The sequence below is a fragment of the Carcharodon carcharias genome, chromosome 9, assembly GCF_017639515.1.
Source record: "Carcharodon carcharias isolate sCarCar2 chromosome 9, sCarCar2.pri, whole genome shotgun sequence".
In the NCBI taxonomy this organism is placed as follows: domain Eukaryota; kingdom Metazoa; phylum Chordata; class Chondrichthyes; order Lamniformes; family Lamnidae; genus Carcharodon; species Carcharodon carcharias.
The window spans coordinates 3,774,335-4,062,692 of record NC_054475.1 but is presented as its reverse complement, the minus strand read 5'-3'; the positions used below and the strand labels follow the sequence as shown (position 1 = coordinate 4,062,692).

The following is a 288,358-nucleotide window of genomic DNA, read 5'->3' as shown; positions in this document are numbered from 1 at the left end:
GACCACCGAGGAGGGCATTGGGATATTGGAGTGTGGAGGTAATGAAGGCATGATGAGCTGAAACAGGGGCAAAGTTGGGTGATGTTACAGAGGTGAAACTACGATAGAAGCTTTGGGGTTAATTTTAACTTCATTCTCCAGGCAGGAACCCCACAGGATCAGGTGGAAGGTCATTCACCTGAATCATTAACTCTGTTTCTCTCTCCACTGACAATGCCTGACTCCCTGAGTATTTCAGATATTGTTATTTCAGATTTACAGCATCTGTAGAATTTGGATCAGGTTTACTCCCCGCTCAGTATGTTGACTCCCATAAGTTTCCCAGTTAAAATTGCTCCGTCTCCCTTTGTGAATAATGGAAACTGCCTGTAAAAAAGCTTCTTTTTGTTGCTGAGGTAAAAGTAATTGCAATGCTGAATGGGCCAAATGTTTCTCAGATTCCCCAGAGTAAAATTGCTAAACAGTTTGGTGTTTCACAGCCTTTTTTAAAAAAAGATTTGCTATATTGCACTGAAATGTTCATGAAGCAAATTACCTATGGATATGCTTTCAGTTAACCATAGCAACTGTGTGGCCTGTAATTATGGCAATCCAGTTTGCATTCCGTTGAGAACCTTTTCACAGACTTGTTACCACAGTCAACACTGATAAAAAGAATAGAATGATTGAGTGAATAAAATGACTTGCCAATCTCATTTTTCATTTGACAGTCTTCATCTGCATCATCAAAGGGTAGAAAATTAAAATAAGCAGTATTGTACTAATCAATGCAACCCAACACTCTACACCCATGGCTAAAAAGAAGCTTCGGGGTAGAATTTTCCATAGAGTTTCTCCAGGCCTCCTGTTGTGACTTCAGTAGAAACCCCAGAAAATTACAAAACCAGATGTTTCTATCCATTTATATGGCTTTTGTATTGATCTTCCACTGGAGAACACATAAATTCCAGGAGATTGACTTTGTTTCTCTGGACCTTATGCTTTACTTCAAAAATGTCCACCCATTTTGTCCACCTGAGATATTTTCTCTCTATTCCAAGAAATGGAGGATCTGCATTTATATAGTGTCTTTCGCATCCTCAGTTTGACCCACATTGCTTTCCAACCATGGAGTTACTTCTCAAGTGTTGCCATTGACGTTGTGTAGGCAAATATGGCAGCCAGCAAATTCCCACAGACGACAAGGAGTTAAATGATCCCTTATTCTATTTTTGGTGTTGCCGATTGAGAGATGAGTCCAGGAGATCAGGACAAATCCTGGGTCTTCCTCGAATAATGCCATGTGATTATTTACATCTAGCTCAACAGGCAGATCATTTTAAAGTCTTATTTGAAAGATGGCACCTCCAAGAAGCACTCCGAAGAAGAGCCGTTTTGGACACGAAAAGTTAACTGTTTCTCTCGCAACAGATGCTGCCAGAATTGCTGAGTTTTTCTGGCACTTTCTGTTTTTATTCTAAGTCTGGCACATTTTTTGACAGCATGTGACTCTCAAAAGGTCTAATTAGCATTAGTATTAGTAATTAGTAGTTGTTTTCGTTTACAAAATCCTTGATGTCAATCATTCATTCTAGCTGCACAGCAGAATTTTCTGAACCAGAACAAAATGGAACTGGAGATTTTATGTTCAGACCGAGAGTCTCCAGATATCTGTGAACACTCCATTCAAAGCTCCGGACTGCATAGCCAACTACCAGAAATATTTTGTTCCAACTCATTTTTTAAAAAACTTTTACAGGACGTTTTTCAAAAAGTTTGAAGTAATTACTACAATAGGAGCCCCTCTCAAAATCACAACATTTTTAATCTCAGATTTATTTCGGTTGAAAGTTAACCAGCCACATTGCTTTTTAAAAGTGATGCGATTAAAAGGTAAACACCATCATGGGCTGTTTGGGATGAACATATGAACCAGGAGCAGGAGAAGCCATTCAGTCCCTTGAGCCAAATCTGCTCCACCATTCAATTAGATCATGGTTGATACGAATGTGGCCTCAACTCTACATTCTGTGTACTGCAGATAAACTTTGACTCCCTTGTTAATCAAGAATCTATCTGCCTCTGCCTTAAGAATGTTCAATGACGCTGCCTCCACCATTCTTTGGGGAAGAGAGCTCCAAAGACTAATGACCCTCTGTGAAAAAATTCCTCCTCATCTCCGTCTTAAATGGGAGACTTCCTATTTTTAAACTGTGTTCCCGAGTTCTAGTCTCTCCCACAAGGGGAGACATCTTTTCAGCATCCACCTTGTCAAGTCCCCGCAGGGTCTTATATGTTTCAATAATGTCATCTCTCATTCTTCAAACTCCAGTGGCCCAGCCTGCGCAATCTTTCTTCATAAGATAACACCCCCATCCGAGGTATCAATAAACAACGACATGCTGTTTGCCTTCCTAATCGCTTGCTGTAGCTGCATACCAACTTTTTGTGATTCGTGCACCAGGACACCCAGATCCCTCTGCAACTCAGTGTTCTTCAAACTCTCTCCATTTAAATAATATACTGCTTTTTTTAAATTCTTCCCGCCAAAGTGGACAAGTTCACATTGTCACACATTATACTCCTTATGCCAAATTTTTGCCCACTCACTTAACCTATCTATCTCACTTTGCAGACTCCTTATGTCCTCGCCACAGCTTATTTTCCTACCTGTCAACCATACATTCAGTCCCTTCATTCAAGTCATTGATATAAATAATAAATAGTTGGGAACCCAGCACTGATCCCTATAGCACCCCACTCGTCACATCTTGCCAACCTGAAAATGACCCATTTATGCCTATTCTCTGTTGGTTCCCCACTGTACCTTCTATGTACTACAGATTGATGTGGCTAAATGCCGTTATGGTAAATAAGTTGACTATAGCCATTGGCCCTCAGAGGGATATGGAATGGGGCCTGACTAGGGGTAGATTGTGAGGTAGGTCTAGGCTGAGATTTTGGGACTGGGTGCAGAAAGCCTTAACCATTTATTTCCTTTGTTTGTAGGATGTGGGTAATGCTGGCAAAGCTTCATTTATTGGCCAGCCCAAGTAGCCCTGAAAAGGGGATAGTGGGCCTTCCCATTGAGCAACTGGCCTTTATGCTGAGGGTCCTCCGTGGTGATGTCAGTGGGGAAATTTAATGGACAACTACAGGAATTGACAGAGCAGGAATCATATGGCGGAGACAGCCAGACTGGATTTGAAAGCTGACTGACTGACTAGTCACCACTTACTTCAGGCTTTTCTTTGATGGATTGAGTCATCAGCTCCTTGACCAGTCTGTTAACATCAATAACAGAATTATAGTGCTTGCCAATCTGCTATTAAAACAATTAGAGATTATTTAAAAAAGGGATATTAGCAAATTAAACCCCCATTAAAATAGCAGGCACAGGAATTTAATAGGAATATATGACCTCATTTCTTACAGATATCACACAGCACAGTTTTAACGCTTGCAGCATGAAACATTGTTGACTCCTTGATGGCTTAATACTAACCTGCATAGCATAGCAATGCTCCAGCTCAGCAGAGTACCACTCTTTCCCTCTCATTAAGTTGTTTTCATATAAAGCTGAGCTGTATTGTCAAGACAATACAGTATATTGTCACATTCTCAAGAATGTGAGATTCGTTGATATATAAACTTGAACACAAATATTTCATTCAAATACTTCCAACTACAATTGTTACAGCGTATGGACAATCTTAGCATAAGGTTACAATGAGAACAATGTTTCCAGGGAGGCGGAAGTCCAGAACTGTGATTTGACGGTTGCCAATCCCAATGGAGGATAAGATGGAAGATAGGAAATCTGTGAGGCACTCATATTTTAATCTTCCGGAGCCTTCCGGATCTTTTATCAGACCTGCTGAGTTTTTCCAGCATTTCCTGTTTTTATTTCAGATTTCCAGCATCCGCAACATTTTGCTTCTATTTTAATCTCTGTTTATCAGTACAGAAATTGCATATTGCTGAAAAAGGACATTTTGACGAAGCTTTTCATTTTGCACTCATCAGGACAAATGCAAGAATACCAATGTCAGGGGAACCAACAACTTTATACTGTAGGAGAAGAGAATGCTTGATTGGTTGGCAAGTGGACTCTGATTGGTAGAATGGTTGCCATGGAGATTGCACCAGTTAACAATGACTGACAGTTAAATGCCAAGCATTGTTTAAAATTTAAACGAGGCAGCTTGACTCTGATTGGACAAGGCATTGCCCTCAAGAATAAACCACATAGCCACCTCACTGCTTCATCACGCCAGGCACCACACTTAAAGTCCAGCTGCACACACGCCTCTCAGTGCTTCCAACCCAGGACTGACCCCAAAAGGCAAGAGGACTGCAGTCCCCAGGTTGAGTGACACGTCCCTCAAGTGTCTTTTGGATGCTGGGGATGCCCGCCATGATGTCCTCTACCCCCGCTCTGGCTGCAGGAGGGGCAGCTACATTACCACTCCGGCTTGGTAGGCAATGGCAGTGGTGGTCAGTGCCAATGCTGCACAGAAGAGGTTGGCCATCCAATGCAGATAGAGGATGAATGATCTCATCCGTGTAGCCAGGGTGAGGCAACCATCTCATCACTCGAAACTCATGCACGCAAGCCCATCGCACATTCACTGGCATCTCACTCACTGCCAGCTCAAGGGACATCACCACCCATGCTCACACACACACCCTCACATCACCATCTAGCCTCATCTCGTCTGGAGACGGCCTCCTCAGCCCTCGGCATCTTGGGACTACTTGCGCAGATCAACACGTGCCCCCACACAAACCCTGGGACACCCCCTTCCCCAGTGCATCCCTTGCCCTGCAGCCTCTTCCCTTGCCTACGGCCACTTCTCCCCCTTCCCCAAGCAAGCCCTAGTCCTGTAGCCGTATAAAGCCACCCCCGCCTTATGGCTGGTCTGGTAGGTAGAGACCTGCGCCTGAGCCCCCCTAAAAGTGATGTGCTGTTGCCTGAGAAGCCTGGCCTTGATGATTGTGAGTGCTGCCTGAAGCAAGGTAGACAAACAAACCTCGAAGTCACGAGTGAAGTGCAGCTCACCAGCTGCATGTCACTTATGTGCAGTTGTGGAATACGTTGGCGTGAGCAGGCGATCCAGCAGGGGGTGGAGTCCGGCCGGCTAGCCTTATAATGATATGCAGATGTATTACAATGATGGGCTGAGCGGACGATCGCAAACTGGTTTCACGGTGTCGTGAAACCGATTTTTTGCCTTCTCACCATATTGTCTGATCACAGCGCCAAGCACACCCGGCGCCAACAGGCACAGAAAATTCCACCCTAAATGCACCTCCTGATGTGTACAAGCCATTTCCCAATCCTTAATGAACAGAAAAGATACAGTGCATACCAAGAGCCTTGAGATACATCTTGGCTTAAAAAGAAATCCACACTGTTGTACCACATCTTGTAAGTGCAAAGATCACAGGGAGGTTCCAGGGTGGCATCTGCTGGCACATTGATGTGACTAAGCATCCTCCACAAAGGCTATCTGCAAAGAAAATCAGAGGCCATTTTCATGCATTTTCTATAAGCCTGACAGAGAGGTTTAAAAATATTTCCCTTGCATTTCTCCTCTGCATGTAAGTAAACAATCAACTGCTTGAGTTGACAAATGGCCAAAGGCTTCAGTAGTTTAAAGTGACTTTGGTGTTATTATGAATGTAAGAACATACAAAATAGAAGCAGGACTAGGCAATTCAGCCCTCGAGCCTGCTCTACCATTCAATAAGATCACATCTGATCTGTTTGTGTTGAGATAAACATTCCCATCTACCCCTGATAACCTTCGATTCCCTTGCCTGACAAGAATCTATCTAACTCTGTCTTAAAAATATTCAGTGACCCCCTCCACCACCTTCTGAGGTAGAGAATTCCAAAGTTGCACAAGCCTCTGAGAAAAGATTTCTCCTCATCTCTGTCCTATAAGAGCAACCCCTAATTTTAAAATGGTGCCCCTAGTTCAGGACTCACCCACACAAGGAAACATCCTTTCCATGTCCACCTTGTCGAAACCATGGAGGATCTTATATGCTTCAATTAAGTTACCCCACACTCTTCTGAACTCCAGCGGAAACAAGCCCAGCTTGCGCAAATATTCTCCTTATCTAACATAGTGTTAACATCAACAAGAGTGTTTCTGTGGTTTCAAACAGACTGAGCTTGTGGCTGTGAAAGGGTTTGTAAAAGTCGCCATAGAAAAATAATGGGATAAAATCTCGTTCTCGTTTATAAGGAATGTGCGAGGATAGAACTGTATGCAACAAACTTTCAAACATCACCAGCACCATAACTCAAAAATCAAACAAACCATTGTGAAACCCCAGTGTAATATCAGCTCATTTTTCTCCCATAAGGGGCTTTGCTTGAACATACACCATCCTGTCCACTACAGCAACTGTCAGAACCAGGGCAGCCATTCCAGTTATCTGCATTTTGTACACCCAACCACTTTTTAAAACTTCCATCACTATGCAATTGTGGAGACAATAATAATTACCAATTAAACCTCTTTCAACTAATTGCAAATTTTAACTGTAACTATGCTTCATCGTGCTAGTACTGGGTTTAGCCACAAAAAGACCACTTCCACAACCAAAAAATTGCTTTCATATAGCACCTTTCACTTAGGTCCCAAGTATCACATCTTAGGCTGAAAGAACAACACTCAAATTCACAGATTTAACTGCCGGTGTCACATCATTTAATTATCTATGCTGGCTAACTTCTCAACACATACTACCTGACCTTCAACTCCCCAGGTCAGGTGGCCCATATGCAATAAAGAGTGTACCTTACAGTACCTTATCTGAGTACCATATAGTATATAATACTCAAAGTCCACACACACAGTCAGCTATCATCATGACATCCTCCTTTATTAGACCAAAAAAAAGTCCATTATTTTTTTTGCTTGGTGAATGTAGCTCAGACTCCATCCCTTACTAAACATACTGCAATAAATTTTGCAAACAGACTTAACAAATCATTATTTTGCCAACTCACTGTGTAAATGAATTTCTTCAATTATGAACCTCAGGTAAACTCAGTGCCTCACAGTCCAATATAGTTTCACTCTTTTGTTCAGTATTTCACTTTCGGGAACAGCTATTTCCAATTTCATGTTCATAGCGCTTTGGTGATCTCTTCTCATGCTGTGGTCTGCCGGTTGTCTCAGGACCTCTGGTCATTGTGCAGGGTTAAGAAGTGTCATTGGCCCTTCAATGTTTTTCCCCCTGGACAGCAAGCTGTCTGCCAGACAACAGCATCACTGGCTTGCTGAATGTCATCTTCACCTCAGCCCCTACAGGTGGTTCATCTGCTGCTGTGGCTTTGTCACTATGAAACTTTTTGGACACGTGAAGAATTTCTGCCATACAATTCTCCTTCAGGTGACTGCACAACCACACGGTTTTCCTTCCTGGTGATGACAGTGTACAGCTTGGAGTAAAATGGTGTCTCCATCTTAGTCAGACTCTGTCATCTTAGCAGTACTTCATCACCTGGCATCACACCAGATTGTCTAGATCCCCTTCTGTGGTCTGGTATAATACTTTGCAGCTCCCTTTTGCTCTGCTTCATGATCTTGAACCTCCTGCTCAACACTGATTCCCTCAGCTCTGGTATCTTTGTGCGTATTATGCTTACAAATAGCAACTCAGCTGGACTCTTTCCCATCGTAGTGTGCGGAGTTACTCTACACATGGCCACATGTGACAGCAACACTTCCTTCCGATCTTTGCCCTCAGCCTGAGAAATCCTCATTTGTTTCTCTAAGGATTGGTTTTGACGTTCCATTTCCCCATTTGCCTGTGGCCATTTAGGAGTCAATCTGTGATGGTCAATGCCTGTGACTTGCATGTAATTTTTGCAAATAATTTGTGAATTAATTCTGGCCCATTATCTGTATACAGAGTGACCAGTAGACCGTGCCTTGCAAATATTTCAGTTGATGCAGACCTCATTTACTCTGCTGTTGTAGACTTCATCACAACACACTCATTATAATGACTGTCATAGTCAATCATCACTGGTATGGAGTCTCCTGATGGAAGCTGGTCTAAGAAGTCAACTGCTACATACCACCATGATCCAGTCAGTAACAGTGTGGTGTGTACTGGTTCTGGTGGATTGGGCCCACTGATAAGTTGACATCCATGGCATGTTTTGACAAACTGCTCCATAACTTTCTCCATCCCAGGCCACCATACTTTGTTCCATAAGGTTTTGCTTAGTGCAAACCACTCCCAAGTGACCCTCATGACACTACAAGTCCACTGCGTCTGAAAACACACTTCCCAATTGTGCACAGTTCGCCTTGTATAGCAATGTACACCTTGAATGGGCAATTCTTCCAATTTCCAGCTTGGATTCTCTATCTGATGTTATCCAATTCTGGATCTTTGATTGGTTGTCTTTCAACCTCTCTTGTTATGATTGCTCTGGGTGTGGCATGAACGGCCACAAACCACATGAACAATTCAGCTCCCTTCTTTAGTGAGGATCTGTGAATTTGATCCTCCCTCAGTAGTTGTAGCAGTGGGTCAGTGATGTTCATCTTTCCAGCAATATGAACCACCTTGTACTTGTACTGCTGGAGTCCCAAAACCCCATCTTTCAACTCTGGCAAATGGTTTGGATCTAGGAGAATAAATCACCTCCAATGGTTTGTGATCCATCACCAATTCAAACTGAATGCATGGAAACTTACACATGCCCACCTTAATCCTGAGGCCTCTTTCTCCATCTGAGAATATCTCCTCGCCACATCAGTCCGAGATCTGATCACATAGGCAATGTTTCTCAAGCCTTCAGCAATTATTTGCACCAGCACTGCTCCTAATCCTACTGGAGTAACATCTGCTATAACTTTCATTCATGCATTTGAATTATAGCATCTTAGGCTTAAGCACTTGTCAAGCTGCCTTTCCAAGTTTGAAAGCAGCTTTCTGTTCTTCATCGAATCTGAACCATTCATTCTTTCTGGTCAACTTCCTCAATGGATTAGCAATTGGAGCGAATTTTGGGATATACCTCGGACAGTGGTTCACAAGTCCCAGAAAACGTCTCACTTCACTGGCATTAGTTCATCTGCCTCTGCTATTGCTTCTGTCTTGTTTGTAGCTGGATTGAGTTCACTAATCATGAGTTTATACCCCATGAACATTAGCTCTGTCACACTCAGCAAGCACTTACCATAAATCCTGCTGACTGCAATCTAACCAATACTAATCTCAGTCCCTCCTATTGGCTCAATGAATAATGATGTCATCCGAGATATTGGCTGTTCCTGGGATCACCTTATGGATTTTGTGTTGGTAAATCTCTGGATCCTCATTGATGCCAAAATAGCAATCCCTTGTATCGGTAAAGTCCACAACGAGTGACAGAGGTTGCCACTTTCCTTGAATCGGGATGAAGTTCCAGCTGCTGTTATCCCCACTTTAAACCTAATTTGGAAAACACCTTACTTGTTGACAACCCTTGAAAGATTTCGTCCACAAGTACCTGGATTCTGTTCTGCCACTTGGTTAACATCAATTTTTGTCATGTCAATGGCAGAGGTGGGACCAAGTTTCATGCTGTGAAATTGTCCATCCACTGTTTCCAGTGCTACTGCTATTTTCAAAGCATCATCCACTGTTAAGTCACATCCTCTTTCCAGTAGGTTACACCTCAACTTATCTGGCTTGCAATGTTGGACCACCTGATTCATTACCTGGTTATTCAGATCTGTTGCAACATAATGGCATCCATCAGATGACAGCCTCAAACAGGTCGCATATGAGGCTACTGCTTCCCCTCTTTCTGTCTCATCTGACAGAAAGCATGCCTTTGGAATGTGGCATTTGGTGTCACCACACAATGGTCCTCCAAAGCTTTCAATGCACATCCACAGTTCATCTTTTCTCCCATGGCAGGCAACAGCGCCCACATTGAACAACAATAAGGCCCATCGCTGTGCTTTCTGCACCACCATTGCGCTGTCCAAAAATAGACCACGACTGTCAGCATATGCTCCAATCTCCTCCAGCCACATTTTTCACTTCAGGGGGAGATGATATTGTATTGGTAATGCCACTGGGCGAATAATCCAGAGGCCCAGGTAATCCTCTGGGGACATGGGTTCAAATCCCACCACAGCAGTTGGTGGAATTCAAATGCATTAATTAAATTCTGGAATTAAAAGTTAGTCTCAGTTATTGTGACCATGAAGCCATTGTGTCTGTTGTAAAAACATATCTGGTTCACTAATGCCCTTTAGCGAAGGAAATCTGCCATCCTTGCCTGGTCTAACCAACATGTGACTCCAGACTCACAGCAATATGGTTGACACTTACAAGCCCTTTGAAATGGCCTCTAAGCCATTCAGTTGTATCAAACCGCTACAAAGCCTAAAAAAAGGCACAAAACCGGATGGACCATCCCATGGCACACCTAGCTCTGCCAACCCTGCAAAGTCCTCTTTACTAACATCTGGGGGCTTGTGCCAAAATTGGGAGAGCTGTCTCACAAATTAGTCAAGCAACAGTCTGACATAGTCAGGCTCACATACAGTCATACCTTACAATGTCCCACTCATCAGCATTCCTGGGTATGTCCTGTCCCATCAACAGGACAGATCCACCGGAGGAGATGGCATAGTGGTATTCAGTCAAGGAGGAGTTGCCCTGGGAGTCCTCAACATTTACTCCAGACCTCATGGCATCAGGTCAAACATAGACAAGGAAACCTCCTCAACAAAAACAGAATTACCTGGAAAAACTCAGCAGGTCTCGCAGCATCGGCGGAGAAGAAAAGAGTTGACGTTTCAAGTCCTCATAACCTTTCGACAGAATTTGAGTGAGTCCGAGAAAGGGGTGAAATATAAGCTGGTTTAAGGTGTGTTGGGGGGAGGGGGGCATTTGGGTGGGGGGAGAGAGAGAAGTGGAGGAGGTTGGTGTGGTTGTAGGGACAAACAAGCAGTAATAGAAGCAGATCATCAAAAGATGTCACAAACAACAGAACAAAAGAACACATAGGTGTCGAAGTTGGTGATATTATCTAAACGAATGTGCTAATTAAGAATGGATGGTAGGGCACTCAAGGTATAGCTCTAGTGGGGGTGGGGGGAGCATAAAAGATTTAAAAATATTTTAAAATAATGGAAATACATGGGAAAAAGAAAAATCTATATAATTTATTGGAAAAAAACAAAAGGAAGGGGGAAGAAACAGAAAGGGGGTGGGGATGGAGGCGGGAGGTCAAGACCTAAAGTTGTTGAATTCAATATTCAGTCCGGAAGGCTGTAAAGTGCCTAGTCGGAAGATGAGGTGTTGTTCCTCCAGTTTGCGTTGGGCTTCACTGGAACAATGCAGCAAGCCAAGGACAGACATGTGGGCACGAGAGCAAGGTGGAGTGTTAAAATGGCAAGCGACAGGGAGGTTTGGGTCATTCTTGCGGACAGACCGCAGGTGTTCTGCAAAGCGGTCGCCCAGTTTACTTTTGGTCTCTCCAATGTAGAGGAGACCGCATTGGGAGCAACAAATGCAGTAGACTAAGTTGGGGGAAATGCAAGTGAAATGTTGCTTCACTTGAAAGGAGTGTTTGGGTCCTTGGATGGTGAGGACAGTGGAAGTGAAGGGGCAGGTGTTACATCTTTTGCGTGGGCATGGGGAGGTGCCATAGGTGGGGGTTGAGGAGTAGGGGGTGATGGAGGAGTGGACCAGGGTGTCCCGGAAGGAACGATCCCTACGGAATGCCGACAGTGGGGGTGAAGGGAAGATGTGTTTGGTGGTGGCATCATGCTGGAGTTGGCGGAAATGGCGGAAGATGATCCTTTGAATGGGAAGCTGGTGGGGTGATAAGTGAGGACAAGGGGGACCCTATCATGTTTCTGGGAGGGAGGAGAAGGCGTGAGGGCAGATGCACGGGAGATGGGCCGGACACGGTTGAGAGCCCTGTCAACGACCGTGGGTGGAAAACCTCGGTTAAGGAAGAAGGAGAACATGTCAGAGGAACTGTTTTTGAAGGTAGCATCATCAGAACAGATGCGACGGAGGCGAAGGAACTGAGAGAATGGGATGAAGTCTTTACAGGAAGCGGGGTGTGAGGAGCTGTAGTCAAGGTAGCTGTGGGCATCGGTAGGCTTGTAATGGATATTGGTGGACAGTCTATCACCAGAGATTGAGACAGAGAGGTCAAGTCCCGTCTTCACATTGAGGGTACTCTCCATCATGTTGTGTGGCATGACCACCATCCTAAATGGGATAGATTTCGAACAGACCTAGCACCTTGAGACAAATTGTGTTCTCACCCAAAGGTACAAACACAAGTATTTTCCAGCAGGCCTCTCTAAATTGCAGCCAGGAATCTGAACCCGATTCTAGTGCGTGACCCAGTGACACTCCTATGGTCACCCTGCCTGAGATCAGTCAACTCAACACAAATCTGCAGATCGACTTTGAGCCATCAGAATCTGAGGGCGTGGTTTAGCTGCACACTGCCTTTATTTGCTCAGGTTTCCAGGCAGATGCCTCCTAATTTTTAGTCATCCCCTTCAGGTCTTGTTAAGATGTGTTTAAATTACGTGTTGGAAGCCTGCAGCTTCAATTTGCAACTTTTTGACTCAGAGGTGACACAGCTACCAACTGAGCCAAGGTTGACACTATACTCAAACTGAAGAATGGCCTTGTCAGTGAAGTTCCAGGGCATTGGTAATGTCTGCAGATCCCAATCTCAGCATGAGTCACTGCCTTTCAGAAAGGTGCGGAAGAAAAGTGGGAAGAAAGGTTTCTATACAAATAAGCACAATGAAGATAAGTATCAATTATGATCAAAATAAACAATTTGTCAGTCTTGTTCTGTGTCTTCCAATAAATAAGGCAGATAAAGTAGATAGATAAAAGGCGTGCCACTTAATCCTACAACTAACATGTACAATCCCACTTCAAAGTGGCTGGTTTTGAATTTAACCTCTTGCTGTCCAAATATAACCAAATTGTTCTATTCAAGTGAACTGAAATGGAAGTACACCTGATTAACTTCAGCCAATGTTACAACTAAATGGTGTGTCCTGCTGACTAAGTGCAGGCAAGAGAACTTGAGGTAACTGATTATGTATATCTCAATCTGTAGTGAACAAATAAATTAACTCGAAGGAGGTTATTTCAGATATTTAGTACACCTGATGTTCATTAGGTTGGGATAAAGTTCTTATCACTGCAGAAACAGGCCAGTGTGTTGGGGGGTTTTTCTTAATGCTTACCCAACAAGATGTTAATCCTTCTTCTAGGTGTATCGTATGCAACCGCCACCAACATTCCACATCACCAAATGCAACATTACCCAATCTATCACTAAGTACAGACTGCCTCAGATCAAAACAGTACAGCTATTTTGAAGAAGTCACAAGTCTTTCCCAACACACGAATCAGCCAGTATTGCAGTCATCATGTCTACCTGAGCAGTAGTTCAGGAGCCCCACCTTGGCTGTGGTTCGACTGAAGGTATATTAAATTGCAAGCAAGAAACCACAAAGACAAACAAAGCTATAAAAATATCAGGTCGTTTGCTGAAGTACAAGCTGCCTGTTTTATTTTTTCCATTTCATCATAACAGCAAACCTTCATTGCAGCTGAATGCTCCTAATCACGGACAGGTTGCTTTCACCAGGTGGGCGAGTGAAGGAGAATTTTTTACGCATTTAAAATTTAAAGCTTGCATTATATGGTTAAAAATATTGAACTATAAAAGGTGAACAACTTTGATTGCTGGGAGGATTGCAGCTGGAAAATTGGGGACTGAAAAAAATCATTTATAACTAAGTGATTTAGGCTCCAACTATTTAGGTTTGCTTGCCAAATTTGATAAACAGATAAAACAACTGTCTCACTTTGGGTAAAAAAAAATATAAATTTCAAATTGGACTAACTTGTGACACTACCAGAATCAATCACTAGGAGGGTTTTGATAGAGTAAGGAGAAACTATTTCCACTGGCAGAAATCTTGGTAACCAGAGGACACAGATTTAAGGTATTTGGCAAAAGAATTGGAAGACATCTGTTTTTACACAATTAATTTTATGATCTGGAAAGGGCTGCCTGAAGGAGTGACGAAACCAGATCCAACCTTGAAAAGGGAATTGGATATAGACTTGCAAAGTGAAAATTTACAAAGTGATAGTGAAAGAGCAGGAGAATGGAACTAATTAGGTAGTTCTTTAAAAGAGCTGAAACTGGCACAATGGGCTGAATGGCCTCCTGCACCATATGATTTTATGATTAGGATATATGGATTTCTACTACTGTCACCAGGTTTGGAACAGAGCCATTACTTTAGCTCTTTAAAAGATCCAAGAACAGGAGATGCCTAAGGGCTAAGAGATTATAAGATTATACACTAAGGTGGGGTGCCAATACTTGTCTTTTATTGTCCATGAAAAGTGGAGCTTGACGTTAATATTAGAGAAGTTTCAATACACACTAAGTTAGTACCTCATCAGTTGGAGGTGCATTGGAATGTTCACAGTACATGAAGTGTATGTTAGGATATTACTTTTTAAAAGTAAGTATACATGCTAGGAGCATTGGATATGTAAGCTTAGAAATAAATCCAAAAACAAAATATGAAAAAGTGCCAATAAAGGTTGTTGCCATTTCTTTAGGCCAGCTAAAAGATATTTGTGCTTCTCTGATGCCCTAGAAGTTAATCCATTGAGTGGCTGAATCTTTTAGACCAGTAAGGGCCCATGGTTAAAGGCCAGGCCTATGCTCCGTTAGCTTGAGTAAAACAGAGGCAGCAGCAGGGACACTGCAATTGGCTGCAGTGCCCTTAGGAATAAAATCAAGCCAGGTTCTCACTCCTAATCATTAGCTAGCGATCCCTGCTGGAAATGTGTGCGTGGTTATGTGTGGACATAAATGAGGACAAAATTGAGTTCAGCTCTGACCATGAGCTAATGCCCTGCCAACACCCTGTGTGAAGAGTCTGACATACAGCCTTGGTTCAAGCATGGAGGAAAGAACTAAACTCCAGAGGTGAGGTGAGAGTGACTGCCCTTGACATCAAGGCAGCATTTGACCAAGTGTGGCCTCAAGGAGCCCTAGCAAAACTGGAGTCAATGGAAATTGGGGGGAAACTCTGTTGATTGGAGTCATACCCAGCACAAAGGAAGGTGGTTGTGGTTGTGGTTGTTGGAGGTCAATCATCTCAGCTCCAGGACATCACTGCAGGAGTTCGTCAGGGTGGTGTCCTGGCCCAACCATCTTCAGCTGCTTCATCAGTGACCTTCCTCCCATCATAAGGTCAGAAGTGGGGATGTTTGCTGATGATTGCACAATGTTCAGCACCCTTCGCGACTCCTCAGATACTGATGCAGTCCATGTCCAAATTCAGTAAGACCTGGACAATATCCAGGCTTGGGCTGACAAGTGGCAAGTAACATTCATGCCACACAAGTGCCAGGCAATGACCATCTCCAACAAGAGAAAATCTAACCATCACACCTTGACATTCAATGGCACTACCATCACTGAATCCCAGAATTTCAACATCCTGGGGGTTATTATTGACCAGAAACTGAACTGGACTAGCCATATAAATACTGTGGCTGCAAAAGCAGGTCAGAGGCTGGGAATCTTGTGACAAGTAACTCACCTCCTGACTCCTCCTGTCCGCCATCTACAAGGCACAAGTCAGGAGTGTGATGGAATACTCACCACTTGCCTGGATGAGTGTAGATCCAACACTCAAGAAGCTCGACACCGTCCAGGACAAGGCAGCCCGCTTGATTGGCACCCCACTGACAAACACCACCAACGAGAGCACTGTAGAAATCCAGCTTCACTGTGTTGAAGGTATGGATCAGCAGCACATGGGAGTGCTAAAGTCGATGCCCAGAATCATCCCAGATTTGCACAGAGTGCAGTAGTGGGCGGGAATAAAGTAATTTTACACGTCGGCCGCAATGGTGGGTTTTCACGCCATATCGTCCCATTTCCATCTCATTAATTATGTAGTTACAGGACACACTGTCTCGCTGGCAGGCGGCCTTCGATTTGCCCACAATGCAGTTCCCTCACCACTTCCTCACTCCGGGCACCATATTCAAACTGCAGCTGCGTGCACACTTCTCAATGTTTGCAGCCCAGGACTGCTCCTGTGAAGACATGGCCCCAAGTGCCAAGAAGAGTGCAGCCCCCCAATTCAATGATGCATCGCTGGGATTCCTTCTGGATGCCGTGGAGGCCCCTTGTGATGTCCTCTATCCCCGCTCTGGCCGCAGGAGGACCATCTGCCTCACCAGTCTGGCTTGGGAAACGGTGACAGAGGTGGTCAGTGCCAATGCTGCACACAAGAGGTTGGCCATCCAGTGCAGAAAACAGATGAAAGATCTCATCCATCCTGCCAGGGTAAGGCAGCCGTCCCATCACTCTAAACTCACACACACACACAAGCCCATCACACATTCACTGGAATCTCACTTACTACCAGCTCAAGGGACATCACCACTCATTCTCTCACACACACCCTCACATCACCATCTGGCCTCATCTCCTCTGGAGACTGCCTCCTCAGCCCTCACCATCTTGAGGCCACTTGCACAGATCAACATGTGTCCCCCACACACACACCCTGGGATACCCCCCTTCCCCGGTACAGCTCTCGCCCTGCAGCCTCTTCCCTTGCCTGAGGCCACTTCTCCCACTTCCCCTAGTGAGCCCTAGTCCTGCAGCCATTGAAAAGCTACCCCCTAGTCTGGTAGGTAGAGACCTGCCCATGAGCCCCCCCTAAAAGTGATGTAGTGCTGTCTGTGAATCCTGGCGCTGATGACTGTGAGTGCTGCCTGAAGCAAGCTAGGTAAACAAACCTTGAAGTCCTGAGTGAAGTGCAGCTCACCAGGTGCACGTCGTTTATATACAGTTGTGAAACATGTCGGCGTAATATGCCGAGATGATCCAGTGTGGGGGATGATTCTGGTGAGGAAGACTTATAATGAGATGCTAAAGTGTCGAAATTAGATTCCTGACATGTGGCAGTGGGAAACACGGCCCACCATTGACGGGTAGAGCGGACAATCGCAAACTAGTTTCACGGCAGCATGAAACTGATTTTTGGCCTTCTCGCCATATTGCTGTCCCCACCCCTCCCCATCCCACCCACCATGATGCCCGACGCCAATGGGTCCGGAATATTCTGGCTGATGTTTCAGAGAGAAAGGAAGTGGTCAAGATGATTGATTGCAAATGGCAGAAGAAGTTGAGCTGTGGGTTGAACAATACACAAGATGCCCTAAGTGCTGGCCTCAGCTTCAGGTCCCACTAAGCCTGGCCTAAATCAATCAAAGTAGGCATAGGATCTACCTTTGCAGCCATTTGTCATAGTTTCCTATGTGGCTCTTGCCTCTGAGTAAGACAGTTGTGGGTACAAGTCCCACTTTAAGACTTGAGCTCAAGAATCAAGGTTGACACTCCAATACTGGAGGGAGTGCTGCACTGTCAGAAATGCTATTTTTCAAATTAGACAGTAAGCTGAGGCCATGTCCAACCTCTCAGTTGGACATAAAAGAATCAATGGCACTATTTTAAAGAAGGTCAGGGGAGCTGTCCTTGGTTTTTTGGTCAATATTTATCCCTCAACCAACATGACACAAGCAGATTATGTATTATCACGTTGCTGTTTGTGGGAGCTTGCTGTGTGCAATTTAGCTGCCACATTTCCTACATTAGAACAGTGACTACACTTCAAAATGTACTTCATTAGCTATAAAGCACTTTGGAACATCCTGTAGTTGTGAAAGGCACTATCTAAATGCACACTTTTTTTTGTTTTTATTTTACTTCACTTAAAAAATAGAAAAATAAAGTCTGTGCACTGCAGAAATCTCCACCTCAATTAGGAATAACAGGTATCTGGGAATGAATGACAAGGCAATAAGGCTAATTAATGGCTACAGATGATATCTTAAACCACAAGAGTGAAGCATCTGAAATTGATGTTGTAATCTGAAACCTGAAATTAAATTACCATCTCAAAGTCAGTCCCTGCTGGGGTCTTGTTTTACAGTATAGCTTGTTTCACTTGCTTATCACATTTTGAAGATCCTCCTGCTAGGTGTGCTCTGTGCGTCTGTGGCTGTTGGATCATTCCACAACCTTGATGAGTGATGACGTTCATTAAAGAATATTAATGCCTTGCGATATTGACGGAAGAGTATTAAGAAGATTAATTGCATGAGAGCTCACCAGAGTGCAGCACACTCCACACAAATTACACACACTTAAAATAACACTCTGGATAAGACTCTTCAATATTCATGGGGGGGAAACTACCCCCTTCCCACTCACGTTAAAATAAATCTACAAATCTGGGATATGACGTATGGAGTAGCATATATTTCCCAATGATTAAGGTTGTTAACATTGGTCATGATAACATAATGATGTTAATTTCCATAGCTCCACATTGTCCTTGGCGCTTTCCAATTCTCGACACAGCTGTTTGGGCCCAGTGGCCAGTTTCTATGTTATAACTCTTATGTCTTCACTATGATAGTCCAACCCAACTACATCCCTGTTGAGGCGATTATTGGGGTGGAGGGATTCTATATCATTTCATCAAAATAAGAGAGAATATCATTCCACTTTTTTGAGGGTTAAATATGTTAGCTAAGTTAAATTGTAATCTAATACCTACATGGTATTAATACTTGATCGCCAGTATCTAATGGTTAATTCGCCCAATTGTACTCACAAGCATAGCTATCTGATTTTGTTTCACCCAATGTTGGGTTCGGATTGAAACATGTAGCCAGTGTGAGCGGCAATCCTGGTCTGGATGTAAAGCTCCCTCTACTCAGCTGCAAAAAAGAACTTCAACAGCCAAACTTGGATAGATGCATACTATTGTACAAATGTGGCTATCCTGTTTTCTGGAACAGTCATCCTTGGGGAGAAAGAGAGTATAGGGAAGCAGAGGGAAAGGGATAAAAGAGGGAATGGCTGCATAATTCTGAGGTGCCGAGGGATCTAGGTGTATTAGTACATGAGTCACAAAAAGTTAGTATGCAGGTACAGCAAGTAATTAAGGAGGCTGGTGGAACACTATCCTTTATTACCAGAGGAATTGAACATAAAAGTAAGGATGTTATGCTTCAGTTGTACAGGGCATTGGTGAGACTGCACCTCGAATACTGTGTGCAGTTTTGACCTTCTTATTTAAGGAAGGATGTAAATACGTTGGAGGTTGTTCAGAGGTGGTTTACTAGATTGATACCTGGAATGAGTGGGTTGTCTTATGAGGAAAGGTTGGACAGACTGGGCTTGTTTCCACTGGAGTTTAGAAGAATGAGGAGTGACTTGAATTAAGTATACAGGATCCTGAACGGCCTTGACAAGGTGGATGTGGAAAGGATGTTTCCTCTTCAGGATGAGTTCAGAACTAGGGGGCACAGTTTTAAAATAAGGGGTCACCCTTTTAGGACAGAGAGGAGGAGAATTTTTTTCTGTCAGAGGATTGTTAGACTTTGGAACTCTTTGCCTCAGAAGGTGGTGGAGGCGGGGTCATTGAATACTTTTAAGACAGAGGTAGATAGATTCTTGTTTGGGAAAGGTAACAAAGGTTATTGGGGTTAGATGGGAATGTGGAAATCGAAATACAAGATCAGCCATGATCTTATTGAATGGTGAAGCAGGCTTGAGGGGCCGAATGGTCTCCTCCTTATCCTATTTCTTGTGTTCTCTTGAGCAGAGAAGAAGGAGAGGGAAGAGAAGAGCAAGAGGGAGAAGAAGTAATAGCAAAAGCTAGAGGGAGGAGAACAAAGCAAGCGAATGAAGAATAAAAAACTTACAAAGGAGAAGAGGAAAGTGCTAAAGAATCAAGAGAGTGTGGAAAGAATTGGAGAGATGAGGGCAATAGTGAAATGAAGAGGGAAGAGGAAATGACATGAAAGGAGATGATTGTGAAAGTGAGGAAGTGAACAGAAATTGGTGAAAGCAAAAATGAAAAGGGAAGAGCAATAACAAATTGGAGAAGGAGGAAGCAAGAGACTAAAGGAAAAGGGACAGTAAGAGGGGAAAAGAGGGGAGAGTAAGAGGGAAAAGGAAACCCAGCTAGAGAGAAAAGGAGGCAGCAAGAGGGCAAAATAGAGGACAGTAAGAGGAGAGAACCAAAACATGAAAGATGAATAGATGGGTCAGAGGGAGGAAGAGAAGGTGTAGAGAGAGGAGAAGAGGGAGAAGACAGAGCAAGAGGAAGCAACTCATTCTTCTGCATTTGGGTTTGATTCAGTCCTGTGTGTTAGAACCTAATAGATAATAATAACAACTTAACATTTATATCACACCTTTAATGTAGGAAATCCCAATATGTGTCACAAATAAATAACAAGACAAAAATAGACTTCACCCCAAAGAAAAAGATATTAGGAAGGATGACTAAAAGCTTGGTCAAAGAGGTGGAATTTTAGGAGGATTTTCACGGAAGAGAGTCGGACGGGCTTGGGTGGGGACTTCCAGAGCCTAGGGTCTAGGCAGCTGAAGGCTGCCAAAGGTGGGCGAAAGGAAGGGGAAGGCACAAGAGACCACAAGTGGAAGACTATGAAGCTCTTTAGGAGCAGTTGTAGGTGTGAAGGGGTACAGTGAATGGGCCAAAACAGTAGCCCAGGGGGTAAATGTTAAATCGTTGGAAGTAGCCAGTCTTTGTGTTGACGATGAGTTGGGATTAGAAAGCCAGCTCATGTTCGAATAGGAGACAGAGGTTATAAACAGTCTAGTTCAACCTGAGACAAGGGTCAGGGAGGGGAATGGAATCATTGGTGAAGGAACAAAGTGTGTGGTGTGAACCAAAGCTGATGACTTCAGTCTTCCCAGTATTTAATTAAAGGGCTGTGTTCAAATGCATTCAAACACCTAATTCCCCAGCTCAATGTAAAATGTTATCACAATATTATATAAATAAACACATTACAAAATAGTAAAATTATGTCTGATTTACTATTGAAACCCCATCTATTAAAAAAGAGGCATAATCTTTAATCTAAAGCATTTGGCAACTCTCTTGCCAATCGGAGGAGTTAGTGAACACCCAGAATATCTGTGCGTCATTTATGTCACAAGGAAATGATGTTGCATTTGTTTTCACTCATTCATGGGATGTGAGCGTTGCTGACTATGAGCATCATTGGCAAGGCCAGCATTTATTGCCCATTCCTAATTGCCCTTGAGAAGGTGGTGGTGAGCCACCTTCTTGAACCACTGCAGTCCATGTTGTGTAGGTATAGCCACAGTGCTCTTATGGATCGACTGACCACTGGCGGAGGTCAGGAATACCAGACAAAGATTTCAACCACTGACCTGTCAACCCCGACGTATGCACGCATGCAAAAATGCTACGAGCTTAAGGTCTGCCAATATTAAAACAAGCACAGCACAGAGCACTGCTGCTAGTGTATTAGTCAATTTATTGATTAAATATAAATAATAATTACCAATAATAATTGTATTAATAACTAATATATGTGGTATAGTAACAGTCGTGATCTACCTAAGGGCAGGTCCTCTGCCAGTTTCTCCACACCTCACAGTCTTGCGCTTTCCTCTTTAGTTGCTTGTAAGAGCCTCCTTTTTACAATTTCAATGAGCAATATGACTGGGGAAAAGAATAATGAGGTGTTTACCATTGTCTTTCTCATGTGTGCTTAAGAGAAACACAAGTCCTTTTCCTGAAGGATCCTCCACTTGTAAGTTGCAGTATTATGGGTTATTGTTAAATATGTAAATATATAAGCCCGTAACTCCCATGCTCCCCAGCGTCAGATTCAGGAGGGACCCCAAAGATGCGCTGGGGAATCCGTCTGGCAAGTTCTCAGGCAAGAGTTTGCAAGGCAATTGCCCAGAAGTGTTATCTCCTTCTGGACAATTGTTCTGCACTGGGAACCATCTGAAAATAAAATTTAAATCACAAACTTCAGATGGTTCTGCCGGGATTATACCAATTGTTACCCAGAAAAAGTTCGAAGAATTCGAACATCTTCTAACTTTTAGGTAACTATTGTAAATTCCCAGACCGACCCCACGGGACTCCCCCACACCCACGGGACTACCCCCCCCCCCCACAGGACTCCGCCCATCCAATCCCCCCACCTCCGACAACCCTACCCCCTACCCCCCAACACTGACCTCAGCCACCCCTGACCTCGGATCCCCCGCACCCCTGACCCCAGACCCCCACCTCCCCACCCCGACCTCAGACCCCCAACCCGACCTCGGACACACCCCCACCCCCAACTTTGGACACCTCCCCAAAATCGACCCCCGCCACCCACCCCCCCCCCCCCCACCCCGCCAAGACCTCTGACCCTCCGACCTCCGGACACCCTCGCCAGACCTCGGACACCCCGACCTCCAGATCCCCAACCCCCCAGATCCTATCCGCTTACCTTAGACACTTACCTTCACCCTGTCAATTTCATGGCCCTTTAAACGTATCTGCTTAACGGCAACAAGTGCTGCAAAAAAGGGGCGTGGCCTCCTTGAATATGCTGGAGCTATACTTCGCCTGCGAGGATTCTTTCGATGCAGGCCCCAAACAGCTCCGGTGAACGGAAGTGACAAGACAATTTTCAAGACCAGGTAAGTGTGCATTTATTTATTTTAATTTCTGCAGGCCAGCACTTTCCGACGCTAGTCGGAAATTACGGCCCGTAATTTACATCATGGAAGTTGTAAGATCACATGACAACAGAGCATGAAGAGAGATAGTTCTATGTAGAGCCTCGCGCTGAATCTGTATTGTAAATAGTTAGACTAATGTTCAAGAAAAGGTAAAGTTTACCAACAGCCTAGTCTCCAACACTAACTGTAAATCCAGATTCACGACTACCACATCGAAGACCGACAATGACAATAACAGATAAGCAGCCATTGTCCCTTAAGGTTCCAGCTCTTTTGCTATCACCACCAAAACTTTGCTTGTTCAGCTGTTGAACATGACTCATAACCCTGAGCATAGGACCCTTACCTGGGCTTGGGGAAAAACACAAAAGGATAGGGACGACCATACCCTGAGATCTCAAATTACCCTGCTACCCTGATATATAGTATAATAACCAATAAACAAGGAAATGATTTTGAATGACTGACATCTGTATTAGCCAATGAGGCTGGGAGGACAACATCACCTAACATTGAGGGTGACATCATAAGGATACGGGACAGGTCAGAAAAGATCTTTTTTCACAGGCACACACGCCGATCTCAATGATCATGATCCGACATTTGACCAATGAGGCTGGTAGGGTGACCACTTGGAACTGCACAGCCTCTCTAATTGGTTGATTTTGATATCATTCATTTTTGAATTGCTTCCAGGTTGGTTGGTGGGTGCCCATGAGTGAATGAACCATCCCTCAGGCTGGACCACGGTGTTGCTAACAGACTGAGCATCAAAATACCAGACGCAAGGGAGGCCTGTACCGGAAAGGGGGTCAGATGCGCTGAAATCCAGAGTATCCAGTACAAAATCGGACATCTGGCCATACTAGTTAGGGATGGAGTTCCAGGATTTTGCACCAGCCACAGTGAAGGATGAACGATATAGGTACAAATCAGGAGATGTGAGACTTGGAGGGGAACTTGCCGGTGCTGACATCTGCATGTGTCCCCTGCCCTTGTTTTGTTACAATTTTACACCATGTGCATTCAAAAACAAACAGAAAAAACATTTCTCTGTGAAGAGGGTGCACTTTTAGAATCTAATCATAGTTACATATGTTCTGAAACAATGGCATTGTTCAGCAGAGCAACCCAGAAACATAGTCAAGAGTTCTTCCTATCTGAGTCCATCTAACAAGGATTCAGACCCTCCAACAGTTATGACCTAGAATCGTTAGGAGTAATAAAACCCCTCATAGCTGCAGATGGAAATCGTGCTACTAATATTTCTCCCCTCCCTCAAATGTAAATAAACTGCTGTACTAGAACTGGGGTACATGATCTGTAATCAGTAATATAGAATAGAGACTGAATGCAATGCTTGAATGCTCATTGATCTGAAAATGAGAGCCCAGGTTCATTTTAACTGGAATAAATCATGCAATCCTGCATTTGTTAAGTGGAAACATTAATGTTGAATGGAAATAACAGCAAAGAAAGTTTGATGTAACAAAGCACTTGCCAGAATAGAGTTTGTAATAATGAGATTCTACTCTACAAAGGAAGAGAACAAGAGCAACTACTGAAACTTTATTAAAGAAAGAAAGATACAAAGCAAACTGGACACCATTAATTGCGACAGAATCATTATCTTGTTGGGGTTGATTGATGGGCGATTGCCCCACTAATAAAGAAAAAGCCATGTCAAGTCACTCAGAGGCAAAACTAATTAGTAGAGAAATAAAGCAGAGAGGTGCCACTCACATTTTATCACCCTGAGGAAAGACAAGTGATAGAAGCAGCGTGTGTGACCAGCTCTCATCCAGCTGTTTCCCTGACTGTCACAGATGGTAACAATTGCCTTCATTAGGATTTGTCAATGTTTAAAGAGTTTGAATGAACCCCTTTCACCATAGTCTTTGTACGCCTGTTAACTCTGCATGTCTATTAAGTGCATCAGCGAAGAAAAGTGGGAATAATTTACGCCGATTCTGGAAAGTAAGATATAAGGAGAATTATCATTGAACCTATTATTAGCCTAGCACAAACTGTAGCTGTCTTACTCAAACCTTTGCTGATATATCACCACCTTAATATCACACCTGTTGGTGTTGTGGTTGCCCTCATTAGGAGAAAAGTGATATGTAACACATCTATAATAAGGGTACATTCAATGCTGATAGTCCTGTCACACGTTGTGTTTCTGTTTCGCCTTCTACCCAAGCTACACTCCTCAAATTAAAAATTGAGTTTGCCCTGCATCTGTCTCCCTTTCCATTTCATGAATCTCTCAGTAAGCTCTCATCTGTGCCACATCATGAACCTACAGCAACCGGTGTTAGCGAGGAAATTCAGACATCCTTTCTATTGGAGTCATCTGAAACACCAAGGAAGAGATTCATTCGGTCAGTGCTGTCTCTCTACATTTCCAAGTTAATTGGGGGACATCAGAAATTCAAATCCTGTATTGTGATGTGCTTCATTGCTGAATGAAATTCAGAAAATTGCATTTTCATCCTCTTCACTTTAGCCTTCCATTTCTGCACCCCATTTCTTTCCTTCTCTACTTGTCTCTGTATTTGTTTTCATTTATTGATGTTCTATACATCTCACCTGTTCTGTTTCTCTTCTTTTTGCACCATCTTTTTTGCCTCTAATGCTCATTTCTGTTCAATTCTTGTGTCCCCATCATCCATCTCTTCTCTTACCTCTATTCTCCAACTAACTTTCTTACCTCTGATAAAAACAAAAAACTGCGGACGCTGGAAATCAAAACAAAAACAGAATTACCTGGAAAAACTCAGCAGGTCTGGCAGCATCAGCGGAGAAGAAAAGAGTTGACGTTTCGAGTCCTCATGACCCTTCGACAGAACAGAACGAAGGGTCATGAGGACTCGAAACGTCAGCTCTTTTCTTCTCCGCCGATGCTGCCAGACCTGCTGAGTTTTTCCAGGTAATTCAACTTTCTTACCTCTGTGCCTTTTACCTGTTTGTCTGCCTTACTCGCTTTTCGTCTCTATTTCCATCTGATTTTTGCTTCTGCTGCCTCTCCTTTCTGATTCACACCAGGCACTGTAGAGAACTCTCCCTTTCAAAATAGCATCAAGGGATCTACCCACAGGGGTCTCGGTTTAACGTCTCATCTGAAATACTGCATCTCCGACAACGGAGCACTGGCTCAATACTGTACTGCAGCTTCAGCCTAGCTTAACTGCTCAAGCCTCAGTGCGGGTTAAATCAGAGGAAAGGTGGTGAGATTTACTGTCATCTGGTTCATTTTTAGAACCTAAAGTTTTTCCTCCCTCAAAAGTGAAGCATCTTATATATTATCCTGTGGACTCATTGCTAACCTTTCATCAGTACAACAGGGAACACCAGTTGGGTGGAACTGGTCTTCACAAATCAGCAACCAGTGTTGATTCAATAGTAACCTTCAAAAGGAATTGGTTAGGTACCTGAAGAAAAAAATACTGCAGGGGGTTATGGAGGAAGAGCGAGAACGTGGGACTAACTGGATTGCTGTTTGAGAGAGCTGGTACAGATCAGTGGGTTGAATGACCCCTGCCTGCTGCATGATCCTGCAATGTGCCAGATTTTCGTATACTGAATGGGCCACCAAATTCGCTGTGAGTCAGTTTCACACTGCTGATGAAGACTGATATTACACACGCCATGGACAGCCAAACGGAGTGGAAGCCCAGGAAAGCTGGTGTTAAGAGGGACTTGTCTGAGGCAGTGATGTCAAGGAAGCTCACATATTTTGGACACATGATGAGAACAGGTGGGGGGGGGGGGGGGAGTGTTTGGGAAAAGAATGAACGCAAGGCAAGCCACCTGGAAAATGTTCACAAGGAATACCCAAGATGGCATGGGTGGATAATACCGACACGTGGACTGGTCTCTCTATGGGACAAGCAGTGAGGGCAGAAGGGAACAGAAATCAGGGGAGAAAGATCGTTCATAGTGCAGCCAAGCCTCAGAATAAAGACGGATGAAAGCAGGACAGACAGATGAAGACCAGTTCTCTCTTCACCCCAGAGCTCAAGCCATAATCCCAACTCCTCATCCCACTTTCATTCTATCCCCATTCTGGAATTCAGCAAAATATGGAAACCTTAGCACTTATAAGGTGGTACAGCTCTGACATCTATGGAAAGAATACACCAAGTACAGTAAGTTGGACTTTGCTTAACAGTGAATTACAACATTGCCACAGAACGCACTAGAAAAATTTACATCCTCTGACGCTTGAGTAAATGATGAGAAACTCACACATTATAGTACTATATTAAACAGGCTATTGGCTACATCAGGTTATTGAATTGCATCGATTTTCTTTACCAGGTGCTGTACATTTACGCTATTTTGTTTGATACAATGCTAACAGTGCAAACTGACAAACAGGTTAGGGAAGTATATTAAGACCCGAATGCAGGATTTCGCTGGTAAAAAACATTAAGGTGCTGGACAAGAATCTTTTCAAACACTGTCAGAGGGTTGAGATGTTTTATACGGTCCGGTTGAAGCCTGCCACCCCGAGCTCCGAGAACACCAGGTGCAACTGTAAAGTGCTTGTCCAAAGCTCTCTTGGAATCTGAATTATTCAGTCAATTGCTCAGGCTGAAGGAGGATGTAAATTGTTCACTTTATGAGGAAACTGCTCCATTGGAAGAACAAAAGACGTGACTGTCTCCAAAGGAGTTGGTGTTGAACAGGTGAAGGTTCATCAATAAAAAGAAATAAGTGGTTAAAAAGGCATACATTTTGAAGGCTCTTTATTAAGCAGAACAAGATTTATTGGTTTTCCACCGCATGACTTCTCCCATGTTCTGCCCATAATCTAGTCAGTCAATCCTTCCTCTGTTAAGGTACACATTGTCCTAATGACACTGTTGTGGAACACTGGTGTACAATACCTCTGGGGTCGGGGCAATTATGTGGGGCAAGTGGGGAGTATAATTCCCTGTTGTTGTTCCAGGAACGAGAGACCTTTACAGAATGCTGATGCCAGTTTGAGTTCATTTATCAGCATCTCTGCAAATGACAACAGCAAATTGCATTCACATAGCATCTTTAACATGGTAAAACATCCCAAGGCACTTCACAGGAACATTATCAAACAAAATTTGACACCAAGCAATATAAGGAGATATTAGGACAGTTGACCAAAAGCTTGGTCAAAGAGGTAGGTTATAAGGGGGAGGCTTAAAGGAGAGAGAGTTAAAGGTGTGAAAAGATTTAGGAAGAGAATTCCAGAGCTTAATACCTCAGCAGCCGAAGGTAAGGCTGCCAGTTGTTAAGAAGATATAATCATTTTCATAATGTTATTTGGAATTTATTATAAAGTGGATTAATAGTGGGATTTTGGTCAATGTATGTGTTTGTGTCTGTGTGTGGGGTACTTAATTGAATTATAGGCAGCTGGTCTGAAGGCTTTGATATAAGAAGAGAAGACAGGTTTGAAATGCTAAATAGGTAAACATGGGTGAAGTTTTAGAATGTGAAGCGTAAAAGGAATATTTGCAACTTTAAATAAACCAGAGTAGCTTGAATTCAAAAGAGGGGGTGAAATGTTACACCTAGCCAGGGGAAGTTAAGAAACAGTGTGTTTATTTTTCTCAAAGATTACTGGTAAAATTGGCACTGTGATAGATTTTATTATTAGAGAGGTAAAGCCCAAAGACATAGTGAAACAATGGGAATTTGCATTCAAATGGGGAAAAATGCTTAAAGGAGAGAAGGCTGTGTGCAAGGGAAAACATTCTAAGATCTAACAAGTATGAAAAGCCTCCAGCTTCTGTGCCCAAACTGCTGTCTACAAGAACTGAAGTTAAGAAAACTGACTTTGAATTCAACTGTTAGGGGTATCGTGTTACTTTGCCTGGAACTTTTAAAACCTATGTGTTTTTACTGTTGCCTTAATGGAGGTGTAACTAGGAGTTGGATTAATTAGGGGAGCTAGGCGTTATCATAGTAGTAATTTGTAGGTCTGTGTATTAATAAATGCTTAATTTAGTTTTGTAAAAACCCTCTGAGACTTGGTGGCCTTAGACTTGGTGGCCTTCTTTATACTGATTTCAAGGCACATATCTCAAAATAAATATACAAATTGTAAAATAGTTGTGGCAGTTGTTTCAAGTTTCCCTTTGGAATTTGAGCAGTTCAGCATTTACCATCGGCTGTGCCATCACATAGCAATGGAGTGATTAAAATCAGGGATACGCAAAAGGGCAGAACCGAAGGAGCCCAGATATTGTGAAGGATTGGAGGGCTGGAGAGGTTGCAGAGACGGGGAGGGGTGGAAGGATTTGGACACAAGAATGAGAATTTTAAAACCAAGGTGTTGCTAGACCGGAAGTCAATCTAAGTCAGCAAGAATAGTGGTTATGGGAGAAATATTTTAGTTTTATTCCTGTCGGCAGCAAGCGCCATAGCAACAGTTTCAGAAGCACGGCTATTGCCCTTGAATGTAATCAGTTTATCTTACAGATGAAGAGTCTAAAAATGCCGACATTTAAAGTATTTTAATAAATACAAACAGGACAGAAAGCGTATGTACAGTAACAGACTCTCCAATCTCACTGTGATATCATAAATGGCCTGAGAGTAATCTTTGGTAAAGTTCTACAATGGCATCATTCAGCAAGTATTCCTAGGAGAGAAGCAAGCTGAGAAGAAGATTTAATTGGTTTTCTGTGCTGGATTTGCTTTCGTTATTTTGCCTGAGTATCGAAAATGGGCTTGATGGAAAAGGAATATCGGACAGGGAGCACCACACATTGTGAATGGAGCCATCTTCCACTTAAATGGGTGGAAGGTAAATTGTGAAGGTTCTGTAAGTAGCATGTGACACTCCCTGGTGGATTTTCCTGTCTGTGGTCTGCCGAGATGATGCCCATAGTCCAGGGGTAAAGCAGAATCCTACTGCATATGTCAGGGAAGGTCTGAATTGTTAGACAATAAAAAGACCAAGGCCCGCCTGGTTTGTTTTCTACCAGTCTAGTATTCGCACGATACAATGATAATGGAGTTGCTGACTAATCAATCTCTATCAATTAGACCCAGACATAACATGAGGAAAACCTTGGTGGTTGAGAGCTTTGGGAACTACAGGTCCTAAGTCCCCAGGTCCTTTCAAGCATGCTTCACTTACCATATGTCATGTCTCAAATAATCCATAACCCAAAATGTTACTTTGTGTATAATGGGAAATTAGGGGAGATTTTTCTCATGAACACATTTCATTAGGATTTATGTATACATAGCAAACATAGAAAATCTTCTCAGTATGTTTACCTTATCACCACAGAGCAACTGGATGGAATTCACTCTCCGATGAATGGTCTGTAAATCAAGGCACCACCTTAACAGCAGTGTTGAAACCGGGGCGTTGAAACAGGACACTTCTTCACTTAGTCTTGTTTCACTTCACCGCCCGCGTTGTAGCACGGCAATAAAACTCGGACCATGGATGGTGCTCATATATCTACAGGCAATCTGACAAATGGGCAGTTCCTGATTAATACACCTGGGTGACCCCTGTGTAAGAAATGGGGTCTCTTCAGGACGGTGAACATCTGGTTTGTAGGTTGTCCAGATTTCACGGCTGTCAGCTGGAATCATTCATCCTAGTTCATGCCCTGGAGCAAAAAGTCGTACAGAATAGTTTTGTGGAGTTGAAAACAAGAATTTCAAGCTATTTCTTGAGTTGGAGTCACGTGTGCAGCTAAAACTGAGGTGTTGCCTTCCTAGCTTGCATGGTCTTTGAGAATCCGGCCTTGGAAGCTAGATCCTTCCAAAATCTGGGCATGATCCCAGAGAAAAGCCTCAGGACACACACCTAATCGGGTTGACGGCAGGACCATGGCAAACTGAACCGCTGGCCTCGTTAGGATAATGTTCACCAATTCTGGGCATCAGAGGCAGCTTCGTGGTCACAGGTGGGCAGCAAGACTGACTGTGACCAAACTACCTGAATCTGAATCACAGAAATGTTACGGTGTAGAAGGAGGCCATTCAGCCCATGGTGTCTGCACCGGCTCTCAGAGCATTTTAACTTAATGCCACCCTCCTGCCTTTTCTCCATAACCCTGCACATTATCTAAATAGAAACAATCATCTAATGCCCTAATGTTAGCCAACAGACCCTTTATATCTGCCAAAGAGATTGGGGGGGGTGGGGGGGGGGGGTGCTTTAATTCAATAGCACATCCGTCAACACTGCAGCATTTCCTTAGCACTGCACTGGAACAACAGCCTAGATTTTGTGCCCAAATCCCTGGAGTGAGATTAGAACTGACAACCTTCTGACTCAGCAGTGAGCGTGCTACCCCAGAGCAATTCCTAACAGGTCAGGTTCAAGGAAGAGGGGGTTTCAGAAGGATGGGCCATGTGAGCTGAATGGATGATGACCACATCCCCCAAGACACGCTCTATTGTGAACTTGCTATGGGCCCGAGACCAACAGGTTGCCCACGTCTGCAATACAAGGATGTCTGCAAGCAAGACTTCAAGTTGGCTTGGATCGGAGTTGATACGTGGGAAGCCCTGGCTGCTGACCAGAGTGCCTGGAGACAACAGTGAGAAAGGGCATGGAAAAAGCAGAGGACTAAAGAAAGATCAGACAGTGGAAATGAGAACCCGCCAGAAAAAAACATCTCAGGTCAACGCTTTTCATCCAACCAACCGCAGAAGGGACTGTCACTCAAAAATCGGCCTCCACAGCCATGACAATGTTCAATACAAAAGTGACATACACCCTGAGTGCAGTCCATTGTCTCTTGGGACAGGTGTATGCCATAACAGTTAGTACATTGAATCTGCCCATAATCTCTCAGCCTTAAGGAAAACATCCCAGTTTCTCTATTTGTTCCACTAGAGAGTATTAGAATCTCAAGTATTCAGTCGGTGGCAATAGGTCATATGGACCAGAAAATTTCAGGTTCAATCACTGGGTAACACCAAGAGTCAACTTGGCAAGTTTAGTAGCGTCTTTACCTCTGAGTCATAATTTTGTCAGCTCAAATCCCAAGTCGAAGCTTAAGCAAACAATCCAGGATAACATTTCAATGCAGTCCTGAAGGAATGCTGCCTTGTCACCCTTCAGATGACCTATTAAACTAAGGCCTTGCCTGCATGTTCCTGGAGCGTAGCACTATTTAAAGGAGAACAGGGAGTTTTAACGCTGTTTCAAGTAACCAGCTAACTGAACATTCAGATATAAAAACAAAAAAACTGCGGATGCTGGAAATCCAAAACAAAAACAGAATTACCTGGAAAAACTCAGCAGGTCTGGCAGCATCAGCGGAGAAGAAAAGAGTTGACGTTTCGAGTCCTCATGACCCTTCGACGGAACGTTTAGGGAAGGAAATCTGCTGTCCTTACCTGGTCTGGCCTACATGAGAATCCAGACCCACAGCAAGGTGGTTAAAAATGCCCTCTGAACAAGGGCATTTAGGGATGGGCAATAAATGCCGGCCTAGCCAGCTACACCCACATCCCCTGAATGAACAAAATAAAATTGCGGCCCTTGACCAGAGCGGCTTGCTAGGGCATTTAAGAGTCAACCACACTGACGTGGGTCCAGAGTCACATGAAGGTCTGACCAAGTAAGAATGGCAGATTTCTTTCCCTAAAGAACATTAGTGAACTAGATGGATCTTTACAACAATAGCTGTCATACTCAGCATCCCTGAGACTTGCTTTATATTCCAGATTTATTATCCAGCTGCCGTGGTGGGATTTTAACCCATGTCCCCAGAGAACTCACTGGGTCTTTAGATTACTAGCCCAGTGACATCACCACTGCACCACTGTCCCCCTGTACAGAGTCACAGCATCGCAATAGTTCATTGGGCAGGCACGTAATGGTCTCTGATGCGCAGCTACCGTTAATTAATGGGCCACTTAAGACCCTTGAGGCACCAATTGAGGGTGATTTTTCAGGGCCCGTGCGATCTTCAGGTTGATGCACGGGTGCAACAGGCAGGCGGGTAGGACACATTTGTATAAATCTCATCCACGGGTGCAATAAGAGGGGTCAGTGGGGTCACGAATGTGCTCAGTCAAATATTTAATTTGGAAACTTGCCTGTGTGAGCAGAAATACTTCAAAAACATACCAGCTGCTTGGACAGGTCTCACAACCTTCAGGTCAGGACATTACAGTGAAGATCTTTTTCGGGGCCTACTGGAAGCCTTCCCTTAGCCTGGGAATGTGAGTTATGCTCTCCACTGGAGGCACCACCTCTGAGGAGGAAGGGAGGGCCAGAAGAGGGATGAGGCCAGGAGTCCACATTCAGCCTCTAGGGGAGCCACCTTTGGGAGGACAGGCGCAGGCACAAGGGGCGCAGGGCCAACAGGAAGTCCAAGACGGAAGAGGCTGCAGAACACACCACTATCCTGCTGCCAGGGTTTACAAGCGGTGAAGCAGCTACCTCAATATGACTGAGGAGCAGTGCCAAAGGAGGCTCCATCTCTCAAGGGAGACAGTCAACTATATCTGTCAGATGATTGGCCCTGAGATCTCTCCTAACTGGGTTACATGTGACACCCCATGCCAGTGGCCCTGAAGGTCACAGCTGCCCTCAACTTCTATGCCTCCAGCTCTTTCCAGGGGTCGGTGGGTGATCTTTGCCGTGTCTCCCAATCAGCTGTCCACACTTGTGTCAAGCAGGTCACAGACGCTCTGTTCGGACGGGCATTGACCTTCATCCACTTCCGCTGGGACCAGGCAAGTCAGACACAGCGAGCCAGAGGCTTCACGGCCATTGCTGGCTTCCCCCGTGTCCAGGGTGCTATAGACTGTACACATGTGGCCATCAAGGCGTCAGCAGGTGAGCCCGGTGCCTTCGTCAACAGGAAGGGCTTCCACTCCATGAACGTGCAGATAGTGTGTGACCACAGGATGCTGATTCTACAAGTCTGTGCAAGGTACCCAGGCAGCTCCCACCACGCCTACATCCTCAGACACTCCCAGGTGCCGGGGCTCTTCAGTGCTCCAGCCCGGCTGGATGGATGGCTGCTGGGTGACAAGGGCTGTCCCCTCAGAAGGTGGCTCATGACGCCTCTCCACCATCCAAGAACAGAGGCTGAGCAGCGGTACAATAGAAGCCGCGGCTCCACAAGGGCTGTGGTGGAGAGAGCCATTGGCCTTCTCAAGATGTGCTTCCGATGCCTGGACCGCTCAGGGAGCGCACTCCAGTACCCCCCAGATCGTGTCTCTGTGATAGTGGTTACATGCTGCGCTCTCCACAATCTGGCACTGGAAAGGGGGACACTGTGGACGAAGAAGATGTACATGATGAGTCCAGCAGTGAGTCTGAGAATGAGCACAGGGAAATGCTGAGAGGGTAGATGCTGACCCGGGCATTCTCCAGGGAGGCAGGGACATCCAGAAGGCTTTAATCCAATGAATCTTCTGCTAGAACACCACAGATGGACCTCCAACAAAAGCCTGTGCTGCAGACTCCATACTCGATAGCTGAGTGCTAAATCTGCCTGGATAGGAAAATTAACTAAGGGCCTTGTTAATAAAGCTCAATGTGACACAACTCACTCATAACATCATGGGTAACCATCCACCTGCAGAGGAAAAGAGACACCCTCAGCTATGGCCACATGTCTAAATTTAATGATATAACAAAATGAATTTAAGGAAACAAAATGACAAAGGTGTTAAACAGCACACCAACTAATCATGACCTCATTGCAGGTCAACACAAAAGCACCAGTGAGAAACCCGTGATGTGCCTTAAATTTACGCTTTCGGGTGCTACATCTTACTGCTGTCCCCTCGCTGGCACTGACATCTGAGCCAGCCTGCTGACCCTGCTGTCCTGTTGGCCTCAATGACCTTGGTGGTCGTCCTCTGGCCTGTGGAGCCTGTCCTGGCCTCACCAGGGAGGGAGCTGCCAGTTCCACAGCTGGTATCACCCCAGTCGTCACAGACTCATCAGATGCTATGGTCACTGAGAGGGGTGGAGGAGCTGCTGCCCTCATCCGGAGCGCCCTGAAAGGTGCCCACAGAGACGACAGGCAGCTGCTGCACCACCGTGAGGTCACTTCAGACCTCCCTGCTCACCGTGGATGGATGGGCACCGAGCTGGGAAACTTGGTGCCCAGACCATCTCCCACACTGGCACTGACCAGCGGAGGTCAATACCGATGTAAGGGCTTGCTGGTCAGAGCACATCCCCAGGAAGCCCTGATTGGTCTCCTGGAGGAGCTTCTACACGAGAGTCGCCACTCTCTCCATGGAGGAAGCATGGCGCTCGGCCCTGAGGTTCATTGCATTGGCGACGGTCCGTGTGGACTCACCCACCACAGAGACCAAGCCAAGCATAGCCTCATGTATCTCCCACAGGTCCTCCTGCTAACCCGGCTGGACTTCCATCATTTGCTGCCTCATGGATGACTCCAGAGGCACATCATCAGCTATTGACTGAGCATGTGCCTGGTCTCCTGCAGTCCTCCGACTGCTGGCGCCATGGGCACTTTCTGTCTCTGCCAGCTCCTCCAGCAAGTGTGAAGTGCCCTCACTGCTGTGCCCCAGGACATTAACTAATGATCTAACTCCCACCGAGGTGCTAGTATCTGCACTAGTGCCTGCCTGGCAGAGATGGTGTGATGCTGGTAAGTCAGAGACTTCAGGGCCCTCAGGTGTGAGAGGGGTCCCCAGCGCCTTCTCCTTCCAGCCCTGCTCCCCTGGTGCTGACAGGAAGAACAAGGACATTTGATTAGTTGACATGGAGACAATGTCAATGTGCATCCCTGTCCCCTCGATCATTATGCATTTATCCTACCATAAGTAATGGTCCAGCCATGTTGCAAACTTCAATCACTGAACATTCAGCACTGTCATGGTTGCTGGGACACTAATGGTGACCTCGCTGCTGGGCAAACATACCTACCCATGGCACCACCCTCACTGACACTGATGGACCTGGGCGCATGGCACCTCTCCAGATCGAGGGCCTCCTGCTTGAACCTGGTAATGATGGCCAACTGGGTCAGCCTTCCACCAGTCCTTACCCGCTCGGGGGCATCATGAGCATTCTTCTCCTGAAAAGGAGCAAAGAGCATTGGTTAGTGCAACTTGTACCTGGAATCTCTTTGCTGCTGTCCCACCCCCAACCAGAGTGGGACATTGCAGGGCTCCAGCGCCTCCTCACCCCACACACTCACACAAAGATGCTAGACCTGTCCCCCACTCCCCCTTGGCCAAATGCTGCCTACATCACAATAGGCACCACACTGTCCAACCTTTCAAAGCAAGAAGGCACAAGCACGTGGAGCGCAGAGGGCAGCAGATCGATCGGTGCCAACGCCACCTGGAAACTCCCCTCTCAGCAGGTCATCACCCTGACTCTGACATGTCCTGGAGTTCCAGCTCTGCACCCTAGGTGCAGCTCCTCCAGGTTGCCCCCAGAACAGTCATGTGGGTGTCACTGTACCACTTGCTGTGGGGGCAGAACCCATCTCATCACCACCCTCTCAGGTTGACCTCGGCATGGGCAATATCTGCTGGTCCACCAGGCGAAGGACACATGCTGTCAATGATTCAATGCAGTCACTACACTCAGAGTTTGGGGGAGCGGGGTTGGGGGGGTTGTGGGGGTGGGGGTGGGGGGGGGTAGTTGGTGGGGGGTGGAGGATTCTGCAGCCAGCAGGGAGAGCCAAACTGCTGGGTTAAGTGACCGATGCCAAAATGGTCCTCACCCTTCCAGAACGCAAAAGGTGGTTGAAGCACTTGCGACACTGGATCCAGGTGAGCCGCACCTCATCGCGAGAGCTCACCACCTCCCACAGGGCCCGGCCGACTCTGCCCCTGTACTTTGATTACCATCCACTGCCAAGAATAGACAGGAAGACAAGGTGAAATATAACAATGGAAGTATATGGAAATGGGCAAATATTTTACACTCAGGTCCAATGACATCAATTTTAAAATGAATTCCTCCGATTTTACTTTTTATTTAGGGGTTTGGCAAAATTTTGCAAGTTTGCCCCGGCACAACCCAAAGGCAATATTTGTTATTGAAAGGCAGTAACATAATGGGTTAATAAAATCTGTGCCTGTTTTCAGGACAACTCACCCTGATAGGGCAGGAAGGAAATGCCAAAAGAGAAGTTTACCCCCTTTTTTGTAACTAGCTGAGGATGTTAGGGGTGATCTGGGAGGTGAAGACAGTTGATCCAGTCTCTTGATATCAACTGGAAGGTGGGTGGACTTAATGACAGAGAATAACTTCAATCAAAAAAATATCCATTTTTAGGATTCCTCGGGCAGAGAAAGAATTTGGCTATGGTGCTCATTCATAATCATCCTCAATAAAAAAGCAATTACAGTCGGCAAGTGAATGAAGCTTCTTATTATTATTCCAAGAACATCAGCAAGTTTTTCTTTTTCATTACTGGAAATAATTCCTTAACAAACGGGGAACGAGAGTGTGTAGAAGCACTGTGTGGGATGTTGAACCTGGGGCTGGGTCATAGGCTTATGTTTTACTGGCCATTGCATTTCCTGTCAACACCACTGCAGAGTCCAAAGACCACCCATTAATATTCTACTAACTATTCAAAGTCAAATAGAGAGAATGGCTCAGTGAGTTTATCCAGCAAATAGCTGAGCTGGTCCAGGTCCCAGATAGGGTCCCTGACCTGTGTATCTGCAAGAGGATTCGTCTCAGCACCCTGTGTTATGAGGTAAAATTTCTCCGGCTTCAGATTAGTCTACAGCAACCCCTGCTGAAAGTGTTCAGTGTGGATTGAAAACGGTGGTTCAGAACTGAGCTGAGAGTTTATGTCCATGATGGATGTTAAATCCTGTGTTGGGGGTCCAGGCCTGATAGGTGTTCAGTCCTGTGAGGCAGTGGCGGTTGGGGTGGGGGTGGGGGGGGGGGAGGGGCGGGGGGGGTGGAGGGCAATGGGGGGACAGGTTCAGCCGTGTGATGGATGTTCAGTGAAGGAGGGTTCAGTCCTGTAAGGAGCGGGGGTGGGTGGTTCAGTCCTGTGATGGAACTATAGTCCTGTGTTGCACCACAAGATCAAATTGCATCTGGAAAGTCACTGTCAAAGCTTCCAGCAGAATAATGACCACTTGTTCAAGATGTTGCCAACTCTGCTTGGACATATTCCTGGAGGTTTCATCACATGATTTCCAACCACCCAACTCAGTAAAATTGTTTTTTTTCCATCTTCAATACATTTTTAACAAATTTTTAAAATGGTCAAAGGAAATGGAAGGAAAAATAATTTCTATGAATGCCTGAGTAAGTTTTCTCCCAGGTTGATAACAGTGCTCAGGAGATTAATGTTTAACTCTTGGAGACTCAAGAACAATCCTGGAGGGTTGGAAAACCTACTTTTGCCACCTACAAAACAGTACCTTGATGAGAAGTGAAGCCCTATAGGAAAGAATAACTTACATTTATATTGTGTTTTCCATGACCACCAGACATCCCAAAGCACTTTGCTGCCAATGAAATACTTTTTGACATGTAGTCACTGTTGTAATGTAGGGAACATGGCAGTCAATTTTCACACAGCAAACTCCCACAAGCAGCAATATATTCACCAGATAATCTGTTTTTTTGTGATGTCGATTGAGAAATACGTGTTGACTAGGACAACGGATTAGCTCTCCTGCTCTTTTTCGAAATTGTGCCATGGCATCTTTCACATCCACTCAAACAGGCAGATGGAGTCTTAATGTCTCATCTGAAAGACGGCACCTCTGACAGTGCAGCACTCCTGTCAGCCTAGATTTTTTTATGCTCAAGCCCTGGAGTGGGACTTGGCCTTGGAATTTTGAGACTCAATGGTGAGAATGCTATTAGGGAAGGAGAGAGTGGGGGTGGAAGAATCAAATGAAGCTTTAGAATTTTCTGAAGGGCTGATCTTGTATGAAGACTATGGAATGTAGCTAGGTAAATATTATACTGTAGCCCTAACACGCACCAGTGAAGTATGGATACAATGACGTAATGTTTATACTATTGGGAAAGTAATCCAGACAATATCGCCATGTTTTACTGGATTCTAGGAGGTAGGGAGGCCAGTAAAGTTGCGGGGAGCTGTGTCGTATCAGCTTCCCGATGCAATCCTACCACTGGGGCATTTTACCGACGGTCAGACCAGATCAGAGAGGCTGTCCGCCCCGAGGAGTGAAGTCCCAATTCGGGGCCAGTTTATGGACCCCTTGATATTTTGCGGGACAAACCCCCTCGCCATGCGCAAAACCTGCCAGCCAAATAGAGGCAGCCTCCCTGCCGCAGTCTGAGGGCACATGGCTCTAAGGGCCAGAAACAGGACTGTGGCCTGGGGAAAGGCAGTCCCTGGGGCACCAGCAACCTCCCCGGAGGGGTTTGCCCTCTGACCCTCGGCCCGGTGAATTCCTTTTTTGTTACCTCATGGAGGCTCCTGGTCTCCTGCATTCCTTAGCAGTGACCACCTCTCCCAGTGGCGATGTTGAGTCTTCAGAGCTGCTGCCCTATGATTGGGTCAGTAGCAGCAGGAGCCCACCCGCGCTCCTTAATTGGACGGCTGGCCCACAGGCTGCCTTTTGTAAAGTTTTCGAGCAGGTTCCACTGTCGACAAGTGCGGGCCCACTTCTTATCCTGGCATCAGAATCCTGATGCCCCTCCAAATTCAGTCCTACGAGTTCAAACCTCACCATGGCAGTCCGAGAATTTGAAATCAGTTCAAAAGGCAATTCAGTTCTGGAACAAGTGACAATGAAGCTGTTGAATGGTCGTTAAAAACCCAATGGGTTCGCTCATGCCCTTAAGTCCTTTAGGGAAGGAAACTCACTGTCCTTGTCTGTTGTGGCCTATATGTGACTCCCAATCCCGTGCCTGCCCGACTGTACATTTTCAGCAACTACTCATTTGTGTCAAAACCGCTACAAAAATAATCAAAAAGGTGTCAGGCTGGCACCTTGTCAAGGTTTCTAGAGATGGGCAATAAATGCTAGTCTTGATAATGATGACCACATCCTGAAAATGAATTAATTAGTAGCCACTATTCAGCTGAAACAAGTAAGGGTCTTACTTACAGACTCTTACTAATCCATTCTAGTCCTTCATCTTTCCTGCTAGTCTTTGTCTTTCTGAAAACACAGTTATTACCATATCAAAGTGGGTAGGCTACAAAGCTGAACAAATATAGATTGCAATTAAACAAAGCAGCTCAATGTCTTTTGCTATTATAATGCTGCGAACTGCATCTCATACATGCAGAACGTTGCAAAACAACTGCCAGGCACATAGAAGCCTACCCTCCACTGTGAGGTGGTAGGCTGTGAATTTTCACTGGGAACTCTAGCAGACATCACTCTTTATCTCAGCCAAATTTCAGCGCAGAGTTGTAAAGCAGAGCTTAACCGGCTTCGATGCAGGGAGATGGGGGAAAGATCAGAGGGAGGATCATCCTGACGGTACTTGCCAAACTCCCTGCAGCCGGTTGCAGATGTTACTGGCATGGGAATGGTAACAGATTGCCCATCTGGCTTCTTGGCTGGGGATATTGTTTAGCATGAGGTGAATGGGAACAGGAAGAGAAAAGAAATATCTTAAAGATGGAAAGTTACTCTCAAAAGGAAAAAGCAGTGCATTTTTGCAGCAATATTGTATGATATAAATTGTAAATCAATATGTTTCGGGATCATTACATAATGTTCAACAACTAATAGCATAGTAATTGAGTATCAGTGATTTCAGCTGCCATTCAATGTAATAGCAGGTGCTGAGCATCTGTCTACATTTGAAAACTTGGATCCAGAATAAAGTGACACTAAAGAAGTGTTATAAGTTGCACCATGGTTTTAGCCTGGTGATTCATGGTATACATTGGATGTTTCACTAAAAATATGCACAATCGAATCTAGAAAACCCTAACACACAAAAAAAGCAAAATGTTAATCATTCGCAAGAACAAACTCCTCATCATCAATTTCACTGCCAATTTACGTGCAAGTTTTGTCTAGCAGCTTGTCACTATCCCTGAACTGTGCAGCTTGGAAGGAGGGTGCAAGGGAAAATGTTAGTCAAAAAAAGCATGTAAAACTATCCCTCTATAAATTGGCCAGCGGGCATGTGTGTACAATTATAAATGAAAAGATGTTATAAGAAGAAAGGTTTGGAAGTAATCAGCCACCTCTTGTTTTTACCGAGACACAATGTTCGTAGAAGTGGAAATAATTTATGATCATGTTTTTTAAACTGTAAAACTAGGTCAGTTCTCCCTAGCCTGTAATACTGAACAACAACCCATGTAAACTCAGTACAGTGGAACAATGGGCACGCTCCTTAACAGAAGGGCATTCAGAATCTGTTTAGATTAAGCCTCTGCTCCTCATTAATATGTATGGTATTAAACCAATTCTGGTGTCAGGGACATCAACACAATTACTGAACGTGTATAAATTACGCTGGTACACATTTTAGTGGAAGGATTACAGAAAAGCCAGAGAAAAATAATTCTAAAGAGACACTTCAATTCAAAAATTAATTTAACTCAAACTCTCAAACCTGTCAGTCATTACTTTTATGAAAGATTGTTATGTTTAGCATCCTTTCTTCTGTGTTCATCGAACTCATACAATGATCACTTTCTTATATCGCAATGTAACCCCTAAGCCTATTTTTCTAGTTGACAGTCTCATAAATGAAACAGATTTTCTCTTCAGAATCTTTTATGGGTTTAGGAGTAAATTTCAATGCACGAGTCTTAAACCAAAAGCATCAAAAGCATTTTTGAGTCAATAATTCTGCAATTCTTCTTTGCAAATTGGAAGCATATATTAACACCAGTAGGTCAGGGGTCACCTTGCAAGATCTGGGCCAAGATACAGCACAACACGGACTAGTTAATGGTGTCAGAATGCCTGTAGGCTAGAGCTGTCAGGGTCTCAATGGAAGAGCTTTTTTTAAAAACACATGGGCACAACTTATATTTTTAAAAAAACAACCTTTTTCATTAGATTTACAGACCATTGCATGAAAACAATTGTGAGTTTTCTTAAGCAAAAACAGATTTGCATGTCAAACATGTTTCACCCTTCACAGAAAAACTGTAACATCTTCAAAAAAGCATTTATTTTTTTGATTCAGTAATTAAAGGGACAAAAGATAATCTTTGCACTATCATCGTCTTTGAATAATATAATCAAAGGTACTGGAAACTTGAGGCAAAGCTGAGGGATGCGCCAAGAACCAGCTACCGGTCTGTGGATCAAATGATTAAACGCTACCTTCAAGGCACTTTTAACTTCTTTTACCTGAGCATGGTTGAGTTTCAAAAGTAACCTAATTACAATCCAAACAAAAACAGTTGCATGTCTTTATGATCAGACACACTCCCAACTTTGAATGTAAATGCCTTTTGAGAAAGAAGGGAATTGATTTTATAGACCATATACACTCCTGTCAAAGTCAATCTTATGATTTTTGGCCTAAAAAAACTGTAATTTTTCATATACCTTGTGTGAATGTCAGCTCTAGATTTGCAGGGATCAAAACCCCAAAATTTCAGAACCAAAGTATCACAGTGTCTTTACAGTGCAGAAGGAGGCCATTCAACCCATTGAGTCTGCACTGGCTCTCTGAAAGAGCATTCCACCTGGTCCCACTCCCCTGCCTTATCCCCGTAACCTTGCACATTCTCTCTCTTCAGGTAGTAATCCAATTCTCTTTTGAATACCTCAATTGAACCTCCCTCCACCGCCCTTTCAGGAAGTTTGTTCCAGACTCCAACCACCCTCTGGCTGAACAAATTTTTCCTCACATCACATTTACTACTTTTGCCAATTATTTTGAATCTGTGCCCTCCAGTTCTCTTCTCTTGAGTGGGAACAGTTTCTCACTATTTACACTGCCCATACCCCTCAGGGTCTTGAATACCTCTGTCAAGTCTCCTCTCAGCCTTCTTTTCTCCAAGGAAAGCATTCGCAACCTCGCCAATCTTTCCTCACAGCTACAGTCCTTCATCCTAGGAATCATTCTTGCCAATCCTAGAGAGGTTAATGATTCAATTTAATTGTTAACATATTGGCCAGGATTTTCTGCATCTGCCAGCATTTGATATGTTCGGATTGCAACAAAGGGCTGGGAGTCCGGGAGTGGTACTTCCTGAGGCACCTGACCAGCTGCGTCAAGGGGGCTCCATCACTGCGCTGTAAACCCTGATCTTGGATCAGACCATCAATATTGACCTGCTCGATGGTATTGAGGTGTACATTTGGTGCAGAGGACGATCGGTCTCGCTGCCCAAACTGATTGCGTTGGTCTTCCTCCCCAGGTCTGAAAGGCTGTGGGATTGGTATTGACTTTGTTGGGGAGGCGGTTGGGTGAGATAGGGACCCTGTGGAATTGGAGGGTGGGACTGAAGGATACAATATGGTATGATCAGTTTCACGGCAGTGTGAAACCAGTTTGCGATTGTCCGCTCAGCCGCTGATGGCGGGTCAGGTTTCCCATCAACGGACGTTGGGAACCTCATTATAGTACATCTGTATATCATTATTAGGCCAGCCCACCAAAATCGTCCCCCCATCCACTGGATCCTCTGTCCATGTCGGCTGGAAAGCACGTCGATGTGTTTCACAACAGCACATGAAAGGCGTGCACTTAGCAGGCTGCACTTTGAGTGGAACTCGCAGCTGAGTACGCAACAACAATGTGCAGCATTCGCCAGGATCACCTGTTGGACTTCAAGCTTGAGATGCGTTGGGTGGGGAGGGGAAGGCGCAAGGGCTTTCTTGTGGTTGAGACGACTTGTGGGGGGGGGGGGGGGAGGTGTCAAGGGCAGCCCTGCCATTGAAGCGACTTGTAGGTTGGTGGGAGGGCAAGGGCTGCCTTGCGGTGGAATATAGCGCATAATCATTCGGGGTGGGGGGGTAGTGTGGGCGAGGGAAATGGCCATGCATTAGGGGCACCTTATATAAAGTGGCCATTCCTCTGCAACTGAGACAGTTCAAGTGCAGCCATTGATATGATTGGAGTCGGGCATCTAACTTATCTGCCCCACTCAAGCAATGCAGAGGCATCAAAGTGGCACCAAGCACCCCAGAGCTTTTCACCCCCCATCCCCCACACCCCTGGCACAGACTGCAAAGTCATGAGTATTTTTGTGAACTGCGGAAGAGTTGTACAATTGCACATGTTGTACAATCTCCTTGTTAAATCTGGCCATGGAGCAGTCACTGCTGGAGGTGCTCACAGCCCCTTGCAATATCATCATCCTGGTTTGGACCAGCGTCCCTGATGTTGAAGCTAACAGTGCAGCCTTGCAGTGTGGGTTAGGAGAATGCCTGTGTCTGAGCTGAGAGCACAGCCTGCAGTCCAATGGGCAAAGCTGCTGCCAATCGGTCGGGTGGAGTGGGGTGGAGGTGGGTGGGGTTTCGGGCAGCCGTGCAGCGCACTAATCTCTGGCCATCCACTTTCTAGGAAGCGTTAAGGGGCCTTCAAACTTAACCAGGACAGGTTCTTGGTGCACCCATGCTAACCATGTGTCTCTCTCTTTCACTCTGCAGGAGGAGTACATCAGGAGCATGGAGCCTGGTGAATTAGCTGTTTGCCTCATGGCCTACAAAGAGCAATAAATCTTGGCCAAGCCACCAGGAAAATTCCCTTACTCCTCTACAAATAGTGCCATGAGATCCTACATGTCAACCTGAATGGGAAAATGGGGCCTCAGTTTAATGTCTCTTCTGAAAGACAGCACCTCTGACAATGTTGCACTCACTCAACACTGCCTAGAGTAGCCTGGTCAGCCAACATTGTTCAAATCTTGAAATCTTGCTTGAATCCATGCCTGCTAAGTCAGAACTGAGAGTGCTACCACTGGGTTAAACTAACATATAATACAAAGAAGTTAGGCCTCTGCAGTGTCAGCCACAGCTAGTTGGTAGTGTGTTCACCTCTGACTAAGAAGGTTGTGCTCCAAGTCCCACTCCAGAGATTTGAACCTAAAAATCTCGGCTGACATGCCAGAGCAGTACTGAGGGACGGCTGTCTTTTAGATGAGATATTCATCTCAGACGCTGTCTGTCCTCTCAGGTAAACATAAAAAATCCCCTAGCACTATTCCGAAAAGAGCAGGGGAGTAATCCCTGGGGTCCTAACCAATATTCATCCCTGCATCAACATAATTAAATAAAAACACAAAGGATCTAGAGATCATCACATGCCTACGTGTGGGAGCTTGCTGTGTGCAAATTGGCTGCTGTGTTTCCTACATTACGAGAGTGACGACATTCCAAAAGTACTTCATTTGTTGTGAAGTGCTTTGGAACGTCCTGAGGTTGTAAAAGGCACTACATAACTGCAAGTCTTTCTGTCTTTCATTGCAGGAGTATAGTTAATGGTTTATAAGCTGTGCCACAAAGAGAGTTAAACTTTTTGCAAATCCTGTAATCACATAAACAATCTAACTCTAGTGGGGCTCGTGGTGCTGAAGTGCATTAATATATTGAATTTACATTAATATCTCTATGTATTTCTTTTCTATCTGAATCTGAACACAATTTCCATCAGTTTGTAACAGTGTCAAAGTAGAATCTCAATGGGCTGATATAAGCATTTTTTGATATTTTGATATTTTTCTTATCAATTTTTAACATCATAATTCAGCATGGTCACCTCACAAAGTTAAAACCCAAAAAGCCTGAACTTTGGCCACATTTACAAAATAATTGTAATATCTATTAAAAAATGACAGTAATGTTACAGTTAGCTTTGGATCCTTGTCATGATGCCTCAGGTGATGTGTGCCAGGTGGATCGAATCCGAGGGAAACGCAATCCTGCTATCACCACGGTTTGGAATGTGTATTTATTTCGAGGTACGTGCCCTGAATTCAGTAAAAGACTTTAGAATTTTTTAGAAAAATAATTTAAATGTTTATTAACGAAAGAAAAGACTTCAAGCACATGCAAAGGTCTAGAGTACCATAATAACTCCTAACCCCAAATTAATCTGGCTTCCAGTTACACCCCCATTAAGGCAAAATAGATTTAAACAGATCCAAGCAAGTCGCCACAATACCCTGGACAGTAGAATTCAAAGTGGCTTTTCCCAGCTTCAGTTTCTGTAGACAGCATCTTAATACACAAATACTGGAGACTTTTCACACTTCTGGTAGAACTTACAATGCCTTCCCTGACACATCACTCATTCTTCTTTATACATGTTTCTCCCTTTTAATGGAAATTCCATTTTTCCCATTTGTTTTTGGAACTTTACCTTTCTCATAGGGCAGCAGCCCCCCCCAACCCCGCCCACCCCCCCCCCATCCAGGGGGTGTTATGCAGGAGCGGGCGCGAGTGGGCAGGTTCCTGATTGGCACCCCTGGTTGGGGACTTGCCGCCAGTTTACATGGCCCAGTGTGACCCAAGCGCTATGCGCTCCCTATGCGGGTAGGGAGGGGATTCCCTGAGCAAAGTGCTGCCTCAGGGAGATCAGTGTTACTTCTAAAAAGATAATAAACAATGAGAAAAATTTTATTAGCATATCCCCTCGTGTGACACTGTCACATGAACTGGGACATGTCAATTACTTTTGTTAAAAATGTAACACAAATTTTAAATCCCCGATGAAACCTCATCCCGCCCGTGGATGAGGTTTCATGTTATTTCTGAAGGCCACCTGGGCTCTTTGCCTGCTCGCCAACCTTAAGGTTGGACGGGCAGCTCCTTTAACTGTTTTAATTACTTTTCAATAGGCCTTAATAGGCCCTTGACAGTTTGGCCAGCTCAGCTGCGTGCCGGCGAACTGAAGATTTAAATGATGCGAGGTGACATCAGGGTACCTGCCCAACGTCACCGAGCGTCATTTTATGCGTCGGTGAGTTGGCCCCACCCCCGCTTGCCGAAGGGAGAATTCTGCCCATAATATAAATCTATTCACGGTGCTAATGTTCTCAGTAACCTTTGGGAAAAATAAACACACTGCTTGGCCTAGCTTCTCTGGCTAGACATAGCATCCTTCCATCTCTTTGAAATTCAAACTACACTGATTTATCTAAAAATGTAAATTCTTCTCATTTCACATTCTAAAATTTCAGCCATATTTACCTATTTAGCATTTCAAACCTAGCTTCTTTCGATAAGTCAAAGCCTTCAGACCAGCTATCTCCAATTCAATTAAATCCCACACGAAAAACCACCCAAACCCCACTATTAACCTACTTTTACAATAAATCATAATAATATTATGAGAATGATTATACTTTCGAGACATCCCCCCACCCCTGCCAACCCCAACCTCCTCCCTACAGGAAAATGAACTGTCATAATTTAAAAAGACGGCTTCATTTTCTTAACCCACCTTACACTATTTCCTATACTTATCTATGTACTCACACTATAACATTACCAGATGCATGCATTAACATAACGATATACATATACAAATCCTTAATATAAACTGAAATCATTCCAGTCCAATGTCCAGTCTTTAAATGTCCAATTTTCCTTTGAGCTTTAAACCCTCAACAATGCATCTGCAATTAGATTTTCTCAAACAGCCACATGTATAACCTGTAGATGAAATGGTTGCAGTAATAAACACCATTTAAGTAGCCTTGCACTTTGATCTCGAAATTTGTCCAGAAATTTTAAAGGATTGTGGTCTGTATAAGCAAGTGTTTCTGACGAATTGTTTGCAACATAAACCTCGAAATGCTGCAACGCTAACTCCAGACCCAGGGTCTCCTTTTCGATCATTGAATATCTTCTCTGTTTTACATCCAACTTCTGTGAAAAATACCCTATCGGCTTCTCAATTCCAGTGTCATCTTATTGCAACAATATAGCCCCAATGCCTATGCCGCTTGTGTCAATGGCCAACTTAACTTGCTCGGCCTACCAAGGTACTACCAAAACAGGTGTAGTCAATACAATTTTCAAACTGTCAAATGCCTTCTGACACTCCTGTGTCCATTCAAATTTCTTGTTCTTTTTTAATAGTTCAGTCAATGGAGCAACCACACAGCTAAAGTTCGATAAAAATTTCTGGTAAAACCCATTCATGCCCAGAAATCTCAAAACTTCTCATTTTGTTGTAGGCTCTGGGAAATCCACGATAACTTCGACTTCCACATCCCTTGGAGCCACCTTACCATGTCCAATGGTATGCCTAGATATGTAACTTGCACATTTGCAAATTCACTTTTCGCCAAGATCATCACCTAATTAGCTCCTTGCAGTTGATTAAATAATTCTTCCAGATGTTGTAAATGCTCCCCCCACGTTTGTCTGAAAACTACCAAGTCGTCAATATAAACAGCACAATTCCTCAGTCCTGCAATTATTTTGTTTGTCAGTCTTTGAAATGTTGCAGGTGCATTTTTCGTACTAAATGGCATGACTGTAAAGTGATATACTCCATCTCGTGTCACAAAGGCTGAAATCTCCTTTGCCCTCTCCAATAATGGTACTTGCCAATATCCTCTCAGCAAGTCAATTTTTGTGATAAACTTTGATTGTCCCACTTTCTCAATGCAATATTCCAACTGTGGTATAGGATATGAATCTGCTTCTGTCACTGCATCCACCTTTCAATAGTCCACACACCATCTTTGGGCAGGATTTTCCACACCCACCCACCACCACGATCTTCCGGTCCTGCCACAAGTCAATGGACTCCTGGCTGGGGCGCCGCCTCACCCACAGTGGGTCCCACTCACAAGGGGGCCAGAAAATCCTTTGTGTTTATTCAGTTTCGGTACCATCACAATAGGCGATCTCCAGTTACTGCAACCAGACTCAATGTTGTCATTTTGAAACATAAATTCAATTTCTTTCCGTACTTGTGATAAATTTGCTGGATTTAACCTATAAGGATGTTGCCTAATTGAAGATGAAACTTCTGCACTCACATCATGTGTAGATCAATTTGTCCTCCCCAGCTTATTCCCACAAATAGCTTTTTGTGACTTCAATAGCTTCTCCAAATCACTTTGACACTTGTCTGAAAGGTAACTCAACATTACATGTAAATTTTCAAATACCCCCTCATTATCCAATTTTATTAGAGGAAAATCAATTTCAGAATTCTTCATCTTTACCTCTTTCTCCTTATCTACCACACTAATGCCTCCTTTTGGTCCTCTTCCTGTCAAAGTACTTTTTAAGCATATTTACATGACACACCCAATGTTTTTTCTTCTTTCTGGAGTATTTATTAAATAACTTACTCCACTCAGTTTCTTTTCAATCCACTAAACCTTGCCTTTAACGAGTCACCAGAACTGGTAATAGAACTAACACTTTTTCCTCAGCAACAAAACTATAAGCTGTAGCCTTCCTATCTGCCTCCACTTTCATCACTTGCTGTGATATCTTGTTCCCGAGCTAACTCACATGCTCTGTCCGATCTTTCTCTGCAGTTTGATACATAATCCAGGATAGTATTTTCCGAATTTCGACCCACCAATTTCTCATGAATCAATTTCAGTCGTCCCCTTACCTCAAGATCATAGACTAATTCAACAGGACTAAATCCACTCAGTTAGGAACATCCCTAATAGCAAATAACAAGAATGGAATTCCCCTGTACCAATCTTGTGGATAGTCCTGACCATACACCCTCATAATAGTTTTTAAAATTTGACGCCATCTTTCCAAAGCCCTGTGTGATTCAGGATGGTAAGCTGTTGACTTAAACTGTTTTATCCCCAAACTGACCATTACTTCCTTAAACAGCTGTGACATGAAATCTGAACCCTGATCTGATTGTATTTCTTTTGATAAACCATATTTTGTAAAAAAAAATTAGTCAGCTCTTCCACAATTTTGTTTGTTGTAATATTCCTCAAAGGTATTGCTTCAGGAAACCTTGTAGACACGTCCATTATCATCAGTAAGCACTGATTTCCACTTTTAGTCTGAGGAACGGGTCCTACACAATCAATCTTGACCCTAGTAAAATGTTCTTCAAATGCTTGAACTGGAATTAAAAGTGCCAGCTTACTCACTGCTTGTAGCTTCCTTATCACCTGACATGTGTGACATGTTCTACAGAATTTGACTACATCTCTATGTGATTCATGACAAAAAAATTTTTTGTATTTTCGCATGTATCTTTCTAATTCCTAAATGTCCCCCCATTGGAATTTCATGAGCTATTCTTAGGACCTGATTTCTATATCCAAATGGTATAACAATCTAATTTACTTACATCTAGTTTTCACCTGCTGAAACTTGATACAGCCATCAATTTTTCATTAACCTTAAGATAATAACATTCTGGAATACAAGCTGCCTCTGTTTCTGAGTAAGTTGTTTTATTTGTGGATCCTTCTTCTGCAATTCTACCAACTGTCATGAGCTAAATACCTCAGATGCATTCTCCTCCAATCTATCTTCCAGAACAACTTTATTAAAGAAAGTGTCAGATAATTGAATTTCAACACCTTCTCCCTGCCTGTTAACTTTCCGTGCTTCCTATTTCAACCTCTGAACATGTGATCTTATTACCACACAATTTGGAAACAATCCAGGATGCTTTTTCTGCAACACTTCTGTTGAAAACACCTCTACAGGCTGCTCAGGTACCATAGGCATCACCCACATCTGTGACCCAGCTATATCATTACCTAAGAAAATTGGACCCCAGCAAAGGACAATTTTTCCATTACTCCAACAATCACCTCACCTGTTTTACACTTACTCTTTAAATTTACCTTCCATGAAAGAATACGTTTAGCATTTCCATGAACCCCACTTGTTATCACCTGTTCCTCAATATTCCCTCTGAACAACAAATATCACTATCCCACAACATTAAGGATTGACTAGCCCCCATGTCTCTTAAAATTTTAATATATTTACCTATTCCACCCTGTACACATAGAAAGACTTCGCCTTCACATACAAAATCTTTAAACATTTCTGCAACATGCTCCTCAGAACTCCCTTGGGTAAATTGTGAACAGATTCCCACATTGGTGCCTATCACCAATTCTTCCTGATTTACCTGTACGCAAACTATTGGTTGTTCCTATGCCTGAACTTCTGAATCCACAGTACTTTTAGTCCTAGGACTTTTCTGCATAATTCCAACACTTTTTACCTTTAATTTCCAACACACTGACTTTGTGTGCCCAACTTTATTACAATGAAAACACTTCAATTTTTGAGTGTCACTTCTACCCTCAGCACCTTCGTTTTTAACCTGAGAAAGAACTTCCTGGGAATTTCCTACTCCTTCTCTTCCCCTGACTACTCAACTTCCCTTCACCTTCCCACTTGCTATCCTTCTCTGATTTAAAAGGGTGACGAGAAAGGTTTAGATCTATGAACTAAGTCATAATCATCAGCTATTTATGCTGCTTGTTTTACCACTTTAACCCTCTGTTCCTCTGCATTATTCTTATTCTCGCTACTGAAGGAATTGAATCTTTAAATTCTTCCAAAAGAATTACTTCTTTAAGAACTGCATATGTTGTCTCTATCTTTAATGCTCATATTCATCGGTCAAAATTATTTTGTTTTGCTCTCTCAAACTGAGTAAAAGTTTGCCCAGGCTGGTTTCTCATATTCCTAAATTTCTGTCTGTATACCTCAGAAACCAATTCATACACACTCACAAAAGCCTTTTCTTACCACACCATAGTCCACTGACATTTATTCTGACAGTGAAGCATAAATCCCATGTGTTCTACACACTAACCTAGATTGTAACCACAATGTCCTGTTTTCTTGTGGTCATTTCATTTGTTTAGCCACTTTCTCAAATGAAATGGAAAACGCCTCCACATCTCTTGCTTCAAACTTTGGAAGGGCTTGCACAAATTTAAACATCTGTCCCCTGGGTTTTAGGTTAACAGATTTTTCATCATCACGACTTTCCTCAGCATCTGCGATCTCTTTTTTAAAGTCCAGTTACTTAAGTTGGTACTCTCTGTCCCTTTCCTTCTTTTTCTCCTCCATTGTTCATTTTTCCCTCTGGAGATAAAATTTTCACATTTCTATTTCTTTGTGAAATAATCTCCCTTTTCCCCTTTCCCATTTCCCTTTTTTTTTTCTGCTGCCTCTGCTTCCAGTTTTTTTTTCAGGTCCTTTGCTCATTCAAAGTCAAGCCTCCTCATTTCTAACTGAAGTCTCACTACCTCCAGCTGTGACTCACTAGTGTCAGGTATCACTTCCAACTTTTAATGCTATGCTATCGCTTCAGCTACGCCTGCTTTCTTTGCCCCCACAGGTAACCTCAACTGCAACTTATCCACCAACTCTGTTAACTTACCCTTAGATACTTTTTGTAACCCAATCAGAGTTACATCTTCTACTTTCAAAAAGTGTGGTTTGGGTAGTTTTTCTGTGTGTGTGGGGGAGGGAGGTTTAATTGAATTGGAGACAACTGGTCTGGAGGGTTTGACTCATCAAAAGAAGCTAGGTTTGAAATGTTAAATAGGTAAATATGGCTGAAGTTTTAGAATGTGAGGTGAGGACAATGCCATGGATACAGCCATTATTGCAGTCTCACCACTTAAAAAATCGCTCACACCAACTCCTGAATTCAAAGTGCTTCTCGTATTCATAAGCTTAAGATTCACTAACTCCAAACCAATCAAGGAATTTCAGATATCCTGGACGAGCCCCTAATTTATTATGATGTGGCAGATGATGTGTGCCAGTTGGAACAAATCCACAAGGAAAACATGACCTTGCTATCACAATGGTTTTGCAATTTGTATTTATTTCGAGATGCATGCCCTGACTTCAGTAGTAACAAGTCCACCAGGACTTTAGAGATTTTTTAGAAAAATAAATTAAATATTTATTAACAAAAGAAAATATTTCAGGTAGATACAAAGGTCAAGAAATTACTACTATAATAACTCCTAACCCCTACTTAATCTGGCTTCCAGTTACGCCCCCATTAAGGCAGCTGTAAAAAAAGATAGATTTAAACAGATGTCTTTGGAACTTTACCTCTCTCATCATATAAATCTATTCACGGTGCTAATGTTCTCAGTAACCTTTGGGAAAAATAAACACACTGCTTGGCCTAGCTTCTCTGGCTAGGCCTAGCATCCTTCCATCTCTTTGAAATTCAAAGTACCCTGGTTTATCAAAAAATGCAAATTGTCCTCACCTCACATTCTAAAACTTCAGCCATATTTACCTGTTTGACATTTCAAACCTAGCTTCTTTTGATGAGTCAAACCCTCCAGACCAGTTGTCTCCAATTCAATTAAACCCCCTCCTCCCCCCCACACACACAGAAAAACTAGCCAAACCACACTATTAACCCACTTTTACAATAAATCACAATATTATTGAACTTTTGTGACAGTCCTTCAGAGTCCATTTCTCAACCAAAAACTCTGCTATCTGTATCCAAACTTCCTGTTCATCCATCACCTCTCTGTTCACTGATCCACATTCACTCCCGGTCTTGCAACACCTTATTATTAATATTAGCTTCCTTATTTTCAAATCCTTCCACAGCTTGACCCCTCCTTATCTTGTTTTAATTCATTCATGGGAGGTGAGCATCACTGGCTAGGCCAGCATTTATTACCTATCCCTAATTGCCCTTGAGACTGTGATGGTGCCATTTCATTGGGCATTTTTAAGAGTCAACCACATTTCTGTTGGTCTGGAGTCGCATGTAGGCCGGACCAGATAAGGATGGCAGATTTCCTTCTCTAAAGGGCGTTAGTGAACCAGATGGGTTTTTATGACAATCGACAATGGTTTCATGGTCATCATCAGCTTTTTAATTCCAATTTTGTTTTTTGAATTTGAACTTCACCAGCTGCCACTGCACAAACACTTCCTCCTATCTTTGTAACATCCTCCAGCCCTACTACCTTCTGAAATCTCAGCATTCCTCCAATGCTGACCTCTTGCACGGTCCCGTCAGTTGTTCTCCTATTGGTGGCTGTTCCTTCAGCTGCCTGTCTCCGAGGCCTGGAACTCTTTCCCTAAAACCGGAATTTTCCGGCGCCCTCCACCGCCCCCCCACCCCACCCCACCAACCCCTCCCCCAGTCTCGGTTCCCCAGCATCAGTGCAGCGAGACATTCAAACTTCTAGTCACTTTGGTGGGAATGGAAGATCCTGCCAGTGGGAGGGGCCAGAAAATCCCGCCCTATGTTTCTCCATCTCGCTATCTCTCTCTCTCCTCTTTTGATGGATTCTCCTGTCACTTCAACAGATGAGCGTTCAGCAAAAAGACTAATTGTTCGCTGAGAAGGTGGGTGTCATCTCATTGGTGATGTTAAACCAAATCTTGATTTATAGATCTGATTGGAAATATTGCATATTAAGTCACTGTTGGAGGGGTGCCTGGAGATATTGGCTCTGTGGCACGCTCACTTGGCCTGTAGGGACCTGATTCTGTTCTCCTCAAATAGCGAGATTGCTTGATGACACAGACTTCTCCATTTGGATCTGTCCACTGTCTTTTGTCCCATGTAATGAGGTCCAACTTACAGGCTCAGAGGTTGGCATTCAGAGTGTCTTTCTAATGGAGTCTGTGACATCCTACGATGTGGGTTCCTGTGCTCAGATCGCTGTAGAATACCACCTTTCTGGGAATCCTCCAAGCAAACCACATGGTCTACCCAGTGAAGCCGAGCTCTGTGCAGTCAATAGCAGGTATACAGCACCTTGCAAAAACTACAATGTTAGGGATTTTGTCCTGCCACTTGATCTTGCAAATGGATCTTAAGCAGCAAAAGTTGAACACATCTCATAGCCATAAAGAAGTGATATGAGACCATTGCCTGCTAGACTTTGATCTCTGAGACAAACTCCATTCTCTCTCCAAAGCCTCTCTCTTCCTTAAAGACAAAATCTACCATTTTGTCCAAGCTTTTGATCATCAGTCGTTAATATTTCCTTATGTGGCTCGGTGTCAAATTTTGTTTCGTAGCATTCCTGCGAGCGCCATGTGACATTTTACTATTTTAAAGTAGCTATGTAAATGTAAGTTGTCATTGTTGTTGAAAACCAGGCACTGCGCAATTGAATTTCTAACCCAATGTCACCTGATTCATTTCAGCTAGTCTTTTGAGTTCTTACAATGAAATATTTTTGCAGTTAAATGAATGAATGAGGAAGAATCCTATTTGCCCCACAAAGAGTTTCATTGTATGTAAAGGTTCAGCTGATTGACCAGTTGGATGAAATGGAGGAAGCACCACGTTCAAGTTCAGTGAAGGTAAACAGTCAGGTCAATTTGAAGTCAATTTACAGAATGAAAAATGATCCAAAGCTCCCTAATCTGTATTCTTTATCTTTTCAGCCCGAGCTGAGACTGATTTGGGATAGTCATGTTTATTCTGGTCATTTTCCATTGCCAAATTGGAATGAATTTTTTTTTAAAAACGGAATTAAAATATTCCATCAGCACACAAACTGAGTTAAGGCACTACACAATGGCTAGTGACATTGGTTTCTCTTGCTCTGTAAGAGGCATTCTGTTACTCCTTATAAAGTAACTAGCCGCAGATTAGTGTTGGGATGGTCAATGTAAGTGAATAGATGTGGAACTGTGAATGAAGCTCCTCATAAAAAGCCTACCTATAGTTTAACATAACACAGCGGGCAAAATTTTTAGCTGTGCGGGTGGGAGCACGCCCGACCTGCTCGAGCGTGAAATGATGTGCATTGACCTCAGCAGAGTGTGCGATAGTTCGGTCGGCGGGCACACATCAGAGTTGGCAGCGCAGCCGCCGTCAATTAAAAGGCCTGTTCAGGCCATTAAATAATCAATTAACTTAAATTTTTCACTGTCCATCCAACCTTATGGTTGTCGTGCAGGCGAAAAGGCCAAGGGACCTTCGCAATTTTTTGGAAACATCATCCATGGGCAGGATGAGGTTTCCAAAAGCAAATAAGAATGAAATAAAAGTTTTAAAATTTAATTAATCACACGAGGGGACACGTTTTATTCAACTTTTTATTCATGTTTTATTCAAGGCAGCTCTTTGCCTCAGGGAGATGTTCAGGCACTCACTCGTGTGCATGTGCCAAGTTTGTGCTCATCCCGCTCGCCCTCTTCCCCACCTCCCCCACCCTCCCCGCCCACACAGGCAGTGCTTGGCGCTGCCACTCGCATCTCACACTGGGCGGGCCTTAACTGACCCGTTAGCATGAAATCACCAGATCGCGGGTGGCGGTTGACCTCCCAACCACCCCCAGCCTTGCCCCCTGCCAAACCCACCTGACATGGGCCCAATTCTGCCCCACATTGCATGAGTGGAGCCTCGAATGCACCAAAGTTGAGGATTGTTGTGTCAAAGTTTTCAGAATAACAACAGGAAAAGAAGATCCAAAAATATTTTGTATTAAAACCAGCAGATTTTTAAATAAAATTTGTATACATTTGATAAAGATAAAGAAACAAAAACCCAAAGGAGGGGGATGGTACAGAGAGACTTTTCCTTTCAGACGCTGTTCAGAATGTTCTACTATTTCAGTTTCTCTCTGGCCTGGATTGATGCCATGTGATTTCTACCGTACTTCCTTCAGTTACAGTTTCTGCCCTTGCCTCCTTCCTCTCCTACAGGCAGGGATCCATACCGCAAATAGTCTTGTGGGTGCCAAAATCCCCTCTGTCAATCCTCCCCAGTGACACTTGCAATGGGATAAGTGAAGCTTGGAAATTCTGCCTCTTTTAAAAATTTGCTCCATTTTCCCAACGTACTTGAAGTCTAGCTTTGAACTAGAGGTTATCTAGCTTCTTGTATCTTTGTTTCTAATCACAGACTGGATATCCATTCATGAAACCAAAACTATGCTTTATGTACAGTTAGCTGAGTAAAGCCAAGTGGACATTGGCAAAGCTTCTGAAACAAATCAAAACTAACTCACTCCGATGACCCTTTATTCTACTTGACTTTCAAGACAAATTTCAAAAATGTTCCCATTCAAGGCTTTGATATAAAGGTCCATTAAAAGCACACATATTCGAGGAATTCTAATCTACCAGTGTTATGGACAGGGTCAGGAGAGAGCAGAAACCCTTGTACCCTTTCCCTTAGTGTCCATAGTCTGTGCATTTCTTGAAAAGGAAGATGCGTATGTTCTTAGCCCTGGACTGTGTGCAGTCAGTTTAAATAGCAGCGGCAAGCTTTTGTGGGTTTAAATAAAGATGATTATTGATTTATACATTCACCCAAAAGTCTAAATGCTACATCACTCCTGCATACACACACACATGAGAAAAATACAGTTCAAGAGAATAATGCACTTTACACATTGTAAATAAAAGAATAGTTTATAGTTCACGTGTTTGGCTCATCAAAGGAAAACAGCTGCTGTGGGCCAATTGAATACGGCATTTTACTCTGAAAGGGTAGTTTAGGTGGGTTCAGTAGTTTAAGTCATATATCAGGATTATTGCAGGATTCCCTAGAATAGGTGGATGTCTAACAGATCTTGAAGGTCGTCACTTGTAATTTTTCTTACCAGGAGGTCAAGTGTCTATTCTGGTGGACTTTAAAAAGAAACAGGCTGGGGAGACATTTAAGATATAACAGTCCCCTGGTTTTTAAAAAGGCATGAGTCTTACTGCTTTTGACTGCTGCTGATATCCTGCACAGATGGTGTTCTTATGTAGACTGACCAGGTTTTCTCTAGCTTTTGGAATAACAGGTTTGTTATCCGAAGACTGTTTCAGTCATGTGATCAATTACCATTGTCCATCCAGATTAGTTTGGAAGTCTAAAGCCATGAGAGATAGATGGGTGGCCATACACACCTACTTGTGGTGAACTGGTTTCAGCAGCTCTTTTGCTAAATTTCAAATTTTCAGAAAAGAAGTCTGAAAATCTATTGACTTAGAGTTTTGGAAAAACCACAAACAATAGCAGGCATAAATTACATAGATGGCTTTTGTTTGGGTATGTCCTTTCAAGAGGAAATCACTGCCCAAAGTTATTCAGTTAGGAACTTTCCAGAGGCTAGCAACACTTTTGTGTCCAGGCAGAAACTTCAGAAGCCAACAGACCCTTGGCAGCCATTTTAGCTGCCTGGTTAGCATTCATTTTTTAAAATGAAAGACAGCTCCAGAAAATTATACACTGAATGCAATCCACGTTTAGAGTTATGGATAGGACATGGGTGGGTTTCTGATTGGGCAGCGAGTTCAAAGACCACAAACTGCTCTGTAGAATGATATGCGGAGGAAGGGTGGGGAAGGCAGAATGAGGGGGTTTGTACACGGATGTGCCACATCACCAATCTTTTCTGCACTGACCAGTTCTCAATTGCAGCAAAGAGCAAAACACCACACTCCTACCGCTGACTTCTTCGGCCACTTCCAGCCACGCCTCTCTGAGGTTGCCTTCTTCTTCATGTCCCCGTCAAAAAAGAATCTCCCTGCGGACCCTTACAGCTCACAGCATGCTGTCCAGGGGTGTATCTGAGAATTGTGGTACTGCCTCTCCACATTGAGGCCTCATCTGTGCAGCCCCTGGCTTTGCCATGACACTTTAACAATCCTTGTCGGCTCCCTTAAATAGTTGAGTGGAAACAGATGGATGTGCATCATCATTGCGCCCATCTCCTCTAATTGGTCGGGAAACCCAGAAGTCAGATGCAAATGTTGTGGCTGGGTTAAAAAGCTACTGACAAACATGCAGCTGGAATTTGGGGGTTTTCTACATGCTTACAACATCCCCCACTGTGAACAGGTCTGAAGGTTAAAATTCAGCACATAAAGTTCATCTTCTGAGGTATCAAAAAGGAGTGTGTTAAAAAAAAACAAAGAATTATTTCTATCTGTGTTCATAGAGCTTTCAAGACACTTGTCTCTGTTCCTATATCTGGAAGTCCATTCTAAGTATTGATGACTCTTCGTATGAAGAAGAACTCACTAAATTTAAGATATCATTCAGGGATTCCACTAAAGTAGTACTCCTGATTTATCTTTACTATATCGTTGAATATTCCTCTTTGCCTGTGGGTTGACTCTCTTCAACAATGAAGACCAGCATGTTTCTCCAACCTTTCCTGTCTGACACTAGAGATTAGCTATTTGTGGCTCTTGCCTACATTGCTTCCAATATAATACAGAGTTGGGATAATGTCAGTCTTCCTAGATGAATGAGATAAGATAAGGAAAATGGTTTGTCTCAGTTACATTTATCTTACATTTGTGTCACGTGGGTAGTTACATTGCTGAGGAGCTTGGACAAGAAGTGTGGTTTTTAATCACATCTTTACCAGTGCTTTATGTAACTGCCGTGATCTACGAGTAACTTGATAATGGTTCAGATTTGTAGTTGATAATAACAGCGAGGATAAATTGGACAGCAACTTGCGGTGGCCGCACATGCACAGTTAAATGCAAAGATAGGAATGTTTCTATTCGGGTTGCCCTGCTCCTCCAGAAGCCATGCGATAAACAGCCATCTCACTGTCATTTTACATGGGGTTCAGTGGCAGATTTCTGATGATAATTGAAACATCTCGCCTATGATGTCACAAGCCTAAGATTGTCAATGGCTTCTTTGTTGTCAGTGCCATTTTTCAAAACCATAAAGGAACTTAGGCATTCTACAAAGCACCAAGTGGAAAGAGGTGAATTGCAGTCTTGGATAGTGCCTCCTGCTAGTTTAAAACCACCTCTGTACGTACTAACCTAATAGCAGTGGGGACTGCAAACATATTTTTTATTATTCACCCCTCTGGCCATCCATTTACTCTGTCATCTTCATGTTCTGATATTTGAATACAAAGAAGATAAAAGAATCCTGTGCATTTCGTTCTGCATTAATTATTTAGAGCCCATTATGTCTGACTTTCTCTGTAATCTGCTTATCATGACCATCAGTTCACACAGTGCACCTTAACAAAAGCAACAAATGACAGAGCAAGAAGCAGAGGGATCCCATCACCCCGGTCAAAATTGGAAGTGACAAGAAAAGTGAGTCGCCGGCCCCCAGAGTGAAACTGGAAAAGAGAGGAGAACCATAACCTTTCACCAAAATCGGAGTCTCTAGGGAAAAGGGTTACTGACCTGTCAAGGGGCCCTGTTTGGTGTGAGGCTCATTCACTTCGCTCTAAGACTGTCGCCTAATTTCAGTGCCTCACTAAACAATGAGGAACGGCTCCCTTCTGCTTAATTGGGTTCTCAGTCTGTCACACGTTTGTAATCATGACTCCGCTCTGGCATTTTCCCAGTGGGAGTTCACCTCGTGCTTTACTGAAACCTACAGGAGGAGGTTGCAGGGCCGGGGTTGGGGTGGGGGTTGGGTGCAGTGGGGACAACGCTGTTGGGGGAACGTATCCACTGAGCTCTCAGTTAAAGTGATCTTTAGGTTAGTGGGAGGTTGCGCCGAGCTGCTGCTTATCCTTCACTCCATCTCAGTCCCAACTTCTGTCAAATAAGCAATACATCCAAGACAAGTATCACTTCTGTGTTATATATATCCAGCTGGAGAATTATTGGAAAGAGAAGAAATTCCACTGGAATTACAGTATGAGATTAGGTGCCACCTTTGGCTCAGGGGCAAATCTATCACCTCTTAAACCAGAAGGTTGTGGGTTCAAGCCCCATGCCAGAGATTTAAGCATGTAATACTTCAATGCAGTTTTGACAGAGCATTCAACCGTCAGAGGTGCTGCCTTTCACTTGAGACATTAAACTGAAGCCCATCCATTCTCTGAGGTGGCAATCTCATGAAGCTATTCAAAGAGGAGTTGGGACGCTTTCCTGGAATCCTGGACAACATTCAGCCCTCAAACTACACCACTAAAATAGATTACCTGGTCATTAATTTCATTGGTATTTCTGGGATCTTGCTGTGCATAGCTTCTGCTGTGTTCCCCCAATATTACAACCGTGACTACACTTCAGAAATAACACGAGTGGCTGTGAAGCAGTTTCGGACATTGTGATGTCATGAAAGGCGCTACATAAATGCAAGTTTGGTCACTCTACCTGATAATGTGGCCCAGGCACCGTGGTGAAAATGGGCCCCTTTTGACCTAAAATTTCTCTGTCACCAACACTCAGATTTTGAGGCCAAGTCTGAGAGCAGCTGCAACCTCTGATGGGAACTGGAATTTGGGACAGAATGCAATATAACAATGATTTTTTTTCCCCATGCAATCTGCCACTTTGATTCCCATCAAGAGGACAGCGAGCTAGTCATCAGTCCTCTCTCCACAAACCCCATTCCTCCCCAGCCACTCATCCAAATGTTGAGGAAGCATCTAGAAGTTGTTTCCAGGCTACCCAAGAAATTGTGCCCAGTGCATCTTTATAGTTGCACTGACTGATAGCTGGCATTGTGTTTTATTGGGACCCAGGGAGAAGCCCAGATAACGGTTATCGATCCCCTTGAATATTTTTGCAAATTGAGAAAAGTATTCCTTTTGGAGCAGTTGGAAAAGTTAAGGGCTAATCACCTTCAGCCCAGAAAGAAGTGTCGTGCTCCAGCATGTGCAGGTAGATGGTGACAGGTGCATCTGAAACTCTCTTAAAGGTACAGGCAGCCCACCACAACCATGTCAAGGAGACTGTCCTCGGGACATCATGTACAGCATTCCTTCTTAACAAATTGGAATTCCGCTCCTTGGCCCATATGATTCCATGACATGATAAAAAGACAATGAGCAAAAGGTGAGAAAAATATATTTCCCTGCTCTTGAAAGTGGGGTTAGAAGTGACAAAATACCAAGTGTGTTAAACTGTTAAATTGAGCAAATGTAGGGCAGCAAAAATTGCAAGTTAACAGCTTTTTCCTATATAACTCCAATTACCAGCAGCAAGGGATCAGTCCACGCAGCTTCTGCAAAAGGTGTGTCTTGTTAATGTGCCAGAAATTTTTTGACAGGTTTACTAGGTTGTGGAGGAGGGTAACGCACTAGTCATTGTCCACTTGGATTTTTGAAAAAAATCTTTTGAAACGTATCTCACAATAGGTTACAAGATAGAATCATGTGGACTCAGTGGGAAATTGCTACATGGGTTCAGGATTGGCTGTTATCCCAAAGACAGAAAGTTGCTGTTAGTGACAGTGGATTTGTTTGGAGACTGTTTACTATTGAGAACCTACAGAGATTTGTGTTGGGGCCATTGCTTTTTACCATCTTCATAAATGGTTGAGATATAGGTGTTCAGGGAATAGACTGCAAGTTCACTTGATTATACAAAATTTTGTGCAAAAATTAGGATTGTGGGGGATAATAAGTTCCTGCAAGTAAACTTGGCTGCTTTGGGGGAATGGGCTAAATCCTGGCAAATGGTATTTAACTTTAGATAGGTACAGTGTTATGTATTTTGAAAGGCACAACTGCAAATATATATGCATTTTACATGGAGCACAACTGAAATCAGTGGCAGGAGAAATCTTACTGTTAATAGTTCATAATTTTCTTTAGGATCATGACCAATGCCAAAAACAATAGCCAAAACAAGTAGGGTACTTGGTTATTTTAACAGGGCTCTTCAATATAAATCAAAGTGTACCATTATGTCCTAGCATACGACCTCAGTAAGACCACATTTGGAATACTGCAATGCATCTAGGTTTTTACTCTTCAGATAGTGGGTGTATGTGCATTGTTGGTAATGAATAAGATATTATTTTCTGTTAAGTGCACATATACACACACCACCTGGGGACTCAAAACTGGTTGCAGGATCAGGCCATGGGGAAAATCAATACATTGAGTGAAAGTATAAATTGTGTCTGTGAGACTGCTTCACAATCAAGTGTTCTCAGCTGACACAGAAACACCTGCATCCTACGTCATTGAGGAGAAATTGGATTCTTAACAATCTCGGCTGGTATATAGCAGCGGCTTAATGACTCTGGAATGAGAGAGAGGAAATAGCCCCTACTGTTGATTGCTATCCAAACCCTCCTTCTGGAAATGGTATGTGGATGGACATTGAGTTATGATAGGACCTGAAGCTTCCAAAATTGAATGGCCTGCTGACACTAACTATGTAGATCTACACATGAAGAAATGATCCTTGGGCAAGACACCAGAGAATTGCACTTGTACGCTAAGTATCACTATCATGAGGGAGCGATACAAAGGAACATTTTCACTCCCTGAACATTTTACAGGTACAGTTCCATTTAATTCAAATGCATCCACATTGGGCCCACAGTATTACTACAACCATTCAGGGCAAAATAGTTGTAGTGTTTGAGCCTATCAGAGATTGCTTATGTCTTACATCTACCTCCATTTATTTGACTCCATCAATTGCATTTTTATTGACACAGACATGCAACCTGTTTTTTTTAAAGTAAAAGGCACACTCAGTCCACCTGAACTCTGAGCACTGAGGTTGCAGCCACATTGCATAACCAGAGGGCTGCTCGGGGATAAAATCAGTTTTGGGTGACAGGCAGCCCCTTATATACACTGCCTGAAGGCAAAAGAGAATCAGGCAGGATGTAAACCAAGCAGCCGATTCGCTAGCACCAATTTTGAAATCTCAGGCGCAAGATCGATTTTATCCCCGAGAGAAGCAAGTTCTATCTTACTACACTGGCAGGTAATAACATGTGAGGAACTTCCTTAGGATCGGACTATCGCCCAGCTCTCTATCTCCCTTTCTGTTAAAGCTGTATTTGGCATATTTTATTTATGACAATAAATTGGCTGGTGTCGCTTTACAGATGATAAATATCTATTGTACAGCACAGGCGAGAATCCAATTCATTTCAAGTTAATTCAGATTAGGTTCCATATAACCCTGCCATAAGGAATCAGATGTTACTTTAATGCATGAATGATTGCCGAATTTCCAGTCACTTTGTTCTGTAAGTCCCTAACCTGCTCAGCGGATGCTCCTACAGACACTTCAGCAAAGCCTTGGATTCAGCTTTTCCTTCTCTTTCAGGTCTGTAACACCTAACACAACAGCAACAAAAAAAAATCATAAACAGTCCTACTTGATTAGAGAGTTCCAGTAAAATGATTAACTGAACTTATTTCCTTACATTTCTTAAATAAGTAAAATTGCATGCAAAGAGAATAACATTTGATCTGAAAGGTGCTCTAGGGTATTGAAAAAAAGATTTGCATTTTTAAAGCATCTTTCACGACCTTATGAAGCCCTAAATTGCTTTACAGCTGATTGAGTAATAACATAAGAAATAGAAGCAGGTGTAGACCATTTGGCCCCTCGAGCCTGCTCCACCATTCAATAAGATCATGGCTGATCTGATCGTGACTTTAACTCCATTTTCCTACCTGTCCCCACCTGCTTCCACATGACCTTTAACTTCCCTGTAAATCAAAAACCTGTCGAGCTCAGCCTTGAATATATTCAATGAGACAGCCTCCACTGCTCTCTGAGTGGAAGAGAATTCCAGCGATTAACAACTCTCTGAGAGAAGAAATCCCTCCTCACCTCCATCTTAATTGGGACACCCCTTGTTTTGAAACTGTGCCCCCTAGTTCTAGATTCCCGCACAAGAGGGGGAGATCCTCTTAGTATCTATCATAGATTGTGGTGTTTAAGTCGACCCAGCATATAAGACTCCATTTTCTCAATCACAAAAGCCATGTTTTTTGCAAATACTTGACGCATAAGTTGACACGCCCCCTCCCCACTTTTTAACCACGACATGCTATACCCGCATCAGTAGCCAGCCTCCATTCTCACCCCTCAAATGGGTGTTTTACTTATCAGTACCTTACAGCTGGGTGTAAGGGATCAAACTGGCAATACGGGCTGTGTTGTGGAGATGTGCAGGGGTCTAAAACATGCCCACGCAGAGCAGATCTTGCGTGGTGACTGCCAAAGATGGCAACGACTCACTCCACACCAGCAGTTCATATTCCTACTCAGCATTTAAATAGACCCCATTTTATGGAGGGATTTTTTGAGGCTTCAAAGGTCGATTTATACACCGACATCTATGGTACCCTTTCAAACCCCTGTAGATTGTATTTTAATAATATCGCCTCTCATTCTTCCAAACCCCGATGAGTATTGGCCCAACCCACTGAACCATTTGTCATAAGGCAACCATTTCATCCCAGGAAAGGAAGTATTCCATTAACCCTGGAAATGCCATTCCGTGATATTGGGCCAAATCTACCAGGGATCGTCGGATTCATGAAACTTGCCCAGGAAATTTCAACTTCTGATGGGCAATTTCTCTGCTCCGCAGGACCCTCTGCAAAAGTCTCTGACTCTGAGTTAGAGTCAGAGAGTTGGACAGTTCAGCGGTACTGACCTGGATAGTTACCCAGGAAATGTTAGACAGACTAAAACTTAGTCTAACACCTGGGTAATTACTGACCACCAGTCACCCCCCTCTGAACACCCCTCCCCGACTACCCCCAGACTCCTGACTACCTTTCCTGATGCCTATTTAACCAGCCCTGACCACCTAACTACCCCCAAATACCCGACAACCCCCCAACCGCCCATCCACCCCTTGACTAAACCTGACTACCCCCCAACCCACCTACTACCTCACCTGCTTACCCACCTACCCCCACCCACCTTATCAAGTTACTTACCTACCCACTTACCCATCTTACTGACTTTAACCACTTATCCAACTACCCGCTTACCCACCTACTCCCTGCTCACCATATCCACTTACCCATCTACCCACAAACCAAGCTACTCCCTACTCACCTTATTCACCCACTCACTTACCCACAGTAACCACTTACCCACCTACCCATTCACTCACTCACCCACTCAACCATTCACTAACATTTAGAGGCAGAACCTGTAAACTTATTGTACTGCAGCTAGTGCCATAAAAAGGGAGCGTGTCCAGTCTTCCCCCAACTCTATTCTGTTCTGATGGAGTTCTCCAATGGGTGCCGCATTGCACATTTCTGGAATAGCTGGGCTTGGAAGGTCCTGGAAGAAATTCACAGCAGCAGTGAATTGGGAGACTCTTCGAACAGAGTGTCAATGTTTTTTTATTCATTCACTGAATGTGGCATCATTGGCTAGGTCAACATTTATTGCCCATCCCTAATTGCCCTTGAGAAGGTGGTGGTGAGCTGCCTTCTTGAACCGCTGCAGTCCATGTGGTGTAGGTGCACCCACAGTGCTGTTAGGGAGGGAGTCCCAGGATTTTGACCCAGCGACAGTGAAGGAACGGCGATATATTTCCAAGTCAGGATGGTGAGTGGCTTGGAGGGGAAATTCCAGGTGGTGGTGCTCCCATGTGCCTGCTGCCCTTCTCCTTCTATATGGTAGCGGTCGTGGGTTTGCAAGGTGCTGTCTATGGAAGCTTGGTGAGTTCCTGCAGTGCATCTTGTGCCAGTGATGGAGGGAATGAATGTGTGTGGACAGGGTGTCAATCAAGCTTTGTCCTGGACAGTGTCCAGCTTCTTGAGTGTTGTTGGAACTGCAGTCATACAGGCAAGTGGAGAGTATTCCATCACACTCCTGACTTGTGCCATGTAGTCCGGCTATCATTGCCACTGCTCCAAAGACCTAAGCCGTCGTTGCACAAATACCTAACGGCTCAGCTTTTGCTGGAGTAGAGCTTTTTGTGTCATACCCTATTAATTTGACTTTTACCTGCACATTTAGTTTTTAACATATTTTTCCACAAAGTTGCTGCAAATGTGAACCCATAATGACAGAGCGAAGACAACATTGGTGAACAATGTGACAGTGCATTTCCTTAACTATTCAGACGTAAGGATTGGGAAATAAACAGAGGAAACACTGTGAAAAAGGATGAATGAGAGTGGATGAGTTCATTGTCAGATCAGGTGCTAAAAGGGAAATAAAGAGTAAGAAAGATTGGATTAAGTGAGAGAGAGAGAAAAAGATAGGAGGGAAAAGTAAGAAAATATGACATATTAAAAATCTCCAACATCAATTCACAACCTGGACGAATGACAGTCCATACTTGTAGATGGGAGGTCTTGTGGCACAGTGGGTAGCGTCCCTGCATCTGAGTTGGAAGCTTCAGGTTCGAGTCCCACCCTGGAACTTGATGACCAAGGAAAATGCATTCATAACATGGACCAACAGGTTGAGAATCAACCTGCAAATCCTCCCAAACACACACCAATGGTTGGCAATGAGAGTGGGAGAGATTCCTGGTCAATTATGTGATGGAAAGAATTTTGGCGCCTCTACCATCGCTATCCATAGCTCCAGGGTACAATACGTATCTAAAAGTACACGACGCCACAGCAACTGACTCCCTGAGTGAACTGTAACACACCACCACTTATAATGATTTATATTCTTAGCAAGACAGGCTGATTGTCGGTCACTAACAATTATCATATCATTAAAAAAGTACTTACCTTCAGCCAAAAAGAGTGCGAAAATATGCTCACCAATCACCATAGTGGCTACACCATTATCCATCTCCGTTCTGATAGGCTTCTCATTCACACTCAGGGTTACATAGATAGGCTCCATTTTTCCTACCTTTAAATTACACAGCGAATAGATATCAGCATCTATTACTTCAAGCTTTTCAATGCTGTTTATCTCATTGAGTTTTTGCGTCTGTCTGAAAATCTGCCTGAATCTATCTTTACAATGTCTCATCCGGTATCCATTTCGATGGATATTCCAAAGTAGGAAACAGCCACCACTAGCAGTCAAATTAAAAGGGATAACTTAGCAGCAAAATCATGGCATCATAGTAACAGAGGTGGAAGCAGACAACTCTGTAATGAATCACAGTTTAAAAAGATCGAATGTTTCTTATGCCATCAAAAATTCATAGAGATCCAGAGGCAACACCAAGATTTATGAAGGCAAGACCAGTACCTTATGCAATGCAGGATAAGGTAGATGCCGAACTGGACAGATTAGAAAAGCTGGGAGTGGTACAACCAGTACAATTTTCAGAGTGGGCAGTTCCTATTGTACCTGTTCTCAAACCTGACCGAGGAATTCGAATATGAGGGGATTACAAATTAACAGTTAATAAAGTGGCAAAATTGGATAGACGCCCTATACCTAAAATTGAAGCTTAATATGCTAAACTGACAGGTCAAAGGGCCTACATGAAGTTAGATATGAGTCATGCCTACCAATAATTGGAATTAAAGAAAGCATCCTGGAAGTTTGTCACTGTAAATATATACAAGGGATTGTATCAATCCACCCGTTTACCATTTGGCATATCCTCTGCCTACGCCATATTCCAAAGAACCATGGAAGGTTTACTACAGAGATTGCCCCATGTTGTAGTTTATTTGGATGATGTTCTCGTGACTGGACCCACTGAAAGGGAACATTTGATGAACTTGGAAGAAGTTTTGAAACGTTTTTCGCAGGTTGGAGTGAGAGTGAAAAAGGAAAAGAAAAAGGCAAAAAAGGTAACTTACCTCGGTCACAAGGTAGATTCACAAGGCCTACATCCAGCTGAAGAAAAAGTGAAAGCCATTAAAAAAGCCCCAGTGCTAAGGAAAATACATCCGAACTGAAATCATTCTTGGGGATGATCAATTACTATGGACCCTTCTTGCCTAACTTGTTGACAGAGCTGGCACCCCTGTATTACTTGCTCAAGAGAAACTAGAGATGCTCATGGCAAACACCACAAGAAGAAGCTTTCACAAAAGTGAAAAAGTTATTACAATCATCCACATTTCTAGTACATTTTGACCCAAAAGAAGAGTTGATGTTAACACGAGACACATCTCCCTGTGGAGTTGGAGCAGTGCTTTCCCATCGAATGGATGATGTATCAGAATGAGCTATAGGATATGTGTCGACAATACTCAGCACTGCAGAGAAAAAGCACTCTTAAATTGAAAAAGGTGGCCTGGCAATTATTTTCAGTGTTAAGAGGTTTCATCAATATGTACACGGTGGTCATTTTACTATCATTACGGATCACAAGCCATTATTAGGAGTATTCGGTGAAGACAAGGCTATATCCCCTACAGCCTATGCAACAGTACAAAGATGGGTATTGATCTTAGCAGCGTATGAGTATACTTTCATTCACAGACCCAGAAGTCAAATTGCAAACGCAGATGCGCTCAGTCATTTACCCTTGCAAGTAAAAGATGAGGATGTTCCAATTCCTCAGAAATCCGTCTTGTTATTGAGCTTCCTGGACTCATCATCGATGTGTGCTAAACAACTCAAAGATTGGACAAACCAAGACACTGCCTTATCCAAAGTGAGAAATCAAGTTCTTCATCATTGGTCACAAACACGGGAATCTGAAGCCTTATTTCCAGAGCAGATACGAAATAACCAGCCAAGAAGGTATTTTATTGTGAGGAGCTCGAGTGATTGTTCCTCCAAAAGGACGAAAGCCATTGTTATCTGAACTTCACAGTTACACATCCCAGAATTTCCAAAATGAAAGCAATAGCACGCAGCTATATGTGGTGGCCAGGAATGGATGGAGAAATAGAAAACTTAGTGAGAAGCTGTATGCAGTGTCAACAAGCACAAAAATTACCTGCAACAGCCCCATTACACCCCTGGGAGTGGCCAGGAAAGCCATGGGTACAAGTCCACATCGACTATGTGGGACCTTTTATGAGAACAATGTTTCTACTTATCATAAAATGCTCATTCAAAATGAATGGACATATACAAAGTGAGATCATCCACATCTTCAGCAACAATAGACAAACTACGAAAAAGTTTTGCTATAAATGGACAACCTGAAGTGTTAGTATCAGATAATGGAACAGTATTCACAAGTGCTGAATTTAACCGATTTACAAGCCTCAATGGTATTGCTCATGTGAAAATATCTCCATACCATCCTTCTTCAAATGGACTGGCCTAGAGAGCAGTTCAGACGTTCAAATCTGGTATCAAGAAATTATCTGGAGATTTGATAACAAATAAATTAGCACAATTTCTTTTCCATTATGGAACCACCCCTCACACAACAACAGGTGTCACACCTGCAGAATTGTTGATGAAGCGCTGTCTCCAGTCAAGACTGAGCCTAATCATTCCAAACTTGGAGGGGAAGGTAGAAAGAAGGCAGGAAATGGGACATGATTTTCACAGTCAGGACATTAATATTTAATGTAGGAGAGAAGATATTTGTGAAAAGTTTTGGAGAAGGACCAGCATGGTTGGTCGGTGAAATAAGTGCTGTAACGGGACCTCTTTCCTACCCTGTGAAAGTCAAAGATCAAGATAAGGAGACATGGTGGATCACATAAGAAGAGGAGAAACCAAATACCCAGAAGTGACTCCACCAGTGTTCGAAACTGAAAGGCTGAATGGACCTGAAAGAGTCGAAGAAGCAGATATCCAGGTACCTACTGAAGAGCCAGATGCTCAGACAACTTCAGTAAGGGAGGTTCCAAATCAAATTTCAGAAGCTGTAGAGCTGAGACATTCTACACGCACAAGCGAACCCCCCAAGAGACTGATACTGTAAATAATTGATCTGTGTAAATAACTTGATATACTGAAAAATTGTAAAATGTATTTTTCGGTAAAGGGGGAGGGATATAGTAATCTGATATGTAATATACCTTTAAGACAAGAATTGTGATGTAAGGCTACATGATCTTAATACCCAAAAGCAGAGTAGCGTGGGCTACCTCCGTGTGAGAGTCTTGAGTTAGACACTGATGAGTGAAGACAGAGTTTTAAGTTGTGAGCACACAAGCGTAGCTGCTGAGTTTAGTTTGCAAATCAATAGCATGGGGAGGATTTTATTCCTATTGGGGAGGCTCAGCAGGGGACAGGCAGGGTAGTCAGGAGGCGGACCACCCCCCGTGATTGGGGCCAGACCACGATTTCACGCTGGCGGGCCAATGAAGGGCTGCCCAACATGAAATGTGAGCGGCAGCGCCCAGCGTTGCCTGTGCAGGGTGGGGAGGAGGGCGAGCACTCAGTTCATTTTTTGATGGCTGCTGACTCCGGAGCACACCCGCCAACCGAAATATCACACAGGTGCGCGATGACGTCGGGACACTCACCCAATGTCACCGTGCGCCATTTCACGCTGGGTCAGGTCGGGCACACACCCACCCGCCAAGGTAAAAATTCTCCCCCGTGTGTTTATTCTAACAACAATCCCCGGATGTTCGCTGCCTCTCCACCAACTCAGTCATCCCGAAACAAGCGTGCAAACCGGATCCTTTAGCCCCCAACAAACCAAGGGCACTGGATCCAACACTACAGCACATGGACCGCAGCGGTTCAAAAAGGCAGCTCACAACCACCTTCTCAAGGGCAATTAGGAAAGGGCAATAAATGCTGGCCCAGCCAGCCTGTAAATGTATTTTTTAAAAGTGAATACGCACCCGAATTAAACTCTCTGCTCCCCCTCACTAAAAAGCATTCATCTCAGTTTGAGAAGAGTGCTTTCAGTGCACCAATGTGACATTTTAATTTCCCAAACTAACCATCCATGAAACCTCTGAGATTAAAGCTGCCAGTTTTAATAGAAATGAACAATGTATTATGGTCAGTTTGTGCTGTGGACTATTTGCCCAGCAGAGTCTGGATCCAAATGTCTAGGCTCAATTCACTCAGGAACCCCACAACCATCCTAGTGAGGAAACTACCATTTCACTCAGGAACCCCACAACCATCCTAGTGAGGAAACTACCATTTCACTCAGGAACCCCACAACCATCCTAGTGAGGAAACTACCATTTCACTCAGGAACCCCACAACCATCCTCGTGAGGAGACTATCATTTCATTGATCAGTGCGGAATTTCAGCTCTAGTTCTGGAAGTGAATGGACTAAGGTGCAACCAACTACACATCACCTGACTTCTGCATAATCATCTATAAAATAGTGATGCATTTCTGCCCTCTTCCTCTCTTCCTCCCCTGAAGGTGCTGCCTCTTGCTGTGGTGCTGACGCTGACTACGTTTTAGAAGCGATTTATTAGTTGTGAAATGTTGTACAACAGCCCAAGGCTGTATTAATAAAGGATGTATGTTATAAACACTAATTCTTTATTTCTGATGGTATCTAAACCAGCTGGCTGTTCTGTATATGTGAGGCTAATGGAGAGCATTACAGACAAAAGCTTAACCCATTGTTTAATTTATCTGAGCTTTAGGGTGAATTACTTAGTTTGCCCCATCCTTGCATTTATATAGCGCCTTTCATGACCACAGGACATCCCAAGGCATTTTACAACAAATGAAGCATTTTTGAAGTATGGATACTGTTGCAATATAGGAAATCTGGCAGCCAATTTGTGCACAGCAAGATCCCACAAACAACAGTGTGATAATGACCAAGTAATCTGTTTTTGTGACATTGACTGAGGGAGTAATATTGGACGGCACACCAGGACTCCCCTGCTCTTCGTCAAAATACTGCCATGCGATCTTTTACACCCAGCTGAGAGAGCAGACAGGACCTCAGTTTAATAACTCATCCAAAGGATGGCACCTCCAACAACACAGCACTTCCTCAAAACTGCACTAGAGTATGAGCGTAGATTTTTATGTTCAAGGCTTGGAATGAGACATGAGACATGAGCCCACAGCATTGTGACTCAGGAGCAAGCAGGGTACTGGGCCTCAGCTGACACTTATATTTCAATAAATTGTTTTAATTATCTTTAATAGAGGAATAAATGTATTGTGTGTTCACCCCAGTGCAGTTCTGGTACAGAGTCCCACCCTTACTTTTCTCTTTCATGTTCCCAGTTTTACCTTTTTTTAATTTATTCATTAACAGGATGTGGGCTTCACTGGCCAGGCTAGCATTTATCCAGTTCTTTAGCATACGGTAAACGTAAAGATTGCTGTGGGTTTGTCACTACATCAGGCTTTGACTACAGAAACAAATAGAGGTAATAGCATGTGTTTACCACCATTTTACTAAATCAATTGGAGGCAGTGCAAGGAATAATAGTTTGGAAGCCTCGCTACAAATTCCTTATTTTAAATAGGTTAGTAACCTTGTTAAAATGGCAAAAACAAATTTGTGCTCAATATGCCCCTATTGTCGGATGCTGGCTGAAGTATAGGAAAGACCAGAATTGTAATTATTCCACTGTTACTTCTGGTGGAAGAGCTTAAAATGCTAGAAACCATCTATGAAGCAATTGATCTAGATAGAGAGTGGCTGAAGCAGCTGGGTTTTTTTTTAATAGATTGGGAAATGTTCTTCCCTCACATTCATTACAGACACAAATATATATAGACATGTCATCAGCATATTCTTAAAACAGAATCTATGCTGGCTTCAACATTTGTCTCCACTTCCCATTCTATTCCATCTTCTTTATCGCACTGTTGCTTCCCTCTTCATTTAATGGAGTTATTTCTGCTCCATTGTTTCTTTTAGTCTAATAATTCTCCTCCAGATATGACATCCCATATTAATCCCATTTACTTACATAAAGCCCTCTTTGCCCTTTGCCAATGAGACATGGTCACAGAGTAAATGCTTGCGGTAACTGAAAGTAAACAGGAAGTCCATTAAGAGGTTGCTGCCTTCATACAGTAAAAAAAATGTTTGTTGAGTCTTTTCTTGGTTTGAATAATGAATGAGATTTTTTTTTTAATTTATGGAGTTAAGCAAAGGGCCCATGGCTAAAAATGCAGGACATAAGGATGATTTACAAGAGCCAGGGAGAGAGTAAAGGAAATCAGGATGTCATGATTAAGTAGTGCCAAATCTGAGGGTTAAAAACCTGTAGATTAAGTGAAGACTAAGAATGGTAGGGATTTTCACGGTTTGGAGTCCCAGAAAATAAGGATAGAATTAGAGATTCGAACAGAGTGAGGATACAGGTAGAATGAAGAATGTGTTTGATGACATCTGGAGTTTTGAAGAAAGTTCAGGTTAGATTGAAACAAATCATTTATTATGTCACCAGTGTCTAATGTTATTTTGATTTTTAAAAAATCTTCAGTGTCCTCAAGTCAAGTACTTTTTCATATAAACTGTGCCCCTTTAAATGAAACTGGTTTGAATATAGAAGCCATTACAGAAGATTTTGAGGACTAGATTTGTAGCCCCAGAGTCCTTATTTTTCACCGTATTAAGGTTCAAATGAAACTGGTGGGAACAGACTGGTTCGAATGCCACTTGTCTCTAGCCAGTGGGTATGGTGCGTGCTATGAACTACAGTGTGTTTTCCAATAATTGTTTGTTGCATAAAGTGATTCAGGAACGCAATGCAAACCACCAAGCGAGTCAAACACATTCTGATTCAACCTGATCCAAATGGCACTCGATCACCAGGGTTAATTGGGTTATTACTGTATCAAAACTGGTTCGGCCTCCAATTTCTCTTCCAAGCTCTTTAACTTCCACATGACTTTTGTTACAGTATTTAATCCCCACTAGGCTACAGGGAAATATAAATTCTTGGCGAACACTGGCATTGCACAAAAATTGGCTTCATTTTTGATCATCTTGGCATATCATAAGAATGCAGATTGAAATATTTATTAGCATCCTCTGAGCTGACACTCCATTGGAAAGATCTATAAATAACACAAAATCATTAAATTCTTGATATTGCAGCTTTCTGTATTCTGGTGTAACATGAAGAATTGTTTTCCCCACAGTGCAGCAAAATGCACAACTAGGTAAAAGAACTTGCATTTATAATACACCTTTCGCAACCTGAGGCCATCCCAAAACGCTTTACAGTCAATGAAGTATTTTTGGATCGTAGCCACTGTTTTGATGTCATCGACGAGCATTAGTGAGGTTTTACTAAGACCATACTTTCTAGTCTTACTGAATGAGGCTTTGCTTCCCTTTGACAGATTTGAAATTGTCAGTATAGTTTAACTTCAAACAATTTATTAAGAAGAATTTACAAAGACCTCAGGGTAAGTACATGGCATTCAGGACACAGACTGTTCTGCTCCTAGCTCTCTTGGAGCCTCTTGGCCCTCTTCTTACTCGTGTCACAGTCACATCATTAATATCATCATGGTCTCATTAACATAAACATTAACCCATTCCTCCACAGTCACTGTTGTAATGTATGCAGCCAATTTGGCGCAGCAAACTCCCACAAACAGCGGAGTGATAACCGCTAGGTCATTTGCTTTAGTGTCAGCTGTAGCTGAATTTGTAGCACTCTTACAATCTGAGTCAGAATGTTGTGGATTCCATCAATCAACATCACAAAAACAATTTATCTAGTCATTAACACATTACTGGTTGTGGGAGCTTGCTGTGTGCAAATTGGCTACCATATTTCTTACATTAGTGTCGTGACTACACTTCAAAAAGTACTTTGCTGGCTGTAAAGCGCATTGGGACACTCTGAGATTGTGAAATTGTACACATTGGTATAAACGACATAGGTAAAAAAAGGGATGAGGTCCTAAAAGCAGAATATAGGGAGTTAGGAAGTAAGTTGAAAATTAGGATCTCAAAGGTAGTGATCTCGGGATTACTCCCAGTGCCACATGCCAGTCAGAAATAGCAGGATATATCGGAAGAATTCGTGGCTGAGGAGATGGTGTGAGGGGGAGGGTTTCAGATTCCTGGGGCATTGGCACCAGTTCTGGGGGAGGTGGGACCGGTACAAACTGGACAGGTTACACCTGGGCAGGACCGGGACTGATGTCCAAGAGGGAATATTTGCTAGAGTGGTTGGGGATGTTTTAAACTAAAATGGCAGGGGAATGGGAACCTATGCAAGGAGTCAGAGGAGGGGGAATCGAAGATAAGAACAAAAGACAGAATGGGGAATAAGAAAAGTGATAGAGAAATCAAGGGCAAGAATCAAATAGGGCCTCAGTGAAAAATAGTGGGAAGCGGACAAGTAATGTTAAAAAGACAAGCCTTAAGGCTTTGTGCCTTAACACGAGGAGCATTCACAATAAAGTGGATGAATTAACAGCGCAAATAGATGTAAACAGGTATGATATATTCGGGATTACAGAGACATGGCTGCAAGGTGACCAAGGATGGGAACTGAACATCCAGGGGTATTCAGTATTTAGGAAGGACAGACAAAAAGGAAAAGGCGGTGGAGTTGCATTGCTGGTTAAAGAGGAAATTAACTCAATAGTGAGGAAAGATATTAGCTCCGACGATGTGGAATCTGTATGGGTAGAACTGAGAAACTCTAAGGGGCAAAAAACGTTAGTGGGGGTTGAATATAGACCCCCAAACTGTGGTGGTGATGTTGGGAATGGCATTAAACAGGAAATTAGAGATGCATGCAATAAAGGAACATCTGTAATTATGGGTGACTTTAATCTGCATATAAATTGGGCAAATCAAATTAGTAACAATACCATAGAGGAGGAATTCCTGGAGTGTATACGAGATGTTTTTCTGGACCAATACATTGATGAACCAACAAGAGGACAGGCCATCCTCAACTGGGTATTGTGTAATGAGAAAAGAATAATTGGCAATCTAGTTGTGCAAGGCCCCTTGGGGATGAGTGACCATAATATGATAGAATTCTACAGCAAGATGGAGAGTGACATACTTGATTCTGAGACTTGGGTCCTGAATCTTAATAAAGGAAACTATGATGGTATGAGGCGCGAGTTGGCTATGATGGATTGGGAAACGTTACTTAAGGAAGATGGTGGATAGGCAGTGGCAAACATTCAAAGAGCACATGGGTGAACTGCAACAATTGTTTATTCCTGTCTGGCGCAAAAGTAAAACAGGAAGGTTGGCCAAACCATGGCTTACAAGGGAAATTAGAAATAGTATTAGATGCAAGGAAGAAGCATACAAATTGGCCAGAAAAAACAACAGACCTGAGGACTGGGAGCAGTTTAGAATTCAGCAAATGAGGACCAAGGGATTGATTAAAAAGGGGAAAAAAGAGTACGAGAGTAAGCTTGCAGGGAACATAAAAACTGACTTTAAAAGTTTATATAGGTATGTGAAGAGAAAAAGATTGGTGAAGGAAATGGGGAGGGTACAGGCTCCACACGTTCCCTCTAGGGTGATAGGAAGGAGTAACAAGCCCAGAGAACCATGGATGACCAGAGATATTCAGGTTAAGATGAGAAGGAAAAGAGAGGCTTTTAGCAGGTACAAGGGAAGCAAATCAGCGGAGGCATTAGTGGAGTACAGACAGTGCAGGGTGGAGCTTAAGAAAGCAATTAGGAGAGCAAAGAGGGGATATGAGAAAGCTCTGGCTGGTAAAAGTAGGGAAAATCCCAAGATATTCTATAAGTATATCAATGGGAAGAGGATAACCAGGGAAAGAGTAGGGCCCATAAGGGACCAAGGGGGCAATCTATGGGTGGAGCCAGAGGACATCCATCTTCACCCAAGAGAATGAGAATGAAGGTATTGAACTTGGGGAGAGAGACTGTGAGGTTCTTAAGCAAATTGATATAGGGAGTGACAAGGTATTGGAGGTGTTAGCAGGCTTAAAAGTGGACAAATCTCCAGGTCCACATGATTTGTGTCCCAGACTGCTGAGGGAGGCAAGGGAGGAGATCGCAGGGGCTCTGACCCAAATTTTTAATTCCTCTCTGGCCGCGGGGGAGATGCCAAAAGACTGGAGACCAGCTAATGTTGTTCCGCTATTTAAGAAGGGTTGTAGAGATAAGCCAGGGAACTACAGGCCAGTGAGTCTCACATCAGTGGTAGGGAAACTATTGGAGAAAGTCCTGAAGGAGAGTATCTCTCTCCACTTGGAGAGACAAGGTTTGATCAGGGATAGTCAACATGGCTTTGTCGGAAGGAGGTTATGCCTAACAAATGTGATTGAATTTTTTGAGGAGCTGACCAGGTGTGTAGATGACGGTAGTGCAGTTGATGTAGTTTATATGGATTTCAGCAAAGCCTTTGACAAGTTCCCACATGGGAGACTTATAAAGAAGGCAAATGCACATGGGATACAGGGTAATTTGATAAGATGGATTCAAAATTGGCTTAGTTGTAGGAGACAGAGGGTAATGACAGAAGGATGCTTTAGTGACTGGAAGACAATATCCAGTGGCATACCACAGGGATCTGTGCTCTGTCCCCTATTATTTGTCATTTATATAAACGATATAGATGACTATGTGGGGCGTAGGATTAGTAAGTTTGTGGATGACACAAAGACTGGCAGGGTGGTTAACAGTGAGGTTGAGTGTCTTGGGCTACAGGAAGATATAGACGGGATGGTCAAATGGGCAGATAAATGGCAGATGGAATTTAACCCTGAAAAGTATGAGGTGATACACTTTGGAAGGAGTAATTTGACAAGGAAGTATTCACTGAACGGCATGACACCAGGAAGTTCTGAGGAACAAAGGGACCTTGGCGAGCGTGTCCATAAATCTCTGAAGGCGGAGGTGCATGTTAGTGGGGTGGTGAAAAAGGCATATGGGACACTTGCCTTTATCAATCGAGGCATCGATTACAAAAGTAGGGAGGTCATGTTGGAGTTGTATGGAATCTTGGTGAGGCCACAGCTGGAGTACAGCTGGTTGCCACATTATAGGAAGGATGTGATTGCACTGGAGGGGGTGCAGAGGAGATTCACCAGGATGTTGCCTGGGATGAAACATTTAAGTTATGAAGAGAGGTTGGATAGACTTGGGTTGTTTTCGTTGGAGCAGAGAAGACTGAGGGGTGAGCTGATCGAGGTGTACAAGATTATGAGGGGCATGGACAGGATGGGTAGAGAGCAGCTGTTCCCCTTAGTTGTAGGGTCAGTCACGAGGGGACATAAGTTCAAGGTGAGGGTCAGGAGAAAAACAGAATTACCTGGAAAAACTCAGCAGGTCTGGCAGCATCGGCGGAGAAGAAAAGAGTTGACGTTTCGAGTGCTCATGACCCTTCAACAGAACTAAGTGAATATAAGGAGAGGGGTGAAATATAAGCTGGTTTAAGGTGGTGGGGGGGGGGTGGGGGGGCGGCGGTGGGGTGGGGTGGGGGGAGAGAAGTGGGGGAGGGTGGTGTGGTTGTAGGGACAAGCAAGCCGTGGTAGGAGAAGATAATCAAAAGATGTCACAGACAAAAGAACAAAAGAACACAGAGGTGTTGAAGGTGGTGATATTATCTAAACGAATGTGCTAATTAAGAATGGATGGTAGGGCACTCAAGGTACAGCTCTAGTTGGGGTGGGGTGGAAAGACTAGCAGGGCATAAAAGATTTAAAAATAATGGAAATAGGTGGGAAAAGAAAAATCTATATAAATTATTGGAAAAAACAAAAGGAAGGGGGAAGAAACAGAAAGGGGTTGGGGATGGAGGAGGGAGTTCAAGATCTAAAGTTGTTGAATTCAATGTTCAGTCCAGGAGGCTGTAAAGTGCCTAATCGGAAGATGAGGTGCTGTTCCTCCAGTTTGCGTTGGGCTTCACTGGATCAATGCAACAAGCCAAGGACAGACATGTGGGCAAGAGAGCAGGGTGGAGTGTTAAAATGGCAAGCGACAGGGAGGTTTGGGTCATTCTTGCGGACAGACCGCAGATGTTCTGCAAAGTGGTCGCCCAGTTTACGTTAGGTCTCTCCAATGTAGAGGAGACCACATTGGGGGCAACGAATGCAGTAGACTAAGTTGGGGGAAATGCAAGTGAAATGCTGTTTCACTTGAAAGGAGTGTTTGGGCCCTTGGACGGTGAGGGTCAGGAGGTTTAGGGGGGATGTGAGGAAAAACTTTTTTACCCAGAGGGTGGTGATGGTCTGGAATGCGCTGCCTGGGAGGGTGGTTGCCTCACATCCTTTAAAACGTACCTGGATGAGCACTTGGCACATCATAACATTCAAGGCTATTGGCCAAGTGCTGGTAAATAGGATTAGGTAGGTAGGTCAGGTGTTTCTCATGTGTCGGTGCAGACTCGATGGCCGAAGAGCCTCTTCTGCACTGTGTGATTCTGTGATTCTGTGAAGACAAATGTAGGTCCCTTACAGTCAGAAACAGGGGAATTTATAATGGGGAACAAAGAAATGGATGACCAACAAAATACATACTTTGGTTCTGTCTTCACAAAGGAGGACACTAATAACACACCAGAAATGTAGGGGAACACAGGGTTTAGTGAGAGGGAGGAACTGAAAGAAATCAGTATTAGTAGGGAAATGGTGTTGGGGAAATTGATGGGATTGAAGGCCGATAAATCCCCAAGACCTGATAATCTACATCCCAGAGTACTTAAGGAAGTGGCCCTTGAAATACTGGGTGCATTGGTGGTCATCTTCCGAGATTCTATAGACTCTGGAACAGTTCCTACAGATTGGAGGGAAGCTAATGTAACCCCACTATTTAAAAAGGGAGGTAGAGAGAAAACAGGGAATTATAGACCAGTCAGCTTGACGTCGGTAGTGGGGAAAATTCTCGAGTCCATTTTTAAAGATTTAATAGCTGAGCATGTGGAAAATAGTGGCAGAATCGGACAGAGTCAGCATGGATTTATGAAAGGGAAATCATGCTTGACAAATCTACTGGAATTTTTCAAGGATGTAACTAGTAGAGTTGATGAGGGGGAGCCAGTGGATGTGGTTTATTTGGACTTTCAGAAGGCTTTCGACAAAGTCCCACATAAGGGATTGGCATGTAAAATTAAAGCGCATGGGATTGGGGGTAGTGTATTGAGATAGGTAGAAAACTAGTTGGCAGACAGGAAACAAAGAGTAGGAATAAATGGGTCTTTTTCCGATTGGCAGGCAGTGACTAGTGGGGTACCGCAGGGATCGGTGCTGGGACCCCAGTTATTCACAATATATATTAATGATTTAGATGAGGGAATTAAATGTAATATCTCCAAATTTGCAGATGACACATAGCTGGTTGGGAGGATGAGCTGTGAGGAGGATGCAGAGATGCTTCAGTGTGATTTGGACAAGCTGAGTGAGTGGGCAAATGCATGGCAGATGCAGTATAATGTGGATAAATGTGAGGTTATCCATTTTGGTAGCAAAAACAGGAAGGCAGATTATTATCTGAATGGCTATAAATTGAAAGAGGGGAATGTGCAACGAGACCTGGATGTCCTTGTACACCAGTTGCTGAAGGTAAGCATGCAGGTGCAGCAGGCGGTAAAGAAGGCAAATGGTATGTTGGCGTTCATAGCCTGAGAATTCAAGTACAGGAACAGGGATGTCTTGCTGCAATTGCACAGGGCCATGGTGAGACCACATCTGGAATATTGTGTACAGTTTTGGTCTCCTTATCTGAGGAAGGATGTACTTGCTATAGAGGGAGTGCAGCGAAGGTTTACCTGACTGATTCCTGGGATGGCGGGACTGACATATGAGGAGTGATTGACTCGATTAGGATTATATTCACTGGAGTTCAGAAGAATGAAGGGCGATCTCACAGAAACCTATAAAATTCTAACAGGACTAGACAGGGTAGATACTGGAAGGATGTTCCCGATGGTGGGGGAGTCCAGAACCAGGGGTCACAGTCTGAGGGTATGAGGTAGACTATTTAGGACTGAGATGAGGAGAAATTTCTTCACCCAGAGAGTGGTGAGCCTGTGGAATTCCTTACCACAGAAAGTAGGAGCAAAACATTGTATGTTTTCAAGAAGGAGTTAGATATAGCTCTTGGGGTGAAAGGGATCAAAGGCTATGGGGAGAAAGCGGGAGCAGGCTAATGAGTTGGATGATCAACCATGATCATAATGAATGGCGGAGCAGGCTCAAAGGGCCGAATGGCCTCCTCCTGCTCCTAGTTTCTATGTTTCTATGAAATGCACAATATAAATGCAAGTTCTTTCTCTTTCTTTGATGTTAATTGAAGAATACATACTGGCCAGTACAGTAGAGAGAGGTCCCTGTTCTTTGAAAGGCGCTGTGTGATGGACTGCAGGGGTTCAAGAAGGACGGTCACCTCTACCTTCTCTAGGGCAATTGGGGATGAATAAGAAATGCCATCCTTGCCAGTGATGCCCACATACCTTGAAAGAGTACTAAAAAAAGTCCACCTGATCCTTAACATTCATCTGAAAGATAGCACCTGCAACAATGCAGGACTCCCACAGTGTTGCATTGGAGTGCCAGCCTCGATCTTACATTCAAGTCTCTGGAGTGGGACTTGTTAGCCATATCTAACACTTTTTTAAAAATGGTTAATGTTATAGAGTTGATCTTCAGACAGCTTTTCACAGTGGAAACATTTAACTTTATTTACAAGACAGCAGCAGCAACTACACATGTGCATCAAACTCCATAACTAACGAAGAACTACCCTGTCGAGGTTAACGCCTGTTGAAGGCTTTGGTTTAGAATGATAACCGTAACTGGGACAGGCAGAGTATGAAGTACTTTCAGGGAACCAATAAGGAGAAAGAAAGAACTTGCATTTATAATACACCTTTCACAACCTCAGGCCATCCCAAAATGCTTTACAGCCAATGAATCATTTTTGGATTGTCGTCACTGTTTTGATGTCATTGCCGAGCGTTGATGAAGTTTTACTAAGACCATACTTTCTAGTCTTACCGAAACTTGATGAGGCTTTGCTTCCCTTTGACAGATTTGAAATTGTCAGTATAGTTTAACTTCAAACAATTTATTAAGAAAAATTTACAAGGACTTCAGGGTGAGAGCTGTTAACACATTGGTGTATATAGATCATGTGATCTTACAACACAGGGTTATTCTTAAAACTAAAGTCCTACATTTCCCAAAACTATAATTACTACATTCCTCCCCCTTTAACTTTACTGTACATTTTGTATTTACAAGGATATTTATCTCATGACATTAAAATATTTACACAGGTCATGAAATTTACAAGTTCAGTCTGTCAGGTGGTTTCCTGATCCATGTGGAACGTCGCAGCTCCACAGCTTCAGATTCTTTTTCAGGAACCACATTCTCTGGAACCGTATTAACATCAGGTACCTCATTAGGCACATGCAGTTCAGTGTCTTCCACTCCGACAGAGACATTGGGCATGTCTGTCCTTGGTTGGGCAACCTCAACAGGAACCATTGGTTCAGTAACGGTTATGGGGGGAACATCATTTTGTTGCGGCATCTCTCTTTTTCTTAAATGCTTATGGGTGATCCGGCCCTCCACTTCCATGTGGTACAACGATGGACCGTTCACAGGACTCACTTTACCAGGTAACCACTTCGTTCCTCTACCCAAATTCTTTACATATACTGCTTCTCCAACAGTAAATTGTCATTCACAACTACGCAAATCATGAGTCGCTTTATGGTTCCCCTGGCTTTTCTCCACCTCCCCCTCCAAATTGAGAAGTATTAGGCTCAGTCTTGTCTGAAGACGGCGCCTCATCAGTAATTCTGCAGGTATTGCTCGCAGTGTTGGGTGGGGGGGAGGTTGTTCTGTAGTGAAATAGAAAACAAGCAAGTGTGGTCTCCAACAAATCACCTGTTAACTTTTTCATTCCCCCGTAAAAGTTTGTACTGCTCTTTCTGCCAGTCCGTTTGATGATGGATGGTACGGTGCAGTCTTCATGTGGTTGATACCATTGAGGCTGATTAATCTTTGGAACGCAATGCTCATTAATGCAGAACCTTTATCTGAGATGATAACCTCCAGCAATCTGTGGGTGGCAAAGCTTTGGTGTAGTTTTTCTATAGCAGTGCCAGACATTGGTGTAGTTTTTCTATAGCAGTGCCAGACATTGGCGACATTACCTCATAAACGTCTAAACACTTGGAATGAGCATCTGTAATCAGTAGAAACATGGGGGAGTATTTTCTCCCTCATCGGGGGGGGGGTTGGGCTGGAGCATGTGGGGGCGGGCACACAACCGATCGCCACCCACGATTGGCCGGGCGCCGCCATTTTATGTGGGGGGGGCCAATTAAGGTCCGTCCATCGTGATGCGCGCCCGGAAGCGCTGAGCGCTCCCTTTGCAGGCGGGTGGGGTGGAGTGGGGTGGGGGGGGGTGGGTGGTGGTAGTGGAGGGTAGGTTGCCTGAGTCAGAGAGTGCGCTCTTTCACACATACGCCCGAAAGGAGCGCAGGAACCTCCCTGAGGCACAGAGCTGCCTCAGGGAGATTAGTTTAAGTTCTGAGAATTTTAATAAAGAAAAAAAATTCAAGACCTGTCCCCTCACGTGAAAGTGTCACATGAGCTGGGACATGTCTATGAATGTTATTAAAAATTTTTACAAAACTTTAAATACCTTCATGAAACCTCATCCCGCCCGTGGATGAGATTCCATGATAAACGTGAAGGTCGCCTGGGCTCTTAGCCCAGCCACCAACCTTAAGGTTGGACGGGCAGCTCAGTTTATTGTTTTAATTGATATTTAAATGGCCTTCATAGGCCTTTGATAGTTCAGCAGGCGCAAAGCCGACTTGGGTGCGCACCCGCCAAGCTGAAAATCTGAATGATGCGCGGTGACATCAAGATGCAAGCCCAACGTCACCAGGCGTCATTTTACGCATCGGCGAGCAGGCCCCACCCCTGCTCACTGACCCGAAAATTCTAGCCATGGTTCCAAGGAAAGGACCTACGTAATCAATGTGCAATCACACCCAGGGTCCACCAGGACACTCCCATGCATGTAATGGGTCTGCCACTGGCAACTTTTCCAGCTGTTGTCATCGCACACAGTGTTTTACCACATTTTCAATATCGCCGTCCATCCCCAGCCACCAAAGATAATTTTGCACCATCATCTTCACTCGGGAGGTCCCTGGATGAGCACTGTGTAGCTCTACTAAAAGTGGTTCCCTTCCTTGCGCAGGAACTGCTATCCATGCACCCCATAATAGAATACCATCGGACTGCTCATCTTGTGTCCTCAGTTGAAAAACAGCTTCAATTTATGAGAGACTGGTCCCTGGAATCAATCATGTATCAGTTGGTCTCTCACTCGATACCATTACAGGATCACGATTCACCCAGTTTCTTATCTGCCTGGCACAGACTGGTGAAGAATCCAAACAATTCATCACTAATACAAGTTCCTGTGGGATTGGAACATGTTCATCATTCTCTTGCAAAGGAAGGCGACTTAGGGCATTGGCATTTGCCGTATCAATCCCTGGTCTCTGTACAAAGGTGTATTCAGCGCTGTTAGTCCACCTGCTCGCAACTGGAAGATTTTGGAACAGTTTAATTTAATCTCCTTCAACCAATCACACCCTAGGAGGCTTAGCCCTTCACCTTCTATCACCATCACTGGTAGCTGTGCCGATTAGTCTATAATGAACAGTTGCCCTGGCGATACCTTTTACTTGAATTTCTTCGCCTGTGTACATTTTCAACTTGGCAGATGTTTGCTCCAAATTTAATTGTTGATCATCTTTATTTGAATACCTGAAAGTGTGTCCTCCTATTACAGTGGTAGAAGCACTGTATCTATTTCCATTTTTAATGGTTTACCATTCACTTGCACTGTAACAAATACTGGCTCTGTCCTCCCAACTTTCATGTTGAACAATGAATAAATGTCAGAATTGATTGTTTCTGGCTCTTCTACACTATGGACTTCATTGGACTTCGTTTGGTGTTTGGAGGCCTGTTTAAGTCTCACTTTGCACTGTCTCATTATGTGTCTACTTCTGTGACAAAAATTACAACCTACTTTTTAAAATTGCCAATCGTTAGAAGACTGATTGTTTCTATGTCGATAAAAGTTATTTTTTGATTTAGTTGCTAAGCTGTTTCCTCTCATTTTTTCTTCACTTGGGGGCTGTATCCCACTTTTCAGCAGGGTCCCTGCTTTTTGCGCCACTTTCGGCTGACTGTTCCCGCTAGACTAGGAGAACGGTGCCATTTTGCGCCCCTTGAATTGCTTGTAGATCCTTTACAGCACTTTCTGTTGCCAGTACTATTTCTAACACTTTCTTAAAATCAAGATTCACTTCAGCCAGCAATCTTTGCGAAATAGTGTCTTCCAGCACGCCACACACTAAACAATCACTGAGCATGTCATTCAGGGTTTCACTGAAATCACAATATTCCATTAGTTATTTTAATTTCGCCATGTAGGTAGCAATTGTCTCCCCTGGGGCTCTATTCCATAAATTGAACCTGAGCCTCTGCATTGTGACTGAGGGCTTGGGTTGAAAATGTCCTATAATGAGGTCTACTAATTCACTGAAAGTCTTCCAATCTGGGGCACTGGTGGCCATCAAGCTTCGAAATAAACTGTAGGCCTTGCTCCCACAAATACTCAGGAGAATCGCTCTCCTCTTTTCCTCCCCCATGATTTTGTTTGCTTGAAAGAAGAATGCAAGATGTTCTATATATTGAGACCAATCATCTGTGGCTGACTCAAGGGGACCAATTCTGACAAACTGTGGCATTTTGGATGAGTATATTTTCTTTTATTTTTAATGAGCTTAGGTACTCGCAATTGCTGGGTGAGGTACAGCACCGAATCGGATTTATCCTCATCACCAGTTTGTTATAGTTGATCTTCAGACAACTTTTCTTAGTGGAAACATTTAACTTTATTTACAAGACAGCAGCAACAACTACATGTGTGCATCAAACTCCATAACTAAAGAAGATCTACCATGTAGAGATTTCCTGTGCTACTAACACATTGGTTTACACAGATCATTTGATCTTACAACACAAGATTATTCTTAAAGCTACAGTCCTGCATTTTCCAAAACTATAATTACTACAGTTAATTTTATAATAAGGATTGGAGTGGGAAATAAGTCAATTAGGATGTAATGGTATCGCCTGAACTCTTTGGTTCAGTAGAATCTAGTTGATCCAATAGAATCTCTGGAGGCTAATGGCACTTTTACTCAGCATGTTTCAAGAGCTCATTATTTATACATTGTGCTCTCACTTTCATACTCAGAGGAGTCACACCAGTGCTGTACTGAGAGGATGCTACATTGTCAGAAGTGCCATCCTTGGCATGAGAAGTTAAACCTAAATATGCTCAAATATGCTCTCACAGGCGGGCTTGAAAGCTCCCTTGGCACTACTCTGAAGAAGAGCAGAGGAGTTCTCCAAACTGTCCTCACCAATATCTATTCCCCACCAGCACCTAATTAAACACCAGATCATCTGATCATTATCACATTGCTGTTTGTGGGAGCTTACTGTGCATAATTTTGTTGGTGTGTTTCCTACATTACAATGGCAACTACTTTTCAGAAAGTACTTCATTGGCTTTACAGCACCTTGGGACATCCCGAGGTGGTGAAAGGTACTATATATATGTAAAATCTTTCTTTCTTAAACATTCACAGCACACATTTTCCAATAATTCCATCCTAATTGGCTCTTAGCCTCACTCAAACTGCTTCAGTATGACAAGGCATTGACTTCGAACACACTGGTCTCACGCAGCCAGATGCAATCCAAAAGTAAACTTGCTGGTTCTAAACTTCACTAAGGCTGGTCCTGGAAAGAGGCAAGCAGTGTTGTGTAACAGCATGAGACTATAGTGTATCTGAGGCAGGTGTCATCAACATGTCGCTCAATGCAAAATAAAAGCAGCTTCAAAGAGGCCCAAGAAATGACTGGTAAAGGAAATGGAAATTTCACACTAGCGTGGTACTCAATCAAAGTGTTATTATTGCAGCAATCTGGATAGAGTTTTGCTCTGTGTTGAAATCAGGAAGCTAAAATCGCCCTGGAAGTACCATAATTAACACCAAGTGCAAGAAGTAGAAATGTGTTTCCCTTTTCCACACAATTCAGCGCCTTTAAAAAAAATCAGGTACTTAGTGCAGTACCTCCAATTGTGGAATAGAGGATATTGAAATTACCCTTTTAATGAAGGCACTAACTTGTTTGGGCCAATGCTTTGTTGGAATAGTGGACAAGGGACATTATCTAGCCATCTGTCAATATTCGCGCAGTGTAATACCTAGGTTACAGCGGTGCTTTCAAAGCCAGCCAATTACATCAGCCAATGCATCCATCGTCAGTAGCAATGAATAAATATCAGCCACTGTTTTGACCTACGGAGGTTGTGGAAACCTGGACAACAAGCTACTGTTTCAAAGCAGAAGTGTAATATTGGAGTCCCATCTGTACCATGCCCAGGAACTAGGCATACTGAGCCAATTGAGAAACTGTATGTTTTGTGGTCTCGTTTCGCACTACCTATCCTCAGTGTTCCAGTACAGTACCGGCAGACATCCATTATGGCTTGAGATGCATGTGGTGCAAACATATGCCAAAAGCGGAAAAATCAAATCTGCGATAACTGGGTTAGTGACTGCCTCCTTTGTAAGCTCTTCAGTCTCTTGGCATTCTTTTATACTAATGCTGTTAAAGGCTACAATACAGCCTTTCACCCATAGGTCAGATCATTCGGTTAAACTAAAAATGTTATGAATTTTAAAGGAGGACCAGGTGGAAAAAATTTGCAACATGTCTTAAAAATGAATTTGCATTGGATTTTTAATTTAAATTACATTGAACGGTGGCATTTATTTAATATGGAACTATCCGTGGCAGGAAAATACAAACTGCAAAGTGGCAAAAGGGTTTCAGCTTCTTCTACAATGTAAACCAAGTTACAATGGTCTCCAGCTGGATATGAAGGATAAATAAGCCTTAGGACTGGGTTTGCTGTGTATTTCTAGCAGGGGAATTATCTCTGTTTGTGCAACCATTGACACCGTACATCAGGTGATTGGTATAGTCTCTTTCTAAAGGGCTGAGTATTCTCTGGGTAGCAGGGGGCTGTCAGTCAATGGCCCATCTGTTTGTTTAAAGTGACCTCTCTATGATTTCAGTATATGAAGCGATACCTAACGCTGTCACTCACTGTGTCGATGCCCGTCCCCAGCATTGCAAGGGAGCACCACAGGGAATCTTGCAAATCATTTCTCCTGAAATCCTTATTGAATGATACTTGAGATGAAGTATTCTGCCCTTACAGCAAAATGTTTGCTGTCAGGTAGCTGCAATGGCCAACATGAGAGCAGCTGGGCCCCCAAACTGATCTGTCAGTCCTTAGGCGCTAGGGCAAAAATTCACACTCCTGCCCCATCTGTACCACATTTAATACAGACCCAGGCAAATGCGTGTAGCTAGAGGGGTTTGTGAGCACTGGGGAATCTGTGTACAGTGGGGGTCTTGTCTTCCAAGCAGCTGGAAAATAATTTTTATTTTGTCTCTTCCCAGAAAGTGTGACATGTTTTAAATTTTTTAGAGGAATTAGGAAACAAAGGCAGCTGTCAGTTATCTGTTCCCTCTCAAATGTACCACAAATTGTTTTGTCTCACAGTTTATTCTCCTCCTCTCTTGAATGCACTGAGCTACAACTTCAAAAGTACTGTCAGCCCTATAACACTTCAAGCAAGTGGCCTTCATCATGAGCCCAACCAGACGGTGTTCCCGCCCTCCTTCAGCTGATGAATCAGTGCTCCTCCATGCTAAACATCGTTTGGAGGAAGCACTGAGGGTGGCAAGGGCGCAGAATGTACTCTGGGTGGGGGACTTCAATGTCCATCACCAAAAGTGGCTCGGTAGAATTACTACTGACCGAGTTGGCCGAGTCCTAAAGGATTGGGCTGCTAGACTGGGCCTACGGCAGGTGGCAAGGGAACCAACAAGAGGGAAAAACATACTTGACCTCATCCTTATCAACCTGCCTGCCACAGATGCATCTGTCCATGACAGTATCAGTAGGAGTGAGCACCGCACTGTCGTTGTGGAGACGAAGTCCTGTCTTTACATTGAGGATACCCTCCATGGTTTTGTGTGGCACTACCACTGTGCTAAATGGGATAGATTTCAAACAGATCGAGCAACTCAAGATAGGGCATCCGTGAGGCATTGGGCCATCAGCAGCAGCAGAATTGTACTCGAACACAATCAGTAATCTCATGGCCCGGCATATCCCCAACTCTACCATTTCCATCAAGCCAGGGGATCAACACTAGTTCAATGAAGAGTGCAGGAGGACATGTCAGGAGCAGCACCAGGCATACCTAAAAATGATGTTTCAACCTGGTGAAGCTATAACACAGGACTACTTGTGTACCAAACAGCATAAGCAGCAAGTGATAGACAGGGCTAAGTGATCCCACTACCAACGGATCAGATCTAAGCTCTGCAGTCCTGCCACATCCAGTCATGAACGGTGGTGGACAATTAAACAACTCACTGGAGGTGAAGACTCCACAAATACCCCCATCCTCAATGATGGAGAGTCCCAGCACTTCAGTGCAAAAGATAATGATGAAGCATTTGCTACAATCTTCAGCCAGATGTGCCGAGTGGTTGATCCATCTTGGCCTCTTCTGGAGGTCCCCAGCATCACAGATGCCAGTCTTCAACTAATTTGATTCACTCCACATGATATCAAGAAACAGCTGAAGGCACTGGACACTGGAAAGGCTATGGACAATATTCCAGCAATAGTACTGAAGACTTGTGCTCCAGAACTTGCCACACATAGCTAGGCTGTTCCAGTACAGCTACAACACTGGCATCTACCCGGTTATGTGGAAAACTGCCCAGGTATGACCTGTACACAAAAAGCAGGGCAAATCCAATCCAGCCAATTACCGCCCCATCAGTCTACAGTCCATCATCAGTAAAGTAATGGGCCATCAACAGTGCCATCAAGCAGCACTTGCTCACTGATGCCCAGTTCGGGTTCCGCCAGGGCCACTCAGCTCCTGACCTCATTACAGCCTTAGTTCAAACATGGAGAAAAGAGCTGAACTTCCCAAGAGTGACTGCCCTTGACATCAAGGCCACGTTTGACCGAGTGTGACATCAAGGAGCCCTCATAAGACTGGAGTCAATGGGAATCAGGGGGAAAACTTTCCGTTGGTTGAGTTCATACCTAGTACAAAGGAAGATGGTTGTGGTTGCTGGAGGTCAGTTATCTCAGCTCCAGGACATCACTACAGGAGTTCCTCAGGGTAGTGTCCTCGGCCCAACCATCTTCAGACGCTTCATCAATGACCTTCCTTCCGTCATAAGGTCAGAACTGGGCAAGTTCGCTGATGATTGCACAATGTTCAGCACCATTCGCGACTCCTCAGATACTGATGCAGTCCATGTCCAAATGCAGTAAAACTTGGACAATATCCAGGCTTGGGTTGACAAGTGGCAAGTAACATTCGCACCAAACAAGTGCCAGGCAATGACCATTCCAACAAGAGAGAGTTTAACCATTGTCGCTTGACACTCAATGACATTACCATCACTGAATCCCCTACGAACAACATCCAGAGGGTTACCATTGACCAGAAACTGAACTGGACTAGCCATATAAATACTGTGGCTACAAGAGCAGGTCAGAGGCTAGGAATCCTGTGGTGAATAATTCATCTCCTGACTCCTCAAAGCCTGTCCACCATCTACAAGGCACAAGTCAGGAATGTGATGGAATACTCCCCACTTGCCTGGATGAGTGCAGCTCCCACAACACTCAAGAAGCTAGAAACTATCCAGGACAAAGCAGCCCACTTGACTGGCACCACATCCACAAACATTCACTTCCTCCACCACCGACGCACAATGGCAGCAGTTTGTACCATCTACAAGATGCGCTGCAGGAATTCACCAACGCTCCTTCGACAGCACCTTCCAAACCCTCAACCACTAACACCTAAAAGGACAAGGGCAACAGACAGATGGGAGCACCACCACCTGGAAGTTCCCTTCCAAGTCACTCACCATCCTGACTTGGAAATATATCGCCGTTCCTTCACTGTCACTGGGTCAAAATCCTGGAACTCCCTTCCTAACAGCGCTGAGGGTGTACCTACACCACATGGTCTGCAGCAGTTCAAGAAGGCAGCTCACCACCGCCTTCTCAAGGGCAACTAGGGATAGGTAATTAATGCTGGCCCAGCCAGCAAAGTCCACATCCCATGAATGAATAAAAAAAGGTGTAGTGTAGCAGGAATAGAGGCATCATGACCTGGGCTCGTCCAACATCCCTGCACAACCGAGTTGCTAACAGCAATGGTGCGCAACAGAAAACTACCCCAAATTGCCAACTTACTCACAATGACTGCAGAAGATTGGTGTGGGAATTGGAAAAAAATACTGGGTTGCAGAGAAAGAGTGGGAAAATCTGGAACTTTCCCATGCCAAAAGATTGATTTTTTTTAATGCAAGGCTATTAACATTTCTGAACCAAAGCAGGCAGACGAAGTGAAGATACAGATCAGGCATGATCAAGTTGGGTGGTGGGATAGGCTGATGTCACTGAGTGGGCTGACTTCACACGCGCAATAGAGATCTGAGACAAAGGTTAAGGCAAATTAAGGTGGAAACTTACAATCTTAGGACAATCTTAGGGGACAATTCCTGCCCTACTGTTGGAGAAGAAATTAGAGAGAGCTTTGCACTGGGTCTAACCTATCCTATATGACCTTAGGGATTTGATGCTGATTCTGGCTGCTGCAAGGGAGAAAGAATTCCCTTCTCAATGCAAGCTTCTCAGTTTTTGATTTCCACCAACATCCATACAAAGCACGGGCGGATAGTCACAACAAGTAATACCCTGGTACTTTTGAAGTGTTTCATTCATAGTTGAACATATTTATTTTATGTTTGGCTGGGCACTAATAACTTGCAAGCAAAAAATTAGACTTAATGACATTATAAATTTAAAGGTATATTATTTCAATCACAACCACTTAAAATATCCAAAGTGTATTCCCCAGCTGCATAATCACCGTGATCAAATGTTACGCTTTCCATCAGATGTTTGAATATTTATCCTCCAAACACAAAATGCAGGTGAAGATATTTAATTAAAGCCAAGACTTCTAGTTTTATGACTGGAAGTAATATGCACACCCTGGGGCCCAGATTTTTGGCTGAGTGCTGGTGGGTGTGTGGGCAGAGGGGTGGGAGCGGTGGTGGTGATGTGCTTAACCACATGAAATGTGGAAAATTTATGAAGGAAACGAGGCAAGTGATGTTTTCTACCCTTAGGCTCAGGAGACTACAAACCCTCTTTCTCATTGCTAAAGCGCATCGCTGCACTGCATTTGCCTGCTCATCTTGTGTGGATGTAGATAGGAAGGAACACTCTGCTTGCCCTATTAATGATTTAACACCGTATTATATCTGTAGACTGTATGGCCTTTCAACAAATGTAATCTCTTTATCATCCCCTCAGCAAAACATCCTCTAAAGAATCCTGTTCAAATACTATTGGATTCAATAGCTCCGTTTTAGGCTAGGATGAATAGTAAATCTTTAGGGATTTTAGCCGCCTTAAAGGATTAAGCCTGTATTTATGTATCTGTGCTAAAGTAGCACAAAGCAGTGTCGCTGGGTACAGTGAGATATAAAATCAATCAATGCCGCCCTGCTTGCACTGGGAGGTGGGAGCAGCTGTGGTAGCAAAAATTCTCAGCTGCTACGTTTTACTGACATTTAGCACCTGTGTTATTGAAGTAAGCTCAATAGATGACGGGGTGACAATTCCAATGCAATGGAAGAAAATGAATGCCCCTTCATCTGGAGTCAAATCAGTGCGAGGGCCCTTCTTGTGCTGTGGAAGCACATTTACTCCGCTTTATCCCAAATTCATTAGCTCCCCCCCATGCCCCGCTACCTCACCACCAACACCACCCCCCCACCCCGTCCCCCCCACCCCCACACCCCTCCCCCCAGCCAACGGCTCCTGACAGAATGTGGCAGCTCCACTCCCGCAGTCCAAACTCATTCAAACAAAGTTTGGGCACAGCCTCGATGGGTTGAATAGCCTTCTCCTCTCCCTACATCCGGTTCTTGTCTGCTGTTCAATATAGAATCATCCAGGGAGGGCAGCCCCAATCTATGAGCCAATGTTATCTTTGATCATCGGCGTGGATTACGTCCAAGGGCAAGAGCGGATGGGGGAAAAGAACAGGGAAGATACTCTGATTAAAGCAAAGAACTGCGGATGCTGGAAATCCAAAGCAAAAACAAAAACAGAAATACCTGGAAAAACTCAGCAGGTCTGGCAGCATCAGCGGAGAAGAGCACGTGGCTTAATAGGACTCTAAAGGACTTTACTACAAGTAGATTGAGGTTCCCAGGTGAGATGCTTACTTGGTACAGAATGAACTGATCTCGAACTGGGCAGTACCAGGGGTGTTGCAATTAGCTTTGGTTAGTATAAGGAAGGGAAAAGCATCCAAGGTTCGTAGTTCTGCTCAACATTCAATAGAAGATTATGGACATCAGGTGAAGATGGTATCTGGCTTCCAGCTCAACTACAACCTCTTCCCTACCCCTGGCAAAGCTGGGAATGGGGGAAAGAGTAGGTGGCAGAGACCCTGACACACCATTAAATCCAGCCCCTAGTCTGTACACTTTACATTGGGGTTCAAAAGGTGTGGCCTGCAAGCCAAATGCAGACCATCAGCTCCACTGATCCAGCCCCAGAAGCTCCTGCCAGTTCTCCTCAACATGAGTGTGCAAAGCTAATTGAGAACTTTTTGTTTAAACTTCCTATTCGCAAAGGATTGAAAAAAGCTTCTCCCCTCCCCCACCTCCCCTCCAGGTTCAGGAATCATCCTTTACCACTCCTCCCAGGCTGCACCTTTGGGGCAAGAATGCTACCAGTAAATTTTATACAGTCACCAGCACTACAGCCCCTATTGTTCTCCCTGTTAAAAAAAGTTACTGTACAAAATAGGAGACTGAAGAATGCCCCTTGGCAGTATTTCATCCAAACTTAAAGGTAGATCTATGCCCGTGAAGGGGTCAATGTTTGTCCGGCTAGCACGGAGGAACCAAATGACACCATAAGACATTTACGATACAGATTCCAGGTGCTTCCCTCCTCAAGATTTATTAACGATCGATAAATAAAGAGGTGACATGCAGATGTCCACCTTCAGCCCACAAGCAAAACTTCTAAACGTGTGAAAAATAACTACCATCCCTCCCCTTCTCCAAAACATGACCACTTGGGAAGCTTCAATCCTTATGTGATGGGGCTACAGAGAATTATTTGAACTTTCTTAGCCTGCTCTTCCTGCCATGTATCAATCACCAGCTGCCAACCAATCCCACTGTGCAGTCGGCCACATTAATAATGGGGGAGCCAATTCTATTTGAAGAGATTCTGCAATTCCTTTTTGGCTCAGTTTCCTCTGAATTTGTCTCAGTTACCCCATTGGGCTGGTGTTTCAAGCCCAGCAACAACAGTGAAGTGGTTGTTGTGGAAAAGGCCCTTGGGTGGACAACCTCCTTCAGCAAGCAAAGAATGTGGTTTGTGTCGCCTGGTTGTGTTTGCCATTGTGCCACCAGTGGAAGTTTCCCTCCAGCAGTTTGAGGGATGATCCGCCCTGTGAGGTTCCAGTGGAGGCACTGGCAATGCCAACCCAGGCATTGTCACTCCATGGCCGCATCTTCACCTCCGAGTCAGAACCTCAAGATTTAAGTCCCACCTGGAGACTTGAGCACGAAACTCAAACTGACGCTCCAGTTGCAATACTGAGGGAATGCTGCACTGCTGAAGATGCCATGTTTCAGATGAAATGTTAAACTGAGTCCCTGTCTAAGTTCTGAGACGGATGTAGAGGATACCAGGGCACTGTTTTGAAGCAGGAAAGTTCTCCCGCATGTCCTGGCCAAAGTTTCACGCTCAAGCAACATCACCCAAAAGAAAAATGATCTAGTCATTATCATATTGTTGTTTGTGGGAACTTAACTGCGCAAATTGGCTGCTCTGTCCCCTAGTTACAAGAGCGACTGAAATATAAAAATGACTTCGTTGGCTGTAATGCGCTTTGGGATGTGCTGAGGCTGTGAAGGGCACCATAAAAATGCAAGAGTTTTCTGGTTTCTTTCTCCAAATTGCAACATAAGAGGTGTATGAGAACAGGCTGGGCGAATCTTGCTTTCAGGAGCCTCTAGCCTTACTGACCTGAATGGAAACATCCTACTTTAGGAATTATCGCTAACAACCTACATCCCACCAGGCTATGGTGTGTCTGATTCCTTTTGAACCTTTTTGCTAATTAAACGCCTGCAAATCTGGATCATCCTATATTTAAAATGCAGATTTTATTTTTATGCCATTCTAAAATTGGACCGGTACACTACTGCTCTTCCTAGCGTTAATGCTATAACATTACTGCATTTCTCCCCAGTCCAAATAACCTGTTTGATGCAAAATAATAGCATGGTCTTCGAGGAGTTAAAAGCCCCTCCAGCAACAGCCTCTCCTCTTTCAATATGTGCTTGTTCCACCCAGCTGACATGCTCCACTGGTATTGGCCGACTCTGCTGAGGAGGCAGTGGAGGCTGGACATATATCACTCCTTCCTGTGCAGACAGCCTGTAATCAGTTGGCTTTAGTCTCAAGCCCTGTCCCTGCTCACCCTTCAGAATGAGCCTCTGTACATAGAATGTAGCCCAGCTAAAATAAAAGAGCTGCTTTCTGCACCAGAAAGGAAGAAACTGAAACCCCAAAATCTAGACAAGGTACAGAAAAAAAAAAGCTTGGTGGGGGAAATTAAATTAAATAAAGAAAGAGGCAACAGAAAAGAACACTTCTGAATCTTTGAACCTGTCAAAGAACTTGAAGCAATTCTGCGCAGCATTTCAAGGTAAGTCTGTCACTCTTAATTTTTCTTAGAAATTATTGCTCAAAATGTTGTTCCACTTCCACTATAATGACTTTACAGCTCAGTTTTAAAATAACTGTAATGGGGTTTATAATTTCACTTACAGCTTGGCTTTTTTTTTAAATTTGGAAAAGCTTTTTAAAAAAGCTAACAGGATTCCTGGGTTTGTCTGATTGGATCCGATTCCCTGGTTTATAATCAGCACAATTTCACTCCTTTGATCTGGCCTTTTGAGTTAAATGGTTCCAGTTGTGGTTATTTCTATAACTGTTCCAAGGTAACAATTACCAGAAACAGATTCTGGGCTTGGATCTGCTGTCAGCTCTTGGTTAAGTGGAAATGTATTACGTTCAGTAAAGAACTGACAAAAGGAAAAGTTGCTTTTAAATGGATTGCGTACCATAGGATATTGCTGCCAATACCATACAATGGTTGGGTAAAGGTGCCAATGCTCGCTTCCTAAGACATAGTTAGGTCTTAATCTAAGTTTTCTCATCTATGGTAGCCAGGTAGTTGAGATCAGGCACTTTCCCACAGGGACAAAGGGACAGTTAGGTGTTGTTACCCCCTCCCTCCATTCTCGTATGGACCAAAAAGGGTTGGGAAACTTCTATGGACTACACTTGCACCTTACTTTCAGCCAATATGTGCCACAACTCTAGGAGGGCTAAGGATGAAAGGGGGCAGGAAATTGAAACTTACTGGGGAAAATGGCGGGGGGGGGGTGGGGTGATTAAGTGCTGTGTGCATGCGAGGAATGAAAAAAATTGAGTTAATAACATTTGATATATCAAGACGTGTCCAGGATATTGATCTCGTGCGGTTCACTGATAGTGGGGTAACGGCAGGATTTTTACCTCGTCAGGTGGGCTGGGCGGTGGCGAGTGGGGATGGTCGGGGAGCCACCCACTGCCCGCGATCAGGCCCCGACCTCGATTTCACGCTGGTTGGTCAATTAACGGACAGCCATTGTGAATCATGTGCTGAAACGCTGAGCGCTGCCAGGGTTGGGGGGTGGGGGTGGTGGTGTGGGAGGAGGGCGAGCGCAGAAGTTTGCGCACATGCGTGTGGGACATGAGCAGGGACGTGTTATAAATGACGTCCGGACATTTTTATTGCATTTTTAGTTTCTGTTGGGAAACCTCATCCCGCCTGTGGATGAGGTTTCATAAAAAAAAAAACCCAAAAAGGTCGCCTGTCCGACTCGTCAGCCCGCCAGCGGTGAGGTTGGACAGGTAGTGAAAATTTCCATATAGTTATCACTTTAATGGCCTTAATAGGCCTATTAATTTCAGGCCGGCGTGTTGCTGACTCCCGGACACACCCGACGATCGAAACATCGCACAAGTGCATGATGATGTTGGGATGCTTCACCCGATGTCATCGCGCGTCATTTTACACTCGAGTGGGGCGGGTGCGCACCCCACCCGCTCAGCTAAAAATTCTACCCCTAATTCTGTACTCAGGTGCTCGGGGGGGGGGGGGGTGCGGTTTTGATAGTCTGTAAGATGTTGAGTTTAATGTAAGAGGCTTGTCACTTTTGTGGTTACTGGTGGATGGTTAATTCATCGCTGTCATAGAAGGAAGAAAAATCAGAAATCCGTGTGAAAAAGATTTTGCCACAGTCCGTGGGTAAAAAAAGGCTCGGGGAACAAGTTTTACTGCACAAATTTCTGTCCGAATCATACCAAGGGTAGGATGAAAAATTGGGCTTTAATGAAAATGTTTTTGATAACGGAATCAGTAGCTTGCACAAAAGCGCAGGAGGTTAACAATTGCCAAAATACTGTACCAGGGAAGACGTATGTACATCTACTCTGGCTCTTCATTGTGTAACCAGCTGTGGCTCAGTGGGTACACTTGCCCCCGTGTCAGAAGACTCTGGGTTCAAGTCCTACTCCAGAGACTTGAGCACAAAAATCTAGGCTGACATTCCACTGCAGTACTGCGGGAGTGCTGCACTGTTGGAGCTGCCATCTTTTGAACGAGATGTTAAGCCACGGCTCCGACTGCCCTCTTGGATTGGACAGAAAAGTTTCAATGACAAGTGTGTTGAAGAAGATCACGAGAGCTTTCCTCAGTGTTCTGCTCAATGTTTATTCTTCAACCAACATCACTCAAAGCAAATGATCAACTCATTATCCTATCATTGTTTGTGGGAGCTTGCTGTGCACAGTTTGGCTGCTTTGTTTCCTTCATTACAATAGCGACTACAAAAGGAGGAAAAAGCAGGGCAATGGCACTCGGTCATAATGCTCATTTGGAGAGCTGAATGGCTGCCTTCTGTGCTGTTTAAAATTCTGTGACTCTAGAGTAGAGCCACAAAAGGCTAGAAATATACTCAGCTTTTACTAGAATAATTAAAATGTATTTCCACCTCTGAAAATTTCAGTACAATTTTGCAATATAACACATGCCAAAGCTGAAATTCTTTCCCTTTACTTCTGGGATGAGGCTGAGAACATTTCTTTGACATGGATTAAATCCATCCACACAATCATCGTCCATATTCTTAAAGATTTCAGGTCTGGAATGTTGTTCAGTGAGTCCCCAGTACTATGGTGAGCCTTTATTATTATTATTATTATTATTATTATTATTATTCTATGCCAAAATAAGTTATATTTCTCATACATTTTGCTATAGATTGCATTAAATATTTTTACCCATTAGGTGTGAGGCAGAGTGAATGGGACTTTTGAATCTGTATCTATTATGTCTTTGGGTGGAAGGGTTTTGATGGAGTACTGAAGAGGGAATTTTACCGTTCAATGTAACCAGTGCTTTGCTTGAATCAAAACAGAAAATGCTGGAAATGCTCAGCAGGTCTGGCAGCATCTGTGGAGGGAGAAACAGAGTTAATGCTTTGAGTTGAATATGACTCTTCCACAGAACTCCAGTTATGTGCTCAGCTTAACCTGCAAGCATTTAATTGGGCAGGATAGAAAGCCCCTCCGTCTGCATTTAACATGCATCAGTACTGACCTGGGAGTGTTTGATATTCTCACTGGGTTGCGAAGTGCATGCACAAAGGCTCCTCACTACTGACAATGCGCACACTCACCATAACAAACACAAAATGTGAGTGTTGAACAATCTTTGAGGAAAATCCACACTGGTACACTGAGATTTCATTTCATTCCCAATGCTTTCATTCCTTTGGTACCTACATTTCATTTAACACAGCGTGTGATTGCTGGCTGCTACTATCATGATATAAGGAGGTGAATGTTTCTCAGCTGGTAGAAGGTACTACATTTCTTTCTTGTAGTGGACTGTTTGTTGGCTTGGTATTGTGATTGCTTCTGATGTAGCCAACTTCATTACCGAGCTTTAACTAACACGGAAATTCTGCAAACATCCTTTGCTGTTTGCGCTTTGTGTGTGATTTCCTCAGTGTGACAGAAATTTCCATTCACGTTAGTGTTTATTTTTTCTCTCTTCTTTCTGTCAGTTTTCTCCCCTCTTCCCCTGGAGGTGTTGGCTCCTGCTGGGGAACAGCCTCGCAGGCACCAGTCTCTCTTCTATATTTCAGCTCAGTCTCAGCTCATCCCTATGTAAGTGTTGACAACAAGAGTTGGCAGGCTATCTGACTGTTCCTGACAAAAGCAATTGGCATCGTGCAGTGGGTGGGGTGGGGTGGGGTGGGTTGCTGGGAAGGTGATTTTGCTGGCTAATGATCGGAAACTGGAATCCCAGCACTTTTTTCCCCCTCCATGGCTCCATATATACCGAGGCCAATTCAAGCACCCCTGAGATTAGCCAATTCACAACACAAGTGAAGAGTTGAACCTGGAACCTTCTGCTGTCTATGACTCATTGCCTTAATCAGGGGAGACCCTTACACAATAAATTCATTTTCTTTCTAAGTCATGTGCATAAACACTCTGTTTAGTGCTGTTCATCATTCTGCTATTGGTGCAATGAACACTCCAGTTATGAGGAATAGAGCTAGTTTTAAGACAATTGACAATGGAGTGACTCTAATCAGCTCAAGAATCTTTATTCCCACCTACGTCATGGACCACTGCACAAAACCCCCTCTAAGTACTGCACAGTGCAATACACAGGCTGCATACAACCAAAGTTCTCTCTAAGATGCTTGTGCATGGGTGCACAGAAATCTTGAATATGCCATGCAATGCAATAAACAGGGTGCACACAGCAAAGAAAAATTAGAGGGAACATTGCCACTATGTATCAGTAGGGAGACAGTGGGGCAGAAATTGGTCTTGGGATGTAGCACAAACCAGACAATAGTGAGCACAGCCTGGTTTACACACTGCCTGATCTTTGCTTTCATTCACTAGCATCTGCTTCGCATGATCAATGGAGAGAGAAGCTTCTCAGACAGGCCATGGGGCAAATGAACACAACATTGAAGGATGAGGAAAGGCTTTTTTATGGCTCATCAATGTCTCCAGGGCTCTTTAATTCTGCCAGTCCAGCATCTGACTGTAACCCTAATTTCTTTCATACCACTACCTTGTCAGGCACCACATCAAGCAACCTGAAACAAACTGCTCAGGAAAGTCCTGGGTTCAGCCCCTGGTCTTTCTATTGGTTCTTGGATGTGAACATCACCGCTAAAACAAGGTGAAGGTGAGCCATCTTCGTGAACCTTTGCAGTCTTTGTGGTGTGGGTGCACCCACAGCGCTGTTAGGGAGGAAATTCAGAATGTTGATCTAGTGACAGCAAATGAACAGCAGTATAGTTCAAAATCAAGGTGGTGTATGACTTGAAATGAAACCGGCAGGTGGTGGTGTTCCTATGAATCTGCTGCCCTTGTTTTTCTAGGCGGTCAGATTTGTGAGTTTGGAAGGTGCTGTCAAAGAAGCCTTGGTGAGTTGCTGCAGTGCATCTTGTAGGTGGTACACACTGCTGCCACTCTGCACTGGTGATGGAGGAAGTGAAGGCTTAATGTGGTAGATGGAGTGCTAGTAAAGCAGGCTATTTTGTTCTGGATGGTGTTGAGCTTCTTGAGTGTTGTTGGTGCTGTATTCATCCAGGCAAGTGGAGAGTATTCCATCACACACGTGACTTGTGCCTTGTAGATGGTGGACAGGCTTTGGGGAGTCGGGAGGTGAGTTACTCGCCACAGGATTTCCAGCCTCTGACCTGAGCTTGGGGCTGTAGTATCTATGTGGTTGGTCCAGTTCAGTTTCTGGTTGATGGTAACTCCCAGGATGTCGATAGTGGGGGATTGAGAAGTGGTAATGCCATTGAACGGCGAGGGAAAATGATTAGATTCCAACTTGTTGGAGATGGTCATTGCCCACCACTTGTGTGGCACGAATGTTACTTGCCACTTGTCAGTCTCAAGCCTTTGATGAGAAAGCCAATCTCAGTAGGGGTAAATAGTACAATCGCCCTCAAGCTTCCTGGCTAGCAAGAGGGAAAATAAATCCCCCTCCTCCAACCTCAGCTAGAACATGAGCACATGTGGACATTGGGCAAGGACACATCCAGGCTCAGCTGCTGTTCCATCATTGGAAAGCTTGCAAGCACTCAGTTGTAAAGGTCCGGACATAAAGAACTGTACTTGCACATGGAAGGGAAGAGGGTGAAAAGAAAGAAAGAACTTGCATTTGGTACAACTCAAAGTGCTTTATATCCAAGGATGCATAGCTATAACCAAAACAGAATTACCTGGAAAAATGCAGCAGGTCTGGCAGCATCGGCGGAGAAGAAGAGTTGACGTTTCGAGTCCTCATGACCCTTCGACAGAGTTGACGTTTTGAGTCCTCATGACCCTTCAACAGAAGGGTCATGAGGACTCGAAACGTCAACTCTTTTCTTCTCCGCCGATGCTGCCAGACCTGCTGAGTTTTTCTAGGTAATTCTGCTTTTGTTTTGGATTTCCAGCATCCGCAGTTTTTTGTTTTTCTCGATGCATAGCCATTGTTGTGTTGAAGGGAACAGAGCAGTCAGTTTGCACTCAGCAAGCTTCTACAGACAGCAATGTGGTCATCTGTTTCAGGGATAAATGCTGGGTAGGACACCGGGGAATACTTCTCTTGCTCCTCTGTGAAATAGCACCATGGAATTTTCTACCTGAGAAGCCAAAGAGCACCTGAGTTTAACATATCCTGTGAAAGTTGGCACCTCCAACAATGCAGCACTCACTCCAATAAAGTACTGAGGATCAGCCTTGCAATTTTGTGCTTGAGTCTCTGGAGTGGGAGTTAAACCCACAACCCTCCAGCTCGGAGACATATCCTTCCCAATCTTTGAGATATTAATAATTCCCTTTGCAGAGTTATGGGTATCTATAAACATTTATATACAAAATCCTTTCACGTTGATTTATAAAATAAAACAAAAAGAGGAACAGATCACAATGAAGCTCATTCGATTTTTGATGCCCCATATTGTTACTGAAAGTATATTCCTGCAATAAAAAAAATCCAACTGAGTCATAGCTGACACAGTGAGAGAGTTACAGTGATGTGGCATTTAAGCTTATTCCTGGACCAGGGTTTGATCGGTGCTCCTGCATCAGTCCTCCTCACTACCTCGGTAATAGATCTATTTAATGTTATGTAACAGATGCCCCATAAACTTGCCTACATTTGGTTAAAAATATTTCACGTGAGGGGCTAAAGAACAGAAATGTCTCCCTGGGTAGCCGTATCCTGTTTTATATCGCATGCATGTGTCAGATAGACCAGCAAGGGATCAACATGCCTGAATGGAAATTTATTCCATTGCAGGTCTATCCATAGCCTGACACACATGAACTATCACTTTTGTGAATGTTTCACAGTTTGTAATTGTTGGCTAGGAGTTCCGAGGGAGATTTAGAAAGTAATGGGTAAAATTAGTCACACATTTCCAAAATGAAAGCCAAAGGTAATATTATGCTTCCTGTCACCTCTCTGGCTGCTTTCATGTGGTCTGTATTTTTATTACTTTGTGTCGGACTGAATCTGAGCCAAGACCCATGTGGATTTTTTTTATTGCAGGAATATACTTTAAGTAACAATATGGGGCATCAAAAATCGAATGAGCTTCATTGTGATCTGTTCCTCTTTTTGTTTTATTTTATAAATCAACGTGAAAGGATTTTGTATATAAATGTTTATAGATACCCATAACTCTGCAAAGGGAATTATTAATATCTCAAAGATTGGGAAGGATTTGCATTTTAACTGCTCTGATTCCACTAATCCAAACCCCAGACCTTATTGGAACACCTTAGGCCATCTTAAACCCTTACCATAATAACACTGTCTCCCCACTCACCCCCTGGGCAGTGTAGGCCCTTTAATGAGATGCCTTTTAGAGTCTATTTAAGGCTGTTTTCCCAAATAATTAGAAAATGAATCTAGCATATATTAAAGCGTGCTACAAATATCACTGTTTGTCGTACTTAGTGTCCATATGCAGGGAAGGTTCCAGCCCAAAGAATAAAGAAAGCGTTATTTTTCCAGCTGAATGACAGGGTTCCTGTCCCAGGAACTCACCACCTCCCTATTTTCACTGTGTTGTAGTCCAAATTTGACACACTGTCTATTGTATTCTATGCTAATTCTTTACCAAGGTCTCAATTCTGCAGAACTCTTTACGTCCCTCAGTACTACCAACCAGCTTTTAAAATCCAACCTTGATACTACTTAATTGCTAATCCCCTGTCTGGGAGTAAAACATTTCCTGGAAAGATCAATAAGATTGGCATTCATCATGTCAAAGTGAATCAAAATGTTGCACACACATTGGGGTAGCTATGTAAGGAGTAGTTAAATCAGTAATGCACATTTTACACTATTGTCAAAATCAAGAATTGCCCCCATGAATTACCTTTGGGGTTCAATGATTGCACTTACGTAGTAAAATAATGCAGCAGCCACTCTGTACCAAGCACAGTCCACGAGATGAATAAGCAGCTCATCTGTTTTTAGTGAGGGAGAAATGTTGGCATCGACACGTGAGAGAACGCATTACTCTTTGTCAAATGGTGATATGACATCTTTAAGGTCAGTTTAACATCTCTCCCAAAAGGCAGCCGCTCAGGCAACATCACAGAATCTTCTACAATGCAGAAGGAGGCCATTCAGCCCATTGTGTCTGCACCAGCCCTCCAAATGAATAATTTACTTAGTGCCATTTTCTGGCCTTCTCCCCATAACCCTTCCCATTGTTCCTTTTCAAATAACAGTGTTCTCTGCAATAGAGTGTCAGCCTAGAGTAACTGCTCAAAATCTGCTATGGGTTAAGAACGCTCGAGATTCGAGCAAGAAGGGGAGAGATCCCTTCCATGCCCAGCCGACACACCGTTGCTTGGACAAACTTTCTGTACTATTGCCCAGTACACAGTGGCACAGGAAGAGGCCTGGATATTCTTGGCACAAAAAATCCTTGAGAATGAGAAAATAATTTACAAATGGAGGAAAACTACAAAAACTCAGAGCAGCCTCTAGCACTATTCTCCCCACCATTGAGGTACTTGCTGCATATGCAAACTTAAACACTACTACAGGTATAAAATGCTTCGCATACAGGTTCGAGCCAGGGGTATGAGAGCAGTGGTTCTAAAACTTGGGCCCACAAAATAATGTGAACAGTAAGCCCTGCTTGATGTGAACCAGGAGGTGGGGGCAGAGTGCAGCTACCACATGTTCAGACTAAAGTGGGCTGGCAGTCTCACTGATGAAGGAGCACATGTGGAGGAATGCTGAAGACAGCACGAGACCACCTGGTAGACCTGCGGTGACAGGCAAATTCAGCCTCCTCAAGAAAGGGGAGTTTTTAAAAAATATTTTAAGTAGAACATAATTAAAGAAAGGAAGCCAACATGCAATCACACCCAGGATGCCATTTTCTCTAATTTAGATGGGGAATGCATGATTACTAATCCATTTGAAAAGGGATCCTACAATCAAAAAAGATTGAGAACATACAAGTAAGGAGCAGGAGTAGGCCATTCAGCCCCTCGAGCCTGTTCTGCCATTTGATAAGATCATTGCTAGTGTAACCTCAAATCTGCATCCCACCTACTCCCAATAACCTATCACCCCCTTGTTTACCAAGAATCTATCCACCTATATCTTAAAAACATTCAAAGACTCTGCTTCCACCATCTTTTCAGGAAGAGAGTTCCAAAGATTCACGACACTCCAAGTGAAAAAATTTCACCTCATCTCCATTTTAAATGGGCGATCCCTTATTTTTAAACAGTGACCCCCTAGTCTAGATTCTCCCACAAGAGGAAACATCCTCTCCACATCCACCCTGTCAAGTCTCCTCAGGATCTTATATGTTTCAATCAAGTCTCCTCTTACTCTTCTAAACTCCAGCAGATACAAGCCTAGTCTGTCCAACCTTTCCTCATAAGACAACCCATCCATTCCAGGTATTAGTCTGGTAAACCACCTCTGAATTACTTCCAACGCATTCACATCCTTCCTTAAATAAGGTGACCAATGCTGTAGACAGTACTCCAGATGTTGTCTCACTAGTGCCTTGTACAACTGAAGTATAACCTCCCTACTTTTGTAATTAGTTCCCTTCACAATAAATGATATTCTACTGGCTTTCCTAATTACTCGCTATACCTGCATAATAGCCTCTTGTAAGTCATGCACTAGGACACCCAGATCCCTCTGCAGCTCAGAGCTCTGCAATCTCTCACCATTTAGATAATATGCTTCTCTTATATTCTTCCTGCCAAAATGGACAATTTTACATTTTCCCACATTAAACTCCATCTGCCAGATCTTTGCCCACTCACTTAACCTATCCATTTTTTTTTTTGTAGCCTCCTTTTGTCCTCTTCACAAAATACTTTCCTACCTATCTTTGTGTCATCAACAAATCTGGCAACCATCCCATCCATCCTGTCATCCAAGTCATTTATATAAATTGTGAACAGTTGAGGTCCCAGCACTGATCCCTGTGGCACACCAGCCGTTACATCTTGCCAACCTGAAAAAAACCCATTTATGCCTACTCTCTGCTTCCTGTTAGCTAGCCGATCTTCTATCCATGCCAATATGTTACCCCTATACCATGAGCTTTTATTTTCCGCAATAACCTTGATGTGGTACTTCATCAAATGCCTTCTTGAAATCTAAGTACAGTACATCCACTGATTCCCCTTTATCCACAGTATATGTTACTTCCTCAAAAGAACTCCAATAAGTTGGTTAAACATGATTTCCCTTTCTATATTAGAACCCAGCAGTGAATATGGGGATATATTTGGGTGTCAGTCAGTGAAGGTTCGCTGCAGTTTTCTTTCAGTGATGTGTTGTGACTGTTTACATTGGCTATCTTACATCACACACATCTCATTGCTCAAAACCTAGTAGCATTTTCATCTCCAGTACCAATGCTGTGAACTACTTAGCAGTGCCAAGTGGTGAAATCCTGATCAGAGTCATTTCAATTAAAAGGTGGAATAATACAGGGGAGGCAAGCGGCATAGCGACCTCCTCCCCCTGCCCCCCAACCCCTGGAAGCAACATTGACTTGCTGCCAACAAGCTCCATGCTGACATGCTCCCCAGCCAATCAGTGCTGCGGGGCAGATTAACAAGTTGAGTGGGACTTCCACCCCTCACCCTCGCTGGGGAGGAGGTCCTGCCCTCTGGAGCTGCCAGCCAATCCAATTGGCCGGCAGTTCCATCAGTCTCGACAGCACCAGGAAGGCGTCAGTGGCCGTTGTCGGGACTGCAGAAGAAGAAGAAATACCAAAGCCCATGGATTCCTGGAGCAGGTAGGGGCTGGGCCGGGAGAGTTTGGGTAGGTCAAGGAACGAGGTGGAAGTGAGGCAGTGGGTTCAAGAGAAGAAGCGAGTGGGAAGGGAGGGAGGGTTCGATCTTAGTAGGGCTGCCCCACGATTGGCAGAGCAGCCCCCAAAGAGTGAAGACCTGCCCCTTCCTCCCTGCCCTTTTAAACATTTAAGTGAAAATATTGGGCTGCCTGTCTCCGCCTGCTGCCCAGGCTAAATGTTTTATGGTGTGGGCAGCATATTATCAGGTTCAACTGGCTTGATATCAAGCCTAATTAACCCTTGATTATTCATTTAAATATGGTGGGCAGGCTACCAATTTTGCCATCTGCCTACCGCCCCACCATATTATGGGGGTAAGCTCAGGTGGGCAGGAACGTGCCAACATACAAACATATGAATTAGGAGCAGGAGTCGCCACTTGGGCCCTCAAGCCTGCCCTGCCATTCGATAAGATCATGGGTGATCTGATTGTAACCTCCCACCTACCCCTGGTAACCTTTCACCCCCTTGTTTATCAAGAATCTATCTACCTCTGCCTTAAAAACAATGCTTTCACTGCCTTTTGAGGGAGAGAGTTCCAAAGACACTCTACCCTCTGAGAGAAAAAAATTCTCCTTGTCTGTTTTAAATGGGCAATCCCTTATTTTTAAACAGTGACCCCTGGTTCTAGATTCTCCCACAGGAGGAAACATCCCTTCCTCGTCCACCCTGTCAAGATCCCTCAAGATCCTAAACGTTTAAATTAACTTGCCTCTCACTCTTTTAAATTCCAGTGGATGCAAACCTAACCTGTCCAACCTTTCCTCATAAGACCATTCATAATATTAGTCCCGTAAACATTCTCTGAACTGCTTCAAATGCATTTAAATAAGGAGACGAACACTCCACACACTACTCCAGATGTGATCTCACCAGCCCCTGTACATAACCTCCCTACTTTTGTATTCAATTCCCCTGACAGTAAATGATAACAATTCTATTAGCTTTCCTAATTACTTGCTGTATCTGCATACTAACCATGCGCCAGGACACCCAGAGCCCTCTGAATCTCAGAGATCTGCAATCTCTCACCATTTAGATAAGATGCTTTTTTTTATTATTCTCCCTGCCAAAATGGGCGATTTCACATTTGCCCATAATATACCCCATTTGCCAGATCTTTGCCCACTCACTTAACCTATGTCCCTTTGTAGCCTCCTTAAGTCTTCTTCACTGCTTATTATCCTACCTATCTTTATGTCATCAGCAAATTTAGCAGCCATTCCTTTGGTCCCTTCATCCAAGTAACTTATATAAATTGTAAAAAGTTGAGGCCCCAGCACTGATCCCTGTGGCACACCACTCGACACATCCTGCCAACCAGGATGTAACCCTGTTTCCTGTTAGCTAGCCAATCTTCTATCCATGCCCTTAGTTAACCTGTAGACCATGAGCTTTTATTTTCCACAATAGCCTTTGATGTGGAAATGCCTTCTGGAAATCTAAAGGTGGAATCATCCCAGATTTGCACTAAGTGCGGGTAGCGGGTGGGAAAAAGGATCTTTACCCGCCGGCCGCAATGGCGGCTTCTCGTGCCATGTCATCCCATTCCCACCTCGTTATTTATGCAGCCACAGGAAACACACCATCTCAATGGCGCACCTCCGATTTGCCCGCCATGCCATGACCTCGCTGCTTCCTCATGCAGGGCGCCATATTTAAACTGTAGCTGCACATACACATCTCAATGCTTGCAGCCCAGGAGGGCACCAGTGAAGGCATGGCCCTAAAAACCAAGAAAGGTGAAGGCCCCCAGTTCAGTGACTCATCCCTGAGATGCCTTCTGGGCACTCTGGAGGTCTGCTACGATATCCTCTACCCCCACTCTGGCTGCAGGAGGTCCATCAGTCTCATCAAGCCAGCTTGGGAGATGGTGGCAGAGGTGGTCAGTGCCAATGCTAAACACGAGGTCAGCCATCCAGTGCAGAAAGCAGATGAACGATCTCATCCGTGCTGCCGGAGTAAGGCAACCATCTCATCACTCTAAACTCACACACTCACAAGCCCATCACACATTCACTGGTATCTCACTCACTGCCAGCTCAAGGGACATCACCACTCACTCTCTCACACAAACCCTCACATCTCCACCTGGCCTCACCTCCTCTGGAGACTGCCTTCTCAGCCCTCAACATCTTGGGGCCACTTGCACAGATCAACATGTGCCCCCACACACACCCCAGGATAGCCCCCTTCCCCAGTACAGCCCTAGCCCTGCAGCCTCATCACCTGCATGATGCCACTTCACCCCCTTCCCCAAGCAAGCCCCACCCCTGCAGTCGTTGAAAAGACACCCCCACTTAACGACTGGTCTGGTAGACTTGCCTGTGAGCTCCTCAAAAAGTGATGTGGTGCTGTCTGCGAAGTCTGGCGCTGATGACTGCGAGTGCTGACCGAAGCAAGGTAGGCAAACAAACCTCAAAGTCCTGAGTGAAGTGCAGCTTGCCTGGTGCATGTTGTTTATGTACAGCCGTGAAACACACCTGTATGGTGCCCAAATGATCCAGCATGAGGGAGATGATTCTGGTGAGCAGGCTTTATAATGATATGCAAACGTATTAAAGTAACATTCCCGTGCGCAGCAGCGGGAAACGCAGGCCGCCATTGGTGGTCGGAGCGGACAATCACAAGCAGCTTTTACGACACCGTGAAACTAATTTTTGGCCTTCCTGCCATATTGTCTGCTTGCACCCACCATGACGGTCAGTGCCAACGGAGATGGAAAATTCTGGCCTAAGTACAGTACATCCACCGGTTCCCCTTTATCCACAGTACATGTGACTCCAATAAATTGGTTAAACGTGATTTCCCTTTCACAAAACCTTGTTTACTCTGCCTTGAATTTTTCCGCATGTCCTGCATTCTCAACATCATTAGTAATAACATCTGTCATGGGGAGAATGTTAGAAGCTAAGCTAACTGACCTGTAGTTCCCTGCTTTCTGTCTCCTCCCCTTTTTGAATAAAGTAGTTAGATTTGTTATTTTCCAATTTACTGGAACCTTCCGCGAATCTAGAGAATTTTGGAGGTGGTGGTGGGGTGGGACCCTGTCCTATTTTACACTCCACACCCTCCCCGCAGGGAACACGCCCACTGAGGACACACAAAATTCAGCCCAATGTCTTGTTGCAGAAGAGGAGCTGAAGATATCCAATGAAATCATTGGAATTCCGTCTGTGCTATCCTGAGTCACAAAGTAAAACACTGGCCTGGGCTACAGATTTCTGTTTGTTTTTCAATATGAGATCACAGTTGCTCAATATGAGTGAACACATTCATTCTAAAACCCATGCAGTCGACCGCTGGCTGTAATATTAAACAGTTTGACACCCCCACTCAATACCTTTCTTTGCAACGAGCTGCAAAATAAACAACACTGGAATTTTCTCCATCTCCGTTTTACTTTGGATCATAAAACATTTTACATTTCCTGAAATGGCCTTGTTCCATTTCAGCATGTCAATTTCAGTTCAGTTTCATTACATAAAAATCAATCAACCTGCCAACCATCCAATCAGCCAGCATTTGCTGCCTTTCCCCAATGATATGTGTAATATTTTGGCTTCTCAATTAAAGAATAGCTGTAGTCTTGCTGCCAACGTGAAGGGTCAAAATGGCCAAAGTATAAACACCACCAAGATTGAAAAGAGCTGAAGTTATGGGTACAGTGACGATGATTAGGTGGCAAATGTTCAAGAGAGTAATTATAACCGAATGAGACAAAGCAGGAGAGGGATAAATAAGCCTGGAAACCGTCCAAGGACGCTGGATGTATTTGTGCCCCTCAGCAATGTCTCCTGGTGCCTTTGCATTGCAGGGAGTAAAGTCAAACTGACTTCTACACAGATGACCTTGGCTTCATTTTCTCAATCAGCTCCCAACAAACCTAGAGGATAATGGTGGCAAAAGGAAATGCCGAATTATTTTTACATTTGTGGAACTGCGCCCGAGATTTCAATTAATGTATCCATTGGATGGGTGGGTGGTGGGGTGGATTCGGATGCAGTGAGCTGGGAAATTGACATTGACGTTCATCAGCATGTTAGTCTCATGATGTTGTTTTGAGTCACAATGTAGGCACACTTCAAATGAGCTGGCTCAGTGCATTAATCAGTACGATGTGCAGGTCACTGGCCCTTGACAAGTAAGTCTCTGCTGCTGGAGCGTGGAGTGCCATTGACTGGGAGAGGCTGCACATCAGCAGTCACAAACATTAAATGCATCTCACTGGTATTTCATGAAGAACTATCATCTGTTTTTACTTATTAGTTTTGCAAATGGTGACACCTAAGATCTGTTCCTTTTAGAAGCTTAATAATTTTGGCCAGAAATTACAGTCAGGAAAAATCAACTGCCCTGTTTAGTGAAGTAGTATACTGTAGTATAATTTATTGTGTTGGATCAAAATCCTGGAACTGCCTCCCTAACAGCACTGTGGGTACACAGCGATCAAGGTAGAAACTCAGCACCACCTGCTCAAAGAAAATTGGGGATGGGCAATAAAAAGCTGGCTTTGCTAGAGATGTCCAGATCCCAACAATGTAGAAAAACAAAGTAAAAATATTCAACACAGACATTGCACTGAAGCAACACGCTAAAGCATGGTGGCAAATTGATCTAGTCAGCATGTACAAAATAAAGGTTCAGCTATATATTTATCTGGTTTTTAACTGTCCCACTCTTGGGAATTTTAGTTTACTCGGATCCTATCGGATGTCCTACTTTCCCTTCCACAAGTAATCACAGGTATGGTGACCACAGCTCCACTGGACATGCATTTATTCATTTTTTTTTAACACTCGAGTCTAACCCAGTTTCCAAAGGATCCGAAACAAGCCATTTTTTAAATACATTCATGGAATGTGGGCTTCGCTGGCTGGGCCAGAGAAGGTGGTGGTGAGCTGCCTTCTTGAACCGCTGCAGTCCATGTGGTGTAGGTACACCCACAGTGCTGTTAGGGAGGGAGTTCCAGGATTCTGACCCAGCGACAGTGAAGGAACAGCGATATATTTCCAAGTCAGGATGGTGAGTGGTTTGGAGGGGAACTTGCAGGTGGTGGCGTTCACATCTATCTGCTGCCCTTGTCCTTCTAGATGGTAGTGGTTGTGGGTTTGGAAGGTGCTGTCGAAAGAGCCTTGGTGAATTCCTTGGTGAATTTACAGTGGACATGGGGCCTCCAAAAGATATCCAAATTGTTTTGGCAACTTTACTGTCAGAATGAATTCAAATCATTGGTGATTGTGTGAAAGTGGTCTCAGATTGACTCTCCACTCATCTCTTTCTGCTCAGTGCTCAGAGGAACCCCAACCAATACTTACCCTCGTCAAGTTTAAATACTTTCCTGTCAGTGCAAGATTCCTGCTACATTCCTCAGAACATTAGCTAAGATTACTTAGTAGCTTCTCCAATGGTTTAGTTAATAACCGCACGGCTCAATGTAGGACTGAGTCAAGGGGATCAGGAAGATCCAAGACACAGTACTTCATAGAGTTATGGAGTTATATAGCACAGAAACAGGCCCTTCAGCCCATCGTATCTGGTTTAGCTCACTCGGCTGATGGGGCGGCTTGGGAGGTGGTTTGCCTCCTACCGTCCAGTAACCTCCTACTGGAAAATAGGCTGGTACCGAGACATCGGGTGGGAATTGAACCAATTTTGGCTGTGATGCCCTATAGTTAATCCGCCTGCCAACATTCACCACCTAAACCCTCAAATTAAAAATGACAAGGTACCTAAAGCTGGTCAGTGGTTGTGGAAATGTATGGAGTCAGCATCTGCAGGAAATAGAGTAAAAAGGAGACAAAAATATTACTGGAAGATGACCTCATCTGAGAAGCTTCCCCTAACTGAAAATGATCAAATTTTGGCCAGTGATTTAATTAGCTGTAAATGATTACAGTTGTAGATTATTAAACAATTAAAGTCCATTCATCACAATATTAACCTTCCCTGACTTAAACTCTATGATATTCTCTAGTGAACAAATTGGAAATCTTCCTAGTATAATCAAGAAGCAGGAAAGCTGCCAAGCCCCAACTAAACACTCAATAAAATCAGTGTAATGTAGAAGAACAGAAACCACTCAGAGCTATGCACACTCTGTCATTCAGCAAACACACAGAGTAACAACGGACCTGACTTTTAAGCTTATTAAAGTCGATACTTGAAGTTGCCACTCGTTATAGCTCTTGGGGCGAAAGGGATCAAAGGGTATGGGGAGAAAGCGGGAGCAGGCTATTGAGTTGGATGATCAGCCATGATCATAATGAATGGCGGAGCAGGCTCAAAGGGCCGAATGGCCTACTCCTGCTCCTAGTTTCTATGTTTGAGGGCAGCTTTCCAAAGAACTGGACCCTTTAAGGAATTTGGGTCTTTAACTCTTGCAGGAGGATAGGGGAAGCTCCTGAGAACATAGCAGAAGGAGAGCAGTAAAGGGATTGCTCCAACAGCTGTTAAAAGGGACGCTGCAGTTTGCATGCCCACATGATCAACAATCTATGTGAGAGGGAGGAAATGAAAGAGCAAAAAGAGGATGAAAATGGCAGGAGGAAGAGGAGTAGCATCATGGGTGGCTATAATGATTGAGGTTTTGTTGGAGGTAACATTGATGGAGGTAAGGGCAAGATCTTTGGTATCCAAGGCAGGAGATCCCAGATGAGGGTGGTATAGAGGGAGATAGCTCAGACAGTTTGTGCCACCTCAACTGCCCCATGAACAGCAGGAGCATGCTGGAGACATGCTGATTATCCCCTCAGGCTGACCAAGGTAAGTAAAGTACCCAGGCAGATCCTTATCTAATGCTGGAAACATGACTTGCCTCCACGCCATCCATATCTGCGTGGTACAAATGAAGAGATGAGTGCCACAGTTAAAATGAATCAGAGGCCTAAGCTAGCATCCCAACCCCACAACCCTCTCCCACCTTTCTACATTTCCATATCCCACTTCCCGGGTGTTTGAACAAAAAGTGATGAGATTACTGTGCAGTCTGCACCTGAAAGCAAGACCACAATGGAATATCTGCAGGCTCATGAGTTGAAGTAAATTTTAAACTGATCACTAGCCTTTCTATATGTTTATTTTCTTTGCAAAGGAAAAGGTTGCCCACAGCCATTGCCATGGATGGGAGGAGGAGCTATCAGACCCTTATGTAGGCATGAAGACAATGCTCTACAACTCCTGGAGGGACATGTGCATACTGGGGAGATGGAGATCCTAGAGGAAAGCTACCAGCTTCCAGTTGGCAATGCGATGGATTATCACAGTACAATAATTAGCTACAGCCTTCAGACATTCTGAATATTGGAAGTCTCCTATCATTGCTCAGTCACTTCTTTTTGAATCACAATTAAGTGGCCACTTTCCTAAAATGAATGCCCTTTGTATCCATCGCAGGTGCTGGACATGCAGACAAAGAAGGAACCATTGAGCAGCCTGACACCACACCACACATTCCCACACCAGATCCACCAACAACATCAGGCACCTTCCTTATTCAGGCTCCAGTCCAGATGCGCACAAAGAATGAAATACAGAGCACCTCTGAGCAAGGATAGTTGCTCACTGACCAACCATCTCATATAATGTAAAAGTAAAACATAAAGTCCTGAAGAAGAGTCATATTCAACTCGAAATGTTGACTCTGTTTCTCTCTCTAGATGCTGCCAGACCTGCTGAGTTTATCCAGCACTTTATTTTTTTTTTACCAACAAACTCCTCCCAGGTTTAGGAGAAATTCTTGCCCTAGACTGACAAGCCCAGGGGTCTAGAATGTGCAGGCCCAGTTTTCCAAAAGACTATGATTCAGGATCAAATATCACATGTGCAGGCAGTGGAGATAGTCTCTTCACATGTGTTATATAACGGTGTCATGGAGCTAGCATCTGCAACACAGTTGTAGGAGGCATGTCAGCGCCCACAGAACATTTTGGTCAAAACAGCTGCCCAGCAGGTTTCTGCGCCAACAAGACATCAAAAGGAGATTCTGAGGGTTATCATTGCTTCTAAGTTGCCTCAAGCACTCTAGCTCAGGGCTTTCATGATTTATTCCTTTTCCTTTCACACAGACCATTAGTCCAGCTGAGCCCATGCATGGTGGAGCTACAAGGAGTGGTATAGATGTCACTACATTAATGCAGCCCCTCCAATTCCTGCAGAGGGAGGGACCTTCTGGTCTGGACCTGAGAGCTATTGACCGGTCTCCAGTCTAGGAATCATCTACCACATCAAAGTACTCTACTTCGCTCCAAGAATCTGTTGCGCTTCTCCACTCCACTCCATTCTATTGGCTGCCTGTACCTGCTCTTATTCTGTTGTCCTGTTGCCTGTGCACTTACACACAAATGGTCTGTGCTCATCCTGACTGTACTTTGCTTGCTCCTCTGCTTCCTGATGCTGTGCACCTCCCAAATCTCCCCACCCTGAAGCCTGCTGGCCCTTGCTTGCTGCTTGCTCCCTGCCCTGTCTTCACTTACCCTTTCCAGGTTTCCCTTCCTCGGTCCAAAAGCAATGCCACAAGGGAAAGAAGAGAGGGAACTCACCTTTATATAGAGGCTTCCACAACCTCAGGACATCCCAGAGCACCTTACAACCTATGCAGTACTTTTTGGGTATAGTCCCTGTTGGAATGTAGCCTTATTTAAAAAATAAAGATAAACAGGTATCCTGTTCTACAATAGGTGAATAAACGCAAGTCTTTGTTGAATCTCATCAGGCACCTGAGAAAAAGAACAAGTGGCACAACTTAAATCTGACTCATTGTGAGAAAAGGAATACTTCAAATGATAGAAATCTGAAGTAAAAACCGAGAAACTGATTAGAGTTTGATAGAGAAAAATAGGTGAACATTAAACCCAGTTTGTAAGAGTTCCAAAGTTATCTTTACGATTCTGAATACATTTAAATTATAAACCTGATGCAGCTTTTCTGAATTCAGTTTCTTTCTCACCTCTAAAACTTCCAAACAAAACTGGTCGAGTATAACAAAAATGGATCAACATGGCTTTATAGAGGAGGATATCCTTTGGGGTGGGTTTGCAGGAGGGTGCATGTAGTCGGATTGTCAGCAACATCATAATTTTAAAATCCTCACCCTTGTTTTCAAATCCCTCCACGATTTCACCCCTCCCTATCTGCAACCTCCTCTAGCCCTGAAACCCTTTGAGATATTTGCACTCTTCCAATTCTGGCCTGTTGCATGTCCCCAATTTTAATTGTTACACCATTGGTGCCCATGCATATGTGTGCATGGGTTTTATGCTCAGGAATTCACTCCCTAGATCTTTCCGTCTGCCTACCTCTCACTCCTCCTCCTTTAAGACACTCCTTAATTATTTGACTAAGATCTTCGTTCATCTGCCCTAATATTTCCTTATGTGATTTGGTGTCAAATTGTGTTTGCAAATGCTCCTCTGAGGTACTTTGGGACATTTTTACTACATTAAAGGTGCTATATAAATGCAAGTTGTTGTTGTTGTCCTCTGGCAAGCATTCTGTTCGGAGAAACATTGTTTTCGTGGATCAGTTGTTCCAGCATAACTCCAATTCCCATTAACCAAAGCTCATCATGTCACTGAACTGAATTCCCATCAAAGAGAGGAAAAATTGAATAAATTTGATCATCTTCTTTCTGATGGCAGAAGTTTTTTTTAACAAAAATGAATATCAAAATCTAAGTCCGATCACCAAGCCAAAGCTTCCAATGAAATCAAGTGGATTAAATTAAAGGCAGCCTACAAATTTCCTTTAAGGGCGGTGTTCAGTGATGGTGCTCCAAGGTTTTGATGAGGAGCTCCACAGTCGCATGATGAGGATGGTTTAATCTAACATCCCTGGCTCTGAAGGCCTTTGATGTTCATCCACTGTTTGTGTGGAAGGTTTGATCTTTTAGATTGTACTGTGGGATCCTCTTCAAGGAGTCCATTTGATGTGGTAATAACCAGTGGTACCGGCAGTTCTATTCTCCTGCTTGTTCAGATCGGTGCACGTGTATTACTGTTAAAGATCAGCTTCAATTCCAGGTCTACAGGCTTTTCAAAGCCTTAATTCTTTCGTACAAGCAAAAATCATCATTGTGGTAGAATATTTGGCTTATTTGAACTCACCCATCTTAAATAAAAAAAAACATTTTTCCCAGCCACCCCTCTCCCCAATTACTGTTTCTGGAGTGAGTCTAGAGTCCCTATCTCCACTACCCCAGCGGGAAGACCATTCTAAGCTTTGATCTCTCTTTGTGCGAAGAAATTTAATTCTTGACATTTTTCTTAAATGTTCTTTTCACCAGTCCCTTTGATCCAGCAATAAGAAAGAAGTCTCTTTGACAGCCGAGAAGAAAGTTGATGTGCGTTTACGATAGTGGCAACTGGTCTTATTTGTTCTCCTCGTTGCAGAAACTGGCTCTCATTCGGGAATGAGGCAAAAGTGCTCAGAAAAGAGCCAGAGCATGGGAGGATGTCTCACAAATGTCAGCTTACGTCTAGGTTCTGCACAGAGTTAACAGGTTGAGCGCAAGCACTATGTATTTGCCATGACGCAGTTGGTCGCACTCTTGCCTCAACTTTCGAGGGTTGCATCGCACTCCAGGACTTCAGCCAGAAATGGAGGCTGTTATCCAGTGAAGTAGTGAGGAAGCGCTGCATTGTTGGAGCTGCTGTCTTTTGAATGAGACGTTAAATTGATGCCCCATCTTCCTGCTTGGCTGGATGCTAACGATTCCATGGCACCATTTTGGGGAAGAGCAGGAAATTCCCCCAGTATCCTGGTCGATACTTATCCCTCAAGAGCAGATTGTCTGGTCAGTGTCACATTGCTGTTTGCTTGATGTGAGTGAACGGACTGCCACGTTTCCAACATTACAACCGTGACTACTCCACTGTCTGTAAAGTGCTTTGAGACAGTGGTTGTGAAAGATGTCATATAAATGCACAAAGTCCTTTTTTCCTTTCTCTAAGGCTTAATTTGATTCTCAAACTGAAGTTGCATCAGCCCTTAGAATGAGAGGAAAGGTAAAGGATTTCAACATTCAAAACTTAGAAGATTCATTGGTCCAATTTGTCCTTCCAGTGTCTTTGTCCAAGTACCTCCCCTTCCTTATGAGATAAATACAGTGAGATACTTGCCAGACAGAATCACTTCTGTTCAATAGAATCTCAACCAAGATCTGTAAATTTAGACAGCAATTACAGCTATTTATCCTCCTGTGTGCTCATGTACCACATCACAGCTTCTTCACTGTGGAATTAGAACAATGTGGAAAGTCTGTTTATGGAAACCTGACACCAGTAATACAAATGTAGACAGAGGCAGTCGAGACTCCCTCAGACTGATGAGTTCTAAATGCAGTTGTGTTCACCTTACATTGTTTGTTTATTCCCAGTTTATAAAGTAGCAAATCCCATGGATCTCAGTTGCTGTTCAACTTGTTCTTTATTTTTCATCTCTTTTTTATCGATGGATTTAACTAGCTGAAGCTACTGAAATAGATTGTTCACTTTTTCCCAATCAGCCAGGTGTAAGTCTTATGGAATGCCATATAAATTTCCATCTGCTGCCTGTGTCTTAACTCACATCAAGTCCTGTTCACCCCTCACCCCTGTACTTGCTGACCCCCACTGGCTCCAGTCAAGCAACGCCTTGATTTTAAAGTGCTCTTCCTTGTTTTCAAATCCCTCCCAGGCCTCTCCCCTCCCTATCACTAACCTTCTCCAGCCCCACAACCCTTCAAGATACCTGCACTCCTCTAATTCTGTCCTTTTGAGCAGCCACTGTTGGTGGCCATGCCTTCAGTTACCTAGGCCCTGAGCTCTGGAATTCCATCCCTACCCCTCTCCCCTCCTTCTTAAGACACCCCTTAAAAAGCCACCTTTTTGACAAAGCTTTTTATCACCTTACCTAACATCTCCTTATGTGGTTAAGTGTTGTATTTTATTTTATAATGCTCCTATGAAGTGCCTTAGGACGTTTCATCACATTCAAGGTACCATATAAATATAAGTTGCTGCTGTTGTGCTTCATGTCAGCTTTGGCCTTTGTTGTTGAGAAGGTGTTAACTTTAAATAGTAAAGACGCAGGGTATTATGTTCCTTCTGCCGGGTCACGTTGCTCAATGAACATGGTTGCATGCCTATCTACTGGTGAGTGAGTTGGTAAAGAGCATACTGCAGATGCAGAGACCAGTGTAAGATGAAGCATATGCTGTTTATTAACGTAAGTAACAGAGCACTAACACATGTGCTTCTCAAACCAGACCCTATTCTAAACTACTGATTAACATTATAGCCTGCGCTACACAGCAATTGGGTAATACAGTCATGTGGTCAATGCACTCACATTCTCTTAAAGGTGTATTGTACCTCAGATTACCACAGTGTTATGAACCCAAATTTGAGTCCAGTGCCAAATTTGTCGTGCTTACATTAAATAAATACATAAAAGTTGAATCTGATTGCACTTTTTGTGATGGTGATTTAGAAATGTTTTGTAATGTTCATTCAGATATATTTTATGAATAAAGTATATATTTTTCAAAAATACACCAACAGTTGGCAGCATTCGCCTTTGTGCATAGACAATAGCTGGAATGTTGACATTACGATTCCGACTGCAGACAGTATTCTTAGCCCATCCCTTACAGGCCGTTGATTTGCCAATACTTTCCTGTACAGAGCTTCTGACATTGGGGAAAACATTATTCATTTTGGGCATACTTACAGGCAAGGCCAACATTTATCCCCCATCCCTCAGGAGGTGGTGCTGGGCCAGCTTCTTGAGTCACAGCTGATGATAGGGGAGAAGTTGGAGGGCAGTGAACAGTGAGGCTTTTTGGCTGCCATCGCCTCACAGCCAAGCCCAATGCTCACATGACCAGCAAGATGTGAGGTAGTTAATCAACGCCAGAAAATTTGGCTGATTGTTTCTCTCCATAACCCCAGAAAGGGCAGGGGAGGGAGTGGATGGTGACACCAACTGTACAACCCTGATTCTGCCCAACTTGTTGGCAGCTAACTCACCCCACACACAGGAGATTGAACCTGGCATCTATCCTTTCTGTATGTCTGATCTAATAACTGGATAAGAATGCTGAACCATCAGAGTCTTTTTGAGATCTTTTCAATATAAACTCACATGATGAGCATTTTTGCCAATGAGGATTATGATTCAGTTGATCAGCTCTTGCCTCAGACCCTGTGTTATTTGTGCAGTGTTTTTTTTACTCTGGGAAACCCATGCTGGGTGTGCAATCATATTTTTCTAATTTGCTGTATTCTGTCATTAAAAAATCTCAGATCTCGTAAAATAGAAACTCCCTGAGGCCAATCTTTGGGAAGGTCCAGTGTGGAGGCAATCAGAGAGTTCGCCAAGGTAGCTGTGACTGGCAGATGTTTTTCAATAAGAGTTGGAGAGGGACAGGAGGGGGCAGCACTTCAACATTTGGCCCTGTGAGCACCTCATAGGTAGCCCATACCAGAAATTTGTAGCTTTCTAACTATTTAAGGTAATGGTCAATGAAATCAGACACAGGACATGCCCAAATTCTCTGACGGAGGTTGGAATCTTCCTGCTTCCCGCAACCCTCACCCACCCCCACCCATCGTAGTGACAGGTTTCCCCGTGGTGGGGCCAGCGATTCATTGAAATCTCCATTCACATCAGCGGGATCTTCCGGTCGGCTTGAGGGGCTGGAAAATTCCGGCCATAGTTTCAGTGACCGAAGCTGCAGCATAAAGTTGGCAAATTAGCTTAATGTGGAACATGTAAGAAAATGCCCATTGTATAGAAATAAAAGAATTGTGTTTATATAGTGAGGTGAGAGTGACTGCCCTTGACAACAACACAGCATTTGACTGAGTGTGACATCAAGGAGCCCTAGCAAAACTGGAGTCAATGGGAACCAGATGGAAACCTCTCCATTGGTTGGAGTCATACCTAGCACAAAGAAAGATGGTTGTGGTTGTTGGAGGTCAGTCAGCTCAGCTCCAGGACATCACTGCAGAAGTTCCCCAGGGTAGTGTCCTTGGCCCAACCATCTTCAGCTGCTTCATCAATGACCTTCCTTTCATCTTAAGGTCAGAAGTGGGGATGTTCGCTGATGATTGCACAATGTTCAGCAACATTCGAGGCTGCTCAGCTACTGAAGCAGTCCATGTCCAAATACAGCAAGACCTGGACAATATCCAGGCTTGGACTGACAAGTGGCAAGTAACATTCACACCACACAAGTTCCGGGTAATGACCATCTCTTACAAGATGATCGCCCCTTGATGTTCAATGGCATTACCACCACTGAATCCCCCACTATCAACATCCTGGGTTTTACCATTGACTAGAAACTGAACTTGACTAGCCATAAAAATACTATGGCTACAAGAACAGGTCAGAGGCTAGGAATCCTGCGGCAAGTAACTCACCTCTTGGCTTCTCAAAGTCTGTCCACCATCTACAAGGCACAAGTCAGGAATGTGATGAAATACTCCCCACTTGCCTGGATGAGAGCAGCTCTCACAACACTCAAGAAGCTCAACACTTTCCAGGACAAAGCAGCTTGGTTGATTGGCACCTCATCCACAAACATTCACTCCCTCCACCACCGATACACAGTGGCAGCATTGTGTACCAACTACATGATGCACTGCAGGAGCTCACCAATTCTTCCTAGCAACTTCCAAACCCACGACCGCTACCATCCAGAAGAACAAGGGCAGCAGATGCTTGGGAACACCACCACCTGGAAGTTCCCCTCCTATCCACCCACCACCCTGACTTGGAAATATATCGGCCATTCCTTCAGTGTCGCTGGGTCAAAATCCTGGAACTCCCTCCCCAGCAGCACTGTGGGTGTTCTTACACCACAGAGACCGCGACAGTTCAAGAAGGCAACTCACCAACACCTACTCGAGAGCAATTAGGGATGGGCTGGCCTAGCCAGTGATGCCCACATCCCATGAATGAATAACGAACAGCAGAACATCTCCAAAGCCCTTTTATAGCCAATCAAGTACGTTTTAGTCGCTGTTGTAACGTAGGAAGTTCAACAGTTAGTTTGTGCACAGCAAGCTCCCAGGAACAGCAATGAGATGACTAGATAATCTGATTTTAATGATGTTCATTGAGGGATAAGTGTTGGCCATGACTCCCCCATTTTTCTTAAATAATGTTGTTGTATCTTTTACATCAACCTGAGAGAGCAAATCTTGCCATCCACCATTATTATAATCAGTCCTGATGGAGTGACTGATGCTGCTATGCTGTTGGGTTAAGAATGAGACATCAGCCTGCTTCTGATAACCATACTACAAGTACTCTTGGAAATGCATATGTGGGGGCACTAGATGGCACAGCTGTTCTGGTGTCTTCTATGGTTCTGAAGTCCCCAGACAATCACTGGCTCAGATATGAATAAAGGAGGTTCAAGTAAGGTACTGCAAGACAATAAATGCTAACTTCCACAGTGAGAAAGTCAACACAGGGAGGGAAAAAACTAGAGTAAAATAAACGCAATATAAGGCACGATTTTGACAGGCCATTCAGTTAACCCAACCCACCAACTGAAGTCAATCTTCGTACTCAATTTTTGCAGAGTGGTATGTGGAACTTAGCAGCCCACATCATAAACACAGTGGGACATCTTCTGATTGCTGTTTCTATTGAAATTGGTGACATGACCTTTTTAGAAACAGCAAACATGAAAGGGTACAGAGACTCCATTCCCAATATGGAACCTTGCTTGACTGGAATGGTTCCTGTCACAGAAGACTCCCATAACAAAAACAGATAGCGTGTGTTATTTTTAAAGCTGAGGCAGACTGGCTGGCCATATATTGTTAGCATTCCCTTAAATATCAACCATCATCTTCAATGAAGAAGCAATGTGCACACCTCTGCTTTCATTGTATGAACAACCTGTGTGGGAAAAGATAAACAGCATCATCAGTTACTTGGACAAATAGTAGTGAACAGAAATATGTGTCAGCACTGCAGAGGAGGCAGGTTTGGTTCAGTTCCTTCATTTTTCTCACTGATCTATCTCAATAACATAACTCATAGCAGATGATAAGTAAATATTGGAAATCAGATTTCTCTGGCCAGTTTTTTAATGTGATTTTCAAACGTTGAGTCTCGTTTAGAGTAAAATTTGGACAACCAAATGAGTTCCAGTAGTAATTAAGAACTGAAGTTAACTGGCTTTACTGGGGTTTGTTTATGATATTCAGATGCTTATGAATGGGAATAGCTGTGCAAGTGAGGTCAGAGCCTAGAAGAGGATAAAAACAGTTATCTGTAAAAAAGACTTAACTGCTAATACAGTATATGTTCTCTCCCTACAGGGAAACACTACGCTTAACCAAACCTGAATGTGGGTCAGTCTCACAAGTGCCAAGGTTTAGGGGCCACATCATGTGTTTTTGGAGTTTAACCAGTGAAATATTTACCGTGTCCAGCTAAGGCCACCTGACCCACGAGAGCATTTGGTATTGTGGTGAAATGCAGGAGGAAATGAACGCAGTACCTCCCATGACAAAAGTGGGTCAAACCAGCAATGGCATTCAGCCATTTATCAATGCAATTTTAAATAAGGTACTAGATATCAGGACAATTGGAGAGGGTAACTGCCTACTTGTTATGGTGCTCTGAGGGAGCAGACTGGGCAGAGGCACAGAGCAGAGACAGCAGCCATGTTTACATCTCACCCACACACTCCTCGTTGTGCTTTATACAAGGCATTGACGGAAGTAAGTTTTCCATCTCATTCCAAAACATGCAGGAAAAATTCTAATTTAACCTCAATCTCCCAAAATAATTATAAACCAAAGATACTCTATAGAAATTGAATAAGCAAACTACATTCAATTCAAGGTGTCACTTTAAATGAACATTTCTCTTCTGTAGCTCATTGTACCTCCAGCTAAAGTGTCTGCAACTGCAGACACTGAGGTTGAGTTATGAGGTCCTATGGTATGAATTCTGTCAGCAGTGATGGCCTAGTCAGGAAATGGCTTTCATACAGCTGTTGTAGCGTTTCAATAATGATATGGGCCAGTGTACCACCATAAATCATACAGTGCTTTAAGGCATGTCTAGGAATCAGCATTTACACTGACAAGCTTCCTGAATTTACCAGAAGTGTCCATATAAAGTTGATTGATGGTCGATAAGCTGTAATGTTGAATTGTCTCTTCAACTTGATAAGCAAACAAAAAGGAAAAGTAATTGAGGTACCATTCCTTTTTTAAGTTCCACTTTGCCTCACTTTCTCCCCGTTTCTTGATTTTAATTCAGATCTGCTCCTCCCAGGGAATGTGAATGTTACCAATTCCAAATTCATGAGAAACAAATCAATTGTTTTTAAATTAAGGAAGAATTAAAATAGGCTACTCCAGTCAATCTTCCAGTGAAAAATTCACTGTGTTCATTTACAGATTACTGCAAATTGTACACCCATATATTTAAGCTGTGTTTCTACAAGGCACAAGTCCCATATTGTCCAGTTTTAGATCCAAGGTATTAGATGTGTTGTTACTGGTTTTGTGCAGTTTGGCAATGACTGCTAGTGCATCTTGGTACTGGATATTGGTCTTGTACAGCATAATTATTGGACACTCAGCCTGTATCGTTGGTTTATCTGAGCAGATCTCTCCTGTGCTTGTATCAAGTTTTTGGCCTGTGCTGCTTCAGCGTCAAAGATGGAGTTGTATTAAGTCTTAGATAGTAATCACAAGCTGTGTTTTAAAGCATTTCTCTCACACCTCTCCCCTTTTGAGTGCATCATCTCCTTGCCCTGATACAACTCCACAGGCACCTTTTGTGACTTCACTCAAATGGCACATTCATCTGTGAACTTAGATAATAATTGCAGAGAGAATTTTGGTCAAACGAATTGTTGCTTTCTCCCAACACCCAGGAACAGTGCTTAATCGGCATGGCTTATCTTAGTCGGTATTTCCCACTTGACGACAATTGTAAAGTGCCTACCCCTGATATAGCAGGGTTCAGCTAATGCAGCACAGACTAAGGATCGAGCCTCTGCTCTTTCTAGTCTTTACATCAAGGCTGCTCGATGATTCCATCTGGGTGGGGAAAGAAACAAATGCCCTTCAGTCTCAACTAAAAGTTCCTCATGGACAATAACCTTGGAAACAGTGGCTCTGAAGTAGATGTGCATGTTATTCTCAAGTCAGATGAAAACTCAGCAATATTCTTTTGTCCTCCTTCACTGTACTGTTACCATACCAGTACTGAATGCCAGATCGATTGATAAGTGTGGCATAATAACAGAAATTGTTGGAAGTACATAACAGCAAAATCCTTCGTTTATTTTGATGAAGCCTTGCATGCCTGAAACTTTAGAAATTTTTTCTATTCACTATAGCATTGCTGAACGACTTGCTAGGTGTTTGCTGTCTTTGCTGTGTTAAGTTCAAATTCAAGCATTTGCAGTTTATTTCGCTCTCTCCCTCCCCCCAGTAACCTACTCTTTATGATAAGGCTGACAATCTGGCTTAAAAATCAGGCCGGTTGATCATTTATTTACACTATATTTTTTTGAATACAATCCAGAAGGAGTGGCCCACAGAAAAGGCACAAGGCACAAAGAGAGATCAATATAAATCATTCAGAACGGAACTGTGTTTATTATGGAATATGCCACAGACGCTGGGTTAAGTCTAAACCTTTTGTTAGTTTTGGATCCCTTGCAGAAGGCACTACAACCACATATTTTGGATGATTAAAGATACAATATCCCCTTTTGTCTGAAGGAGTTGTCAAAAAGTGCTGACAGTGAGACTTTCACATATTGCAGTGTTGCTGAGTTCAGAACTTCGCAACACCTCGCTTGAAAGCTGTTGTTCAGAGATCAGCCCAGCCTTGGAGGAAAGACCCAAGTTTGTTGCGCCGCAATGAGCATAATTTGTTTTTAAAGGGGCTTTTACATGTCATCTCGCAACAAATAAGAACCAGGATCAAAGTGAAGGAGTTTGCAACATTGAAATGTAGGAACACAGGAACAGGAGGAGGTCATTCAGCATCTCGAGCCTCTACAGCCATTCAGTAAGGTCACAGTTGATCTGTATCTTAACTCCACCCATGCACCTCGTTCTCTAACACGTAAACTCACAAAAGAAAATTCAGGCTATATTTTCAAACTGGTATAAAAGATCAAATTGCAATATAAACTGCACTTCACTGCTGTATGCACATATTTACAACCGTTGACAGCTGCAGTTGTATGGGAATACCATTACCACATCACATTATTGGTCACAGGAGCTCGGACATATGTTTTAAGAAAAGTCAAATGGATGAGTTTTTTTTTAAAAAGAGAAAGACGCACTTATTATACCCAAGGGTATCCCAAAATGCTTCTCAGCAGGAGAAAGCGGCACCTGGGGAGGTAGGTATCAGGGGACAGGAAGGTGTAAGGGAAGGAGTTGTGAGGGGACAAGACTTGGGGTGGAGGAAGGTGTTCGGAGGGGGCAGGACTTCAGCTGGAGGAAAGAATCTGGGGGAGTAAGGAGTCAGGGGGGTGGTGGAGGTGGAGGAAGTGATCCAGCAGGGGAGGAATGTCCAGGTGAAGGTGCAAGGGAGGGGTCTGTGGAGTCGATGACTGCCTCCTGGGTTGGGATGGTTGGGAGGAATGGTGAGAATGAGAGAGAGCAGGTTGAGCTGGTAGGGTGGAGGGTGTGGGTGCACATCACTGATTCGGGGGCTGCAGTCTTCTTGCCTTTGGGGGTCATGCCTTCTGTGCAGCAGTCTTGGGTTGAAAGCACTAGGGGTATACACGCAGCTACACTTTAAATATGGCGCCCAGCATGAAGAAGCGGGCAAGGTGACGGCATGGTGGGCAAATCTGAGACCACCCGCTAGTGAAACGGCGTGTTTCCCGGGTATGCATGGTTAATAAGGTGGGATTGTGAAAATAAAGCGCAAAAATGGCCATTATGGCCAGTGGGTAAAATGTCCTTTTTCCCCTCCCGCAACTGGGACCATTCCACCACTGTGGTCATGGAGGAAATACAATCGGTAATGTTATAATGAGCAGAATATCAGTTGTTAATGATGCTGGTTGAAGGGTATATTGGGATGGGAGTGTCAGTGGCAAGGCCAGCATTAATTGTTCATCTTTCACTGACCTTGAGAAGGTGGTGGTGAACCTTGAACCATTGAAGTCCCATGTGCTGTTCGGTTGAGATTCCCAGGATGTTGATCCAGCAACGATGAAGAACAGTGATATCATTCCAGTATGTGACTTTGAGAACTTGGAGCAAAAGTGTTCCCATGCAACTGCTACCCATTATGTTCACCTGAGAGGACAGATAAGGGCTCAGTTTAGTCTCTTAACTGAAAGATGGCGTGTCCAACAATGTCACACTCCTTCCTGCACTTGAATGTCAGCCTGGATTACGTGCTCAAATCTCTGGAGCGCATGGGACATGAGCTCACCCATCTTCTGGCTGAAAGCTCCCCGAGTTGTCCAGTGATCATAAAAAGCGCTATGTAAATGCAGATTATTATTTACAGGAGAGTGCTATCACTGAGCCACTGATAAGATCCACATTGACTTTTCAGTGCGTGGATGAAGTGACAGCAGCTATCCAGGGTGCCATTTCCATTCTGTTTCTCTGATACACCTGAGTCCCGCCAGTGGCAAACCAAAATGATTGCCACTTGATGCTATTTTGTTTATGGTTCTGAATGGATTGAGTGCCCAACCTGGTTTGCCACATTCCTACTTTGTACAGATCTTATAGGCCATGAGGAAAGAGCCACTTCTTTCTCAAACAGCGTTGTGCATAACCATACACACAACAAAGAAACAAAGCACAGCCCAAAGTGTACACCGCTGCTGATGTTGGAAGCTGCCACAGCATAAACTCCTCATGACAAATAACTTAGAATAAAAAACTTGCAATTATTTAGCGCTTTTCACAGCCACTGGATGTCACAAAGCACTTTACAGCCAGTGCTGTAATGTCAGTAATACTGCAGCTGATTTGCACACGTACAGCAAGCTCCCACAATCTGCAATGTGATGATGACCAGGTAATCTGTTTTTTTTTGGTAATGCTGAGTGAGGGATAAATATTGGCCAGGTCACCAGGGAGAACTCCCCTGCTCTTCTTCAGAATAGTGCCATGGTATCTTTGACATCCATCCAAGCAGTTAGATAGGGTTTCAGTTTAATGTCTCATCCTAAAGACAGCACTTCCACTGAAGCAACACACCCTCAAAGCTGCAGTAGGGCGTTGCTTTTTATACTTAAGCCCCGGAGTGGGACTTGAACTAGAACCTTGCAACTCAGAGGCAAGAAAGCTACCAACTGAGCCAAGACTGGTAAAAAAGTGGACTTCTCCAGGCTGCTCTCATACGTTTGGCCTGACTTAAAAGCTCCTCAATTATGGCTATAACACCTTCAAAATTCTGCAGGGTTATCACAGGAGTATAAAAATAATGATGGAACACAACGCTCAACAAATTGACTTTCAAGGTCAGAAATACATTAATGTTTTAAACAAACTGGCATTATGTAAAAGAAGGTTTGAGGCACATTTGATTTTGAATGTTTAAGATGAAAACGCTTGTCACAGGGTTGCTTGCTGCTGCTTCTTTGATATAAACGATTCACTTAGAAGCCCTTGAAAGTTTAGAGCGGAAGTTTTTGAAGGTTCCATTTTTAATCTCTCGAAACTAGCCACAATCAACAAAGTTAAAAACTTTGTGTTTCTCTTTCGCTTATCGTTGCTCGTTTTTTTTATTATTATTTATTTTTCTTTTTTTCTCATCAAAGGTCCGACAATTCTTCTTTCTAAGTATCAGCAGAGTGCTTAGAGGGTCTCATGTCAGAGGAATGGTGTGGGAGAGGACCCTAAAACAGCTGCAAGTAAATTTAACATCACGCCTTAAAGACAATCAGATGGTTCGCTGAAGCCTATTGGCTACATCCCAGGAAGTACAACTCCATTGGAAATCTTCCAGTTCACTCCTAGTTTAATTTTTTTATAGCCGAGTGGACCAAGTGCACACCCCGCCCACAACCCCTGGTAGAGTTGCCAACCCTCCAGGAGTGGCCTCAAATCTTCCAAGGCATGAAGGTTAATCTTTAGGACAGTGTTGTGAGCGACCCTGGAGAAAATTCGTAGGAGTATTTAAAAAATGTTTCTTAGATTTTCTTTGAACACCTTACTTGTTATAAAAATACTACAGATGGAAAAATAGGTTGCTTGATTAACTGTTGGGAATCACCCAATTAGGTGATGAAGTGTCTATTCGTTTTCTGACTGGCTGCGGGAAGGTGGAACACTGAGAGGAGGGATGTGACTGGCAACCAATGGTGGAAGCGGGGAAGTTAGAGGCAGGAGGCTAGGTGATGAAACCTCGAGGTAAATGTCCAACTAGAGTTAGCAACTCAACTGGTCAAGTGGTTCTTTACAATAAGGAGAGCTCAGTCACAGAGTTCAAACTATGCACATGCACAAATAACATGCAGACAGGGATCTGGCACACTATTGTGCTGTGCCAGGATATTGTTTCAGACTTGTGATAATCCACCGCGTGAGAGCCACCTAAGCAGGAGGGTTGCGCTCAAGACTACACAAGTGTGAGTCGGGGTGGCAAAGAGACTTGGAAAGCAAATCACTTTGACCGACTCAAATACCCAATCTAATGGCTGATCAAAGATGGGCAGAGGCATGACAACAGTTCATCTGCCTGTCCACTCAGCAGGGAAATAGTATACGTTAGAGGATGTGCAGTACCTCAGCAGGAGACACCAAGGCCCCAGATTTTTACTCCCGAGGCGGGTGGTGCAAGTCAGGGTATTTTCAGGTTTGCCACATTCCCATCAGGAGAAACTCTCCCCGGTTGGCACGATCTTCATTCCAGGGTGGCAGGGAGGGATCGCAGGATGGAGTCGGGCTTGTCGTCCCCAAACACAGATCAGAGCTGGCCGTAGAGGCTGCTGTGTGCCACGATGGGCTGTTTAAAAGGTCCACCTCGGTGCTCTGGGACTTTATCCTAGTTGTTTCGTTAAATCTTAGGCCCTCTATCCCTCACCCTTCACATCCCATCACAACCACCCCGCCCAGTCTCCATGACAACTTAATGCCAACTGATGCCAAATTAATGCCAACTCTTGCCAACTCATGCCCCCCACAATTTTTCCTTGCAATGCCATCTCCATGCCATCTCACCTAGTATCCACCATGGGTACCTCAGGAGTCATGGTTGAAATGAAATAAAGGTCTAAATATCAATTAAAACCTTTACTATAGTAAAAAAAATATCAAAACTTCTAAATCTCAAGTAATTAATCCTTCAGAAAAACAAGCAGACTTGTATTCATAACGCCACATCATAGACAGCTAATCCTTTAATAACCTCTTTCAGCTGTCAATCAAACTGTGACCATAGGAACCCCTGCTGGGATAATTATAGGTTGTGGAAAGCTGCCAAGCATTAACAATGGCATGATGATAGCCCTTGGAGAAATACCAACAAACAGGTATTCTAAATGATTGAACAAGTTTTTTTTTCAACTCTCACTGACATAAGTAGCGACTTTTAAATTTTTTTTAAAGGGCTTGGGTTTAAATAACTTCACAGCTTGATAGTTCTAAAGACCTTATCCAACCTTCATGAGCACTCATGCCTACTCAAATATTTGTGACTCTCTCACTTTTTGTTTTTATTCATTCACGGAATGTGGGCTTCGCTGGCTGGGCCAGCATTTATATTTCCAGGTCAGGGTGGCAAGTGGCTTGGAGGGGAACTTCCAGGTGGTGGTGTTCCCCTCTGTCTGCTGCCCTTGTCCTTCTAGACGGTAGTGGTCATGGGTTTGGAAGGTGCTGTCTAAGGAGCCTGTTAACTGCCGGTTAAGGCCCTCATTAAAGCGGTAATTGGGTTTGTTTGAGCATAGCACTGGGTTTGTTTTCCCTCATGTGAGTCATGCCCCACCCCCATTCCCCTACCAGCAAAATTAGGATTTGTTGGAAATGGGGGCAAGACTTGTGTATCCAGTCCCCGCCCACCATTTTTAAAGGTCCACAGAGTCTCCACAACTCTGAAAATCTGGGCCCCAGGGAAAGTTTGAAAAAAGGGACCAAAATTCAAACTTGTTTCTAATGAGCATTAACAAGACTATAGGCCTCTGCATCTTTGGCCGGAATTGTCCAGCACCCCTGCAGTGGGGCACACAAGCCATTGAAATCTTCGTTCACAGGAGCAGGACCAGAAGATCCCACTGGTGTGGGGGACTGGAAAATTTCAGCATTTATCCCTAATCTCCAAATTGTGTGCTTTTCTCTTCAACAACACAGGAGGATGACATTCGATCAATCGTGCCTGCATCAGGCTTTTGAAAGAGTTATCCAAGAAACCAATAAACAGCTCCATAAGGGATGACGGAGAGACACAAACTAGTTCACACAAATCAGAAAAATGCAATATTCCTCTTTAATTCATCAATCTTCCTTCATTCCCAGCTCAAAATGTGACCAGTAATTAACGAACAATGGTTATCTAGCTTTGAAAAAAGGAAGAACCAATATCTTACCTATAGCATCTAGTAATGTTCAGTAATGTCTAGTAATCTGTCAAGGCTCAACTATTCCAAAGTTCTCCTGGTTCACTTCATATCTATCATCCTCCATAAACTTGAACTCATCTAAATCTACGGGATGTGGGCGTCGCTGGCTGGGCCAGCATTTATTGCCCATCCCTAGTTGCCCTTGAGAAGGTGGTGGTGAGCTGCCTTCTTGAACCGCTGCAGTCCGTGTGGTGTAGGTACACCTACAGTGCTGTTAGGTTCCAGGATTTTGACCTGCCTGTATCCTAACTTGCATCAAGTCCTGAACGCTCCTCAGCCTACACATTGCCGGCTAGGTTGGCTCCCGATCCATCAATGCCTCATTTCTTAAATTCACACACTCGAGGTTAAATCCCACCACACTCGCTCATCCTTATTTCTCTAACCTAATCCAACCCTCCAAGACTTCACATTCCTCCATTTCTGGCCTCTTGTCCCTCCCTCACTCCCTTTGCCCTACCAATGGTAGACATGCCTTCAGCCCTTTCTCATCCTTTTAGACCCTCCTTAAAACTTACCTCTTTGACTGCCTATTTAGTCAGCTGTCCCAATCTCTCCTCCATTGGCTGTCGATCTGTTTCTGATTATGCTGCTGTGAAACAGCTTGGGACATTTTCCAACTCGAAGAATCTTCTGCTCTCACAGGTGGTGAGCTTTTAATCGGGATGGACGTGTCATTAGGCAGGATGATGTCGTATCTGAACCCCACCGTCTCCCCACCTCTATGAGAGCAAAGTTCTGGGTGGGAAAGCCCATGGTTGACCTTCCCACCCTGTTGCTAATTGAGGCCCTTAAGTGGGCTATTAGTGATTACTGAAGTGCTTCATCCCACTGTCGCTGGGATTAACCCAGCTGCAGCTGGGCCTGTCACCAGGTGATGTGTAGGACGGGTAAAACTGTGGTCGGCTTGTCACCTGGGGGTGGGGTGGGGGAATCCTTCGATCAGGTACGATCGAGGGACTGGACGTCAGGAAGTGGGGGCCCACTGAGAGCGACCCCACTGCTCATGCTGCTGATACCTCTGTACTCCTCTCCCCGCAAACCCCACCCCCCCCCCCCTAATTTACTTAGCTGTGGCCTGAGTCGCTTTGCGACCCCAGAGCTCTGCTACCTGTCCTTCCTGCAACAGCCATGGCCACCTCTGTAGCGCTGCTGAGCACAAGGGCTGCTGACCTTTGATTGGCAGTTCTGGGTAGGTGAGATTTCTGCCCTGGGTTCTTGATTCCAGGGGAGGGCCCTCCACTGGCCTTACCACTGCCTGATCGGCAGGCCTTCCAGTAAAGAGGCAGCGCAGGTCTCTCACCGGTTCTCCAGCTGGAGTTGAGACCCCCACCCCCACCCCGATGCCTGAACAAGATTCTCCTCTATGTAACTGTAGCTATGAGTTGTTATTGTTCCCGGCTGAGATTTTAACACTGATCACCAAACAAGAACTGAACACACATCTGCCAGAAAGTCACTTTACAATGATATGGCTCCATATTCCACATGCTGCAGCAATAACCATCTACTATAGTTATTGCTATATTGCACTGCACTACAGTTGCCACTGTGATAGTCAGTAATTGGGTAAGCAATATGAACTGAATTAATTCATGCGAACCGTGAAAGCATCAAATTCGGCCCGAGTGTCGATTGTGTTGCTCTACTGCTCAAAGGAGACCCAATATTTACACACATTCCAAGTTTGCAAAGGTCGATTGATTTTACAGATTAATGAATTTCACAATAACATAGTGTAAATACCTGCCATAATAAGCGGTGAACAAATCAAGAGCTGGACATGCTGTGTCAAATCTCTACAAGGTGTCAGAACTACAGTAACAATGAAAGCTGGACTAAGATGAAAGGGTGTCTGTTCTATGGGTGCTTTTAACCCATAATTTATGAAGAATGAAATGTTCAAACATCAGGCTTCATTTATGTTGACTAAATTAGAAAGTGGGAGGTTCTGAGTTTTTGCACCTGACCAGCTCTGTTGAGTGGGTGTGTGGAATACTTGAAACTGTCCAGAACCACATGGTGCCAACATTTACAGCATCTTTTCCTGTAAACTAATGATACTTAACACTGGCTAAACATGGTCTTATCTGACTTTTTTGGACAAGTTTTCTCTCATCTCTTTCTCTCGAAGATGCTATTTGCCGAGGGAGCTAATTTGCTCTGTGGTTGTCAGGCTGCTCATTTTTCCTATTTATTCACCTAGTGGGCATCACTCAGGTTATTTGACCACAGGTATTGACAGCTGAGATGTGCCCTGTTTTCCACCAACATGTACATTGACAACAGGGGTCACAGGATAATGTTCAGGAGTGAGGAAAGATCTGGTAACTTTTCCTTCTCCCTCATGAAGTAGGGTTGCCAACTATGATTAAATGCATTCCTGGAGATTTCATCACATGATTTGCCCCCACCCTAGAGCCACTAGTCAGCCATCACGTCCATCCTTGTGATGCGTTGCCTACCTACACCAATTGGAAAGCAAGAAGATTCATTACCCAATTGGATGATGCTTGACTGTCGGCCAAGCAGCCTTTTCTCTCACCCATTTTCAATATTTTTATATCTGGGAAAGAGAAACGTTCAAGGAAAATAACAAAAGAGATTTTTTTTCTGTCCTGTTGATTTTTCTCCAGGGTTGCACACAGCAGTGTCCTGGAGATTGATCTTCAATTCCTGGAGACTCCAGGGCCAATCCCGGAGGGTTGATAACCCAATCACAAAGGCACTGAGTTCAATTATAGCACTCCTTAGCAACTCCCAACCGAGATGAACAAACAGCACAGATTATGTCGATAAAAACAAAAAAACTGCGGATGCTGGAAATCCAAAACAAAAACAGAATTACCTGGAAAAACTCATCAGGTCTGGCAGCATCGGCGGAGAAGAAAAGAGTTGACGTTTCGAGTCCTCATGACCCTTCGAAGGGTCATGAGGACTCGAAACATCAACTCTTTTCTTCTCCGCCGATGCTGCCAGACCTGATGAGTTTTTCCAGGTAATTCTGTTTTTGTTTAGCACAGATTATGTGTTGAACCTGGTAGCTTCTCGAACTGTATGGCAGAGATATTCTTTGGCTAAACTAGTTTCTTTTGGTAGATCTATACAGCAGATCATGCAATTTATTGTGTCAATAAAACAACATATCACACAGTGGAGCTACCTACAGAGCCAGGGTAAATTTTGTCAACGCGACTGAACACGTGATAATTTTGGATAATTTTGCATTTAGCCAGAACGTCTCTAGAATCTGAATCAAAACATATTACTGAGAGAGGGGCCTGAGATCATCTTCATTCACATTATAGCAAACCACAAGTCCCAGTAAGCAGGTACTTTCAAGCAATGATCATTTCCATAACTTGAAAGGCCAGCTCTCCTAATTGGGCTGGCAGCAGATCTTCTAGGAAGTTAGGAATATTGGTACGTGAGTAGGTCATTCAACCCCACAAGCTTGTTGTGCCATTCACAAAGATCATGGCCAATCTGTACCCTCCATTTATCCTCCTTGGTTCCATTACCCTTAATACCCTTGCCAAACTAAAACCATCAATCTCAGTTTTGGTTTTTTCAATGGATCCCCGTTCTCAACAGCATTTTGCCGATGCTGGTGGGACGACACCCAGCTGAGGAGCCTGGGTAAGTCCAGGGCTGGCGACCTCTGGGAGGGGGGTGAGCGGGGGTCGGGGGAGTGGCTGTGTCCAAGAGGCCAGGGAGGAAGCTTAAAGGGGGCGGAGGTGACCTTTGGGTGGGGTCCTCCAATGGGCCAAAGGGACCGCCAAGGAGGTCCCCTGATCTTTTCCAACACCAGCCCGCGCAGCTAAAGATGCCAGGCTTTTCACCTGGCATAGGCCTCACCCACCGTGGATAAAATACCAGTAGTGGCAGGATGAGGCCCTTAAGTGGCCAGTGTTTGGACTTTGGGGACATTTGATTGGAATATTTAAACTGACAGAGTGTTTGATACCCTTTGTGTGAAGATGCACTTCCTGACTTCAGCCCTGAAAAGAGTACCTTTAATTTTAAGATAGTTCCCCCTCGTTCTGGACTCCCCACACCGGAGGAAATGGTTTTGCTCAATCTACCTGATTAAGTACTTTCATCATCTTCCTGTGCCAGACCTGTATCTGTGCACTCTGTAGCCCACTGTAATGTGCTAATGTTGTTATCCAAACATTCAGTTTGCAGTGAATCTGACAACCTATTCAGAGGTCAATGACATCAAGAGGAAAAGAGAAACCTCCTGACATCTAACCTTGTTCTATGCTAACGTAACTCAAATGCATTTACCCTTGTTGACCATAATGTATCTAATTCTAATAAGCAATCCACATGTACACATCCTAATCCCTTCACCATTTTAAATATTTCAACCAAATGTCCCCAAAGTCCAATGTGACAATGGCCAATGGTCGTTTGTTTTTTTAGTGATTTGGCGGAGGGATAAATATTTGGATTGAGAGGAGGATGAGCCTCCTCCCCACTGCTGCCAGGGGTGAAGCCCACACCACGTGGGAAGCCCGGCTGGTTTAGCTGCACGGGCTGGTGTCGGCAACTTTGGGGGGCTCCTTTGAGGTTCCATGGGCCCTTTGAACTACGCCCCCACCACCCACCCCGGCTCCACCAACTGCCCACCTCCAAAGGTCACTTCCGCCCCCGCTAACCCTCCCCACTGGTCTCTTAATGCGCCCCTCCCGCCCCCCCAAATCCCCCCCTTCCGAGACCCCCGCCCCAGGACCTACCTGGACTCCTCAGCTTGGTACAGTCCCAGCGGTTGCCAGGGCTCCCACTGGCACTGGTGAGATCACAGCGTTCTCTAAGGTGGGACTTCCTCCCGAGATGGGGGTGGTTTAGCCCCTTAAAGCACTTAATGCTTGTCACAGTGTTAAATTGCAGCAGGGCAACCATCGGGATTGTAGGTGGGCTTAGCAAGGAACACAGCGCCCAACCCCACATTCTTCTCACAGGACACAACTCCCTGAGTGCATTGTGATAGCCAAGGATCTTTAAATTAGGAGTAATCTTGTGGCTTTCCCCTGAAGCTTTAACCAGGGTTTTTATAACCCCTTCCATGTATAGTGGGACCAAAGCTGGACGTGGTATTTTGGATGGAGTCTAACCAAGGTCTTCTACAAGGACAATATGGGCTTGATTTTCCTGGGTCTGGGGTGGAGGGCTAGGAGGTGGGGGGTGGGGGGGTGGGGGGTGGGGTGGGGGTGGGGGGGGCGGTGCACACATAGCTGGGAGCTGCATCGGGAAGGCTCCCTACATGATCAAAGGAAGTTTCCCAGTGGTGGGCCCAGATGTGAAGCAGCTGCTTGTGGAATGGAGACAGACAGCCAACTTTAAAAAATTATTCAGTCAGGAGTGATTCCCCAGGCCCTTCGGCATTTTGCCGGGAGCGGAACAGCACCACCACCCCCCCCCCACCCCCCACCACCCCTCAACCCCCACCCCTGCCTGCTGTGCACAGAAGCTGCTGGCTTTGTGGAGACACCTGCCCTTTGGCAGCCCATGGTGGAGCCATTGGATCTGGAGGCTCCATGATCCAGAGAAGGCAACAAGCAAAAGGGAAAGAGAATAGGAGTCAGGCGATGGAACCAAAATTATGGTTTGGAAAAATTATATTTCGAAGAGAAGCATGGAGGGTTGGTGAGGGTGGGGGGGAGGGGGTGGGGGAAGTGCTCAGCTTTTGATTTAGGGAGGAAATTCTGGAGAGCTCTTACTAATAGACAGGTATCCCTCTCCTCAGCATTTGGTATGGAAGCTAAACAGCCAATATAAAAACAAGTGTTCTTGCGGACTGAAAGTTATTCCCAGGACTGGTTTAATCCTGAGGCACTACTTTTCATGAAAAATTGAATTAAATTGTGAACCATTTTATTTTTCTGTGAAAAGTTCTCTTACTGGAGCATAAATCTTTCAAAGACTCACAGTGCAGGAAGGGAAGTCCTGGGAGATTTCATCCACTGACCTGTCCATTATTCCCTTAATTAGATGATTGTTTCTTAAAGGTCGGATACATCATTCACCTCGATTTAATTAAATATTCTGCTATTAATATCACATGGATGTCATGCAGTTTGTGTACATGAAGGTCAGTAGTGTATGTTCCAATCAATTGTATAATTAGTTCAGTCCCTTATCAAAAGTGACCAGGCCACTGGTAGAAAATGAGTGGTTCAGTATCCCCCTATACTTGCAAACATCACCAACCATTAACTAGAAAAGTCTGCACTGTGTCAAAATATTTATTTATTTATTTGTATGTACGTTCAGTTATTCACAGAATAACTGTTAAATTCACAACTTAAAAATCATTTCTCTTATACAATGCAGTGCTGCAAGTGAGCACAGTCCTCCAATGCTCTGCTTAATTTGTTTACCAAGCTCCCTTTAATCTCTGAATATGTTTCTTTTTAAAGGTATAAGCTTTATTTCAGGGACAAGCTTTGCAGCACAACCAGGTGTCAATAAATGTGATGTGATGTAAAACCATTTCGCTACATGCGCTCTATGCTGTGTAGGGGAAGCGGGGTGTGTGTGTGTCTGATTGCTACATTTTAAATGGCAGGTCAACCCTGTTTCTTGGCACGTTTTCTGTAATCAAACATTTTCAAGGTAACAGTTTGGCAAGTTGGGTGTTTCCATGAAAAGAACAAAAAAAACTGCTCTGGAAAAGAGTCATACGGAGTCAAAACGTTAACTCTTTCTCTCTCTCAGATGCTGCCAGACCTGCTGAGTTTTTCCAGCATTTTCTGTTTCTGGTACAAAAAACCTTGTTCTCCAGAATGAATGGAACAGAATGCCTCAGGTTTATTATCCCAGCACACCAGGTGCTGTTCTATAAACCTTTACACCTACACCAAGCCAGCATGCTTTTGGCATCTCTCATGTTAGCCCTAGATCCAACTTTTTGCCAACTGTAACGTGTTAAAAGGGAAGATTAGCTTTGCCTTCAACAAATCTTTGCTTCCAGTTAACACAGCCCTCAGCCAGGAGAACCTATTTGATTATCTCTCCAAGTTTTATAATTGTCCCCTTATTATTTTTGTTTTAAATTAGTATTTGATTACATTACGTACAGAAGCAATAGATGACAGGGAGCATTTAGGCTGTCACCAGATTGCAGGGTTTGGCATGTCAGGTAGGGAACAAATTTGTGACAGATTGTGGAAAGTTTCTCTTCACACGTTGCATTTGATATTGACCATCGTGTAAAACGGACAACAGTGAATCTCAACCCATTTTTCATCTGGCCCCACTGTCATTCCCCTATTGATTTGAATAGAAATAAAAATCAGGACAGGTGTAACACAAGCTTCAATTCATTTTACCCCACACACAGGCCAGAAACTTCTGCTCTTGCACGAAGTGAGGAAGGGAGCGGTCGGTCCTGAGAATTACCCCACACACAGGCCAGAAACTTCTGCTCTTGCACGAAGTGAGGAAGGGAGCGGTCGGTCCTGAGAATTACCCCACACACAGGCCAGAAACTTCTGCTCTTGCACGAAGTGAGGAAGGGAGCGGTCGGTCCTGAGAATTACCCCACACACAGGCCAGAAACTTCTGCTCTTGCACGAAGTGAGGAAGGGAGCGGTCGGTCCTGAGAATTACCCCACACACAGGCCAGAAACTTCTGCTCTTGCACGAAGTGAGGAAGGGAGCGGTCGGTCCTGAGAATTACCCCACACACAGGCCAGAAACTTCTGCTCTTGCACGAAGTGAGGAAGGGAGCGGTCGGTCCTGAGAATTACCCCACACACAGGCCAGAAACTTCTGCTCTTGCACGAAGTGAGGAAGGGAGCGGTCGGTCCTGAGAATTACCCCACACACAGGCCAGAAACTTCTGCTCTTGCACGAAGTGAGGAAGGGAGCGGTCGGTCCTGAGAATTACCCCACACACAGGCCAGAAACTTCTGCTCTTGCACGAAGTGAGGAAGGGAGCGGTCGGTCCTGAGAATTACCCCACACACAGGCCAGAAACTTCTGCTCTTGCACGAAGTGAGGAAGGGAGCGGTCGGTCCTGAGAATTACCCCACACACAGGCCAGAAACTTCTGCTCTTGCACGAAGTGAGGAAGGGAGCGGTCGGTCCTGAGAATTACCCCACACACAGGCCAGAAACTTCTGCTCTTGCACGAAGTGAGGAAGGGAGCGGTCGGTCCTGAGAATTACCCCACACACAGGCCAGAAACTTCTGCTCTTGCACGAAGTGAGGAAGGGAGCGGTCGGTCCTGAGAATTACCCCACACACAGGCCAGAAACTTCTGCTCTTGCACGAAGTGAGGAAGGGAGCGGTCGGTCCTGAGAATTACCCCACACACAGGCCAGAAACTTCTGCTCTTGCACGAAGTGAGGAAGGGAGCGGTCGGTCCTGAGAATTACCCCACACACAGGCCAGAAACTTCTGCTCTTGCACGAAGTGAGGAAGGGAGCGGTCGGTCCTGAGAATTACCCCACACACAGGCCAGAAACTTCTGCTCTTGCACGAAGTGAGGAAGGGAGCGGTCGGTCCTGAGAATTACCCCACACACAGGCCAGAAACTTCTGCTCTTGCACGAAGTGAGGAAGGGAGCGGTCGGTCCTGAGAATTACCCCACACACAGGCCAGAAACTTCTGCTCTTGCACGAAGTGAGGAAGGGAGCGGTCGGTCCTGAGAATTACCCCACACACAGGCCAGAAACTTCTGCTCTTGCACGAAGTGAGGAAGGGAGCGGTCGGTCCTGAGAATTTGTCAGGCTGACATCAGGACCGATACCCGACGCATTCCCACTCGAATAGAAGTAGCTTCTAAGCGGGAAGGCCCATGGTCAACCTTCCTGTCCCATCTCCACTTGAGTCCCTTAAGTGGCCAATTATCGACCACTTAAGGGTCTCTTCCCACCTCCACTGCAATCTCCCTAGCTCCAGCTGGGCCTCTAACATGCAGCATGCACGGCTGGTAAAACTGTGCAGGCTGCATGTCAGCTGTGGTCGTGGGGGGTCCCTGACCTGTGCATTATTGAGGGCAGGGGTTGTAGACCCCCCCGACCCCCTCCCCGCAATCCCTACCCCACAAGACCACACCCCCCACCCCACACACCTAACAACACTTACTTTTATCCTGGGTCACTCCGGGATCCTGAGACTCCAGGGGATGTTGTTCCAGCAGAAGCCACGGCCTCCTCCACCTCTGATTGGCCGGCAGCTCTCGCCAGGAGAGAGGTTGTATTCTGGGGTCCTCAATCTGCAGGAAGGCCAGCCGCTGTCCACTTAACTGCCTGATGGGCAGAAATTTAGCGGCCCTTCCTCCTCCGAGTCAGCACAGGTGCCCTCACCCCCACTCTGTCTTTTCAGACAGCGTGTGAGACACCTGTCGAGGATAGAAGATTCCACCCACAATGTTAAGATTGATTCCATTGAGTGATCACATGCACACAAGCAAGATATTGGAGGTAAAACCAGGAACCACTTATGATGGAACCAATTATCCTGGAAGAAGAACCATTTAGCTTCTAACTAGATGGAAGAGCTGGGATAGGCCAAATAAACTCCTTCACCCTTATCATCCTGTGAATGATTGCAGAAATTAGGAATGAAAGCAAAGTTCAACCAATTTCTGAAAGTTCTGACAATCCGGAGATTTGATTAGCCTTGAAACCGCTCTTCAGATTATTGTAATTCAGAAATAAAGTGGGTATGTTAAAGTGAACTTCACCAGCCATAGCCAGAAGATTCCTGCAATGATTTCTATTCCCACAAACTGTTATCTTTGTCCCCTCTTGTTTCTCATCCACATAGAGCCTTTAAGGAACGTCATCTGAAAATACATCAGGTTACACGAGTACACTGACAATGATTAGTTCTGCTGTTACCCATCCACTGCCTGATTCTGTTGTCAGACTGCCTTCCTGGCATCTTGTACTGGTTGAACTGATATTTCCTCCAATTAAACATTAGGAAGACTGAAGCCATTGTCTTCAGTCCCCGCCAAAACTCCATTTCCTACACACCAATTGTAACCCACTCCTTGGCCACTGTCTGAGGCTGAACCAGACCCTTTCTAACCTTGGCATCCTTTATGACCCTGAGTCTCTGACCTCCCCATCAAAAAAGGCCATCTTTCTAAAATCACCCATGTCCGCTCCTGCCTCAACCCACCTGCTTCCGAAACCATCATCCATGCTTTTGTTGCCTCCATCATCAACCACTGTATTACAATGCTTTACTAGCCAGTATCCCACTTACCTCCCCCCATCCAACCCCACTCCGAAACAAAACCAAAACCTCTTCATCCTTCTCTCCTGCTTTTTAAACTTGGTGAAGGACTAAGCTTTCTGTTTCCTTCTTTGCCTTGGTCACAGTTATGAGTCCTGCGAAGCAACTTGGGGCAGTTTACAATGTTAAAGGTGCTATATAAATGCCACTTGTAGTCGTGTAATTGTTTAGCTGACGTGGTTGGGTTTGGTTGCCTTACCTCTTAGCCATCATTTTGCATGTGCTATGGGAATGATACACATTTCACTCCAGCAAGGTAAAGTGTTTTACTTACTTCAGTTCAGATGGCAGTGCAAATTAACTCTCTTTACTGGTAATGATCAAATTCTACCGAACCCAAGCTTTTGAAGGTATTAAACTAATAAGGATGAAAAAAACACATTCTCCCTCCTCCCTCTCCTCTCTTCCTCTCTTTTCCTCTCCTCCTCTCTCCCTCTCCACCTCTCTCTCACCCTCTCTCCCTCTCCACCTCTCTCTCCCCCTCTCTTTCACCGCCCTCTCTCTCTCTCCCCCCTCTCTCCCCCCCTCTCTCTCTCTCTCTCTCTCTCTTCCTCTCCCCCCTCTCTCCCCCCTCTCTCTCTCCCCCCCTCTCTCTCTCTCTCCCCCTCTCTCTCTCTCCCCCTCTCTCTTTCTCCTACCCCTCTCTCTCTCTCTCTCTCTCCCCTCTCTCTCTCTCTCTTCCTCTCCCCCCTCTCTCCCCCCTCTCTCTCTCCCCCCCTCTCTCTCTCTCCCCCTCTCTCTTTCTCCTACCCCTCTCTCTCTCTCTCTCTCCCCCTCTCCCTCCTATCTCTCTCTTCCTCTCCTTCTCCCCTCTCTCTCTCTCTCCCCCTCTCTCTCTCTTTCTCGCCCCCTCTCTCTCTCCCTCTCTCTCTCTCTCTCTACCCCCCTCTCTCTCCCCCTCTCTCTCCCTCTCCCTCTCTCTCTCTCTCACTTTGTCTTCCCTCCGTCTACCAGTTTTCTTTGGCCAATATCATTGAGCAGTAACAGAGTATTAATGTATTTGCACCATCTGTGAAGACATCTACAGAAAGGGGAAATGTGAAGCCTAAAGGAGTTCCTTTTGCTCACAATACTACCCATTGACTTTCACTCTCCTTCTAAATTGTACTTCCACCATCCAACTTTAAATTAAAAAGGTACAATGTTAAAACAGCCTTGTAGCTCGTGAAGTTCACCTTTCTCATGTAGAAGTGTCCAAGCCTTTATTTGGTCATTTTGGTGCATGGACCTCATGGGCCACAAGTAATAGAGTTGAAATCCATGTTCTTGTAGATTTGCGTATATTATACCTCGAGCTGCCAGTAGCAACAGATCTCATTGTCCTGATGTAGGATTTATTCACGGGCAGGGCAAAGTGTTAAGAAGAAAGAAAACTTTTATATAAAAAGCAAAAATTGTCCAGTAACGTAACCATGATGCTGCTTTATCTAATGGTTTTTAAACAAGTACAGGAAGAAGGTTAGAGGGAAGGAAAGAAAGGAGATGGTCTGTGATAGGGTAGAAAGCGGGAAAGATTAAATGACAAAAAAGCACGATAATGGGTTAAGAAAAGAAACAAACAATGGGCCTAGAGATGTAAATGACAGCAGCACAAACAATTTAGAAAAATGCCTTTGTGCACAGTTGCCTGTTGCATACCATGGCTTTCTGTAGTCATGGAACCTCAGTCATGTGACTTTTATTTTCATTCCTTTGAGTGAAAGATTGAGGTAGAAGCCATTTTCCCCACTACATGGAAAAATGTGTCAGGAGTGGGATCTCTTCAAAACTTTATTGAGGTCTTTTGGGTCTATGCACACTCTCAGCTTTCCAGCTTTTTCACTGGCACCCTGCTGCTTTTCCACTCTGTGGGAGTTGTCACTTTCTTGGTTACTCATGTTTTCAAGTTCCCCAAAATTGTCTTTCAGGCTGGACTTAAGGACAGCTGGAACTCTCTTCGGAAGATGTTGAGGTTGGTCTCTCACACTCATCTACTTCAAGATGACATTCACCACGAAGATATCAAAAACCTATGAAAATATCTTTGTAATTTGTCAGGATCTGTTCAGCTGTTAATGGCTCTGTGTCATGCGAAACACTGCAAATCTCTTCTGGTACATGGAGGGTTACCAGTCCAAGCTTTTGACTTGTTTCAGCTGTGATGAGAGAGTTTTGCTAAGTGTCTACTATCTAGAACTGTAGATCTTCTTTCTTCCCATTGCATTGGGCTCTCAGCTTAGTTTGTCCACTTAGGGTGAGCATCGTTCCATCATATAGTCTCAACTTTACCTTCAACTGCTTCAACTTTGGGTCACTATCTTCAGCATCTTAACACAGGTCTGTGAAGCTCATGATGTTGCCCATAGCACCAGTGTCTATCTGACACTTCACATTAAGTTGATGCTCTCCTTCTGCAGTCACCATTCCAATAGCCACAAATTATTTTTTTACCTTGACAATTGGCAGTGCCAACCTGTTCAAGGGTATAGAGTGATTCATCAGAATCAGCATCTGACATCTCTCCAGCAACAGTCCTTATGGGTTTGCTTTTCTTCTTTCCAGATGAACATTTGCATGCAAAGTGAATCAGCTTCTTGCAGTTAGAGCACTGTTTTCCCCACACTGGACATGTTTCCTTTTCTTTTGTGTGGTGTCCTCCACAATATTTACATCCAGTACTCCAGCTTTGACCTTTTCTGCTGGTCCTTCTGTAAATAGTTATTCCTTTTCTCCATTGTCTTGTGCTTGGAAGGCCTGAAATGCCTCTCTGCATAGTGCACACCCGCATCAGTTCTCCCATCAATAGTCTTCAGCTGATCACTTCAGAGCTTCTGCCCATGTCAATAGCTTTCTTGTAAGTAAGTTTCTCTTATCTTAGCAGACATGCTCCCATGGCAGGATCTCTTGTTCCTGAGACAATCCTATCTCTGATCGGATCATCCTTCAGTTGCTCAAACTTGAGATTCAGCTAGACATCTCAGTGTAGTCACGTACTGATCAATATTCTCCCCCTCTTACTGAGTTCTGATGTTGAACACAGTGTTTACGAATAACATTCGTAGAGGGTTCAAAGTGAGTTTTCAGTGCCTCCAAAATGTTACAAACATGGCTTTTCTGCTCCTGAGAGAGAGCTGGGGTACAGTATAGCTTGTTGCATTCTTTCTCAGTTCTCATATCATGGTTGCTACTCTTATTTGTTCAGGTGTCACTGGCAATTTCATAGTTCTGCCGTTGAGCCTGGAAAAAATTTCAATTCTTTCTCAAGTCTGTCTTCATCTCCATAGGAACTGGTACTGGAATATTCAAGGCCATACTAACTCACCCAGCAGTCAATATCCTGTGTAAAGACTGAAATTTTACTTATTCTATGCTGTGTCTTACGGTGACTTGGTCTCTTCCAACAATCAATCCGCTCAATTTCAGCTGCACACTCCTGACATCATGTTCCATGTGGTGGGTAAAATGGCTTCTGCCTCAATCTTTACTCTCAAAGGCATGACATCAGAGGTCACATGACTATGGTGAGCCACAGTACACAACAGGCAACTGTGCACAAAGACATTCCTGGAACAGGTACTATATTGAAAAAGGAAGCTGTGGTTATGATCTAAAATTGCTGAACTCCAGTGTTGAGTCCAGAAGGCCATAAAGTATTTATATAGCACTTGCCATGACCTCAGGACATCAAAGTACTTTAGAGCAAATTAAATGGCATCTTTCGATAAACTTCCTGGCCCCATGTAATTCAAGCAGGACAAACCAGCAAAACTGAGATATGAGTACAAATGGAACAGTGTTATCCAGGGTTCTTGACCCTATTTACAAAATCCATGAGGCCATTGTTTAGATTTGCTTCCTCTAGAACATTTCCTCTTGTTATTTCAGTATTTTGGATGCCTTAGTGTTGTTGTATTACTTTGTAGATCATTGGAAACATTTATCACTCTTTGGAAAAATAACATTTTTCCACATCTGCTATGCACCCTGTATACAAACTGATTACATACAGGGTCAGGAGCTTTCTCTGTTCTAGAACATTGCACTGCATTCTGTAAAGTACCTGGTGGTATGTAGTATAATGCTGGTCAGTAGCATTGCTTAGCATCACTAGCAAAGTCTGAAAAATAAACCATAGCAAAGCATTGACAGTGTGTGATCTGCTTCAATTGTCTTACAAAATTACCAGTTTGCATCTCCAATAGCTCAGCCAGTTTATCTAGTAAATAGCTAAAAGGACTAAATTATAGAGATCAGTTGCATAGACTAAATCTATATTCCTTTGAGTGTAGAAGATTAAGGGTTGATTTAATTGAGGTTCTTAAGATGATTGAATGATTTTGTAGGACAGATAGTTTCTCTATATCTATCCTATAACAAAAACTATGTTTTCTGGTGCATGAGTCCAGAACAAAAGGTCATAACCTTAAATTTAGAACTAGGCCGTTCATGGGTGGTGTCAGGATAAGTACCTCGTACAGAGTAGTGAAAATCTGGAACTCGCTCCCCCAGAAATGCGTTGAGGCTGGGGGTCAATTGAAATTTTCAAAACCAAGATGGATAGATTTTTGTTAGGTAAGGGCAATAAGGTCTACAGAACCAAGGCGAGTAAATGGAATGAAGGTACAAATCAGTCATGATCCAAATTCAATGGTGGAACAGGAATGAAGGGCTGAATGGCCTTCTCATGTTCCTACATACAATCTGTGTTTGAGTTGACTCATGTCAGCCTGGGAAATATGTATCAGCAACAATTGGTCTCAATGCTCCTGGCAGGGCAATGAGACAGAATTCCAATTGATGATCCCTTGTGGAATTGCACATGTAGCTAATGGATGAAGCCTGATACCAAGACAGATATAGTTGGCGTTTAATCTGACTGAGTTATTTGCTCTCAGCTGCCAACTCTGGTTTTACACATTCCTTGAGATCTTTTTACATGAATACCTACCTACTGCCATGCCCAATTAAAAATCCTTTTTCTCACACATGCAGTATTTTTAGAATTAATAAACAGAAGTTTTCAAAGAAAATGGAAAATAAAAATACTTTCTGAAGCTGCAATGCTTTTTATCCTCCTGCTGTGCTCGGAACTTGTCCAGATCTTCCATTCCTGGAGATGCCAGGATAATCCTGGAGTGAGTTGGCAAGACTGGGCAGGAGGGAAGGTTATAACTGCCCTCAATAACACTGGATAAGGGAATGCGGGAAGAAGACGAAAGGATCAGTTGCCTTTCTCGTTCTTGATACTTAGCTGTAAAGTATGCATTTGTGGCTATACTGGTGAAGACCGAAACAAGCTTGGCTGTAAGGCCCCTAGTGGAAACCACTTGCTAACATACATTGTCTTGGCGCACATGTTCAGAATGGCCAGTCTAGCCATGGCTCCTGCTGCCTGTTGCACTGTAGGCAGGAGACGAGAGGAGAATATTGGAGGTAAAGATGAATGCGCTGCTAGCAAGCACATTCTGCTGTTCCCAATTTCCTATTCCCTGCAGTGTAGCAACATCAAAACACATTTCCCAAAGCAACTCCAGAGTTGGTTCTCCTTAAAATCTAACACGGATTCTTGTCAGTTCCTGACTGCGGAACTCGAAGCACCTGATAGAAGAATGTTCCATTCGAAGGAAGAGGAAGCTGGAAGCGTCACCCCACAGCACTTCAATCATCTCTTTTACCCGCATCCCCACTTCTGGAGCACCGAGGCACATTCACAGTGATTAAAAGGAAGCCTGAACCTGCAGCTTCCTGCCCCATACAGAGGAGACAGCAAAGTGGCCAAAAATCCGGTAAGTGGAGAGTAACTGATTTTTTTTTTCTTTAATCCTATGAACTCATTTGCAAATCCTCTAGGGTCTTGAAACACGGCCAATATGATTCTTTATTTTTTTCCAAAGTTCATATCCTGCAAAATCCTTGGTCGGGGCGAAATAAGTAACTCTTTAAGATATATATCAGAGCAAAGAAATATGAACCAGTTCCTCTTGTGATCGTATCCTGAGGCAGAGGCACAATCCTGTGTCAAGAGCTGAGGGAGCACACCAGGGGAAAATCCAAGATTTGGAGTGGTCGTACAGAGGAACTAAGTTAGTGCAGAGAGAATTGGAAGTGTAGAGGGCAGTGAACGGGGGTGAGGGAATATATCCCTCTTATTCCTGTACCGATTTCCAAAAAAAAAATTGCATTTATATAGCCATATTTTTGACCTCAGGGAAGTATTTTGTAAAGTGTAGTCACTACTGTAACTTGGTAAAAGAAGCAGCCAATTCAAGCACAGCAAGCTCCCCAAACAGCAATGTGATAATGGCCAAATATCCTGCTTTTAGTGATGTTGATCAAAGAGTAAACTGTGGTCAGGACACAGGCAATAGCTCCCCTGCTCTTCTCCAAAACCTTGGGATCTTTTACATCAGTTTGAGAATGCCTTAGTTTAATGTCACAATTGAAAAACAGCACCTCTGACAGTGCAACATTCTCACAGTGCTGCACTGGAGTCTCAGTTTAGGCTTGGGGACTCAAGTCCCTGCAGTGGGATTTGAACCCACAACCTTCTGACTCAGGGTGAGAGTGTAACTGAGCGACAGTTGCATTTGCATATCAGCCATATAAGGTCCCTGGCTAACAAATATAATGATTAGAAGGACATAGCATAGTCATACTTCATAGTGGACTTCATACTTTTTCCCCCACTTTTACATAATTATGCTGCATAAAATTTCAGCGATGGTAATAAAAGGGATGAATTATAATATATACTGTGAAACAGCATTGTTATCTCAATGGAATTACTAACATTATTTATCAACAACATTAAAACATCTGCTTTAGAAAAAACAATCTAAATATTTGGGATGTAATTCTATTGTTTATTCTAAAAACTAAGTGTGTACAGCATTCTTGTTTGAACGCCAAGTATTGCACAGTAGATGGGGAACGTGAACACATCGGGTCATGTACACCCTCCAAAAACCTTGAGCTGATCCAAATCTTTGTTATCCTAACTTACTCAGAGCCTCATTTGCCCATCACTCCTGCATTCCTTCATTGCATCCCTGTCCACCAACACATCAATTTTTAAATTTTACTCCTCATGTTCAAATGCCTGCACAGCCTCATACCCTTCCTATCTCCATAAGCTCATCCAGCACTGCAACTCTCTGAAATCTCTGTTCTCCTTCAGTTCTAGCCTCTTGTGCATTCCCAATTCCTTCACCTCGCCAATGGTGGCCAGGCTTTCAGCCTAGCAAGGTTCAAAGTTCTGGAATTCCTTCCCTAAACCTCTCTGTCTCTCCTCTGTTAAATGGTTCCTTAATGCTTACTGCCACACCTCCTAATATTCACTTTGACGTGCTGTCAATTTTTGTCTGATCACACTCCCGTGAGCATTTTGGGGCATTTTGCAAGACTAATGGGGATTATATAAATGCAAATCGTTCCCAGGGACTTACCAATGTTGCTCATGTACCTGTTGTGGTATTAAGAAGAGGGAAGACATTCCCCAGAAGGGGGAAGAGAACTGTTAGGAGGGTTAACCCCAAGGCACTTTGGCAAACCCTCTAAGGGCTGACTTAGGGCAGATTGGCAGAGGACTCAGAGCAGGCAGCCTAACCCACTGAAACCAGAAGAGCACAATAGGAAATAAGCAGATGGTTTTTCAAATTGAGATTGAGAATTTGAGTATGCTGCCACATTTTGAGAACACCAGAGACTTTGTATCAGTACCTTCAATAATGCCATTAATTGCAGTCCTTTTACGGCACTTTTCTTCCAATTCAACTGTCTCCCTTACATTTTGGATGGGTACCTAAAAGGACAATTTGCCATTTTCCTGCTTTCAGACAAAAAATAATCGTTGATACAGACACACCAGAGAAATCAGAATCAGTAAGTATTTAATTTTTATGGGCCATTTTTTGCATCTTTTATTTCCCATAAATGCTCCATCACCCGAATGGCTATGATGTCTTCACTAGTTGCGTAGCCTGCCTATACGGACAAGCATTGAAATCTGTCACTTGGGGGTAAGTTTCTGGAAGACTATCAACAGGAACATAGCAACATAGGGACAGGAGGAGGTTATTTATCCACTCGAGCCTGTTAGTTCATCTCATTGAATGTTGTGTGAGTTAACTCCCATATCCCTCGATATCTTTGGCTGGCTAGCATAAATCTATCAATCTTAGTTTTAAAATTAACTTTTGATCAACTGTCCTTTGTGGAAGAGAATTCCAAAGTTCTAGTACCCTTTGTCTAAAGAAGTGTTCCCTAATTTCACACTTGAAAAGTCTGGCTATGTTTTTTTTTGGCTGTACCCAGAGTCATAGACTCCCCACCCAGTGGAAATAGTTTCTCTCCTTCTAGTCTACCTCCCCTTTAATATTTTGGAAACGTCAACCAAATCAGTCCTTAACCTTTTAAATTCTGGGGAAAACAACCCTAGTTTGTGTAATCTTTCCCCAATAATTTAACCTTTCGAGTCCAGATATCATTCTGGTAAGTCTATGATTCACTCCCTCCAGGGCCAATATATTCTTCCTAACGTATGGTGCCCCGAGTAGCTTGCAGAACTCCAGATGTGAACTAACCAGGGTTTTGGATCTTGCAGGATGATTTCCGTCCCTTTGTATTCCATTCCTCTAGATATAAAGGACAACATTCCATTAGCCTTTTTGATTCTGTATGTGTGACCATAACCCCAGACCCCATGCACAAGAAAGCAAAATCAGGAGATGAAGGAAGCAAAGACAAGGTTGGACGGGAGGGGCATGGGTGGGGTTTGGTGGTGCGGGGGGAGAGAGGTTATAGGAAACCAAAGTGCAGCTGTAGCCAGAGGGGGACTCAGTTTACATTCAGATTTCCACTTCAGAGCTGCATCTGTATTGCAATCGTGATGCGAATCAAGTTTTTCTTTGATTCAGAACAGCTGCAAATGTGAAACAAAATGCGGGCAAAATAAACCAGGCTCTCGAGGGAGACTCACTGCTGTCCGCCTGTGCGTTTTCAATATTGACTCTTGTAAATGTCTGGAAAGAAGGTTAAAATGCTGAGAGTACAACCTGATAAAGCCCTGGGCTCCCAGGAGGTTGGAAGAGAATTCATACTGATGGAAATCTCTGTGCTCTGTACGCTCAGGGCCGAGATGAGCTTCAGTCAACCCCCCCGAGATCACAGATTATAAACTGGTTGGAGTGAATATGTGCAGGATAACTCTCACATTTGCTTTATTAAAAATATTGACCTTCACCAGCCTCAGTCGATCCAGAGCTAAATAGAATGTGCACAACAATAGCAGAATTCAGTCCTTTAAAAGAAAAACTATAAAATACATTTATTAAAATTTGATCTGGATTTCTGTTGTCATGGAGATTCCAGTACTTCAAAGAAGTAGTCACACCGTCAGAAGCATTTTAAAGACACTGAAATGTCACCCTAGATTATCCTGTCATGATCAATTGCTCCTCCCTCTGGTGCAATCCTGTGGCTTTGCCCAGAGCCTCAACTGGGAGTTTGGCTGGGCCTAACCAAGGCAGAATTCGAGGGGTAGCCCAGGAAGACTCATTCTGTCCCCTCCATGAACGGAATTTCCAGGAATTCTTGCACGAGGTAAATCCAGCTGGAACAAGTGCTTGCACTCCTACCCTCTGCAACCCATGGAATTTGGGAGCCATATTAATTCTAAGAACATCTTTGAACTTTGGCACCTCCTGTGTTTCTGAAGAGTGCCATTTCAAGTGGTGATCTTCACAGCCTGGAGACACTTAACGGGGTCCGATGGTGGCTGCTGCATCATTATAAACAGCGCTTTGAAATCAAAAGCAGAGGTAGTTCAATTTTTAAAAAAGCATAATGAACTCTTCCTCCTGCTGTTGTTACCATCATCCCATTTATGGCAAAGATTCATTTCAGCAACAGTGAGAGTGAAAGACGTTCCACAATTTTTTTTAAAGGCTCCACCCATTTAATTAGCTGAGCTGTCAGTCATGCTCTACTCTCCTTAAGCCAGCTATTAAGCAAAGGCTATTGTTACACAGGATGAGCCCAGTGACTCGGGAAATTACCAGAGTGTAAACAAACAAGTTTTACAATCTTCTCCAAAGCAAATTTTAAGCTACTTGAGCATAAAATCTAGGCTGATGCTTCAGTGAAGCAGAGGCACTGACAGAATTGTCAGATCTGTCACCTTTGAGATAAAACTGAGGCCTAGTCTAACTGCTTGAGAGAGTGAAAAAGATTCCAAGGCACAAGTGAAGGGAGTTTTGCCAGAGCCCTGATCTGTAACCCTCTCTGATAGCAACACCTAAACAAGATACCTGGCCATTCATTATTATTTGCTTGTGGGACCTTGGTGGGTGCAAATTGGATGCCTACATAAGCAGTCACTACTCTTCCAGAATAACCCATTGGTGACAAATCAGTTTAGTTGAAGTTGCTACTAAAGATGTCATAAGGTGTTATGTAAGTTACAGGTTCTTCTTGTTACTTAGCTCATACCCACGCCCCATTCGTACTCGTTAACCTACATCGGCTCCCAATGAGGCAAAATCTTGATTTTAAAATTCTCGTCCAGTTTTCAAATCCCTCCATGCCCTCAGACCTTCCCATCTTGTAATCACCTGCAATCCCACAGCCCTCTGAGATATCTGCACTCATCGAATTCTGGCCTAATAGCATCACAATTTTAATTGCTCAACAATGGCCCTGCCTTCAGTCACCTGGGCTCTCAGCTCTGGAATTCCCTCTCTCCCTTACTTAAGACACTTCTTAATACCTAACTTTTTAACCAAGCTTTGATACTTAATAGTTTTATGTCATTATTTTGGGAAATGATAAAACAATCCTCCCCCATTTTTGTTGCTGCATTTTTCTCAATTCTGCGATTGCCTTGGAGACTAGATTGTTTTATTATGTTAAAGGCACTACATAAATACAAGTTGTTGTTGGAGGCATGGGCCCAGGAATACACTTTCACTTGGGTACAGTCAGGCATTTGCAAGCGCTGTGGAGTTCAAAGTCATGGTGAATCATTACTATACTGGTGCACAGAGCAGTGGACCCAAAGTATGGACAGCACCATCGGAGAGCCACTCTACCTTAAGGAGTTGGGATCCTTATATTTCTGCCTGATAAAAGACAAAGCCAGCCAACCATAGCAGTGCTTTTGGAATTCTCTACTCCAATGAGCTGTGAAAGCTCGGTTGTTGAGTAAATTCAAGACTGAGATCAAAAGCTTCTTGACTGCTAAATGAATCAAGGATTATGAGGATAAGGCAGGAAAGTTGAGTTGAGACAGAAGGTCAGCCACGACCTTATTGAATGGCAGAGCAGGTTCAAAATCTGTTTGGCCTACTCCTGCTCCTATTTCTTATGTTCTTAATGCTAACAAACTTCATATCCTTTCAAGTACAAGGCACAAACCCAAACTCCCTACATTCGTTTCACAGCAACGGCAGGTCCTGGTATGAATGCAGATTTATTGTTCCACATTTTTGAACGGGCCCTAAATCTCAGCTTGTTTACCCTTGAGAGTGGACCTGATAAGTGATGGTGTAAAGGTTATGGGTGAAGACTTGGAGAAAGTGAGTAGTTTCAAGTACCTGGGGTAAGTGGTTGCAGAAGGTGGAAGTATGGAAATGGAAATTAATCAACGGTTGGAGTAATTGGAAGAAGTACAGTGGAATGTCATGAAAGGAAGAATCTGCAAGATAGTTGTGAGACCACTTGTGTAATACAGTGCAGAAACTTGGACAACATCAAGAATAGAGGAACGACGATTGGATCCTAATGAGGATTGGATGCTGAGGTGGATGTGTGGAGAAATGAGAAAGGACAAAATCAGGAACCAGCACACCAGGGGTTCGTGAAGATTGTTGGAGCATCAAAGAAAGTAGCTGAGAAGGGGTTGTAATGACATGGTTATATGTTGCAGAGAGAGGGGGACATAGTAGTGAGGCGGGTGATAGAAATGGGACTGCCAGGAAGGAGGAGACGAGGAAGACGTAGGGGAGAATTTTACATTGGGCAGGCCAATTAAGGCCTGCCAAGCCTGACGAGCACCCGGAAGTGCTCAGCACTACCTGTGCGGACGAGGGGAGGGGGGAGAGTCAGGGCCTGTGCTCTTTCACGCATGCGCAATATTATTTAAAAAATTAATCAGGGAGATTAATTTCATCATGAAAAATTGAAAAAAATTTTTTTTAAATTCAGACATGTCCCCTCATGTGACGGTGTCACATGAACTGGGACATGTTTATAAACTCTGATCATTTTTATTTCATTAATAAATCCTTCATGAAACCTCATCCCGCCCATGGATGAGGTGGCGTGAAAAATACAAAGGCCGCCTGGGCTCTTCGCCTGCCCTCTGACCTTAACGTTGGACGGGCAACCCAGACAATTACCTCAATTAGTTTATTAATGGCCTTAACAGGCCCTTGACAGTTTGGTGGGTGTGCAGCCGACTCTGGTGCGCGCCTGCCAAACTGAAGATTGGGATGACGCACGGTGACGTCAGGGCACACGCCTGATGTCACCGCGCGTCATTTTACACATCAGTGTGCGGAGCCCGACTCCACACGCCAAACAGAAGATTCTGCCCCTAAGGACCAGGTGGAAAGATGCAGTGACAAGAGGCTTAAATGCAGCGGGATTGGGCAGCGGAATGGGTGCCTGACAGGGAGAGGTGGAGGAGGGTGATAAACCAGCTTTGTAGAGACATCAAGCAAAATGAGAGAAGCAAATGAAGATGAAGAGTGAACCTGACAAGACGGATGTTACTCTAATGGAATAATACATTAAAACACTGGCTTAAAACATTTTGATTTCAAAGTGTAGGTAACGATGTAAAGGAAAAAATTGAATGAATTAATACGCCACCCTCTTCCTGCAGTCATTTCTTAGAAAACAGGATGCGTGAAGTAGCAGCATGTTGTTGTATTTTGGCTTTTGACCGGGAGGTGGATTGTGGATGAGAGATAACGTGCAATTTCCTTATCGAGATTTAGAAAACATGAAGATAGTACATGCTTTAAATAGAACGGAAACCAAGAAAGCATGAATGGTATCGGAACTTGGAACAAATGCCTCTTTCAGTCAGAAGTTTCACAGACGATTCATTGTTGTTGACTGGTCCCACCTTATACTGATACAATGCAGCAGGAAGGGATGGGGAATGAGTTGGTGTTGAACAAAGTCCGATTCAAGTGAACGCTCTTATCGGCATGGCACCTAGTAAGTCTGCAGTCCCGTTGGTGGAAAGGAAGCTAGCCGGAGCTCTGCTGCTCCATGCCCGGTTTATTCTGGAATGCATCCAATAGGAATAAATCAAAAGATATTAATTCCCCCAGAATATGCATACATAATCACAAACATATCTGCAAACGTTTACATATGTGCATGCACCAAAGGAGAAGAGTTTTGTTCCTGTAGCACTTTCATGTCCACAGGCCATCCCATCGCCTTTGTACATTGGGGGCAGGGTTTCCCAGTGGCCTTCTGAACCCCACCATCAGGCTCAGCTCAGGAGGTCAGAAGCTCGCACAGTGTGACAAACAGTCACTCAGCTATGGTTTTCCCCAAACTGGACAATTCATGGCGAGAGGGTTGATTGGTTTCATGATCCTGAGGGCCATTAGGAGGCCTTTCAGCTTGAAAGTAGCAGCACGATGCCATGTTAGGTAAGTGAGAGAGAGAGAGAGAGAGAGGGTGCTCCAAAAATGGAGGTGCCCCCCTCTCCAACACTTTTTAGGTTTGAAGTTACAAAGGAAAGGCCTTTGCAGCCGGGCCACCAGTGTGGAGTGGAGTGGGGTGGGGGAGGGGTGTCCTTCCAAAGGGGGCCTGAGGCGGCTTCCAGGCATTGGGCATTGGGGACTTCCAGGCCTGCATGGATCACTGGCCAGGCCGACTGGAGAATCCCAAATGCCTTCCTTCAATAAGGCCGCGTTAACTACTTCAACTGGCTGCCTGTCGCTTATGCCCCCTGACACCCACCCTCCCACCCCTCTTCCAGGAAGGTGGCTTGGGAGTGGGATGGAGCCAGGAAACCTGCTGGCACCTGTCCACTTCCACCCCCAGCCCTGGCGGGTCCTAAATAGTCAAGGCCTGGGTGACTGAGTGATTGGTGTAACTGGGAACAGTAGAGATTTTTTTATTTTAAATCTACACACGCTAACAGGAATGTAAATTTATGAGGCAAAAATGCCAATGGGGAGAAAAAAAGAACTCCCTGCATGGATTATCTATGGCTGACTTGAGTCACAGAGAACTCCATTTGCGAAGTTATTTCTTGAGCTGGAGCCCCTCTCTAGCTGTGAGCTGTAGGCTGGGAAACACCAGGACAGGTTAGGCCCAGTCTGGCACTCAGCCCACTTCAAAGATGGTTGGAATACTCAAAATTAGACTTACAGCGGGAGAGAGGATTAAAAGATTATGTTCGTAAGGCAAGATGAAAAGAGGTGGGAGGAGCCCCATACAAAGCGTGAACCTTGGTGTGGGTCAATTGGATCAAATGACCCCTTTCTGTGGTGTATGTTCCAGGTAACCCAGAACCAGGTGACATGTCAAATCTCAGTGCAAGTAAACTCGAGAGTAACTCCAGGGCCTGAATTTCACACTTGGCATGCACACCAAGTCGCGGGCCCTGAAACAGATGCAAAATGCGCTTCCGCCCGCGATTGGCCCCCCCCTCCCGAACGCAATTTAACACTGGCTGGCCAATTAGTGGCGGGTGGGGGGGGTGGTGGGGCAGGAAGAGTGCGGGCACCAACAAACGTGAGGGTGCAGGTGGGCGCTCCGAGTAAACTCCCTGAAGGCAGACAGCTGCTGCGGAGCTGCCTCAAGGGAGCTGCAGACCTGTTAAATGGCAGGGAAAAAATGCACCAAACTGTTTAGGCAACAAATTCAAGCACCTGACAGCAGAACTCAAAGATCATCAGTCCCCAGGCGTCCTTTTTTAAATTATATTTCACCCCAGACACTGCATCCCGCCCTTGGATGAGGTTTTGTTAAAATCGGGTTGCCCACCTGCCCGTTTTGGCCATGCCACGAGCAACATAATCAGACAGGCAACGTAAAATTGTGGACAGTAGAGCTTTTAATGGCTTTAATTGGCCCTTTTAGTTGTCGGCAGGCCTGGCTACGATTCCTGTGTGCGCGCCCGCTGACCTCAATATTGCTCGCACGCGCAACGACATCAGGACACACGCCCGACATCATTTCGTGCAATTTCACGTGCATTCAGGTTGGGGGCGTGCCTGCCCAGTCAATGTAAAATTCTGGCCCAGGTCCTTATTTACACAGCGTGGAGTCCAGCTTCACTGAAAAAATCAGCAGGGCACCATTACACTCAGTGTAAAAAAAAAACACCACATCAGATGAGAATGATAATAGAAGCGGTACATGGTCTAGATGGACATATAGATCTTTTGTGTAGGGAATATGTCTGGTTACATGGGTTTGCACATATCTAAGATATTAAACAAATGAGGATTGGCTCTTCTCTCACCAACACTGCATCTAATGTCAACATGAAGTAGAAAAAAGGACTGTCTCCAGTTACACAGATCAAACAGAATCACATCAAGTTCACACACAGCCTGAGTGAAATATTCAGTCAGTGCAACATTTCAATATATTTCAAACAGTGCTACAGGTGTATTAGTGTACGTGACAAGTGGTCTAGATGTAGACAGCAGTGGTAAGATTAATACAGAATGTGTGAGTAATGTGTATGTCTTTCATAGTTCTACCCTCAGCTCGCTTTCCTGCAGCCTGTCAGCTGTGAATCTACTACCGAAGGGGCGTTACTTTCTCAGCCTGTCAAGCTGATCAAAGCTTCCTAAATGTGTTCAATCAATAGTGATGATGTACTGCGGGAATCAGCTGCTCGTTCTACAATTCTGCTAAAGCGCCTTTTGGCCCAGTGTTATTAGCCAGAACGATCATATCCTTTCCAATAGTGGAGCAGGCTGCAACAGCAAGTTAGCTTCCAGATAAAACAACAACATCTGTGAAATAAAAATACCTGGAAAAACTAAGCAGGTCTGACAGCATCTGCGGAGAGGAGCACAGTTAACGTTTCGACTCTTCAACAGAACAAAAGAAAAATAGAAAAGAGGCGAAATATAAGCTGGTTTAAGGGGGTGGAGGGACAGGTAGAGCTGGATAGAGGGCCAGTGATAGGTGGAGATAACCAAAAGATGTCATAGACAAGAGGACAAAGAGGTGTTGAAGGTGGTGATATTATCTTAATTTAATGAGTCTAATAATCGAACTTAATTAGCGCATTCCTTAGATAATATCACCACCTTCAACACCTCTTTGTCCTTTTGTCTGTGACATCTTTTGGCTATCTCCACCTATCACTGGCCCTCTATCCAGCTCTACCTGTCCCACCTCCCCTTAAACCAGCTTATATTTCACCTCTTTTCTATTTTTCCTTAGTTCTGTTGAAGAGTCATATGGACTCGAAACGTTAACTGTCTTCCTCTCCGCAGTTGCTGTCTGACCTGCAGAGTTTTTCCAGATATTTTTATTTTTGTTTTGGATTTCCAGCAAACGCTTTTAACATCTCTGAAATGATCGCATGGAACCATCCTACACTGGCGAATCAGCCTCTTCGGGAGAGGAGGACAGAACATTGACAGGGAACAGCCTGACTGAGACTATTACCTGTAAACCCTCAGTAACCCCCTACAAGACTACAGATCAGTTTGTCTGAGGCCACCTCCAGCAGCCACACAGTAATTTAATGTGATTCTGCACATTAGGACTGGATGCTTGAGACTGACCAGTATAAGTCCTTACTAATCCAATTATTGCTGTATTTTTTTATTGGCACCCATACATCTTGGGAGACGGTGGACTGTACCCAGTCTGTCTGTCACTCCTGCATTGAACCTCGTGGCTGTGGAGGCTGATTTGCGAGTGGCCGTCCCTTCCACAGCAGGTACAGATGAATAGCAGGCTTTCTTTTCCACCTTCTGGTCATTTCTTTTGTCCTCGGCTTTTTCCATGTCCTTCCTGACAGCTTGTCTCCAGGGTCTCCGCTCAACAGCGAGGACTTCCCATTCATTGACTCTGATCCCGGTCAACTTGAAGTCTCGCTTACAGACACGCTTGTATAGCAGGCATGGTTGACCTGTTGGTCTCATGCTGATGGCAAACTCACGATAGATCATGTCTTAGGGATGTGGTTGTCATCTATGTGGCTTATGTGACCCAGTTAACAGAGTCACTGCTAACTCAAGCGAGCAAACACGCTGGAGATCCCCACACGCTGGTGTACTTCCATATTCGGTACTCTGTCATGTCAGCGGATGCCCAATATTTGTCTGAGGCAGTTGAGGTGGAAGCTGCTTTTCTTAGCTTGCATGAGTTGTCCATGCCTCGCTGCTGTAAAGGAGGGCGCTGAGAACATGCGGAGCTTTGTATTTTGCTATTGGTCCACATTCGACTTATCAACTTTGACATGACAGCTGCGACCTCGAAAATCCTGGTGCTGATTTCGGCACCAAGGGACAGGTTGCTGATAATTATTGATCCAAGGTGTGTGAAACTGTTGACAAGTCCAGAGCGAGGCTGTCGTGTTGATGGAAGGTGGAGTCTCTACATCCTTGCCCAAAACTTTGGTCAACTTGGTGGTGATTGTCAGTCTGAGTTCCTTGCCGGTCCGGGAGAACCGATCCACCAGCTATTGAAGATGCCAGTGTGGCGGTGTCATCCAACAGCAACAGGCAGACCAGGACATTGTGCACATTGGTCTTGGCATGCAGTCGTGCCAAGTTAAACAGCTTGCAATCAGCTCTAGCATGCAGGTAGGTGTATAAAGAGTTAATTCGAACTGTGTGATGTGCTAGTAAGGCACAATATACATCTTCACAATGTGTGATGCAACGTCTCATGATCTTACTGTCTCATGTCGAACAATGTGGTGAGATGTAGCCACTTAAGATGTTTCTCAATAAAGTTAATGCTTTCCTTACCTCAGCAGACTCTAAATATTTGGTGTTAGCACCACAAGACCAAAAATATTACAGCAGACACCCTGATTTGAGTTTCCGAAATGTACAATAGCAGCATGGAGAAAAACATGCAAAAGAGAGTTGGCACTAGGAGCAGAACTTTCTGGTCGGCGTGCAGGGGCGGGGCCTGACACGCTGACGCATAAAATGACGCGCGGTGATGTCGGGCGTGCATCCCGATGTCATCGCGCTCAGTAGCGATGTTTCGATCGGTGGGCACTCGCTGGAGTTGGCTGCGCGCCCGTCAATATGTGAATCGCCTACTAAAGCCATTAAGGATCTAATTAAAGTTATTCTAAACATTGCCTGTCCAACATTAATGTTGGTGGGGAGGCAAAAAGGCCAAGCGGCCTTTGCATTTTTTAGGAAACCTCATCCACGATCGGGATGATGTTTCCGAAAGCGTTTATTAAATGCATTAAAAATTTTCATAAATTTAAAAACATGTCCCATGAGCGGACATGTTTAAATACATTTTTACACCTTTTATTTAATAATTTTATTATCGATTCAATCTCCCTGAGGCAGCACCATGCCTCAGGGAGACTGAAGTGCATGCGCGCAAAAGAGCACTGGCCCCGACTCTCCCTCCTCCCCCCCCCCCCGGCCTGCACAGGTAGCGCTGAGCGCTATCGGCCGCGTATTACACTGGGTGGGCCTTAATTGGCCCGCCCGCGTAAAATGGCGGCGCAGAGCCGATTGCGGGTGGTGATCGACTCCGCGCCCACCCTTGCCCGCTTCAGCCGAGCCCAGCTGCCATTTGAAGAATCCTGCCCTAGAGTACAGCCCTGCAATGCCCTGCTGCTTGCCTTGAGAGCCTCCAATGATGTCCCATTAACTGACAAAACTCTGCACGTTCTCGCGGAAAGAAGAAATGACATCCAGGGCTGGCAGCTTATTTTCCACCGCAGTTTAAAGAGTCCACCTCCGCTGACCAGGTCGAAGACCTTGGTGAGGTCTATGATGGCAATGTAGAGTGGTCTGCACTGTTCACTGCACTTCTCCTGTAACTGCCGACATGAGATGTTCATGTCAGCTATTGATCTGCCAGTTCTGAAGCTGCACTGAGACTCAGGGTAGATGTGTGATGCCAGGGTCTGCAACCTGGTCAACGCAACATGAGCAAAGACCTTCCCCACAACACTTAACAAGGAGATGCCTCGGTAATTGTTGCAGTCACTGCTGTATATTACTGTACTAGCACAAAAAAAAAATCTCAACTTGGTACTCTGCATTAAAAAGGGAAACTGTCTTGATTCCGGCATTAAAATAATGCAGAATTAGCTAATTGCAAATATGAGAGTAAAATCAGCATTAACGTTCAGGAGCCAACTCCTGCTCAGGTGCTCCTGTGCCTTTTGGCTTTTGTATTGATTTTGATGGCACTGAATATTATTTTATCTTCATAGACCAGCCCACTTTACCACAAAAAATAATCCAGCGTGTCATCCACAGCCCTGTTCAGAATGCATTGGAAAGATGCGCTGATTGAGTGAGTAGGCCACTCACGGCAAAAGAAGAGGTTAGGAGTAGATTTTTTTTCTTAGTGAGTTATCATCATTTGAAATACTGCCAGGTTCAGTAATAACAATCAAAAGGGAATTGGATAAATATTTGAAAAGGAAAACATGTGGAAGGCTATGGAGAAAGAGCAGAGAAGTGGGACTAATTTAATAGCCCTTTCAAAGAGCCAACACCAGTACAATGAGCCAACTGGCCTCATTAGCTGCTGTACGGCTCCATGATTTGCTCCTTCTGGGATCTTGCTATGCGCAGGTTGGCTGCTGGGTTTGCCGACATAACACTTCAGAATTAATCCATTGATTGGAAAGCGCTTTGCATGGCCTGAAGATGTGATAAATACATTGGTTAGTTTATTTTTCCTTCTTAGAAATTAATCATTTTGATGTCAAATATAGTTTTGTTTTTGCCAGTTATTTGTTGGCACCACACGGAAGAATTATTTTATGCAGTGTGTTGCTATGGTTTAGAATGTATTGTCTGAAAGGGCGGTGGAAGCAGATAGATACTTGAAGGCGAAAGAATGGCAGGACAATAGAGCAGAGGTGTGGACTAATTGGGTAGCTCTCTCAAAAAGCTGGATGAGGGATGGTGGTCCAAATGGCCTCTTTCTGTGCTGTATGATTCTATTGTTCCAAGAGGACGTCTAAGAGAACATGGGGGCAATCTTAATGAAGAGAGCCAATGAGGAAAGGCCAGTGCATTGACACAGGGAGCAGGCAAAACAGGGTGTGTTATCCCTGGCTCATGGACCCATTGTGGCCGACAGCTGGTTCCGAACAGCATGGGAGTAGGTCTAGGAACAGATCAGGCTGGCCGGTTTCCAGAATATATTCAATCCAGGAGACCGGAGGTTAGGGTCAGTATGGAAGATTGAAGACACAGCATTTGCTGTTGTTTAGATGATATTTCTGAAGAACTGTCGACTGTTTTCATCTGATTTGAGATCCAGATCTAAGATCAAACTGGGGCCATTTTATCAGGAACTAACCGCATCAGTGTGGAGACTGGGCCAAATCGGGAAATCTTAACTAAACTGCCTTGGATTAAGTACGTTAATAAAGCTAGTTGATTTCCTGTAGTGTTGCACACAGGGAGTCAAGCCCAAATCTAGTTTCCAGTTGAAGTTGAATTAGAGGGTGAGGGTAATTAGACTAGGTCACACGGACAAACTGAGTCCCCATTTTGAAAAATGACTGCCCTTATTTGTATGGGTGGGATTTTACAGGATTTGACGTTCCCACCAAAGTCAATGCAGTTTAGAGTCGTTCGCTGCATTTTACAGCCCCGTCCCCACCACAACAGGACTATTAAGTTCCAGCCTATGTTTCCATCAGAAATTTCTACATTCCCATTTATAATGGAAACTGTCCATGTAAACTTGTCAATCTGTAATTACGCCCTTCCAGCAGCAGTGGCAGTGCACTGCCTCCCCTGGGTGAGAGGATGTAATTACAGCGTGATATGTTTACAAAGGAAATTTCCATTACAAGACATCGGAATTTTTATGGTGGAAAAGGTTGACTAGACTCAAACAGAAGATTTTTAAATGAATTCTAGAGATCGATGGGCGGGGAGGTGGATTCTCCCAATCAGTTGATAGGTGAAGCCAAGCTGAGCCCCAGTGGGTGAAATGGTTCCGAGTCTCTGCTGAGTTAGCTGACCTCTAGTAGGCAGATCATTGCGACTGGCATTGTCTAGGTTTACACATGAAGACATTACCAATATGAATTGGATTCTGCTGCACGGCTAGCAGAATAATGCTGCTAGAATGTGAGCTGCTGTGAGATATTTCCTAACCATGTCATATTTTTGTATCTCAATAAGATGCTGATCTTCTGTGTAACAATACAAAAAAGCTCTTTGTTTCACTATTATATTTCATAATATTGTATTTTCAGCTTAGTCTTCACCTTTGCCTTCTGTTTCGTGCTGTCCTGACAGCATAGTTTGTTGGTTATATATTTTACTTGCACGTTGTTCCATTCAATACTCTTACAGTATTACAAGCTAAAAAAAATCTCCAGTGATGCTAACCGTACAGCATTCATTGTCATTTTGTGAAATAGCTAATCACCTGATTAGCAACTATCTCTGCAACTTCCTCCAACTCTACAACCTTCTGAGATTTCGGTGTTCCATCAATCCTAGTCTCCTGTATCCCCCTGTTTTTTTTCACTCCACTATTGGCCGCTGTACCTTCAGTTGTCTAGGCCCTAATCTCTGGAATTCTCTCTCTAAATTTTTCTGCCTTTCTACCTCTCTCCTTCTTCAAGGTACTCCTTAAAACCTACCTCTTAGACCCAACTTTTTATGTCATCTACCCTAATATCTCCTCACCTGGTTCGATGTCAAGTTTAGTTTGATAATGTTCTTGCACATTGCCTGGGGAAACATTTTTACCACAATACTGGCTCTGTATAAATGCAAGTTGTTGTTTTTGATGATATATAGGTTAAATAGATTGTCTAGCTTGGGACTTAAGCATAGAGACTAGGATGATCATAATTTAGATCCCTGGTCAGTAGGACAGCATCAGATAGTAAAAGATATAGCACCTTTCTTGACCTCAATGTCCTAAGGTACTTTATAATAAAATAGTTTTGTAGTGTGGTTTTTTTAATTCATTCATGGCATGTGGGCATCGCTGGCTAGGCCAGCATTTATTGCCCATCCCTAATTGCCCTTTTTCAGGGTCAACCACATTGCTGTGGGTCTGGAGTCACATGGAGGCTAGTAGATTTCTTTCCCTAAAGGGGCATTAATGAACCAGATGGGTTTTTATGGCAATGACATGAAACCATTGTTAGATCTTTAATTCCAGAGATTTATTGAATTCAAACTCCACTATCTGCCGCTGTGAGATTCGAACCTAGATTCCCAGAGCATTATTCTGGGTCTCTGAGATTACCAGTCCAGTGACAATACCACTGCACCACTGCCTCCAATTCTGGTCTCTGGTACATGCCCAATTTTAATCACTCCACCATCATGGCTGTGCCTTGAGCTGCCTTAAAGCCAAGCCCTGGAATTCCTTCCCTAAACCTCTCTGCCTTTCTACCTCTCTCCCTTTTAAGTTGCTCCTTAAAACACCAACACTTTGAGCAGGTTTTTGGTAACCTAGTCAATCGTCTCTTTATGTGGTTTGGTCAAATTTTGTTTTCACTGATTATGTTCTTGTGAAGAACTTTGGGATGTTTAAAAGGCACTTGTAACAATGAAAGGTGTTGATGCTGCTGAGGAAATGGGCCTCTCAAAGTTGGGGCCAAACTGCCACATGGTTGAAAATAGGGGCCAGAATTTTTGGCTCGGCAAGTGGGGGCAGGGTCCGCTCGCCGAGGCCTAAAATGATGCGCGGTGAGGTTGGGCGGGTGTCCCGATGTCACTGTGCGTTGTTTGGATTTTCAGTTCGGCGGGAGCACAGCCGACTCGTCTGTGCGCCCTCCGAACTGTCAAAGGCCTGATAAGGCCATTTAATTATCAATTAAAGTAATAAACTGAGCTGCCCGTCCAACCTTAAGCTTGGCGGGGGGTGGGGGGGGAGGCAAGCGAACAGCCCAGGCGACCTTCGCATTTTTCTTGGAACCTCATCCACGGCACCGCCACAGCTCAGGGAGGTTTCTGTGCTCTTGCGTACACGTGCGGGAAAGAGCACAGGCCCCAACTCAGGGAACCGAACCCCACCCCCACCACCCGGCCCACACAGGGAGCGGTCAGCGCTTCCGGGCGCACAGCACGCTGGGCAGGCCTTAGTTGGCCCGCCCACAAAATGGCAGAGCAGACTCGATCGGGTCCACAACCACCACCCCCCCCCCCCCAATTGGTGGGGGGGGCAGATCCTCCCCAGTGAATACCAGCTTCGTGCAGCCATGCATTACAATAGGGCAAGGGTGGGAACATGGCACAGATACATCATCCCACCTATCCTGTCTCTATCCACAATAACGTTGGTTTCAAAGGGAGCAGAGATAGGAATTCCCTAACCCTGTCCCTGGAAACCCCAACACAGGATAAGTGGAGCAGTGTAAGCAAGTCCAGCCCCAGAATCCTCCGTCACCCATTATCCTGCCCCGCTGTTCCCCAAGAAACCGTAGATTGTCGGAGCCACAAAGCACGGATCAACTTTGAAGATCAGTTTAATTCTGCACAAATGGTGGGGTTAAAATTCAACTGGCAGTGCATGATTAATAGCCTTGTGTAAAATTCCTTTGTGTATTATTTATCACAGTCATTAACCCGTTTACTTTAAACAAGCTAATGGCTTTATTAGATTTGTACATTAAAGGAATTTTACAGAAGGGTGTTAGCGAGTGAGCCATCAAAGGAAATGAACACCCACCCCCAACCCCAAAGTACATTCAATCTGGTACCAATTCCATTCAGTAATAGTGGCACATTCGACAACTCAAATCACTTTAATGGAAAGTAAGGGTTTACTGACTATTTTGATAAATTGCTGAATGATTGAAAGTCTGTTGCACAGAGATGCAGAAAGTGGCTGACTGTTTATACTTGAATCATGATTTCTGTAAGATTAATGCTGATTCACATCCAATAAATTCCAAATTCAACCTATCAGGATCTGGACCCAAAAATATTGATCCAATGAGCTCAAGTCGATTGCTTGATCTTAAATAAAATCACTCCTGATCAAGCAGTCCCACTAAATTCAGTTTATTGCACCCTGTAATATTCCTTTAACTGGAATAATTCCAGACTTCTCTAACAAGCATCCCTCAGCCTTTGGGATGGAAAACTGGTTTGAAACTGGTTTTTGTGCATTATGTATTAAACTCAAACCATGGTTAGAGCTAACCCAAATGAAAATAGTCACTTATCTCATGCTTTTCATGCATGCACAGGAACGCATAATCCATGAAGTTGTAAATCAGGGACAGATTAACTGTCTCCTGATTGTCACAATTTCAACCCTACAATATAATTAGCAACTGTATAATCCTCAGACAATCAGGTTATAAGCGGAATGAACATCACCTCGCTATTAACATTCAGATCTATTTGGTACATGTTTTTTTTTTCTCCTTTATATCTCTCTGAATCTCTTCAGAACATTTTTTTCATACCAAAGGTACCACATAAATACATGTTATTCTTATTATTGGTTAAACTTGTAAACTGATATGTATTTTTCTCCAGTTGTTTTGTTCATGCTTTAGGGGAGATTGTGGCATCATGGCCTCCCAATCTCGAGGTCCAGGCTGATGCTTTGGGGACATGGATTCAAATCCCACCATGGCAGCTGGTGGAATTTAAAGTCAATTAATTCATAAATTCAATTGCTCAATAAATTAAATCTGGATCTGAAAGTCAGTAATAGTGGTCATACTATCAACAATTGTTGTAAACGCCCACCTGGTTCACTAATGTCCATTAGAGAAGGAAATCTGCCATCTTTACCTGGTCTGGCCTATATGTGACTCCAGACCCACAGCATTGTGGCTGACTGCTCTCTGAAATGGCCTAGCAAGCCATTTGGTTGTAGCAATTAGGGATGGGCAACAAATTTTAGCCTTGCCAGTGATTTCCACATCCCAAGAAAACATTAAAAACAATGTTTCAGGAGAAACAAGCACTCTACTTCCAGGACCTTACCGCTTCTGCAACTTGTTTCTGGAGGGGTGTGTAAAGGAGCAATTGGCTAAATTTTTTTCCACCATTAAGAAGAGACTCAGCACTGCATATCCTCTGACTGGGTTGATGCAATTGAAATGGGGAATCCATTGCCCTGGTCTCCCAAATTCTACCCTCTGTAAACCTGAGGTAATCCAAAATTCTGTCTCAACTCACAGAAGTCCCATTCACCCTATCACCCCTGTGCTCATTGAGTTATTTTGGCTCCTGAGCAAGCAATGTCTTGATTTTAAAATTCTCATCCTTGTTTTCAAATCCCTCCGTGGCCCAACTCATCTCTATCTTTGTAATCTCCTCCATCCCCACAATCCTCAAAATATCTGCACTCATCCAATATTTTTATTATTCAATCATGGGGTATGGGTGTCACTGGCTAGGCCAGCATTTATTGCCCATCCCTAATTGCCCTTGAATGGTGCTGAGCTGCCGCCTTGAGCCACTGCAGCCTTTGTGGTGTACACCCACCGTGCTGTTAGGAAGGGAAACTCCAAGATTTTGACCCAGCAACAGTTAAGGAATGGCATTATAGTTCCAAGTGACTTGGAGGGGAACTTCCAGGTGGTGGTGTTCCCATGTGTCTGCTGTCCTTGTCCTTCTAGATGGTAGTGGTGATGGGTTTGGAAGGTGTTGTTTAAGGAGCGATGTTGAGTTCTTGCAGTACATCTTGTAGATGGTACACACTGCTGCCACTGTGCATTGGTGGTGGAGGGAGTGAATGGTTGTGGATGTGGTCTCAATCAAGTGGGCTGTTTTGTCCTGGATGATGTCAAGCTTCTTGACTGTTGCTGGAGCTGCACTTATCCAGGCGAGTGGAGAGTATTCATCACACTCCTGACTTGTGCCTAGTAGATGGTGGACAGGCTTTGGGGAGTCAGGAGGTGAGTTACTTGCAGCAGGATTCCTGATTCTTGAGTGTCTAGCGATCTTAATTGCTCCATTATTGATGGCTGCGCCTACAGTTGCCTAGACCCTATTCTCTGGAATTGCCTCCCTACACCTCTCTGACTCTCTACCTCACCTTCTTCCTTTAAGACACTCCTTCAAACCTACCTCTTTGACCAAGATTTTGGTCATTTGACCTAATACGTGTCTTGGTGTCATATTTTGTTTTAGAAAGCCTCTATTTTATTTAGTTAAAGGACTTATATGAATATAAGTTTTGTAAGTTGTATGGGAACCCAAGGAACTAAATCAATTGCCGATTATTCCATGCCACAACTCATTTTGAGGTGTCAGCGCCTCCATACTCCAATGACTTTTTTAAAAGATAAATTATCTCCTTCTTGAAGGATTTTTATAATTCCCCTTTACTTTGGTCTCTCATTACTGGTAGCATGAGATGTAGGTCCCCTGATAAACAAGTGAGCTATGTTACAGATGAGCCCTAGATGTCAGTGAGAGGGAGGGGTTCCGCGAAGTGGCTCAAATTGGAATCCTTGCAAATATTTCCTCCCGTTGAATCTTTCCCCTGTCTGGGTGAATTCTGAAATTGATTTTAGCCTGTGATTTTGGGGAATACCCCGAATTCCATTCTGAATCCTTCCGAAGATAGTGAAAGAAGCAACAAAAGCAATTTACATGCATATGGCACCTCTAAAATAGTAAAATGCTCCAAAGTGCTTCACAGGAACAATACAGAATAAAACAGAGCCAAACATGGAGCTATCAGATCTGCCATGATCTCATTGAAAGGTGGAACAGGCTCAAGGAGCTGAGGGGCCTCTTCCTGTGTATATGTTCCTAGATTAGGACAGGTGGTTTACAGGAACATCTTAAAGGAGGAGAAAGAGATAGAGAGGTGGAGATGTTTAGGGAGGGAATTCCAGAACAGGTCTCGGTGGCTGAAATGATTTTTGTTTTGTATGCGGAGTCATAACAAAATTATAATGGATATCAGAGATGTGGCAGAGAGTCTGTGCAAGGCTGTGAGACAAGGTTGTGTTAAATGTTATGAGCCTGACCACAACCTCAACGTGCTCAATAAATGGATCTCATCCATTACAAAATTTGCTGTTGTTACCAGCAGGTCTGTAGCTTTGAAAGGAATCCTCTTTGATCCCATACGTTGAGCTAATATGTGGGTTTTTTTAATCAACTGACAGAAAAATAAATCATTACAAGGTTATGACACGAGAGCAGGGTTCATATACTGATAGAAAAAATAGCTTTTTTGAGCCAACTACTCATCCTTGGGATTGAAATGTTTAGCTGTGCTCTTACTGGAATATCCAATGATCCCTGTTGGAAAAGTGCCAATGTGGACATGGTGGAGGTCAAATAAACTGCCGCAAAATGTTGTTGAGGTTAACGTAAAGTATGGTCATTTGGGTAAGGTGTTGGGGGGAACCAGCAAAGGTCACCATCTTTGAGGGAGAAAATTAATCAAAACAACTAACGGACATGTTAGTGGACAATAGTCTCTTGTTGTGTCATGAACAAAGATCGCTCAGGGATTGACAAAGAGTATTCCCATTCTTTTTTCCGGTAATGGGCCTGCATCAAAATTTATTTTTCAGCATATTGCAGGAAAGAAAAGGAGAGGGCGGAAGAAAGATCATTTAAAACGTAGTTTAAAAAAACAACACGGCCGACAGTGATTTAGAAGGCTGTAAATCAACGGAGCAGTTCTGATGACATCAGCGGAACCAAGCATTCTAATTATAGTCGTAAATCTGCAAGCTGTTTTCTTTTATAATTGATCCTCATGAATTGTTTTTTAAATAATGTTTATTTTCCATATTTCCTGTTGTGTTGTGTGATAAGACATTACACCAACACCAACACCAACACCGTCTGTCTTTTCAGATGGATGTCAGAGATCCCGTGGCATTGCTCGAAGGAGAACAGGGGATACATTCCCCCTGTGTCCTGGCCAATATCTATCTTTCAACTAGGGTCACTGAAAAAAATAGATGATCTAGTCATCATCACTTTACTGTTTGTGGGAGCTTACTGTTCACAAATTGACTGCTGTAGTTCCTACATTACAACAGTGACCACACTTCAAAGTACTTCATTGGCTGTAAAGAGCTTTGGAACATCCTAAGGTTGGGAAAACTACTATAAAATGCAAGCTGTGGCCCTTTTTCTTTTATAAGCTCACCATACTCTAGATAGCTGCCTTCCCTTGACAAAGATATCACTCAATAATCGAAGTCTGTTATTGAAGGAATCTACATTTCAAAAAATTGATGAAAGAGAAAACCTCATAGCATCCAGAACAGCATGAGACAAAATAAATTATTTCATTTTGTGGTGCAGAAGAGGGCCATTCACTCAATTATACCCATGGTGATTCTTTGAAAGAGTTATCTACTCGGTCCCATTCCTGCATCCTTATCCCATTCCTCATTAATTTCTCACAACTATTTATCCAGCTCCCTTTTAAAAAGTTCTGCTGTGACCATTACTTCTGGTAGGACATTCCAGGATCAAACCTCAGCTTTGGCAAGAGCGCAAAATGGGCAAAGGGAAGAAAATTCCTGGATGGGGAGAGGGTGTAGAACATGCAGCCGATCCACCATCATGGATTCTGCACCCCTGCTGAAGTTGAACTTCACCCCCTTTATGTCCTGACCACCCCTCTGTTAAAAATTACAGGGCAAAACCTATCATCAGTAGGGGCTTATATGTAGAGGACACAATACTTACCAACATCCCATTATAACTTTCACTTCTGCATAATGACAGACAGAAGACGGTAAGTGTATTCGGTTGCTCATTGATCCCCAGAAATGTATCACTTCACACTGCCAAAGTTCACTAAGAGTCAAGATAAACTTTTGACCAGAGCTGCCAACTGTGATTAAATGTCTTCCTGCAAGTTTCATCACATGACTTGCCCTCACGCTCTTGCCATTAGTTGGCCAACATCTCCATCGTTGTGACGCACGGCATTCCTACATCAACTGGAAAGCAAAATGACTCATTACCCAATGACCCAATTAGATGATGCCTGACTGCCAGCTAAACATTTCCCCTATTTTCAATGTTTTTATATCTGGCAAAGAGAAAGGTTCAAAGAAAATGACAAAAAGAAAACATCTTTTCCTTGTCCCAGTGATTCTTCTCCAGGATTGCATACAGCAGTGTCCTGGAGATTGACCGTCAGTTCCTGGAGAATCCAAGCCAATTCTGGAGAGTTGGCAAATCTACTTTTGGTTGCTTTAAGTTGAATTGCAAGCTCCATTGACAATGCTAGTTGGAATTAAACGCACACAGTTCAGTTATTTTATTTAGTGAGAAGTTGGACTGGAGAGATTGAGAAAGTTTGGGACTCTTACCCCACAGCCCTTTCCCACCCCACACCCACTCCCCCTAGTCCCCCACCCACCAATCTGTAGTGAATTACAAATTTCTGACATGGTGGTGATAGAGGCCCTTGGGCTGTGGAAAAGAAAGTCATTTGTTTTCTGCTCTGGATTGTGAGTTGTCGCCTACACTGGGACTGTGTATGTTGACATCGTAACACACATTGGCCAGTCTTAGACATGAAGGATGGCAAAGTATTGGAGGATGTCATTGATACCTTTAGAATTGTTCCCAATGGAGGGGAGGGGAAAAAATTAGAGGAGAAAATCAGCAGGGAAAAAAATAAAACATTTGGTTAATTTAGAAATCTGCTTATTGTGTTATTCGGTGGAACAAACTGCAGTGTGGATCTCTGGTAATGGGAAAAGTAACACCTAAGACATCAAGTCAGAACTTGAATCAGTCCAGCCTTACACTTTATTCTCATTCTAAGAGGACAAAAGGACTCAGCTCAGAAAAATCCCAGAAACACTTTGAAATACTTTGGAGTGTTGTCATTGTTGGTAGTGGGATAATATGGCAGCCATTTCATGTATAGCAATGCCTCATAACAAACAGCAATGAGATGAATGACCAATCAGTCCGTTCTCGGTGATGTTGGGTGAAGGATGAAGTCTGGAGGTGGGAACTGGGCAAACCCCTTTTCTTCAAGCAGCGTCTCGGGATCTTTCATTTACACCTGAACCACTGGAAAGAGCGGAGGGCTTCTCAGTTCAACATCTCGATCTGATTTAAGAAACAATTAACGGAATTAAGTGAAAGGAAAGTCTGGGTGAAGTGGTATTCCTCAATGAAAAGGCCATAATTAATTTTCATCTGCAGCTCTAAGCAACAAAGAAAAATGCAGCTGCAGCTACACCATAGAGACGCCGATGTGGAACATGATTTAATATTGGACCGGGGATGAGCACAAGGTGGGCGTGGCTGGCTGGCAAAACAAAATAAAAGAGCTGAATGGTTGTAGTATGGAATAAATGTAAAGGATTCAGTGGAAGGCAGGATAAATCATTAGCAGATATGATAAGATTTGTCAAAACAATGTGTAATTTTGCCTTTGGCCTTCATTTCTGTGGAACTAGTTAGCTAAAGAAACTTCTTTAGCCAGAGAGTGGTGAATCTATGGAATTCATTGCCACAGAAGGCTGTGGAGGCCAGGTCATTGAGTGTATTTAAGACTGAGATAGATAGGTTCTTGATTGGTAAGGGGATCAAAGGTTACGGGGAGAAGGCAGGAGAATGGGGTTGAGAAACTTATCAGCCATGATTGAATGGCGGAGCAGACTCGATGGGCCGAATGGCCTAATTTCTGCTCCTATGTCTTATGGTCTTTATGATTGCTGAAGCCATACTGCTGGGCTCAGGGCCTTTGGGGAGAGGGAATCCTGATGCTGCCCAAACTTTAAAGGCAGCAGCAATATTAACAGGGCAGGTACAAATTACAGTCAGCAGCACTTGGATTGCTGCAAGTGGCAATACAAAATTGTTATTAGGGTTGATGAAGAGTGGTAAGTCTTAAAAATAATTAATGTTTGCCAGGAGCTGCCGGTGGTCTTTGCTTTTATTTGATGGAGTGAATATTGACACTGCTCTATCGGCAAATGAGGAGATGGGGTGGGACTTGTGGTTTTAATTTACGCGAGTCTCTGGACTTATGACTGATTCTACAACCAACAGAATCTCCCGAGTACAGTAGGATTCTCTCTCCAGCGAAATGCAGTGAGTAGAAGATAGTTACATAATAGAAATTATGAGAGTAAAATCAATCCAAGTCTATTGCAGGCATGTTTGACTGGGTGCGGGGTCAGGGTGGGGGAGGGAGCGAGAATTATCCAAATATCTCCATTCTGATTGGGATGTGTGGTGTCGCTATATACAGTCTATTCCAGATGTGGCTCAGCTGGTAGCACTCTTGCCTCTAACTAGCAAGGTCCTGAGTACAAGTCTCACTCCAGGGCTTGACCACAAAATTCAAGGCTGATTCTCCAGTGTAGTACTGAAGAGGTGCTGCACTGTTGGAGGTGCTGTCTTTTGGATGACACTTTAGACCTAGTCCTATCTGCTCTTCGAGTGGATATAGAAGATCCCATGGCATTATTTCAAAGAAAAGCAAAGGAGTTACCCCCGGTGTCCTGACCAATATTTATCCCTTGATCAACATCACAAAAACAGATTATCCAGTTATTATCACATCACTGTTTGTGGGAGTTTGCTGAGTGCAAATTGGCTGTTGTGTTTCCTGAATTACTTTCATAGTTTCTATTATGTAACTATCCTCTACTCATTGCATTTTGCTGGAGAGAGAATCCTGCTGTACTCAGGAGACTCTGTTGGTTGTAGAATCAATCCTGAATTACAACAGTGCCTGTGCTTCAGGAAGTACCTCCATTGGCTGTAAAGCGCTTTGAGGTGCCAGGTGGCCAATCTTTCTTTCTTTAAAAGGTTCTGAAGGCTATGAATGAGGGCATATTGGTGTGCCAGGCACAAACTGGTGCTGCTGCAGAATGTTTTTCAGGGAGCTAGTATAAGAGCAACACCATGGTGCCAAGAAAAAGATGGAAGAACAAGTATGGTGTCATTTTTTTTTTATTCATTCATGGGACGTGGGTGTCACTGTCAAGGCCAGCATTTGTTGCCCATTCCTAATTGCCCTTGAACTGAATGGCTTGCTCAGCCATTTCAGAGAGTAGTTAAGAGTCAACCACATTGCTGTGGGTCTGGAGTCACATGGAGGCCAGACTAGGTAAGGATGTCAGATTTTCCTTTAAGGGGGCAATTGCTGATAGCTGTCATGGTCACCATTACTGAGACTAGCTTTCAATTTACAGATTTATTATTGGAACTTAAATTCCACCAGCTGCTGTGGGATTTGAACCCATATACCCAGAGCATTGGCCTGGGCTCCTTGCCTAGTGACACTACCACTATGCCACTGTCTCCTCATGAAACAATAGTGTGGGAATAGGAAGGGGTGCTGGTATAACTGTGTGGCTTTTCTTTCTAATCCAGGTGGCTTTGGGTACCATACTTTTGAGAGTGGGAAATTCTACACTTTGCAAAATTAACTTCCGTCTCCCTAAAAATGATTGTTAGACAAGGCCCAGGTGAATAACTTCATCAGTTGTCAACTAGGCTTCTGATCATTTCCCCTCATTATCACAAAATAAGGCATGTTGTACAAGGTGGAGGGAAGGATGGGGTAGTTTGGGGGGAATGGCGGGATGCAGGGGTATCTATATTGCTATATAGGCCTCCACTAGTAAGAAAAGCAAGTTATCGGTATTCTGCCACCAGTCTTAAAGCAGCGACTCCATTACATTATTCAGTAATCCAAAAAGTAATGAGCTTTCCAAATAGTAATTATCCATTCCTTAAGACTAATTAGAAGCTCAGAATTAATCAGGTGTGATGTTGCCTTCACAATGTACTGGGCACCACTACAGGAAATGTGTGGCCACCGGTCACTTCAACTCATTGTCATAAAATGCCCATTGCTATTCCATGTTTAGACACTGTCAGGTACAAGTACCTGAAGAAGCCATGTAAGATATTTGGGGAAGGTGCTACACTGGAGCAGAATGAGAGCAATAGATTAACTCCCCATTTTTCTCTGTGTCGTGCTTGTTTTTCAGTTATTAAACCAAGGAAAATCTGCCCTTTTTATCATTACAAGCACAACTGCATAGGTCAAAGTGGAACAGGTTCCAGAATGTCAAGAGGCATCAATACACAAACATCAATAAGGCAGGCGACTTAGACTGGAGCCAAAGGACACAGATTTAAAATTAATAAGCCTCAAACAACATTGGAAGAAATGGCCAGCTAAATTCATTAAGGCAGGCAGTGAACTGATTAACTTTCTCAAACTGAGCCAAATAAATATCTCGCTGGGAAGTGGGTTGGAGATTGTCGGGACATATACAGATAAAAACTGAGAGGAACAAATAGCTATGGAGCATAACAATCACCCCACTGGAGTAGTGGTAATGTTAGAGCATAGCAAGCATCAATTTCAAATGTGTTACTGCACTTGGCTAAGAAGATCAATCAATGCGAGTTGTGTTAGAGCGCAGGCATATCCATGTAGAAAAACAAAGTTGGAATTCCAGGGCTTTTTGTTCTACATGGTTCAGTACCACACAATTAAGCTACTACAAGAGCTGCTGGATTCCTTATTTTATATTAAGCACAAATGCCAGAATTACTATCTGAGAGTCTGGCTCCTGTAAAACTGGTTTACATTTGAGATTCTCTCAAAGGCTGTTCTACTGCTGATCTCCATTCGGTCTTCACAAATGACCATACACTTAACTAAAGCTGCTCCCGGCATCAGTACGTCCCTCCAGAGAGAATGGTGCAAGTGTTTATCGAACGGACGCCGTGACAGGAAGACAGAATGTTCACACATAACACTGAAGTTTCCAGATTGTCATGGAATCTTCAGGAATTAGAGATTAATCTCTTTGATGCTGCTGTGGGCAACTCAAGAGAAAACGATGGGTGCTTTAAGAAAAAGGGAGATGGATAAAAGGCTATTTAACCGACAGTCACGAATCATCCAATTGTGTGATGAAACGCCAGTTCATTTTCCAACTGGCGCAGGAACGTGGCACAACGTGTACAGCAACGGTTTGCCAATTAACGGTGGGAACATAATGGTGGCATAGGTGGAGGCGGGGGTTGGGTCTTGTGATGATGCCAACAAAAATTGACGACACTAATAGATGTTGTCCTGCCTCCAAGCTGATCTCAGCTCAAAGCAAACCCGCGAAATAAAGTTACTCTAACTTAAGGGTTAAATTGATGATCAGGATTTGCACCAATAGCTTATAATTGCTTTTCAAAAGGAAAATTGGCAGTGACACAAAATCCAATTGTTCATTCATACGTGAGTTTAAACAAAATGGAAACTGCAAACTGGGATGGTAAATCCTGACCAAATCATAACCAGTGTATTTCAGTCTGAGTTTATGACTCATTCATGGAATGTGACAAGATACTATTACACAGTTACAAAAGACAACAACGGCAGTACAAAGCAGATCAAATTCTATTCTCCAGCGGTGCCACTATTTTGCAAACCTAAATATGGATTAGTTGCAGCAAAAGCTTCACGTTCTGACAGCCTGTGTGTCGAATCCCTTGAGCCTACCCGTGATAACCTTCTGTACATGAACTGAAAAGTGCTTTGCAATATGCCGTGATTAGCGCAAACACACCGCATGTAAAAGCTATTGAATTCTAGACAGCTAATGAAGGCTTCTGCTATTGGGCTATGCTTCCCTATGCAATTAATTCATGGCTTACATTAGAGCGATAGGAAGGTGCCAGTTCAGGGCTCTCAAGCACAAACAGCCTTCGTTGCAGTCTGTTGACAAAGCACATTATGAAGGCTTGATAGCAGGTTGATAAAGTGAGCTCTCTGGTTAACGATTGCAGTGGGAGAAGGGTTATTAGCATATAAAATAACCTAGCTAAGGGCAAGCAAGTCAGTTCCTGTACTTCATGTACAGTGGGTGGTTCTAACTCCTCAGTACTAAACACACCACAAAGCAGTCAGTCTCCACACTCAAAGAACTGGAATGGAAGGCAAGAGATAAGTGGGTATTGCCTTACCACAGTTGCTGTACTTTGAATGCCAAAAGGCATTCCTGCCACACTCCTGTGAACAGAGAGGATAAACGTGTTTCACTGGTAAAGAATTCAGCAGCTCGAGAAAACGAGGTGGGAAGTAGGTAAATTTTCAAGTGTTGCTTGAAGTCTGTTTCATACTTTCTTGTGTTGAACATTGTATAACATTAGAAAGGCAAGGGATTCCTTTCAACAGTGTGCAGTAACTTTATAGTTAGGTAAACAGCTTAATGAATGTTAAAAGTCCCTGTGAGCGAATTTTAAATGTGTAATTCAAATCAAAAGGTTTTCATGGGGTCAGAAACTGTAAGAGTGAAGTTCAACTGGTTTATGGATTTTTAACAGAAGCACCCTCTCACCCCGCCTTCCCGATTGAAATGAAATCCTCAACGCCGCTTATAAAAAGATACTTTTCACAAGCTTTTAAAAGTGAAATGTGCTGAAGATCATTGTTAATCTGAAGCTACTCAGGGTGAGAGAGGTTGGCGATGAAAACTGTCTGACCCCAAGGTATACATCACATGGGAGGTCCTACAACTGTTAGAGCATGTTTTTTGGGTAGCAGTTCACTGATTTATATACTGTTCATACTGTATCTGTTTGCCTCGCTGGGTTGTATTTGCTGTCAAAATCTACATTCACAGTGTTAACCGTTTAAATTTCAGTTGAAAAGCTGTGCTTGTTTTAGTAAAGTTATTATTTTAGTGCAGTATGCTTCGAGTTTCTTTCCGGAGTTTAAAAGAGGCCATTGTTGTATCATATGTTTAGATTGACTAAATTCATGGAACAGCTACAAGCGAAGTTGCCAACTATTCATATTTTGTATGAGCTGTCTAGAAATTTCCAAGTCACCAAAATCTTGTCTTTTAAAAATAAACATCCAATGTTTCAACTTATTTTTGAAATTACTGAAAATGTAATTAATTTTCATCATTGACAAACCACATCTCAGAATTCCTACCCTGAGCCCAGCTTGTTCTATCTCCCAGTGTTTGCTCAGGTCCAATTTTGGACTTGGCAAACAATAGAAGAAGCCTCCTTTAAAGATCAGCTATGACAGAGACCACATTTGATCCATCTGATGCCTATATCCAGGCTTTATGTCTCTGAGGTTCTTTTTTACATCAATATTATCCCTCTGTTTTTATAGACATTTCTCCACCTTCAGCATCCTGAAAACTCACCTCATCTTCAATAGCCCCTTCAAACTCTTTGTCCAGTTCTTGCTCACTGTCTAAATTTCTCCCATCCTCCCTCTTCTTGTGAAGCACTATACGATATCGAGTGTTGCTGAAGTTTTTTTGAAAGAAAAAAACGAACTTGCATGGATGTAGTGGCTGGCTGTCCAAAAGCATTTTAAGGTCCTTCAAACAGCCACAAGATAGACCAGTTAATCTCTGCTTTTTGGTGTTGAATGTGGGATGAATGTTGGCCAGGACACTGAGTGAACTTCTTTTCTCCTCTGTGAATGTGACTCCCAAGGGGACCTTTTAGTTCCAACAGAGGGTGGTAGTGAGAAGTGACTGAGAAGCATTCTGGGAGAAGTCAGCACAGTCACCGCAACTCAGAAGGGGATTGAGGAGGACCCACTGTCAAAGAACGGAATAGCCCCAAACATTACATTGCTATAGTGTTCCCATTCCTCCCTCCTCCTCAAACCAAAGAAGAAGAGAGAGAGAGGGAGAGGCAGTACCTTCAGGAGTGCACCAGACCTGCAAGGGACACTCTTCTGAAAGTGGATTTTTAAAAAAGCAGCTGATTGGTGAGTAAATCCTGGTGAGTTTTTTTTTTCAGTCTATTAAAGTAATTAATTGCTTAATACTGAGGATGGAGTTAAAAAAAAGTATAGAGTAGTACTGTACAAGTATAATTAGTCAAGAAACAAGGTTCCTAGCTAACATAAATAAGGCCGCGAGCTAGCATTTTTTTTTAAGGGAGTAATTAGCTTAATCAGGAGGGACATCATGGCAGGAGAACTCAGACCCATGATATGCTCCTCCTGCAGGATGTGGGAAATGAGGGGCGCTTCCAGCGTCCCTGGTGACTGTGTGTGGAAGGTGTGTCCAAATGCAGCTTCTAGCTAACCGGATTTCGGAGCTGGAGCTGCAGGTGGACTCATTGTGGAGCATCCACGATGCTGAGCAAGTTGTGGATAGCACATTTAGTGAGGTGGTCATACTCCAGTGAAGGTTACACAGGCGGAAAGGGAATGGTTGACCATCAGGAACAGGAAAAAACTCAGGAAGATAGTGCAGGAGTCCCCTGTAGTCATCCCCCTCTCTAACTGATATACCGCTTTGGATACTGTTGAGGGGGGGATGGCCTCTCAGGGGGAAGCAACAACAGCCAAGTTCACGGCACCGTGGGTGGCTCTGCTGCTCAGAGGGGCGGGAGGAAAACAAGTGGCAGGGCTATAATGATCGGGGATTCAATAGTTAGGGGCACAGACAGATGCTTCTGTGGCCGCAAACATGAATCAAGGATGGTATGTTACCTCCCTGATGCCAGGGTCCAGGATGTCGTAGAGCAGCTGCAGGACATTCTGGGTAGGGAAGGTGAGCCTCCAGTGGTCATGGTACACATTGGTTCCAATGACATAGGTAAACTAAGGGATGAAGACCTGCAAGCTCAGTACAGGAAGTTAGGAGATAAATTAAAATGCAGGACCTTAAACGTAGTAATCTCAGGATTACTCCCAGTTCCACATGCTAGCGAGAGCAGGAATAAGAGGATAGACCAAATGAACACGTGACTGGAGAGATGGTGTAGCCGGGAGGGATTCAGATTCTTGAGGCACTGGGACCGGTTCTGGGGAAGGTGGGACCTGTACAAACCGGACGGGCTGCACCCAGGCAGAGCTGGGACCAGTGTCCTTGTGGGGACTTTTGCTAGTTCTGTTGGGGGGTATTTAAACCAGTGTGGCAGGGGGATGGGATCCCAGGATTAGGATCAGATAGGTCAGATTCAGATCAGAAAAATGGAGGTAGAACATTAGCTAGGGACATTGTGATAGACATGGAGTTACAGGAGAAGCAAAGTTTAAAAAGTGTCCAGCAAGGGAAATTGACAGGGTTAAACTGTTTATACTTCAATGCAAGGAGTATTACAAACAAGGTAGATGAGTTTAGGGCACAGGTAGACACATGGTAGCAGGAAGTCATAGCTATAACGGAGACCTGGCTAAAGGAGGGACAAAACTGGCAGCTTAATATCCCTGGTTATAGAGTCTTCAGGCACAATAGGGTAGGAGATAAAGGAAGTGGGGGGGAGGTGGTAGCACGAATGGTTAAAGAATTAATTCCAGTTGTGAGAAGGGATGATATACTAAATGAGTCAACAAACGAGGCTTTATGGAATGAACTTCGAAATAAAAAAGGGGCAGTCACACTACTGGGAGTATACTACAGACCCCTAAATAGTGAAAGGGAGATAGAAGAACAAATATGTAGGCAAATTTCTGCTTATAAGAAGAACAAGAGGGCACTAATAGTAGGAGACTTCAACTATCCTAATATTAACTGGGATTCAAACAATATAAGGGGCACTGAGGGAGAAAAATTCAAGCCGTGTCCAGGAAATTCTTTTCAACCAGTTAGTGACAAACCCAACAAGAGGAGATGCAATTCTAGACCTAGTCTTGGGGAACGAAGAAGGGCAAGTGGGTGAAGTGACAGTTGCCGACCATATTCGGGGACAGTGATCACAATTCAGTTAGATTTAGCATTACCATGGAAAAGGACAGAGATAAGGCAGGAGTAAAAGTCTTGAACTGGGGGAAGGCAAATTTTGCAGAAATGAGAAGGGACTTGGCTGAGGTGGACTGGACAGCACTGCTGGAGGATAAAACTTTGGAAAACCAGTGGGAAGCACTAAAAAGCGGGATCCTAATTGTACAAAGTAGACATGTCCCTACAAAAATAAGAGTGGTACTGCCAAATCTAGACCTCCTTGGTTGTCTAGAGGAATACAGGGGATGATCAAACAGAAAAAGAGAGCATACAATAGGCACAAAGAACTAAGCACTGCAGATAATCTAGAGGAATATAGGAAGTGCAGGGACAAAGTAAAAAAGGAAATAAGGAAATCAAAAAGAGGGCATGAAAAAAGATTAGCAAGTAAAGTTAAAGATAACCCAAAGATGTTTTACCAATACATTAATGCTAAAAGGTTAGTTAAGGAAAAAGTGGGACCTATCAGAGATGAAGATGGAAACTTGTGTGTAGATGCAGAGGCTGTGGGAAGGGTTTTGAATGAATATTTTGTCTCCGTGTTTACAAAGGAAAGGGAGGATGTAGATATAGTAGTCCAGGAGGAACACTGCGAGATATTAGACGGGATAGTCATAAAGAGAGAGGAAGTTCTCGAAGGGTTGAAATCCTTGAAAGTTGATAAGTCACCAGGGCCAGATGGATTGTTTCCGAGGCTGCTGAAGTAAGTCAGGGAGGAGATAGCAGATGCTCTGAGGATGATTTTCCAATCTTCACTAGATACAGGGGAGGTACCGGAGGACGGGAGAAATGCAAATGTAGTTCCATTGTTTAAAAAGGGATCAAAGGAAATGCCAAACAATTATAGGCAGTTAGTCTTACATCAGTGGTGAGCAAATTAGTAGAATCAATCCTGAGAGATAGGATTATCTGTCAAGTGGAAAGGCATGGACTAGTCAGGGATGGTCAGCACGGATTTGTTAAAGGAAGGTCTTGCCTCACAAATTTGATTGAATTCTTTGAGAAAGTGACAAGAAGGGTTGATGAAGGTAGTGCAGTGGATGTTGTGTACATGGATTTTAGCAAGGCCTTGGACAAGGTCCCACATGGCAGACTGGTCAGGAAAGTAAAAGCCCATGGGATTCAGGGTAATGTGGCAAACTGGATAAAAGGTTGGCTTTGTAACAGGAAACAAAGGGTAATGGTCGATGGATGCCCTTGCAAATGGAAAGTTGTCTCAAGTGGTTTTCCATAGGGCTTGGTGTGGGGACCCTTGCTGTCCGTGTGATATACTAACGATTTGGAAATGAATGCAAGGGGCACGATTGGGAAATTTGCAAAGGTCACAAAGATTGGCCGAGTATTGGATAGTGTAGAGGAGAGTCATAATCTCCAAAACAATATAGATGGGTTGGTGGAGTGGGGGGTAAAGTGGCAGATGGATTTTAACATAGAGAAGTGTGAGGTCATACATTTAGGGAGGTCAAACAGTTACAGAGATTACACAATAAATGGGAATATACTAAGAGGGGTAGATGAAGTGAGAGATCTTGGCGTACAAGTACACAGGTCCCTGAAGGCAGCAGTTCAAGTAGACAAGGTTGTAAAGAAGGCATATGGAATGCTCTCCTTCAGTGGCAGAGGCATAGAATATAAAAGTAAGGATGTAATGTTGGAATTGTATAAAACATTGTGAGGCCACAACTAGAGTATTGTGTGCAGTTCTGGTCACCACATTACAGGAAGGATGTAATAGCTCTGGAGAGAGTGCAGAGGAGGTTTACAAGAATGTTGCCAGGTTTAGAAAAATGTAGCTACGAGGAGAGATTGGATAGGTTGGGGTTATTTTCCTTAGAACAAAGAAGGCTGAGAGGTGACTTGATTGAAGTGTACAAAATTATGAGGGAAATATAGAGAGTGGACAGGAAAAAGTTGTTTCCCTTGGTGGAGAATTCTAGAACCAGGGGACATAGATTCAAGATAAGTGGCAGAAGGTGTAGAAGGGACATGAGGAAGAACTTTTTTACGCAGAGGGTAGTGGGTGTCCGGAATTCACTGCCTGGTAGAGGCAGAAACTCTAAGCCGTTTTAAAAAGTACCTGGATCTGTACCTAAAGTGCTGTAAGCTGCAGGGCTATGGGCCGGGTGCAGGAAGGTGGGATTAGAAAGGGCACCTGGGTGACCTTGGGCTGGCATGGACAAGATGGGCCGAATGGCCTCCTTCTGTGCTGTAACTTTTCTATGGTTCTGTGGTTACACCTGAACATTCAGGTGGGGATTTAATTTAATGTCACATCCAAAAAGACACATCTCAGTACTGCAGCCTAAATTGTGTGATCTGATCCTGCAATGAGCAGGAGGCACAATGGTTACCACTGAGCCAAGAGGACACTTAAAGCATTCTCATTGGACCATTAATGCTGTAATGCTTTACTTTTGAGAATAAGGATATTGTTTCAATCTTGTATTCTCAGTGAATATCCTTACCTGCCTCCTGTTGGAATGATATCGGATATTTGGGGGAATCCACACCTGAATTTCTGATGTGCCCTCCCAGTGGCTGAGGCTCCCCACAAGAAGCATGAAAAGTCACAAAATTACCCCTAATTAACCTGCTCCAGGTTTGCACCGTGGTAATGTCACTGGATTTGTCTGGAGATATGAGCTCAAATCCCAGCCGTGGCAGCTAAATTCAAGTAATAAACCTGGATTAATAGTGAATCTGAAACTAGTGGATTGTCATTAAAAACCCATCTGACTAATGCCTTTCAGGGGAGGAAATCTGCTGTCCTCACCCATACTGGCCTATATGTGACTCCAGGCCCACACCAGTGTGGTTGGTCCTCAACTGGATGACACTCAGTTGTAGGTGGCTCACCACCACCTTCCCAGGGCAGTAACTTCTAGCCTTGCCAGTGTTGCCCACACCACCAGAAAAAAATGGTTTCTCCTCACTACGTGTTCATTCTATTTTATTGCTACAAATATAAATAATACAGGTGACAGATTCGTCTGGTTCACTCTTTAATGAATACTTTAACAAAAAGGTTATAGTGAAACAGTACAAGGCATTGGTGCTCCAATCGGCCCTGTCACAGAGAGGCAGGTCTCGGCCTCACGCTTGGGATTTGCAAAGTGGTTAAGATGTTACTCTCAAATTTAACTTATTTTGGAAGTGACAACGAGACACTGAGAACCCATCCCCTTCGGGACAGCCATCCCTATTCTGAAAGAGATGAGTTAGTCTACATCAGTCATCGCAGGAAATGGTGGCAAAGTTGTCTAGACAAGAAAAAAAAAACAATTGAAAAATACCACAGGAAAATCTAAACTTTCTATCAATTTCCAAGGCTTGAATACATAAATCTGGAACAACACTCTAGTACTGAGGGAGTTCTGCATCGTTGGGGGTGCCATCTTTTGGATGAGATGAGATGAGAGGTCTTGTCTGCCCTCTCAGATGAACATAAAAGATCCCATGGCACTACTTCAAATTTTTCATCCATGGGATGTGGGCATGGCTGCACAAGGCCAGCATTTGTTGCCCACCCTTAATTGCCCTTGAAATGAGTGGCTTGCCCATTTCGGAGAGCAGTTAAGAGTTAGCTACATTGGAGTCATATGTCAGACCAGACCAGATGGCAGATTTCTTCCCTTGAAAGGCATTAGTGAACCAGATGTGTTTTTATAACAATCAATGATAGTTGTCATGGTCACCAATACTGACACTAGCTTTACATTCCAGATTTATTAATAAAATTTAAATTTCACCAGCTACCATTGTGGGATTTGAACCTATGTCCCCAGAGCATTAGCCTGGACCTCTGGATTACTAGCCCAGTAACATTACCCCTAAACCACCTTCTCCCCAGTACCCTGGGGAATATTTGTCCCTCACAATGATCACAGCAATGTGGTTGACTCTTAACTACCCTCTATAGCAAGCCATTCGGTTCAAGGGCAATTAGGGATGGGCAACAGATGCTGACCTTATGCCCACATCCAATGGACGAATAAAGGAAAAAAAAAACAAAAATAGATGACCTCTGGTCAATGTCACATTGCTTTTTGTGGGAGCTTGCTGTGCACAAATTGGTTGCTACATTCCCTACACAATAACAGTGACTATATTTCAAAAGTACTTTGTTGGTTGTAAAGTGCTTTGAGGCTGTGGGTGTGAAAGGCTCTTTATAAATATATCTTTCTTTTCTTTCTTTTTCCTCCTTTCCTGTCTTTTGAGTTCTCAACACCTGAAAGGAGGTATTGTGGAATTCTTTAGAAAATGTTAATGCCTATAAAGTTGAAAGATTAACGACCTTTTTTTTGAGAGGGTTGGGGCAAGGTTGGGCTCCTACTGACTCAGTCGGTGTTGTGTTTCTAGCTTCTTTATGCAAAGTCAGGCCACCAAAACTAACAGCAACACAGCTTGCTGGTCACATCCTGGTTCCATGGTGATACCTGTACACCATTTGTATATTCTCTTAAAGTGACATCGTAACAGTAGGCATATGCAGCACGTGGCATGATACTGGGCTATACAGATCAGCAAGGCCTCTGCTTTGATCGCTGGTCTGAGTTGGGTTAACAGATCTAAGCCAAGGAACTACAATGGGCTTCTGTGTCCATGGTCAGGGAGGGGAAAATAATCCAATTGCTTCTGATTGCTATCCAATCACTCCTGGAGGAAAGTGAATGTGTGTGCGCGTAAATCTGCAGATTCCTTCTGACTGAAGACACTAATGGCTTGAGGATTGTATTTGAAGACCAGCAATTTAACCAAGGTACCTGGGGAGGGTATTGTAGGTTCAAGTGGAATTGTACCCTAGCAAGAGCCACTACTGACAGGAGAGGAAGGGAAAAATAAAAGGACATTACATGTAAAGCAAGCCTGTGGCAGTATAATTCTGAAATCAATGTATCTTCTGTGGGCTAGTTTCAAATACAACTGAAGGACCATTCAAACTGGGCAACACGCAGGACTCTCTAAATGATTTACTGTGTGGTACAGCAAAATGTCATACAGACTAGGAAGTTATTCAGGTTCTTCAGTAGCTGCTGAGTTAGCTGATGTCAGATGCTAAGATTGGTCTTAATCCCAGGTGAGGACAGAACCAGGTTCAAGATGACCATTTGCATACTACCCCCACCACCCCAACCGGTTGAACAGCCTGCCGTCTCTCACTGCACTTAGGAAAGGAGGGGAGAATGCTGGGACTGAGAATTTAAAATCATTGTCCCTTTCTCTAATGCTATTAATTTGCTCTGATCCTGTCCTGAATGCTTGTTGTGCTGTGCACAAAGATATTCCACAACAAGAGAACAATCAAAATACAAGATTCTTTGTTATATTTTTGAGAAGTTACATACAATATAACAAAGTTCACAGAACATGGATGGCAAATGGACTGTGAGCTGATTAAAAAAACAAGTTTTACAATGACACAGTAGGTGAGTGGAACTGAGGCCCACACACATATGTCATAGGGCCAAGTCTGTGCTGAATCCATATGCAAATGAATTTCCAAAGAGGACAATGTCAGACATGGCTGAGTTGCCTCGTCTCACACCCATAGTTGAATGATCTGTCAGCATCACCATCTAGGCTGATGCATGAAGAACACAAGGTACCAGAGTGCTGATGTGGAACCACAGGGCGATTTTCTGCTTTGGTGCTTCCAGTGTGGAACGTCCCCTGTCAAGAGTGTGTCTCGTAAGGTTACACACTCTCAAACTGATAATCTATCCATTAGATGCATTTCCAAGTCTTAGTGCCTTCAGAAGAGGAAGGAGGGAATGAAGTTGAAGGGAAAAATGCCCTTTTCGATTGACAATAATTATGAACCACATTCACATTCTGTTTGTTTAGTTCTGGCTATATTGTCTGGATACTGGCATTCAAACAGAGAACTCTGAAATCACTAGGTGGGAGCAAGGCTGTTATGCATTTGAACAATTAAGTTACTATCAGGGGTTTAACACCAGTAGAGTTATTCACAAAGATACTTCAACATCGACTGTGTATAAAAACAAAAAACTGCGGCTGCTGGAAATCCAAAACAAAAACAGAATTACCTGGAAAAACTCAGCAGGTCTGGCAGCATCGGCGGAGAAGAAAAGAGTTGACGTGTCGAGTCCTCATGACCCTTCAACAGAACGGACTGTGTATGTTAGTTGAGCTTCCTGCTCTCTCAGACTCAGTAACTTCTCAGGTCATTGCCATGCACTTTTCAGATAAAAGCTAATAAGCAAATTGATCAATGATACCAGTGGATATTAGATTTACATATTGTCATGAAAATGCCTCTTCATTTTTGAAAAATGATTTTTTTAAAACTTTCAAATGACTGGAAGTTCCGTACTTTAAAAAATGAGGCAGTAAACTGCTTTAAAACGCAAGGGCACTTTCCAAGGTGAAGCTGAGAAAAGCAAACAAGAATGTCCTCCAAAAGGAAGTGTGAAGAGAGAGATATTTCAAAAGAAACCTACACACATCAAAACCCAACACCCGAACTAAGGAAGAGATTAAAAATGCAAAGTGCTGAATTTTAATCAACAGTAAAGACAATGGGAACTGCTAACCATCCAGAGACACTCAAACCACCCTATGGAAGAATAAATAACCTCATCTATAGTTGGTTTCTACTATCCTGAAATGTGTCAAATGTTTCTGAGATAAAAGGTCAAAATGTGATTCCTTGTTCTACAACAATGACTGCAAGACATGTTAATTGAATTCTTTTTTGGGAGTATATAGACAGGAAGTTTTTAAGAACTGGTTTTGTCAAGCCTGACACAGAAAGAAGTCATCAAAGTCATCTGGAAAAACTGCTGAAGGGGGGCAGTAAGGAAACTCTCTTCTTCTTTCTCTCTCTCTCTCTCTGTGCCTCTTTCTCTCCCTCCCTCGCTCCCTCCCCCTCTCTCTCAAGTTAAGAAAAGCCCTATCACTACAGTACAAAAACCGAACCCAAGAGATATTGACTGTCCATCAGAAAGAACCTCGGGAGGAACCCATCAATTTCTAGAAGACAGATCATGGAATTAACAGAAAGGAAATTGACTCCAGCAAAGTATAGTTACCTGGACTTCAATTCAAGTCCAGGATTTTAAAGGAAACCAGCTAACTTCAAATGGCTACAACATTCAACAATCTACACCCCAAGGACAAACAAAGGACTTAATGGTGTATTCTTATTTGGACCCTAGCTTTTCTTACTTCTGAAAGCTGTGTGTGTGTGTCATTGCATCTTTTATTATTTTTCCTCCAGCTTATTAGCTAATAAATTTGCTTTTTCTTTGACCCAGTAAAACCTGGTTTGATTGGCTTCTTATTAAGGATTGGAAAAGACATGTACAGGGAAAGGGAATTTTAAAAACCTTTGTTGCGGCCAACTAAGGGGGCTGAAAAAAGGAGAGCCAATTCATCCATCCTCACCCTGTTGTAACAATATTGCAGCAGTTTGCTTTTTTTAAAACTGGTCCCTGATGGAGAGTCGCTGTAAGTTAAAACTCATGGGGTTAATTATTTTCCATTTTCTTGTTGCTATTCTGCACTCTGTCAAAACCCTGATTATGCACATCAGTGTGTGTAGACTGAGTACCCCAGCAGCTGTCAGCTACTAGCTGAGCTCAATGGAATGATAGATTCGGCTGAAACTTTCATTTTTTTTGTTCGCTATCTGGAGTGTCATGTCAACACTTTGTAATCAGAAACTTTACGTTTACGTAACTCTCCAAAAGAAACAGACCTGTGTGCATAATCTCAAAACTGATCAGAGTATTATACCAGACTTTATAGCACCTTGTGTATTGGTGCTCTTCATATTTCTGTTTCAGTGTTTAAGTTCTCATGGACCACCTCCTGACATATTCGAGGTTAAAATCTAAAACCCAGTTACCAGATTTAACAGGCTAAACGCCAGGAGCTGGCTCCAAGTTACCAGGGTCTTAGCATATGAAGGAAGACCAATATCTGAATGGATCTGCTTTTGGAATTATGCTGGGAGATCGAAAGGTCAATGCCAGAGGTTCACTCCATGACCTGGTACAGACAGGGCCTCATTCTAATCAACACACAGCTGCCTTCTGTGGTCACAATATGTTAAAACAGAAGCAAATAGCTGGATGCAATTGGCATCAGGCCAAAGATCTAATTTGTTCCACTTCCACTGCACTTCATAGATCTATAATGATAACAGCTCTGTTCCTGGGCTGGGGATGCAGCTGCTGGTGATGGGGGAATGGGAAGTGCATAAAAGAAAAGGGTACTGAGAAATTTAAATGCACGTATTATTGCACCTCTTTACTTGGCAACCGATAGGAGCAGTGCAATATGAAAAGGCTGAGCTGTTCTTTCATAAATTAACATGACAGTAAAAGATTTCCTCCACCATTGTTATGAATAATACACACAGGCTGCAGGAAGATGTATTATAAAATGCGGATTTCATTCCTGTGTGGACATATCCATTTAATTAAAGCACCTAATAGTAATGTGTAAATGCAGTGTTCAAGGTAGTACTTAGCCATAGAGATCAAAAAGGTCAGAGACAGGATCCCCAGATGTCCCTGTAGGGTTGCTACAAATGGAGAAGATTTTTTTTAAATAGCTACAGATCCTATTTTTTGTTTCTATTCAGTTGTGGTTCTGTTGGTGTCATGCTTACTTTTGAGTCACAATATTCGGGGTTCAAGACCTAATCGAGGATTTGAGCACGTAAGTCCTGGTTGACACTCCAGTGCAATACTGAGGCAGTGCTGCACTGTTGGAAGTGCTGTCTTTTAGGTGTTAAACTGAGGCCCCTATCTGCCTACTTGGGTGGCTGTAAAAGTTCCCATTGCAGTATTTGGAAGATGAGCAGGAGAGATATCCCCCAGTGTTCTGGCCAATATTTATCCCTCAATCAACATCACAAAAACAGATTATCTGCTCATTATCACATTGCTGATTGTGAGTGCTGGGCTGTGTGCACATCGGCTGCCGTGTTCCCTAAGCTACAACGGTGACGACGCTTCAAAGTACTTCAGTGGCTGTAAAGCACTTTGAGAAGCCCGGTGGTTGTGAAAAGTGCTATAGAAATGCAAATTATTTTTTCCTTGAGCTTTGTCACTATTAAATCTGTGTTGAGTGCGAGTGCATGTGCGAGTGTTGGTGGAGGGCTGGATCAGGCCTCATCATAAATAGCCTGCTGACACACACTGTCAAAGAATGCACACAAATGAGGCACTGGAGTATTGCTGGAGAAAATTGGGGGGTGGGGGGATGGATCTTTTAAGCAACAATGTCCAACGACGCCAAAGGTATCATTTAGTCTGTGTATTAATTTTTGTTGCAGATTCCCCCCATCCCAGATGCAAATATTTCTATAATTAAATATCAGATGTTCCTCTCTTTGCTAATTTTAGCAATAAAGTAGCAATGAATATAAACTATCAACACGCGTTATGCCCACATCTATCAGAGCTTTCTAAATTGCTGCCATTATACTGTTCAAGTCTCATTGAACCAAAGTCAATAAAGGTGATGTCAGGCCATGACTTAGTCCTGTGTCCAGTTTCCCAGACGTATTCCTTGCCTAATTAGTACGTGCATTTCATGGGACCTGCATGATTTCACTGTGATTGACGGGCAGCCTATAACTTGTTGAATTATACAACCATCCAGTATCCATTTGCTTTTAAATATATAGATTGACATGTTTGATGAAGAGATCTTTAAAGAAAGAATCATTTGTGGTAAAGTACGGTTTGATATGCTTCACCATTGCAACCCACAGACTGCTTCCTTGACCTGGCCCTATTATTGTCCTGTATTTTAAGTGCAAGTTTCCTATCGGACAGCTGAAAGCTTTATTGCAATAGTCCTGAAATGTGTGTTAAGGTGCATGTTTAAGCATACTTCTGGACAATGATTTTAACTGCAGTGATCGTTCAAACGTTCAGTAATTTTGAACACATCTCCCCCTCTTAATCACTTCTACAGACTCCTCATGCAGTCATCGTTCCTGACATCTGTGCTTCTGTGAATAAGTATCAGGATTGTAGTGAATTTTTACAGCCTAATTTGACACTCATGGACAGCTTTTCTCTCTAACCCAAGAGAAAAACAAATCCAGTAATAGTAATAGTGTTTGGAGAAGACAACATTAATTATTTGCTTGTCTGACCACCTCGGACATATATTGGCAATGTCCTCTTCAAAGTGTCAGGGAGGAATATAAGCAGCAGCATCCACAAAATTACAGTAGAAATACAGACAAAGAACATTTGGCACACCTCAATTCTTCTACCTAGCAAAAGTCCACTCCAAGCACTAATTCTCTTGGATAAAGAACTTCTTGACAGAAGCTTTAAATTTGCCTTTCACCAGCTTGAACCTGTGACCTGCATGTGTTTTTTTTTTCCCTTCTTCTCCTCTGATGGTCTAGATTTCCTCAGTAAGGGTATCATTCTCTGGATACCTTGTCGAAAATGATGGAAGGGGTCGTCAACAGTGCTTTCAAGCAGCATTTGCTTAGCAATAACCTGCTCACTAATGCTTAGTTTGGGTTCTGCCAAAGTCACTCAGCTCCTGGCCTCATTACAGCCTTGGTTCAAACATGGACAAAAGAGCTAAACTCCAGAGGTGAGGTGAGAGTGACTGCCCTTGACATCAAGGCAACATTTGGCCGAATATGGCATCAAGGAGCCCTAGAAAAACAGGAGTCAATGGGAATCGGGGGGTAAACTCTAGGCTGGTTGGAGTCATACCTAGCACAAAGGAAGACAGTTGCGTTGTTGGAGGTCAGTCACCTCAGCTCCAGGACATCACTGCAGGAGTTCCTCAGGGTAGCGTCCTAGGCCCAATCACCTGCAGCTGCTTCATCAATGACCCTCCTTACTTCTGACCTTATGATGGAACGAAGTTGGCTGATGAATGCACAATGTTCAGCATCATTCGCAACTCCTCAGATACTGAAGCGGTCCATGTCCAAATACAGCAAAACCTGGACAATATCAAGGCTTGGGCTGACGAGTGGCAAGTAACATTTGTGCCACACAAATTCCAGGCATCTTCAACAAGAGAAAATCTAACCATTGCCCTCTGACATTCAATGGCATTACCATGGCTGAATCCCCCACTATGAACATCCTGGGGGTTACCATTGACCAGAAACTGAACTGGACTAGCCATATAAATACTGTGGCTACAAGAGCAGGTCAGAGGCTAGGAATCCTGCAGCAAGTAACTCACCTCCTAACTCCCCAAATCCTGTCCAGCACAAGTCAGGGGTGTGATTGACTACTCTCCACTTGTCTGGATGAGTGCAGCTCCAACAAACCTCAAGGAGCTTGACACCACCCAGGACAAAGCAGCCTGCTTGATTGGCACCCCTTCCACAAACATTCACTCCCTTCACCACTGACAAACTGTCATATTTTGAACAGTAGCTGGATGCTGTCTATTGAAGTGTATAATATGTACATCTAATTTATTCTTTCATCTCCATTCAGGTTGATAACCTATAGAATAAAAACCCTGAAGATGTCTGTGCTAGACACCAGGACTTCAGAGAATAAGAAGGCTGCCAGCAAGATGACATTTGACTTCCAACAAAATGCACCATCAGACAATGACTCTGGCTGTGCTCTGGAAGAGTACGCATGGGTTCCCCCAGGACTCAAACCTGAGCAGGTTGGTAGTGCTTATATACCAGTTACCCAGGGAAATAAGTACAACTTATTCCTGTTAATTCAAAGACTTTTGCTCAAGAAAATTCAAATTATCTAATAGTTTTCAATGAAATAATTTTGATGGAACAGCTCAAGTTGGTGATTTTTGTCTGATTTCAGCAGATAATTCATATTAAACAACATTTGAATTAAGGGGAGTAGGCGATAGATACAGGAAGCAACCACAAACTTAGTTTGGCCTGTAGTCACGGCTAATCACTAGAGATGTAATTTGTTTGCTTTTATTGTACTTTAAAAATGTTTCCTTATTAATTTTTATCTTTAAGGTTTGATTGCACAGGGAAACCTATGTAGTGATTACTTAATCACTTGTGATAAGTTGATCTGCTAGGCAAATGTTACCGATAAGTGGCAAGTAATAATCACACTATACAAATAAAAGCAAATGACGATCACCAACAAGAGAGAGTCCAAACGGCCTCCCCTTGTCATTCAATGGCATTACCATCACCAAATCCTTCACTATCAACATCCATGGGATTGTTATTGACCGAAAACTTAACTGGACCTCCCACATAAATGCTGTTGCTACAGAAACAGATCAGAGGCTGGGTATTCTGAGGCAAGTGACTCACCTCTTAACACTGCAAAGCCTGTCCTCCATCTACAAGGCACAAGGTAGGGGTGAGATGGAATATTCTCCACTTGCCTGGATGAGAACAGCCCCAACAAGTAGTTCAATGCCGTCCAGGGCAGTCTATTCATAACTTTAAACATCTACTCCCTTCACTGTCAGCACAGTGGGTGCAGTGTGTACTATCTATAAACTGGACCACAGTAACATGACAGTTTCTTTGATAATCACTGCCAAATCCATGACCTTCACCAGCTGGAAGGTGAAGGGCAGCAGATGCATCAGAGCAGCATCTCCTCCACGTTTATCTCCGAGTCACACAACACCTCGGCTGGACATATGTCACCATTCCTTGCAGCACTGTGAGAGGACCATAAGACATAAGAGCAGAAATAGGCCATTCGGCCCATCGAGTCTGCTCCGCCATTCAGTGCGATCATGGCTGATCTGATAACCCTTAACTCCACTTTCCTGACTTTTCCCCATAACCCTTGATTCCCTTACTGATTAAAAATCTGTCTATCTCAGCCTTGAATATATTTAACAACCCAGCTTCTACAGCCCTCTGCGATAAAGAATTCCACAGATTCACTACACTCTGAGGGAAAAAATTCGTCCTCATCTCTGTTTTAAATGGGCGCCCCCTTACTCTGAGATTATGCCCTCTGGTCTCCCACAAGGGGAAACAACCTTTTATCATCTACCCTGTTAAGCCCCCTAAGAATCTGATGTTTTTCAATGAGGTCACCTCTCATTTTTCTAAACTCCAATGAGTACAGGCCCAACCTACTCAACCTCTCCTCATGAGAAAATCCCTCCATCCCCAGGATCAACCTAGTGAACCTTCTCTGAATTGCCTCCAAATGCCAGGGTACCTTTCCTTAGATAAGGGGACCAAAACTGTTCACAGTATCAACCCCCAGAAGCCTCATTTAATTTTAAATATTGCTCTGCCTAAAGCGACAGCCTTGAAGGGCATATTCCATCAAGAATCTGATTCAGAACCTGGGCGCCAGAGGGAAGTCCAGAATATTGTTTGCTTGTTCGGGGTTTTCTCCTGTTCTTCTCACTTCCTCCCATCAGTGAACGCCTGTTCCCCTGCCGTCTTCTTAAATGTCTTTTTCTATCTTAAAGAATCGTGGTGATGGCTTTAAATCCACAGGTGCATCAATATTTCCGCTGTCTGCCTGAAGAAAACACCCCCTATGTCAACAGCATCGGAGAGAAGTTCCGTATTAAACAGCTCCTGTATCAGCTTCCACCCCATGATAATGACGTAAGTACCAATGTAATTCCAAGTGAGCATAAGTTAGTCATTAACTATTTAAGAAGTTATCCTCGAAGGATTAAACGCAAATGCAAAAAGAACTTCCAAGTGATTATTATTTGAAAGAAGCGGACAGGGTTACAAAGACTTTTAACAGGTTTAATTGTTCTCACTGCAAGGTCCATGTCTGATTCGGATCGCAGCATTTATGAATACAATTCCTTTTTGCCGTTCCTCATCCATAAATATCTTGTAAAAAATAAAAACAAAAAAACTGCGGATGCTGGAAATCCAAAACAAAAACAGAATTACCTGGAAAAACTCAGCAGGTCTGGCAGCATCAGCGGAGAAGAAAAGAGTTGACGTTTCGAGTCCTCATGACCCTTCGACAGTTCTGTCGAAGGGTCATGAGGACTCGAAACGTCAACTCTTTTCTTCTCCGCTGATGCTGCCAGACCTGCTGAATATCTTGTAAAGCCTGAGAATACATCCAAGTTCAGGAAATCACTGGGGTAGATCTTGATTTTGTACAACAGTGTACAATACACAATAGAAAGTCAGTAGCCTATTCTTATTACCATTGCTGTCACCCATTTTACACTATTGCACGATCAAGGTCTACCCCACTATGTCAAGAATCAGAAGAATGTGTCTGTCACTGTCAGGCATTTGTTGTGATATTGCATGCATGCCAATGCAGACAATGACATGTACCTTTAAGAAGCTGCTGTGACATCACTGTGCATAAGGCTGGAGAATAAAAGATACAGCCTCCGTGTTAGATGTTCACTATTGCCTGTGACCTCCACTGCAGATGTTCACTAATGCCTGTGACCTCCACTGCAGATGTTCACTATTGCCTGTGACTCTGTATCAGTAAGACTTCATGTATACCTCATGATTCCAGCATATAGTCACTTAACCGGCCCATGTAACTGTTACAACCCAGGCTAGCTGTACAGTGCTGTATTTGTTGTTGCTAGTAATAAAATTCATGTAATTGTGTTCAACCAGAACCCTTGTCAGTCTCAATACCTTGCTTAGCATAGAAGCAGATCCCTTGAGGTCTACATTGAGACCCTTGAGACCCTTGAACAGTGTAACACTAATATGTTACTTTTAGCTCAGTGACATCTGTCTTGCTTCTGAGCCAGATTTCATGGGTTCAAACCTCATACCAGTGACCTGAGACACAGTCTAGGCTGACACTACTGTGCAGTACCAAGGGAATGCTATACTGTTGGAGTTGCCACCTTTTGGATGAAGCATTAAACCAAAGGCCCTCTCAGATGAACATAGATTCCTTAGCACAATTGATGGAGATCAGGGATTTCTTCCCAGCATCCTGACGTATATTTATCTCTCAACCAACATCAAAACATACTATCTGGACATTTATTCATTGTTGTTTATGGGATCTTTTTGGGTGGAAATGGGTTACCTTGGTTCCTACACTAAAAAAGTGACTCCACTTGGTAGTAAAGCACTTTGGGACATCCTGAGGACATGAAAGGCATTCTATAAATGCAAGTTATTTCTTACCTTACAATCTTCCCATTAATCTATCCAGCTTTCTTAAATGATTCTACAGCTGTTGTCTCCAGCCAACCATTTCATGCCCTGATCAATCTTCGTATGAAGAAATTCCAAAACACCAGACCTAAATTTAACTTCTACTCATTTAAATCTGTGCCCCTTTTGTCCTACTGTCACTGTTTAATTTGAAGGAGTGCTCCAGCTCAATCTTCTCTATAACATTCGCACTTTTACATAACTCTGTAAGACCCCCTTCTCCCTCATCTTGGTTTAAAGCTGCTGCAAAGTTTAAATTAAACCAATAATATAATAAACATGTCAAAAATGTTTAATAAGCCATTCCTCCACACATGAGGCTAGATTAAATGAACTTGGTATGACTTTGAAATGGAACAGTAAATTCTGAAAATATGTAGCAAGACCTCCAACCTTAAAAAAAGGCACAGTTTTGGCTCGAGAGTGTTCATCAAACCCCAGACATTGTCAGAGCTGACCTTTGACAGATTTTTTTTTTTTTTGTTTTACTTACTGTTACTCAGAAATTTGTTCTTTCTAAGTTGTGCAGTTGGTCTCACTTGTGGAGTAAGAAGAATGAGAAGTGTTTTGGATTCAAAATTCCACATGACAAAATGCAGAGAACACCCATCTTTCTCCATAATTAACAAAACCCAAAAAGGCCTTTGAAACCAGCCATTCCTGAAATTACCAATTTCTTCATCTATCTGTTCTACTTTAAGAGAAATGTCAGCACTGTTCCCCACACTCGCTAATGTCTACAACATTTGAAGAGACTGGAACTAAAACTACCCAGGAATGGAATAACCTCTATTATTTCCCCAAAACAAATCAATTTTCTATTTTTAAATCAAAAACATAAGTGAGCACAATGACAAAGAACTTGTCCATTTGCAATCTCTGTTGACACAAGGCAGGGTGGGGGGCTACCAGTAGTCATAGAGTGATAGCCATTACAGCACAGAAGGTGGCCATTTGACCCATCCAGTCTATGCTGGCTCTCTGTAGAGCAATCCAGTCAGTCCCATTCTGCTGCAGCCCTGCAAGTCCATTCCGCTCATGTGCCCATCCAATTTCCTTTTGAAATCATTGATCATCAATCAATATTTACTAGCTGCAACTTCAATTAAGCAATCTGAATCAATCTTTAATAGTCACTGCCCACTCCTCGCCCAGTGTTAAAAGCATTGCAGAGGAACATTGGTGTGCATGTCCACAGATCCATGAAGGTAGCAGGATAGTCAAATAAGGTGGTCAGAGAGGCATATGGGATATTTCCTTTTTTAGTTGAGGCATAGAATATAAGAGTAGGGAGGTTATACTAGATCTGTATAAAACACTAGTTAAGCCACAGCTGGAGTATAATGTGTACAGTTCTGGCAATGGCACTACAGGAAGAATGTAATCTCACTAGAGAGGCTACAGAGTAGATTTATGAGGATGTTGTCAGGAGTGAAGAATTCTAGCTATGAGTAAAGATTGGATTGGCTGGGGTTGTTTTCTTTAGGACACAGGAGGCTGAGGGGACATTTAATTGAGGAGTATAAAATTCTGAGGGGCCTAGGTAGAGTGGATATGAAGGACGCGTTTCCCTTAGCAGCAAGGGCATTGACATAAAGCAATTGGCAGAGAAGGGGACAGTTGAGGAGAAACTTTTCACCAGAAGGTGGTGGGGACCTAGAACAAAAACAGAAATTGCTGGAAACACTCAGCAGATCCATGGAGAGCAAGACGGAGTTAATTTTTCAAGTCCAGATGACTCTTCCTCAGAACTGGGGACCCGGAGCTCACTGCCTGAAAGGATGGTAGAGGTAGAAACCCTCATCGCATTTTAAAAAAAATACTTGCATATCCGCTTCCGTAAGCTCCAAGGTTACAGACAAAGAGCTAGAAAGTGGGATTCGGCTAGCTCACTCATTTTCAGTAGCACAGCTACGATGAGCTAAATGTTCTCTTTCTGTGCTGTAAATTTCTATGGACCATAATACCCTAGCTTTGATTCTCACTTTGTACTGAATTAATTGATCCCAGGGCAGCAGTTGGGACATCGCCTCGAGGTGGGGAAGTAAAGATGTGTGCCTGATCCAGTCATCCCTCCTAAAACAGTGGGTGTGTGCAAATGTGTGATTCCACCCCCCCACCCCCACCCCCCCCTCCCCCCGGGTTGAAGTGCTTTCCATGGGGCATGGAAACTCAATATCTAAGCTAATAGAGAAAGAGTGACCATTTGTGAAAGATAAAGGAGGGTCCCAGGCACCCACAGGCACTCAACAAGGGGGAAGAAAATCGTGGACGGAAATAGTGAATTGTTCTTGTTAGGCTATGAACTGGGTATTGATATTTCGTTTCACTAAGGGTTAATTTCTGTTTCCATGAGAAACAATGGCAAACTTAAAACATCAATTGAAACATTCAAATCTATTACAACAGTTTATTTGTTAACTGCAAAGTGGGTAATAAAGAGTATTTGATTTCATGAACAAAGCTCCTGGTAAGATTACCATGAGGAAACTAAATGAAAGCTTATATGGCTGGGCACTAAAACATAACAGACCCTTATTATTAAAACAACTTCTCACATACTTAAATTGGGGTTTGTATAATGTAGTAGCAGTAAAAACCTGTTTAAATGCACAAAGGGCAATTATCAATACATCTAAGTAAGGTTTCCACTCGTGGACTTTCTGTCATGATCTATGCAGACCTTACAGGGAGAAAACTCCCAGAAGCCATTTACTGGAAAGAAGGATGACTCAACAAAATTAAAATAATATTTTCTTAATTGTTAAAAGGAACTGGGCAACTGAACAACTGTTCAGTACACTTCCCTTTTCAAGCTGGGGCCCATTTTTTAATCCAGTACATACTGAGACAATAAAAGTCTCTTTGATAGCATGAAGGACCCTCAGTGAAATTTGTCTGGGGTAATTTCAACCAAGTTCATAGTGGGTACAGGATGCCTATAAATTCAACATTACTTGGGAGAAGCCACAGGTAAGCTTGTATTTTATGCATGGGCTGTACTAACTCTGGAAGACCTCATGACTTACAATAGCTTTTTAAAATAATCAGAATATGAACATTGAGACTAAGACCTCAACAGTGAATTTATTCTATTCCCTCTCCTCTTTGTGTTCTATCGACTCCATCCCCCTCCCTGGAACCAGTCTGAGGTTAAGCTAGTTTGTATGTAACTTTGGTGTCACATTTAATCCCATGATGAACTTCCAACCTCATATTCATGAGGTCACTAAGGCTGCCTATTTCCACCTCCATAACATTGCCTGACCTTGCTCCTGTCTCAGCTCATCAGCTGCTGAAACCCTCATTCATGTCTTTACCTCTGGAGTTGACGATTCCAAAACACTGCTGGCCGTTTTTTTTATTCCTTCATGGGATGTGGGTTGATGTACCTTGTTAAAGGCTCTATATAAATGCGAGTTGGTGTTATTGATTTTCTCCTCCCTAACCATTGGATGCACAGGACAAAGACAGGACCCCGCTGACTGATATCAGCTAACTCAGTACAGGCTACCATTAATTCTCAGACTTCACTCTACCTCATAATTTTTATTTCAAAGGAATATACAATCTATTGCATCCTCAAGATGTCTTAAAGCATGGCATCGCCAATAGATTAATTTTAAAGTGCAGTCACTATTATTCTGTAGGCAGCAAGTTCCCACAGAGAATAAATGAGTTGAATTACCCACTGTTATGTTGTTCATGATGTTAGTTGAAAAGAGGTAGTTTTGGCTATGACACTGACCAAGCTATCTGCTCATGTTCAATTAGTACCATGGGATCTTTAATATCCACATTACCCTTTAGAATGAGCAGAAAACTCTTGTTTAAATGCCTTAGCCAAAAGATGCCCCCTCCTACAGTGCATCAATATCCAGCCAGTGGTCAGCAACCTCAATAACAAGAAGATCCAGTCTTTAAAAAAACACCGGAGTCACAATGCTATTACTCAAATGTCAGTAATAATGAGAAACAAGACAGAGACATACTTATGGATTTCTATGCAATACCTTTATACTGATGCTCAAAAACATACAAGTATTAATATCAATAAAATTTGATTATCAACAACATTAGAATGATTTTGACAAAAAAGTTGTAAATTGAATGATACTTTCTCACAGGCACAATGCTAATAACAGTATTAAAAAACTGAAATAAGCCATTTAATTACCATCAACATCTGTGAGCAACCCCCATGGTTGGCTATTCATGGGCAATACTTAAGATATTAACGTGATGACAAATAATGTCATTTTGTTTGGCAAAGTAGCGCAGCGGTAACTCATTATGGCTTTTGCTCCAAACAGATTTCCAGTAGAATTTCATATTTTTGCGAATAAACATTTCACAAGTTCCAGCCGTTATCTGTTAAAACATCCATCATCAAGGAGATTTTTAGATATCTGATTTTCTTTCTAAATTAGAAACACATTTAGACAACTACTCTCTAAAAATTGATCATGAGGAAAAATTGGGCTCGATTGATCAAGATCGTGAGCCACACAGGAGCCCTTAATGAGCCATGTGCAGCTTTGGAGCTGAGGGTTGCTGTCCCCTGCTCTAGATAATGAACTCAGTTCCTGCGACAGAATTTAAACCAACCACCTTCCAGCTCAGGGGCAAGTAGGCTCTCAACTGAGGCAAACTGGGTAAGCACAGTCACTTCAGGAGAGACTCCAAACACCAGATTTTCAAGCAATGTATTATAGTAAAAGGTAGTTAGCAAATAATCACATTCTCTCAAGGTGATGGGAATACAAAGGAGAGGAAGTGATGCTTCAGTTTTACAAAGCCTTGGTCAGATCCCAGTTGGAGCACTGTGTTCGGTCCTGAGCACTGTGCCTCAGGAAGATATATTGACCTTAAGTGGGCACAGCACAGATTCAACAGAATGATACGACGGGCTAAATGATTAAATGACAAAGACAGGTTGTATAAACAGGTTGCATTCCTTTGAGTTTAGATGTTTGAGGGGGGATCTATTCAAGGTGTTTAAAATGATAAAAGGATTTGATTGAGAAGATACAGAGAAATTACTTCATGGTTTTGCGGAATTCGACAAGGACACACTGGCCCAGATTTTCACTCCCGGGTCGGGTGCGCAGAGGCGGGAGACCTTTAAAATGGGCCTTAAGCAGTTGAGATTTTAATTCTGTTGGGGGGAGGGGCGGGGGGGGCGGGTGCGGTAGGAGAGTGGGCTGGATTTGAAGTCAGGCCTGCCTCCCCTGGATTAAAAGCAGAGGCTTATGGGTGTAGAGGCAGGCTCAGCAGAAGGCCTGTCTCTGTATTCCGGCACTTTAAGTTATGTAAAAGAAAAATTAAAACAAAGAACTTCCCTTCAGCCCTCATCCCCCCCCCCTTCACCATGCCAACCTATGCCACCTCATGCCCCTGCCCATCCCTCCATGGTCACTTATACCCTCTATGGCAACCCATGCCTCTTTACCCACCCTCATGGCTCCTCATACTCCCTAGGCCCCACATCCCCATGGTTCTTTATAGCCCCTATGCTAATTTAGTGCCAACTCATGCCAACCCATGCCCCCCACCCACCTCCCATGTCAACTCACCTAGCATCCTTTGAGAGTTCTTTGACAGCTTCTTCACAGCTTTGATAGTTCCTATGAGTTTATGCACTTTTTGCATACAGTCATATTTACTTCTAACAATCCCAAAGGATGCTTAACCTCTCCCAATGGGTGCCTTATCTCTCCCAGTGGGTGCCTTACCTCTCCCAATGGGTGCCTTATCTCTCCCAAAAGTGTCCCAGGACCATATCCAAAGGGATTCCTTACTTCTCCAAAGGAGTACCCTGGCTATGCAAACGAATCCACCAAGTTCAGACCTCCTCTTACCTGCCCTAATCTGCAGGCTTTGAGTTTCACATCCCTGACCCACCAAAATCCCACTTCAGTGGAGGCAGCTGATGATTTAAATGGCCAGCCACCTCTGTAAACCTCGTGTACGCGACCCCCCAGCCCGATTCCAGGCCCACCCCTGCGAAAATAGGAAATGCCATGATCGGAGTAAGGTCTCAGAATTTCCGGCCATTTCCAGGATTTTGGCCACAATGGAGAAGCTCCTCCATTGTAGCAAAAATCTGGACCACAGTCTTAAAATTAGAGCTAGCCCACTCAGGATTGAAATCAAGAAGGACTTTATCACACACTGATTAGTAGAAATGTGGAACTCTCCTAAAAGGAACCGGACGCTGGATCAATTTACATTTCAAGGTTGAAATTGATAGGTTTGTATTCGGCAAAGGTATCAAGTGATATACATGTGGGTAAATGAATTCAAAGCACAGATCAGAATACAGAGCCCTCCCTTTTAAGACAGAGATGAGGAGAATTTTTTTCTTCCAGAGGTTGTAGAATTCTCTTACCCTGAAAGTAATGAAGGCTTGGTCATTAAATTTATTCGAAGCAGAATTAGACAGATTTTTGATACGCAAGTGAGTCGAGGGTTATGGGAGGGCAGACAGGAGAGTGGAGTTGAGACCACAACCAGATCAGCCATGATCTTATTGAATGGCATTGCAGGCTTGAAGGGCCAAATGGCCTATTCCTGCTCCTAAGTCTTATGCTCCTAGTTCAGCCATGATCCTTCTAACTGAATGGCAGAAGGTGCTCATGGGGCTGAATGGCCTATTCCAGTTTACATGTTCATTTTAAGTCAACTATTGCAATCAACATTAACACCCTTTTATTTCTGTCTCAAACTAGCACTTAAAGTCTATAACTTTGTTGGCATATATTATGGACAGTTAATGCCCAGGATTTAAATACAAATAGCACAATTCCATGACTTCATGAACATCATCAGAATTCCTCCAATAGGTTCACGTTACTATAACTTGGCCATTGTTTTCTCTCTATAAATTGTGCAGTTCAAAAGTACTGCACTACCTATGGTTCATTTTGAACCCTTCCTGACCTTGCTGTAGTTTTGACTGCACCCTGTGATTCACAGAATAAAGCCATGACGTTGATTTCTGTTCTTCTTCTGAAGGAGAAGTACTGCCAATCACTGAGTGAAGAGGAGAAGAGGGAGCTACGTGTGTTCAGTGGGCAGAGGAAGAGGGAAGCATTGGGACGTGGAATTGTTCAAGTGTTTCCTTTAACTGCCACTGGAGCACTTTGTGAAAAGGTAAGCCAAAAGTGGAAAAAAAGGGATCGAGTAAGTGGGCTTGAATCCAGAAATATTAATCAGATTTTTTTTTAAATTCTTTCATGGGATGTGAGCATCTCTGGCAAGCCCAGCATTTATTGCCCTTGGCGAGCCACCTTGTTGAACCACTGCAGTCCATCTATATAGGTACACCCACAGTGCTGCTGGGGATGGAGTTCCAGGATCTTCACCCAGCGACAGTGAAGGAACGATGATATAGTTTGAAGTCAGGGTGGTGTTTGGCTTGGAGGGCAACTTGTAGGTGGTGGTATTCTCATGGGTCTGCTGCCCTTGCCCCCCTAGGTGGTGGAGGTCAGGGTGTGGAAGGTGCTGTCAAAGGAGCCTTGGCGAGTTGCTGCAGTGCATCTTGTAGATGGTACACGCTGCTGCCTCTGTGCATCTGTGGTGGAGGGAGTGAATGTTTATAAGGTGGTGGATGGGGTGCCGAACAAGTGGCCTGCTTTGTCCTGGATGAAGAGTCAGACAGACTTGAAACGTTAACTGTGTTCCTCTCCGCAGATGCTGTCAGACCTGCTGAGTTTTTCCAGCTATTTTTGTTTTTGTCCTGGATGCTGTTGGGCTTCTTGAGTGTTGTGGGAGCTGCACTCATCCAGGCAAATGGAAAGTATCCCATCACATTCCTAATTGGTGCCTCGTAGATGGTGGACAGGATTTGGTGGATCAGGAGGTGAATTAGTCATTGCAGAATTCCCAGCCTCTGACCTGCTGTTGTAGCATGGCTGGTCCAGTTCCATTTCAGATCAATGATAGCCCCTAGGATGTTGAATAAAGGACAGAAGGGGGTTTATTTACAAATGGCACAGAGTAGGTCTTAACCTACTTCCTTAATTTCCCTAACCCACACCATCAATGGACCAGCTGAACTTCAATTATAGGTAATCCTTACATTCAGACCTAATAGGCAACATTAGACCATCTGCTATGACCTCCCTTCATCCACTTATACATTAAGCAGCCCAGACATCCCTCCGCATAGTAATATATGCTCTAATTCCTGTCCCCAATTTAATTTGTCTGGTCCCTAAGCTTCAGAGTGTTGTCTTTGTTGATGACTTTAATCCCTAATTCCCACATGCACTAGTCCCACTGCTTTAGTTCAGATGTACAGAAATGTGTTCAAATGTGCAGAACTTAAGGGAAATCATATAAAAGGAGCAGTTATAACAAGCCAGAGGCTGCTGTTTTTACCAGGGGAAAATAAAACTATCTTAAAATCCAACAGATTTAGTTTCAAACCACCTCCCCCCACCCCTCCCCAATTTTATGACTTCTGTGAATTTCTCCAGTTGCAAGAAATATAATTGCATATTTCTGACCCTACTAAATTATCCACTAATCAGATGGTTCTGACCATCTTTGGCTTGGCAACCTTTCGGACCCTGTGATGTTTGGGTGGGCCATTCATATAGAAGGAAGGGGCCTGTTCGAGGGATGTCACTGAGCATACCCAGAAGCATGCCTCAAAGCGACTCAGAATGGATACAGATTGGTGCCCTTTTACTATTTATACATGATGATGTAATACGTTGTTTAATTTTTTTTATTCATTGGGTCTCTGGAAAGTGGGTGTCTCTGGAAAGTCTAGTATTTATTACCCATCCCTCATTTCCCTTAACCGAGGAGCTTCTAGACTGTTTCAGAGGCAATCTAAGAGTCAGTCACATCGCTGTGGGCCTGGACTCACAAGTAGGCCAGACCAGGTAAGGATGGCAGATTTCCTTCCCTCGAGGACATTAGTGAACCAGATGGGTTTATAAGATCAGATATAGAGTGTAGAATATATTTGATGTGCATATACATTTGACTTTGTGTAAGAATCATATTGCTTTAACTGCAAACGTAACACAAAAAACAAGGGGGTGATTTGTCAAGATAGAGTATAGAAAAGATCAAAAAAATATCAGAACTTTTAACAGCACTGATAAAAATGAGACCTACACAAGGTCTTAATGTCATAATTTACATCTGCATCATCATTTAGAATCATAGAATCTTACAGCATAGAAGGAAGCCATTCAGCCCATCATAACTGTGCTAACTCTTTGAAAGAGTTTTCCAATTATTCACACTTCCCTCCACTTTTCCCATAGTGCTGCTAATTTTTCCCCATTCAGAGTTTTATACTTACCTATATACATTATTTTTCTTTTATTCATTCAAGGAATATGGGCTTCGCTGGCTGGGCCAGCATTTATTGCCCATCCCTAATTGCCCTTGAGAAGGTGGTGGTGAGCTGCCTTCTTGAACCGCTGCAGTCCGTGTGGTGTAGGTACACCCACAGTGCTGTTAGGGAGGAACTTCCAGGATTTTGACCCAGCGGCAGTGAAGGAACAGCGATATATTTCCAAGTCAGGATGCTGAGTGGTTTGGAGGGGAACTTCCAGGTGGTGATGTTCCCCATGTGTCTGCTGCCCTTGTCCTTCTAGATGGTAGTGGTCGTGGGTTTGGAAGGTGCTGTCGAAGGAGCCTGACTGCTCGGGTTGACAGATGGTGCACTGAAGAGTGGGTGCAGCTATTGTTACAGAGTGTCTCCTCCATGGACTTGGACTGCTGCTGCAAGAGAAATACAACCACAAGATGGCCATATATGGCTTGACGCTGGAGTTCATTTCAAGGAAATGGAGTTTGAAACTAAGGGTCAGTTTGACTCTGAAATTGACAGCATATATATGGAATAAACAAAAACAACAGCCAGTGAAAGGTTATATTTTGTTTGTTAGGTTCACATTGTCCACCTGAGGCCTAGAAGAGGTTGGTGGAAAAATTGATCAAAGTGAATCATCTCCCCATCTCTTGTAACTTGCATTTACATAGCGCCGTTAATGTAGTGAAACATCCCAAGGCACTTCACAGGAGCATTATCAAACAAAGTGCATCACTGAGCCAGGAGACATTAGGGCAGGTAACCAAAAGCTTGGTTAAAGAAGTAGGTTTTTAAGGAGCCTCTTAAAGGAGGAGAGAGAGGTAGAGGGTAGAGGTTCAGGGAGAGAATTTCCGAGCTTATGGCCTAGGCAGCTGAAGGCTGGAGCCACTTAAATCAGGTTGCGCAAGAGGCCAGAATTGGATGGGGTGCAGGGTTGGGGAAGACCACAAAGATCGGGAGGGGCGAGACCATGGTCAGATAAGAAAGCACGGATGAGAATTTTAATGCTGTGAAAAGAAGCCTTGTGTAAGATGTATATCCGAGTACCTGTTCATGCATTTTCAGTGTGGGGCGAAGATAAACGGAGGGGATGTTGCAGTCTTTGCTCAGAGAGCTGGGAACCACACATGTTGGCACCCTTACTGCTTTGGATGCATCACCTGTCAAGAACTACTGGTGGACCTCATTTACTTTTACCAGGATGGGAAGATATACTGCGGTCGGCACCATGCTGACCTCTTTAAACCACGCTGTGCGTCATGTGACCAGGTGAGTGTCTTTCCTTATCCCCTTCTACTCCAATTGCTATTCCGACCAAGTCTAATTGCTAAAGGGGATTGGGCTAAGCCTGTCTCTGGGCAGTTGCTGTTTGTCTCCAACACTGGAGAGCAGCTTGTTTGCACACACTGCTGAATTAGCTATTGAGAATTAAGCATTGGTCATCGCCAACAAGTATTGCCTGCACCAACCAGCCTCTCAAACCTTCTGTCCCATTGAGAACAGCAGCACTCAACAGTCTTATTCCTCCTCACAGCAAAACCTTAGGATTAGCGTTCTGGCATAAACTGTGTTATTTTTCCACCACAACTTCCCTTTTCCCTTCTCTCAGTCGTTGACTTTTCCCACAAGAGTTATCCAAGAGTTCCACAGCTTTATTGGATCTAGGAGTTAGGGTTAAACATGGTGCACCAGATCTGGTTTCAACACTGTAAAGAAGGGAATGTGTGTGTTGGAAGTTCAGCAGGAACAAGCAAGGAATGCTGAGAGGAGCAATGGCCAATACATCAAGAAAGTCAGGGTTGTGACAGAGAGGATGGAGAATACAGAGGAGGGAAAAGATACTTCTCAGATGAGATGCAGTTTCTCGAGAGTGAAGGAAAAGGATAGTATTTCTCAGATATAGAAGCAGATGAGCCTTGCATGGAACTTGTCCTTAGAAGGAGTTAATGATTGTTGAGAAGAAATGTTTAGCAAATAAACTCGTTGCAGCTGGTTTTAGAGTAAGAGGACATAGTGAGGCCAAGCATGTGAGTAGGTGAACGACTATGAGTAATGACAAAGGGGTGAGAGCTATTGGCTTGGCTTGATTCGTAAGAGTCGTAAGGAAATTGTGTCCTTGAATAATTAAGTAAAAAAGAGAATTTCACTGGGCCATCAAAGGAGATTAGGATTTAGTGATTCAGCCAATGCATTGAGGGTTGACCCTGTGCTCTGAAAGTTAGCAATCTAAAGGAAGTTTAAGATCAGTTTTAACTCTGGTTGGGAATCAGGAGTACGGACAGCCGGAGTGCAAGGGGGTGTTGTGGGGTGGTGGTGAGGGAACCATCTGTTACTCCCAGGCCTCATTTATATGCAGGGATGCTAACTTGCAGCTCAAGTAGCTGGATGGGTGGGGATGCAAAATTAATGGGGTAAGTGGGGGAAGAGACCGCTGCCACAAACACGTGAAAATGGTCCTGGCAAAGTAAGTATGGATTGGGGAAGAGGGCTCGTAAGTGATCGCGCCTAAGATCAGGAGAGGCCCAAGGTACCCTTACACAATGAACCTTTCAAAAAGAAGTCACATACTAGGGCCTTCTACCACCAGGATTCTAACTGCCATGGGCTTTGACTGACTGCTTGGAATATTGTGTGGGCCGAAGTCTGGTACAAGGTAAAAATGATGTACAAATCTAATGATGTCATCAGAATGCGACACTTCTATTTCAATTAGGCCCCCGCTCCTCTGACACAGGTGGCCTTCTCAACCTTGAATTCAGGCAGGTAAAATTGGTAGCGGGGGGTGGTGGGGGGGTGGGTGGGTGGGGGGGTTGGGGGCCGGTGCCAGAATGATGATGCCATGGGGGAAACAAGGTGCGCACTTCCACTGCCATGTTATTCCATTCATGCTGTGTGGGTGAAGGGTTAATGTGTTGGAATGTAGAGTGTCATTACAGTGTGCTAATAACAATGATTTTTTTTTCTCTCTATGACGTTTCAGTTGATCTTTGCTGAAGAGTGCACAGAGGCAGAAGGCAGATATTGGCATATGGACCACTTCAGCTGTACTGAGTGTGAAGTAATTCTTGGAGGACAGAAATACATCATGAAGGAAGGGCAGCCATATTGTTGTGGCTGCTTTGAGACACTTTATGCAGAGTATTGTGAAACCTGCAGAGAGATAATTAGTAAGTATATAAGAATGAAAGGAAAATCCAAAATGGGCAAGAGAGATAATTAGAGAATTTATAAAAAGAAAATTCCCAACTGTCTTTACTCAAGAGCTAGACTGGAATTTTAATGCATTGTTGAGGTAAAGTCTTCCCTCCAATTAAAACTTCAATCTTTCTCTGCATCGCTGCCTTTTTATGTTAAAGGGGTTATTTTTATTTGAATAGTGAATGCTAATGCTATAATTATGGATCTGTTACTGAGACTAACAACAACTATGTCCATTTATATTGCCGCCTTAACATAAAAGAGTTCTAAAGCTTTTCACATCACGGTTTAGAAAACAGACACCAAGTCAGGCTGCAAGTTACAAAGGAGCTGAATTAGCTGCCACTCTTAATCCAAAGGCTTTCAGCAATCTTGTCTTTTCAACTTTGTTATTTTCATCTCCTCGAAAATAATCCCAATATTATAGGGTTCTCAATGAGGTCATTCTGAGGCAGTATTCAAACAAACCTATGTTTTTTAAAAAAACACAAGCCAGGGTATTTGGTAATAAGTTGTCACCATTTGTTGGTGGTTATGTCATTTTCCCACTTTTTTTCCATGTTGCATGTCCTCATCCTTGAGTTATGAAAAATCTTTTAATTTCTTGTAAGAGACATAGATTCAATATTGTGCCATTAAATCAACAGGTATCGACTATGGACAAATAACATTCAGTGGTCAGCACTGGCACGCAACCAACTCCTGCTTTTCATGTACTCAATGCAAGAAGCCTCTCTTAGGCTGTACCTTCACTTCCCGGCATGGCCAGGTCTTCTGCTCTATAACGTGCAGCCAAGTGGAAGAACCTGGTGGATCAGATTCCTCAGATTCTGCTTTTCAGTCAACGCAGTCCCAGGAATCAAGTTGTGCCTTCAGTCTTGGAGAAGACCCAATGGCCAGCAACACTTCACCACCCCAAAATCGTCACTACAGCCAAACCATTGAAACACTGCCTGTGGACAGCACAGACTGTATTCTTCAACATGTGGACATTCTCAGTATTAAAGATCGAGCAACTGACAGCGAAGATAATCATGTGTCAGAGCTCAAGAAGCAATGCAAGAGTTCTGTTAAACTTCAGCACTGGCAGACGGACTATGAGTTGTTGGAAAAAGATGCTGAGCCTCAAAATGAGGCAAGGAGGTTAGAGGCATGGGCATTGGAGAATGACAATCTCACAAAAGAGAAAGACTGTAAGGTTGAAATTTTGACCTATAGTCCAGAATCAGAAAAAAGAGATGATAATTCAGCAACATTATGTAATTTTAATTGGCTAAAAGGTGGACTTGAAAATGCCATGAAAGTTATTGACAATAAGTCCCTAAGTAATGAGCATGAGGTTTGGCCTGTTGAAGACCAAACGACGATGAAAACAATGGCTATGGAACCTTTGGCTCTTGATCAAGGCCTGGCTTTCAAACATCAGCTAGACAAGTACTGCGTTCAACAGGGACGCCAACTGGGAGATGTATCGGACAGTCCCACCAAGTCCTTTTGGAACAAACAGAATCAATGGTTGGATGTTCAGGTTTGTTCAGAATTTGCTGCACAGGATCAGCAAACATGGTTGGAAACTTCACCTCAGAACTTAAGAGACAAGATGACAGAACAGAAAGTTGGAAGAAGCCAACAAGATTCCTCAGCAACTATCCAGATTTCAGGTAATAAAATTATTGCAGGAGTGATAACCAATCTCATGCTAAGAATGACTTCCACTCTCTCCTTCGCTGCTCCTCCCAATCCCACCCAGTGATAGGAGCTAAAGGGATTGATGAGAAGGATAAGAACAATAGGAATCAGCAGATCAGAAGCTCAGTCCCCAGCCTGTTTTAAGTTAGTTGCTCATAGCTAGGAGACTGGTGAAGGTGCAGCATCTTGCCACAGGCCCTCTGGGCTTGGGAGGAGCATGAACCCCCCCTGACTTTTATCCAGAAGTCACCGTGTACAGATAGTTTTGAGCCTGACTGTGATGCTTCCTCAGTTAAGCCATTGCCTTACAGAGGTGTAGTGTATACCAGGTACAGCTGGGTATACAGAGTTCAGCCACCTATTGTGTTTTAAGGCTAATGAACGAGGATGGAGCGTAATAGCCCCACATTTCTCCAGGGCCTGTGGCATAAATTAGATTGAAGAGGTCTGGAGTAGGCAGGACCACCGGACTTCCACCCAGAAGAGAGGTTGCAACAATTGTCCTTTGGAAGCGGAAGCAGACAGAATGTCCATCCACCCCAAACATGAACCCCGCCCCGCACAGTCCCATGTCACAAAGTGGTGTAACTAGCAGGGTCGCTTCCCCTGCTTGGATTCCTGTGACTCCTGCCCCCCTTTATGCCCACAATCTGTCCATTTAGTGAAGATCAATTCAAAACTGTAAGTGGTGCCCACCTCCACATCCGAGCCTGAATACCTTCGAAATTGCAAGGACATGGCAACTTTAGGAAAAATCCTTTGACCTCGCCCTGACCTAAGTTTACTTCAGTGGGGTCAGGAGCAGAGGTCAACAGTAGATTCCCATTTGCACAGAGCCACTGAGGATTTGCAAAGCCAATGCATTATTGCTTAATCCTCATCAAGGTATCTTCTGCTTGCACACTGGCCTAAGCTGTCTAGGTAAGAGGCACGTCCATCAGGGCGGGACTTCTGTGAGAGCACGGCTGACTTTCAAGCCCCAGGATCATTTGCATGGAGGTGAACCAAACTGAGGCCAGAAGTGTATTGGAGTGAGCTTTTAACAACAGCAATCTACCCAACTGTTCAAGATTAGGGCCTGTGAATTGAATAGTCAATTGCCCATGTCCCTCTTTTCCACAATACTTTATCTTCATTTATTCTTCACTGTCATGACCATGTATGGTGATGGTGTGTCACAGTTCACTCAGGGAGTCTGAGTTGCTGTGACAACTTACACTTTTATAAGCATGTTGTAGTCTGGAGCTATGGATACTGATGCTGGAGGCTCCAATGCTCTTTTCTTCACATGGCTAACCAGGAATCTCTCCCGCTCTACCAGCTGCCATTGGCATGTGTTGGAAGGATTTGCAGGTTGATACTCAACCTTGTTTGGCTGCATTATAAATGCACCTTCCTTGGTCAGCAAGTCCTGGGGCGGGTCCGCAAATGCTACCCAGTGTCACAAGGTCACCTACACACGATACAAAAAACTGCATCATATCCAGTTCTTTTCTGCATGACAATTTTTCCTGTCAAACTAACCCCTATTAAATAGATAATAGCAAGAGTTTATGATCCATATCTTGATTAATCATCACCTATTGCTCGAACTTGGTAACTGATTAATGATTTAAGTACATCTTGCCCTTAGCCATTTCACCTCCCCTTGGAGCTTACACTTTAAGGAGAAACCATAGCTTACCCATCACTTTTAATTTGATCATAGCCTAAAATTTGGAAGCGTAAAGTATCAATGAAAGAGCAGAACAATTATGATATGATGAAGGATAAAGGCAAAAGGCATTTCTCATCTCAAACACGACAACTCTTAAGTTGCGAACCAGAATGCATGACCTCCACCTTTTGTGAAGCCAAAGTATATTACCTCCTAGCTCCTAAATAATAAATAATACAAGAGCAAAGTCTGTGACCAAAGACCAAATAATACAAGACCAAAGTCATCTTCTGATAAAATTCATAAGGATAAAAAGACTTACAATTACACAGCACCTTTCATGACTCAGAAAGCCCAAAGCATTTTACAGCCAATGAAGTGGAATTGTATGGCAGCTCCTGTCATAAGGAATTATTTTACACTATTATTATTGGAAGTTAATCTTTCAGATGAGACAGTAAACCTCCTCAGGTGAACATAATAGATTCAAGACATTACTCGAGGAGTAAGTTCTTATGGTGACCTTAAGATAAAAGCAAAAAACTGCGGATGCTGGAAATCCAAAACAAAAACAAAAATACCTGGAAAAACTCAGCAGGTCTGACAGCTTCTGCAGAGATGAACACAGTTAACGTTTCGAGTCTGAATGACCCTTCAACAGAATTAAGTAAAAATAGAAGGGAGGTGAAAAAAAGCTGGTTTAAGGGGGGGTGGGACAGTTAGAGCTGGATAGAGGGCCAGTGATAGGTGGAGATAACCAAAAGATGTCACAGACAAAAGGACAAAGACTACCTTCAACACCTCTTTGTCCTTTTGTCTGTGACATCTTTTGGTTATCTCCACCTATCACTGGCCCTCTATCCAGCTCTTCTTGTCCCACCCCCCCCCCTTAAACCAGCTTATATTTCACTTCTCTTCTATTTTTACTTAATTCTGTTGAAGGGTCATTTGGACTCAAAACGTTAACTGTGTTCCTCTCCCCAGATGCTGCCAGACCTGCTGAGTTTTTCCAGTTATTTTTGTTTTTGTTTTTTCTTATGGTGACCTTTATGTCTCCACCAAAATCACAAACAGATTTGCCAAGCCACCATAATTCAGTGGAAATCCTATTCACGTGTTTTATCTGGGGATTCTGCCAATCTCTCATGATCAGGCTCAAGAAAATTTCTGATTTTTGTTTTTCATGGCAAGGCCAGTATTTGTTGCCCATCCCTAATTGCCCCTGAACTGAGTGGCTTGCTGGGCCATTTCAGAGGGCAGTTAAGAGTCAACCACATTGCTGTAGATCTGGAGTCACATGTAGGCCAGACCAGGTAAGGGTGGCAGATTTCCTTCCCTAAAGGACATTAGTGAACCAGATGGGTTTTTACAACAATAGCTACTTGGTCACCATTACTGAGACTAGTTTTCAATTCCAGGTTTTATTAATTGAACTTGAATTCCAGTTGCTGCTATGGTGGGATTTGAACCCATGTCCCCAGAGCATTAGCTAGGCCTCTGGCTTACTAGTCTAGTGACATTACCACTAAGCCATCTCCTCTTGTATCTGGATTTATTTACACCATAGCAGTAATTAAAATTCAAAAAGTAATTAATGGGTTACAAAGAGGGTTATGTAAAAGCAAGATCTGTAGGTTGCCCAAATCTTTTCCATATTTTAGTTTTTGTTTAAAAAATCATCAAATCCAACAACACTGCACTTGTGAATTAGCTTGAAGTCTGGTTATACTGAACACCATTTGTACCAATAATTGCTTATAATGATCAGAATTTGCCTTCCAAAACCACATCTCATCCGATTTCATGCTTGCTTATAGTGATCAGTGATGTTCAATTATGTGGCAGTCCCCTACTGTTGAAAGATGTTTGCCTCAGTTTGTACTCTTGTTCATACTCTTGTGCATGATCCACATGTTAGCAATGACATAGGTAATGTTAGTTGTCCTTCACTGGTTAACTATAAATGCAGCCCAAGGATGACTCAAAATGCAAGAAACTGGAGTGAGCCAAACGGTTACTGTATTTGTTTTCTGTAGCCTGGCTTTACCTGGGTCTATGGGTCCAACATAGGACCCACAAAAACCTGACTGAACATTATGAATGCTGGGAACTGATTCCTCGAGACTGAGCTACAAAATCTGAATTAAAATATAACCTCAACTAGTGATGCACCCCTGGGCAATGTTGCTTGGTGCTCACCAGCACTATAACCGGTGCCCAGTGAATGGATCAAGAACAAAAGAAAGACTTGCATTTATACAGCTCTTTTCATGACCATCAGAAGTCTCAAAGCATTTTACAGCCAATGAAGTACTTTTGAAGTGCAGTCAATATTGTAATGTAGGAATTGCAGCAGTCAATTTGTGCACAGCAAACTCCCACAAACAGCAATATGATGACGACCTCATAATCTGTTATTTCGTGTTGCTGATTGAGGGATAAATATTGGCCAGGATACCAGGGAAAACTCCCCTGCTCTTCTTCAAAATAGCGCCATGGGATCTTTTACAACAACTAGAGCAGGAAGGGGCCTTGGTCCAGTAGTGCACCATTTCATCAGTACTGCACCAGCCTTGATTTTTATGTCCAAGCCATGGAGTGTGACTTAAACCCAAAGCCTTGAGATCTCGAGGCAAGTGTGCTACCAACTGAGCCATGACTGACGCTCTACAGCAACGTACGGAGTAAAATCAGGAAAAGGGCGAACATATGTTTGCACCAATGTTCTGAGTTGCACCTATTGAAGGAAAGGCTGAGCAACTATTCAATCAGCTGTTTAAAGTTCCCTTTAATAGTCCTCAACTGAACCAGCTGTACAGTTTAGGGATAACCAACTTCCGAGTTCCTGACCAGTCATTGTGATCATTTGGGCCACAAGCCAAATCCATCCATAACTGCAGTGGGATTCCTCCATGTCTGAAGTAAACTTCATTTCAGAGATTGTATATACAGTACTCTTAAATTTTCAGAAACTTTTTTTTGAAAAGAGAAAGCCAACTGCAAAAAATCTTTAACAGTTTAATTGAAAAGACAAAGCAGTCAAATACAGCTTCAATCTAAAGAATGACTTTTGAAACATTAATGATGAGTTTAGCTAAAATCCATGTAAGTAGTCGTACTAAAGATGCATCAAAACTGGTTACAGCTTGAAAAATAATTGTACATGTTGGGAATCCTATTTACAAAAACAAAATGGATTTAAGTGACAGTATATTGTTCCCCTATTAAATATAGGTCCCCATCCCTAAGATAACACTCTTATCCTGATCTTAGACTCTCAGCATCATCGATCTACAAACTGGATATAAACAGCCTAGATTTATGCAATTTCTGTATGCGCTTTCCCTTCAACTTCATAATGTTCAGATGATGTGCCAATGCATTGCTCTCCCTTGATATTGTATCGGCTGGAATAGGAGGGAGCTTAATTTCTTACCATCTAATAAGTTCCATTTCTTCCCCTAGGAGCTTCAAACAAAGATAACCACAAACTGCAAAAACCATTCAGTCCTCCTGACCAAGAATACAACCTCGAAGCAGGAAAGGAATTTGAGCAACAAAGCAACTTTGGAATTCTTAAATCCTTCTCCCATAAAAGAAGCACCGAGTCCCTCCATTCCTTGAACTCCAAGCAAACAGAGGGGATGGCGCAAACGTCAAGGTGGAAGCAAGAGTCCATGTCTCCGGTAAGAAGGACTGCAGCCCAAGTTAGACCCCAACAAATCACCTTCTGTGATACCACGTTTTCAAAGCCCAAGGAAAGAACCAGGTGCCAGCAGACACCGATGAGTGAGCAAACTCGAAGGAAAGTATACAGGCATAAAGGTAACTACCGAAGTCATCGTCACCAATCAAGAAGAGTTCAGAGATCATGTTCTGATGAGGCTCTTCACACAATCAGTGAGCGATCTTTGGAAAGCGCTAATAACAATACTTATTTGGAACATTATAACCAGTTAATACAGACAACCATATGTCAGAAGCCCCAAGCTAAGCTGTCTCATAAACAACAAACCTTTTACAGGGAAGGGGACAGTGGCCTTCAGAACATCACCTTGAATAACTTTCTCAGTTTGTGCTGTGAAGATGATGATGGCTGCTGCTCAACGTGTTCTTCCTCTTCCTCTGACTCAGAAGAAGAGGGCTATTTTCTAGGACAACCAATCCCACAACCGAAAACAAGCAACGGTTGCCACTTCAGTCTGGAGCCTCGTCAACCTAATGTGGTACCTGACCTCATGCTGGCACAGAGAGCCAAATCACAGAGGAAGAGAGAGCACAAGAACAAAAACTGCATCATTTCCTAGGCAGCCTCTTAATCCTGGGCAAGGCTGTGTATTTAAACCTGTAGTGAATATATGTTAAATACTATCAAATGGAAGATGGATTTGAAGTAAAGGTTTCTCCCGATGACTTTGAGGCTTTTTTTGATGACAATGTCTCCCCCTCTTTGCTCCGGTGTGGTTCCATTGCTGGGCTATGTTTTCATTGCTAATAGTTGCCCTCTCGTACCTTGTCCAAATGGTCAGTGTTCATGTGTAAACTTGGACAACAACTTTAGCAAGCTACTCGGTCACAATGAGGACATGACATGTACACACTCGTACTTTCCAGCATTAAGTCACAGCAGGCAGGAATGGACCGCTGGCTGATTTTCTCCATCCTCATCAAATTAAGCCAACAATTGAGTGATCCTACTATCAAACAGCTAAATCTGCACAGCAGGAATTGAATCTGGGACCTCCTGGTCTGTATGCTCAGTTTACCAAGTGCACCATTGGTTCTTATGCCCCATTAACACCAACTGTTTTCATTGATCGAATTATACAATTTTCAATCAATTGTACAAGCTAGTAAGTCTTTCTCCATCGACATGACCTTAACTGATTTTTAATGGGGATCATGTTCTTTGTCACTATATAATCACCCTTGCTGATATCCTTTGTGCAAAGACACCAGGCTCATGTATCGTACCCTCAACAGTCCAATAGCTTGCCAGATTTGCCTGCTATGGTGAATTACCAAAGAGCGACTAGTGCATTTGGAGCAAAATACAGTGGAAACTGGGAATCAGAAATAAAACCCAAAAACGCTGCAGCACCTGTGGAGAGAGAAGCAGAGTTAACACTTCCAATGATGAAAAGTCATTAAACTCTGTTTTTCTCTCTCTACAGATGCTGCCTGACCTGCTGAGCGTCTCCAGGAGTTTCTGCTTTTGAGTTTATCCAAATGAGATGCTTCTTCGGGTAAATATGAAGCTGCAGCATTCAAAACCCCATCATGCCCATATTAGTCTGTGAGCACAACTGCACACTGGATACAGAGACCTGGTCCTTTGATATCCCTGAAGGCATGGGGTGCAGTATCCAAGCTGTGTGCCCACATTAGCTGCGATAGTTTCAGCTCAACCCCTTTTGTGGCTAATAAACCAGCATTATTGAATTTGTAACTACCTAAAGGTAACTTTGCTGAAGCTCCTGTAAATACAAATATCATAATTTACAGAATGACTATAAAAATCATTTTTATATAACGTGTTCTATATAGCATTTTATGCATATTTAATTACTGTGGATGTTATTTATGCTTATTAGGTGCATGTACAAGCTGAATAGAATGTGCTTTAATATTTGGAATGTCAAATGCTTATTTACAGAAGAAATTGCCAGAATTTATTGTAAGCCTGTCAGTGACAATAAATTCGTCAAAAAGAGATTGCTGTATAAAACAGAGACCTGCTTGCTTTGGGCTTTAATTTCAAGTTTCTGGAGCAATCACGAGAGATGTCGGTGAAGCTGGGAAGCCAAGTCACCCACGCAAAGGACAAGCGGGGCAACCGTGAGACCGAATGTCAAATGAGGTTGAGACAAGTGTCTTCAGGAGGTGAGGGTAAAGGAGACAATATTGATTGAGGAGACAGAGTGCAGTGGGTGGGGGGGGGGGGGGGGGGGGGTTAGGAAGAAAAGTAAAAATGACAATGGTGATGCAGTTTGAGACCAGACTGCTTTGTCAACCACGGCACAAAACTAAAGCATAAAATCAGTTCATCGGACTCAATGTTGACTCTGTTTCTTCTCCGCAAGTGCTGCCAGACCAGTTAATCTTTCCCAGCACTTTTAGTTTTCTTTTTATATCAGATCTGCAGTATTTTGCTTTTATTATAAAGCAGTGTAGGTGGGGGCCTGGTGGTGAACTTTCAGTATCATTGTGGTGCCTACGCTGTGCATTTTTGGGCCAGTTGAGAACAATTGCAGTCTCCACAGTTTTGTGTCCAAGTTATTATTGTGGCAAATACTTTGAAGAAAATGCTCTCTGTGGTTTGAGTCGGGAAGCCAAGCCATCCATTCACAATTGCTGAATAATGAATTATAAACCAAGGGAGGGCCAAACAGATGGTCTGTGGTCCAGTAGAACAAAAGCAGGGAAAAGATTTGGCGGGGGGGGGGTGGTGCATGGGTAGAAGGAAGGACACAGACAGTAATAGTTTGATAATCATTTAACACATTTTTGAAAAAAAGCTTTATTTTTTGCAACAATAATGGCGGGGAATTAAAAACTTTTGCAATTCTATCCAAACTACACACTGGAAGACATGAACATACAGCGCAATTTTAACTCACAACAGGTAGGAATCATTTCTTGAACTTTTGTCGACACTTGCTCAACTACCAAAGGCCTGGACCCTAATTGTGTGTCTGTTTCTTCTGCATGACCCTGTTAACACCTCTGCACAATGCTTCACTTGCTGCACTGCAAATTCTCTCCAACTTTTTATACATAAGGATGAACAACTGAAAAGTGATCTTTTCTGAAAAGATAAGACAACTCAGGATGTCACCCATTGCAATGTCGATTTTTCTTTCATCATAATGCACTTTAATTGAAAGCTAAGGAGCTCTAACTCCTGCCTCTGTTACAATTTTCCATTTACAAATTTCCAACAGCCCCATGAAATGGCTGCATTTAAAATGTACATAAAGTGTACAAAGCGTATCGGAGCGCTACCTCCATGGCTCACGGCACTGCCCCCACCCCCAGGGAAATCAACGCAAGTCGACATAGATGCTGCACGATCAAATTTCTCCCCCCCAAAACCTTCAGAAGGGAAAGGAAGGAGAATAAATTTTGGCAGAGAAAGCCACCAGGTAAATGCCAAAATTTGATGTGAACACTTGGTTGCAAGTCTTTACAGTAACACTCATTTTGATTTCTTCACTGCATTTGCTTCATCGTACTTTGCGATACTTTTCTTCAGTTCTCCCAGACATCGCTCACCAATCAGCTGCAGACTTTTCCTGAGAGCTAACTGGACCTGCTTCTCTATTGTGGGATCTTGGCTGACCAGTTGCTTTGCTACAATGGCAAAGGTCTCACAGTCCAATCTGTAGGTCTACAGCAAGAAAAGAAAGTCAAATGTTACACACAGGTGCCTACACCAGGGCTCTATGTTAATGCTGGCTAAGTTGCTTAGCTAGCAAGCACTTGTCCTGGTCTGTGCCAGGTTTGATCTCAGCAGAGGCAGCAAATGGAGAGCTACAACTGACCATAGAAGCCCCTGTGTGAGTCAAAGGTAAATGCACCATAGCTTTGCTTCTGATTACAATGCCTCCAGCAGAAATGCATGGATGACAACAGTAAATCCTAATTTTGTTAGGACTTCTCAGCTGTTTGTTAAAGAAGCTCTATATGTGAAGAACCAAGTGTTGAAAATTTGAGTCCAAACTGGTTTCTTAGTGCCCGTCATCCAAATGGGGTTTTCACAAAGACATCACGGTGCAACCTAAAGTTTCCTGACTGGATTTTATTCTATCAGAGGGCGAGACATTCATTCAAACCTCATCATCATTATAAAGACATGAAGAGCATTCTAGCTGCCAGTAAAGGGGCCACTTCACTGACTCACTTCCAGCCACAACGAGTGTCATTTTACCCAGGAAACCTCAATAAGAGATGTGCAGTTACAAGGTTTGCTTGCATCATAGCATGATAACTGAAGTTTTCAATTTCAGGCATGACCTGACCCTCCTGTCCACAACGTTACACACCCTTTCAAACCAACCCTAAAGTCAGGGCAGTGAGCTACAGGGAAAGAAGGGAGTAAGTCAGGGCTCTTTGGTATTGAAAGGAGGCCACTGCAAAAGAACAGAGTGACAGGATGTGGTGTAGAAAAAATAAATCTGGAATAGCCACTTCAACTTAAAAAAAACAAGGGAGGGGACTTGGGTTCAAAGTGGATAAAGGCAGACCTAGAACCAATGCCAGGAAATTTCTCTCAGCACAGGGTTAGCAAAACTTGGATAGGGCTACTGGGGAGGGTAGGAAAGTAAGATCTTGGAGAGATTTAAGCCTGCCGCTGTGATAGTCAAACACAAGCTTTTCTGGATGGATCAATGTTTCTCTGGGTTGGGTGGGGGCCATGACAATATAGTTTAAAAATTACGCAAAGCAGTCATATGGCTTTTGCCCATTCCATGTTTTATCCTCTTTTCAATTAGTTGGGAAATCTCAGAGCAACGATACAGGTACACTTATAACTCCTAGCTGGGGAAAGGTTTTTACTTGAGCTGTTACCATTATCAAGCCGTCTCAGATCAGGTACTGCACAAATCGGATGCAAAATTAATTTGCCTGCATTCCATCCCAACAACATGCAAACAGGCTTAATCTCACAATAGAATCCCCTGCTGCATATAATTCCCGTTTCCTACAACACTTGTTTGGGCCTCTGGCCTGTGCCCAGGTGGCATTAAGTTTGAAACCACTCAAATCCATTCCACAAACGATTCTTACTGCCAGGAGGAAGAGTCATTGTTCACCTGGACTTATTCTGCGGTGATCTGTGAAAGGTTAATTAACTAACTTAAATCCACCTTGCTGTATGGCCACTCCTCATATAGCAAGCCCCACAGTGAGTGGAGAAGGGTATTCAACCACAGGGGCATGATGTTACTCAATGCGCCACACACACTAACCTTGCGCCACACATTACCCCACCATCTACAGAGCACAAGTCAGGAGTGCGATGAAATACTCTCCACTTGCCTGGATGAATTCAGCTCCAACGCTACTCAAGGGGCTTGACACCATCTAGAACAAAATAGTCCACTTGATCAGAATCCCATCCACCACCTTAAACATTCACTTCATTCACCACCAATGCACAGAGACAGCAGTGTGTGTACCATTTACAAGATGCACTGCAGCACCTCGCCAAGGTCCCCTGACAGCATCTTCCACAACTGCACCTCCAGAAGAACAAGGGTGGCAGAGCCATGGGACCACCACCTGCAAGTTCCATTCCAAGCCCCACATCATCCTGACTTGGAACTATATCGCCATTTCTTCACTGTCGCTGGGTCAAAAAACTAGAATTCCCTCCCTGACAGTACCATGGGAGTACCTACGCCACATGGGTTGCAGCAAGAAGGCAGCTCACCACCATTTCTACAAGGGCAATTAGGGATGGGCAATAAATACCAGCTTTACCAGTGATGCCCATATCCCATGAACAAATTTTTCAAAAAACATTTATTCACCCTGGCAGGTGCCTTCACTGATGATAACATCTTCATGGTTCCAATAGCAAGCACATGTCCAGGTGGCATTTTATTTTTCAAAGTCGGTGGGGGGGGGTGCAAACACCATAGAAAATATATACCTTCATCAGTTTGTCCCTTTTTGCCAGAATTAAAGCAGAGCGTGGATCTGTGTGTATTGGATTCTTTGGTCCATCCTTTTCAGAAATGGCATTTGAGCTGGAGTGCCCCTTTACAAGAATGTCCTTGCCAGCCTGTTAATTAAAAGATATTACATTTGATTACTCTATATTCTCATAATGTGCAATAATGGGACTCAATCTGCCAGACCAATCTTTTAATATGAAGCTTTGATGTAGCAGATGGAGAATCAGTGGAGGAAACTACACTGTGGTTTTTAATATTAAATCCACATGATCTCAACTGGTCATAAGTACGTCTACTTCTGCGCCCAGGGACAAAGCGGGGTGGGGGGACGGTGGTGAGAGAGAAAGAGGATAGGGAGAGAGAGAGAGAGAGAGAGAAAGGAGAGAGAGAGAGAGAGAAAGGAGAGAGAGAGAGAGAAAGGAGAGAGAGAGAGAGAGAGAGAAACTAGAAAGAGAGAGAGAGAAAGGAGAAAGAGAGAGAGAAAGGAGAAAGAGAAGGGAGGAGAGGGAGAGAGAGAAAGTTAAAGAGCACAAGTACACACGGGAGGAAGAAAAAAGGGAGACAGAACAAAGAGATCCAATATTAGCAGCATGAGGCAGTGCTGCTCTGTTTCGACAGCCAATCAAGAATGTCTGAACAGTGCCTAGGACAAATGTCAAGCACCACACACAGTCCCTGTGGACTGCTACTCTCCCTTGCCATCTGAAGGTATGATTCATTTAACTCACATCAGAACGATACAACAATGCTGGGTTTCAAGCCCAAGATGCAGCAAAAGGACAGACCCAGAGCTGGCCAACAATTTCAACACAAGCTGCTGATTGTGTCACACGTACCAAAAGAAAAGATCGGAGCCAACCGTCAGTATAAGGAAAATCTGCAAGCCTTCCAGAGTGCAGCCTTGATGAGCTAAAGCATGAATCAGAGATCAAGCTGTAGCATTTTAGTCCCAATTCCCCTTCCCATGCTGACCAGGTTGACTTTACCTTCAAGGATAGTCCTCCATGTCTGCAGTCAGGTCTCAAAGCTTGGTCTAAGCACCAATTGAAATTTGCACCATCGGTTGAAAATCCCACTTCCCACATTTGCCCCTTCTTTGTAATGGGGCTGCATAATTAAACAAAGGTAGTTATTACTGCTAATGTCAATGCAGCACAGGGCCCTCCCCTGCCTAATAATTAACTAAGAACACGCAGTCTAGAGAAATGCTTAAGGAGCTCTCCCAATACCCTGGAAAACCTCGTTTGCAACTGAGTCATAAGGACCCAAAGGTTTCAGATTAGATTGCCCGTCCGCTATGGGTTGATCCAAGCTAGAGTGGAAGTTGGGCAGTACACTTTACCTCAGCACAATATAGGCTAAAAAATCATTAAAACAAGGTTCCTGTTTCTACAAACCTATCCAGTAATCCCCACCCCCCTTGGAAAAAGCAGCCAAGATCAGGTAATAGGATGAGATGTAGCAGTGATGCCTCCTGCAGTCAACTAACCTAATAATCTTGGTTCACACCTGGAAGGGGTACCCAATGCCTGTGGAACTACTCCGAGGCAGAAGTCTACAGTTTACAGCAGGAAAGAAAACAAACTATTCTGAAAAGGCAACAACCAGTTTATTTTCTAGTTTACATAATTCCAATGAACAATTAACTTACAGAATGCAAGGCCCATTTTGAAAAACCTACCTTACTAACCTTGTAGCCAGCTGGTGGGGTACTGTGAGATTTAAGGTCTCTGCTGTGGTGGGGGCTGGCTTCCTTGGTATGTCCACTGTTCTTGTGAGAATGTTTCTTCTGGTGATGACAGGGAGGGATGGAGGAGAGGAGAGAAAAGCAGAAAGCAATCAGATCCATTTCCCAAACAGAGTGTGGATTTCCCACCCTGGTTTTGTTGAGAATAGTGATTCATGCCATGCTTGGCTCCCCAGGAGCTGGCTTGCTTCACTGCTACTCACTGCAACCCCTTCCAATTGACCATTCCTCGTGTGTGGACCTGGACAAGTGATGGCTTGCATCAAAGTCTGATCCTATCCTTACATGATCTAAACAGATGGGATTTTTTGGCAGGGATCACTGCATAGCAACCAAGCAATAAGGGCTTGCCTCACATTTCCCTTCCCTCAAAGGTTCATGAATCTTTAGAATTCTATACCCTAGAGGGCTGTGGATGCCCATTGGTGAGTTATTGGTGACAGAGGTTGACAGACTTTTGGTGATTAAGGGAATCAAAGGATAAGGGTTAGTGCTGGAAGGTGTAGCTGAGGTAGATCAGCCCTGATCTTATTGAATGGCAGAGCAGGCTCAAGTGGTCAAAAGGCCTCTTCCTGCTCCTAATTTGTACATTTTACATTTCCCTCCCCAGCTCAGGAACATTATGGCCAATTCAGGTATCAGCCCCATCCCCACCTCCACACACTTGGGTTGAGACCAGCTGAGCAGAGATGAGTCAGAGGGAAGAGCTTGCATTTGTATAGCATCTTTCACAACCTCAAAGCAATTTACAGCCTACTTTTTGAAGCGCAGTCACTGTTGCTTTGTAGGAAGCCTGGCAGCCAATTTGCACACAGCAAGCTCCCACAAACAGCAATGTGGTAACAGCCAGGTGTGCAATTAATGGATAAATATTGGCCAGGCCACCAGAGAAAATTCCAATGCTATTTTCTGAAATGATAGCCAGGGAGTCTTTATGACCATCTGGTGGGCCAGGCAGGGCCTCAGCTTAATGTCTCACACAAAGCACCTCAGACACTGCAGCACTTGGGGTGGGTCAGCCTAGATTTTGTGCTCAAGACTCTGGAGTGGGATTCAAAGCACAACTTTCTGACTTAAGGCAAGAGTGCATCCAGCTGAGCCATTGCTGGCACCAAATTGATCTAAACTGGGACACTCCTGGGATCTGTGGCTCAGTAGCAGAGCATTGAATTCACTTACCCAACAGGCTAAATTCTCGAGTCTTTACTTTAAATATTAAAATAACCTGAACTTTAGACAGAGACTTTGAAAATATATTAAATCATCAGCTTGAAAGATTTTAAAATCTACTAACAATAGACCAGAAAATGGAAACTGGCCTTGTACAATGAAAATTGAACTCCGGCAATTAAAGATTTCTCAGATTTTTTCCCTTGACGCCCTCATTCTTTATTAGTTCTCTGTGACTAAACCAATGCTTCCTTGAAACGGTAGAGTTGCGGATCTATACAAAGTCAATAAGTGTGAAATGACACATTCTATTAGTTGGTGCCATTAATGTCATTTTGCCAATGTGATAACTCACTTCACTGAATAAATATAGAATAATAGATGATGTGGAAGGAATGTCAGGGGTGCAGAACAATGGATGACAAGCTGCTTATAATCCAGGACAGTGCTGCTTCAGTACTTTATGAATATCAGCAGAAAGCACGTATTGAATTACAATCATTCAATTCTCTTCACCACACATTTTGTAACTCATGGAGAACTGACCAGGATTTTGATGTGAAAAGTCGATGCAGCAATACGCTGCTCTCACTACACTGATGAGACACTCAACTGTTGGGAGGCGACTGTCCAGGACAAATGGAAAGAGCTTGCGCCTTTCACAACCTTAAGACATCATAAATTACTTTTGAAGAATAGTCACTGTTGGAATATGGTAAACACAGCAGTCAACTTGCACGCAGCTGGATTCCACAAACATTATATGATTGCAGCAACTGTTTCTCTTTTTAAAGTTGAGGGATCAACGTTGACTGACATTGGGAGAAAACTGCCCTGATCGTCTCTCAACAGTGTCATGGCATTGTTGGGACTGACAGGGCCTCAGTTTAACATCTCATTCGAAAGATGGCACCCCCGGCAGTGTAGCACTCCCTCAGTACCGCACCGGAGTGTCAGCCTGGATTATCTGCTCAATTCTCTAGACTAAGGGCTTGAGCCCACGACCTTTTGAGTGAGAGAAGCGAAGTGCTGCTAACTGAGCCAATGAAGACAAACAGAATCATTGTCAGAATGCGATTCAAAATAGACAACAGCTGATGTCGATGAATCAAAAAACAAAAAGTGCTCTTCACCAAGGATATTATATATAATTACATATGATATACAGGACAAGACAGGCCATTCAATCCAACCAGTTAACACTGGCCTTGATGCTTCACTCAAGCCTCATATATCTGCATAACCCACCATTTGCTCTTCCATCAAGCCTATCTAGCCTCCTCTTAAATGCCTCTATAATATTTGCCACATATTTAATGAGTTCCACATTCTCACCACTCTCTGGTTTAAGAAGTTTATTCTGAATTCCCTACATTTGATTTCTTGTATTGACGGTTTCTAAGTTTTGCTCTTCCCCACAAGTGGAAATACTTTTTGTATCTACTTTATCAAAAACTCAATTTTAAACACCTCCATTAGGTCACTCCTCAGTCTTAGAATTTCGAGAGTAGAAGGACTCAGCCTGGTCATCCTTTCTTGATAGGTATAACCTCAGAGCTGTGGTGTCATCCTGGTAAATAAACATGATCAGGGCACCAGGGAAGACTCCCCTGCTCTTCTGTGAAATAGTGCCAAAGGATCTTTTATGTCCACCTGATGGGGCAGACAGGACATTGGTTTAACATCTCATCCGAAAGGCAGCACCTCCAACAATGCAGCATTCCTTCAGTACTGCACTTGGCCTTTTTTTGTGGGACTTGAACCCATAACCTTGTGGGTCAAAGACAAGAGTGCAACCTGAGCCAGTGCGGGTGCAATTTGACACACATTGCCTTAGGAGGGGGAGTCCAGTCATAGGGAAGCAACTTTAAAATTTGAGCTAGACCATTCAGAGACATTGTCAGGAATCACTTCTTCAAAGAGGAGTGGAAATCTGAAACACTCTCCGCCATAAAGCTGTTGAGGCCAAGTCAACTGAAAACTTCAAAACTAAGATTAAGGCTTTTGTTTAAAAGGGTTACAGAACCAAGACGGGTAGATGGAGTTAAGATACAGATCAGCCTGATGTAAATGAGTGGCAGAACATGGAGGGGCTGAATAGCCTACCCTTGTACCTTGGTCTTCTTTCTTTTGTGTTCTGGGAACATGTCAGTCTTGAGTAGGTGATAAGGCATCTTTTAACTTTTTTCTACAGTGAACTTTTTTCTACAGTGATTTTTTTTCTCTCTTGCAAACATGGCAGATTTATCTGATTAATGTAGAGATTCCTTTAATAGGGTTACATTGTGGCATCAGCATAGAGCTATGCTGATTTATGATCCAGAGTGTGTTTGAAGTGCAAAGCCTTCTGAACTCACATCACACACCAGCTCCCGACTCAGTTTGGCTCCAGGTGTCCTTGAACCAAAACTCAAGAGAATTATAATGTGCCTTTAAACCCAGCTACTTCTTTCAACTTCCCAGACTAATTTCTATAAAACATTTCAAACTAAACAGTTGGCACAAACTGTGATACAAACACAGCAGCGGCAGAGACGAAAATTAACACATTAGCAATTGGTATCCCAACCTTGAAAGTAATAAACAGATCACCCCCTACCCGAGAAGACCCTAAAAGAAATTCCAAACATTTGGTGGGGCCGTTAAGATTCCTGTCTGCCTGGATCAAGTAATGCTGCGGGTTGACATCTCAAGAATTCTGCATTCAATATTTTTGTTATTTCCGATGTGCTGGCTTATTATTTCTGTTGCTGCGCATGGACTGCAATGCCAAAGGTTTTCCCTTGATAACTGACACCAGTCCTTCAAAAGTTAGATCAGGAGGTCTCTGTGTTAAGCGTGACAATATTTGGGAGGTGTTGGGAATGGGACCTTGATAGTGTGTCTATACTTGGAGAGGGTTCACCTGCCCAAAAATGTTGAAAACCACTCTCCCCGTACGGCCTGAACTTGGTTTCCAACCCACCTGGCCCCAGCCACCTACACAGCTCCATGTAAACCATCCGTAAATTCCCTTCCCCCAGCTCCCTAAGTTTATATCTGATAGAGATTAAATCAAAAACACAGATAATTGGCAGATTACCTTTCTAGATTTTTTTTTTCTCTCTGTAAAGTGTAAACAGTTTGCAAGTTGAGAGCTAAATGGGGTTTTCCTGTGCGTGATGCTGACCATAAATCACTCACGGCTGGAAGCACATGACAAGGCAGGGAAGAAACCCTCAGGGCCCTCACTCATCCAAACGCCAGGAATGCCAATGCCTGGCTGGGTATCCGAACGGGAGGGGAAAACTGCAGCCAAACGAGCTGCATTTTTTCACGCCTTTTTTTTTTTAAATATGGGAAGTGTCAGTTCAGTCACCTCACACAGGGGTGCGAGTGGCTTGCGAATAGTCACCGTCCAGGTTCAGGGGAAGAATAACCATTTAGGGGACAGGAGAAAGCAGAGACCCTCCCCCAACACAGCAGGAATCATTGGCATTTAGAAAAGGGGAGAAAATAGATTGGTACATACTTAAGAGTGTGCGTTGACCGTCACATTTCTTACTGTTGCTCAGTTAGTAACTGTCTCAGTTAGTCACTTAACCAAACACATATTTGGCTTAAATAAGTTTAGGTATCTAATGGTCACTCTGTTATTCTACCCCAGCTGACAGGAGACACAGTGGTAATATTGCTGGGCTAGCAATCTAGAGGCCCAGGCGAGTGCTCCGGGGTCATGGGTTCAGATCCCACCATGGCAGCTGGAATTAAAAGCTAGTCTCAGGAGTGGTGAACTTGAAACTGTTGCCAATTGCAACAGTTAAAAACCCACCTCATTCACCAATAAGGAAATCGGCCATCCTAACCTGGTCTGGCCTACATGTGACTCCAGGGCCCCTCGTAACTGCCCTCTGAAATGGCCTAACAAGCCAAAGGTAATTAGAGATGGGCAACAAATGCTGGCCTTGCCAGTGACACCCACATCCCATGAAAAGATACATTAAAAAGAAACAACATTCTGGAAATAACAATTTTGGAAGAGGTTTGTTATGTTGCATTTCACGCATACTCACCTGTGTTTGGTATGGAAATGATCCCGACTAGTACAAAGTATGAATTCTTCACTACCTTGCCAATCTATCTCAATGCTCAACCTCAGCTCAAAGCACTCTTACCACTCCAGGGTAAGATCGTCTTTTACTCCACTCTATCCCACAGCACACACCCATCTACACCAGGGTAACATCCTTTGTTCTCGAGATGTGAGCAATGCTGCCAAGGTCAAAGTTATTATCCATCTCTCATTGCCTTGACACTTCAGAGGGCAGTATGGTCAACCACAAAGTGACGGCTAGTCCAGGCTCCCTTCCTTGAAGGACATTAGTGAACCAGCTGGGTTTTACCACACTCCAGCATCTTTAGTGGTTATTTATCTGGTGCCAAACAGCGATTCACAGAGGTACACAAATCAATTTCATAATTTGCCTTCAAACTCAAAACCTCAGATGCAAGGACAGCCGTTTTCCTGCCTTACAACAGTGACCACACTTCAAGAATAGTTCATTGGCTGTAAAGCATCTGGAACATTCTGAGGTCATGAAACACCTATTATCAGATGCAAGTCTTTCTTTTTCTAACACCATTGTACCCATCAAATCTATTTGCATTCAAAAGAGAGACTTGTATTTATATAGCGCTTTATCTGGTCCTCTGGACAACTCAAAACATTTTACAGCCAAGGAAGAGCTTTTTGGCATGTAGTCACTGATGCAATATAACTCACAGCACACCCCTATGCTGTCAGGGTAAATCTCAGAGCACCATGCTTTATTGTACATGCTAATTCTCAAATCAACTGAGCTAACTCTATGCAAAGGTTGGAAGAAATGGATTATAAAATGGATAATGTCCACCTAAATTCATTATCCCCTTAACATGCACTAAACAAACATGTTGCAATGAAATCCAGTCAGGAGTTTACAGATTAACAAGTTAACAGACCATCACCTCCCATCTGCAACATCAGAGTTCGAAGTAAGTGACAAACAATGAAGGGAGTCTCAGGGAACACAATAAATATCTTAAATAAACTGTTCAAAAAATATTTCACATATATGTTGTCAACAGAGAGAGGGGCACATGAATTAAATGGTGATTATGTCCAATCAGTTCGTAGTGCTTTCCGCTAATACCACTCCCATTTTCAACAGAGGAACTCCTACTCAGCTTTTGTTCACTTGGGTGCAACCAAATGGGCCTTCATTTCAGCCCTTGGCTTAGAAGGATTCTACTTAGCAATCGTCACTGAAAACTTTGAGTGGGAGAAAAAGGCTAACATTAGAGCATAAATATCAGAAACACTTCAGTAGAATCATCATCCTTCATAAAATCAAAAGAAGCTCAATTGAGACTGGCTCCTAATGCTTACTTCAGTCATTTGCTTTCTCTCGTCAGGCACTACTAGGCTGTTTTCACTGGCAGTACTTACATTATCTTTAGAAGGAACATCATTCAATGGCAATTGTTCTCCTTTAAACCTGACACTTGCTTTCTCCTTCATTTTGCTCATCTTGTCTGAATACCGTTCCGGTATTTCTCGGAATATATCATCCTGAGGGGTGAAAAAAAAATACACATTCATCTAAATACTAAGCAATAAATAACCAACAGTTCCTTTCTGACACACCCTTTGACAGGAGGGGAAAAAGGATGGGGGTCAGTAAATCAGGGAAGTTCAACCTCCCTCCCCCCACCCAAACCATCCATTCAAAGAAGCTTCTCAAGAACTAGGATGAATCTTGCAAGGAAGAACAACACAAGAAAAAAGGGTCACTAAGTCCCTGAGACACACCCCTTCCAATAGGGGACCATATGTAATCAGCAGTCGCAAGGACTCTACCCAGTTTTCAAGTAGCGAAAAAAAAGGTGCTAATTTTAGATGCAATCTTATAATAATAAGCCATTTAGAATACAGTTAAACTACTGCTATATACATAAATAATCCGAAACTACTGTACTGTATAATTTATGTGGAATGTTGTATCCCAAAATAAATCACTATAAGTGAAGATGATTTAATTACTGATGAGGCAGACGAATGCTGCAGCACAAATATCCATCTTCATTAAAAGGGGAATGAAAGGGAGGAGGTTGAATGCAGACATTAGTAAATCATCAACTAAAATTTGGAGTAAACGTTGGATTTTTCTGCTACATGAAAGCAGTCAGGCACATTTTTATTAATGTGTGTGCATCACACTTGCTTGAAATTGAACGGGTTTTAAGAGTTGTGCAAAGTTTGTTTCCTGAATAAAGAAAGTTAATCCAATCAACTGCACCGGTCCAGCGCCAAATTAAATTGAGCTCCAGAATTTCTACCACTCAGACAAACTTACTTCACTAATCTCATCATCTGAGCAGGTGGGTGGACAAGGTGCCTTCTTTCCTATATGGTCAAGGTTTTGCAGGTCTTTTCCTGCACTCTGCTGGATTGTCGTGCCAGGAATTGCGGAGATCGCTTTCTAAAAATCATTAAAAAAATGGAATGTAACACTTAAGAACACTCAAGGACTCAAGCATAGGAATCAAGTCTAGCGCTCCAGTGCAGTACTGTCACTGTCAGAGCTGCCATCTTTCAGGTGAGACTTTAAACTGAGGACCCGCCTGCACTCAAGTGGTCATAAGATACCATGGCAACATTTTGAAGGTGAGCAGGGGAGCTACCCTCCTGGTGCCCTGGTCAATATTTGTCCCTTGATCAACATCACAAAATTAGATTATTTGGTCATTACCATATTGCTCACTGTGGGAGCTTGCCGTGCGCAAATTGGGCTGCTTTGTTTCCTAAACTACAACAGTGGCTACACTTCAAAAGTAATTCACTGGCTGTAAGCACTTTGAGGTGTCTGGTGGTCATGAAAAGCGCTACATAATTGCACTTTTCTTATCTTGCAGCTGAGCGAGGTTGCTTCCCTCTCAGCAGTGAGGGTCTTACATCGGGCACTCCCAGCTCACTGGACACTGACAGTCCTGCAATTAAAAGGTAGCATCACTCAGAGAGCACTGGATGTCCATGGTGTGAAATGGAAACAGAGCCATGACCTGATGGAGGTGTATAAGATTATGAGGGGCATAGATAGGGTGGGTAGAAAGGCAAAAGCTAAAAGCAAAAAAAACTGCGGATGCTGGAAATCCAAAACAAAAACAAAAACAAAAATACCTGGAAAAACTCAGCAGGTCTGACAGCAACTACGGAGAGGAACACGGTTAATGTTTCGAGTCCCAATGACTCTTCAACAGAACTAGGGAAAAATAGAAGAGAGGTGAAATATAAGCTGATTTAAGGGGAGGTGGGACAGGTAGAGCTGGATAGAGGGCCAGTGATAGGTGGAGATAACCAAAAGATGTCATAGACAAAAGGACAAAGAGGTGTTGACAGTGGTGATATTAGCTAAGGAATGTGCTAATAGGTGACATTAAGGGTAGAAAGCAGGACAAGCAAGATACAGATAACCCTAGTGGGGGTGGGGTGGGGGAAGGGATCAAAATAGTCTAAAAGGTAGAGATAAAACAATGGATGGAAATACATTTAAAAATAATGGAAATAGGTGGGAAAAGAAAAATCTGTATAAATTATTGGAAAAAAGGGATCGGAAAGGGGGTGGGGATGGAGGAGAGAGTTCATGATCTAAAATTGTTGAACTCAATATTAAGTCCAGAAGGCAGTAAAGTGCCTAGTTGGAAGATGAGGTGCTGTTCCTCCAGTTTGAAAGATAGAAAGGCACTTTTTCCATTAGTACAGGTGGCATAGATTTAAGGTAAGAGGTAGAAGGCCAGGAGGGGAGTTGAGGAGAAATATTTTCACTCAAGAGGGTGATGGTAGTCTGGAACTCACTGCCTGAAAGGATGGTTGAGTCAGACACTCCTAACATTTAAGAAGTATTTAGATATTCACTGGCGTTGCCACAGCCTCCAGGGTTATGGGACAAGTGCTGGAAAATGGGATTAGTGTAGTCAGGTCTTTGTTGACTGGTAGGGAGACAAGGGCTGAAAGACCTTTACAGCACAGAAGGAGGCCAATGAGTCTGCGTGATTGTAGTACTAAAGGTGCTTTAAAGGCAGAACACTTCAATTCCTATCCAGTGTTCCCTCTGCCATACTCCTCTTTGCAAATCATTGATTGTTTGATAAGATACCTCACCAAAGTGGTCATTATTCATCTGCAGGGTATATCAAGGATGACCCCATAGCCCCCAAAACCCAGACCCCACAGATGCTCATCCTCCACCAAGAGGGTCAGTGTGAAGCAATCCAGGAACACAAGCCACTCCTAATTGCCCTGACTCGTACCCAATTAACTCCAGAGGCACTGCAGAAAGATTAGGAAGGGCTGGTTATCTCCTCTGCAGCCTAGGTGCACTGAAGTTAACAGCAAAACTCACTGCCACCACTGGACAGGTTCAGCAATTGAGGTACAAGCTGGAGCTCTTCCTCATTCTGTACAGGTAACACAGTTAAAGCACAACGGCACTGAGAAACTGGAAACAATTACTTCAAATGTGTCTGCGCTGCTTTTCCCCAATGAACACATCTAGATTACGGCAAAATTGGTTCAATCTATCAAAGATCCTCACTGAAGCACACTGTTATGTGGAGGCAGTAGAAAATCGCAGAGAGGGACGCTAATGATTAGCTGTGAAATTGCAGATAGGAGAAGGAACACAATCTGTTTTCTGTTCACTGGCATGTAGATAGTGGCAGGTGTGGAGATAGATGGAGAGCGCTAGGGTCTGCCTTAGAGAACAGACGCTTGATGAGGCTATTAATCTGTTTTAGAGAGCGAAGGTCTGGAAGCTGAGATATCATAATTTGAAAAAAAAAGGAAATTAAAAAGAAAAATAATCAAACAGGTCTTCACAGAGCCAGCCAAGAGGGGATTGCGCAGGACCCAATATTTAACTGATTTCTTGGGCATTTACCCCTTTTCCTGCAAAATAATAGAACACTTTAGCTCAGTTTTGCCAACCACCCATAGTAGAGGCTTAAATTGGAAGGGGAGGGGGGGTGGTGAAGGGGGTCATCCAGGGCTGAAAACACGCAGATGTTTTGTTCGATCGGAACTTCACCCCCTTCACATCATGAGAGAATTTGAAATCACAGTGCAGACGAGGCCCTTCGGCCCATCGAGTCCACACCGACACGTGAGAAACACCTGACCTACCTACGTAATCCCATTTACCAGCACTTGGCCCATAGCCTTGAATGTTATGATGTGCCAAGTGCTCATCCAGGTACTTTTTAAAGGATGTGAGGCAACCCGCCTCCACCACCCTCCCAGGCAGCGCATTCCAGACCCTCACCACCCTCTGGGTAAAAAAGCTTTTCCTCACATCCCCCCTAAACCTCCTGCCCCTCACCTTGAAATTACGTCCCCTCGTGACTGACCCTTCAACTAAGGGGAACAGCTGCTCCCTATCCACCCTGTCCATGCCCCTCATGATCTTGTACACCTCGATCAGGTCACCCCTCAGTCTTCTCTGCTCCAACAAAAACAACCCAAGTCTATCCAACCTCTCTTCATAACTTAAATGTTTCATCCCAGGCAACATCCTGGTGAATCTACTCTGCACCCCCTCCAGTGCAATCACATCCTTCCTATAATGTGGTGACCAGAACTGCACACAGTACTCCAGCTGTGGCCTCACCAAGGTTCTATACAACTCCAACATGACCTCCCTACTTTTGTAATCTATGCCTCGATTGATAAAGGCAAGTGTCCCATATGCCTTTTTCACCACCCCACGAACATGCCCCTCCGCCTTCAGAGATCTATGGACACACACGCCAAGGTCCCTTTGTTCCTCAGAACTTGCTAGTATATGTGAAATGCTCATCCCCAGGCCTAAAAATATCCACGTTATTTAAATATTCATGGTCGGATGGAATCAGAGGAGAGGTCCTGTGGAGCAGTGGGTTGTCCAATCAGAGGCGACCTGCCCGGTTTGAATTTGAACAAAGCTGGGCAGTTAACTGTCCCATGCTGCATTCTCCATGGCGATGACTTCGCCAATCAGAGTTCACTTGCCAGCCAATTAGCAGTCTTTTTTCATGAGTATAAATTGTTGCTCCCCCGTTACCATCAGCAATTTCTCGAGAGCAGGTCCTGACATGTATAAGATGAAAAGCTTTGATAACGTCTTGTTTTTTAGCAACACTCGAGTTCTGTCCTACCAAACGACAAGATTTCAATTACAATGATTTTCCGCTTCCCCAAGTACAGAACACCCGAATCTGAAGCAAAGGGGCTAACCTTGGAAAAGAGGACAGCCAAAATATTCCCAACCCTGTACCCTCACTTCAACCAAAAGCTGAACAATGGCCTAAGTAAAGGATTTCGGTTGGATTGCACGACTGGGAAAATGGAATTGTTCTCCTCATAGAGAGGGTTAAAGGGAGATCTAACAGAGCTAGTTAAACAATGAGTGGTTCTGAATGGGCAAGTTAAGGAGAAACTATTTCCTCCAGCAACTGTGTCAGTAGAGATCTAAAGTAACCTGCAAAAGAACGAGGAGAAAAATTTCTTTACAAAGAGGGTTAAGATTTGCAACCCAAACCTGAAAGTGTGGCAGAATCAGAATCTCTCATCACTTTCAAAAGGCAATTGCACATGTATAATTGCACAGGAATAATTTGCAGGGTTATGGGGAAAATGTTGGGACTAAATTGGACACCTTTTTCAAAGAGCTGGCACAGGCACAATGGGTCGAATGGCCTCTCTGTGCACGTAAGACTCTAGGATTCTTCTACGAGTGAGAGCTCCTTTCCTCGCTTCTATTTTTCCATGAGTCCATAGACCAGACAACCCACTGCCCCCCCCACCCCCCCACTGTACACCTCCTTGACACTGTGGCTGAGATCGAGCAGTCAACACACGAAGGCCTTTCAGGTGCTAACCATTCGAGGGGACAGAGCCAAGGCCGCAGCTTCAAGGTGCAACCTGTGATCGGTGCTTTCACCTTAATCTGACATAAAGTACAGTTCAGTTACTCACAAGGGCTGGTGTTTTTCAGACTGTACTTACACTACTTGAATGTCTTCCAGACAAGATCTCAAGCAACATGTCTCTGTTGGCCTTAAGAGCTGCCAGATTCACAATACTCTTTGTGGGGAGAAAGGACAAACAAAATACATGTCCAAACAGGGCCACGGGAATAATCTTCCATATAATTTAATATTGCAGCTTTTATTTCTTTCCACTATGCATCCCGCACCATCAACTTCAAATATTGGAGCAGTAGTTTAATTGTAGGCTGGTCTTAATGGTTTAAATAGAACCTCTATAATCAATTAGAGGCACAGATTTGTAGGAACCTAGGAACAGACAGCTATTCAGCTCCTCTACCCTGTTCTGCCAGCTACTGAGATCACGGCTGATCTATATCCGAACTCCATCTGTCTGCCTTGACTCCATAATCCCTTATTATCCACGGCTAGCCAAAAAAACAAAAGTCAGTCGGCCTTAGATTTACATTACTTGAGCTAGCTCCACAATTGTTGGCCCTGCCTTCAGTTGCCTAGGCCCCAAGTTCCAGAATTCCCACCCCCTACACCTCTCTCCCTCACTTTTCCTGGAAGGCACTTCCCTTGAAACCCCTCTCTCTTTGGCAAAGCTTTTGGTTACCTGACTTCATATCTCATGTGGCTCAGAGTCACGCTTTTAGTTTCATAATGCTCCTGTGAAGCAACCTCAAGGGATGTTCCATTATGTTAAAGATGCTATATAAATGAGTTGTTGGGGCATTTACTGCTTCTGTGGGAGAGCGTTTCACATTTTTACCACCCCTTTGCATGAAGGTGTTTCCCAAGTTCCCTTTTGAATGCTGTCAAAGGGTCATGAGGACTCGAAACGTCAACTCTTTTCTTCTCCGCCGATGCTGCCAGACCTGCTGAGTTTTTCCAGGTAATTCTGTTTTTGTTTTCCCTTTTGAATGACCTGGCTTGATTTTAAGGTCCAGTCCCCTCTCTCCAGGACGACACCACGCCCCCCTCCCAGCAGATAAAATTTCTCTCCATCCACCTTCCCTTCAAAATCATAAGATCCTCAAATCACCGCTTAACCTTCTACATATCCAGTTCATATAAGCCTACCTTATGTAACCTCTCCTTATATTGATGATATGTGAGAGGCTGTGACTGCCCCCTACAGCCCAACTCGAGAAATGATTCTAACCGAGTGCCCACCAGTGAGAGGAGAGTTTGTCAGTTTCGTTGAAAGTAAGTGGTCAACAACTGTGTTAACCAGCAGAATGGGCAATTAAAACCTTCGCTGGTTCTCCAAAGATATCGAAAAGAAGAAATGAAACCCAACTGTATGAACACAAACTATTTATCAGCATTACCCACCAAAAAGCCAATCATTTCTCAATACATTATGAGACCATTGAGCCCATCATCCCTGCACTGGATTTTAAAGAACAATCCAACTAGCCCCACCCCCAGGCTCCATCCCCATAGCCCTGCAATTTTCTCTCCTTTCAACTAAGTTTTGAAAATTATCACCGATTCTGTTTAAATCATGCTTTCAGACAGTGCATGCCAGATCATAACTCACTGTGCAAAACAAAAATTCACCCTATCTCACCTCTAGGCCTCTTGCCAATTACCTTGAATCTGTGCCTGGTGGTTACCAACCTTTTGAATCATTCAAATATTTATCCACTTGCCTGTTCAAAGCTTCAATCACGCTTTCCATTTGAGCATTTCAAAACATTTTCAAAACAATCTACTGCATTTTTTTAAAAATTCCCACCTTACCTCACTATCGAAGGAGGTCAATGACCTGCCCAATGTCTAGGACTGTAAAATGCTTTGAACTGTGAAGATGTAAGCTCTCTCTTTACAGGAACACTGATCAGAACATGAGCATTTTTACTGCCCTTCTGAGCGGCTTTATCAGGAGTTTATTTTTATATACCCGTCGGGGCTGAAACAGCTTTGATGGTGCCATGATCTAGTAGCTAGTGTCAGAGAAATCATTATGGCACAGGCCATTCAGCCCACTGAGTCAATGCTGGCTCTCTGTGAAGCAGTTCAGTCAGCCTCATTCCACTGCTTTAACCCCGCAGGCTTGCAAGTTTATTTGGCTCAATTGGCTATCCAATTTCCTTTTGGTGATGATGTTGAGCATCTTTTTGGAGAAACATTCTGCATTGAAGCCCATATTGAAGACAACTGCTCTGGGCCCTGTGGCCCTCTCTCCAAGGACAAACCAAGCTGGTTGTCCATTAAATCATAAGACTGCCCACTGCAGGACAGTACAGTATTCTATCCTGGGACAGTGGGAGGGGCAGTTTGGAGGGGTCATCAAAAGTGGCTGTCGGGAAACCACCCCCACCCACAACACATGGCCCGTAGCTAGTGTTAGAGAGTGCGAGCCGCGACTCAGTGTCTGCCGGCTGTCTGACCAGGTTAGGAACATTGCAGCCGAACCTGGACTCGGCAGACACACGTGTCCACCCACACCCACGTATGCGCACGCCGCTACCAGCTGTGGGCATTGGACAGGAATCAGGCCCTTGCTGATCTAAACTGTCCCTGATATTTGTAACACCTTCGGAACAAAGAAATTAGTGCTCCCTGGACATCGAACCTATAAGACCATAAGACATAGGAGCAGAAGTAGGCCATTCGGTCCATCGAGTCTGCTCCGCCATTCAATGAGATCATGGCTGATCTGATAATCCTCAACTCCACTTTCCTGCCTTTTCCCCATAACCCTTGATTCCCTGATTAAAAATCTGTCTATCTCAGCCTTGAATATACTTAACCACCCAGCCTCTACAGCCCTCTGCAGTAAAGAATTCCACAGATTGAGATCTGAGAAGAAATTCTTCCTCATCTGTCATAAATGGGCGCCCTCTTACTATGAGATTATTCCCTCTGGTTCTAGACTCTCCCACAAAGGGAAACAACCTCTCAGCATCTACCCTGTCAAGAATCTTATATGTTTCAATAAGGTCGCCTCTCATTCTTCTAAACTCCAATGAGTAATGGCCCAACCTACTCAACCTCTCTTCATAAGAAAATCCCTCCATCCCCAGGATCAATCCAGTGAACCTTCTCTGGACTGCCTCCAATGCCATTGTATCTCTCCTTAGATAAGGGGACCAAAACTGTTCACAGTATCCTAGGTGTGGTCTAACTAGTGCCTTGCATAGTTTTAGCAAGCTTCCTTCATTTTACACTCCATTCCCTTTGAAATAAAGGCCAACCTTCCATTTGCCTTCCCCATTATCTGCTGAGCTTGTACGTTAGCTTTTTGTGATTTTATGATCCCCAGTGTTGTTTCTCTTTCCCCACAAAGAATTTCATCGAGTCTACAACACAAGCTATTTGGCCTAAATGATCTATGCTGGCGTGCATGCTCCACACACGAGTCCCCTCGAACCCCTCTTCATCCAACCTTATCGGCAAATCCTTCTATTCCTTTCACCCTCATGCGCTTGTCTAGCTTCCCCTCAAAAACATTATCAGGAAGCAGAGGGCAACTTAAGGAACAGGATATCTTTGTTTGGAGTGAGAAACACCGCTAGACAAAACAAGACTCCAGGTAGCTTTGTTCTAAACTTGCTAGAAACTGGGTTTGTCTGTTGATTAGGGTGAACTGGCCACCACTTTACAGCAAGGAGGTCATTCCCATAGAAGCCTCTGCTGGGTTTCTCTGCTCTCTCAGATGTGACATCCATTGGCATCTCCTGGGCTGGTTGCGTTGGAATGTCAGGTTTTGCAGCCGAAACAAACCACGGACAGGTATAGGTTAAGGTTCACCCTCGCTGAGGGGATCAGCGTCTGTGGGTTTCAGGAGCATTTCGATTTGATCATAAAGGGGGTCGTGAACAATCTTCTGCTGCACCAAGTGGTAAGTCTCCAATTTCTCCCAGTTTAGTTTTTCAGCACAACTGGTGAAACGCTTTTGAAATACTTGAACTGTGGCTCCCCCTAGTGACTGGTTAAGGCAGCTGAATCAGGGGGAATAAAACATTCCTGCCCTAAAACCTCCCCTCCCCCCCAACCAGTTTGTGGAGTCTCTTCTTGAGGGAGGGGGAGCAATAGGAACCGTACAGTTGTGCTCAGCGTCAAGGTCTAGATTGGGGAGCAGGAAATTGGGCATGGGTTTCCAGGTCTCAGTCATTATCCAGCGATACCAACTGGGAAATGGCCAGGTGTAAGCTGTCATAGAAACAGAGCACAGGAGGCCATTCAGCCCATTGTAGCTGTGCCAGCTCTTTGAAAGGGCTATCCAATTACTGCTTCCCTGATCATTCCTCACAGACATACAAGTGCTTCCTTTTTTATTCAATTCCTCTTTTGAAAGTTATGATTGAATGGGCTCCCACCACCCTTTAAAGCAGTAAATTTCAGACCCTAACAACTCGCTGTGTAAAAAAATATTATCTGCCCTCCGGTTCCTTTGCCAATTACTTTAAATCCGTGCCCTTTGTCTGCCAACCCTTCCTGCCAGCAGGAACAGTTTCTCCGCATTTTACTCTATCAGAAGCCCTCAGAATCTTGTAAGCCTTTATTAAATCTCTCCTTGGCCTTACCTGCTCTAAGCACAGCAATCCTAGTTTCTCTTGCCCCTCCACTTAACTGAAGCCCCCTCATCCCTGGTACCACGTGAGGTGGAAACTGAAATCGTTAAGCCATACGCCCCCTCCTCCCCCAGTCAAACTACCAGCCAACTTCCATTTTCTCGGCTCCCAGGTGAATAAGGGCCTTTGCGACATGCTGAGTGATAGAAACATAGAAAATAGGAGCAGGAGTAGGCCATTCAGCCCTTCGAGATGCTGTGGCCTGTGCCAACCTACCCTAAATGGGAAGGCGAGGCCTTCAGCTACGGATGGGAGAAAAAAATTGGAGAAATTGTCTTTTTAAAGTCCATTAAAAACAGAACAAAAATATCCCCTAAATTTATTAAACACAACCTACAGTGTGTCAGATGTTGAAATGTTAAGATGAGGTGATGTGGGGAACTAGTGCTAAAAGCCTGGACACTAGTGGTTTGGTTAGTGAGATATGAGTCACTAACAGTTCCGTGGTGTTTGGGATGCAGCATGTACCGCGACTAAAAAGTGTGGATTGCAGCCTGATTCGAAATATTTTTAGATGCTGCAGTCATTCAAATAAAATCGCCAACTACAGCAGGGGAGCATTTTGAAAGGTTTGCGGTTTAACTCGTTTCGACCCTTGGTTACAAATTTTAAAATCTTAACCTTTATTTCTGGGTCACTCTCAAGAGTTGGGAACTTACCAACAATCGTTACACTCTGCGATGGAATGGCAGCTCACCAGAGGCAGCAGGAGAGAAAGGCAAGAGGAGAAACATTGGTGCCAAGGAGCGAAAACAAAACAGAGAATGCAATCTAACCAAACGGGGTCTGCCGATAATTATCAGCTCCAACCTTTAAATGACTGTTCACCTGTTGTGTTTTTTGCTTTTTCACGGCTGGCTCAGAAGACCTAGGGTCAATCGATTTACTCTTCACGATGGGTGCGTTCGTCAAAGGATCATTCCGCAGGGCAATGAAACTTCCTGATGTTCGACCAACTCCATCAATCTACAGAAGGAACAAACATGAGGGCTCAGGGTTCGTCACCACTGTGCATATTTCAAAGTGAGTCAAAAATTGGGTTTGATTCAATCCAAGGGTCTTTTTTTTAAAAAGTCAGAGACATAACAACACAGAAGACAGCCATTCAGCCCAACAAGTCAATGCTAGCTCTCCATGTCCCATTGCCCCGCTCGAACTCTGCAGCCCTGTAAATTTATTTCTGTTGCCTGTTCACCTAATTTCTTTTTGAAATCATTGGCCCTTACCACTGCCACCAGCCTTGTAGGCAGCAAGTTCCAGTCATCACCTTTCCAGCTGTGAGGATATGAACCAAAATGGATACGAGCAGTGTCAATCCAGGCCCTCGATCCAACCCTCCAGGACTGGCCTGGAGTCTACAGGAATTGAGGATCAATCTCCAGGACACAGCCATGTGCAACCCTGGAGAAAGGTCATCAGGACATTAAAAAAGCTCAAATGTTTTTGTCATTTTCTTTGAACTTCTCTTTACCAGATATAAAAAATATTGAAAATGGTCGGGGGGGGGGGGCGGGGGGCAACCCTAGCCCTAGAGTAGGTAGTGGTTACTTAAAGGGTGACAAATATTTGGAATAATCTTCCAGGCAAAGTAGTAGGGACACCAGGGCCACTCATAATATAGCAGTTTCCATGGGTGGGTGAATTAGGGTACTAGAGGACAAGTTTCAATGAGACAAGTGGCCTTTTCTCATCCTTGACTGCTCCAATGTAAACCTACTGCACAAAGTTGCATCTCATTTGGCACCCATTACCAACTGCATTTAATTTGTCCAGTTGATCGCAGCACTGAGCATGGTGTGCCCTGTTCCTCTCCTTAACTGACATCTACACAGTGACAGCACAGAGAGAGGCCAGTCACTCCATTGCAAATGAGCCATCCAATTAAACCCACTGACCGCCTCAAATCTTGCGTTGCTTAAACAACCGTCCAGTACCCGGTCTCCATAAGACGAGTGAGGTGCAGTAAGGACAGCAGCAAGCCCCTTTTCCAAAACTCTGGTCATTTTCACCACATATAAATGTTAAAAAGTGACCAGTGTCATAGAAAGGAAGGAAGGATTTGAATTTATATAGCACCTTCCACAGCCTCAGGGCATCCTAAAACTCTTGCCAGCAAACCAAGATTTAGAGAGCCGGGGAGGAGAAAGGTTCACAATCAGCTCTCAGGAACTGGAAAGCTGTGTCTGTACAAGTGGTGGAAATGGACTCCATAAATAATTTTAAAAGGGAGTTGGACAGTTGCTTGAGGGTGAGGAACTTACAAGGTTAGGTGTTAACGGCATGTTAATTATATTATTAAGGTTAGGGATATACAGGTGGAGAGCATCGATTGATTAAGTGCCTTGAGCACATATAAAGAGAGACTTGCTGCCTTAATTTTCTATTCAGATGAAGTTACATTGTTTCATAGTTTGCCATTGTGAGATTTGAACTCTTGATAATCTTTTAAATCTTTTAAATTTTGAACTCTTGATACTCTTTTGAGTAAACCTGTTTCCATCTGTTTCAGATGAAGTTACATTGTTTCATAGTTTGCCATTGTGAGATTTGAACTCTTGATACTCTTTTGAGTAAACCTGTTTCCATCTGTTTCAGATGAAGTTACATTGTTTCATAGTTTGCCATTGTGAGATTTGAACTCTTGATCTTAGGGTTATAAACCCAGTACCATAACCACTTGGCTATTTAGGCCAAGCATAAAGGAATTGCAATTTGTGACTGGATGCTGAGTAAACTTATGTTCATTGTTTTTCATAGTTTGCCATTGTGAGATTTGAACTCTTGATACTCTTTCGAGTACAAACCTGTTTCCATCTGTTTCAGATGAAGTCACATTGTTCCATAGTTTGCCATTGTGAGATTTGAATTCTTGATCTTGGGGTTACAAACCCAGTACCATAACCACTTGGCTATTTAGGCCAAGCCTGACTTGCTGCCTTAAGGGGCAGTCAATTTGCTAATTAGTTAATAAGCTTTTATTGGTTTAGAAAAAGAGTACAAAGAGACTTCTGGGACACTGAGTGTTGGTTAGGGAGGAGGATGATATTTGTAATGCTACATTCTGTAAATAGATCTAGTATTAAGTAAAAGATTGGCAGCTAGTTTCCTACCTCACCATCTGGCTTCAGAATGAATGAACATTATGGAGAAGTAGTGGGAATGTGGGACAAAGCATGATGGTCATTTGAGGAACCGCTATAGACATGATGGGCCAAATCACCTCAGTTTTCTTTGATTCTATGACAGCCCTCTGTCCACGAATATAACAGAGGAATTAATCCATTTAAAATAAACTCGTTAACACCAATGTTAGAAGTAGTATACAGGGGAAGGTCACTTGAACCTATTCACATTCATCTGCTATTATGGCCAACTGGAATTTACAGGCTTTTACTTTTCAAATAATATTTCCTGTATTCACTAATTCAAAAATTAAATCACATTTGCTACGATAGCAGTTAGGGGATTCAAAGTTGCCTCAGGCGCTCCTGTTTGCTTTTAATTAGATCCAATTATTGCCAGTAAAAGGGAACCATCAGCTGTGGGTGTGGATCTGATCAGCGAGCAGGCCAATTGTACACCTCGTGCAAACGTTGCTCTGGAGCTGGCTGGCTCTCATATACAAGAACGGCTCTACCTGTGGGATTCCACTTCAACTGGATCCTTTCTTCATCCTGAAAGAATATAGACCCCAACGAATGACAAGCAACGTCAACAACTCAAGTCACACAGACCGAGTGGCCTGAGGACTGTGATGGATTGAGGCGGAGATAATGAGGCAGGTTTTCTGCTCCTGGTCGCTTGCTGTATGTGCACAACTGGTAACACAGGTTTGGGTTTGGGCTGTGATGCCTCTAAGAGTCCAACAGTCTGCCAGCAATCGCTATCAAGGCCTGTGACAACAGTAGCCACATGGAAGGGTGGGTAGGATGATGATATACAGCTGCCTTCTGAACTGTACATTGACGAGTGCTTCCAAGGGCTCAGGAGAGGACAGATAATTAGCGGGGCCAGAGGTGCTGAGAGTAGATTTGATCAGTTCTCAGGGTTCCTGAGGTTACAAAATCATAGAATAACGCAGTACTGAAGGAGGCCATTCACCCAATCACACCTTCGCCAGCTCTTTGAGACAACTAGCCAGTTAGACCCATTCCCCTGTTTTCCCAACATCACCTTCAAGGCAGCAGAAAATTTTGTTGCTAAGTGTTCTTACACGACTTAGATCCAGGTGTTCAGATCTCTCAGCAGAACAGAGAAGAAATGGGTAAAAGAGTCAGTTTATATCAATATATGGGAAACAGTGAAGGAAGGCAAGGTTTTCCTTTTCAAGAATTTTTCCAATTCCCTTTTAAAAATTGCCATTGAATATGATTCCACTGCCCTCCCATTCCAAATTGTAATTACTGGCTCGTTTAATAAAATGCCACATCTCTTGCACCTTCCCACCCCCATGCCCACCTCATATTCCCCTACCTTGGTTAGAATACCTCAAGAATAAAGCATGGCTGTTCAAATCTACCAGGATTAATCTCTCCTCATCACACACAGCTGGAATGTTTTCACACAAATCTCTTAAGTGAACTAGTACAGTAAAATTTCAGTTACCCGGCAACATACCAGTCGGTGCACTCTAAGCAACCAGAATTTTTTTGGGCTGGAGGTGTCCCTCATCCCCGGCACTAACAATTGTTGCTGAGTGGTTATAGTCACTGCTCCCTCTCAGTCGCACTCGTACACCATCGCTAATAATTGTCAAAATCACGAGGACTTGTGAGGGGTGTTTTGCCTTTGCTCCGGTCTCAGTCTCTCACTGTTCTACAGCACCACATTCCCTCGGCACCACTCACTAGACTCGCGCGCTCCCTACACCTCTCGCGAGAGCCCAACACCCCCATCACCGCGAGATCACCCAGCAGCTCTCTGATTGGGTCAAAGTACGGAACTCGTCTGACATCTTAGTTTACATACGTTTATGTTTAACCAGCGCCTCCCATTCCCAGAGCACGCCAGATGGCAAAGAGATTTTCTGTATAATGCATCTGCTTTAAAGCAAACGGGTTAATGACCCCCATTAAAAAAAAAGTCAGCAACAAAACTAACCCACCACCAAAACTCAGCTTATCTAAATACTTCAACACTGGATTCAAACTGCTGGGTGGCACCTATGGGCTCCAAGTGCCTTTACTGCCACCCAATGGCAAAATTGCAGTATTGCAGAAACAAGAGTACAAAAACCAGCAGGTTCATCAGGCGTCCCCTTGCGGTGGTAGGTCAAAGTACAACACACTGTGAGCCTGTGGCACGTTTCAGTTATATAGGGAGGCCCAGAGAAGCTGAGAATCTCTCCCTGCAGGAGGTTATGGGGAGATTTCATAGAAGGTCTTATGAGGGGGTTTTGAGAAGAGTAATAAGGAGAAATACTCCACCAACAGGAGGCTTCACAACCAGAGGACAAATTTAAGAGATTTGGCAAAAGAACCAGAGGGGGGGGATAGAATTTTTTTTTCATGAATGAATACTTGAAAAGGAGAAATTTACAAGACTAGGAGAGTGGGACTAATTGGATTGCTCTTTCAAAGAGCCGGCACAGGTGTGATGGGCTGAATGGCCTCCTTCTGCACTGCAGAATTCTATGATTCATATGGCCCACAAAGATCAGCTTCAAGCCTTAGTTAACCACAGCCAGGGCAGCAGGTGAAAAGTCACGAAGAGTCTCTGGGTCTGGGAGATCAACCAGGATTATGGTGTCCTCAAGACAGCACAACACCTTCTTTCAACATCTACATGTGAAGATTTGCGACATAAGGCAACTCCTGGACGGCAGCCCACATCTTGAGGTAGAAACTTACATCAGCAAGAGTGTGGCTTAGTGCTGCATTATTCCAGGTTTTTACAAGCAGACATATTAATACTTTTAATAACTTTCATTTTTACCACGCCTTCCACAACCTCAAGTTGTCCCCAGGCACTTCAAAGCTAATTGAGCACTTTGGAAATGTAGCCGCAATTTTAATGAAGGAGAAACAGCAGCCAAATTGTGCACAGCAAGCTCCCAGACAGCAATAGGATAATGAGCTGATCATTTGCTTTGAGTGATGTTGGTTGAAGAATAAACATTGACCAGAGCACTCAGGAAAGCTCTCTGTCACGGGAACTTTTCTGTCCAATCCAAGAGGGCAGTCGGAGCCGTGGCTTAACATCTCGTTCAAAAGATGGCAGCTCCAACAGTGCAGCACTCCCACAGTACTGCAGTGGAACGTCAGCCTAGATTTTTGTGCTGAAGGCTCTGGGTTCAAGTCCTCTGGTTGTGAAGCCTCCTGTTGGTGAAGTGTTTCTCTTTAGTACTCTTCTCAAAACCCCCTCATAAGACCTTCTATGAAATCTCCCATAACCTCCTGCAAGGAGAGATTCTCAGCTTCTCTGGTCTCCCTATATAACTGAAATGTGCCACAGGCTCTCAGTGTGTTGTACCTTGACCTACCAACGCAAGGGGATGCCTGATGAACCTCAAGTCTCTGGAGTAGGACTTGAACCCAGAGCCTTCTGACACAGGGGCAAGTGTACCCACTGAGCCACAGCTGGTTACACAATGAAGAGCCAGAGTAGATGTACATACGTCTTCCCTGGTACAATATTTTGGCAATTGTTAACCTCCTTCACTTTTGTGCAAGCTACTGATTCCGTTATCAAAAACAATTTCATTAAAGCCCAACTGTTCAACCTACCCTTGGGGTAAGTCGGACAGGGACTTGTGCAGTAAAACTTGTTCCCTGAGCCTTTTTCTCCATGGACTGTGGCAGAATCTTTTTCACCCGAGTTTCTGATTTTTCTTCCTGAAGACAGGAAAGAAGAACTTGTGAGTTAAACAAAACAGAGCTGGAGAAGTACAATAGGTCAATCTAAAAGGCAGATTAAAGCTACTGGTGGGATGCTACATTCTGTCCCCCCGCCCCCCCCACGACCCCCACCCCGCTTCTCCTTTCTGCCATAACTCAGACCACAGTAAAGGTGCTTTGGTGTCAATTGCACTCTAGCCCTGCCCCATTGGGGTTGTTTTTGGGGGGGGGGGGGGGGGGGGGGGGTGGCATCTGGATCAGGCAGGGCAAAGTTCTGTTGGGGTTCCTGTTCTGATCACCAGCCAGCTGCGATCGCTGGGAGGGTGTGTCCGTGAACAGCAAACAAGAACGGAATTGGGCTGAAATGTGGGTGATCTTTTCTAGGTTAAGCTCCTGGCTGGCTGGTAGAGCTCTGCTCTCCTCCAATTCTGCCCTCTGCCACATCCCCATTTTTAAGTCCTGCACCATAGGTGGCCGTGCCTGCGGCTGTTTGAGCCTCAAGCTCTGGAATTCCCTCCCTGAGCCTCTCTCTGTCTCTCTTAGCTCCTTTAAGATGCTCCTAAAAATTTACCTCTTCACATACCCCAATATCACAAAGTGACTCAGTGTCAAATTTTGTTTGATAATGTTCCTGTGAAACGCCTTGGGATGTTTTACTACAGTATAAGACACTATATAAATGCAAGCTGTTGTTACAAATGAATTATGGAGAAGATATCAGAAGGTGCCAGTTGTCCGTACTCTAGAAAAGGGAGAACAGAGACAAAACAACGGTGGATGAGACAGTAAAAGACTTTATTTTGTTGTGGGGGGGGAAGGAAAGACCAAGATCGGCCATAAACAGTCGGAATGCTTGCAGCTCTTATTTCTAATCTCAGTTTCAGAGCTTCACAAAAGGGGGCAGGACTGTTGGAATTACTCATTAATTATGATGTTTAATTCAGACTGAGTTTTAGACGCCAAGTGTTTTCTTGTTTTGTCTTTATTAAGCTTGGTGTGAAGAGAAGTTACACAAGCAGAGTGCAATCAGTTGCAGTCACGCACTCTTTAGATTTGGATGCCCTTTAGGTGTTAGACTGGCACCTCTTCAGGTTTTGTAATATTAAAAACTAAACATCGCAGCCTCTTTACACACTCATGAGTTCCGGCCAAGTCCCTTATTTCCCCCCATGTCTCCCTTAAGTGCTCACCCAGGGCCCCTCCTTTAGTAGCTTCTCCTTCAGACCTTGCCTTTCATCACACCTACTGTGCCACAAGTAATCCAAATCAAATGTGGCTGGAATAACTCTCAAACCTTCTTCCGCCTTCCATGTTAATTCATGAGCAACAGTCAGAATTTGCAAACTACGAATGCTGGGCAACAAATACCCTTCCCAGAGAAAAACTGGGAGACCAGAGTAATGACCAATGGCCGTGACAAGGGCTCCCTTTCCTCTCTCTCATCAGTAGATAGTACCTACTACACAAGTAAAGCTCCACAACATCAGCCTGCTGGGTTTCACAGAAAAACCTTTCAATGAGATAACATCAACCTCCAGGGTGTTGGAACCAGCTTTCCTTACCTTCTTTGATAGCGATGAACTTGGCAGTGTAGAAGAATCTTTTGGCAACACATTTGGATCGAGCAGCTGAGAAGTGGCTGGAAGCAGATAATTTGGACAAATTATGCGTCCAGCTATTCGACAAGCATGTCACTCCACGGCACAGTAATTGATTTTTACACAGAACCATTCACGCAACTAAACACCCCATTGCACTTTACAGGGGAAGTGATGGACACCGAGTTGGGAGTGAGAGAGAGTTAAGGTATGGGACAGAGTGGTATGCTTTGATGGGGATTTGTGAGGAGGGGAAAAGCAGAAGTGGGGGCAGAGGGATTAGGAAACAAAAATCCTAGCGTGCAAAGGCTTCTCTACAAATGGTGGAACAAAAGGGAGAGGGGACTGGGATCCACGGTTAGACTAGAGTGGCAAGAAAAAAGCAAGTGTTAGTTATGAAAGGGTGTCTGAAGACAATGGAGAGTGGATGCAACAGTCTGTAAGAGATATGAAGATGAAGGTGTGACAAGGTACAGGAATCAGTGGAGATGGGCAAAGGAAGTGAGGGTTTTGAGCGGTATTGGGAGAGAGCCATTCTTAAATCAAAAACAGAGCAGCTCCAGATGTGCAAGATAGGCACAGTTGCTCAGCTACATCTGTAACTTTGCTGTTTGCCCAGAATCATGTTCTTATCAAGGTAAGGTAAGGTCAGGGGAGGACAGCAACAATGAATGGGCATTAGTATTCTCCATGAGTGACTGGAAGCTTAGCTTCCCTAATGGTGGAACCAAAATGACAGGTCTGGCACGAGCGGACCACTGGCATGCTGCCAGGGATAACTCGCAACATCCTGGGAGAAAGGTTTTAATGCCTCTGATTGCACTTGATGTCAGGAACAAACCAAGGAAACACAGCATCATTAACTATACAGCTGAGTAGCACATTACTGTAGTAGTCAGTGTTTTAAGCCTCCCACATGTTGCATTAATGCTAACATTGCAACAGTCTTTACTGCCACTGTTATATAATCTAACTGTCCCACATTATGGAGTAGATTTCACTACCAGCCTCGTCAACCATCAGCTTTTTAAGTTGACAGGCAATGTTTCAGTCTATCATCCGCTTATCATAAGTAAAATTAATTCCTTTCACTTGCAATCGAAACTGTCATAGTGTAAACCACTCAGATCATTCAGCAGGCGAGACTGGAGCCCGTCTTAACCAGACAAACTGAGGGGGGGGGTGCAGGGTTGGAACCAATCAGGCTGTTAATTTAACCTATTTTCTGATGTGTCCAAACGTCATGCAGAAGAACTTCAAAATCAGCCATTGGTTTCCGATAGCCCTGGTCCTGCAATGAAACAATGGAATGCTTTGTATCCGGCAGCTACTGTTATGACAAGCTGTTGTCCCACTGCACTCTCAATCTAGTTCCTTATCTTCACATGTCATAGGTTTATATTCAGAACCTCTTTTGAGATATCAGCTTTCTCTGAGCTACTTTTGACGTTGTTGCTCAACAACGGGTAGACTACCATTTTCTGGTTGGCATCAATAAACTGCATTGTCAAGAACAATTGACTGCAGGTTTACACATGCTCAGTTGTAAAGACCTCACATAGAATTCACTTAGAGATAGGTCCATTCTACTTATTTATTTGTTTGTTGCTTCAGAAGATTTCTCATCTTATTTGGTCCACTGCTTGTCATAACGTGCAATGAAAACCCACCAACATGCTGAGAAATTGACATAAGTGATTTCCATTTAGCGAACGTGACATGTTCTCTTCCCCCCACCAGCCAAACACCACCCCCCCACCCACCCCCCTTCCAGGAGCGCTCAATCAGAACTGTTACAGCGCAGAAGGAGGCCACGGCTGTGCTGGATCTCTGAATGAGAAATGCACCTAGTGCCTCTCCCCTGACTTCTCCCCGTAGCCCTGCACATTCTTCCTTTTCAGATAATAACCCAATTCCGTCTTGAATGCCTCAATTGAATCTGCCCCCATTTTTTAAATAAAAGTTTTAAATTAATTTCTAGAATCTCTAAAGGGTGTTAGTGGTCTCATAACTTCTGAATTCAGTGCACAAATCTTCTCGTAATAAATACAAATTGCAAAACCGTTGTGATAGCGTAGCCAAGTTTCCCTTATGGATTTGGTCTGCCTGACACACATCACCTGCCAAGTCATAACCAGTTTTGCAATTTGTATTTATTACTAGAAGGTTTGCACACTGAATTCAGAAGTAATGAGACAACTAACAGGTTTTAAAAATCAAATTAAAACATTTATTAACAAAAAAAACATACACAAGATTACAATTACACGGTTATTTATTATAGCAATCCACAAACTTCCTAGTTAACCAGACTCCCACCTACACACCCCTTTTAAGGCAACAGTCCAAAATAGGTTTTAAAGTTACAGAGGCCATCCAGCAAGGTTAGCACAAACACCCCCTCGACAGTGGAATCCCAAAGGTTTTTAAACACAATTTACTGGTTACTGGAACAGCAAACTTCTGCAAAGTGGCGAGAAGCTCTCCCACCACACTCCCTCCCAAGTTTGTTTCACATAGTGCATCTTCCAGCTCTTACATGGCCACAGACCCATAGCCTTCCAATCCTTCTTTAATTGTATTTTCCTCCTTTGATTTGTAACTCACATTGTTCCCACGTCTTTGGAATTTATTCTTCCCATAATATAAAAACCTTTTATGTTATCATTATGGCCAGCACTTTTGGGAAAAATCAACATAATAACCTGCCTTATTTATTTTGTTCGTTATAAACATCCTGCCTCTTTGAAAACCAAACACTTTTCCACTTATCTTAAAATGCAAAATTCATTTACACCCTATCTGCTGAGACTTTAACAAAAACAAAAACAGAAAGACCTGGAAAAACTCAGCAGGTCTGGCAGCATCAGCGGAGAAGAGCACAGTTGACATTTCGAGTCCTCATGACCCTTCAACAGAACTGAGGGGTGTGCTCTCCTCTTCTGATGCTGCCAGAGCTGCTGAGTTTTTCTAAGTCTTTCTGTTTCTGTTCTTGTTTTGGATTTCCAGCATCTGCAATTTTTTGTTTTTATCTCTGCTAAGACTTTACCTTAGTTCACTCATTAGCATTTCACATGCCCTTTCACACCTAACTCTTTTGATAATTTCAACCTTGTAGTCTATCAGTCTAATTTAGTTAAATCAGCCACACAAACAGGATCATCCACACACACACACACATAAGCCTACTTTACAATATCCCCCAATAATATGATGAAAAATATGATAGTCTTGTGACAATAATCAGATTCGATCAATAACTACACAAATCTTGTTTATGGGTAACTATAGTTAAAAGCTAAGCAGCAAAGCATGATGGTTAAGGTTATTCACAAAATGCTAAGATTTAATTATAACATTGCTCATGTTGTAGCACTCGTACTCAGCCCAGCAGTTGTAGAAGGGGATGTGGGATTAGACAGCTAAGCCAGAATTTTCTAGCCTGGATTGTACGCAAGTGATATCCTTTTTGAAAACTTTTGATTCTTTTCATATTTAGAATATACAAACATGACAAAATGTATCTCTACCTGTTAACGTATGGCTTAAGGGACCTTGACCTTTGTCTGAGTAAATGCTAGCAATCTCTTCTATGTTAAGAACAATGGTGTTAGTAGAAATTGCACAAGTGTGAAATTGCAGAAAATGTTTGATGTCAGATACGTTGTCTGCAAAAAGAGGAAAATAGGAAACATCTTTACAGGCTTATGTGTTGCCGCAGGCCATGATTATGGGCAACTAATGAGGTAATCTTGGCCCATTCATGCTGACCATAGACAACTGTAGCCTAATATGGCAGGACAGGAGTCTCCCGACAGGATAAAAGAAGGACACTTTGAGACATTGCTGGCCGACCTCAAGAGAAGACGTGAATACAGAACATAATCCAGAACACGATGCCCCAGTGACTTTGGAGAGCAAGGGCCAGAAATTCACTGTTACACGACAGCCATTGTCAAATATCAGTTTTGAGTATGCTAATTGAGCTTAACAAACTCGTGCTGCTAATCGAAGCATTCGGTGTCCATACCTGTAGGGTCAAGGAATGGTTAAGATGCCCATATTCCAAAATCTTTACAATCCCTCACTTGCATCTTTACTAGAGAAGTTGGCAGGGGCTATACAATTGGTCATAAAGCTGTCAAGGTCGAAGTTACCCAATTTCGACAGAGCATCAGCCCATGGACAAGCATCAGGACCATTTCCCTTTTCCACCTTTTTAATTTGATTTGTTTTCACTCGCAAATCATTGTGCCCGGGGTTCAAACGCCACTATTGTTCACAAAATGGCCTTACACTCCATCATTCTATAATGGGATACGCCCAACTGCTGAGAGCCCTGGAGGAAAGAAAACAGTCTCTGAGGAAAAGCTGATCCACGGAGAGAGGTGGATAGGTTCGGGCTGAGAATGCACAGATGGGGCTAATCATGGAACCAAATGGAAGCTCACCTCAAAATTCTCCGTTAGCTCACACGACACTCCAACCTGTGGTCCTCACTTCCAAACACGTGTTGTCGTTCTGCACGTTACACACAGGAATTCAAATGCAAATCTAAGCATTGCTTGCTGACTTAGAACAGGTTTGAAGTTTACATCAAAGGGTGGGGGGGGGGGGGGGTGGTGGGCGGACACTGTGGCCGGGATTTTCCTGCCCCCTTGTGGCGTGACAGGGAAATTCGGCTGCTCAGTCAGAAGTCCATCGGCTTTCAGCGGGACCGAGTGATCCCGACAGCAGACAGGGCTGGTAAATCCTGCCCCGCAGCTCAGAGGTTACACACAGCCCCAGGAACTGACGATCATTACCTCACAATCTAAGCAGCTCAGTCCTAATTGCACTTAAGATTTCGCTAGTTTGATCTGTTTTAATACGTGGAGACTCGAAACAGGACATGAGGGTTTTAGTATTAATAACTTGAGAAATATGTAAATATGTAACGGCCTTTAATCTTTACACGTGGATCGAAGCTCCATTATATGCACCAATGCACTCCCATGAAACTTCAGGGAACATTTAACCTCATTACAGTCTCCAATTGCAGTTATGCACAGCAAGATCCCACAAACTGCAAAGTGATAAGCAGATAGTCTGTTTTACTGATGTTAATGAGGGAGATTAAATATTGGCCAGGGCACCGCTGGAGTATTCCCCAGCTCTTCTTCAAAATAATGCCACGGGATCTTCACAACCACCTGAAAGGGAAGAAGGGGCTTTGGCTTAACTCCTCATCTGAAAGGTGGCACCTCTGACAGTGCAGCACCAGAACGTCAGCCTAGCTTCTGTGCTCAGGTCTCTGGAATGGGTCTTGAGCCAACAACCTTCTGCACACTGACAAGGGTGCCACACGGTGGATATCACTGGAAAATAATTACTGTTCAGTACGTTACAACAGAAAACAATCAAACTGAGCCAGATTTAAGAAATAGCAAGTAAAATAGAAATTGTCCGCTCACCCTGCTCAGAGTTCCAGGCAGCTAAAGGTTTAACTGTGGTGCTTTCTTGGTTCTTGTGTGAAGAATCACTGCAGGATTTGACAGCTTTCTTAAGAGGACTGAACTTTTTACCATCATGGACTGGGTGTTCTTTATTCTCCCTGTGGCCAAGGCATCAAAGGAGAAAACCAGTAAACAAACTGCAGCTAGTGAAAAATCCTCTACCTCACATTCAATTTAGACCCTACACATAATCTCTGCCAATGATACTTCCCATCAGCCAATCGGGGGAAACTTGTGCACAGTTTAAGTCAACTCTCTGGGGAAGCACACTTAGGAGCTCATCTCCACCTCAACACAATCAATCAGAATCATTCTTTGTTGCCTTCAGATTTCACTATTCCAAGGCACTGGTCTCCCACATTCCACCTTCCATAAACTCATGGATCATCCAAACCGCTGTTGCCTGTGTCTTAACTTGCACCCAAGTCCCATTCCTCTGTCACCCCTGTGTTCACTGGGTTCCCAGTCTTGGTTTGAAAATTCTCATTCCCGCCTCCCCTCCCCCAAATCCCTCCATGGCCTTGACCCTCCCTATCTCTAATCTTCTCCAGCACCACATTCCTCAAAGGTATCTGCACACCCTCTAATTTTGGCATCTTGAGCACCCCCGATTTTAAATTGCTCCACCATTGGTGGCCATGCCTTCAGCTGCTTTAGTCATAAGCTCTGGAATTCCCTCTCTACACCTCTCCATCTCTTGCTTTTCTCCTTTAAGACACTCCCTAAAACCTACCTCTTTGTCCAGGCTTTTGGTCACCTGACCTAATATTTCCTTTGTGTGCCTCAGTGTCATACTTTGTTTTATAGTTTTCCTGTGAAGCTCCTTGGGATGTTTTTGAACATTAAAGGTGCGATACAAGTAAGTTGTTGGTGCATGAACACATCTCAATCAACCCACCACACACCTTCACAAGCTAACAAAGTTTGCAGTCACACGAGCACAAGACAGCCAATCCCTACAGCTTAATTCCACTCATTGTACAGCACAGAAGGCCATTCAGCCCACCATGACTGTGCCAGTTCTTTAGTCCCACACCCCTGCTCTGTCCCCAGTGCCCTGCAACTCTTTTTAGCCCTTCAAAATTCATTTATTCTTTCTTGGGATGTTGGTATCACTGGCAAAGCCAGCGTTTGTCACTCATCCCGAATCTCCCTTGATTTGAGTGTCTTGCTCGGCCATTTCAGGGGGAAGGTAAGAGTCAACTATGTCGATGTGAATCTGGAGTCACATGTTGGCCAAACCAGGTAAGGACGGCAGGGTTCCTTCCCTAAAAGGACATTAGTGAACCGGGTGAGTTTTTATAACAATCGATGATGATGGTTTCACGTATACCATTACTGAGACTAGCTTTCAATTCCAGGTTTATTAATTAATTGAATTTAAATTCCACCACCTGCTGTGGTGGGATTTGAACCCATGTCCCCAGAGCATTAACCTGGGCCTCTAGGTTACTCGTCGAGTGCGCCGGGACCAGAACGAGTCAAGTACTCCCTCAGCAAATATTTATCCAATTCCCTTTTGGAAGTTTCAGTTGAATCTGCTTATCCAATCTTTCAGGCAGGTCACAATGACAAGATGAGGGGAAATATTTCCCCAAACCAATTCCCCCATTGGTTATTTTGCCGATTACCTAAATCTGGGTCCTCTGCTCACCGGCCTTCCTGACGGTGAAAACAGCATCTCTCTCACCCCTTTGAATAATGGACCCTGACTTTCCATGAAGTGGTAATCATTGTCGGATTGCTGCTCCACTCAAACTTTTGCATGCCTAGACGCAGCTCCTCGTTTCTTTCCAGGCCTTCCAAGCCCAGTTTCTCCAGAAAAGAGAAGCACAGTGTCCCTCGGAGAACTCCATTGCAGTGCTGTGGCGTCGGTGGGGGCAATACAATACATGTCCCCTTTTTACGGTACCCAGCTGCCGTAAGTTTAAATGTCCAATGTGAATGTAAATGGGCAAATGAAGGTCTAATACAGGCAGGAATTATACAGTAAATGGCAGAACCCTTAAGTGCATCAACGGGCAGAGGGATCTGGGTGTACAGGTCCACAGGTCACAAAGTGGCAACGCAGGTGGATAAGGTAGTCAGGAAGGAATACGGCATGCTTGCCTTCATTGGCAGGGGTATTGAGTGTAAAAGCTGGGAAGTCATGCTGCAGCTGTGTAGAATCTTGGTTAGGCCGCACTTGGAATATTGCGTGCAATTCTGGTCACCACATTACCAGAAGGATATGGAGGTGTTGGAGAGGGTGCAGAGGAGGTTTATCAGGATGCTGCCTGGTCTGGAGGTTATTAGCTATGAGGAGAGTTTGGAGAAACTCAGATTGTTCTCGCTAGAGCGACGGAGATTGAGGGGCGACTTGATAGAAGTTTACAAAATTATGAGTGGTATGGACAAGAGTCGATAGTCAGAAGCTTTTTCCCAGGGTGGAAGAGTCAATTACTAGGGGACATAGATTTAAGGTGAGAGGAGAAAACTATAGAGGAGATGTGCGAGGCAAGATTTTACGCAGAGGGTAGTGAGTGTGTGGAATTCGCTGCCAGAGGAGGTAGTGGAAGCAGGTACGATAGTGGTGTTTAAGAGGCAGCTTGACAAATACATGAATAGGATGGGAATAGAGCGATACGGACCCCGGAAGTGCAAAATGCTTTAGTTGACGGGCAATATGATCAGCGCAGGCTTGGAGGGCCGAAGGGCCTGTTCCTGTGCTGTACTTTTCTTTGTTCTTTGAATGAATGTTCTTGAATGGTTAGGGCAGGTGGGTGGGTGAGCAGTTGGGTGCTGGGGTAGTTGTCAGCTCTGGTCTGGGGTTGCCCAGGTTTTTTGGGGTGGGGGGAGTAAGAGTGGTAGTAGCGTTGGGTCAGGGAGGTTTAGCGTGAGTGATTGGGAAGCGTGGGTTTGGGGGGTGAGTCAGTTCTTTATTTACCCCAAGAGTTAGACTAGGATTTTTCTGTAACATTTCCTGGATAATGACTGTATCCAGGCAAGTCCTGCAGAACCATCCAAAGTCTCCGACTCTAGTTCAGAGTCATAAAGATTTGGGGAGGGGTCCACGGAGCAGGGGAATTGCCCAAAGTTCAAACTTCCTGGCAACAAAAATGACAAAAATTCAAATCCTAACATTGCAACAACAGTATTTGTTGAAGGCCAATGATTAAAGTACATAGCTCAGTAAAGAAAACTCAAGCGTTACCCCCAATTCTTTAGTTGCGATATTAAATAGGTTTATCTTTGAACTTCTACACAGCAGCTTTCCTTGGTTTGTTATTTGTATTTTTTTTGGACTCTGACATTCAATCTAATCCCAATACAAGTGTCACCATTTTGGGAGTGTAACGCCCAGGGTAGTGGGCCCCGAATTTACTTCAGTCTTTCCTCACTGAGGTTTGAAGCTCACTCAGAATGCACAGCACAGGAAAAGGCCATTGGGCTCAACAGATATAGGCCAGTGTCTAAGCTCCACATGAGCCTCCTCCCATTCTTCTTCATCTCAGCCTAACAGCCAATCCTTCATTCCTTTTTCCCCTCGTATGCGTAACCAGCTTTCCCTTCAATGCATCAATGCTATTTGCCTCAGCTCCTCTCTCTCCCTGGTAGTGAGTTCCACATTCTCAGCACTCTCTTGGCAAAAAGGTTTCTGCTGAATTCCTTACTGGATTGATTAGCGACTGCGTCATGGTTCTGGTCTCCCCACAATGGGAAACGTCTTTTTCTCTGAAACCCTTCCATCATCTTAAAGATTTCCAGCAGGTCACCCCTCTCTTGTCTTTTTTGGAAACAGGAGGGCCAGCCTGTTCTATCTTTCCTGTTAGCAGAACTGAGAGGTTGTGTCTCTCATCCTTGTAAATCCTTTTTGCACCACCAGAGTGGAGCATTGATCAGAGGCTCCACAATACCTCACAGGGACTGCGGAGGACAAGTTAATCGCTAATCTGCCGAATCTCGAGGCCACTTTACAAAGAAGAAACAGGATTTTCAAGAAGAAAATGCTTCATTAATTAACGTTACACACCTCGGGTGAACTTTGCTTTTTGCAGCTTTCACTCGATCATTACCGGAACAGTTATCTTTCTGTCAATGTGAAAAAGGAGAAGGGTTAATTGCATAATCGTACTTTTCGAATGACTGAAATATTGTAATCCTACAGCACAGAGACTGTCCGAGAGAAATGCATGGACATGTTATCGTCCTCAAACCATTACATAACCCATCATCACTGCTCCAACATCTAAACAAAGACTATTTACCTTCCCTCCTTACAGGAGATTTGCCTCCCGGTTAAACAGCAGAACCAAGAACAGTAACAACTTCTCAAAAGGGTTAGAGTGGTTATCGAGTGAGTATCCTAGTAAATTACAGCCATGGTGTTTGTTCAAAGTCAATAGGACCGAGTGTAATAGCTCGAATAAAATACAATCTCAAACTGATCATTCTTTAAGTTGCAGTATTAAAAATATCACCCTTTCATCTGTTGCACAAGAGCATTTTTTTGCTTTTGTTTTTTTTTGATTGACAGTTTATATAATCCGTCCGTGAGCGTCACAGTTTTGAAAATGCAATACTCAAGCTGGTCCCTCACAATCTGTCACTGAATGATGTTGCGATCTAACATACCTACCCAGGCAGATCTAAAGTGGGATGTACACATCAGCTCTACTGTTGAATGAGCTAATAGCTGTTTGTACATGCTTCAGAAGCTGAAATACCATTTCCCCCTCAAGCGGTCGCTCAACCATTTTCACATTTTGTTTTCACCCCGTATTGGGAACATTCAGCAAAATCACAGCCGCAGCAGCAGCCTAAAACCATCGAAAATGCTCCGGCCCTAATTACCATAGTTTACTCAAGATGTCTTACACAGTTGCGGTCTGCAGGCACCCAAGAACAGAAGCAATCAACTCTGCAGTGCGTTTGCAAGATTACTAGTCCAGCTCCAAGCTTCACTACCAGTTACCTGCAGACAGATCGCACAGTGACTACCAGCCACCAAACTCAAAACAACCAGCTGAAGCTCCTGACAGCCCAATCCCATCTGCACAAGGAGTAAACACTGATGTCGGATAAACTTTGAATCTTGATAATGTGAAGATCTCAACCTAACGATCAATATGTTATTTTACGCTGCTTGATCTTTCTCTCTCTCTTTGCATTTTACTTGGGAAAATTATTGATTGTAAAACTTACCTCAATACAGACCTTGGTCACGCCAGGAGTTGATTTAAAATAAATAAACCTTTGATGATGAAATAGTAGCTGGCCTTGAATTCACCTCCCATTTTCCTGACACTCAGTGAAGTGTTAAATTTAATTGGACCGCCAGGCAGCGCAGACTCACAGGAAACTCAGGGAGAAAAGGACAGATAATCTCCCGGTCTCTGCGAAACGACAAAGCCACTGGTCTCAGGTCCGAGTTAAGATTAGCCAGGGCTGCCCATCCTGATCATTCTGCAGCAAATTCTGCTGGAAGTTCACATATGGATGGTCTAGACTGAGCTGCAACACTTTCCACAGTCAAACAGCACAGTCAAGAATCACAACGGCCACTTGGGCAAGGTATGGGAGAGTATGCAGCAGCACTCCTGGGCTCTGAATCTCTCTCTTTGGAGCAGTGGGAAAAGCAATGCATTAGTGAGGAAGCAAAAGAACTGGCAAGACTTCATCTACAGACCTGTGTACACAACAGAGTCCTACCTCCGATATTGTGCAAAGTGGCTCCATCACACCCCTTTCCAGCATTCCCAGATTCCAATACTTCAGCATTACTCACCCGCTCGTGTTGGTGGTTGTTGGTCGCTGATCGGGCACTCTTCTCGTGGACTTCGCTCGCCTGTTCCTTGCCGCTTTCATTGCTGCTGGGTTTACCATGAGGAATATGCTTTTCCTGTTGCCTCTGGTCAGCAACCCAAGGAAGATTTTGACTGCGTGGAGGCTGACTGCATACTTCAGGATTGCCTTGAAGACATCTTCTATAGACTAACTCCATCTCTTGGCTCTGGGACTGCAGAAAAGTGAGGAAAAAACAACACATCACGTTTGTTGCAGGTCTTGATGTAAAGTTATACAGACGCAGCCTCAAGCATCAAGTATCAATCTAGTTTGCCAATCGCTCATCAGTATGAAGTGGACAGTGAGCCAAGGACCACAGACACTCTGCAACTTAGAGGGTGACAGTCAGCAGACAGGTTGCATAAACTTAGCTCGCATTTCCTTAAGTGTGAAAGATTGAGAGGATGATCCAATTGAGGTGTTCAAAATGTTAAAAAGATTCAACAGAACAGATAGACGAAACTATTTCCTCTGGGAGGGGGTGGGGTGGGGAGTGGGGCAGAAAATCAAGTTTCAGGAGGCATCATTTTAGAATCCGATCCGGGGAGATCAGTTTTATGTCTCGAGTCTATGACTTCACTCGTCGAGTAAACGCGAATTGCAAGCCTTCACATACACTTGTTAGTTGATGCTCGCCATCGATAACAGAGAGACCCCAACATAGGGACAAACTGTGATTGTTTACTACAACACAGGGCAGAGCACTAAATCCTTGCGTGCTCCCACAGCCACCTCCAGCTCTAGACTTACAGTTAACCAGTAGCCTGCACTGTGCAGTGATTGGTCAGTACTGTCAAATGGTTATAAAAACAAAAAATACTGCGGATGCTGGAAATCCAAAACAAAAACAGAATTACCTGGAAAAACTCAGCAGGTCTGGCAGCATCGGCGGAGAAGAAAAGAGTTGACGTTTCGAGTCCTCATGACCCTTCGACAGAACTTGTTCTGTCGAAGGGTCATGAGGACTCGAAACGTCAACTCTTTTCTTCTCCGCCGATGCTGCCAGACCTGCTGAGTTTTTCCAGGTAATTCTGTTTTTGTTCTGTCAAATGGTTAGTCCACTTGCATTCTCTTAAAGGTACACGGTACTCCACTTTACCACAATCAGGAAGCACTGTTTTCAAACAGAAGGTAGCAAAAATCTGGAATTCTCTCCCCACGTGGCTGTGGATAGCAGGGCAATTAGTGCTTTCAAGGTTGAGATCCAGAAATTGTCAGACAAGGACATCAAGCAATGTGAAGCAAAGGTAAGTAAATGGAGCCCAGGTAGATGGAGCGGAGGTAAACAGAGATGTCAGAATTTCAAGAGATTTGAACTCTATACCAATTGGCTACAGCAAACCTTTCCTTGGCACATCGTAGAGATCAACTTATTAGTGTGTCTGGGGAATACAGTAACTTAGTCCCGAACAGACCTTACAGCATCTGCTACAGATTCTAACCTGACTCAACTATTTCTCGCTCAGCTTCCTCGGCCAAAGGCTCCAGACCATCCACACAAGCCAAGATGTTTTCCCCTCCTCTCCCAATTCTGCGCTCAACAGTTAGAATCTTGTTTTCCTTTACGTCCAAAAGTGTTGGACATCTGTCTCAAGACGGCCAATCACTTTTGCCCACACCAGCTCAAACTCTGGTTTTCCTGCTTACTCAGCAAGTTTAAGCACCCTGAGCTCAATTTTCTCGAAGTACTTCCTAACATTTTGCATAAGGCATCCTGTTTTCTCCTGCCCTCTCTGGACTGAGCCAGTCACCATTGTTACATTTATTATCGAGCTCTCACAGATGAGAGCAATTGCTCATGTGGTTCACAAGCTTCAGTTATCAGTCACAGGAGCGTTTCTGAGCCCCCCACCCAACCCCATTTTGACAGAAAGGTTGACTCAGATAAGCAGCTTACGTCTTAGATGGCAGCTAATGTTCATTACGAGAAGAATTGAAAAGAAAAGTAAGGATGTTATGCTTCGGTTATACAGGGCATCGATGAGACCACATCTCGAATACTGTGTGCGGTTTTGGTCTCCTTATTTAAGGAAGGATGTAAATGTGTTGGAGGCGGTTCAGAGGAGGTTTACTAGATTGATACCTGGAATGAGCGGGTTGTCTTTTGAGGAAGGGTTAGACAGACTGGGCTTGTTTCCACTGGAGTTTAGAAGAGTGAGGGGGGACTTGATTGAAGTATACAAGATCCTGAATGGTCTTGACAAGGTCGATGTCGAAAGGATGTTTCCTCTTGTGGGTGAGTCCAGATTTAGGGGGCACTGTTTTAAAATTGGTGGTTGTCCTTTTGGGACAGAGATGAGTTATGATCCCCAGCTGAGGTTACCATTGGACAAGCCTGATCCCAGGGTCAAACCCAACTTGATAGATCCTAATTTTTATTTGTTTGTTTAGATACATGGAGAGGGGCTACTGAATTTTTAACAAAAGCATAAAATATTTATTAAACAAGAGAAAATGAACTATATTACAATACTCCTTCATCCACAACTATACCTTTACAGTTGTATACAAATTTATAAGGATAACACAAATTACAAAAGCTATCTTATACTCTAATGTTCACAGTAAGTACACAGAAAATGTAAACCAATTGGTGACCTGTGGTCAGACACCACACTCTGAAACCAAGTGACAGGTACCACCCCAGACAGATGCTGTGGATCTCTCCTCACCTGACCCCCAGACACTTGTTACACCATGAGCCAACCAGTCACACTGAACTCCACCTTTCACACAAGGGTTTCCAATCTCCACTTTCCAAGAACTCTCCTTGGAATCTTCTCCCAAACCGATGCTTTCTCTCAGATGCCTTCTGCAAAGGTTCACCTCCAGGGTTTCCAACTCTCCTTCTGATGTCCCTCTTCCCTGGGTCAAGCTTTCCTCCATGCCCCCTCTCTCACTGACTCTGCTGTCAACAGTACGCCATTGCTTCATATGCCCACAATAAAGAATTAGACCTTCAAGTTGTCTCTTTGGACCTTCTGGCTTCTCACAAGCCTTTATTTCTTTAAGCTTGAAACTTGAAGTTGTTCTTGGCTCCTCCCTCTTAACTCCACTTAACAGGGCCTTTACCAGGTTCCTGTCCTTCCTTTGACTAGAAGGTGTGCTCGGGACTTTCTCCTGTTCCACTCCCCTGGATCCTTGGGGACTTTCTTCTTTAGCTTGGAGCTGACTATCTGTCCCATTTGCTCCAGTCTCTCCCTGGCAGCTACTTCCAACCAACTTGTTGACCGGGGGTCACCGGTTACGGTTATTGGCTTAGGACAAAGAGGAGAAGAGTCAATTCTCTCTTAACTCTCAATTCGCTTTATTCACATATATATATACACACACACACACACACACAGCTCATACATCTGGTTAGATATAGACATGCAGTTTGCACCAGGTTATACAGTTTTATACCCAAATTAGGATCTAAACGCACACCCACTAGGTTTCTCCGACACTCCCTGAGTGGTCACGGAATATAAAAGCTAATACCTGAAAAGGAGAGCTGACGCTGGTCAGGTGTTCCATTCTCTCTCTCTTTCGACATTGTCTCTACGCTGCTGACGTAGGTTCTTCCACTTCCGCGATGGTTGGTCTCCAGAGTCTTCGCTGGCTCCACGCCCGAGATGCTCCATTTTTATTCCAAATCTTACCTCTTCAAGCTGTGCTGTCTCTCTCCCGTTGGTTTAGGTTTGCTCGCCTAGTCCGTGTCTTCTCCTTATTGGCTCTGTCCCAAGGACTTGGGTAGCATTACCTCATTACTCCTTTTCTAAATAAGGACTTGTGTCTTATCACACCTCCCTCGTCTTGCTCGAAACTCACCTAATTCAAACCGGTTCCAGCAGCTCAAGCCAGCGACTGAACTCAGGTTACTTCAGTTCAAAAGTTGCTTTTGCCTGTGTGTCAGCAGTTCGGAATAAACTCAGGAGCTTCTGCAGCCCCTGGCCAACACACTTTAGCTTGGAACTGGCTTTCTGAGCCTCCTAGGCTGCTTCGGCTACCAGCTGTCTTCAAAACTGAACTCAAAACCTGCTGTTTCTAGCTTCTTCTGCGTGTGTGCCTGTGGGAGGGACCTGCCTCTCTGGACCAGTTTTCTACTCATGTTTGCTTAACTTGTCTTACAGTCATAAACTCTCATTAGAAATGCAGGCCCCTTTCAAAGTGAAACCAAAACTTAACGTTTTCTTAACACACAGATACAGAAATACAAATCAAACTTAAACAGTAAAGCTAAAACTGATTCCTAATGCCCACAAATACCAATATAACTATCTATTTCCTAACGATGAGGAGAATTTTTTTCTCTCAGAAGGTTAAGAGACTTTGGAACTCTCTGCCTCTGGTGGTGGTGGAAGTGGAGTCATTGAATATTTTTAAGGCAGAAGTAGATAGATTTCCTTGCCTAACAAAAACCTAAGGTTATCGGGGGGGGGGGTGTTGCAGATGGCAATGCGGAATTCGAAACGCAAACAGGTCAGCCATGATCTTATTGAATGGTGCAGCAGGCTCAAGGGGCCAAATGGCCTTCTCCTGGTCCTACTTTGTATGTTCACATCTTTGTATTCAAGCTCACTGCATTTTTAAAACTATTAGATTTAGGCATCTTTAAAATTTGCTCAGATTACTGCAAAGATAAAATCCTATTTCTATAACATACTAGTAAACAAATCAGGAAAACAATTAATAGTAAATTCATCCATGAAAATTTCATTCAACATTTTAAGGAAAACGCAGTTCTTATCACATCATGTGACATTCGTTTTGCACTCATCGTAACAGCAAACATCATTAAACATTCACTCCCTCCAGCACTGGTGCACCACCTATAACGTGCACTGCAGCAACTTGCCAAGGCTCCTTCGACAGTACGTTTCCAATCTGAGAACTCTACCACCCATGCTGGGGAGCTGGTGGCTTAGTGGTACTGTCACTGGACCGGTATTCCAGATGCCCAGGGTAATGCTCTGGGGCCCTGGGTTCAAATCCCACCACAGCAGATGGTGAAATTTGAATTCAATAAAAATCTGGAATTGAAAAGTCTGATGATGACCACGAAACCATTGTCAATTGTCGTAAAAACCCATCTGGTTCACTATTGCCCTTTAGGGAAGGAAATCTGCTGCCCTTACATGTGACTCCAGACCCACAGCAATGTGTTTGACTCTTAAATGCCCTCTGAATTAGGGATGGGTGATAAATGCTGGGTGCAATGCCCACATCCCATAAACAAATAAAAAATGCACAAGGGCAGCAAACCCGTGTGGACACCACCACCTACGAGTTCACCAACAAGTTACATGCCAACCTGATTTGGAACTATTAGGGTTTTGCAGTTAGGTTGAATTAGTTAAATCCTCAAAGAACATCATGAGTCAAGAGTGTATCATGCCTCGACTAGTGGAATTTTAAGTATTAATCTCTAACAAAAATACCTGGAAAAACTCAGCAGGTCTAGCAGAATCTGCGGAGAGGAACACAGTTAAAATTTCGAGTCCGTATGACTCTTCAACAGAACTAAGGAAAAATAGAAGAGAGGAGAAATATAAGCTGGTTTAAGGGTGGGGGGGGGGGGGGGGGGGCGGGCGGGGACACAAGTAGAGCTGGATAGAGGTGGAGTAATAGGTGGAGATTGCCAAAAGATGTCATAGACAAAAGGACAAAGAGGTGACAAACTAACCTTGTTAGTTTGATTCCATATTAGTGACTGTCCTTTTGGCCAATAAGGTTATTCCCCGACAACTCTTCTTACTCTGGCGTTTGGTATAGAGTCCAAATCCCAACAACAGAGTCAAAGGGGGAGACACTCAGACTGGTGTCCAAATGCTTAGTCAAAGAGGAAGGTTTTAAGAAGCCTTTTAAGTAGTACATGTAGCACAAAGTTTCATCTCTTTATGGTGTCAACCATTTCTATCAATCATGTTTGTGACCTGGAATATCTCAATTTAATGAAGCATGGACACCTAGACAGGCCAGACCCCATTCCTCTCACCTTGACTTCCCAGTCTCTTTGTTGTTAAATACTCCACCGGGCCTAGATATGAAACAATGTATTTATGCCCCGCTAAAGCTCTATTCCCAGGTATTTATGAGGCTTCCAAGGCCGCTAGTAAGAAAATTGCGTGTTTAAATCTACAACCTTCCACGAATTCCCTCTCAGGTGGCCTCAAAAGATCCCACGGCATTATCTGATGAACGGCAGGGGATCTCTTTGCAATGACCTGAACAACATTTATTCCTCAATCAACATCAATTTCAAAAAGAAAGCAACTCTCTGGTCATTATCAGATGGTTGCCTGTGAGAGCTTGCTACGTGCTAATTGGCTGCCACGTCTCCGATACTACAATACAGACCACACTTCAAAAGCACGTGGGCTGGCGCCAAAGTGTTTTGGGATGCCCTGAGGTCTTGCTTTAGGTTCTCTTTCCCAGCATTCAGTTCAGCTGGTGACTCCATTTTGTACAGCAACCTCGTGAGCTGAAACTCCACTTTGCGGATAAATTTCAGAGAATTTGCAGAGCGTTTGCCTTCAGCCCTTGATAAAAAAAAATTGTCTGACACCTCTCGCTGCCTATGTTCACACATATACATGGCCTTTGGGAGAGGAACAGAAGGCAACAAGTAGAGTAAGCGTAAAACTGTAACAGGGTACAAATGCACAAAAGCAAATTTCAAAAGTTCAGTTCTACTATATTTAATGTGCATGTATTGTACCACACGTGTGCAATGTTCAGGGATGAATCACACAATGTGCTGGCTGTAGCATTACACACATCATTGCACATTGCAGTCTGGAGTGTGTAATTTGAAATCTGTAAGCTTGTATGGTCTCAGCCTCCCAGACAGGAACTACCCAGTTGATTCTCTTCCCCCCCCCCCCCCCCACTTCAGCTTAATTTCTGGCAATGTTGTCCACCCAGGAGATTTTCTGTCACAGTACATGTGTCAAAATCAACAATGAATGATAGCTGGCTTCTAATTTCAATAACAGAAGCCACATAGATCACAGAATTCTGTGCACCTTGGTAACAGGCTGTGAAAGACCTATTATAAGGCAGATCATGTCCTTCAAATGGAGTTTATTAGTTATCTGGCATGCTGCCTAGTTTTTCAGATTGCCAAATCTGGCAAGGAACAGTAAAAATTATGGGTACTTACTGATGGTGTCGCTGGGTATGGATATTGTCTGTAATTCTTCAGATACATATTACATTAATCAGGTCAAGTGTTGTGAAAGAAGGCTGAAACAAAACAGCAGAAAGTTAGGAAAAATATTAAGTAATCTACTATTAAACCTCAAATATTTCTGAATTTTTTTTTTATGAACAACCTGCCAATAATTATGTGCATTGTCATAATCTAAAACTCTCATTGTCATAGGTCAGCTGCGACTCAGTTGGTAGCACTCTCACCTGAGTTCAAGGTTCTGGGTTCAAGCACTAAGATAAAAGCAAAAAACTGCGGATGCTGGAAATCCAAAACAAAAACACCTGGAAAAACTCAACAAGTCTGGCAGCATCTGCGGCAAGGAACACAGTTAACGTTTCGAGTCCGTATGACCCTTCAACAGAACTAAGTAAAAATAGAAGAGAGGAGAAATATAAACTGGGGTGGGGGGTTGGGGGTGGGGGGGGGTGGCGTGGGACAGGTAGAGCTGGATAGAGGGTCAATGATAGGTGGAGATAACCAAAAGATGTCACAGACAAAAGGACAAAGAGGTGTTGAAGGTGGTGATATTATCTAAAGGAATGTGCTAATTAAGAGTAGACAGCAGGACAAACAAGGTACAGATAGTGGGGGTGGGGTGGGGTGAAGGAATCGAAAAAGGCTAAAAGGTAGAGATAAAACAATGGATGGAAATACATTTAAGACTAATGGAAATAGGTGGGAAAAGAAAAATCTATATAAATTATTGGAAAAAACAAAAAGGAGGGGGAATAAACGGAAAGCGGGTGGGGATGGAGGAGAGAGTTCATGATCTAAAATTGTTGAATCAATATTCAGTCCAAAAGGCTGTTAATGCCTAGTCGGAAGATGAGGTGCTGTCCATCACCCCCTACACCTCAACCCCCTCCCACGGCACCTTCCCATGCAACTGCAGAAGGTGCAACACCTGCCCCTTTACTTCCCCTCTCCTCACCATCCAAGGGCCCAAACATTCCTTTCAAGTGAAGCAGCACTTCGAGCTCAAAAATCAAGGTTGACACACCACTGCAGTACTGAGGGAGTGCTACATTGTTGGAGGTGCGACCTTTCAGAATGAGCCGTTAAACCGCGGCCCTGTCCACCCTTTCAGGTGGGCATTAAAGATCCCACAACACTGCTTCAAAAAAGATGAATTATTTATGCCTCCATCAACTTCACAAAACCAGATCAGGTTGTTATTATGTTGCTGCTTGTGGGATCTTGCTGTGTGCAAGTTGGCTGCCATGTTTTTTACAAACACTGGATAAACTTCAAAAGTACTTCATTGGTTGTAAACCACTTTGGGACATCCGATGATTGTGAAAAGCACTATATAAAACGCAAGTCTTCAATTAACTTTCTTTCATACCATAGCCAGCTGTTACAGCAAGCTTTACATTTTACCCATTTTAAGTCAAACTGCAGAAAGTCAGGCAGCTTTCACTTAAGAACATTTTACTAGGCTCCATCTTGCATGATCGCTCAGGCAACCTGAAAAAAAGTTGCAGGGCTTCAGGAAAATGGCAAGGAGTTAGGGCTAGCTAAATTGCTTTTACAGAGAGCCAACACAGACACAATGGGCCAAATGGCCTCCTTCTGTGCTGCAACCATTCTATGCTTCTAACATTTTACCAGATGAATTCTAGCACGAGCCTGGTCTCTGCTGACCCCTACTGACCACTGATATTTTAACAGGGAATATTTTCTTAAGTGGAAAATTCTCTGCAGTAAGCAATCATGTCTGGTAGATGGGAAGCTTTTCAATTACTGCATTCAATCCCCACCTACAATTTGACTAGACTGTTGTTTACCCATGAGCAACGGATTACTGCCTTCACGCTCCAACCACTATACACACACAGTCTGTCAATGTGGCAAGGAGACCGGCTTGACTTTCTTAGGCTATTACCTTACGTTTGTTGAGCTCAAGAGATTGATCCATCGCTCTGTTTACTAAAGATTCCGAGTGCCTTTTGGCTTTCCTTTAACGTTGCGATTCTGATCGTTTCAATGATTGAAAAGGAATAATTTCCCATTCTGATCTGTTGATTTCTTTTTTGTGCACCGCTTAGAAAATTATTTCTGAAAATCAAGACCACATCAGCAGGAATGAAAACTCTGCTGTTCGTCAAGTGCTTACAGCACGTTTAATTGCCACTCTAGGTGAAGCTGCACAGGATTTCTACCCAGAGCTGTATTATGTAGAAATTAGGCTCTCAGCCAACTTTTCACTCAAAACAACTCCATTGAGATGCAAAGGACCCAGGAAGGAGTCAGTAGGATTCTGTGCAGCGTTGATGAAATTGTCATTCAGACCAACTCATTTGGTACACATCAAGGACGTGATATCGCACACTTGCCATCACCGCTTCACCCTCCTGCGTAACGCAGTTGGTTAGGACAATGGGCGGCTTAATCACATAGGTCAGCAAGTTTCAGTATCTCCATCATTGGGAGTCTTAAGGTTCTCGACCTCAGATAATCAAGCTCTTTTCAGATAATTTGTCCTTGATAACTTTTTACTAACTACAATAAAAGCTGGGTAGCATTACGAAGTTCATCAAAAAGCCAAAACAAAAAAAAGTTATAGTTAACAGGCCACCAACATGAAATAAGAGCTTCACTGCAAAGTTACCTCGAGAATGTTGAAGAAAAGCTTGCATTTATATTGTACATTACACAACCCAGCAGACATCTCAAAGCACGTTTCATCCAATGACGTACCTTCTGAAGTGTAGTCATTGTTGTAATGTCGTTCTAACAAACCGCTGGTGATGTACACCTTAAATTGGTGACTCTATCATCAGTTCTTCCAGCCTCACAATGATTTTGCCATTGACCCCTTTCAATTTCTATCAAAAATATAATTACCAATTTCCCCTTTCACAATCTCATTGCTATACAGATAATTGCTATAAGACCTTTAAGAGCAGCCTGCACAACCCAATGTTGGCTCAAGAAATATGCTATCTAAAAGTATATTAAAACAGTGCAGAGTGATCTTTCTTAGTTAAAGGGCAAGTAAACAGACAGGCCACATTTGGCTTAGGTTGACCCCGAGGAGGGCTGGTTAACTCTGCAGGAACATCTGTTAAGGCTCCTTGACGAGCAAAAAGGCATGACGGCAAGAAACACCTCATTCACTCAGTGGAATCCAGTCTGCCTGAAATATACAGCTTGTGCTCCCCGATGCATCAGCTCGACTACATTGGTGGCAATCCGGTTCAGAGATTATAAATTCAAGCACCATACCAGAGACGAGCTCATAAACTATGCTCACTTGCCAGTGCAATACTGAGGGAGTGCTGCATTGTTGGAGGTATCTAACTTCAGATGAGGTGTTAAACTGAGAAGGGAGGAAACCAGTCTCAATTTCTCCAATCTATCTACATGACTGAAGGTTCTCATCCCTGGAACCATTCTCATGAATCTTTTCCGCAATCTCTCTACTGCCTTCACATCTTTCCTAAAATGTGGCATCCAGAACTGGACGTGATACTCCAGTTGAGGCCAAACTAGTGTTTCACACAAGTTTAACACCCTCCTTGCTCTTGTACTCTATGCTCCCATTAATAAAGGATCAATAACAACAGGCATCAAGAGCTGGTGGATTTTCCCTTTTGCTAGCCCATGGGCATGGAGCTCATTGACCATGTTCTAACTGCTGCGTTGGTTGACACCAATTAACTCAACAGCAACTGAATATAAACCTCCCCTTTTTGCAGCATCAATAGAAACCAGTGTGGCTGCCAGGTGCATAAAGGCAAACAACCTTTAACATGCATCCTTAATTAACCATAGTCCCTTTGGGAGTGGGTTGTCTACGAATGAGGGATTGTTGAACTCTGGTCATTGAGAGAAGCTACTGTTGACTCGTAGCATGGTGGAAATTAGGAACAGGAGTAGAGCATTTAGCCCCTTGAGCCTGTTCATCCATTCAATTACATCATGGCTCATCTGCAACCTAACTCCATATACCACCTGCCTTTGCCCCATATCCCATAATACCCTTGGTTAACAAAAACCTATCAATCTCAGCTCTAAAATTTACAATTAATCCAGTACCCATTACCATTTGCAAAAGAGAATTCCAAACTTCTATCACCCTTTGCGTATAGGAGCTTTTCCTAATTTAACTCCTGAATGGTCTGACTCTAATTCATAGACCTACATCTCCTAGTCCTAGACTCGCCAACCAACCACAATAACTTCTCTCCATCTACCCTATCCATTTTCCTTAATATCTTGAAAACTTCCAATTAAATCACCCCTTAACCTTCTAAATTCAGGGAATACAACCCTAGTTTGTGCAATCTCTCCTTGTAATTTAACCTTTGGAGTCCAGGTATCATTCTGGTAAACTTAATCTAAGGCTAACATATACTTGCTAAGGTACGGTGCCCAGAACTGCTCACTGTACTCCAGGTGTGGTCTAATCAGGACTTTGAACACTTGTAGAATGACTTCCACCCCATTGTATTCTGTTCCTCCAATTATGAGCAACAGCATTTCATTAGCCTTTTTGATTACTTTCTGTACCTGATCATAACATTTTAATAATCCATATACAGCGTTAGGTTTGAACCTCCACTGTTTCTAGATTTTCGCCATCTAAAAAGAACGCTACTCAAATCTCTCCCTGGCCTCGCTGCTCCATAACACGGTAACCTCCCCCCCACTAGATTGCAAGGATCATTTACATCACTTTCTTTACATAAATGCACATTTTGTCCACATTTTCCTTCATTACTTTGCCAGTCTCCGGTTCTGTGCAAAATTTTGGTCAAAAGATTTGCTGAGCTGTTGGAAACCATGATCAGGCAGAATCTAACCCACATCTAGGCAGCAATCATTGGCTATTGCAAATATATATTTGCCTTTTGATTAAAAAAAAGTAGCACCTTTCACAACCTCAGGATATCCTGAACACTTTTCAGGTGATAAAATTCTTTTGAAGTGTAATTACTGCTGCAACGTACAAAATAAAATGACCCTGTAAGTACCACAATGGTTCACACATCTACTTTATTCATTCTCGCCAAATGTGACCCCACCATAAAATTAATTTGACTCTGCTGACTTATATAACAACGTGCACTGATATTGAGTTGAGCCTTTAACAGAATAAAACATCCCCAAGGCTGAGGTCAGACAAAATTTAACAAGTCGCATGAGGAAACATTAAGGAAGGTGATCAAACAAAGTCTTGATCAAACAAGCGGGTTTCAAGGACCATTCTCAAGCCAGAGCAAGGCAGAGGGGGAATTCCAGAGTTTAGGCCGCAGAAGGCACGGTTGCTGACGTGAAGCGGTGAAAGCTGAGGGCCTGCGTTAAGCCAGAATTAGAGGGATGCAGAAATCTGAGGTCATGGGGCTGGAAGAGGCGACAGAGAAATGGAGGGATTTAAAAACAAGCATGAGAAATTGAAAATTGTCCCGTTGTCATACCAACGCCCACGAGCACCTTTACTTACTGCTTGGTAGCCAACACGCTTTAGCAATTGCTCTCCCAGTTTTGTTTTCACATTCAGCTATTACACAGAAGTTTTGGCCAAATATCCCTCCTTTCCTGAGTTTCAAATCACCCCACCCCATGTCCTCTTAGCCCCAACCTAACGCTGTGTTAATCCTGGTGCCAAGCTGTCTCATCCCGTTTCTCCAATACACTCATTCCACATTCCAATGTTAGCTTTATCTTGATTGATTAACTTGTGTGCCCCACTACGTTAGTTCAATCAAAGCAATTACCCTGCGGTTTCCAAACAGCATCCACTCTTAACCACAAGGACATATATTATTCTGTCTGTCTACTCATTTGAAGACCATTTGTTTAAACATTCCCTAACACACAACTGCAAAGCAGCAATTTATTTAGTGATTTGAAACCAATACAAAAATAAAAGTGTTGATGCTAGAAATCTGACTTTTGCCTTACACCATCATCCCTTTTCTCATTTAAACTTTTTGTTTTCCCATACAGACCCTTCCCTTTTCTGTTCTTTCCTAACCATCTGCACTGCCTCTGTTTAAAATCTCTTCCATCTCCAGCTTTTTACAGTTCTGATAAAACCTGAAACTGTCACTCTCCCCGATATCGTTGTGCATTTCCTGCTTAACACTCCACCTTTGGCAAATCAACATTAACAAACATATACATGAATGTTATACACACACAACAGAAGCAGAGTGAGTGGTGAACCACCCTCTAATCAGCAATAGTGTGAAGATCCCTTTCCATGCTGGTCTATTTCAGTCCCTGCATCTATTATCCAGACAGCCTCATTTAACTCACCTTCATTCAAACTAATCGTAGTTTAAAATAAATCAGGCTGATGATCAACATCCGTCAACCTAGTCGCGTTTAGTTTCGATAACACTCAGGAACCAAGAGAATAGGAAACAGTCATACTGTTTAGCAGTTTCAGAATAACTATTTAAAACACCTTCCACTCACTTGCCTCAAAAAACCTGAACTGCGTCTGAACCAGTTTACAACATCTCCTTATTGAGAACAAAAACAGAATTATCTGGAAAAACTCAGCAGGTCTGGCAGCATCGGCGGAGAAGAAAAGAGTTGACGTTTCGAGTCCTCATGACCCTTCTCAGCAGGTCTGGCAGCATCGGCGGAGAAGAAAAGAGTTGACGTTTCGAGTCCTCATGACCCTTAAGGGTCATGAGGACTCGAAACGTCAACTCTTTTCTTCTCCGCCGATGCTGCCAGACCTGCTGAGTTTTTCCAGGTAATTCTGTTTTTGTTTTGGATTTCCAGCATCCGCAGTTTTTTTGTTTTTATCTCCTTATTGAGTACTATTCTCTTGATTTCCCCCTCTACCTAATATCAAGCTGTTTACATCTCCAGAACAGTTTTACTCACTTGCACAATTTTTTTTTTAAATCAGACCTTTCAGGAATGCTAGCAATCAAGTCTGCCTCAGCGTCTCCAGCTTCATGGGGTTTTCAAAATTGAGACAATACCTTGTGATATGCAGCGTGCTCCGTACCTTTCCATCCCATACATTGATTTTTTTTTTAAACATGGCACATCGTATCGCATTCCATATACAAAGGCTCCTACGCGGAATCCAAGTCCGGGATTTTCAAAAGTAATAATAACCCAGAGAGTGGTGAGAACGTGGAACTTGCTACCGCTTGGAGTTATTGAGGCCAGTTTGTGCCAATGCATTTAAACACATAAGGGAGAAAAGGAGGAGAGAATTATGCTGATAGGGCGAGATGAAGGAGAGTGGGAGGAGGCTCCTGTGGAGCCTTAGCACTAGCATCAGGTCGCTTGGGCGAAATGGCCTGTTTTGGTGCTGTAAACTTCACTTGGAATGGAAGGAAATGGCAAACCACCACTGAAAAGAAAAAGCCAAGAAAACAGCTCAGGATGAAGCCAGCAGACAATGAGCCAAGAATCTGCCTTTTGCCAGAGCACTCATGGAAACAGCAACAAACGTGGAAAAACAACAGCTCAGAGTGCCACACGTGGTATGAAAAGGACCTTGAGCTCGAGTGCACTTTCTGTAATGTCCAAATTGAACTGTTATGGAATGCAATTCCACAAATATGGTGCAGATGCAATGGGCCGAATGGCCTCCTCCTGCATCGCAATGAGTCTGTGCTCCTGTGATTGAGAAAAAGGACAAATTTGGGACAGCACAGTCAATTGTCTGAAGGTAGAGTTTTGAAACTACTTTGGCCAATATTTATCACTCAATTAACGTCATGAAAAACACACCTCGCCATTATCACACTGCTGTCAGTGGGAGCTTGCTGTGCGCTAATTGGCTATGTTTCTGACATTACAACAATTACTACACTTCAAAAGTACTTCGTTGGCTGTAATGTGATTTGGGATGTTCTATAGAAAGCTGCTATAGAAATGCAAGTCTTTCAAATGTGCAACATGGAATAAACCAGGCAACATTCAGGTCTTGTGCAGCAATCCACAGCACAAGCGAATACCTCAGCGTACGGACTCAGCTCAGTTTCCTTTCTTTAGCTTCCATCATGGGATGTGGGTGTCGCTCTTAAGACCAGCATTTGTTGCCCATCCCAAACGGCCCTTCAACTGAGTGGTTTGCTGGGCCATTTCAGGGGGCAGTTAAGAGTCAACCACATTGCTGTGGGCCTGGAGTCACAGGTAGGCCAGACCAGGTAAGGAAGACAGATTTCCTCCCCCAAAGGGCATTAGAGAACCAGATGAGTTTTTAAGACAAATCGATGACAGCCGTCATGGTCACCATTACTGAGGTCAACTTTGTACTTCAAATTTATTAATGGAATTTAAATTCCACCAACTGCCAGTGTCCCCAGAGCATTAACCTGGATTTCTGGATTACTAGCCCAGTGACATTACCACTATGCCATCATCTCTCTCCTTTTACTCTAACCTGTACAAGCAAACAATCTATATAATAGATTGACAAAAAGGAGACACCTCACATCCAACACAGCAACTGGGAGGTAAAAACAAAAAACTGTGGATGCTGGAAATCCAAAACATAAAAAGAAATACCTGGAAAAACTCAGCAGGTCTAGCAGCATCGGCGGAGAAGAGCAAAATTGACGTTTCGAGTCCTCATGACCCTTCGACAGATCATGAGGGATTGAAACATCAACTGTGCACTTCTCCACCGATGCTGCCAGACCTGCTGAGTTTTTCCAGGTATTTCTGTTTTTGTTACAGCAACTGGAGGGATCTTCTCACATGTACTTAACAAAAACAATAATCAACTATTCCTCCTCTGTTAGCACGTTCCCAAGCCTCTGTCAGACTCGGTGTCGTTCTTTTGAACCGGAAAACAAGCATAGAAGAAAGGGTCTCGCGGTGATATGTTTGTGGGGCTCTGTTGGGAAATGGAGATACAACCCCAGATGTGGTTTGCTCTCTTTTGAGGCTTTCACGGAGTTGGTGGGTGCTAAGAAAAAAATTTAATTTGGAAACAGTAATATTTTTCTTCCTCTGGTCATTCAATTATGCAACAAAAACAGAAAATGCTGGAAAAACTCAGCGGGTCTAACAGCATCTGTGGAGAGAGAAACAGAGTTAATGTTTCGAGTCCATATGACCCTGCTTCAGAGCAAATTTAAATTCCACCAGCGGCCAGTGTCCCCAGAGCATTAACCTGGATCTCTGGATTACTAGCTAGCCCAGTGACATTACCACTATGCCATCATCTCTCTCCCTTCCATCTAACCAGCACAAGCAAACAATCTATATAATAGCTCTGTCTTTCTCTCCACAGATGCTGTTAGACCTGAGTTTTTCCAGCATTTTCTGATTTCGTTTCAGATTTCCAGCATCCGCAGTTATTTCGCTTTTTGTTTTGTCTTGTCTTAGCAGTTAATGGTGGGCTTAGGTGGAGGAGGTGGTTCATGTGGAGCAAAAAGACCAGCAGCTGGGCTAAATGGCCTGGTTCTGTGCGGTGATGTCAATGTGACTGCTGAATATTTCCAGCATTTTCGCTTTAATATTCCAGAGCCCCACCAATCCCCACTTTTGATCTTTACCTCATTCTCAGTCACTTTCTTCGACCTTAGCGGTGCCCAGTATTGAGGCAATTTCCTCTTCACCTGGGTTCTCAAATATAAAAGAGGTTCCTTTAACCAAACACGAGGTCACTGTAAACGAGATTAAAGTTGACAGCGCTACCTTCACAGGTTAACAGTTTTGTGACGCCGAATACCCATTATAAACTACTAGCTGAGTCAACCCTCCAAAAGCTTCAGAAATCTTGTAAATACAATAAATACAAATATTTCACTGATGCTAATCCTTGTCTCGGCTGACACAAAAGCTTAAGCAGAGCCACTTGTGAGGTTGATTGAAGCCATTGTCAATGAAGCATTTTCACAAACACTCCAGGTGAATTTAACATTAGTCTTATTTGCGTCTCTAAGGAACAACTTCACACCTGAAATGAAAGAGCTGTGGGGGGGTGGGGTGCTTTTTGAAGCAGACTGTTTTTACCTTAAATACAGCATAAGTGCTGGAAAGACTCAGGTTTGGTAGCATCTGTGGTGAGAGAAACGGTTAACCTTTCATGTCAAATATGACTCTTCCTCAGCACTTGCAGTTTTTACTTCAGATTTCCAGCGTCTGTATTTTGCTTTTATATTGTGCCACATTTAAGCATTTTTAACTGGTTTGACTGCATTCAACTCCAACTGTAGAGTCAATGGTTTCACTTTGCAAGAACCCTGTAGAGTTATGAGTAAATCTGCCCTGAAGGCATCTCACTTGAGCTTCATTTCTCCAATTAATAATTCATTTACATTACACAAGTTTCGCATTGGTGTGAAACTGAAACTGTTTTGGATCTTATTCAATCTGAACATGAATGCAATGTAAACTACCTTGCCATTAGAGGTTTGGAACTCCTCCTCAAACTGTGGTTTTATCCAGCGAAACTCTTCAGAAATTTCAGCCATTTACATAGTATTCACGGCACAGTAACAGGTCCGGCCATTATCACATTTTGCTCAACACAAAAACAGAATTACCTGGAAAAACTCAGCAGGTCTGGCAGCATCGGCGGAGAAGAAAAGAGTTGACATTTCGAGTCCTCATGACTCTTCGACAGAACTTGAGTTCGAGTCCAAGAAAGAGTTGAAATATAAGCTGGTTTAAGGTGTGTGTGTGGGGGGAGGGGGGGGTTCGGAGAGAGAAGTGGAGGGGGTTGGTGTGGTTGTAGGGACAAACAAGCAGTGATAGAAGCAGATCATCAAAAGATGTCAACGACAATAGAACAAAAGAACACATAGGTGTTAAAGTTGGTGAAATTATCTAAACGAACGTGCTAATTAAGAATGGATGGTAGGGCACTCAAGGTATAGCTCTAGTGGGGGTGGGGAGAGCATAAAAGATTTTAAAATATTTAAAAATAATGGAAATAGGTGGGAAAAGAAAAATCTATATAATTTATTGGGAAAAAAAAAGGAAGGGGGAAACAGAAAGGGGGTGGGGATGGGGGAGGGAGCTCAAGACCTAAAGTTGTTGAATTCAGTATTCAGTCCAGAAGGCTGTAAAGTGCCTAGTCGGAAGATGAGGTGTTGTTCCTCCAGTTTGCGTTGGACTTCACTGGAACAATGCAGCAAGCCAAGGACAGACATGTGGGCATGAGAGCAGGGTGCAGTGTTGAAATGGCAAGCGACAGGGAGGTCTGGGTCATTCTTGCGGACAGACCGAAGGTGTTCTGCAAAGCGGTCGCCCAGTTTACGTTTGGTCTCTCCAATATAGAGGAAACCGCATTGGGAGCAGCGAATGCAGTAGACTAAGTTGAGGGAAGTACAAGTGAAATGCTGCTTCACTTGAAAGGAGCGTTTGGGTCCTTGGACGGTGAGGAGAGGGGAAGTAAAGGGGCAGGTGTTGCACCTTATGCGGTTGCATGGGAAGGTGCCGTGGGAGGGGGTTGAGGTGTAGGGGGCGATGGAGGAATGGATCAGGGTGTCCCGGAGGGAACGATCCCTGCGGGATGCCACCTGGGGGGGGTGGGGGGGGGTGAAGGGCAGATGTGTTTGGTGGTGGCATCATGCTGGAGTACCAACGCCTCAACAAGACTTCGTCTCATCCGATGCCTCAACAAGAAACTTTGTCTCTCTCTTTCAGATGCAAAGGAACATAAGCTCCAACAACTTATCGACACCAACACCCATCCAGGACCCTCCACCCCTGCCCGTCCCGCTGTTCCCATCCCGTCTTCCAATCCCAGCCCCGGCCGTGTATCCACCATACCCCCTGACCTTCCCCTCTCCAACGCTGAACCTTCAGTGCTAAGAACTTAGTTTCATACCCTTACGCCCTCATCTCAATGAATTTCGGGCTTGGCACGATGCTGAACTCTTCTTCCACCACCTTAGTCTCCATGCTCACTTCTTTGGGCAGGAATTCTCTCCCCATTCAACGGATCCTTTTACCCACCTCCAATTTTCTCCCTCCACCTGGACCCCTCCCTCTGGATTCTTACCTTCTCTTGATCTTTTCATTGAGAACTGTCAGTGTGACATTAGTCGTCTCAATTTCTCTGCTCCTCTCACCCACTCTAACCTGTGTCTCTCTGAATTTGCTGCACTCCGTTCTCTCAGGTCCAACCCTAACATTGTCATCAAACCCGCTGACAAGGGTGGTGCTGTTGTTGTCTTGCGCACTGACCTCTACCTCGCAGAGGCTGAGCGTCAACTCGCAGACACTTCCTCCTATCTCTCCCTGGACCATCACCCCACCACTGAACATCAAGCCATTGTTTCCAGGACTGTTACTGACCTCATCTCCTCTGGAGATCTTCCTTCCACAGCTTCCAACCTGATAGTCTCCCGAACTCAGACGGCTCGCTTCTACCTCCTACCCAAAATCCACAAGCAGGACTGTCCCGGCAGACTGATCGTGTCAGCCTGTTCCTGCCCCACGGAACTCATTTCTTGTTATCTTGACTCCATTCTCTCTCCCCTTGTCCAGTCCCTTCCCACCTACATCCATGATTCCTCTGACACCCTACATCATATCAACAATTTCCAGTTCCCTGGCCCCAACAGCCTCCACTTCACCATGGACGTCCAATCCCTCTACACCTCCATCCCCCACCAGGATGGTCTGAGGGCTCTCCACTTCATCCTCGAACAGAGGTCCAAACAACCCCCATTCACCACTACTCTCCTCCGTCTGGCTGAACTTGTTCTCACACTGAACAATTTCTCCTTAAACTCCTCTCACTTCCTCTAAATAAAAGGTGTGGCTATGGGTACCCGCATGGACCCCAGCTATGCCTGTCTCTTTATGGGGTATGTGGAACATTCCTTGTTCCAGTCCTACTCCGGCTCCCTCCCACAACTCTTTCTCCGGTACATCGATGATTACTTCGGTGCTGCTTCATACTCTCGTCTGGACCTGTAAAAATTTATTAATTTTGTTTCCAATTTCCACCCCTCCATCATTCTCACATGGTCCATCTCTGACACTTCCCTTCCCTTCCTTGACCTCTCTCCCACAGCTACCTCGACTACAGCTCCTCACACCCCACTTCCTGTAAGGACTCCATCCCATTCTCTCAGTTCCTTCGCCTCCGTCGCATCTGTTCTGATGATGCTACCTTCAAAAACAGTTCCTCTGACATGTCCTCCTTCTTCCTTAACCGAGGTTTTCCACCCACGATCATTGACAGGGCCCTCAACCATGTCCGGCCCATCTCCCGCGCATCCGCCCTCACATTTTCCTCTCCCTCCCAGAAACATGATAGGGTCCCCCTTGTCCTCACTTATCACCTCACCAGCCTCCGCATTCAAAGGATCATCCTCCGCCATTTCCACCAACTCCAGCATGATGCCACCACCAAACACATCTTCCCTTCACCCTCCCTGTCAGCATTCCGTAGGGATCGTTCCCTCTGGGACACCCTGGTCCACTCCTCCATCACCCCCTACTCCTCAACCCAGTCCCACGGCACCTTCCCATGCAACCGCAGAAGATGCAACACCTGCTCCTTTATTTCCTCTCTCCTCACTGTCCAAGGGCCCAAACACTCCTTTCAAGTGAAGCAGCATTTCACTTGCACTTCCCTCTATTTAGTCTACTGCATGCATTGCTCCCAATGCGGTTTCCTCTACATTGGAGAGACCAAACGCAGACTGGGTGACCGCTTTGCAGAACACCTTCAGTCTGTCCGCAAGCATTACCCAGACCTCCCTGTCGCTTGCCATTTCAACACTCCACCCTGCTCTCATGCCCACGTCTGTCCTTGGCTTGCTGCATTGTTCTAATGAAGCTCAACGCAAACTGGAGGAACAGCACCTCATCTTCTGACTAGGCACTTACTGAATATTGAGTTCAATAATTTTAGATCATGAACTCTCTCCTCCATCCCCAACCCCTTTCCGATTTTCCCCCTCCTTTTTGTTTTTTCCAATAATTTATATAGATTTTTCTTTTCCCACCTATTTCCATTATTTTTAGGTGTATTTCCATCCATTGTTTTATCTCTACCTTTTAGCCTATTTCGAACCCTTCCCCCCACCCCACCACCACTAGGTCTATCTGTACCTTGCTCATTCTGCTTTCTACCCTTAATTAGCACATTTCTTTAGATAATCTCACCACCTTCAACACCTCTTTGTCCTTTTGTCTGTGACATCTTTTGGTTATCTCCACCTATCACTGACCCTCTATCCAGCTCGACTTGCCCCAACGCCACCAACACCCCCCCCCCCACCAACCCAACCACCACCCCTTACACCAGCTTATATTTCACCTCTTTTCTATTTCTACTTAGTTCTGTTGAAGAGTCATGAGGACACAAAACGTTAACTGTGCTCCTCTCTGCAGATGCTGCCAGACCTGTTGAGCTTTTCCAGGTATTTTTGTTTTTGCTTTGGATTTCCAACATCCGCAGTTTTTCGCTTTTATTTATTTGATTAATCTTCAATAGTTTATCAGTGACACAATTAGGTGCTGGCTAACTTTACCTGCATTCACTTAACGTTACATGGCATGGACCAATGCTCATATACAATAACGTCCCTGTGGGACAGAATGTCATTGTCCTGTGGAGTACATTGCCTTCAGGCTCACCACTGGCTTATCTGGTCTAACAACAGCCATTTCACACTCCCCTCCTTGGAGTTTTTGTAAAGCTACTCGATAACGATCAGTCCCACTGGCTTATTTATTGTTCCCAGGTTATAAATTCAGACGACTGGTGTCATCTTGTTTTTTTTTTCCCCAAACCATTCTCAAGGTCCCTGCACATATCAGTCAGCCACGTCCTTGTTACAATCTCTTTGGCGTCATCACAACTGCTTCCCACATCCTTTTGCAGGCATGTGTATCTGACTGGCATGATTGTTTGACCTATTTTCATAGAGTTCAACTTCCAGAAACTCAATTTTAGATAGCATAACAATAGTTTGTACCAAACATATACATATAGAAAAAGAAAGAATGCCTTGCAATTATACAGCACTTGTCACATCCTCAGGATATTCCAAAGTGCTTTACAGCAAATGAAATACGTTTTTTTAAAAAAGAGTCTGGTCTCTACTTAATGTAGGAAACAACGCAGTCAGCATGTGAACAGCGAACAGATCATGTCCAGATCGTCTGTCTTCAGTGATATTGACTGAAGGATAAATGTTATCCCTGGCTTTGTAATAAATAGTGCTTTTCAGAATCTCAGGATGTCCCAAGGGACATCCCAGCAAAGGAGTACTTTTCAAAGTGCATTCACCGTCAAACTACAAGAAAACACTGCAGCCAATTTGCACACAGAGCCTCGGCTTAACCTCTCTTCCAAAAAGATGGTAACTCTGGCAGCACATGCACTGGAGGGTCAACACTGACTTGTGCTCAAGTCTCTGGAGTGAAACTCGAACCCTCAACCTTCGGAGTCAGAGACATGAACGCTATCACTGAACCACTGGTGCCACAGGCAGACTGATACAGATATAGGGTGATAGACAGAGATGGAGACAATTGAGATTGAATTATAAATATAGTATGTAACAGTGTGACTTCTTGTTACACTAACAGTACTATTATCTGCCTTCATGCCTTTTCTTCCTTTTTAGCTGGGATGCAGTTCTTAGCTGTTTTCTCTGATTAAAACTCTAATTTTCATTAAAACTAGCCAGAACCAAGTTCCACTTGCCCATCATCACACATCAGCTCATGGAGCACCAGCATTTTACCTTATCATTGTAATGACCTCCAGCCCTACAAATCTGCGATCTCAGCATTCAGCTTTGACCTCTTGTGTAGCGGCCATGACTCCTTTCACCCCACAACAAAGCCGTGGCACAGCTATCTAGATCATAAATTTTAGCATTTCCTCCCTAAACATCTCCACCTCCTTTAAGGCCTGCTTTAAAACCTACCTTTTTCACCAGGCTTTTAGTCACCTGTCCTGATATCTCTTTCTCTGGCTTGTTCTGCGTTTTGTCTATTAATACAAACGCACGATGTACAAATTAGGAGCAGGAGTAGGCCGCTCGGCCCCTCGAGCCTGCTCCACCATTCAATAAGATCATGGTTGATCTGAACGTAACCTCAACCCCACATTCCTGCTGACCCCTGATAACCTTTCATCCCCTGGCTTGCCAAGAATCTATCTAGCTCTGCCTTAAAAAATATTCAAAGACTCTGCTTCCATCGCCTTTTGAGGAAGAGAGTTCCAAAGACTCACGACGCTCACTGAAAAAATTTTTCCTCATCTCTGTCTTAAATAATGGACCCTTTATTTTTAAACAATGACCCCTAGTTCCAGATTCCACCCCGCGCCCCCCTCCCCCAAGAGGAAACACCCTCACCACATCCACCCCGTCAAGACCCCTCAGGATCTTAAAAGGTCCTGTGAAGAATCTTGGGACATTTTTCCACATTCAAACTGCTATAAAAGAGCAAGTTGGCACCTATTTGTGGCCATTCCATTCAATCACTCTGGTTCCTGTTGTTTTACCAGGTCCAGAAGTGACCCTCACAGATCCAGACACAATCATAACGCAGGGAGGACTTTTCATACCCTTAAAGATTCTGCTTAAATCAGTTTTCCACATGACCTTCAAGAGCGTTATGTCACCATCGAGTCAAATCTTCCAATTATACCATGTGGTCGACTGTGATCAACATTAAAATTTTATTGAATGTGGTACAAGCAGCAATTTCCAACTGAACATCAGGGCCTAACTTACATCATCAGCAGTTCCCAACAGTTCAGGAGATAGAACCATAGAGCAGGACTTCCCAGGAGGAGGCCATTAAGCCCAGCGAGTCGGCATTTGTACTTTCAAAGAGCAATCCAGTTCATTCCAACTCCACCACCCCTGCACACACACACACACACACACACACACACACACACCCCACCCCCATTCTGGGCCTTTATTCTCTGGAGTTTAGTAGGATGAGGGGGCGACCTCAATACGATATTCTTACAGGGCTCAACAGGGTAGATGCAGGAAGGATGCTTGCCCTGACTGGGGGCATCTAGAACCTGGGACAAGGCTCAGAATAAGGAGCAGGCCATTTAGGACTGAGATGAGGAGGAATTTCTTCACTCAGAGGGTGGTTTTGGAATTCTCTGCCCCAGGAGGCTTTGGGGCTTGGTCATTGACTGTGTTCAAGACTGAGGTTGATAGATTTCTATATGTTAAAAACATCAGGGGATACGGGGATAGCGCAGGAAAACAGAGTTGACGTAGACGATCAGCCATGCTCTCTGAATGGAGGAGCAGGCTTGAAGGGCTGAATGGCATCCTCCTGCTCCTATTTATGTACATTCCTTCCCCATATCACTGCAATTCGTTTCTCCCATTCGTTCATGGGATGTGGGCTTCGCTGGCTGGGCCAGCATTTATTGCCTATCCCTAACTGCCCTTGAGAAGGTGGTGATGAGCTGCCTTCTTGAACCGCTGCTGTAGACACACCCACAGTGCTGTTAGGGAGTGAGTTCCAGGATTTTGACCCAGCGACAGTGAAGGAACGGCGACATATTTCCAAGTCAGGATGGTGAGTGGCTTAGAGGGGAACTTCCAGGTGTTGGTGTTCCCAAGTGTCTGCTGCCCTTCTCCTTCAATCTAGATGGTAGCGGGTTTGGAAGGTGCTGTCTAAGGAGAGTTGAAGGCCACAATAAATCTGTATCCACCACCATATCAGGTATTCTAAATCCTAACCACTCGTTGCATGAGAAAGCTTTTCCCCAAGTTACCTCTCGTTCACTGTTCCCTCTACACACCTATAAAACATTACAATAACAAGATAATTTGCTTACATAACTGTCATTGCAGTTCAAAAAAATTCATCGAATGAAAAGCATTTTCCACTTTTTTTTTTTAAATTCGTTCATGGGATGTGAGCTTCACTGGCTGGGCCAGCATTTATTGCCCATCCCTAGTTGCCCTTGAGGTGGTGGTCATGAGCCACCTTCTTGAGCCGCTGAAGTCCATGTGGTGTAGATACAGCCACCGTGCTGTTAGGGAGGAAGCACCGGTTTTCTCCCTCCTGGCCTCGTCAACATTATGGCTCTGGACGTCAACAGTGTCACACGGCCTTTACGTTTGTGAGCGCTATTCAGAGTTGACTGAGCTTTGCTCAGTACTAGCAAGTCTCAATTTGAGTCAGGAGATTGTTGGACGAAACCACAGTCCTGGAATTGTGTACCCAATCTATAGTGACCCTTCTGTGCCGTATTAAGGGAATAAGCCGAGTCAGAGGTACCATATTTAAGGATGAGCATAAACCAAGGTTCTGTCTGTCTGCTAAAGTGCTTTGCACTATTTCAGAAAAACAAGGGAGCTTTGTAAACAAATATGCATTTCCCTTCTGCCTAACACAAGGTAGTTAACTAACTTAACTCTCTCCACCATCCCCACCCCCTTTCTGATTTTTCCCCCATCCTTTTCATTTTTTCCTATAATTTATATAGATTTTTCTTTTCCCACCTATTTCCATCATTTTTAAATGTATTTCCATCCATTGTTTTATCTCTACCTTTCAGCCTTTTGCGATTCCTTTACCCCACCCCCACTAGGTCTATCTGTACCTTGCTTGTCCTTTCATCCCTTAATTAGCACATTCCTTTAGATATCATCACCTTCAACACCTCTTTGTCCTTTTGTCTGTGACATCTTTTGGTTATCTCCACCTACAACCCCTCCAGCACCTACATTTCCAACAGGTATTGGTGATAACAATCCAATAGTAGACCCATTCCTGTACTCAGGGTCACGTTAATCGGTTGTGGCTCTTTTGGAGTAAAACAATTAAACTAAATGAACAAAATCAGGGAGTTAATCAGTTGTAGCTCTGCTACCAAGTGTCCCACCTTAGATTCGTACCAGTTCAGTATTGGGTATGACTAACACCCGCTTTAACAAGTAGGAGAAATGCAGTCACACTTTTTTGGTACTTGCAAGAAGTTAATGATTTGAAGTGGACAGAAGGGGAATTGAGAACTAAAGAATAAATATGTAACTTGTTTTAACAATGAAAAGTTCCAGATGCACCTATTTACATTCTAAAATAAAATTCACATGCTTTATACTGATTGAGGATTTTTCTCCACCCATTTCAGTGAAAATAGCAAACTTTGAATCAATAGCTGAAGCTAAAGATCTCACCTTCCAGTGCTCTTTCCTCTTGAATGTAGATTAAAATCAGGTGACTCAAGGCTCTGTATTTATCAACTGAGAAACCCCGCCCACCTCTTAAAGGGACCATCACCAGTATCCAAACCAGGGGTTCCTATCAGACTCTGCACATTTCTGATATCTAGCTTTAAACAGGTTTCACTTCTGATTTTATTTAATTTGATATGAATACATATCCCAATGATAAAAGCAAACTTAGGCAGGAATGTGGCGTTGAGGTTGCAGTCAGATCAGCCATGACCTTATTGAATGGCGAAGCAGGCCAAGTGGCCAACTCCTGTTCCTAATTTGTATGTTCATATGTAAGCGACTGCTGGCAATTCTGATAAACTTGAGGAATCTTAAAAACAAAAAAACTGCAGATGCTGGAAATCCAAAACAAAAACAGAATTACCTGGAAAAACTCAGCAGGTCTGGCAGCATCGGCGGAGAAGAAAAGAGTTGACGTTTCGAGTCCTCATGACCCTTCGACAGAATCTGTCGAAGGGTCATGAGGACTCGAAACGTCAACTCTTTTCTTCTCCGCCGATGCTGCCAGACCTGCTGAGTTTTTCCAGGTAATTCTGTTTTTGTTGAGGAATCTTGGACTTGACAAAAAACGTCGGCAGAGGACAGAATTATTCTTGGTATTCGGGAGAGCTTACTAAGTATAAAATTTAACAAACCAGACAGTAGTTTACAGGACGCTACAGGATTTACTTCCTGTAGTGACCATGGACAGCAGAGCACACTAGGACTTGTCAAGTGATCTTCACCTGCTTGTAATTTTGCACCACTGTGAGGCTATCATTTGTGGTGGTCTCCTTCTCCTCTGTGACACAGGTTTTTGGCTCACTCCTTTTATACAGTTTCCAGTGCCTGGGTCTCCTTGGCACGATGTGATTTAAACTTGATTTAATTGAGTTAGCCCTGGCTATCCACAATTTTACATTTCTAGCAAAGTCCACAAGCTTCTTGACAATACAATTAAGACCAAGAGTTAATAAGGTTTGCCATTATGCTTTAGTAACTGTAAACAGTTACCTCCGTTCATTATACAGTCATGAACAGTTTAAAATGTATGAAGCTAATCACCATGAGGAACCTTAGCGGTCTCAGTATTTACAAAATGGAATGTTAACATGATTAAATACTAACAATAACTGAACGTAACCCAATGTTATATAAAACACTGGTTAGGCCTCAACTGGAGAATATGTGTCCCGTTCTGGGTGCCACAATTTAGGAAAGATGTGAGGCATTAGAGAAAGTGCAGAAAAGATTCATGAGAATGGTTACAGAAATGAGGAACTTCAGTTATAAAAACAGAAAATGCTGGAAAAACTCAGCAAGTCTAACAGCATCTGTGGAGAGAAAAAAAAAAGAGTTAACGTTTCGAGTCCTTATGACTCTTCTTCAGACTCTTCTTCTCTCTGTAGAAGAGTCATAAGGACTCGAAATGTTAACTGTGTTTTTTTTTTCTCCCCATAGATGCTGTCAGACCTGCTGAGTTTTTCCAGCATTTTATGTTTTTGTTTCAGATTTCCAGCATCCACAGTATGTTGCTTTTAACTTCAGTTATAGATTATTGGAGAAAAGAAGGTCATGAGGAGATTTGATAGTGGTGTTCAAAATCATGAGGGGTCTGGACAGGCTAGATAGGGGAAAACTGTTCCCATTGTTAGTAGGATCAAGAACGAGAGGGCACAGATTTAAGGTAATTAGAGAAGAAGCAATGGGAGACATTTTGCACACAGCAAGTGGTTAGGACCTGGAATGTACTGTCTGAGCATGTGGTGGAGTCAGATTCAATTGAGGCATTCAAGAAGACCATTATCTGAAAAGCAAGAATGTGTTGGGTTATGGGGAGAAGGCACTAACACTAGGAGCGCATTGCTCACTCAGAGAGCCAGCACAGCCACAATGGGCCGAATGCCCTCCTTTTGTGCTGTAACAATCCTGAATCTGTGATTCTGTGAATTCTTTTGGATATTAACACCATCAGTACAATTGAATACGAAACATAATTCCTTTAACGTAAAACCTCATCAACTAAAAAAACTGTTAATTTAACTCATTCACTTACATGGAGTTAAAATTGGGCCCATAGCATTGACAATGTTCGTCACTCCGCAGACGCTGGAACCTCACACAATGGGGCAGAATTTTGCCTTTGATGGGTGGGTGGGCGGGCCAATCGCCACTGCCGAAACAGGTCCCATCGCCATTTTGAGTGGGCAGGCCAATTAAGGCCCGCTGCACTATGCGCTACCTGTGTGGGGGGGTTGGGGGGAGGGAATTCCCCAGCTGTCAGAGCGCGCTCTTTCACACATGCGCACGATAGAGCGCACATCTCCCTGAGGCTAAGTGCTGTCTCAGGGAGAGCGCTGACAGTTTTTGAAAAATAGAAAAACGAAATAATTATTAACATGTCCCCCTCACGTGACAATGTCACACAAGATGGGACGTGTTAATAAATATCACATAAACTTTATTAAACTTTTTTAAAACCAACATGAAACCTCATCCCGCCGCTAGATGAGGTCTCATGTTTTTTCAGAATCCCGCCGGCGCTCCTGGCCTTCCCGCCAGCCTTAAGGTTGGACGGGCAGGGCCTTTAATTGTTTTAACTATCTTGTCAATGGTTCAATTGGCCATTGACAGGTTGGCGGGCGGACAGCTGATCGCACTGTGCCCCCGCCTTCCTGAATGGGGTGGGGATGACGCCGGGGGTTACCCCCAACATCATCCCCCA

The 288,358-nt window shown here is 43.7% G+C and overlaps 2 protein-coding genes across 12 annotated transcripts; one reads left to right on the top strand and one right to left on the bottom strand.

Annotated features, from left to right (window-relative positions):
• The first annotated feature begins 95,597 nt into the window (after nucleotides 1-95,597).
• Nucleotides 95,598-217,065, top strand: LOC121282295 (prickle-like protein 1). 4 transcript variants are annotated; one of them, XM_041195950.1, is made up of 8 exons: nucleotides 95,598-95,866; nucleotides 191,797-191,977; nucleotides 193,773-193,886; nucleotides 202,467-202,604; nucleotides 205,855-206,058; nucleotides 207,770-207,956; nucleotides 208,635-209,648; nucleotides 214,799-217,065. In XM_041195950.1, exons 2-8 carry the CDS (start codon nucleotides 191,828-191,830, stop codon nucleotides 215,638-215,640), a joined length of 2,649 nt encoding a protein of 882 aa, XP_041051884.1. In that variant the 5' UTR covers nucleotides 95,598-95,866; nucleotides 191,797-191,827; the 3' UTR covers nucleotides 215,641-217,065. The 4 variants fall into 4 exon arrangements, with proteins under 4 accessions (XP_041051884.1, XP_041051881.1, XP_041051880.1 ...); XM_041195947.1 differs by lacking the exon at nucleotides 95,598-95,866 and adding an exon at nucleotides 176,559-176,693; XM_041195946.1 differs by lacking the exon at nucleotides 95,598-95,866 and adding an exon at nucleotides 176,567-176,704.
• A 752-nt stretch (nucleotides 217,066-217,817) lies between these two features.
• Nucleotides 217,818-285,621, bottom strand: LOC121282233. Of its 8 annotated transcripts, none has more exons than XM_041195840.1 (14): nucleotides 285,595-285,621; nucleotides 266,465-266,547; nucleotides 259,259-259,489; nucleotides 257,504-257,562; nucleotides 253,450-253,589; nucleotides 247,961-248,037; nucleotides 246,288-246,395; nucleotides 240,391-240,528; nucleotides 230,308-230,433; nucleotides 229,401-229,523; nucleotides 222,698-222,805; nucleotides 220,992-221,123; nucleotides 220,376-220,420; nucleotides 217,818-218,723 (listed from the first exon to the last, which is right to left on the bottom strand). In XM_041195840.1, exons 2-14 carry the CDS (start codon nucleotides 266,510-266,512, stop codon nucleotides 218,532-218,534), a joined length of 1,527 nt encoding a protein of 508 aa, XP_041051774.1. In that variant the 5' UTR covers nucleotides 266,513-266,547; nucleotides 285,595-285,621; the 3' UTR covers nucleotides 217,818-218,531. The 8 variants fall into 8 exon arrangements, with proteins under 8 accessions (XP_041051774.1, XP_041051773.1, XP_041051772.1 ...); XM_041195839.1 differs by lacking the exon at nucleotides 285,595-285,621 and adding an exon at nucleotides 276,464-276,503; XM_041195838.1 differs by lacking the exon at nucleotides 285,595-285,621 and adding an exon at nucleotides 272,783-272,814.
• Nucleotides 285,622-288,358: the final 2,737 nt, after the last annotated feature.

Excerpts from the sequence above, each read along its gene's own strand:
- LOC121282233 (XM_041195840.1), bottom strand. The coding sequence starts at position 266,512 with ATGTATCTGAAGAATTACAGACAATATCCATACCCAGCGACACCATCA. Across the intron at positions 257,563-259,258 it reads ACAACCACCAACACGAGCGG|AAAGATAACTGTTCCGGTAA; the intron begins GTGAGTAATGCT and ends TCACATTGACAG. Across the intron at positions 229,524-230,307 it reads CAGATGATGAGATTAGTGAA|GATGATATATTCCGAGAAAT; the intron begins GTAAGTTTGTCT and ends TTCACCCCTCAG.
- LOC121282295 (XM_041195950.1), top strand. The coding sequence starts at position 191,828 with ATGTCTGTGCTAGACACCAGGACTTCAGAGAATAAGAAGGCTGCCAGC. Across the intron at positions 206,059-207,769 it reads GCTGTGCGTCATGTGACCAG|TTGATCTTTGCTGAAGAGTG; the intron begins GTGAGTGTCTTT and ends ATGACGTTTCAG. Across the intron at positions 209,649-214,798 it reads AGCAACTATCCAGATTTCAG|GAGCTTCAAACAAAGATAAC; the intron begins GTAATAAAATTA and ends TTCTTCCCCTAG.